The following is a 257,276-nucleotide window of genomic DNA, read 5'->3' on the forward strand; positions in this document are numbered from 1 at the left end:
CTATGTAGATTTCGAAGTCTAAAGGAACAAGCTCAATAATCTAAGTACTGCTCTGGAAATGTTATTATTATTTTTTTTAATATTATAATGAAACCTCTTATTGGAAAACCCCTTCTAGATCTTGGCCTTGGCTTGAACGTTTGCAACGTTCTTTCACACGCTTCAACCTTTCTACATAGGGATTCACGGCTTGGCAAGTAGTATTTTTTCAATGTTAAGTCGATTATATATTTATTAATTATTTGACTTAACATTGAAAAACTACTACTTGACTTGAACTTGATATAATTTCGAGTCAAACTCAAGCTACTTGAGCTTGAGCCAAGTAGCTTCAATATCAAGCCAAGCCGCGAATCCCTCTTTCTACACCACCCTCCTGATATTCACCCAGCGATTGCCCAACCAAAATACACAATATTAAAAACTTTTTTTTCCATGATATCCACACTCACCTACATCGCGCTAATCGCCATTTAATAACAACTTGGACATAACCAACAACCCATACTTACAGCACCTCTGGTGTCACCTTATCAACGATCATCAATCAAGAATTTGTCACGTTACATTCGTGAGATCGGCCGATCAGATTAGTTTCTTTTGTCAACTTGATAATAGTTCAGTATCATCGTTATTGTCTGTTCCAGCCATTTCTTTGCTTTCATTACAACAGATGAGAATTAAGGTGGAGAACGGTTGGCTTTACAATGGTCTGTTGAGGAACGGGACAGCCTTTTAAGCTTCTGTTGATTGTCACGTTTGGAGGCACGCCAGTCTTTTGTTGGTAATGTTGATGACAGCGATCGTTTTGTTGATAAACCTTGTTAGGGAGTTGCTTGAGAATGGACGCTTCGCTTAAGAATAGAGGGAATGTTATTGTCTAACTTTTCAACTAATGAGAATGTGATGATTGCGGTAGAGAGAATTTTTTTTTTGGGGAAATTAAGAAGCATGAGGCAATGGTGAATGGAAAGCTTGGAAAGATCGACTTATTTCTTTTAGATTACCAGTATACAGGATGTCCCAAATTAGCTGTAACAAACTCAAAGCGTGGATAGCACTAACGAATATAAGTAGGTAGGTATGAAAAATTTTACGAAAATTTTGAGTCCTTGTCACAACAATTTTTTTCATAAGAATCCCATTAACTCATGAACCGTTGAGTTTTTACCCAAGAAATGGTATAATGCTGAAATTGTCATCAAAAAAGCTATCTTATGATGTAATGATATACTGGGTGTGCAATTTGAAATAAGGAAGTAATATAGTCTGTTTCCGGTATAACCGGAAATTGTAGAGATCTGAAAATATTTCAAGGAGAAAGGTCATTGTCTTGAACCCCAGTATGCAAATTTTCAGCACAGAATCAGTTTTCCAAAAACGTCTAATAGGCTATCGCGGTGAATCACTCTGTATAATTGTTTGTATAAAATAATACAGTGAACGGAAAGAGTACGTAAATACAACGAAAAAGTACGTTAGGCCTATAAATTTATTCATCAGAATAAAGCCAGTGGACGCGATTTTTGGGCCAACCAATTTCCAATCGAACCCCCAAACATTTCCAATTCGGATCGGTTATTCTTTCATTTATGTGAGTCACGTGATCTGTCAGGCGATCGGTTATGTTGAAAAAATTCATTGGGCCAACGTATCAAGTTCATTGGGGGGATGAATATCTTTCATTGAATTGATGTACTGTGTACATTCCTATGATGAACTGTTTATCCAAAAGCCGAGTTAGTCAACGAACGCCTGTTTATTGGGACAACGAAACTGTACTTAACATGAATTTCAACTTAAACGAATTTGTTCGTTGGCATAATGAAAAGTACATTGTATCAACGTACGTAAGGTCGATGAACGGCATTCATTGATATTACGAACAATATTTCTTTCAGTGATAAAGCAAATTCCCGATCGATTAAACAGGTACATCACCTAAAACAATAAACCAAAACGATCAAGCATCCCCATCTCACTCCCATCACGTGGTAACTCCCAAATCGTCGGGCCTTTTCAGAGGGTTTCAATAGTCAAACATTACTCCCTTAACCCTATTACGAAGACACAAGAAAGGAAAATTGGGTCTAATAGAGTTCACTTGCTGGCAAATGCTGATTTCATTACGTCGATGATACTTGTGAACAAGTCATGTACCCATTGACAGAAGCTGGGGTGCCTCTCACAAGGCATAATTTTCTAGTCGAATGGACCCCCTAGATTTGGGGGTGGTGCAATATTTACGATGTCATTTTCGAGTGTAAGATGAGCGGGGAGAGATACGAAATTGGATCATTGAAAAGGTTGACAAACTTGGAAATTTTATTTTTCGTGAAAGAAAGAAATGTCCAAAATATACGCCAAATCTGTTAGCTCGACGGAGAGGTGTATTCATTTTGCAAATAACTCTGATTAGCCGAATTTCAATCTCACCTGAAAAATTTTTTGTCGAGAAATTTTCGTGAAATTTTCCGTACCTAACCCTTAGAAAATTATAAAAAAATAAAAGTTCCTTCATGGAAATATTTTATCATTTTATTGATTGATTCGACTATGTAGATAACGAAAATGCTTTCAGTTGGGCGATCAAAACATAATTTCAGAAATTATAGGTAAAAATCTGAAATTTTCGAGAAAAAAATTGATGGTATTCCCGAGGCTGCAACTTCTCCTGGGCGTGAGCTACGCCTTTGAAACCTCACTATGTTTTAGATCAGAATTTGATGTTTGAAAATGTTTTTATTTGAGGGGTCTGTGATGAATAATTCAGGAGATGTAACGATTTTTATAGGGAAATTCAATTTTTTTCCAAATTTCGAGTTCAAATTCCCTCAATACCGGGAGCTCTACAGAGAATCGGTGAGCGGTGCCAAAATTGACGATCTGTGATTAGCCGAATTTCCATGTCACCTGAAAAATTGGACAACTCAAATTCATCAAAACTCAAGTTTCCAAATTATAATTTATATTTTTTTTTTTCTCTCACCTCATTTTTCGTAAATTTTTTCTACTTTTACCAGTAAGTTCATCAGAAAAGGATATGATATGCATGAAAAAAGTAAAACTATGCTGTATTAGATGTTGAATAAGAATAAGTAGGATCAGCAAGTTGGTATATGAAGAAAAAAAAAGTGAATTTCTAATAAATCTCACGAATCTCTTCCAGGTTGGAACACTCGATCAACACAGAGATATCATCAGCATACGAGGTGATACCATAACATTCCATACTATGTCATATATACATATGTCATGGATGAAAATGAGGAATAGTATCGGACCCAGGACAGAACCCTGCGGCACTCCCTTCCCAATGTCTGCGACAGACGACTTTCTATCCCTACACGCAACCTTTCTGTCAGCCAAATACGATGATATCAGATCGAGTGATATCCCTCTAACATCATAGTATTCCAGCTTCTCGAATAAAATGTCATGATCGAGATGAAAGCTATAACAGAACCATAAAAAAATTATTGAATAACGGGAGTTTTTTTTCGAGGTATATAACTTTAAGTTGGCATTACTGTTCAAGATGGCGACCGATTTAACAGCTGTCAAGTGATTTAATCTCAGTTTGGTTTGGCAATTCATCATGAATAGTGCAATTTTATTTCGAAAATAATGGTTCTGTGCGGAATACGTATCGCGCACTACGTCCATTTTATTTTGTTTAGCAATGAAGCGCACTACTGGTTGAATGGCTACGTCAACAAACAAAACTGCCGCATTCAGAGTGAAGCTAATCCTATGTATATGTCGAAACACCGTTACATCCAGAAAAACTGACTGTTTGGTGCGCTTTATGGGCTGGTGAAATCATTGGTCCGTACTTCTTCAAAAACGATGATGGTCAGAACGTTACAGTCAATGGTGATCGGTATAGAGCCATGATTACTAACTTTTTCATTCCTGAATTGAACAACCATGATGTCCAGGAGCTGTGGTTCCAACAAGACGGCGCAACATGTCACACAGCTTGTGCCACAATCGATTTATTGAAAGACACGTTTGGTGACCGCCTAATTCCTCGTTTTGGATCTGTGAATTGGCCTCCAAGAGATTGTGATTTAACACCGCTAGACTACTTTCTGTGGGGCTATGTAAAGTCATTGGTCTATGCGAATAAGCCACAAAGTCATCGAAAATTGGACGTCCAGATTGGACTACATCCGAGCCAGCCGTGGCGGTCATATGCCAGAAATCATATTTAAAATGTAATGCCACAAGATTATCTTGCGGATAAATAAAATTCATGTCAATCGAATAATCCATCGTTGTTTTATTGCAATTTAAAGTTCTATAGCTCTAAAAAAAACACCCTTTATCAACAAAAAAATTTCTTCTCATCGCGAGCAAGACGTGTACCACCTTCAATCAAACCCCTCTCATCAGTCCGGCCCTGTCCTTCGGCAGACCGAGAAAATCGAATTCGGGAATAAATTTCCCCTTTCAATTTTCATCCTGCAACAAACTGCCACGATGTCCTTCTACCTATTTTCCTCGCCGGCACAGATTTGATTTCATTTCGTCCTGTGTTGCGCGACTTTCTTCTTATTGTTTTCGCAAATGAACCTGGGGAATATCATGAGGACCGGCTATTCTTCCCCGGGGATCCCTGGGGACATAAACTGGCCCGTATATACGATATTGCAATAACGGAGACGCTCAATCTCTTTATCTCGGTGGGGTGGTTCGGGCATAGCAGGATTCAGATGGAATATCCTGTGATGTTATTACAAGGAATGGGAGTTTGTTTCTGATATTTTAAAATTCGTTGTTAAAACTATAGAAATCAATGTTGTTCCTGTCCGGTTGGGAGTTGAAGTACACATTGAAGCTGCAAGACTACTAGAGATTCATGGCTTGACGTGATTCTTGATATTCAAGCTAGTTCAGTGACGTATCCAGACATAAGCCTTGGGGGGGATAAAGAAAAAAATATTCGATTATTCGTTTCCGATGTACAGTGCATCCCATTTTGGGTGAGACAGCCAGGTTTCTCGCTTGTTATTTAAGATAGAGCCTTGCGGTTTTCACGTTCCTGTCCTACTTTTTCGTGAAACTCAAGTTGGTCTAATCAGATTTTCCATAACTGTTTCCGTTCAAAAGATACAGGGTGATTTTGGAAATTGATACTTTTCGGACCCCTCCTTTATCTCCGAAGTTATTAGAAATAATGCTGAGGTAAAAACTACGTCTGAATCAGAATTCTGCGTAGAATCCAGTGGCGTACTCAATATTTTTTTCCGGGGTATGGTTTTGAAGATTCAACACAAACTTATGTTTTTTTTAATGGAACACCGTGTGTATCATTACTTCGTTGAATTCGTTATTTTTTTCCCTTCAAAATGATGTATGACACTATGTAGGTAGGATGTTCAGAAATGTTAAAAAAACACTAAAACATCAAATAATGATGATTTTTTGTTAATGGGCAATGGATTTCCCATAGAAAAGAAGAATCAATAATGATAACAATAATTTATAGCGATGACAGCTAGGTCAGATTGGTTTTTTCCCTCCAATGCCTACTTGATAAAACAATGCTCCCAAATGCATATAGCCATAATAACAACAAGGATGTTTGTGTCATCAATGACCTACTACTTTTAAAAATCGAAAGTAATAATCCTCTTATTGAAACATAAAAAATTCATGGCCCATTTACAAAAAATCATCATTATTTGACGTTTTAGTGTTTTTTTTAACATTTCTGAACATCCTACCTACATAGTATCATATATCATTTTGAAGGGAAAAAAATAACGAATTCAACGAAGTTATGATATATAGGGTGTTCCATTAAAAAAAATATAGGTTTGTGTTGAATCTTCAAAACCATACCCCGAAAAAAAATATTGAGTACGCCACTGGATTCTACGCAGAATTCTGATTCAGACGTAGTTTTTACCTCAGCATTATTTCTAATAACTTCGGAGATAAAGAAGGGGTCCGAAAAGTATCAATTTCCAAAATCACCCTGTATCTTTTGAACGGAAACAGTTATGCAAAATCTGATTAGACCAACTTGAGTTTCACGAAAAAGTAGGAAAGGAACGTGAAAACCGCAAGGCTCTATCTTAAATAACAAGCGAGAAACCTGGCTGTCTCACCCAAAATGGGATGCACTGTACTTTGAATTTACAGACACTTCTTGAAATTGATTTTCAATTCGAGTAGTTCGGAGCTATTACTTCAGAATCTTACGAATTTTTACCCGATTGTTTATTTTTATCATCAATTTGGCATTCATAGCTAAATAGTGTATAGTAAATAATGACTTTTATGCCTAACGACAGTCAGATCAGATCAAGCCCTTTGATATAACCGCTGGTTGATGAATTCGTTGATTAAATTTTTACACATTTGATTTATTGAGCGTTGTGACATATAATGGATATTTTTCCTGGGGGGGATATATTCTCCTTTTCCGCCCTTGGGTACGCCACTGAGCTAGTTGACTCGAAATCAAGTCAAGTTCAAGTCGAGTATACATATAGGCGTACAATTCTGCTTACGCCGTTTTTTCTGAAATTCGAGGCTTTATTCTAAAAAACTTATGATTCAAAGTGTTGTTCATCGCTAGCCACTACTTTCTCCCATCTTTCGAACAGCATACGATTCCCACGAAAAAACTGGTCGTCTTTTAAAGCGATCCAAGAATCGATCCAATTTTTTACCGGAGGTGCTGGTCCGCCAGGCCGTGTGACATTGATCGAAACAAGTGATAGTCCGAGGGAGCAACGTCTAGAGAATACGGGGATGGGGTAGGACTTCCCACTTCAACGTTTCCTAGTATGTCTTGACTGCTTTCGCAACATGTGGTCGAGCATTGTCATCTTGTAACCTCACTTTATCATGTCTGTCTTTGTATTGCGTGAGTTTGTCTTTCAATGCTCTGCTCAAACGCATTAATTGCATTCGATAACGATCGTCTGTGATTGTTTCAGACTGTTTGAACAACTAATATTACTCTACGCCGAGCCGGTCCCATCAAATACTGAGCTTGACCTTGGAACCGTGAATATTCGGTTTGGCGATCGAAATGGAAGCATGGCCGGCATATCCTCATGATTTTCTGCGCTTGGTTTTATCGTAATTAACCCATTTTTCGTCTCCAGTCACAATGACATGCAAAAAATCCCTTCCGTCTTTGCGTTGTAAGCAGCTGTTCACAAGCAAACAAACGCCGTTCAACATCTATCGGCTTTAACTCGCACAGCACCCAATTCTCTTTTTGTTTCAGAATCATTCTCATGACTTTGGGCATTTTGAATTGGCTTGTTGAGTCACTCCCGATGATCCAGCCAATTCTTGTTGCGTTTGACACGAGTCTTGATTAAGTAATGCCTCCAATTCAGCATCTTCGAAAACTTTATCTCTTCCACCACTATGTTGGTCAAAATCACCGTTTTTGTAGCGTTGAAACTACTCTCAGCACGTTCTTTCACTAATTACGGCCTCACCATAGGTATTTGAGAGCATTCAAAGAGCCTCAGCCTCAGCCTTCATTTAAAATTCTTGAAGCGTTAAACCGCTCTCGGCACGTTCTTTAACTAATAGCGGCTGCACTATAGGTATTTGAGCGCATTCGATGAGCTCAGCCCCAGATTACTTCATATTAAAACAAAAAATTAAAACCTCCCACAAATGACGAGAATTTGGCTTGTAAGGTGACATCCTTAATCGAGAATAACTTTATGTATAAGTTTCGATAAATAGCAAAAGCTTTTAAGATGCAAATATTCGCGAAGCAACAAATTTTTTTACAATATCTAGAAAACCGATCAAATTGTAGAACAAGTGGTTACCTATATGCAGTTCGATGGTCTTCAAGAGCGGAATTGTGGCATGAAGGAATAAACGTTGAAAACTCCTTGGCAAAAGTCAGTGTCTTCCTTATTTTTGAGCACACTTTCCCTGAACAGATTACTCTAAGATTTGGTCACAATATTTGTATTTTTTTCAGTTTTGAGGAAAAATGGTCTGAAACGATGAGGCCCGATTCACTGATGACGATTTCGTAGTCAAATTAAAGTTGTATGTTCATCTGTTCAGCTGTCCGTAAACACGATAACTCCCGAAAAAAAGGACCCATGAATGTTGTCACTGAAATATTTAGTTTTTTCCGGTATTCTACTTGAATTTTCTCTTATTCTAGAGTCGCGATCTTCGATAAGTCTGAAATTGATAATCTACACCTAAATACTGAAATTAATCCCGATTCAATCCGTATTTGTGAAATTATCAGGAAAACAAAATATCCAACTCCAATATTTACGGAACCCCTAGTCGGCATTCTCAATCCTAACCTACACCAAAAAAAATTTAGATTCCTTCATCCGATGATATTTACGATCGGCCGAGCCTGAGGGAAGAACAAAATACATCATCAGTAAGTCGAACCTTATCATTCGAGACCATTCTTGGTCAAAATTCGAAAATCATAATAAAAGTAGCGCTCTAATAGAGCTCAGAAAGTTAAAACATAACTTTGGAACAAATTCCTACTGGTTCCCATTATCCTCACAAACTTTTATCAACATCAGTCTTTGGTTTTCAATATCTGCAAAAGCTTAATTTTGTATGGTACAACCTATAGCTCAAAATTCATCCTCATACCAAATTTCAATGAAATCGGAAAAGAATTGTAGAAGTTTATGGTGCTGTAAGAATTTGCCGACACACATACCGACATACAGACGCAAATCCAGGATTTTCAAACAACAAAAAAGCAAAAATTATATTTATCGATTGTCGGCCAAATGAAATCATTTCTATATCTTTTGTGTAGATAAAAATGTTCCATCGAAATTACCTACACGCATTTGATTTCATCTACAAGAAAAAATTTGCTTTTAAAATTGTTCAAAATCTTTCTAATTCCTAAAAAAAATCGGTCTGTGAGAATACCGCACTGATAAGTTTGTATTTTCTGATCATCTGTTGACAATTTACGAACGATGAATCATCCAAAATGAGATAAACGTTGAAAAAAATCAGGTTTGAATATTTCATTATGTTCATCTTTATCAGAATGCAGTTGTAAGTATTTTTTATACCGTGTCGCGCAGTCGTCCCTCAGGTGTTTGTTTACGAGAATTGGTAAAAATTTTGTGATCGAGAAACCTGTGCTTTTGTTTTTAGTAGATTTCGCGGACATTTTGTCACGACTGGTGAATTCGATCGTGCTAAATTGAAGAGGATTTTCGAACAAGATGTAGGTAACTATTGTTGATTTTTTTCTTACCTACCACTCGTGAAATAATTTGTCCTCATTATATTTTTCGGGTACTTTTCCCACTTATTCTTCACTTCTCGAAGTTAATTGGAAACTGCTTGGATGTGTATGAAAAACGATTGGGAATTTTGGTGATTTATATTTTCTCCTATTTTGATAATCATTGAATTGTATTTATAAGTTCTGAGATTTGAAAATTTTTCATCATTCAGATTACGTCAACATAAAAATTAAACTAGAATTGAACGAAATCTTCGAAGGTTGGTAAATTTCATATCAGTGCTCATCCTAAAAGCACAGAATTCTCTTTGACTTACTTCTTGACAAATATTGAAGATTTTCTTTCGTTTTCGCCGAAAAAGCTAGTTCTTCTTCATAAATAGGTATACCGTATGCTGAATGATGAGTATCGAAAAGATTTTCATAATTATTTATTATTTTCAGACTTCATATCTGATGTATTGTTTTACCTATATTGGAGCAGAAGTCTGGAATTCTCACTGATCATTTGCTATTGGAATTATCTTTAAGAGAGTATGGGAAGATTTAAAAGACTTCTCTGATTTGAATAGGAACTCAACGTGAACCCAAATTTAAAAAAAAAGTGTGTTAGGGAAAGAACTGACAAGGTAAGAAAATTTTAACATGTTATTTCTTGATGAAGAGCCGTAAACACAATAACTCTTTGGAGGGAAGAGCTAAACATTTTTTTATTTGGAATGACTTGGACTATAACATCAAAAATTCAGCCAATTTTACAGGGGGCCACGTTTTCCAATAAAGTGTGTGGTATCTTCTGCAAAATTTTCGTATTTACATCGTTGAATGAATAATTCAGAAATGAGCTGAATACTCACCTTGAACCATTCATACAGAAGCTAACATACACCCACATAAAGCTCGCCATATAACTCTAATCTCCGTTGATGCTCTACAAAGGGCCTGTCAACCCATATTTCATAACCGGCATAACCACTATAGGGTGGATCCGAAAAACCGCATTCCCAACAGGGCAAAAAGCGAAACATGATACCAAACCTTCGCATATTATCATCCGCAATCTGTTTTGGCCCAATGTACCGTCAAATATTGGTACATTAGCTCCATTGGCGGGTACCAAATGTGAAAGAGACCAAAGACGTAGTTAATTTTTTCATTCTGTTTGAAAAAACAATTTTTTTTTATGACTGTAGATGAGATTTCAGTGAATTAGCACTTGAAAAGGTGTTTTTGAAGATTCCTGGATAGGTATATTAGTTTCTCTATTTCAGTATCGTAATGAGTTCATTACAGTTCTAAGAACAGTGCTGTAATGAACTCATTACAGCATTGTTTTCAGTTATATTTTTCGTTTTGTGGTTGTCTACACTGACTTCCGATCCTATCAAATTTCAATAGACGTCAAATTGTCAATATAATATAATTTGGATATAGTGAAATGATTTACAACTTCATTCAAAATTTATCTTGATTCTGGTGGTGTTAAATCGATTTCGTAACATATAATTCACGAATTTTATGCGTAATTATAAATTATTTCAAAATTCGGAACGTACGATTCAAATTGAAATTCCGTAATCTGTCAATTTTCGTAACAGTCACGCCAACTGCCAAGATACAATACAAATGTCACTAGGATGTATAATCTGAATTTTTCATAGAATTTCGACAATATTTCACAAAACTTGACTGAAATAGAGAAAATATCGTCTAATACTCGTTGCAGAAGGCAATTCCAACACTCATGCGTGTTGGAATAGGAGCCTATTCTGCAACTTGTTTTAGAATATACTAATATTAAGGTTAGTTTGACAGATATTATGTTAAGCCCGTATCTCACTAGACCTTTTTGTGTCTATTTTGATAAGGGATACACGGCTTAGCTCATTCTTCAAGCTACTTTGCTTGAGCTTGACTTGATTTCAAGTCAAGCTCAAGTCAAGTGGTAGTTTTTCAATCTCAAGTCAAGTATTTATTTATCAAGTACTTGAATCATATCGAGCTACTTGATTTTTAGCCATTTTATTGAGTAGTGTCATAAAAAAATAATGAAATGAGAAGGAACCTTGAAAAAAACAATTTTATTTTTTAAACTTATTGTATAAAAGAACCGAAAATATCAACTTTTTTGAAATAAAAACATAAATTAAATCACTATAAATCATAACAAAATAAAAAACAATGAAACGATAAAGTTTCTTGATATTGAGAAACCACCAGGCTTTATTTGATTTCTTAGTTTCCAGGATCTAAGACACATGAGGCATCTTATAGATTTGTCACCTAACCTTTTAAGGGTATTTGTAACTGTAACAGCAGCTCTGGACCAACGTTTTTCAACAGGAGTTGAAGATGCTGGCGTTGATGAATAATCCTTGGCCATTTTGGCCAAGTTTGGAAAGATATTTTTGAAAATACCAAAATCTACCAATAGATTTCATAGAAATGAGAGAAAACTACTAAAAAAGTCGCACTGGCTAATGCTTCAGTCTCTCGGCGCTCGAGGAATGCCCTCATTTATTCTAATCTCGCACGAGATATCAAGCTCAAGTAATATCAGTTAGCTTGATATCAAGCCAAACAATAAATATCTGAAATCAAGTCAAGCCAAGCTCAAGTATGTAATTTTTCACGAGCTTGATTTTCAAGTCAAGTAGTTGGTTCTTTGTGGAGATAGTCGTGAATTGAGTGAAATATCGTATCACTGATATGTTTTCTGTTCCGCGCGCTTCATGTCAAATTTGATAGTTTATGTTGGGGACAAAGTTTGCTTACTGAAAATGACATATGCTCCCTCAAGTCAAATAGTTGGTTAAAATGTCGAGCTACTTGGCTTGATGAATCCCTATCTGTTATACACTAATAATTTTTATCTTTTTCCTTTCGACCCACATCTTGCCCGCCACTGGGAAATATGAAATAATAATCCAGAAGTAATATAGGACCCACCATAGTAATGGAGGATTTATACAATAATGGCGATCTCTTTGTGTTGCCATCACTGAACATCTGTGATGAATAATCATCAACCGTGCTGGAAAAGAGAAGATTATGAAAGGATGGGTTCGAACGTTCGAAGAGATTGAAAGCTAATAATTTTCCACCTGATTATTTTATTCTAACATCACTCCATTCCTTTCTTCTTTATTTCGAAATAAATTCCTCTAAAAACTGTAATGATTTCTTCACTTAACTTCGTAAATCGAAGTGTCAATTACGAAAAAACAATCTACCTACTTTTCATTCATTCAACAGCTTTTCTATTTTCCATTGGATAGTTCTATTCGCGTTCAACATTATTCATATAAAGATGTCGTTATTTTCACGAAATGATTCATTCAGAGTACAGAACAAAATCATGCGGTTACTTTTCATCAGTAAGTATGATGCAAATATCTGCAGGTTGAGTCTTTGACGTCAAAGACCAGCATGTAAGACAGAAGGTTTTCGAAGATGCAAAATTGGAGGCACTATTTGATCAAGACTCGTGTCAAACGCAACAAAAATTGACAGGATCATTGGGAGTGACCCAACAAGCTATTTCAAAAAGCCTAAAAGTCATGGGAATGATTCAGAAACAAGGAAATTAGGTGATGTACGAGTCGGAGCCGAGAGATGTTGAACGGCGTTTGTTTGCTTGTGAACACCTGCTTGCAAGGGATTCCTGCATCGCATTGTGTCTGGAGCGAAAAATTTATTATGTTTATTACGATAATCCCATGCGTCGAAAATCATGGGGATATCCCGGTCATGCTTCAACATCGACGGCCAAACCGAATATTCACGGTTCCAAGTTATTGTTTAGTATTTGGTGGAACCAGCTCGGTGTAGTGTATTATGAGTTGTTGAAACCGGCCGAAACAATCACAGGCGATCGTTATCGAAAGCAATTAATGTGTTTGAACCGAGCATTGAAAGACAAAAGGAAGTAATACAACGAGAGACATAATGAAATGATTTTACAGCATGACAATGCTCGACCCCATGTTGCGAAAGTGATCAAGACATTCTTGGGAACTTTGAAATGGGTCCTACCCTGCACGCCGTATTATACGGACGTTGCTCTCTCGGACTATTACTTGTTTTGATCAATCGCACACGGCCTGACTGACCAGCACTTCCAGTCTTATGAAGAAGTAAAAATTTGATCGATTCATGGATTGCTTCAGAAGATGCCAGTTTATTCAACGCAGGATTCGAACGCTGTCCGAAAGATGGGAGAAAATACTGGCCTGCGATGGACAATACTTTGAATCGTAAATGTTTAATCAGTTTTTTACAACAAAGCCTCGAATTTCGGAAAAACAACGTGAAAGCAAAGTTGTACACTTATGTATATTTTGATAGAGGACAACACTTGGTCACTTGGTCAAAACCAAGGTATTCCATATCACGAGCATATTCCATATTTTCACCTTCTCCTCTACTATTTTCATCTCTTTGTTTCCCATTCGGTATCCTTTTCCAGCTTGCTTCGCTTGGTCCTACCCATAGAGTAATAAACATAGATAGAGGGAGTATACGCAATTTTTACATGTCCCCAACATGGTTAGATTGCATTGTCGGATTGTGATATATTTTCAAATCCACAATTTTACTATAACATTATGAATGTATATTATATTGAATGAAATTTATATTTGAGTGATTCCTGATTAAATATTGCAAATTTGAATATTTGGAATCCGATATTTTCCCTAATTGTCGAATTTATAATCAGCATATTATTTATTATTTTCTGTATACACCTGCTCAAATTCAAGGTTTGGCAACTTTTGCTCTCCTAGTGTCATCGGTTGTTTCACGTCGTTTGGCGCGCTTGAAGTTTGTTTTCTGAATTTCTGATATATTTAGGTATTTATTTCGATATATTTCGAGTTAATATGAAACGTTGATTCGCTATGGAACATAAGAAGTGCGTTCTTTGCGGAGAAACTCGCGAATTGAGTGAAATCTCGTATCACTGATATGTTTTAAGTTCCGCGCGCTTCATGCCAAATTTGATAGTTCATGTTGGGGACCAAAATTGCTTACTGAAAATGACATATGCTCGCTCTATCTATGTTTATTACTCTGAGTTCCTTCTCATTTCACATTATTCCGAAGCACTGACAACAGTCAACGAATAATACTAATACCCTGACATTGTGTGAATCCGAAAAAGGATCACTGGGGGCCATGAAGGGGATGCGGTGTCAATCATCCGACCAAATCGGCTTTCGTTTCAACGCTTCCAGCTCTGCAAGCCATTAGATTACAAGGAGTCCAAACAGCTTTCATTGAAACGATTCTGCTGGCCATGCCAGTGTCGTATTTAGGGCGATTGACGCTCGCGATAACGCGGGCGAAGATCCAGGGGACGATAGGGTTGATATACGTATCGTTTTGTGAAGATTTCGAATGTTTTGTGCGAATTTGGGAATTCCGGAAATTTCGGAATTTTTCGTACACTTGGCAACGTGCTCGTTGAACTTAATAAAGCATTCCTGAATTGAACAACCATGATGTCCAGGAGCTGTGGTCCCAACAAGACGGCGCAACATGTCACACAGCTCGAGCCACAATCGATTTATTGAAAGACACGTTTAGTGACCGCCTAATTCCACGTTTTGACCTGTGAATTGGCCTCCAAGATCTTGTGATTTAACACCGCTAGACTACTTTCTGTGGGGCAATGTGAAGTCATTGGTCTATGCGGATAAGACACAAACCCTTGACCATTTGGAAGACAACATTCGCCGTGTTATTGCCGATATACGGCCACAAATGTTGGAAAAAGTCATCGAAAATTGGACGTCCAGATTGGACTACATCCGAGCCAACCGTGGCGGTCATATGCCAGAAATCATATTTAAAATGTAATGCCACAAGATTATCTTGCGGATAAATAAAATTCATGTCAATCGAATAATCCATCGTTGTTTTATCGCAATTTAAAGTTCTATAGCCCTAAAAAAACACCCTTTAGATAGAGGGAGCATTATGTCATTTTCAGTAAGCAAATTTTGTCCCAAACATGAACAATCAAATTTGACATGAAGCGCGCGGAAATGAAAACGTATCAGAGATACGATATTTCACTCAATTCACGAGTATCTCCACAAAGAACCAACTACTTGATTTGAAAAATCAAGCTCGTGAAAAATTACATACTTGAGCTTGGATTGACTTGATTTTAGATATTTATTGTTTGACTTGATATCAAGCGAATTGATATTACTTGAGCTTGATATGCACGCGTCGCACGGCATATATTTCTGCAATCTCGTGCGCGCTTAGAAGCATTCGCCAGTGTGACTTTATTAGTTTTCTCTCATTTCTATGAAATCTATTGGTAGATTTTGGTAGTTTCAGAAATATCCTTCCAAACTTTGCTAAAATGGCTAAGGATTTTTCATCAACCAGCATCTTCAGCTCCTGTTGAAAGACAATTTTCCAGAGCTGCTCTTACAGTAACAAAAACACGCAACAGGTTAGGCGACAAATCTATAGAATGCCTCATGTGTCTTAGTTACTGGATGGAAAATTATGAAATCAAACAAAGCCTGAAGGCACAAAGGCCATTGTGAAGAAACTTTTTCGGATATTAAAACCAAATCGACTATGCATCGATTTTTCATAGAGCTGATAAAAGTCCACTATAGAAAAAAATTATTCTTGCACAAGATATCAAGTTCTTCAGAGATTTTCAGAAAATTGAGCGGTGGAATTTCATTTATTTTCTGATATTTTGTGGGATATGAATATCAATTGATGATGTTTACATCTCATGAATAAAACTTAAATATCTATTATGTATGTATTTCTCATAGAAATATGAGGTTTGACAAGAAATACTTACATACATAATAGATGTGTTTTCAGGAGAGCATTTGATGAGCATCAAAAAATTGAAAAGAATCGAGCAAATTCAGCAGAAGCCAATTTCCCTTTGATGTTGTGCGTCGTTCTTTCGGAATTTTTCGTACACTTAGAAACCTTTGGAAATAATGTTCCTGCTCTAGATGGTCTTGTTTTTGAAGCCAGTGTGTCTAAAAAAGATAATGCATTTATCTCTTTAACTCATCTTTTTTTTTAAGGTGACATCTTTTGCGTTTCATTTTGTGATTTTATTTCTGTTTGTTGAGACTTCATTCTCATGAGGTTTTCAAAAAGACACAAGAAATATCGAAAAATATCATGAAGAGTGCCATTATAACAATTTTAAATTTTATCATTTCTATTCAAGAACAGTTTTTTATAATATTCTATCTACTCTGAGCTCTCAAGTTATCTAATTAATAAAAAAAATGAGGAAAACACTGACGTGAAGTTTGGTGTTTTGGAGTGCTCGTTCGTTTTTGAGTCTATCAGTGTATTCCTCTCTCTTTTCGATATTCTTCTTGATCTTTCCATGAATATCTTATGAATGGCGGCGCCTTTCATTCACTTTGTCGAATTTATCTCGTCTAAGATCAATTTGGGTTGTAAATCAGTCTGTGTAACTTGCGGTTTGTCAACAATATTCTTTTAATGGGACTAAACTATCTACCTACCTCAAAGTCGGTATAAGGAGCTTTCACACAATTGATGCCATTTTGAATAATTGAACGTAATGTCAACTTTTCTGTGGAAAACTACAATAAATGAATGAAGACAGTGAGTAGGTAGGTATAACAATTGAAACCCATTCCAAAAAAAAAATTGAATCATGAGCCTTAACTGCCATTACTTCTTTGTTCATCTACAAAGTTGAAGCTTTTAGGGCCCAATTCCTCAACAGAGTTAGGAAATTTTATGCTTGAATAGTTGTATGACTAGACCACACTAATGTCACTAATGCTAGAAGGCCAAAGTCTACAGTTGTGGTAGTTGGCATCTTTAGAGGTTTCTAGGTCTCAGATTGAGAAAAGAAGTCGTAGATACCGAAGATTATTTGATGAATAAGTGTTTTCTTTAGCATGCACGCTCTTTAAATTTCGAAAAATTATGAAAAACGCTACAAATAGAATCTTTCCTGATTATAAACTAAGAGGATGTTAAACTTTCGAGAAAACTACTGACTTTCTGAGCGCTAGTGCGCACAGAACTGTTGTGATCTATTATACAGGGTGATTCACCGTGATAGCCTATTAGATGTTTATGAGGAACTAATCATAATTTTGTGCTCAAAATTTGCATATTGATTTTACTCCCTGAAATATTTTCATACCTCTACAACTTCCTGTTATACCGGAAACAGACTACAACTTTCTCATTTCAAATGGCGCACCCAGTATATTATTGCATCATTGGATAGCTTATTCAATGATAATTTGAGCAATATGCCATAGCTTGGGTATAAACTCAACGGTTCAGAGTTAATGGGATTCTTATGAAAAAAATTGTTGCGACGAGGATAAACATTTTTTTTAATATTATGGCATTTTTAAAAAACACCTTTTTATTTTCGATTCTGCCAATATGTAGTTTTATGAGACTGTTTGCGGTTCGCATAAAAAATGTAGAGAGTGTTCATGAGAAGATGATGAACTTGGACAACTCAAATTAATCAAAACTCAATATTTTTAAATTAGAACCTTTATTTTTTTTTATTTCAGTCAATTCTACGTATAAGCAGAGGGGGGTCACTTGAGCAAACTCCATACCTTAAATAAATACTTGAAGAGTTATCGAGGAATAACTTTAAATTAGGAAAAACCGCAAATTCTGACTGTGTGGAGTAGAAACAAAAAAAAATTTTAAATTGCGATTTTTCCTCGTTTAAATTTCTTCCTTGATTCAACTTTCAAAGTATTCTAGCTATAGAACTTTAAATTGCAATAAAACAACGATGGATTATTAGATTGACATGAATTTTATTTATCCCCAAGATAATCTTGTGGCGTTACATTTTAAATATGATTTCTGGCATATGACCGCCACGACTGGCTCGGATGTAGTACAATCTGGACATCCAATTTTCTATGACTTTTTCCAATATTTGTGGCAGTATATCGTCAATAACACGGCGAATGTTGTCTTCCAAATGGTCAAGGGTTTGTGGCTTATCCACATAGACCAATGACTTTACATAACCCCACAGAAAGTAGTCTAGCGGTGTTAAATCACAAGATCTTGGAGGCCAATTCACAGGTCCAAAACGTAAAATTAGGCGGTCACCAAACGTGTCTTTCAATAAATCAATTGTGGCACGAGCTGTGTGACATGTTGCGCCGTCTTGTTGGAACCACAGCTCCTGGACATCATGGTTGTTCAATTCAGGAATGAAAAAGTTAGTAATCATGGCTCTATACCGATCACCATTGACTGTAACGTTCTGGCCATCATCGTTTTTGAAGAAGTACGGACCAATGATTCCACCAGCCCATAAAGCGCAACGAACAGTCAGTTTTTCTGGATGTAACGGTGTTTCGACATACACTTGAGGATTAGCTTCAATCCAAATGCGGCAGTTTTGTTTGTTGACCTAGCCATTCAACTAGAAGTGCGCTTCATCGCTAATGGACGTAGTGCGCGATACGTATTCCGCACAGAACCATTATTTTCGAAATGAAATTGCACTATTTGCAAGCGTTGTTCAGGCGTGAGTCTATTCATGATGAATTTCCAAACCAAACTGAGAATAAATCACTTGACAGCTGTTAAATCGGTCGCCATCTTGAACAGTAATGCCAACTTAAAGTTATATACCTCGGAAAAAAACACCCTATATAATACTCTATCAATTTTATTGTTACGATGCACCCACAGAACTCTTTGAACAGAAAAAAGAATCGAATCCGCTCCTGTCCTCTTCCCCATAATATACAGGCTGCATTCGATACTTCCATTCATTTCCTCACATCACCATCTCTCTACATTAAGGGATCATAATCTACTAATAACACGTCGGATTATTCCGGCATTCTCGTCAGTTTATAAAAATTTCTACCTCGACGAGATAGTATTACATTTGGTGAATAATTGAACAAGAAAAAGTGATACTTTGGGTGGGCCTGAGCCTGAGTCAACGAATTATTAATTAGGCGGTCGAGAGGGGTTTTGTTAGATGTTGCCTGATGATTGATAACAGGGGCGAAACTATTATTTTTTTTGTTGAAGTCGTTCGGGTTATATTTCTATTTTTTTTTTCGGTGAATGTGGTAGACACCTTTTGTTCAGTAGTTTATCTCATTCTTTGACCATTTCAATAATTTTTCAGCACTCATCGTTTTTGTGAATTGATAATATAATTAAGCTTACGTTGAAGCATTCATGAAACACAATTAAGTAGTTTTAGCTTGACTTTATATTCAAGCTACTTGACTTTACTTGAATTCAGGTCAAGTAGTAATTTTTCAATATCAATTCAAGTATTTATTTATAAAGTACTTAAAAAATCTAGTATGTACATTCTACCAAGCTACTTGATTTTTAGCAGTTTTATAAGCACATCAAAAAAATGATGAAATGAGAAAAACAAATTAATTTATGAATCTTTTCGTACACAATAAACAAAAATACCAACTATTTCAAAATAGAAACACAAATAAAATCACTATAAAACATAACAAAACAGTCAGAGCAGCTCTGGAAAATTGTCTTTCAACAGGTGCTAAAAATGTTGGCGTTGATAAAAAATCTTTGGCCATCTTAGCCGACCATTCTGAAATATATTCAGAATTGTCAGCACTTGATTCAGTCAGGAATTTCTTTATTTCATAATGCCAAACCATTTCATTTGCTCAATTTTCAGAAGATCATTTTGTCTAAGTGCGCACGAGTACATTGAAGTTTAGGCAATGGCTATAAACTCACAGAAAAATATTATTTTTTTTAAAGAAGAGAACAAAGTAAAAGTGCTTGAAGAGCGAAATATGATACGGACGATCTGGAGAGAAAAAAAAATTACACAAAATGGTTCCTTTCACTTGAATGTCAACTGTCATAATTGTTTTTGAACGAGTTCACCGACACTGACTCCACCATATGACGTGCGTATCGTGTATATCAAGCTCAAGTAATATCAAGTAGCGTGATATCAAGTCAAGCAATAAATATCTCAAATCAAGTCAAGTCAAGTTAAAGTATGTAATTTATTACGAGCTTTATTTTCTAGTCATGAAGTTGGTTAAACTATCAAGCTATTTGACTTGATGAATCCCTAAGTATTATATGTATTTGAATTTATGTATAAAATTGACTGATCCAACAGACCTTCTATTACAAATAATAGTTTGCGATAATTTTTGCGAAAGCAGATCAATTTTATGGGTCCATTTGTCAGTCTTACTTCATTCTATGAACTGAAGCCTAGATAATGTCTTATGTCTGTCAAACTGACGTCAACCTTTTATCTGCAACTTGAAATCAATTGTAACAGTTCTGTAACCTTTGAAAAGTTGTTTACTGTCAGATTATGATGTAGCTTGCCTTGGGCATATATCAAAAAATTAGATCTACAGGGTGGCCTACATAAAAAGAGTCGAGTTCGAGTTTTTCTAGAAAACCATCTAAAAATATTTAGTGGCAATAGTCCTACTTTTTGTGGTGAATAAAAACGTTTATCCAATCCCTATCAATATTCGCTATAGTTTGGTAGAGAATTGTCTGAAATTATTTTCTCGAAATCGGTAGCACATACGACATAACTACACGAAAGCAAAAAGTGTGGTATGGATCAAAGTGTTTTTTAAATTTCTCTAAACTGCCAGTGGTCCATCAAAAAGAAGTTCTCAAGTTCCAAAAAAAAATATCATCCTGTAGATTTGCATTCAAAATTAGCATACCTATCACATGATTAGGGATTCATCAAGCAAAGTAGCTTCACATTGTAACCATCTTGACTTGAGATTGAAAAACTAATACTTGACTTGAGCTTGACTTGAAATCAAGTCAAGTTCAAGCCAAGTAGGTTGAAAATCAAACAAGCCGTGAATCCCTATTCAAAACGAAAACTCGTATTGGAAAACCATTATTTTAAGGTGTTCACAATCATTTTTCAAATCTCATAAATCGCCAAATCCTCCCATTGTGACATTCCTGTCAGCACCAACCAACAACCAAAGACGTCATCAACATCCGGGTTTCATCTGGTGTCATTACAGGCCGATAGGTTGGCCAACCTGGGCGCGAAAACACGACAAAGCGAGCGAGCGTTGTAATTATCGAACGAACACGCGATTCGATAAGATCTAATTATACGAACGTAGAAATCATCATATCTGATGGTAATTGCTTCCTCTTTTACTTAAACTTTTTTCTTTTTCGGCTCGAAAGGGATTAATGCGATGCGGCGTCACGTGACGTGTAAAACATTTCGAGGCGGTTGCGGGTAGATGCAATCGGCGATTAATTTGGTTTCGTTTTAATTTGTCGATGTGATATCAAGGAGACCCTTGGAATTGAAGAAATTTATGGATTGGGGTGCGAATGAAACTGGGAATTTTCTAATTTGTTGGCTTGACTCGCATTTTAACTTCACGGTTGACAGTTAGGTTAGATAAGGTTAGGTTGAAATTTATCCTCTCCCGAGGTCAGCAACTTACCCTGGTGGGAGCGCTTGTAGTTACAGCCTACTGTAAAGTAGACAGTGAAAATGAGATTGACTAGAAAATGTGAGGTGGCTTATCCCAGCCTTAGGGAATCATGGCTTGGCTGAATTTTCAAGCTACTTGGTTTGAGGTTGTCTTGATTTCAAGTCAAGTCGAGTATTTATTTATCAAGTACTTGATTCATATCAAGCTACTTGATTTGTAGCAGTTTTATTGTGTAGTGTCACATCAATGAAAAAATGATGAAATGAGGAAGAACCTTGCAAAAAACAATTTAATTTATAAAACATTTTGCATGAAAGAACCTTAAATATCAACTTTGTTGAAATAGAAACATAAATTAAATCACTAATCATAACTAAATAAAAAATAATAAAAAAATTAATATAATGTTGAGAAACCTCCAGGCTTTGTTTGATTTCATAATTTTCCATCCATTATAGATTTGTCTTTCAACAGGAGCTGAAGATGGTGGCGTTGATAATATGATAAGTCCTTGGCCATTTTGGCCAAGTTTGGAAAGATATTTCTCTAATTCTGTGGTTATTCCGTTCATTCTTCCACATCTTGTAGAACAAAATCGTGCGAGAATATATCAGAAACGCACAGTTTTCATGGTTATATTTTATTATTCTATGTTGGCACTCCGAACTTTCCGCTACGGCTTTATCTGTCAATTCATCAAATTACCTTAAAGAAATCAGTTCTGCCAACCAACATTTTTCTATGCAAAAATCACTAAAATATATTTATGGAAATATTTCATTAATTTCAATGAAAATGCAATGAATTAGAGAAAATAATGTATAATACTCGTACAGAAGGCTCATTCTACCAATATACCCAGAATATCAATGCCTTCTGCACTTGTATTATAAATAACTATTCTTAAACTACCAAAATCTACCAATAGATTTCATAGATATGTGAGAAAACTACTAATAAAGTCATATTGGCGAATGCTACAGTCTTTCGGCGCTCGAAGAATCCCCTTATTTAGTCTAAGTGCGCATGATATTGCAGAAATATATGCCGTGCGACGTCTGCATATCAAAATCTTATTTTTAACTTAAAATTAACCTTGTCAAGTTTATCAAAGGATGTTTTGTCGATTTCATGAAAAATCGTCCTGCATTATTTGAAAGTACGATGCTAGTAAAAATTCGACGTAGTTCTTGAAGAAGCCTTATAGTACCAATTTTGTCTTCATAACTAAAGTTGAGAGCACCTATTCGATTTCAATAAATCTGACTCTTTGCAATTCTATAATTTTACTACAAAGAGTGGTATTTTCACTAAGTTAGTAATCCTTATGGGATTACTGACTGAAAATTTCGGTGTCTCGTCAGTTTCTAACATCAACAGCCTGGTATAGCATCAATCCGATCCTTCCGGAATGTTATCCCTCACACGTTATGGCAACATTCAAAAACGACATGTCAAAACATCGAGGCCCTGTATATTAACTCCGTAATTGCTTCAGACTCTTCTGACGGATCTCCGACCCGTCAAAAAAGTAGTAGTAGGCGACGTTTACCGTCTTTGACAAGGGACACCGGTCGCTGGCGCCATCCCAGATCTTGAGTAAACAACCGTGTATCGGAAACCGTGACTTGCACACCCCGTATTCCTTGCTGCAATGCACATGTTGGATCCTAAAATTCATAAATATAGGCATGTGGCGCCTTTGTGTTGCTTGCTCGGGGACAATGGTCTTATCAAATATCGTTTTATTTGTTTTACTCGGTCGAAATTCATTTGATTGATATTAAATACAAGTTATTCTTATTTTCACTTATTTATTACGTAAATTACAATTGTTTTTCTCCGATTGACAGCAAATATTAATTTTGCAGACAAATATCAACCAGAAAAGTATTACTTTTTCTGCCTAGGCAGCAAAATGATTATAATCAATTCGACATCCGACATTTTCTGACAATCAACATTTTTGCCACCTCTCCTATTTCTGGAGGAGTAAGTACTTCTAAGTCGCTATCACTGTCCATAATATAAATATATCCGATATTTTTCCAAAAAAGTGTCAGATATTTCATAAGTCATCAAACTGTAATTATTATGGACATAAAGGGTGTTTTTTTAGAGCTATAGAACTTTAAACTGCAATAAAACAACGATGGATTATTCGATTGACATGAATTTTATTTATTCGCAAGATAATCTTGTGGCATTACATTTTAAATATGATTTCTGGCATATGACCGCCACAGCTGGCTCGGATGTAGTCTAATCTGGACGTCCAATTTTCGATTACTTTTTCCAACATTTGTGACCGTATATCGGCAATAACACGGCGAATGTTGTCTTCCAAATGGTCAAGGGTTTGTGGCTTATCCGCATAGACCAATGACTTTACATAGCCCCACAGAAAATAGTGTAGCGGTGTTAAATCACAAGATCTTGGAGGCCAATTCACAACTGTGTGACATGTTGCGCCGTCTTGTTGGAACCACAGCTCCTGGACATCATGGTTGTTCAATTCAGGAATGAAAAAGTTAGTAATCATGGCTCTATACCGATCACCATTGACTGTAACGTTCTGGCCATCATCGTTTTTGAAGAAGTACGGACCAATGATTCCACCAGTACATAAAGCGCACCAAACAGTCAGTTTATCTGGATGTAACGGTCTTTCAACATACACTTGAGGATTAGCTTCACTCCAAATGCGGCAATTTTGTTTGTTGACGTAGCCATTCAATCAGAAGTGCGCTTCATCGCTAAACAAAATAAAATGGACGTAGTGCGCGATACGTATTCTGCACAGAACCATTATTTTCGAAATGAAATTGCACTATTTGCAAGCGTTGTTCAGACTTGAGTCTATTCATGATAAATTGCCAAACCAAACTGAGAATAAATCACTTGACAGCTGTTAAATTGGTCGCCATCTTGAACAGTAATGCCAACTCAAAGTTATATACCTCGAAAAACACCCGTTACATTTCCATAGCAACCAACCATTCCAAGCCTCGCTATGCTTGGCTATGAACCATCAGCCGCGGCAATCAATCTACTACTTTGCTGCTTAGTAAAACAAATAACTATTTTCTAACAGTAGCTTCTTTCGATTTTACATTTTTGATAAATAAAACCATCACAAGAATTTTCCAATAAGAAGTTTCTTTTTGATATAATAAATAAACGAGTAGAGTTTCAGAGAAATCAGTGGATGTTTATTTCATAATAATGTGCAAGGTATGCCAATAACGATGGAAAACGATATCAGCCAACTGCTTATTGGCTAGGATTTACACCACCATATCCTTTTCAATAAATTTTCTATGACCAATTCGAATATTTGCGGCTGTCTTTGATAACTTCACGAATTCTATATTTTAGCTATTGAATAGATTGTGGAGCATTGGCATAGATGTCAGGCAGGGTCATCATATTTTGAGAACCTACAATTTAGAGATCAGACTTTCTGGATGAATCACCCTGTATATACCTTATATGAGAGAGCGATTTCCCATCCTGATATGAATCTCCAGCTCCACCAACGATGTTTCCAGAAAAATTGATTTATTTTCACGTGAAATAGCAGTATGACTCTAGATTGTGAGAATCAGACTTTAACACTATCAACCAACCTATTGCAGAGAGAATTAAAGAAGGGTAAACATTATAAGGCATACAAGAATTGGATAGGATTTCATCTTCATACTAAAATTAATATAATGCACTTGCTACTCGTCGATTATTGCGTAAAAGAGGATCAGTTGAATGCATGAACATCAAATATACCTAATTGAATGAATGGAAAGAAACTCCTACACCATATCCTTATGGGATTGAGCAATGAGACTGTCATTAACATTCGAAAATTAAACAACATCCTACATCCTAATTCACATCAATTAATCAATTGGACAAGCAATACAACTAATGAAAATCATGATCTCATTACTCTACTATTAAAGAGTTATATCTAAAGGTTTTCCAATAAGAGGTTTCACTTTGATATTAAAAAAACGAGTGCATTTTAAGAAAAATCAATGGATGCATATTTCTTTGTATACAGGGTGTTTCCTAAACATGCGGCAAAAATTCAGGGGGGTTGTTCCTTGGACTATTTTAAGCATGTTTAGTCCTTGGATGATTTTTGAAAAACCTCTTTGTTTCGAAGATACAGGGCGAACAACATTTTTCATATTTTTAAAATTAATAATAGTTTAAATAAAAATGCGTACCGCACTGTGTTTACTAAGTAGGTACAATTTATTTTTAAATTTGTTTAACAACATTCCAAAAACTAAAAACGGCCAGTTTTTTGACTAAAAATTGATAAGTGCAGATGGTAAAGGAATACAGATTAAACACGGTTTTCATTTGAATTCGTTTTGTGATGTATTAGCAATTAACATTTTATCTTTGACTATTATGAATCGCTATGCAGTCAATGAGGAGAAGATTGGATGCTTGTATGCTGGCTAGAGGTGGCCATTTTCAACAGTTTTTGTAGGTTGAGTTGAATTTTCATGTAATTTTTCATAATAAAATGTTATTATCTGAAATTTTGTTTCCCCTATATCTTCGAAACAAATAGGTTTTTCAAAAATCATCAAAGGATAAAATATTCTTAGAATAGTCCAAGGAACAACCCCCTGAATTTTTGCCGCATGTTTAGGAAACACCCTGTATAGAGGAAGGTTCGCCTGACGGAAAACGATATACCTGAGCCAAAGGGTCGCCAAGGCTACCCCAGCAGCACAATATCCTTTTTATAAAATTAACTCCTCGATTGTGGATCATTGGCATAGACCTCATCTTTCACGTGCCCCCCAAAAAATTCTAAAGGTGTTAAATCACAAGATCCCTGTTGCCAATTGTGATTAGCTCTAACACGGCCAGAAATATACTAACTGAAAAAGAAACAGCAACACCCAGAAGGAGCTTTTTAAATTTTCTTTTTTTTTTTGTAGATAAAACATAGGTAGTATAGCAAGGAGTAAATGATTGAAATTTAGAGAAAAAAATTGTGAAGGTTATTTTTGTTATTTGTTGTTGTTGATAGTATATATTCTCGTAAAAATCCAATCTTTTCGTTGCTACATCAGTAATATTCTCAGTTGTTCTTGAACGTACATGGTTTCTATTGTTCACATCACTATACCTTGTCCAAACATCTAAAATTTTTTCATCAGCTTTACTAAGGCGAGAAGATGCTTCATGACGACCCAAAAGTGTTTTAGTTTTGGGAACTGTGACTTCACAATTTACCATTTTTGTAGTGAATTTTAAGAATTTCATGAAGTGTGTATCGTTCCATTTTTAGTAATTGGGTAGATTTTACTTTTGTCAAATGTCAAAAGATGATAGCTGTCCAAATAGTGGGCCTATTCAAAATAAAACCTTCTAGTGAAAAACCTTGTATTAATTCTGTCATTCTTTTATTTTTGGGATTTTTGCAAGAAATTGAAATATACATTCACTGAACTGAAAGTGTATATAGAATCAATGAAAAAGTTCATTGTATTGATGAATTAATTCATCATTTTGCAACCGATGAACAGAAACATCAATATTAAGAACAGTCGTTCGTCATATGGATGAATTTTGGTCATTGTATCAAGGAACAACTTCTATTGAATCAATGAACTGTTCATTATTACAATGTTCGGTTTATTCTTCGATCGGTTGTACTTTGTACCAATAATTTATAAACTTTCATTGAAATTGTACGGAGCAGTTGATGCATCATTTTACATCTAATGGAAAAAGTGTTTCTATACAATTAATATTTCAACGAAACATCAATTTCAGAATTCATAGAATTAATGAATATGGGTATACGTTAAGGAATGAAATTGTATTACCTACATTAATGAAAAAGTACAATGAAATCAACTTTATGCTTGCTTTGTTCTTTAATAAAAGGAACACCCTTTTTTTTCAGAGTAGGTTAGTTCTTCAGATTGGAATTTCTCAACGTGTGGTTATTTTGTATTTCATTTCCTATATTTTTACTATTTCTTCATGCGTTCAGAGAATGTTTACAAAATTGAAAAATTGTTTTTCGGCAACCGTCCGGGAAATGCTCACTTCCCGGACGCTTTTTCTTTGAGAAAGTAGCATTTCCCGGCCTAGTCCGGAAAGTACGTACTTCCCGGACTAGGCCGGAAAAGAATCATAGAATCCATAGAAACTGAGATAACGGCTGACAGTTCATATGAAATTAGTTGTCAAAAATTTGCGTGTTTTTTGATCGCACTCGCAATAAAATATTGAAAGCAGCAGCGATAGTGTTATTTTACATGGTTGCCGAAAAAATATTGTACGCAACACGCCCGAAAATGGTTTTTTTGGACTCACAGACTTCCAGGACTCGCTTACGCTCGTCCTGGAATTTTGTCTATTCGTCCAAAAAAACCCTATTTTCCGGACTTGTTACGTAAATTACTATTTTTTAACAGCTCGTTAAAAATCACATTATGTTGATGAGAGACATCTACCCGTAGTGAATTATCTTTGATTTGCGGTTTTGCCGGCAATATTCTTTTAATGATTCTCAAATATCTCACAGTATTTAGAGATCTTTTCATTTGGAAAATATTTAACGTGATGAAGAAATGTCTACCGCATTAGAACTAATTAAAGAAACCACAAGAAACAAAGGGAGTATTATATTAACCGTCACAAATCTGGTAATTGAATTAACAGTATGAGTCTCTTTCTCATTACTTCTTATCTTTGTTTTGAATGATACCAGTCGTATTGGTTCCACAATAATGACAGTTTCGTCGTGAATTATTGAAAGAAGATATCATTAACCATCTTTTTCTAGGCTTAATTTACCAACTATTAGGATGTGTTATAGATATAGTCAGAAATTTTTGATGAATCATGATATCATCATGCTCAAAATTTTTATGAAAAATGCTACAAATTCTGTGGAGATCAAAATATTACACGATGTACTTTTTTTTCAATTTGACTGAAAAAATTAGGGATATTGGTTTCCTCAATGGATATGCTCGAAATTATTGTAGAAAATATTTCATTGTCTCAAAATTGAGAAACCAAATAGAAAATATCATTCTTCGAAGGAAGAGATATGAAAAATATAATTAAATCATGGTATAGAAACATAAAATAATGGTGCAATGATCAGGGCTGCCTTCAGACAAGAGCACCTTGCCAAAATAAAATTTCGCCGTCCTTGAAATTTCCCTGTCCCTAAAAATTTCGCCGTCTTTAAAAATTTCGCTGTCTCTAAAAATTTCGCCGTTCCAATTGTACTTCATTGACTGCTATTAAATTGATCTAATATTTTTGGCAGCTGAGGGCTCTTTAAAATTCATTTATTACTATGTAAATATTTCTCCAAGATTTTGGATTTAATAAGTTATATATTCATTTGAGAGCCATCATTTGGTTTTTTTTTTGGGAACTGTAGGGTTTTGAATTTTTTTGAAGGAGCATCTGTTACTCCTCACAGGCATCTTTCCAGTTTCATATGAAATCGAATTTTTGAATTCCAAATAACCTTCTCGAATTCACCAAAGGTTTTTGTTGATTTCATAAAAAAATCGCCTTGAATTGTTTAAAATACGGCGCTCTACTCTATACCTATATGGTAAAAACGACGCAGCATTTAAAGGTGTATTTTAGTAATTATTTATATTTTCATAACTACTTGAAAGCGCCCATTCGATTTTGATCAAATTAGCTCTTGGCAATTTTTTATTTTATTAAAATCCTTCAGGGATCTAGACTCTAGACACATGAGGCATCTTATGGATTTTTCCCTATATTTCAGCTTTTTGTCTTTCAACAGGAACTGAAGATACTTTGCGTTGATAAATTTAGCCAAGTTCGGAAAAAGTTTTCGTACCTATTCCTCCATTCTAGAAAAATCTACGCAAAAATAATAAAATCATAAAATTTCTTTGGTGGCTGTAGGTTGAGAACAACTACAAAGGCTGACTCAATGAAGGGTGATTCATTAAAAACAGTTGTAAATTTGAATAAAAAAAATTAATTAAAATTTCATTGATGAATTAAAGTGGCAGAATATTTCAGATTTATTGATATTCATTTCACATAACAGAATCATTTTTTTTTTTGATGCCCTCTATTTTACAGTGAATTTTCACGTAGGTATCTTTGCAGTAACAATCAACTCGATCATTATTATTTAGATTCATATAAAATATTGTAATATTATTGTATCTATTACCCTTCTTGTGAATCTTTCCCAGCGATATCTCGCTTTTGGAAATATTCAAGGATATTAGGGGAGTATTAGGAAGCTAGCAGAACCACTTTGGAACTTTAGATTTACTCTTGGCCAAAATTTTATGCTAATTTATGTATTTATAATATATAAATATTGGAACATTTTTTCCTCTCAAATTGTCAGAGAAATCGCGGCTTCTGCTAGCTCAAAATTAAGCTAGCAAAAACTAAAAGTCTAATCATGCATGTCATCAAACAGTGTTCTCAATATTAAGAAACTGTATTTTTTTCATATTTTTTACTTCATTAATATTCATAGTGATTTATTTTCGGTTCCCATTTCAAAATAGTTGATATTTTTGGTTCTTTAATACAGTAGGTATAGTTTAATAAATAATAGTGCTTTTTTCATTATTTTATTGATGTGATACTACACAATGCTAACAATAAGTAGCTTGATAGAATTCAAGTATAAATAATTACTTGACTTGATTTGACATTGAAAAACTACTACTTGACTTGAGCTTGACCTGATTTCAAGTCAAGTCAATTAAGTAGCTTGTAAATAAGGTCAAGCGGTGAATACCTATTCATAAGCGTAGGCTAAAATGTAATAAGGATGAAACAAATCCCCAGATCTGAACCTTCTGAAAAGACTGTATAGATTGAAAGAACTTGTATAGTATCGAATTGACCTCCCTGTAAATCACTTCTCAGTTCTTGGACATAACAACCACAAATAATTAGGTAAATATAGTATTTATGGGTGTCGTAAACATAGAATCAATGGTTTCCACGAATTCATTCATGAAAATTCCATACTATATCTTCATTGATCGAGATGATCATCAATAACAGCCGGCATTCTTTGAAATCATTTCCTTAATTGTTTCTCTGTGACTTCTTCATTCATAAATTAGAAAACGATAGTTTCAGAACTTTCATCAATGGGCCTACGTTACGATGATGTAAACGGAATCTACTATCAGTACCTATACCTGCTTCCGCTATCAATTTGAAACTATGAATGAGAAATATCGTTTAATTACATTTGTATCTCTTCAATGAACTTATCCGTTTTCGAGAAGGAAGTGATTGAAAGTTTATGTAAATGAGCTGTTATCATTAAGTGAATCAGTGGTATCATCGAATGTTGGAATGTTTTAACCTTTCGTAAATCAGGAATGTTCTCGGCTTTAATTTCCTGTGATATACCTACCATTGGATAGCTAGAATCTTTTGATGGAACCAAAATGTTATCTACTGCAGAAATTTGAATGTACCTACAGTTATCGTTTTAGCTTGTATAACATCTGAAAACACGAAAGTTTATGTAATTTTTTCATGAAATTTCTCATGACCTGTCGAACTGTTGCAATATACGCTGTGTCCGTAAAGTATGGAACATTTTTAGCTAAATAGACCATTTTAAGAAATAATCCTGAAACACGTCGATTTTTATTTTAATTTACCGTATTTTGAAATAATAATCTAATATACAGGGTGAATTACTTTCGAGTAATGACGTCATCGTCAATTTTTTTAAATGGAACACCCCCATTTTGTCTCAATTTTCCGATTGCTCTAGCTGAGCTGATTCCAAAAATGTATCACATGTTGATTCCAATTGGTACAGGCTGGACAAAAATAGGTACAATAGTTTTGTGTGTGCTCATAAAGTAACACGTAACATTCTTTATTAGATAAATTAACAATATTATCAAAAATACTCATTATCTAGCGGCAAATGGTTTGAATGTAACACCCTGTAGTTTGTTACATTTTTAGATTAATAAAATGTATAAAAATAAGAGATAATTTCTTTCATATTCTGTCTGCTAGACCACAAGTACCGAACATGTTTGGAAACAGCTCATTTTTATTAATCTAAAAATGTAACAAACTACAGGGTGTTACATTCAAACCATTTGCCGCTAGACAATAAGTATTTTTGATAATATTGTTAATTTAACTGATAAAGAATGTTACGCGTTACTTTATGAGCACACACAAAACTATTGTATTTTTGTCCACCCTGTACCAATTGGAATCAACATGTGATACATTTTTGGAATCAGCTCAGCTAGAGTAATCCGAAAATTGGGACAAAATGGGGGTGTTCCATTAAAAAGAAAGACGGTGACGTCATTACTCGAAAGTAATTTACCCTTATATTATATTATTTTAAAATGGGGTAAATTAAAATAAAAAATCGACGTGTTTCAGAATCATTTCTTAAAATGGTCTGTTTAGCTAAAAATCAATTTGTTCCATACTTTACGGACACAGTTTATACCTATCTATCGTTTTGTATTTTCAGCTGACCTGATGATGGAATAATAATCCAAAATCCATCGCCTAAGAATAATAAATTAAATAATATTAAATAATACAGTGTGTTTCTTTTTAATTTCTGCTTGACCGATCATTACTCTCTTGGAATGATTTTATTCATTAAAAGATAAAGCATACTGTGGCAACGAAAATTTTAGAAAAAACAGCTCAACTTTTGTTTTGAGGGGGACAAATTTGTATGATGAGGTTGTCCCGAGAAAAACATTTTTTGAATAGGTAAGAGAAAACGATTGTTGGTTAGTTTGAAAGTTAATCATGTTCTGTACACAACCCAGTCAACAACAATTTTCAAAATAGGTTCATTATTCACGAAATAATGTAATATTGAACTTACCGTCTTCAAAAGGTGATCTTGAATAGACAGTTGAAACGCCCAAACCCAATAATCTGAAAAAAATTTTCTTTCTTCTTTCTAAGGCTTTAAGTAATGCGAAAAGTATAAGAGCTTCATCATTATATTAGGTAACTACCTAATTATTTTTATTTTTATATTGCACTTGTGAGGTTTCTTATAAATTGATAAGGTAAATATGGCTTTTCAATGTTTGCCAAAATTTAAAAAAAATCGTTCTTTTATGAATATAACTATTGTCACCTCGAAGAATTCAAAGGACTTTGAGAATATCAACCCTTGGAATAATCCTTTGTGTAAAAGTGTTGTATTGTCCTGAAAAGGTGTGAAAAATAAATTATCACTTAAATGGTATAATCCTCAGTATCCATTACACCGAAGGATATCCAAGGAAGTTCGAAAATATTAACCCCTTAAATAATTACAATTACTAATTAATTAATAATTAATACATATTGAGTATATTTTATAGGATTATAAAGGTAAATTAATTAATAATTAATACATATTGAGTATATTTTCTAGGATTATAAAGGTATTCAAAAATAACTTGGCGATGGATACTCATTCTATTCCAGTGACCGAAAAAGTCATAAATTACCCAAAAGCTAAGTAAATCGACCGTAAAAGAAAGGATACCAAAATAGGTTGTAGAAACAGCACCATTGCAGGTAAGTTTCAGATAATAACTTGGTAAAAGTATTTTAAGACTATTATTGTAGTTGGGAATATTATGGCAACAAATTGTCCTAAGTCTAAATGGATATGCCGCATGAGTAACAAATTGACCATTGCTAAATTTGTTTATGACCTTCAGTCACAAGATATTTATTTCAGGTTGTATATTTTTGGCAGTTGTGGTTTCTATATAACAATCATCATTTTCGCATCATTAGTTTGAATAGGATAAATATTGGAAGCTGACAACTTTTGTCTACTCTATCAGAAGCAGAATCATTCTGAATGAAATTTAATTCAAGAAATTTAAGAGAAATTTATGAAATTTATGAAATGAAGTGGTACAATAAAATGTTTATTCTCACGATATCTGATGAAAATTTTGAATCAACCACCACTTTTCAAATTTTTCTTTGATATACCGGATGATTTTTCAAGTTGAATCAGTAAAAATTCCCGAAAAAGGGAAAAATGCTTCGAATAAAAGTTTTCAAGGGGGAAGTTCCCTTAAGCTAGAGCTTCTTCTATTTCCTCCACCCTTGTTGGGGGAAGGGGGTCAACTTTGGAATTTCAAATGGAAACCTCTGTTTTTCATAGCAGAGATGTATTTTACGGTAAAAAATTTAAAATTCTGTACGAACGGTTCGTCTCGGATGACTTTATAATCGAATTTGAATTTTTCGTCTGATGTTTTTTTTCGAGGTACCTGATGAACAGATATTTTCTCATCTGTTATAGGTATTCACAGTTATTCCGAAAAATAAAAATTCAACTTGTTCGGTGAATATTTCAAATCAATTATGGGAATATTTTGTTGAAAATTTGATTTTTCTGTTGTAAAGTTGCATTAGGTACTGATAAATTTCAAAAAGATTTTAAAAATCAAGAGATCAGAGTTGAAAATTAATATTAGGTAGGTATATTTCAATATAAATTTGAAACATTTTGGTACACCAAATATCTAAACGAAATTTTTCAAAATGTCTCAAAAGTAAATCTCGTAAAAAAGATCTCATTATAAGTATTAGAGATGTAATTATGTATATATGATTTTTTATTATGAATACAATAAATTACTATTAGGTATATTTCATTATCAATTTGAAACTATTTGGTACACCAAATATATACGCGAAATTTTTCAAAGTGCTAGAAGTGAATCTCGTAAAAATGATGCCATTATAAGTATTAAAAATGTAGCTATAACTATATGATTTTTTATTATGAATACTATAAATTAATATTACCTTTTATTATCAATTCGAAACAATTTGGTACACTTATAAAATAAACGCTAAATGCTAGAAGCGAATCTCTTAAAAAAGGTGGCATTATAAGTATTAGAGGTGTAGCTAGGTATATCTATGATTTTTCAATATGAATACTATAAATAAATCTTATTATACTTATTTTATTATCTAGTGATATCAAGGAGAGTAGAAATATCAAGCCGAGAATAATTGAATAAATGAAATAATATAATATAAATATATTTGAGGAAATTAATTTGAGAATCCCACATTTTTATTACTCACTCTTTTAATTATACTTTGTACTTGTAGGTACAAAGTCATTTTTTGTGATATAGCCCATATTTGAAAAATTATATTTGATAGTTTATGTTGATGATCCACTTTAAATTTTCCTTTTTTTTATGAATCCTTGTAACTGGGTCATTCCTGTTATGATTCTAGTTTATATTAAATGAATAAATATTTACAATTTTACCCCGATCAGTCGAATATATATTATGTATTTTAAATGTTTGGCAGATACATTACGTTCAGCGTAAAGAAATACCTGTTGTCCTACTATTCGCATTTGTCAAAATAAAGCATTTTAACATTTCATATGTTTCGCAATTTTCGTCAATGATTACATAGAATTAACAGTTGATGACCGATACAAGGATCAAATCGTGAAGAGTTTTATAAAATATTCAGTTGCAAAATTATAATTACAATGGGTAGAATAGATATATATTATTTAAATTTCACAAACTATATTTTTCAATGTATTTGAATGAATCTGAAGCCGATATAGAATAAATATATTATATAATTACTTTCAAAACGGGAAAAATATGAAGATTATTTTTAAGATATCGAATTTTTTCCTTGAAAAAAAAAAGTTCTGTTGTGGCTTAACGTAGAAACCTCTTGAAAAAATACAGGGCACAATGGTAACTGGATTGCTACAAAAAGTGTTTTAAAGACAACTCCAAGCACCTGGGCCGCCGCTAGGAGCGGCATATCGGACATTTTTCCTGGGCGCCAAATTGTAGGGGAGTAGTTAATAAAAAAAGAATACTTTTTGACAGAAAAATGTTTTTTTAGTGAAAGAGAAAAATTGCCAAAAGACAATTTTATTTGAATTTAATAGGTGCTCTCAGCAATTTATGAAAATACGAATATATACTAGAATCCACCTACGTCGAACTTTTACTTTAAACTTATAGCGTCGTACTTTTAAACAATGCATCAGGATGGGTTTGTTGAAATTGACAAAATCCTTTGATAAAAAGCAGTTGAAAAATACGATTTCTTATGGAATTGAAAACCTGAGAGGAATAAGAAAGGATTATTCAAAAAAAAATTAGGTAAACTAGACAAAGTAATGCGGCAAAATTTATTTTGCCGGAGCGCCAAAATATCTGGCGGCGGCCAATTTTTATAGTCTCAAATTTTAAATATGCATTCAAAGGCATTCTAAGTTTCACAAAAAAAAGGGAAACGCAATAAGTCATTTATTTTCCCTTGAGGTAAAAATCGGTTGATCAGGTATCACCATTTACACCCGTCCTGTACATACATATCTGTCATTTTTGATCGACTCGAATCGAAGTAATCCGAACCATCGAAAACACACACCGACGTCCCATCCCAACTTTCAATTTCGACACGTCAAGTAAAACGCGACGCGAAATTGACAAGTGCCGTGCGATCGAACCTCAACGAAATTTCATCATCGATCCGTCTTCGTTCAACCCGCCACTCAAACTCCTCTTTTGCCGTCTCAGGGGCAAGGGGGGAAGGTTTACCGTCTTCTATAATACCGTGTCGTTGACATCCGCAAGTTTAAACAAACATAAAAAGGCGTATCTTGGAAGTAATCTGGGTGGCGACTATAACAAAAGCCCACGCGAGGAGAGAACCACTTTATCCATCATCTCTAGGCAAGATACACGGTTACAAAAGCTTAACTTCAAACGCTACACATCAAACTGATAGCCGGGAACGCCCTCCGTGTCGTATATCCCCCACCAGTGTGGCTTGCGATTGGTGGGAGTGTAGGACTTGCCCGCCAATGCGTAGAGACGATAGCGCCCCTCCACGCTGGGTGTGTATACGTCGTAGACTGATACTGACACAGTCGGAACGTTAGTATTAAACTGTGTGTGCGGGTGATACCTTGCAATTGTAAAGGTATGTTGCAAGCGGTTCGGTGGTGCTTCATCTATATCTATATTGTTAGTGGTAACTGCAATACGTTCCGCGTTTAGAATTTCTCTTAGTTTAACAACCCTGGCTACCCACATGGCTTTAGGACTGAGCTCCGGCAGTACCGGAGCCCATTCTGACACTTCTTCGTCTCCTGGCATATCCGTGCCGATACCAGTGGTGCCAACGGCGGCTGTGTTACCAAACCCTTTGTTCGCTTTGCCCACACTTAACTTTACAGTGCACCAAGTGGCGGCCGTTTGTGAAACTCTGGAGGAAAGCGGTGATATAGAACGTTTGGCTAGGTTCTTGTGGTCTTTGCCGGTGGCGCATCCCAACATAAGCGAGCTGAACAAGAACGAGGCCGTGCTTAGGGCCAAGGCCATAGTGTCCTACCACAGCGGAAACTTCCGCGAGCTCTACAACATCCTGGAGAGTCACAAGTTTACCAAGAGCTCGCACGGGAAGCTGCAGGCGATGTGGTTGGAGGCGCACTATCAGGAGGCGGAAAAACTCCGAGGACGGTCTTTGGGCCCAGTGGACAAATATAGGGTGAGGAAAAAGTTCCCGTTGCCCAGGACCATATGGGACGGTGAGCAGAAGACGCACTGCTTTAAGGAGAGGACGAGGAGTTTGTTGAGGGAGTGGTACTTGCAGGATCCATATCCGAACCCTACGAAGAAGAGAGAGCTTGCTCAGGCCACTGGTTTGACGCCTACACAGGTGGGAAATTGGTTCAAAAACAGGAGGCAGAGGGATAGAGCAGCCGCCGCTAAGAACAGGTAGGTGCCATGTTTTGGTTCCGTCGGAATTTAGTAGAATGTAGAGTGAAATCGGTCTTCCTTCGGGTGTATTTTGACGTAGGAACGTCATATATTACATGTAATATATAGCGGAACGGTTGTTCTTGAAACTGTTTGTATATACCGCGATATTCAACCTCTGCATTTGTGTCCTATGGGACTATGTGATACATCTTTGCTGTCAACAATATCAAATCGTTCCAAAGCTCTTGAATTCGCCTCATACTCGGTTGTGTGAGTTTTTTCTGATTCCGTGATGAGTACGATGAGATAAATTTCTAAACAAACACATGATCGTCAATAATAAAATTAAGGAGTGGAGAAAAATAAATATAATATATAAGATGATTAATTAATAATAATGAGATTCTAGTCCTCAAAATATGATGATTTTGCCCAATTATTATACGGATTTTGCTAGTTTCCGAAATACCAGATGTTTGAAGTTTAAATATGGAATTTGGATTTGAGAAATAATTGTTTATGTTTTCATTATATTTCTAGATGAAATTTGTCAATTTTAATTTTTTTTATTAGAATTTACAATTTGAACTCTAATGTAGCATTTCTAATGAAAGCTGCAATTTAAACTTTTTTGTGTTTAGTAAATCAAAATAAATTATTTTTTGGCTGAACTATGAGTAGGTGAAATATTAGAAAGCCTATCATCCTACAAATTGTCTCTTGTTATTTTCATATAATTCAAGTGGTTATCTGCTTCTAAAAGCAAAATTCTATAAATTCAGTAACAATTTCATTCTCTGATGAGAAACAATAACAAATTAAAAATAAAAAACCTCAAAGTGAATGTTCAATCGTTCATCACATTTGCGGCTTCTTCTGTTTTCTGTCGTAATTCCAGTAGATACTATATTTTTTCTTTGTACCTACTCATGCCTCCATTCGCAACCAAATTGAAAAATCCAAAGGTTTGAAATCAGTACCTCTCGGTGGCTATGCAAACCCAGTTCCAAGTCTAATCTATGAATGAATGAAATTAATTAAACCTTCTAGAAGACACTAAATCTATAATCGCTCGAGTTACATTAATCCAACTAGAGTTACTTTTTTTCTAGTAGGTACTTTACGCATTTCAATATATATTTTTATGACAAAATATTTTATTATTACAATATTTTTTTATTAGAATATACTTCAGCCGAAACAAATATTTGTTTTGATTTAATTAACACAACAAATTGTAGTTAGCATTCTACATTAGCAAGGAAAACGAAAATTGCCTACTTTCAAAAAGAAATTGTAAAATTTCGAAAATCAAAAACCTTGAAACACCCGATATCTCAGAAATTAGTATTATTTGTAACATAAATTATACAGATTTTATCTACAATTGATGACTTCACATTGTTAGACCTAATAAATGTTCAGTTACTTTCTTGTCACACATTTTAATCTTTTTTCTGAATGAAACGAATATTACTGACTACACTAAATGAAATTGGGTGTACTAGATAAGCATTTGTTACGAATATTTCACTCTGTATGTTGTCATCACTGAACAAAATAAGAAGAATAAACCTTTGTTTCATTCAGAAAATAAAATTGAGCCTGAAATAAAAGTGTAGAATATTAATATTTCCCTAGAAAATTTAATTTAATAGTAATAATAAATTAATTATTTTACGGAATTTCTAATGACTAAATATTTCTTAAATTCGCATTATTATTTACGAGTATATCAATAAATATCGCAATCTGGGAGATATCATTTCGAGTTTATTAATATTAAAAAGAAGTGTTTCCAATATTTTGGAATGTTTTTCTGCGTAGTTAAGATACAAACACATGGAATGAAGATGTTGAAAATATAAACATGAACGGTTATTGTGTATATATGCCAATTATTATTAATGCGAGGTTGTTTTGTTGATTGGTTTCTATTTTGATTCGATTATTTTTGAATTAACTTTTAGTTTTCTTGTGTATGAAAAAGTGAAACAAAAAATCTTTTTTAATAGGAGAAAATATTGCTATTGTCATTTTTTTACGTAGTACCTAGATATATAAACTGAAAGCGGTTGTCTCGAAGTGGCGAGTAATTTGAATACTGGAGAGAATAAGAAAAAGGGTCAGAATTATAAAAGGGATGTTCAGTGGTAAATCGATAAGATTCAATTTTGAACCAATTATTTGTAATGTAATTTAAAAATATGGTCATAATAATTTAACATTTTCATCGCTTCAGCACACATTATTTCAACTCCAAAAGGAATAGAAGATATATTTTTTTATTCGATATCGTTAAACACATTTACGTTTTACGTAAAAAAATTGAGCCTTGTGAAGAAACCTAATCACAGATGACGTTCAAAATGCTTATGAGTTGTGGAACGGCCAGAAGGGGGGTTTGGGGTTGTAGCCCCCCATATAGAGATACAATAATTCCGAATTTTTTCAATGTTGATTTTCTGACATTGCAAATAGAATTCAATCTATGTTTTATTATGAATTATTATGAGTTGTCTAGTTCAGCCCCTCCAACCAAATAAGTCTAAGCCACTGCTCATGAGTACTGAAACCAGTTGTATATGTTAATGTAGCTCGAAAAAAAAAATCGATAACCTTTTATATGTATAGAATTTATAGACTAATATGCTGAACAAAAAATTCACTTTGTCGTAGTTTTATCTATTTTATTAATATTTCTTTGTTATTTCAATATAAGCTTGATATTATTAGTGAAGGAAATGATTTATCTTATGTGAAATCTATAGCGCCTATCAATTGATTTCTTGTTTCACAGTGTTCTTGAACACAAACTAGTCTCTATGAAAAAAAATCGACTATAATTCATAATTTTTTTTCTATTATCGATATCTACGAATATCCGACCTGTAGTTATTCAGATCGCGAGATATGGCAGATGTATCTCACTTCTCGATATGCTTCAGCTTCACTTTCAGAGATATATTGCCTTTGTTATGATTAATGTTATAATTAGAGCTACCGTACCTGTTAAAGCGGCGCGGATGCTGTATCATTAAATCCCAACCCATGATCTTTATTGATGTTCCTTTGGTCAGTTATTCTCGCTGCTGATGTTTGGGGAATGTTGTCTTTTGAGTCTGATTCGCCTGGGGCAAATTTAAAATATAATTGAGGTGATTCGTTGAGAATTTCCGATTGGTGAATTGTATATTCTAGATTTATAAATATCTTGATTTTGCCCAATATTCCTTATCGCTGGTTGTAGAGGTACCGCCGGATGTTTAATGTTTATATACGGATTTAGTTTTTATTTGTTTGTATAATTTTATTTATTTCAACCTTCAATTCATACCTTCTTTACATAATCAATTATGGTCATGATAGTTGAAATAAATAAAATAATACAAAAAAAATAAAAATTAAATCCGTATATAAACTTTAAAAATCCGTATAGTCTTACCTATATATAGGTAAGACTTTCACTACAAGAATTTATATACGAGACTTTCAAAACTCCTCTAGATAATGTACCGAAATTATCTAAAATTACAAAGATTTATGCAAAATCAACAAAAAATATAAAGAGCAAGTTTGCTAAATAAATATTATTATAAAAAAACTGATATCGACAGAAAAAATCACAAAACTTAACTGAACCCACTTAATTTAACCAAAGTAATATCTACTAATACAAAAGTAATAATGATTATAATTTCCGAAATCATTTTATTAAGTTTTTACAATTTTTTTTGTACAATTTGTAATTTTACGTATTTTGATGACGGCATGAGGATTGCCGATTCCAATTTAGTAATTTACAATAAAATAATATCAAAAAGCGTTGTTCTACAAAAAAGTTACACTTATTTGATTCAAGTAACTTTAGTAGTGATTGAGTTATTATTTGCTTCTAAAAAGTTCAATGAATTTTAATTTTATGAAAAATTTTAAAATGCTCACGATTTAATTCGATATATTCAATAATACCTATTGATATCAAACAATTTTTGTCTTCCACAAAGAATTTTTTTTGGTCTAAATTAGCTGTTTTTTAAAATTTTTCCTCTCGTAATCTCATAACACTTTATTCACCCGATACAATCTTAAGGGTCGTTTTCTTGAATATTAAAAACAGAGGGTAATTGATCAGGATAACGAAAAATATATAGCTCAACCATTTTGCCGAGCTGTCAGTTTTCAAAAACCATGAAATAATATTAATTTTGTATTTAAAAATTCAAAACACAAGCTTTAATTGCAACTTGGTCGATATTCTTATGTAGCTCTCCTTTAGTTCAATATTAAAAATTTCCTTTAGATTATTTTTTATAGGCTTCTAATTATTGCTGTCAAAAATTTGAAAGAAATTTATCTTTTTAAGATAAGACTAATTGTAGATAGCTAATAATAATACAATTATAGTGGATGATACACTAAAAAAAATACTTTCAAATTTGATGTACTTATGTAAGAATTGCAATCAATATAAAAATATCTCCTTCAACCAAATAAAAAGAAATGTAATTCATTTTTATAAACGGATTATTATTTATAAAAAAAATAAAACGAAGTAATTTCCACTATGTTAACATAGTGGAAATTACTTCGTTTTATTTTATTTATAATGAATTTCCGCCAAGTAAGGACCGAATCCATTAAATATGGATTATTATTTGTTATAATTATTCCTAAATAATTTCGAGAGAATTAATTTAATATAACTTAAATAGGGAAAATAAATAGAAATGGATATGGAAGACATTTATTGATCGAGATATACATTATTACTGTCAATAGCATCAAAATAAATATTTGAAATTTTGGTTTTATAGAACTCGAAAAATTCAGATAAGATCGAATTGAAACTTAGATAGTAGTAAAATAATGACTTCATAGCTTATACGGAATTTGGTGGAGATCTTTTCACTATGAGATAACCAAATTTTGTTTTGGAAGTTGGTTTGCGATATCAATATTTTTCTCCACATTGTAAAACTGATTGATAAAAATAGCTTCATAGCTACATCATCATGAATAATCTGGAGAAAATTACGTAGAATATAACTTTTTTCCCCAATCAGATTATTAACGTTATTAACGAAATTTGTCATTTTAATCACATAAAGCTGATAAATCTAATGGAAGTACTTACGATCATAACAATTAGTAGCCTCTACAATCGGAAACTGCAACAAGCCATCAGACAAAGTGAGCGGACCTAGGTATCGTTAAATTTGCGAAATGTCCTAGTGATTACCAGACCGCAAATGCAAATAAACACAGTGTGAAGTCAATTGCTCTGCCAAAATCCTCCATTGTCGGTTTTGAGTTTGGTACAATGCAAGGCAAAGACCGCTATGGTGTTAATTTCAGTAAATGTTTCCGGTTGACGTGATTATAGGTATTTTTGAGGTGATTATTTCGTTATGAAGGTCTCAGTTTGGATTTATCGATTTATTTTCGAATAATATTCTCTAATTTTTAAGAGGGGTTCCTATATAGGAGGTACAAATGAAAATGACAGATGACAGTCCTATAAATATGGGTCCGCAAACTTTTGTTTCCGAGAAGTTTGTTTTTTTTTCTAATTTATTTATCATAGTATCTTCCTTTCACAAGATATTCAACTTAAATTTGGCATAAATATTCCAATTTAAATTTTTCATCATGTGATAGGTACGCTAATTTTGAATGTAAATCTACAGGGTGACCGCTTCTTTCCTTCAGAATTTTTTTTGGTGCACCACTGACAGTTTAGAGAAGGTTGAAAAAAAGTTTTGGTTCAGTACCACACTTTTTGGTTTCGTGTAGTTTTGTCGATTTCGAGAAAATATTTCAAACGGTTCTCTGCCTCTCGTAATCCTCAGGAAAATCGAAATTATTATACACTGTGTCCGTAAAGTATGGAACAAATTCATTTTTAGCTAAACCGACCATTTCAAGAAATCATCGCTTGGAGTTTGTTTTCTTAATTCCTGATTTATTTAGGTATTCATCTCAATATATTTCGAGTTAATATGAAACGTTGATTCACTATGGGACATAAGAAATGCGTTCTTTGTGGAGAATCTCGCGAATTGAGTAAAATATCGTATCACTGATATGTTTCAATTTTCGAGCACCTTATGTCAAATTTGATAGTTCATTTGCTTACCGAAAATGACATATGCTCCCTCTATCTATGTTTATTACTCTGAGGAATTTAGTCTATAAATGTCAGTATATACATATTATAGAGTTTGAATATTATCCACCTATCTATTCCTTCACATCCTGTACACTTCTAATTTCCACCAAAAACAAATATTTACGTATCCTACGGCCAGAATGGAGGATTTAACACCGGCAATCCCTAAATACCCTTTCGCGTGTTGAAAACGTGCAAGTTGAACAACTCATTAACACAAAGAGGGAATATTTCATGAAGTAAATGAACCGAATGACTTTAAATGACATAATTTCAGTATTGATAAAGATCCCCTTCGAAGGGAATTGGATTCCTGCTACTAAATTAATGAGGTTAGATCCAGATCGGCACACACAATCTAATTTACGGAGTTCTAACGCCTTTTGTTTCAACTCCAGTTGATGGGGAGTTGAAAAAAAAATTGATTTCTTGAACGAGGAAGTTCATTTTTGTAGATCTAATTGATGATAATACTCGTAGGTAGATTGTTTTGTAGGTATATGATTTCAAAGTGACTTCGTTTTCCTTTTAACGTTCACAGCCTCATATATAAGAAGATTATATCTACAGGGTGGCCTATATAAAAGAGTCGAGTTTTTCTAGAAAACCATCTGAAACTCTTGAGTGGCAATAGTACTACTTTTTGTGATGAATAAAAAAGTACATATATGCAATCCTTATCAATTTTCGCTATGAATTGGTATAATAGTATCTACCTAAACTGAGCTTACTAACTGGATCTATACACTGTGTCCGTAAAGTATGGAACAAATTTACTTTTAGCTAAACAGGCCATTTTGAGAAATAATCCTGAAGCACGTCGATTTTTTATTTTAATTTGCCGTATTTTAAAATGATAATCTAATATACAGGGTGAATTACTTTCGAGCAATGACGTCACCGTCATTTTTTTCAAATAGAACACCCCCATTTTGTCCCAATTTTTCTATTACTCTAGTTGACCTGATCCCAAAAATGTATCACATGTTGATTTCAATTGGTACAGGATGGGCAAAATACAATAGTTTTGTATTTGCTCATAAAGTAACGCGTAACATTCTTTATTAGTTAAGTTAACAATATTATTAAAAATACTATCTAAAAATGTAACAAACTACAGGGTGTTACATTCAAACCAATTGCCGCTAGACAATAAGTATTTTTGATAATATTGTTAATTTAACTGATAAAAAATGGTAAGCGTAACTTTATGAGCACACACAAAACTATTGTATTTTGTCCACCCTGTACCAATTGGAATCAACATTTGATATATTTTTGGAATCAGCTCAGCTAGAGTAATCCGAAAATTGAGACGAAATGGGGGTGTTCCATCTAAAAAAAAATTACGGTGACGTCATTACTCGAAAGTCATTCACCCTGTTTATTAGATTATTATTTCAAAATACGGTAAATTAAAATGAACAATCGACGTGTTTCAGGATTATTTCTTGAAATGGCCTGTTTAGCTAAAAATTAATTTGTTCCATGCTTCACGGACACAGTGTATAAATTCACCAGATCTTAGTAGGGTCTCTAGAAAGTATTTATCAATACCAACATAATAAAGTTTCGAACGATAAAAGCTGCTTTCGCCCCGTTGTGCCCGAAGTATACCCCACGGCCTAACACAAGTGTCAGTTGTCATTGTTTAGTCGGGTTGAACTACTCGATGACTAGGCACTTCTGCCATCACTGGGGTGGAATACACCTCTTCAAAGCTATAACCGTCTTTCCTCCATTATTGAATGTGTTGTTATGATAACACTTATTAGATGGATCCGCGCTGTTCTCAAATATTTTCGATAAACAGTCAGCTGCCCCCGTTGTGCCTATTAGGTTAATATACCAATATTATTCCATTTGGCACTTTGGGTCGCAGAAGGCAATTCACAGGTCGTCGATCTTCCGTGTTTTTCACTTTGTGTTGTTTCTTAGGAAATGCCATACTGACTTGAACCTCAGAGCAATAAACATAGATGGAGGAAGCATTTTGGCCATTTTCAGTAAGCAAATTTTGTCCCCAACATGAACTATCAAATTTGACATAAAGCGCGCGGAAATGAAAAGTATTAGGGATACGATATTTCACTCAATTCGCGAGTTTCTCCAAAAAGAACGCACTTCTTATGTCCTATAGTGAATCAACGTTTTATATCAACTCAAAATATATTGAGATGAATACTAAAATATATCAGAAATTCAAAAAAACTTCAAGCCTCCTAAACGACTCGAAACAACTGGAGGGTGTTTTTTTAGAGCTATAGAACTTTAAATTGCAATAAAACAACGACGGATTATGCGATTGACATGAATTTTATTTATCCGCAAGATAATCTTGTGGCATTACATTTTAAATATGATTTCTGGCATATGACCGCCACGGCTGGCTCGGATGTAATCCAATCTGGACGTCCAATTTTCGATGACTTTTTCCAACATTTGTGGCCGTATATCGGCAATAACACGGCGAATGTTGTCTTCCAAATGGTCAAGGGTTTGTGGCTTATCCGCATAGACCAATGACTTTACATAGCCCCACAGAAAGTAGTCTAGCGGTGTTAAATCACAAGATATTGGAGTCTAATTCACAGGTCCAAAACGTGAAATTAGGCAGTCACCAAACGTGTCTTGCAATAAATCGATTGTGGCACGAGCTGTGTGACATGTTGCGCCGTCTTGTTGGAACCACAGCTCCTGGACATCATGGTTGTTCAATTCAGGAATGAAAAAGTTAGTAATCATGGCTCTATACCGATCACCATTGACTGTAACGTTCTGGCCATCATCGGTTTTGAAGAAGTACGGACCAATGATTCCACCAGCCCATAAAGCGCACCAAACAGTCAGTTTTTCTGGATGTAACGGTTTTTTCGACATACACTTGAGGATTAGCTTCACTCCAATTGCTGCAGTTTTGTTTGTTGACGTATCCATTCAACCAGATTTTGTCGACGATAAAATGGACGTAGTGCGCGATACGTATTCCGCACAGAACCATTATTTTTGAAATAAAATTGCACTATTTGCAACCGTTGTTCAGGCGTGAATCTATTCATTTATTTATTTATTTATTTAAGACAAATAGGAATACAAACAGGTAAACCCCAATACAACATTCACAGTTTGACAATTAATATATCATACAAGATATTGAAATAATGAAAACAAAATTCAAGCTATGCTATGAACTATAAACTAAAATTTAAACATAAAATTATCTGAAAATCATCAGCATACTGAAAAAACAAAGGGCAACTTTAATTTTGAAATTAATCATATATCATTTATTATTAATCATGTATCATTTATTATTAATCAATAAATCATGATGAATTGCCAAACCAAACTGAGAATGAATCACTTGACAGCTGTTAAATCGGTCGCCATCTTGAACAGTAATGCCAACTTAAAGTTATATACCTCGAAAAAAAACACCCGTTATATCACAATCCGACAACTTAATTTAACCATGTTGGGGACATGTAAAAATTGCGTATACTCACTCTATCTATGTTTATTACTCTATGTATGAAACTATACCCAACTCAAAAAAAGTTGCAAACGTCACTTAACAAGATTTAGCGCTCAAAAAACAAAAATCAAAAATTATCATTCTCCCGACTTAAAAAAGAAAAATAATAACTCTATCGCACAATTCGTTCATTATCCGAGGAAAGTTATTCAGATCGCAGTCCCGTCCTCAATTTCGACGTCAGACGTCGGGACGGTGACTGGAATAAGTTTCAGGTCGCTGGAACGGAATACATTCCGTGTAACCGAATCAGAAATAATCGCATATCATATAATTCCGAATGGGGTTGCTGAGACGACAATAGAGGGATGAAATGCGCCCCAGGGGGAGCCACAATCGCTGGCGGTCCAGATTACACGACTCTGGGCGTATGATATTATGTTAGCGATTCACTACTACGAAATAACTCGATTTGAATATGGAGGAGAAGATTCGAATCGACTTCTATTACCGGATATGAAGTGGATTCTTCTTGCTGTAGCGAATCGTACGGGCGAAATTTCAGTTATTGTTTGGTTTGGTGCTATTCTTGAAAATCATATGCAAGAGAATAACAGGCCAATTGAAAAGTCCCCGGTCTATCATGAACGAAACTGAACTTTCACATTTTTCTCAAATGAATTTCTCAAATATGCAGAGAGAGTCTTGAAATTGTACAATAAATAACAAGCCAATTGAAAAGTACCCGGTCTATCATAGTAAAACACATTTTTTTTTGGCAAAATTCGATTTTATTATTCAACATAGTTGTCTTCGAGGGCGATACAGCGATTATAGCGATCTTTCAACATTTCGATACCATTTTTGCAGTACGATTTGTCTTTCGCTTCAAAATAGGCCTCACTTTCGGCGATTACTTCTTCATTGGCGCTCAATTTCTTTCCAAGCATTCTTTTGAGGTTTCAGAACAGGAAAAAGTGGCTGGGGGCCAGATCTGGCGAATACGGTGGATTCAGAAGCAATTCAAAGCCCAATTCATGAAATTTTGCCATTGTTTTCATTTATTTGTGACAGCGCATTATCTTGATGAAACAGAACCTTTTTTTTTTCAAATGGGGCCGTTTTTAACAATTTCATCCTTTAAACGATCCAATAGCGCTATATAATAATAGCTATTGATTTTCTGGCCCCTTTTGGAGGTAATCAATGAATATTATACCTTGCGCATCCCAGAATAATGATGGCATAACCTTGCCAGCTGACTGTTGTGTTTTTCCTCGCTTTGGATTCGGTTCATCGTGTGCAGTCCACTCAGCTGACTGTCGATTGTCCGGAGTGAACTGACGGAGCCATGTTTCATCCATTGTCACATATCGACGCAGAAATTCAGGTTTATTGCACTTAAACAGCTCAGAATCATTAACACGTTGTTGCTTTTGATCAGTTGTGAGCTCGCACGGCACCCATTTTGCACACAGCTTTGTCATGTACAAATATTCGTGAAAGATATGATGTACACGTTCAAATGATATCTTCACAATGTCTGCTATCTGGATCAACTTCGCTTTACGTTCATTCAAAATTATTTTGTGAACTTTTTTGATTTTTTCGTCGGCGACAACATCTTTTGGGCGTTCGCCGTTTTCGGTGCTCATTTCACCACGTTTAAATTTAGCATACCAATCAATGATGGTTGATTTTGCGTCAACTGTATTTCTTCCCTTCAAAGCAATTTTCAATCAGCATAAGAAATTCTTTTTTTCCATCTTTTTTCAAATAAAAAAAGTTTGCTACACTAACAACGCAATATCTCACAAACTAATTGTCGGACTGCTGTCAAATTTTTACACGTATCATTTTAAGGTTGGTATCAACTGAAAATCATATGGATTCAATTCTAGCACCGCCATCTGTGCATCAGACCGGGGACTTTTCAATTGGCCTAATACATGAAAAATGGTTCGTTATCGAAAATAATAAGTCAAACACAAAATTAACAAGACGATAAAACTTCGACTACGATCTTCATGTTTAAACCATGAATCAAGCGCATGATATCGGGTAAATTTATTCGGTTTCCGGTTCATTATTTCTCTCTAACACCCCCCATAAGCTCCCAAGAATAACACGGGGACTAAGTCCGTCGGTTTTAGACGCACAAGAGCTGCAAATCCTTGACCGACCCCTTGTTATTTTTACCCTGCTTTGGACTCGGCAGTCTAGGAACGGCCGAGATCAAGTCTGACGTTAAATTTGTCCGGTCCGCAATAATCGGATCAGTAGAGTATCGCTGGAAGTTCCAGAGATGACCAGCTCGGCCTAGAAGATCAGAAAAGCAGAGTGGGGATCAGAAGGGAAGTTTGTACAGTGCATCCCATTTTGGGTGAGACAGCCAGGTTTCTCGCTTGTTATTTAAGATAAAGCCTTGCGGTTTTCACGTTCCTGTCCTACTTTTTCGTGAAACTCAAGATGGCCTAATCAGATTTTGCATAACTGTTTCCGTTCAAGAGATACAGGGCGATTTTGGAAATTGATACTTTTCGGACATCTCCTTCATCTCCGAAGTTATTACAAATAATGCTTAGGTAAAAACTACGTCTGAATCAGAATTCTGCGTAGAAGCCAGTGGCGTACTCAATATTTTTTTCGGGGTATGGTTTTGAAGATTCAACACAAACCTATATTTATTTTAATGGAACACCATGTATATCATTACTTCGTTGAATTCGTTATTTTTTTCCCTTCAAAATGATGTATGATACTATGTGGGTAGGATGTTCGAAAAAGTTAAAAAAAACACTAAAACATCAAATAAAGATGATTTTTTGTTAATGGGCAATGGATTTCCCATATAAAAGAAGAATCAATAATAATAACAATAATTCATAGCGATGACAGCTAGATCAGATTGGTTTTTTTCCCTCCAATGCCTACTTGATAAAACAATGCTCCCAAATGCATAGTAGCCATAATAACAACAAGGATGTTTGTATCATCAATGACCTACTACTTTTAAAAATCAAAAGTAATAATCCTCTTATTGAAACATAGGAAATTCATGGCCCATTTACAAAAAATCATCATTATTTGATGTTTTAGTGTTTTTTTACATTTCTGAACATCCTACCTAGATAGTATCATACATCATTTTGAAGGGAAAAAAATAACGAATTCAACGAAGTCGTGAAATTAGGTGGTCACCAAACGTGTCTTTCAATAAATCGAATGTGGCACGAGCTGTGTGACATGTTGCGCCGTCTCGTTGGAACCACAGCTCCTGGACATCATGGTTGTTCAATTCAGGGATGAAAAAGTTAGTAATCATGGCTCTATACCGATCACCATTGACTGTAACGTTCTGGCCATCATCGTTTTTGAAGAAGTACGGACCAATGATTCCACCAGCCCATAAAGCGCACCAAACAGTCAGTTTTTCTGGATGTAACGGTGTTTCGACATACACTTGAGGATTAGCTTCAGTCCAAATGCGGCAGTTTTGTTTGTTGACGTAGCCATTCAACCAGAAGTGCGCTTCATCGCTAAAAAAATAAAATGGACGTAGTGCGCGATACGTATTCCGTACAGAAGCATTATTTTCGAAATAAAATTGCACTTTTTGCAAGCGTTGTACAGGCGTGAGTGTATTCATGATGAATTGCCAAACCAAACTGAGAATAAATCACTTGACAGCTGTTGAATCAGTCGCCATCTCGAACAGTAATGCCAACTTAAAGTTATATACCTCGAAAAAAAAAACACCCACTAGAAATTTTTTCATGAAAATAGTTGTTTTATCCGATGCCAAAGTTATTGCACTAAAATCTGGAACACCTTGTGTTTGCAAGTATACACATAGGTATATTTTTTTTATATATTCTTCTCGGTTTTTTAATGATTTTGGTCGAGTGATCAACATGGAATTGAACACGATTTTGCAAATATCATTCTACATCCAAATGCAAATTTACACCCCGATCGAATATGCAGTTTTGAAAGTAAAATGAAAAAAAATTCCCGCACCAAAATTCTAAAATAACAGACATTGTGACGAAATGATAGTGCGATATGTTCGGGGAACTGCCGCTCAAATACCACGATTTAGACATTCTGAACATGTGTTAAGGTATTATTAATTAGTCGTATCAAATATGGAAAGTTTTTTTAGAATTAACATACCTATACGGTATAACCATATTTGTCACAATAATAAACCAGTATAACCACTGTTAATGAAAATTCAATTTGCACAATATGCTGAGTTGTAAATATCTTCATACCGATATAACTATTTGTTATGCTGAATTTTAGTTTATTATGTCCAATAATTAGTGCTAATTTTGGTACCGAGTGTTATGCAAATAGTTCTTACAGTTTTTGAGAAGAGTTTTGTTTCGTTTTCATCAACATATTCTTTCATTATTTCTAAGACCTGTAAATATCTCACTGAGAAAAGAACTTTTTATTAAGATCTCTCAAATTTTCGCATTTTATGCTTTCCAACTTCCAGAATCCGAAAAAGCATTCAGTATTTTGAACGAATACTATAAATATGAAATGAAAATGAAGTAAAGAGAACAAATAATAAAATATAAAAATGAAATACCAACTCAAAGAAAAACGACAAAAAAAGATACAATCTTTTCACACTTCCTTTAAAAAAGTATTTTTATTCTTTTCTACAACGTTGGCTGCACAAATGAACTGCAGAAACGAATCCCATTTCGTCGTTTAGGACGTAGTCTCTTCAAAGAAAAACAAAATAGAGTATAGGACTTGAGAGAGAGTAGATATTTACCCTAGCAATCATCCGGCATATGCAAACACAAAGGATTTTCGAGTATCAAACAGCGAACTCCTAGTATATAAATTTTAAATTCGATTTGGTGCTCATGGCTCGTGAAAGCAAACGGACGAATTGGGACAGTGCCGGACTCGACCAAAAGCAGCATCCGAAAAAAACCTGTAAAGATTTCTTATTTCTATTCCTAATCAGTGAGTTATTCAAAAGAGACCTTCTCAAATTTTTTGTCGCAATGGACATTGTCATTATATTGAAAATATAACAATAACACTCACATTTGATGAATACATTTATTTGACTAGAAATTTATGTTCTCCAATTACAAAAATTAACAGGCCAATTGAAAAGTCCCCGGTCTATCATACTAAAACACATTTTTTTGGCAAAATTCGATTTTATTATTCAACATAGTTGCCTTCGAGGGCGATACAGCGATTATGGCGATCTTCCAACTTTGCGATACCATTTTTGTAGTACGATTTGTCTTTCGGTTCAAAATAGGCCTCACATTCGGTGATTACTTCTTCATTGGCACTAAATTTCTTTTCAGCGAGCATTCTTCGAGGTCTGAGAACAGGAAAAAGTCGCTGGGGGCCAGATCTGTCGAATACGGTGGATGCTGAAGCAATTCGAAGCTCAATTCATGCAATTTGCCATTGTTTTCATTGATTTGTAACACGGCGTTTTGTCTTGATGAAACAGCAACTTTTTATCTTCGAATTAGGCCGTTTTTTGAAGATTTCATCCTTTAATCTATTCAATAACGCTATATAATACTCGCTGTTGATATTCTGGCCTTTTTGGAGGTAATCAATGAATATTATACCTTGCGCATCCCAGAATATTGATGCCATAACCTTACCAGCTGACTGTTATGTTTTTCCTCTCTTTCGATTCGGTTCATCGTGTGCAGTTCACTCAGCTGACTGTCGATTGGACTTCGGAGTGAAATTATGGAGCTATGTTTCATTCATTGTCACATATCGACGCAAAAATTCAGGTTTATTGCCCTTAAACAGCTTCAAACACTGCTCATAATCATTAACACGTTGTTGCTTTTGATCGATTGTGAGCTAGCGCGGCACCCATTTGCACACAGCTTTCTCATGTACAAATTCGTGAAGGATGTACACGTTCAGATAATATCTTTACAATGTCGGCTATCTCGATCAACTTCGCTTTACGTTCATTCAACATTATTTTGTGAACTTTTTTGATTTTTTCTTCGGTGACAGCCTCTTTTGGGCGTCGAATGCGTTCGCCGTCTTCGGTGCTCATTTCACTACGTTTAAACTTAGCATACCGATCAATGATGGTTGATTTTCCTTGTGCAGACCCCGGAAACTCTTCATCAAGCCAAGATTTTGCATCAACTGTATTTTTTCCCTTGAAAAAGCGATATTTTATCAGCACACGAAATTCATTTTTCAAATCTTTTTTCAAATAACAAAAGTAGCTACGCTCATAACGCAATATCTCAAAAACTAATAGTCGAACTGCTGTCAAATTTTGACACGCATCGTTTGAAGGTTGGTACTAACTAAAAATCATATAGATTTAATACTAGCACCGGGAACTTTTCAATTGACCTAATAGGTCTCACATCTGGGTTGAAATTTGGTGTAATCTAGATTTTATTTATTTATGTGTAGTACAAATATGATACAATAAATAGAAAAAATAAGATAGATAAAATGGAAGTTGTTTTAATTCAATTATAGTTGACCTGCGTTCTTGTTTCAAAATGTTGGAATACCTCGATTTCTGCATCTGAACCTGATCCAGATGCCGAAATGGAAACTATATAGGAATATTTTGAGTATGAATTCACTCGGAATAGTTATTTTTAATACAAGTGCAGAAGGTATTGATATTCTTCCACGAGTTCAAAATTCAAAAACGAATGGAATGGACGAGTGGTAGAATGAGCCTTCTGTACGAGTATTATACATTATTTTCTCTAATTCATTGCATTTTCATTGAAATTAATGAAATATTTCCATAAATATATTTTAGTGATTTTTGCATTGAAAAATGTTGGTTGGCAGAACTGATTTCTTTAAGGCAAATTGATGAATTGACAGATAAAGCCGTGGCGGAAAGTTCGGAGTACCAACATAGAATAATAAAATATAACCATGAAAACTGTGCGTTTCTGATATATTCTCGCACGATTTTGTTCTACAAGATGTGGAAGAATGAACGGAATAACCACAGAATTACAGAAAATAATAACAATAATTGTCTTGGATGCCCGTTTGTAGGGCGCTAGTCCGGCCCTGCACCACCGATCATCCCCTAGCCTACGTGCGTTGTGTATCGTTTTGCAATTGGCTTAAGTTGTCACATCGCGTTTATTGTTATTCCTTTTTTAATGAGCCCCGTTTTAGATCGGTATTAAATTTTCGTTTGCGTTCTCTATTTACCAGCGCTCTTGATAATTGTGCTTTGTTCCCCTGGGCCAGGCGTAGATCTGTTTAATGGAATTTTATATTATTTGTACTCGCTTTTGTGTTTATGTCCCGTTTGTTCGTGTAAACTGTCGATAAGTAATTTATTAGGGGAATTGAGATGTTTCGCGCAGGAGATTATTGTTATTCGATATTGCAATTTGACGAGAGTGGTAAGCTACGAATTTTACACTGTACTCTGTCATTTCAAAAAAGTACCGACGTTCGAAGCTTTTGCCCTCTCATTCAGCAATAAAATAATGTTTGATAAATTAAGTTCAAAAATTGCGTGATTACTCTGATGTTTTCCATGTGTATACAGCAATAATAAAGAGTGTTTTTTAGAGCTATAGAACTTTAAATAGCAATAAAACAACGATGAATTATTTGATTGACATGAATTTCATTTATCCGCAAGCTAATCTTGTGGCATTACATTTTAAATATGATTTCTGGCATATGACCGCCACGGCTGGCTCGGATGTAGTCCAATCTGGACGTCCAATTTTCGATGACTTTTTCCAACATTTGTGGCCGTATATCGGCAATAACACGGCGAATGTTGTCTTCCAAATGGTCAAGGGTTTGTGGCTTATCCGCATAGACCAATGACTTTACATAGCCCCACAGTATATAGTCTAGCGGTGTTAAATCACAAGATCTTGGAGGCCAAATCACAGGTCCAAAACGTGAAATTAGGCGGTCACCAAACGTATCTTTCAATAAATCGATTGTGGCACGAGCTGTGTGACATGTTGCGCCGTCTTGTTGGAACCACAGCTCCTGGACATCATGGTTGTTCAATTCAGGAATGAAAAAGTTAGTAATCATGGCTCTATACCGATCACCATCGACTGTAACGTACTGGCCATCATCGTTTTTGAAGAAGTTCGGACCAATGATTCCACCAGCCCATAAAGCGCACCAAACAGTCAGTTTTTCTGGATGTAACGGTGTTTCGACATACACTTGAGGATTAGCTTCACTCCAAATGCGGCAGTTTTGTTTGTTGACGTAGCCATTCAACCAAAAGTGCGCTTCATCGCTAAACAAAATTCGCTTATGAAAATCGGGAACAACGGCACATTATTTTCGAAATGAAATTGCACCCTTTGCAAGCGTTGTTCAGGCGTGAGTCTATTCATGATGAATTGCCAAACCAAACTGAGAATAAATCACTTGACAGCTAATAAATCGGTCGCCATCTTGAATAGTAATCCCAACTTAAAGTTATTTACCTCGAAAAAAACACCCTATATAACGACCTTTCTCACAAGCCTACAAGTTATGACACTTCACAAATACATGCTTTATATTTGTAAAATAAAAATTATAGAAAATCGAATTTCTTATTATAGAGAAACCTCCAGGCTTTGTTTAGTATCATAATTTTCCATCCAGGACCTAAGATCTAAGACAAATGAGGCATCTTATAGATTTGTCGCCTAATCTATTGTGGGTTTCTGTAACTGTAACAGCCGCTCTGGAAAATTGTCTTTCCACAGGAGGTGAAGATGCTGGCGATGATAAAAAATCCTTGACCATTTTGGCCAAGTTTTAAAAGATATTTCTGAAACTACCAAAACCTACCAATAGATTCCATAGAAATGTGAGAAAACTACTAATAAAGTCACACTGGCGAATGCTTCAGTCTCTCGGCGCTCGAGGAATCCCCTCATTTAGTCTAAGCGCGCACAAGATTGCAGAAATATATGCCGTGCGAAGCGTGCATATCAAGCTCAAGTAATAGCTTGATATCAAATCAAGCAATAAATATTTAAATTCAGTCAAGTCAAGCGCAAGTATGTAATTTTTCACGAGCTTAATTTTCAAGTCAAGTAGTTGGTTAAAATGTCAAGCTACTTGGCTTGATGAATCCCTAGTGTCAACTCGCTACCACATTCCGTTCGAAAGTTATCGCGATCGGTTATCAACCTAACCTAACATAACCTAAACTTCAAATAGGCAATTATGTCGGCTAAATGTCGAATTTTCTCTTTCGTATCTTTGAGTAAAGGCACCACACTGTCTTCGGCCAAAATTCACCTTGATTTTGGCTAAAATAGCGTGTAATTGGAAGGGAGCGTGTCGTGTAACACGAGGTGGAGGGGATATCAGATTACAGAAACGATAGCTAATTAACACACTTCGTTAACCTCAATCTTTTTGCGCACAGACGATTTTGGGATATTCTGCTCGAATTTCACCGGCGATTTGATTTTCAGAGTATCGGTTTTCTATACTTGCATAAGGTATCGACTTTATCTTCTTCGTTTTTGTTTTGTTTTCAATCTGCCCGAACAGAAGTTTGGGTATATTTTCTGTTCGTTTTTGTCCCTTTTTGAAATCGTCTCGTTTTTCCGCTCTTTCGTTATAAATGGTGTTTTTTTAGAGCTATAGAACTTCAAATTGCAATAAAACAACGATGGATTATTCGATTGACATGAATTTTGTTTATCCGCAAGATAATCATGTGGCATTACATTTTAAATATGATTTCTGGCATATGACCGCCACAGCTGGCTCGGATTTAGTCCAATCTGGACGTCCAATTTTCTTTTTCCAACATTTGTGGCCGTATATCGGCAATAACACGGCGAATGTTGTCTTCCAAATGGTCAAGGGTTTGTGGCTTATCCGCATAGACCAAAGACTTTACATAGCCCCACAGAAAGTAGTCTAGCGGTGTTAAATCATAAAATCTTGGAGGCCAATTCACAGGTCCAAAACGTGAAATTAGGCGGCCACCAAACGTGTCTTTCAATAAATCGATTGTGGCACTAGCTGTGTGACATGTTGCGCCGTCTTGTTGGAACCACAGCTCCTGGACATCATGGTTATTCAATTCCGGAATGAAAAAGTTAGAAATCATGGCTCTATACCGATTTCCATTGACTGTAACGCTCTGGACATCATCGTTTTTGAAGAAGTACGGACCAATGATTCCACCAGCCCATAAAGCGCACCAAGTAGTCAGTTTTTCTGGATGTAACGCTGTTTCGACGTACACTTGAGGATTAGCTTCACTCCAAATGCGGCAGTTTTGTTTGTTGACGTAGCCATTCAACCACAAGTGCGCTTCATCGCTAAACAGAATAAAATGGACGTAGTGCGCGATACATATTCCGCACAGAACCATTATATTCGAAATAAAATTGCACTATTTGCAAGCGTTGTTCAGGCGTGAGTTCATTCATGATGAATTGCCAAACCAAACTGAGAATAAATCACTTGACAGCTGTGAAATCGGTCGCCATCTTGAACAGTAATTCCAACTTAAAGTTATATACCTCAAAAAAAACACCCGTTATTTGGTAAAATCATTTTCAATTCAATGCAGTGATGATAGCCATCGACATGAAAAAAGCTCTCTCTTGTTTTAAGGGTAATTTTGTTTTCTTCATCTTTTCGACCCTAGTTGTTGAACATAATAATAATAAAAATTATAACTCAAACTTGAAAAGATGACTAGGAAGGATGTTCCAAAATTTTGACACACTGCAAGAATGACGTGATATTTCATTTTGAACTTTGTAAATTTGCTTTTATTTTGGCTGTGCTCAATAGATAAATATAGCAATTGAACTTAATTTTCCGGAGCTGATCCAATATAAGTCCTCAATTTAGTTATAGTCGCTAAAGTGATCAGTTGTTCATCTTGTAATCTTCCTCATCACATGTGTACCATGTAAGAATCCTTTAGCTTCTTTTATTCGAGTTAAAAATCTTTATTTTGCAGTGGTACCAATCATCGATTAACACCGGACGGCTCGGATGAATATGATGATTCTTTGTTTGAAGATTCGTCTACTTCAAGTCCAGGTTCTTCAAAACAACAACAATCATCCTCTGAGGAAAACAAATCGAACGATGATGACGACGACTCCGAGATCGAGATATGCTGAATGATAATTCGAATTAGTGATAACTCTATGTTCCCGAAGGTGAACTGTCGGGCTAACCTAACCTAATATAACCAAAACAGTGTCATCAAGATCATCGCTGGTTGAACATGACGCTCAAAGTGCAATTTTAGACAGGTTTTCGAAATTTCTAGTCCTACTATATTCACCTTTATATAATTGTGATGGTATTTCTCAATTCAATTCTCCTGTTGACCAACTCTTGAGATGAAACATCAACGCTGCTCGTGTTATGTGATCATAGACATTGATTATTCTTTTTTTATATTTATTGTTTCGTCGTAGATATCGATAGGATGATTATATTGAGTTATACGTGTATATTGAATATTTATTGTAAATACTAAATATTTTTAAGGATTCTTATTTTATAGTTGGGAATAATTAAATAAATATTTTATATTTTTGGGGAGTAAAATCTTCATAGAAATTTATGTAAATTGAAATAAACTGATTGATTCAAAATATGCGTTCTTTTTAGGAATATATCTACCCTTCCTTGTAATTTATTATGGAGCAAAAGAGCCAATATAGAGAAAAAGTAAAATGTAGATACAATTTTATCATTATCACCAGATCAGATTATTGAATATTCCATTTCTAAAGACACATTGAAAACAAGATTCTGTGTGATGAATAGTTGGCATTACTTTTACACAGATCAAAAAAAAGAGTGCTGAGGTCAATGAATATGAGCTTTTTGTGTAAATCAGTCTAAATTTGAGGGCCTCTGCCTTGAGCAGCCCAAGGGCTAAGCATTGTGGTCATATCGCCTTTCTTGAACGTTTTAAGTCACCCTCAACAAGTAGCGAAAAGATAATATTTTTGACTTTTTCACAGCTTATATTGCATGAAGTGAGAAAAACTAAACTCGATGACAATAGTGAATGAAGCAAGGTGATGCCAATCAGATGAACTGAACGTTTTCATATGTAAAAAAATTGTTTCTTATAATGAACTCGATATGCGTGCTGCCATTAAAATTCAGCCAAACCTTGTAGAAAAAATCGTTGAATATCTAAGTTTCGCACAGATTTCATGATTTTATTTCATCATTTTATGTTGGTACTCGGGAATCATGGTTGCACAATCTCAGGAAGTGGTTTGGCCAATCCTCAAGTGTATGTCAAAACACCGTTACATCCAAAAAACTGACTGTTTGGTGCGCTTTATGGGCTGGTGGAATCATTGGTCCGTACTTCTTCAAAAACGATGATGGCCAGAACGTTACAGTCAATGGTGATCGGTATAGAGCCATGATTACTAACTTTTTCATCCCTGAATTGAACAACCATGATGTCCAGGAGCTGTGATTCCAACAAGACGGCGCAACATGTCACACAGCTCGTGCCACAATCGATTTATTGAAAGACACGTTTGGTGACCGCCTAATTTCACGTTTGGGACCTGTGAATTGGCCTCCAAGATCTTGTGATTTAACACCGCTAGACTACTTTCTGTGGGGATATGTAAAGTCATTGGTCTATACGGATAAGCCACAAACCCTTGACCATTTGGAAGACAACATTCGCCGTGTTATTGCCGATATACGGCCACAAATGTTGGAAAAAGTCATCGAAAATTGGACGTCCAGATTGGACTACATCCGAGCCAGCCGTGGCGGTCATATGCCAGAAATAATATTTAAAATGTAATGCCACAAGATTATCTTGCGGATAAATAAAATTCATGTCAATCGAATAATCCATCGTTGTTTTATTGCAATTTGAAGTTCTTTAGCTCTAAAAAAACACCCTTCACTAGTGGATCTGGCGAATACGGTCGATGCAGAAGCAATTCGAAGCCCACCAAACCCCATTAAGTGTTTTTATCAATTTTTTTCGCAATCACCAACTTCACATTATGAAAACTTCTCGCACGTACAAAACACTAATCGTTCTACAATCTTGTTGTATAATTCTCAACAAAATATGAATGGTAAGCTTCTTCATTTTCTTCAAACAAGAATAACGTGATACCCATCTCAATGAAATTTTTTCGAAATACATGAATGAATTATGAACTAGAAAGTCGTTATTACACCTACGATCGATTATTTATTCGATAATTATGCAAATTAAAGTTACTTTCGATCGCGTTCATTCATCGGAGTCAATAATATTTGCTTATTTAAAGGTTATTTCAGATGTGCCGATGATCGCATTGAAATGGACAGTCATGATTGGAAATAAATGGACGAATTAACGCTGTACATGTTTGAAATTAATTAACGGAAGTAACGAACGTTTGTGTGATGATTCCGACTAATTAAGTCAGAGATAGAACAGAAACTGGTTGTTTGGTTGGCGAATGCGGAAAGTAACACTTTTCGCACTGTGTTATGAAGTGGAATTGCGGCATTAATGCATCTGGCGAAGAACGGTTCATTATGGAGCGATCGCAATGTTGCCAGATTTTCTATACACTCGGGTGCAAAAAAAAAACGCAACAAGTTGATGATAGGGTGAATGCACTGGTTCTCGACCAGTTAACAGAAACATCGATTTCGAGCATGATTTTTTCACACATGAACTCATCAAATTTTAATGGTGTTGGTGTTCATCGATTCTTTGGCGAGTTTTAAATGATTTGTCATACAATTTTAAGTGTTCTTTCCGCATTTAACCTTTGAAATGTGAAAACATATAGAAAATCTCAATAACCTTCGGTTCTCGACCACGCCGCAGAGTTCTCGACCATTTTTGTGTTAGTTTTCGACCACTAATAATAGTGGCCGCTCCACTTAAAAATTTTATAAAAAACTTTAGATCGAGATGAGTGATTAGTACTTACTTTCGTACCATACCATCGACATCACTACCTATCACTCAGATGGGTTTTAGAGGAGCTAATCAAGTAAGAAACACTCGAAACGTAAAAAAAAATTATTTTGCAAAAGTTTCCACTTTCTATAAATATTTCAAAATAGCAACTCATAAATCATTCGTTGGTTATTTTGCTCTTAATATCTATTTAGAAACTAATGAGTAAATAAAATATAAAACACCGACCACCAGTGGTCGAGAATTAAGTACAATCAAATTGGTTCTCGACCGCGAATAAATAAAGGGTAAAAATAAGTGTTTCTACGTTAATTCGGTGGTCACAAACTAATATTCAGACAGTAGATATATAAATGAATCAGGGTATCGAAAAAAAACGAAAATGATCCAACAGAAATATATCGGTTGAAATAAACAATTATTGAAGTAACTTATTGGTTCTCGACCACTTTGGTCAGGAAATAAAAGATACAAATTTTCCAATACCAGTTCGCGACCGCCGAATATTGAACAAAAAAATATACATTTATTCGCTTCTTGATTGAAATACACTCAAAAATATATCTTATAGATGATATGGAACAAAAGATACACACATAATTCATTTAAAATAAGAAATAATTACTATTTTCTGGTCATATATCACAAAGCACTTTTCTAAGAGAGGACGAGAAAGAACTTTTTTCTATGATAGACGATTATAAACTAATTTTTAGCTCGAAAACTTTGACCTATACCGCTACTATGCAAACTATCTTGGAAGGGTAAAATCCACGTAATCGAATCAATCGATGAAAGAGTACAAAATTCCAATGGAGTGACTTTTAATTTTTTCGAATTTTCTAAGGGTAAGGTATGGAAAATAATTATCAAAAATTTTCCGATATGAAAATTTTTGGTTGAGTTCCAATTTCGAGAATTAGGCATAGTCAATGCTAACACCGCTAACCGATTTTTCGTAGAACTCACAGTTCCAGAAATATTCAACTTTGAAATTTTGGAAAAAATCGGTAAAAATTGAATCTCTATACAAAAATCGTTATATCTCCTGAAATATTCGTCACAGACCCGTCGAATGAATACGATTTTTTAAGATCGAGCTCTGATCTACAACATAATGAGTATTCAAGTCCGTATCTTGCGTCCAGCAGAAATGGCAGCGTCGTGAAAATTATCGAATATTTTTTTGAAAATTTCAGTTTATAACCTATAATTTCTGAAATAATGGACTAATTTCCAGACTGCAAGCATTTTTGAAATCCACGTAATCGAATCAAACGATGAAAGGGTACAAAATTCCCAAGGAATGACTTTTAATTTTTTCATAACTTATAAAGTAATCATTTATCGACAAACATTTATTGACACATTCCAAAATATTTTTTCAATATTGACCAAAAATCCAATGTCCACATGTTCAACTTCAACATCTAAGTACATACAATTCAATAATTATAATTCAAGCATATGTTTTTGTGATCGCAGATTAATTGAAATTGATATAATTCATGACTTTGTGCAGTCAACTGAAACTTGTATCAGATTCGTTTAATTTTTTATTCCATTTGTCGGTCGTTAAATCATTTATTTCAAATGATCAATTCAGATTGTTCACTCATTCCACCATCGTAACAAGTAACAGTTTCACGAACGGCTTCTAGACCTATAATAATTCATCCATTATTTCTTTATTGCTCTTCACTATAACAATTAAGGAATCATTTCACGACTTAATATATATTTTAGTACCTATCTACTTGCTCTTTTTGGAATGTTTCGAAGCAATGTCTGAATGTATTTGGAAATATTTGTGATATTCAGAGAAAAGCATATCTCAAATAATTTACTCTTTTAACTCATACACCTGAATTTTAACTACCGGGTGATTTTTTGAGTTTGATCAGGCAAAAATCTCGCAAAGGAAGCATTTTACGAAAAAATGTTTCAAATAAAAGATTGATGGTTTTAAGGAGGAAGTGCACTTCTGCTGGAATCTGTTCCATTTAATTCTTTCTTATGGTGGGTACCGGGATCAACTTTGGAATTTCTAATGGGGACCCCTGTTTTTTATTGCAAATTCTTATTACACGAAAAAAAAAGTTTTGTTTGTTAGATGTTTCCATAGAGTAATAAACATAGATAAAGGGAGTATACACAATTTTTACATGTTTCCAAGATGGTTATATTACGTTGTCGGATTGTGATATATTTTTAAATCCACAATTTTACTATATCCATAATGAATGTATATTATATTGAGTGACCTATATTTATTTGAGTGATTTCCTATTAAATATGCAAATTTGAATATTTGGAATTATATATTTTTCCTAATGGTCGAATTTATAATAAGCAGAATATTTATTATTTTCTGTATCTACCTGCTGAAATTCAAGGTTTGGCAACTTTTGCTCTCCTAGTGTCATCGGTTGTTTCACGTCGTTTGGCACGCTTGTTTGGTTTCTGAATTTCTGATATATTTAGGTATTTATTTCAATATATTTTGAATTAATATGAATATAATTCATAAGAAATGCGTTCTTTGTGGAAAAACTAGCGAATTGAGTAAAATATCGTCACATTTCCGCGCGCTTCATCTCAAATTTGATAGTTCATGTTGGGGACAAAATTTGCTTACTAAAAATGACATATGCTCCCTCTATCTACGTTTATTACTCTGTTACTGAGGATGTTTCCTTTTCGAGATTTTAAAAATGTATACTTTTTTGGTTTTTCTCTTATGAGAAAATTCAAGGTGAGTTGAAATATCTTTCCATGAACTACTTGTTAATCTCGACTAACAATTTATAATTTGAAACAGAAAGGATATCGGGTGTGTAGTCAAACTTGAACAATTTTATCTCTTTATTGCTTCAGCCAAGCTTTCGGACAATAACTTGTCCTTCTTCAGGGCTACTGAAAATTACATAAAAAAATATCTTTCCATGATTTGAAACGTTATTTATCGGAAATAATGGAACCAAAATCGGCAAAAGAAATCCCACCCAGCTGAAACTGATTGCATCGCGATAAAATCACGTAACACAAAGGGCCACAACAAGGTGCAATAACAGTAAAACAACAATAGTCTTTTCACGTTATTATTTCGCGTAAAAACCAAATTATAGATTCAAATGTATGCAGACTGACCCCGCGTCACGATGGATTTGATTAATGACCCCTATTAAGAATAATACCGTGTTGGTACACAAAAAAAATGGTTCCGTGACCCGCATGTCCATTACTTAACATTAATGTTGGTAATAGAAAATAATATTACAAACGATTTTCTTATGCGTTCCAATTTAGCGAAGGAGCGATTGGATTACTGTAGGGGGAATTCTGATTTGGCCCCTTTTTGTGTAGTTCCGCGACGATGTACAGAGGGCGTAAATGGCGCGTTAGGGGAAATCACAGGCCAATTGAAAAGTCCCCGGTCTACCATAGAAAAACACATTTTTTTTTGCAAAATTCGATTTTATAAGGTGTGTGAATAAGTCTGTCCCGTTTTTTTTCAAATTTTGAGCCTTTATTGTGAAAAAATGGTTACAAATGAATTATTGAAAGTATTGGCCATCGCTAGCTACAACTTTTCCCCATCTTTCTGGCAACATACGAATCCCGTTGCGAAAAAATTCGACCGGTTTGGCCTCTATCCAGTCATCCACCCATTTTTTGGCTTCCTCGTAGGAATGGAAGTGCTGGTCAGCCAGGCCATGCGTCATCGATCTGAAGAGATGGTAATCAGACGGAGCAATGTCTGGACTATACGGCGGGTGGGGTAGGACTTCCCATTTGAGCGTTTCTAAGTATGTTTTCACCGGCTGTGCAACATGTAGGCGAGCATTGTCATGTTGCAAAATAACTTTGTCGTGCCTGTCGGAGTATTGTGGCCGTTTTTCCCGCAGTGCGCGGCTCAAACGCATCAATTGTCGTCGATAGACCTCGCCTGTGATCCTTTCATTCGGTTTCAGAAGCTCATAGTAAACCACACCTAGCTGGTCCCACCATATACAGAGCATGAGCTTGGCGCCATGAATATTTGGCTTGCCGTCGATGATGATGCATGGCCGGGTAGTCCCCATGATTTTCTTCGCTTCTAATTATCGTAACGGATCCACTTTTCATCGCCAGTCACGATACGATGCAGAAAACCCTTTCTTTTATGTCGCTGAAGCAGCTGTTCGCAAGTGAAAAAACGCCGTTCGACGTCTCCCAGCTTCAGTTCGTACGGCACCCAATTTCCTTGCTTTTGGATCATTCCCATGGCTTTCAAACGCTTGGAAATGGTTGTTCGGTCAACTCCCAATGCTTCAGCAAGTTCTTCTTGCGTTTGACACGAATCTTCATCAAGCAAAGTCGCCAATTCTTGATCTTCAAAGATTTGCGGCCGCCTGGAACGCTCCTTGTCTTCCACGTCGAAATCGCCACTTTTGAAGCGTCGAAACCATCCGCGAACACTTGAATCATCGACACAACCTTCTCCATAAGCTTCCTGAAGCAACCGATGCGCCTCGGCAGCAGATTTCTTCAAATTGAACCAATAAAGTGAAACTTCCCGCAAATGACGTCGACTCGGCTCAAATTTCGACATTTTCACGATTTCAAAAATTTATGATGCGAAAAAATTTCAACAAATGTGTTAGTGTGGAATTGTTGACAGATGAATAAGCTTTGATTATGACATATGTAACCATTAAATACTCGCACAGTATTGGTGGCGCCATCTCTTACAAAAAACGGGAAAGACTTATTCACACACCTGATATTATTCAACATAGTTGCCTTCGAGGGCGATACAGCGTTTATAGCGATCTTCCAACTTTTCGATACCATTTTTGTAGTACGATTTGTCTTTCGCTTCAAAATAGGCCTCAGTTTCGGCGATTACTTTTTTATTGGCGCTAAATTTCTTTCCAGCGAGCATTCTTTTGAGGTCTGAGAACAGGAAAAAGTCGCTGGGGGTCAGATCTGGCGAATACGGTGGATGCAGAAGCAATTCGAAGCCCAATTCATGCTAGTTTGCCATTGTTTTCATTGATTTGATGAAACAGCACCTTTTTTTCTTCAAATGGGGTCGTTTTTCAGCTATTTCATTCTTTAAACGATCCAATAACACTATATAGGTAATAATCGCTGTTGATAGTCTCGCCCTTTTGGAGGTCACTGAATATTATACCTTGCGCATTTCAGAATACCAGAAATTATAGCTTATAAACTAAAATCTTCAGAAAATATTTTATATTTTTCTTCTGGGCGCAGGATACGCACTTGAATATTCATTATGTTGTAGATCAGAGCTCGATCTTCAGAATTCGAGGGGTCCCTAACGAATATTTCAGGAGATATAACGATTTTTGTAGAGGGATTCAATTTTTACTGTTTTTTCCAAAATTTCAAAGTCGAATATTTCAGAAACTGTGGGTTTTACGAAGAATCGGTTGGTGGTGTTAGCATTGACTATGCCTAATTACCCGAAATTGGAACTCACCCGAAAAATTTTATATCGAAAAATTTTTGATAATTTTCATCAAGTAGATTCATTTTTGCCTTTATTATTTCTATGTCATTCAGATTGAGAGAAGATGAAACATTTCTGGGTAAACCGAAGCCGCTTGTTGTAAATGTTTTGAAAAAAACCTGAATTATTTAAAATACAATCCGATACAGGGTGATTTCCGGGATGGCCTATTAGTAGTAAATGGAAAACTAATCATAATTTTTTGCTGAAAATGTGGATGTTTGAGTTTGAGCCATCGATTTTTCTCCCTAAAATATTTTTAGATATCTATAACTTCCGGTTATACCGGAAACAAACTACTACTTCCTTATTTCAAATGGCATGCGTAGTATATTATTGCCTCATTAGATAGCTTCATTTATGACAATTTCACCAATATGCCATACCTTGTGTGAAAACTCACCGGTTCATGAGATAATGGGATTCTTATAAAAAAAATGGTGTCAACGAGGACTCACACTTTTCCGAACATTTCTGCAGAAAATGTTTTTTTTTAAACATTTCTAATTTTGGATTCTGCAAATACGTGGTATTATAAAACTGTTTGTGGTTTGGACCAAGAATATACAGGGTGTTTATCACAAGATCATGAAGTTGGACAACTCAAATTCTTCAAAACTCAAGATTTTCGAATTAGAACCCATATTTTTTATTATTTCAGTCCATTCTAATTATAAAAAGAGGGGGCTTACTTAAACATATCCTAACCTAAAATGAATACTTCGAAGTATCGAGGAAAAACTTTAAATGAGGAAAAACCGCTATTTCTAACTGTGTGGAGTCGTCTGTGACATCGATGTTTCGATAACTGAATTGGATATTTCATGAATTGTAATCAATTATTCGTGATTGAAAATTTTATTGGTTTATGGATTTTTCAACAATCCCAACGAAAAAATAATTATAATTCATGAAATGTGAAATTTAGTTATCCAAACATCGAATTTTAGTTTCTTTCTGTTTTTTCCGGAAGTCACAGACTACTCCACACAGTGAGAAATTGCAATTTTTCGTTTTTTAAGGTTCTTCCTCGATAACTCTTTAAGTATTCATTTTAGGTAAAAGGGTTTGCTTGAGTAACCCCCACAATTTTTGTACGTAGAATTGACTGAAATAATAAAAAAGATAGGTTCTAAATTGAAAATCTGGAGTTTTGATGAATTTGAGTTGTCCAAGTTCATGATCTTTTTATGAACACTCTGTACATATTTTGGTCCAAACCACAAACAGTCTTATAATACTACGAATTTGCAGAATCGAAAGAGAAAAAAAATCGATAAAACTTTTTCTGCAGAAATATTAAAAAAAATGGGAGTCCTCATCGCCACCCTCGTCGCCACCATTTTTTTTATAAGAATCCTATTAACTCATGAATCGTTGAGTTTTTACCCAAGGTATGACATATTGCCGAAATTGACATCAAGAAAGCTATCTAATGATTCAATAATATACTGGGTCAGACTTTTGAAATAACGAAGTAGTAGATGGTTTCCGGTATAACCGGAAGTTGTAGAGATCTGAAAATATTTTAGGGAGAAAGATCATTGTCTCAAACCCCAACATGCACATTTTCAGCACAAAATTATGATTAGTTTTCCATAAATGTCTAGCAGGCCATTCTGGTGAATCACCCTCTATATACACACACAATATATTTGTTGAACGACTCCAACATTTGCACAGTTATTACAAATTTTCAAAAACGTAATATTGCATTAAACACCGAAAGGAGAGTCATATGCGTGATATTTGGGATTGTATTCGAAAAAAGTCATGCTTTTTTCTAAATTATTTTCCATAAACGTTCAATAGGCCATCCCGCTGAATCACCCTGTATACTATATTCACTTCGATTATAAGGAAGCTCTTTCTTTCGTTCATATTGCAGCTCGATTATGTTTGAAATCTACTATCATCTACTCTATCGCCTACACGATAGCAATCGTCAATCAACAACATTAACACCAATTTTTTTTTTGTTTCAGGTAAGAAAACACTTCACTCCCCACAATAAACACATACAGGGACAAAACACACAACCCCCTCCCCTTGTCTCCCCAAAATCCGGTAAGTACAGGCTGCCAGAGTCTATAGCCTCCAAACAACCGATTTTCCGCATTACGGAACCTCCTTATTTGCGCAGGTACTCACGGAGGTCGTTAAGTGGTTGACAGCGGGCCTCGAACCGTGACAAATAACCCATTGTTCTTCACCGGAAAGTCCGGAAGTTTCAGAAGTAATTTTCCGTAGCGCATAGTGGCAGAACAAACATCGTTTTGGAGTGAAGCGCCACGTCTCGATGATGTGTGTTTAGACAATACAAGTCTACGGCCGCTTTTCCTGGGGAAACACATCGTTAGGAGATTGATTTTCGTGTAGGAATTGACGGGAGAGAAGTCGCAGGTGATGCTTCTGGTGACCTACTTTTATGTAGCTCACCTCAAAAAGATCAAGTGATATACATCGTTAGTAAATTATGCTAGGTGTAAATGAATACGACATACAAAACTTAATTCACAGCTGATATTAAATATAAAGTACCTGAAGAAAGTTAGTTCCATGTTGCGTCGCTTGAGTTCAGGCGGAGGGACGATATTAATGTTCAGGAGGCACGATATCATAATACCGCCAATCTCAACTTCAAAAGATGATTACAGGGGAACAGCTCGAGATTTTTGAGCTGATTCGATATCAATTTGATGTCCTGAATTCAAGTAACCTATTCATTTTTACCTTGGAGCTTAAATTTGTATGATATTTTAGAGAAATCTAAGTTACATTATTTTAACTCCAATCCGTAACTGTAGTAAACAAAAGTAGATACGGAATTTATTTTAGGTATACAAAATACAATAATATGTCATTCTTACAAACAAAACAAAAACAATGAAGGAATCAAATAGTCACTCAACACTTCGAAAGCTTCTTTTCAGCGACATTCTTGAATGTTTTTTTAAACAGTCCCTTTTTAAACTCCAGCAGTAATCTGCCATCATGTGCATGTCCAATCTTCCTTGGAAGCAGTCCTCCATAACTTTAATATCTTGGTGAAATCTTTCATCTTGTTCCTCACTCATGTCTCCTAAATTTTCTGGAAAACGGTCTAAGTGGCCGTGTAAATAGTGTATTTTAATACTCATATTGCACCCTAAGGATTTGAAACTATTAATCATCTTGTTTACCATTTCAACATAGTTTTGAGCTTCATGTTTACCTAGAAAATTTTCTACAACTTCAACAAATGATGTCCAAACTTCTCGTTCAACTTGATTCATTTAATTTATGATGGTAGGATCCTTAATTGATTGTCTTATTTGTGGGCCGTCAAATATCCCTGCTTAGAATTTTTCTGTGCTCAAATGATGCATTTTTACCCTTATATATGCAAAACATGACCCATTCTCATCAAGAGCCTTTACAATTTGCTTTTATGAAACCCAACTTTGTATGTAACGGAGGAAGTATGATTTTTTCTCTTACTTACCTGACTTAGGGGATCAGGTACCTGATTGGCAATGGTTCCACTATTTATAGAGTTACCTAGAATTTACTAAACACTATTTTTATTATTTTTTATTTTGTTATGATTTATAGGGATTCAATTTATGTTTCGATTAAAAAAGTTGATATTTTCGGTTCTTTTATACAATAAGTTTAATAAATAAAAGTGGTTTTCGCAAAGTTCCTTCTACTTTTGTCATTTTCGTATTGATGTGACAATACACAATAAACCTGCTAAAATCAAGTAGTTTGATATGATTCAAGTACTTGATCAATAAATACTTGACTTGAAATTGAAAAAATTACTACTTTACTTGAATTCAAGTCAAGCTCAAGCCAAGTAGCTTGAAAATGATGCCAAGCCGTGAATCCCTTACTTCAACGAGCGGCTCGTCGCTTGAGCTCAGTTGATGGCAAGATACAATTCCACCAAATTTCTTCCTTGTAGGTTCCTCCATCTTAGTGAGCTTTCAAACGAAAAATAACAACAAAGTTAATGCTTATTGTAACAAATTTTTTACTCTCTCTATAATAATAGTTGCCCAATAGGCGATGACTCGACATAAAGGTGGCCACACAAGTCAAAATATAAAAACCTCGAAATCTCCGAATTATTCGAATGACTCCATTCAATCCGCGCTGCTCTGAATAGAGGCACTGCAAAGGGAGAGGAAAAAGAACCTTCCATCAGGGGATTTAATAAAGCCGGAGTGGTGTTAAAGGAGAGAAGGTCCGTGGAAAGGACGGGGAAATGGTGGAAGCGCGCCGACACCTATCCCGAATTTTCCGGCAATCATTTCCCGAAAGATTCACGCCACCCTGATTTCTGCGAGAAGCTTCCGATTTGGGTTCATTGATCTTCGGTTGTATCGAAAAAGGAGAGTTTGTCCATTTGTCTTTCTCGCTCTCAATACCGATATTTTGATAGGGGTGACAACACATTGCCATTTATTGACGTATTTCATTTCTTTTCATAATGAAAATAACCTTTATTGGTACCATAACACATACAAATTTGTATGAGACAAGTCGAACAGAACAATAAAGAAAGAAAAAAATCACCTCGAATACTGTTACGTCTGTTACAAATGAGTTAGCTAGATATTCACTAAGGAAATATTAGCTTTCTTTGGGGCCACGTGAAAGATTAGGTCGATGGCAATGCTGCACAATCGATTCAAGGCCTTAAAGATGGATTTCTTGATGTTATCCAGAATTTACAGCCGCTAAAATACGAATTGGTCATGGAAAATCATATGAAAAGGACATGGTGTTAAAACGGCTGATATCGTTTTCTATTTTTAATGGCATACCCTCCTTTTTACAATAAAATAAACATCCATTGATTTATCTTGAAATATACTCGTTTTTTAACATGGAGTGAACACGTGCGTTCATCAACAATCAAAACAAATGGTTTCGTATTTGATTACATTGTATTCATATATGTCATATTCACAGACAGTCAGGAATCCTTACAAAAGATGTGGTCTGAGAAGGAGGATAAAAATAGGGCATATTAATCAATCTAAGTAAGACAAAGGTCATGGTAATCTCGAAGACCAATAATAAAACAGCCAACATGGTTCTAGAATGACGGGGTATAAAACAAGTGAACAGAATCAAATACTTGGGATTCTGAATAAATTATAGTCTAGACCCAGACATGGAAATAAGATCAATAATAGAGTATTCTAGATCAGCACTTGAGCGGATATAGGGACATCTTGGTAATGCATGCTTGAAGACGAAAATACGTCATCGGGTGGTTACCCATATGCTTTCCCTGTCCTGGCTTCCATCCCATATTTTTATATGAGATGGAAGCCTGGACACCCAAGTCTCAAGTTGGCAGCTCTGAAGCGAATCGAAGCATTTGAAATGTGTATTAACATCTACTAAAAGGCGAAAGACGGCCTACTTTGAACACAATTTGAGGAGTGATTAATATTATTTGATCCAGTTGACCATAAAGGGCGAAATAGAGGAAAAACAAAGATCAGTAAAGAGGCAACACTCCTGGATAAAGAATATAAGAGACTAGCCAGAGATGAATGTCCAAAGGTTAGTTCTCACTCTCCGAAAGAAAGTTGGATTAGCCATGGTTGTCACAAATCTTCACTAGAGGAGGGACCAAATAATTGAGAAAAATTTGATTATTTATACTTCCATGTTACGTCATTGTTATATCGCGTAAAATTGCAGCTGGCATTTGTAAAATTGATCCACAACATTGTGAATTGACGTTACTGAAGTAACAATGTTTATTAAAAAACAAAACGTCGATTTTTATAAGATCATCTCGTCACACGGCTACAGAAAAAGGTCTCAGAATCCCCATCTTCCCAACCGGATCGATCTAAAATATTCCCACAGGAACCCAATAACACTCTCGAACACTCGACATCCAAAACCCATTCTCAGAAATCACTAATTACTTAAGTATCCAGCTCCGAATATCTTCACAATACTCGACTCCTTCCACTCGGCAATTCTACACTGTATTAAGTATGTAATTTTTAAATATACAGGGGGGACTCGCTACCCTCACTCCGTTAAGTCAATATCGAAACAAGATTAGCGTCGATGTTCCCCGTTAAGAAAAACAATGAACTGTAAAAGAATAACTGTTCAGGCGTAAAGAGTACAAATGCTAATAATGGATAGGGAAATCGAGAAGGGAAGGTTTCAGCCCTTTGGTACTCACGTCGTCACTGTTTTAAGGACCCCCCTCCTCATTATTTTATGTGTATTGACGAGTTGGGAGAGAAATTGAGAGGGTCTGTAAACAGTCGGGACAATCGAACAGTATAGGAATTATTTAATTGAATTATATAGTGTGTGCTCGATTTGTCGTGAGTGTACAGGCTGTTTCTAATGGAGTTGTAACACGTAACTCAATGAATGCCAATAAAAATAAATAACTATTTTTCTCGAGAAATTCGACATTCTTCGTCACCATATTCATCTTCAGGAGTGGTACATGTACTCCAACACTCCTCTAACTTTTCAATATTTTTTTCATTGAAATATTCGTCTTCAAAATAGCCTTCAACCCCGACAATCACTTCATTATTGGGGCCAAATTTCTTTTCCTGGAACATCTTTTGAGTTCTCTATTCACCATAACCGATGCGTGTAAACTGCTCCAAACAGTCATTTTAATAGATGTTATGGTGATTTGTTATCAGTAGGGATTCATCAAGCCAAGTAGCTCGGCATTTTGACCAACTAATTGACTTGAAAATCAAGCTCGTGAAAAATTGCATACTTGAGCTTGACTTGACTTGGTTTTAGATATGTATTGCTTGACTTGATATCAAGCTACTTGAGCTTGATACGCACGCGCGCACGGCAAATATTTATGCAATCTCGTGCGCGCTTAGACTGAATAAGGGGATTCCTCGAGCGCCGAGAGACTGAAGCATTCGCCAGTGTGACTATATTAGTAGTTTTCTCACATTTCTATGAAATCTATTGGTAGATTTTGGTAGTTTCAGAAATATCTTTCCAAACTTTGCCTAAATAGCCAAGGATTTTTTCATCATCGCCAGCATCTTCAGCTCCTGTTGAAAGAAAATTTTCCAGAGCTGATCTTACAGTTACAAAAACCCTCAATAGGTTAGGCGACAAATCAATAAGATGCCTCATGTATATTAGATCCTGGATGGAAAATTTTAAAATCAAACAAAGCCTGGAAGTATCAAAATATTAAGAAACTTCAATTTTTTTTATTTTTCATTTCTATGATTTATAGTGATTTAATTTGTGTTTCTATTCAAAAAATATTGATATTTTCGGTTCTTTAATACAATAAGTTCAATAAATTAATTTTTGCAAGGTTCCTCCTCATTTCATCATTTTTTCATTGATGTGACAGTACACAATACAACTGCTAAAAATCAAGTAGCTTTATATGATTCAAGTATTTGATAAATAAATACTTGACTTGACTTGAGATTGAAAAACTACTACTTGACTTGAGATTGAAAAACTACTACTTGACTTGAGATTGAAAAACTACTACTTGACATACGCTTGACTTGAAATCAAATCGAGCTCAAGCCAAGTAGCTTGAAAATCAAGCTAAGCCGTGAATCCCTATAGTTACCATCTTCGACCAGTTTCGAATTAGCTCAATTAGAAAAAAAAGCGACGTGAAAGATGAGCATTTGGCTTCAATTCTAGCACGAGTTGCCTTACGTAAAATTTTCCACGTAGTCGAATGATAAAGGCCAACAAGTTGAGAACGTTGACTTGATTTTCGAAACGTTTCCTATGGTGGCGCTGACGTAGTCTTTCTGTCAATGTTGTTTCGAGGTTAAATCAACAGTGAACTACTTTTGACAGAACAAATGACAATTTTCAAATGATTGGTTGATTCTTTTTATAGCGCCACTTTAAGGATGAAAAGATAAAAGGGACTCATGTCGAGCCGAGTCGCCAGAATTATATTATGCTCACCAATCAGTGAACACACCAATATTTCAGACATCTAAACAAAAACCATCAAACTTGTCATGCAACTGGAAAACATGCATTAGATAAATTGTTAGTTTCAAAAAACTTTCATTATTGTAAACCACACCATCAAAAACCATTATAGGTCCCATTGATGGTCCTGTTGACCTGCAGATTCTGCTGTATGTTTAAATCCTTTGCTTCCATCTTCTTTTCTCAATAAAGATCGACAATTTACACATTCCCTTTTTTCATCAACGATCTATCCTCTCGAAATCTGTTCCCATCCACTACTTCCCCCACCACCACTTATAGGTGACAGGTCTCCCGCTTTATGTTGGCAGCAGTGAGACGACTCCTTTGGAGCAAATTGTCCGGCAGGTCTCTCTCTCTATAGATCGACTCTGAAAACTCCGGCTGGTCACATTCGATTTGGGATCGGGGGTTTTGACGGTGAAATTGAATTATTATAAACGTCAGTAGTATTAACAATATAGATGACGGACGTGAGTTTACCCCTCGTGTCCCGTCACATAACGGACACGTCAAAACCACATAAGGTCCGCTGTGTGGATGGTAATTGGAACAGAATCGGACCACTCTCCTACGGTGGTGGCTTCTTGATGGAGGGATGAATTTTTTGGAGGCTTATCGTGGTGTGCGTCGATTAGCAAATAGAATGTAACCATAGAGTAATAAACATAGATAGAGGGAGTATACGCCATTTTTACATGTCTCCAACATGGTTAGATTACGTTGTCGGTTTGTGATATATTTTCAAATCCACAATTTTACTATATCCATAATGAATGTATATTATATTGAATGACTTATATTTATTTGAGTGATTTCCTATTAAATATGCAAATTTGAATATTTGGAATCCGATATTTTTCCTAATTGTCGAATTTATAATGAGCAGAATATAAATATACAGGGTGGCCATTTGAAAACGAAACAGACGAGATTACAGACGAAATAAAGTTTTTCGATAGAAATGCTCGGACAGGTCGATTTCTGTTTCGAGGGGGACAACTTAAGATGTAGGTTACGGACGCATAGCGCTTCAACCCTTGCTGCTACAACCCCCACCCCCAATTTTTGAATAGGGAAGATGGGGTGAGTGATACCTCAATTTAAAGGTATTTTTATACTGATTTCAGCACAGTAATTGTTTTTTCATTTTATGCATTAGTTCTCGAAATATTCATGCGTTAGTTAGTTAGGAAGGAAGCCACAGTCATGGTTGTTTTGAAGCTCAAAATGTCGATTTTTCACAAAACACTACAAGTGCCATGAAAACACTACTTCATTTTCAAATACTTAGTTAAGAATATTTCGAGAACTAATGCATAAAATGAAAAAACAATTACTGTGCTGAAATCAGTATAAAAATACCTTTCAAATGAGGTATCACTCACCCCATCTTCCCTATTCAAAATTTGGGGGTGAGGGTTGTAGTAGCAAGGGTCGAAACAGAAATCGACCTGTCCCAGCATTTCTATCGAAAAACTTTATTTCGTCTGTAATCTCGTCTGTTTCGTTTTCAAATGGCCACCCTGTATATTGAGTTAATATGGAACGAAGAAGTGCGTTTTTTGTGTAGAAATTCGCGAATTGAGTGAAATATCGTATCACTGACATGTTTTCATTTCCGCGCGCTTCATGCTAAATTTGATATTTCATGTTGGAGACAAAATTTGCTTACTCAAAATTACTGCTTTATGCTTCCTCTATCTATGTATATTACTCTGAGCATGTAAGAATTAACTTGTAACGGGTGTTTTTCCAGCTTCGATGGTTGTTGTTAAGATGTCTTAAACACTGGTGTGCTGACTTAATCTCGAAAAACCTTAATATTAAAGTGTTCACTTCTGAAAAGACCAGCCTTCTTGTATTTTGATGGTATTGATACCTTTTATCAAATGAATAATGTATTGGGTATAAAGTCACTTAAGGATCTTATTAGCTTTCGGTCATTTATATGGCCATCTTCAGAGCAAATTAATCTGAACCTAACAATGACAAATTATGCAGAACCATAACAATGAGAGTCACCTTTAAATAAAACTTCCTAGTCATACAATTAAAATCTCAAAAATGTCAAAAATGGTAAAATTCACAATTCAGTTATGTTTCTTAATTGAATTGTGAATTTTACCATTTTTGACATTTTTGAGATTTTAATTGTATGACTAGGAAGTTTTATCAAAAGGTGACTCTCATTGTTATGGTTCTGCATAATTTGTCATTGTTAGGTTCAGATTAATTTGCCCTGAAGATGGCCATGTAAATGACCGAAAGCTAGGCCAAATTTAATAAAGAACTTAATATGATCCTTAAGTGAGTTTATACCCAATACATTATTCATTTGATCTTGTTACAAAGTCGATAATTCTTTTCTTGCAATTGATACCTTTTAGCTTGATTCCGCATTATTTCTTATGGCGGCGTTCACGTCGTCTTTCTGTCAATGTCGTGTTTGAGGTTAAATCAACAATTATCAACGACTTTTGACAGAACGAATGATAATTTTGAAATGATGCTGTTGATTGGTCAGTTCTTTGTATAGCGCCACCCTAAGCAAGAAGAGGAAAAAGGGGCTCATGTCATCTAAGATGTCTAAAATACTGGTGCGTTCACTGATTAGTTTTTGATCAAGATAATTCTGGCGACTCAGCTCGGTATGGGTCCCTTTTCTCTTTTCCTCCTCGAGGTGGCTCTATACAAAGAATTAACCAATCAACGGCATCAATTCAAAATTTTCTTTCGTTCTGTCAAAAGTATAGTTTATTGTTGATTTAACCTCAATATGACATTGACAGGAACACGATGTGAGCGCCACTTTATCATGCATTTAGATAAAATGAAAATTAGAAATTATAGAACGATCAATTCAGGGAATGAGCGCTCAAAAATTTCAGATATTTGTGCGAGTAAATATGAAGTAATTTCAGTATCCATAGCTTGTTTTGGGAAAAAAAAAGTTATATTGCCGCACTCTGTACTATCAAGACCTCCGGGAACCATCTCAGAGGACATGAAATACCCATAATCAAACTCCAAACCACTCATCTTAGCAAGATAATAAAAGTTACAAACTTCCTGACTCCGTCGAACAATTATTGAAAGATCTAGAGCAGAAAGATCACGAAGACATCCTGAAACAAAACCCCAGGAATTTTCGAACAAAAACCCGAGTGTCGAATAGCCCAATCGCCAATAAGAACAAAGGAGCACAGACCAGAGATATTTAGATTGAGTAATTAGAAGCCAGAGGTTAAAAAGTATTATTAGGAGTAATGAAATCCAAAATTGCGGTATTGGACCCTCATTGATGGCGAGTTTAAACTTTTTTCCGCCATTGTCGAACACTCGTTGTGCTAAATTAGGAGATTTACGATCTGCGATTATCTACACACACTTGTTTGATGGCAGTCAGGATGTTTCGCCTCGTGCACAGAACTGTACTCAAGGAAATTTTTTTTCGAGGTTATTGTGGTTGTGATTTTCGTGTTTGAGGCTTACTTCATACTCAACCTCTATAACTACATTCTTGACTGTTGAAGGCTAGGCATACAGAATATGACTATTATCTTTCACTCTTCTAATAAAATGTGGTTTCCTTAACGAAATTGACGACAATAAATATTTTCTTCTATTGGTGCCTCTTCTATTAAAAATGCTTAGTCTCTAGTCTCTTATATTCTTCATACAGAAGTGTTCTCTCTTTCCTGGTCTTCGTTTTCCTTCTATTTATTTTCCCTTATGGTCAAATGGAGCCTTTGATACTGTTTGTGTACTTTTAATGATGTTGAATATCTATCTAGCATTTCCTCATTCAATACTTTATATGTCCAAGAACTTTTGATCATTATGTAAAAGACCAACATTTCAAATTCTTCGATTCTCCTCAGAGTTTCCAACTTGAGTGTCCAGGCTTTAATCTCATATTGAATAACGGAGTACATATAGCATATAACCATTCAATAAGGTAGTATCGTGTACAAGGATGCGTTACTTAAAAGTTCTTCATTAGCTCAAATGCTATTCTAGCATACTTTATTCTTGATTTTATTTCGATGTCTGAGTTTAGACTGTCCGTTATCTAGCATCTAGAATAACAATAAAATGTGCTAGAGTTACTAGGAGAGTAGCATATTCTTACCGATATCCAAATACTCTTTGGATCTTGCAGTAAATTTATTGTAGTGATCTCTTCCTAGAAGATTTCGCTAAGGCATTTTCTCTTCTGGTTTTCCCCTTCTCTTGAAACTGTTTCTCATACGAAGATTCGTCACAGTCGTCGCATGTGCAGAAAAATTTCAAAGAGGAATGTGAACGGGGCATCATACATTTCAACGTAAGATACAAAAACAAATATAAAACCTTAATAAGAAATCTGTTTCCCCGTATAGGTCTAGTTATTGATGCATAAGATGACATATTTAACTTCAAGGGCTTTTTCCTCATCCAAACTAAATCTTATCGATCTTTCGTTTTCATCAAAAGTGGACGAGCATATATTTTAATTAAATTTGAAAATAAACAAGAAGAGAACCAGCAAATAGTAATAAATATTATAGTTTCCATTATATTGATTTGCAGTTAGCGACCCATTCTAAAAAAAATCTGAAACTGAATGGATAGCTTGGAAACCGCCATGAAATTTATAAATTGGACAAGTATTCACCAAGTGGTCAATGGTTTCTTCTACTCCACACTCACATAGTGGGCTATCAATAGAATGCTATTTGAAGAGCATACTATTACAACGACCATAACCAGTCCTAAGTTGATTCAAAATACACCAAAGGACCAACGATAAGATATAAGATTGTTGAAGACATTATACAAGAACTCCATTCCGAACGTCAAATTTCCTTGTCGCTTTCTTAGGTTGAAGGAAGGTATTAATCCATAAAGGTTTACGTGACTTTAATCTAGCAGTTCTAGATTCTGGGAGGTAAGAAACAATTGGAAATAAGTTCGGGTAGAAATGAAATTTATCCCAAGATTTCTTGACTGCAACCTGTCTACGAATATAAGGCGGAACTATATGTAATAGCACCGGTAACCAAGGTATAAGTGTAGATCTCATAGTTCCACTAATAATTCTCATAGAAAAATTAAGCTGGGCATCAATTTTATGAACATGAGCACTATTGAACTAAACAGAACAACAGTATTCAGCAGCAGAAAAAACCAAGGACAAGGCTGCCGTACGAAGAGTGCTGGCATCAGCACCCGATGAATATCCTGCTAATTTTTGAAGGATATATTCCTCGATCTTAGTGCTGTGATTCATCCCCACAACACCTCCCACTCTCTCTGGTCTCGACTACCAAAAAATCCCTTCAAATCTTCCTCCCCCCTCCTAGGACGTCCCTGGCCGGCATAACGGACACCGGCAAACAGTAGCCAACCTGGTTATTTCCACGATATATGGTAGCACATTTAACGACGGCGCGTTATTTGCAAATTACCCTAATAAAACGTCGGTGTAATTGTTGCACCGGTGCCCAAATGATGCCCTCTTTACCTTGCGCGGCCGGTAGTAAAATTTCGCTCCCATTCATGGCTCTTCTGAACGAGGCTGAAGGTGTCGTAACCACCGGTTTTACATGGACGGACGCGCATATCGGGCCACGGTAATGAATAGGAAATATCCACGATGCAGTTGGAGGCCTTGCCGCCGAGCGGATTTATCTGCGGGCGTTATGGGGCAGTATAAGTAGGTTTTACGGGGTTTTAAGTTGATAAGTTCATTTTGTTATAGAGGAGCTAACAGTGGCGGTCGTCGATGAGAGACGCGCAATGAGTTTGGTAAATTACATGTTGGTTTATATATGTTAGACACGATTCGCTCACTAAGTTACGGGCCCAGCCGTTGAAACATTTATTTCTTGAAAATTCGATTTTATTCTTCAATATGGTTACCGTCAAGTTTGGCGTATGTACTCCAACGCTTCTCTAACTTTTCTATACCTTTTTTGTCGAAATATTCGACTTTGCTTTCGACATAGACTTCAACCTCGGCAATCAAGAGTGCCGCCAGGATGTTTTGGGGGTGAGGGGCTGAACATCGAACTATTGATTTGATTAGATGACGGCTGGATGTCGTTGTATAAAAAAGTTCTAGCCATTTTTGGGTCAATTATAATTTATACTAACTGACAAAGAAACTGGAAGGAGCTGAAAGAAACATAGAAGGAGCTGTTTAAATTCAAATTTTTTTCGGTAAAACATAGATAGTATAGCCAGGAGTAAATGATTGAATTTGGAGAAAAAAAATCATGAAGGTTTTTTCATGTAAACAATTTTCGTAACTTAAATATTGTAGTCGTTTCTTGCAGCTGTTCGAGGCAATCCAAAGTCGATGTAAAGTTGTTTTTAAAATGTGAATTTATCGCAAGCTGAGTGAATTTGAAAGAGGTCGAATTATTGGTCCACGAAAGGCGGGGTTGTCATTTTGATAAATCGCTGACCGTACCAACAGAAATCCAACTACTGTTATGACATATTGTCAAGCGTGGTTTGATAATGCCCAAAATCGAAGAAGAGCAGGCTCTGGACGTCGAAGGGGCACAAATTAAAATCAAGAACGACGTCTAAGACTTATGGCCATTAGCGACCGATTTGCGACAAATCGATCTTTGGCTGATGAGTGGTTAGGTGAACAAGGCCATCCTGTAACTGTCCGAGCGGTTTACCGCCGGATGAGGTCTTTTGGACTGCAGCATTATCAACCCCATCTTCTGTTACTTCTGATAGTTGAGCATCGCCGGCAACGATTACAGTGGTGCTGAAAACGTCAACATTGGAATGTGGAATGGCATCACGTCATCTTTTCTGATGAATCTCAATTCTCCTTGGGTGCACATGATGACCGAAGACGGGTAAGATGACGTCGGGGAGAAAGACGTGAACCTCAGTTTAATGTTGAGCGTCATGTAAACCGGACAGTGGGCGTTATATAATGAGGTGCTATTGCACATGCAAGTATGTCACCTTTAGTCTTTATTCGAGGTAACATGATAGCGCTGCGTTACCTTTAAGAAATAGTGGAGTCATATGTTCTCCCTTACCTTAACCGGCTCGAGAATCCAATATTTCAGCAAGATAATGCCCGACCTCATGTTGCCAGAGTTAGCTTAAACTTTTTCGAAGCGACTCATGTGAATCTTTTGCCATGGCCGCCCAGATCCCCCGATCTTTCCCATGGAGCATATTTGGGACATCATGGGTAGAAGGCTTAGAAATTTACGCCAGCCCCCACGGACTTTGGCGCTCTGAAAAATGAAGTACAGGTAGCTTGGGATAGTATCCCTCAAGAAGAAATAGACCATCTTATTGCATCAATGCCGAGACGTGTTGGGGAGTGTATAAGTAATCGCGGTAGACAAACACAGTATTAACAAATTTATTAAAAAAAATTGTAAACCCTTCTTTTTTCTCCAAATTCAATAATTTACTCCTTTCTATACTATCTATGTTTCACCGAAAAAAATTTAAAATTTAACAGCTCCTTCTGGATGTTTCTTTTTCAGTTGGTATATTTTTATTACGTTGAATAGAAATCCAGGAGAGAGTAGTGACCAACCTGGGTGGTTAAAAGAATTATGAGAATACATCATTCTCGTTTCATACAAAATACTAATCCGAAATTCAGATGATCTAGAACGAAAACACCTACGTGTACCTCCCTTTCCTCAAATCGATGTTGGAAGGAAAATTGAATTTGAAAATGACCTATCTTTTGATGATTAGATATCTACAATATTGAAACTATCGTTGCTAATAATGTTTGTAAATTACACATTCATTTCAAACGGTAATTCAACATTATTCTCAAGTTTACAAATGTTTCAACAATTTTTCCTGCCTTCCTTTAGTCTAATTCTAAATTAATCCAACCTTTTCTGTTCCTACACATGTAAGAAAGCGATACCGCTCCCTCTGAACAATACCGATAGTCATAATGAACCTCATGACATAATTGATAGCCAGAAATTATCCATTTTTGATTGACACAAAGGTTCTCAATCACCCCGTGGCGGGCCCTACACCTTATTTATCACAGAACACAATGCGAACTCGTATTACAGGTATAGATATCCATCTTTCTCTGGCCGGTCACTACATAAGACTCAGCCACCTGTTCAATTAAAGTGATTGATATTGAAGGTGCCACGAGCAATAAGGGTCATCGTGAGGAACTGTACCTCATTACGGCCTCTTTTTCTTCTGCTCCCCAGAAAATCCACTGCTAAATGACCCTTATAAATCAGGAGGTTTTCTTTTGTTCTATATACGGACGTCGAATGGTGGTAGAACAACGATTGTTTCTCTTATATATCGATGTTATTGTTTTGGCGTGACGTTCTTTGTGTTTTGACCGATAAAGCTATCAACTGCTGGTGATGGCATGGTGGAAGAAGGATGTCTGGAGGTGAGGGATGCTGTGTATGTGTGGCTATTGAAGCAGGGTCGTATCAGAGAATTCTGTTGGTGGTATTCGAAAGGTTCGTTTGGGATTTACCGGTGTATATTCGAATATTAGTGGGTGATACCTATGATTAATAACACAGGGGAATAGCTGTTTTGGTGTCGAGGTTTTTGAGCTGATTCTGTATCAATTTGATATCCTGAATCCAAATAACGTATTCATTTTTACCTAGGAAGTCAAATTTTCCAGATATACAATTCCAGAGAAATATAAGTTAACATTATTTTAACTCAAATCTGAAATGTAGTAGACAAAAGTAAAGGGTGTTTTTTTTAGAGCTATAGAACTTTAAATTGCAATAAAACAACGATGGAATATTCGATTGACATGAATTTCATTTATCCGCAAGATAATTTTGTGGCATTACATTTTAAATATAATTTCTGGCATATGACCACCACGGCTGGCTCGGATGTAGTCCAATCTGGACGTCCAATTTTCGATGACTTTTTCCAACATTTGAGGCCGTATATCGGCAATTACACGGCGAATGTTGTCTTCCAAATGGTCAAGAGTTTGTGGCTCATCCGCATTGACCAATGACTTTACATAGCCCCACAGAAAGTAGTCTAGCGGTGTTAAATCACAAGATCTTGGAGGCCAATTCACAGGTCCAAAACGTGAAATTAGGCGGTCACCAAACGTGTCTTTCAATAAATCGATTGTGGCACGAGCTGTGTGACATGTTGCGCCGTCTTGTTGGAACCACAGCTCGTGGACATCATGGTTGTTCAATTCAGGAATGAAAAAGTTAGTAATCATGGCTCTATACCTATCACCATTGACTGTAACGTTCTGGCCATCATCATTTTTGAAGAAGTACGGACCAATGATTCCGCCAGCCCATAAAGTGCACCAAACACTCAGTTTTTCTGGATGTAACGGTGTTTCGACATACACTTGAGGATTAGCTTCATTCCAAATGCGGCAGTTTTGTTTGTTGACGTAGCCATTCAACCAGAAGTGCGCTTCATCGCTAAACAAAATAAAATGGACGTAATGCGCGATACGTTTTCCGCACAGAACCTTTATTTTCGAAATAAAATTGCACTATTTGCAAGCGTTGTTCAGGCGTGAGTCTATTCATGATGAACTGCCAAACCAAACTGAGAATAAATCACTTGACAGCTGTTAAATCGGTCGTCATCTTGAACAGTAATGCCAACTTAAAGTTATATACCTCGAAAAAAAACACCGGTTATAACCAGTTTTTCACAATTAAGCCTCGAATTTCGGAAAAAAAAACGGCGCAAGCAAAATTGTACGCCTATGTATAATTATCGATAATCTCTTACCCGAGTTAGGAGATTAAAAGGGTCAAAACTCTTAAATGAATATACTGAATGAAACCTACATTGGCAGATAAGTACATTACTGCATAATTTTCTTCGCAGAATGCAAAACTTTCAAATTATATTTATTTTTTCGAATAATAATAACGTTTGAAACGTTAAACGTTAAAATGTCCTCTGGCAAGAAAATGACTTCCCTGTTATTCTGTCAATCGAAATATGATATTGTACTCCAGTAAAAAAGTTAGACGATCACAATTCCGATTTTTCAATTTTCGAACAAAAATTTAGGTGAAGCAGAGCACCAAATTTTTAGTTTATCCAAATTGACCTTCACAATTGGACATGTGGCCCACCCCTTTCGTAGCATTCTCAGCTAAGCAACGCATAAAATTCGATTCCAAACTCCATTATCAAGCCTTTAAAGCAGGTGCTTTCGTAACATCCGGCCAAGTTCCACAAATGGATCTTCGAAATGTGTATATAAACATAATTGGCGTCTATATTGAGGAAACGCTACTAGAATCGAACATTTCGTAATATTCCTAATGGGTATTTTGCAAACGCCGCGATCTTTCCTACGTTTCATAATGAATTATTGCAATATACAGGTATAATTTCAACTACCAGCGTAAGATAAAGGTAGTTGTACTAACGAGAATACGTTTAACATTTACTGCTGAACTTTTGAAGGAACAATGGTCATGAAAGTAGCGTCAATTTGAACTGCAATTAGGGCTGGTTTGGATTCTGAAGAAACTACGCTTTTATCACTTTTGTAGGTATGTTTTGATTGAAGTTCGTTCTTTATTGTGTAATGAGTTTCTTGTTCATTTTCTATGACTCTTGTAGATTTATATTCTCGTCTATTTGATATACTATGAAGTTTGGCATGAAAATTGTATTCAACTCTAAAAACGAATCTGAAGTAAACTTTCAGCTTCAACTTCAATCTACCTACCATGAAAACATAGAATTAAGTGATTCTTCACATTGTCATTTTCAACATATCAATTTAACATGATGAGTAACAAGTGAGGACTGGGTGCGCCAATTCAAAGAACTTCTGAATGAAACATATCAGTGCGTATCACTGGTATGTTTTCATTTCAGAAATTCAGAAAACAAACTTCAAGCGCGCCAAACGACGTGATACAACCGATGACGCTTGGAGAGCAAAAGTTGTCAAATCTTGGATTTCAGCTTGTAGATACAGAAAATAATAGATATTCTGCTTGTTATAAATTCGACAATTAGGAAAAATATCGGATTCCAAATATTCAAATTTGCATATTTAATCGGGATTCACTCAAATAAATATATTTCATTCAATATAATATACACTGTGCAAAAAAATTAAAGCACATTATGGAAATCTCAAATTTATTCTACAACTGAAAGTGTACTCAATGATAATTATTTTTATCAGAATTATGCATGCATCTGTTATCCACTTTCAACGTTTTTCTTCAATACAGATGTTTTATCCCAGCAGGAATGAAAAAAGATGAGATTATCAGATTTTGAATGTATTGGCTCCATTCTGAAATCAGTTGTTCTCGATCAATTCTAGTGATCAATAGTTTATCTTTCGTTTGGTTTTCCTCACTCGATCGCTATGCAACGCGAAACACGCAATTTGACCCACGAGGAATGTGCCCAAGAGGTAGTTTTCCTAGAAGAAGGGTGGACATATACAAGAATTGCAGAAAGGTTTGGAGTTTCCCATACAAGTTTGTCCAGAATGTTGCAGCGATCCAGGGAGACAGGTATGAATGTCCGAAGACCAGGACAGGGTAGACCACGGGTAAAAACTGCCATTCAAGAACGTTACTTAAGAGTTTCTTCGTTGAGACAATGTTTTGCAACCGCTCGCCTCCTTCAAAATCAGCTTGAGCAAACTCATGGGTTGCAAATTAGCACCCAAATTGATTTAAGGCCTCGTGTCGCGGCAAGAGGCCCAGCTCTTACCCCAGCCCATCGAAGGGCGCGTTTGGATTTTGCGAGAGAGCATATCCATTGGGAAGATGCTGATTGGAAAAGACTTCTCTTCACAGATGAGTCTAGATTCTGCCTCTACCATTGTGATCGACGTTCCCTTGTATACAGACGTCCACACGAAAGATATGCTCAGTACAATTTCCTGAATACTACTGGTTTCGGGGGAGGATCGATTATGGTGTGGGGTGGAATATCTTTGACTGCTCGCACAGACCTAGTGGTCGTTGATAATGGAGCTATAAATGCTGATAGGTATATAAGGAACATTCTTGAAGAGCATGTAGTGACATTTGCCCCATACATTGGAGAAAATTTCATTTTTATGGACGAAAATGCCAGACTCCTTCGTGCACGCATCGTTCAGGAGTACCTTGATGAGGTTGAAGTCTCTCGAATGGAATGGCCAGCAAGAAGTCCAGATCTCAATCCGATTGAGCAGGTTTGGGACAACCTCAATAGAAGGCTGAGAAGTTCAGAAAATCATCCAGCTACTCTTAATGACTTAGGAATCCAACTCAGAGAAATCTGGGAAGGATTAGATCAGAACATTTTAAGATCACTTCATTTTGAGTATGAACCGTCGTTGCCTAGCTGTAATTAACGCAAGGGGTGGAAATACTAAGTATTAAATCACTTATCAGCATTCCAGTATTTTAAAAATTGTTTATTTCTCTTCTTTCACATAAGATTCGGTGAAATCCTGAATTTTTCTTCCATTTAATGTGTCTTGTTTCGTTCAAAACCTTTCCGAGAGAACATAAAAAATAAGTTATAAGTTATAAAGTCAATGTAGAGTTAACTTTCATTAAAATTGAGATTTTCAGAATGTGCGTTAATTTTTTTGCGCAGTGTACGTTCATAATGATATAGTAAAATTGTGGATTTGACAATATTTCACAATCCGACAACGTAATCTAACCATGTTGGGTACATGTAAAAATTGCGTATACTCCCTCTACCTATGTTTATGACTTTATGGTCTCAACTTCAAAGTATACTACCCGAGTTGCCCTTGACATTGCACGCAGCACACATCCATAAAATCCAACCCTGAACGTCTCCCCGTTGGCAAGTGCCAACTCTTAATTTCCCCAAGCACAAAATCAAACATTATCGCTATTAATTACCTCTGAGAACGCCACAGGTAAAAGATACCTCGCAAAAACCAGTCTGTCACACGTCCTTCCTTCATCTCTTCAACGGTAACGTCAGGTCGTTACTAGGTCCCTGCTACTTCTTCAATTCCCGATAGGAAATTGCGAAAAACAGATCTTGGCCTAATTAACGAGATCAATTAGTCGACCAGTCTTACAAATCAACGAATCACTCCGAGATTCTGCACTTCGTGCAGTGCCCGCTTCCACGCATTTCCTATCAGGCCTTCCTGAGGAGGTTTTTTGCGAGAGGAAACGTCGGCGTTACAGAGTTCGATGAGATTGTGATGTGTGCTTACGGTTTTATTTTTATTGATTAATTAAGTCGAGAGCGACGGTGTGTGGAATCATAACGCTCTTGTTTTCCTTGTTCTTCATTACAGATAATGATCTGAACAGAATTAGTTGCCTGTCGGATGTATATCGGGAGTTAGATTGTTGGATGATGCGAAGTTTGATGAGAAATAGTTTTTTTTTTCTATTTTACTTCCTTGGGTCATGATTATAAAGGGTGATTCAAGCAAAACCATTGGATTCTTACTGATTACTGATTTGCCATATCGCACCCTGTATATATCCACTAGAGATTCAGGGCTTGGCTTGATATTCAAGCTACTTGGCTCAAGCCCAAGCAAAGTAGCTTGAGCTTGACTTGAAATAAACTCAAGTTCAAGTCAAGTAGTAGTTTTTCAATGTCGAGTCAAGTTCTTAGGTAATAAATAAATAATTGACTTGTCATTGAAAAACTACTACTTGACTTGAACTTGGGTTGATTTCAAGTCAAGCTCAAGCCGATTAGCTTGAATATCAAGCCAAGCCGTGAATTTCTAATATTCACCTTAAAATATGCTCTAATATTTTATAACAATTGAGTTCAATGGACCTCGAAAATCTTAATTATTATGAGGATGTTTTGGCTTTTTATTAAAGAAAAGTTTTTACGCTTTTTATCGTATCATCATTTATTTAACTTATTCATTCAAGTGAAGTAGCTTGATACTTTTTAACCAATCAGTTTACTTGAAGATCAAGCTCGTCACAAATCACATACTTAACTTGACTCGATTTGATATATTCATTGCTTGACTTGATTTCAAGCTATTTGATATTACTTGTGCACGAGTTACACGTTATATATTTCTGTAAATGCATACGCACTTAGACAGAATATCATTTTCAAAGGATGGATACTGAGAATTTGACAACGATCGCCTAAATTTATTTAAGAAATCTTCTGTAAATCGAGCAAATGAATTGACTTGGCGTTATGGAATAGACAAATTCTTACTGAACCACGTGCTGAGAGTTCTGAAGATATTTTAGAAAGATTCTGAGGCACGAAAACGTGTTTCTAAATTTGGTTAATATGGCCAAATATTTTTTTACAACGCCAGCATCTTCAGGTCCTATTGAAAAACAATTTTTCAGAGCTGCTCTGTTACGAAAACCTGCAATAGATTCGGCGAAAAATCCATAAGATCCTTCATGTGCCTAGATCCTGAATGGATAATGATATAATCAAACAGTTCTTCGAGGTTTCTCAATCTTAAGAAACAATATTTTGTTATGTTTTATAGTGATTTTATTTGTGTTTTCATTTTGTTAGTTAGTTTCTCAATATTGTGAAACTATATTTGATTTATGTTTTATAATTTGTTATGCTTTTTAGTGTTTTCATTTGTGTTGATGTTTTAGTTTTTTCTTTACAATGAGTTTCATGAATAAAATGTGTTCTGCAAGGATCCTTCTCATTTCATCATTTTTCTTATTGATGTGCACAGTATACAATAAAACTGCTGAAACTCAAGTAGCTTGATAGAATGTACTCGATTCCTCAAGTACTCTATAATTAAATACTTGATTTAACTTGACATTGGAAAACCAATTAGTGACTTGATCTTGACTTGATTTCAAGCCAAGTCTAGTAGCTTGAATATCATACTATAACAAGCCGTGGATCTTCAATTCCATCGCCAGAACAAAACGTTTAACAACTCAGCCCGGCCAACTACGTCGAAAAAACGAAAATTAATATTCATCACCTACCGAATTAACAGCAACGTCTTCTACAAGGCCGCAGTGCCTTTCAATCTACCGTACAAAGCTTTAATGAAGCAATTACACGAAATGGAGTGGTGTAGTACATGGGGTGGATTTCCATTGAAATTTCTACTCATGCAAATTGCTACAGGGCCACCCACATCGCGTGTTGCCCAGAAAAAAATGTCACTTTCAGCGCTTTATCATGGGATCTGATAAGAAAGGATGGTACGCCCACTACTTCCTTTCCATTTCTGAAATGGGCGGTCGGGAAATTTGATGGAAATGGTGCTGTTTCACCGGGTTTTTCACCCTGGAAAGGCGAACATTTTCGGTCCTTTTAGTGATTCATCAGGGTTTAGCGGAGGTGAAAGAAACACTTTTGGGATAAAAAAAGTGTGAGGTCAGTGAACCTCAGTTCATTCTCCAAACATGAATTGAAATGTAGATTTTTTTGATTACATACATAGTTGTTCAATTTGTTTTACGATTCGATAAGAAAAACACAATTTTATGGTTTGAAAGACACATTATTATTCAGTATAGTCTCCTCGGATATCAATACACTTGTTCCATAACGAGATTCCAATCTTGGTGCGCTTTATGGGCTGGTGGAATCATTGGTCCGTACTTCTTCAAAAACGATGATGGTCAGAACGTTACATTCAATGGTGATCGGTATAGAGCCATGATTACTAACTTTTTCATTCCTGAATTGAACAACCATGATGTCCAGGAGTTGTGGTTCCAACAAGACGGCCCAACATGTCACACAGCTCGTGCCACAATCGATTTATTGAAAGACACGTTTGGTGACCGCCTAATTTCACGTTTTGGACCAGTGAATTGGCCTCCAAGATCTTGTGATTTAACATCGCTAGACTACTTTCTGTAGGGCTATGTAAAGTCATTGGTCTATGCGGATAAGCCACAAACCCTTGACCATTTGGAAGACAACATTCGCCGTGTTATTGCCGATATACGGCCACAAATGTTGGAAAAAGTCACCGAAAATTGGACGTCCAGATTGGACTACATCCGAGCCAGCCGTGGCGGTCATATGCCAGAAATCATATTTAAAATGTAATACCACAAGATTATCTTGCGGATAAATAAAATTCATGTCAATCGAATAATCCATCGTTGTTTAATTGCAATTTAAAGTTCTATAGCTCTAAAAAAACACCCTTTAGATCACACACAAGTCAAGTCCACGTATTGAACGTCATAAAGGTGTGCGAACGCCATTGGCGTCCCAAGTCTGCTCGAAGTTCATAGGCGTTGCAAAATCTAGATCTACTTTACATCTGAAAAATGAGAATAAAGTTATGAAGAATCATTCCCATTGTTGCCAAATAGATAGAATATCAGAAAAAACTCAGGTCATTGAATTAATGCTCTATAATCCTCGTCTATTCATAACACGATAGTTGAATCCGAATCAAGATTTCTATATTAGAAAATATATCATTATAATTATCAATAATGCCATGGAAGACACGATATAATCTTCTTATGCTTGTTTGTTCATATAAGACGTGAAATTAAACCCAGGAACATATATAGGCATGCCACAATTTCCACTAATGTAACACAGGTATAATCACTTCTACTTTCAGAGAGAGCGTCAATTGGTCATGGTATTATCTTTTTCGAATCCCCCCTCCTTCCTAATGAAGTAAATGACGTTCTGTAATATTCCTTTCACAAAATTGATTCTATTTTCTTTAGTCGTCATGCCTAAATATAAGGTTGTAGGATGAGACGTAGTGATGTAATTGATTTTTTATCTGGAATCTTGTTTTGAGCGGTTGGATTCTCAATTAAATTACTACCTGCCACATCATGGCTATGGGATTAATCAATCATTCTGCATTCTGCCCTAGAATGAATTTGTTTCGGCGTGAAAAAAATTCGGATAGATAGGGATTTGTAGAAACACCTTTCCCCTACGTTAATCGGAAGGTTAGATAAACATTGATATGCATTGTGCTTATTCCGAAAGAATACTGCTATCTTTCATCGAACTTCATTAAAAGAAATGATAAAATCCGAAGAATATTCAAAAGAAAAATTGTGGTGTAGCTGAATAAATTCGAAAATGGGTCGGATTCGTCATCAGTGAGTCAAACTAATCATAATTTTGAGCTGAAAATTTGCCTATTAGGGTTTGAGACAATGATCTTTCTCCCTAAAATATTTTCAGATCTCTACAACTTCCGGTTATACCGGAAACAGACTACTACTTCCTTATTTCAAATGGCACACCCAGTATATTATTGCATCATTAGATAGCTTTTTTGATGAAAATTTCGGCAATATGCCATACATTGGGTAAAAATTCAATGGTTCATGAGTTATTGGGATTCTCATGAGAAAAAAGGTGGCGATGAGGACTCACAGTTTTTTGAATATTTCAACAGAAAAACCTTTTTTCAGAAATCTTTTTTACTTGTTCGATGCCGCAAATACGTAGTATTATAAGACAGTTTGCGATTTGGGCCAAAAACGTACAGGGTGTTTATAAGAGGATCATGAACTTGGACAAGTCAAATTCATCAAAACTCAAGATTTTCGAATTAGAACCTATATTTTTTATTATTTCAGTCGAACCTACGTCCAAAAATAGTGAGGGTTACTTAAAAAAGATTGAAAAATAGTCACACATTCAGATTCCTGATTAAAAGAATATTATCTTGTGACTATTCAGTCGAAGGATGATATCGGCTATGTTGATTTGTCGAGAAAATATAGATCTGCAAGCTGATGCCGTAGTTCGAATCTCCATTTGTTATTGTATATTTCATTTTAGAAAAATTATCAGCGAATCATTTTTACGCACGACAAAAAGTGGGTGGAATTGACCCCAAGTATAATCACAAAACGTTATTTCAATCCTTTGTTTAGCTACATTGTATTTTCGCTATATGAGCTAGTTGCAGGTGTTGCCCATAACACACCACATTTTCTATTTGATATAAGACAATATTATGAATACTTGTATTGTATTGTTTTCGAGTTAGTTCGATTAGATATTCAGATTTAATTGGATTGCAAGCTTTTGTCATTCCTTGTAAATCAAGGTTTCGTTTTGAAAACGAGGCTTCTATCTTAAAAAAAAAATAATGTACATCTACTGATGGGAGAAATTGCTTCAGTAGAAAGTTTGTGGTTTATAAATATATGTAGGATTTTTGATTTTTGAAGCCCCGTCGACTGAAGTCTCACCCACATTCTCTAACAAAAAAAAAATCGTGTTACATTCTTACTGAGGCGTATCCCAATCACTTAATCTTGAAATTACTGGTTAATTATCAAGTGGCGTCGAACAATGGTCCCAATAATCGACGTCCCCCGTCGATCTTAAACGGCGTGATTAACAAGCCACGTCCCCGACCGAAACAAAAGACGCAAGCGGCGTTCGACGCCCGTAGAGTCCGAGGTGGCGTGGAAATGACAAATGAACGCGTGACCTCCGCCGCGGGGCGCCAAACCCTGGGCTAATGAAGAGACCTGCCAGCTGTCCGGACAGATATTTCTAGTTTGACGTTCCTTCCTTTGCCATCCCGATGGACGGAATGAATCTTGGGTGATTCTTCAACGCTATAATGTTACAAATTTTGTTGAAATAGCAGTTAGGTTAGGTCCAGCATCTATATGAGTTGTACCTACATTCACTTCTGCAAATTTACGGATAACTTTACAAGAGGTCCGAAAGACAATTTTAAAAATATCAAAAAGTTCATCTATTGATGCTAATAATATAATAATAATACCTAGGAATGAAACAAAAGCGACGAATCAACCATCAAAGAATGAAAGAAGACTTAACAACATAAGGAGAACCAACAGAATATTAAAAACAAGCCTCATCAGCAAGAACATTTTGAGAGCCATCAATACATATGCATGTTCAATCCTCACATACTCTTTCGGTATAATTCCATGGAGTAAAACAGATATAGAAAACCTGCAACGCAAAATGAGAACCCTGATGACAAAAGCACACAAGCACCACCTAAAAAGTAGCATTGAGAGGACGATACTGCCAAGAAAAAAAGGAGGCAGAGGTCTGCTAGCCATCATGGAACTTGCCAATGGGCAAATAGAATGCCACGAACATACTTCAAAGACAAAGCAAGCACGTCAGAGGTTTACCAAACATTGTGTGAAGCAGACGAATCAACACCTTTACAAGTGCACAAGGAGAAATTTTCATACAACCACCAGACAATCCAAGAAAAACTGCAAAGATGTAGAGAGAAGCCTACATAGAAGACATTTCAACGATGTGAACCAAGAACATGTCTACATTGAATTGTCGAACTATTGGCTTTAATCTGGTGCGATGTACCCAGCATCGGAGGGTTTTCTTCTAGCCATCCAAGATCAAGTGATTTCAACGAGAAATTACTGCAAGCATATCACAAAGGATCGAACTATTACTGACGATCGATGCCGATATGGGTGTCCAACGAATGAGACAATCCAACATATCACGGGAGGATGTCAAATTTTTGGTAATGAATATAAAGAGAGACACGATGCAGTAGGAGAGATACTCCACCAAAAATTGGTAACCAAATTCAAACTAATTCATTCTAAAAAAGTGCCATATTACAAGTACCAACCGGAGACCATCCTGGAAAACGAATACTGCAAACTGTACTGGGATCGTACAGTTTTGACTGTTTAAACTGTCCCCCATAACAGACCAGATATATTTCTAGTCGATAAACATCAGAAGACAGCAATACTCATCGACGTAGCAATACCAAATAACAACATGCGTCAAAAAGAGGTCGAAAAAATTTGAAAATATAGGGACCTCGAGTTCCAGATAAAGCGCCAGTGTGAATAGTATCTACCTTGATTGTTGAACTATAATTCTTCTTAGATTTCTCTCAGTTTGAACCAATGGGCACTGGTTTTGACAAAATACATAATTTTATTTCTATAAAAGTACTTTCAGCGTGTATATGTCCATGATTGGTTGGCATAACCTAATGAACACAAATGACGTATGTCAAAGAACAATACACAGTATTACCATAATAACCACCTCAAATTTTATCATTCCTATTGGAAAAAATGTTCATAATTTTTTTATTCAACAAATATTTTTCAGCGATCAGTGTATATCGATAAAATCAACTTTGTATATGTCTTAATCGAATTCCAACTAATTATCCGGAAGTTTCAAAGTCTGCAGGACAAAGAGGAAGAAATGTATCTCGATTGACTGGACATCCTAATTGAATGAATCGCTCTCATCGACTATCCACACTACTCTTTGAAGTCTTTGTGCGGTGAAGCGTAAAATCGTGATCAATTAAGCGTGTGGTGTCAACATTGACGGCGTGCCTAATCAGGCCTATAATTCCTGATATTATTAAGAACACATGCCTAATCGGTGTCTGTTTGGATCTATTGATTGAATGAAAAAGTTGAATGATTCGATATATTTTTCGGGAAAGGGGATACAAGAGCTACTATTTATGTATCGAGAATTGGCATCACTGATATTGCCAGGTAAAATCTGATATTGACATTGGAAAATTTGACATTTTTTGTGTTATAAGTACTCATAACGTTTTGACCTATGAGCTCAATTTTTGTTGTTTACAGTTAATTGAAAATTTCATCTGTGTCAAAATATGGATTTAACTCGAGAAAATTTTCAAGCTGTGAAAATTATGACTTTCGACGTGATCTAACTCAGGAAAAATGCATCTATCAACTAAAATCAACTTAAGGCGATGAAGCTTCATTTAAAGCCACTATATATAGCTGGTACACTGAATTCAAACATGGAAGTAATGGGTGTTTTTTTTCGAGGTATATAACTTTAAGTTGGCATTACTGTTCAAGATGGTGACCGATTTAACAGCTGTCAAGTGATTTATTCTCAGTTTGGTTTGGCAATTCATCATGAATAGACTCACGCCTGACCAACGCTTGCAAATAGTGCAATTTTATTTCGAAAATAATGGTTCTGTGCGGAATACGTATCGCGCACTACGTCCATTTTATCGTGGACAAAATCGCCCATCAGAGCAGTTAATTCGATTAACCATGGAACGTTTTCGCACCACGTTTACTCTTATTGATAACTCGCATCCCCAGAGACCTACAGAAGAAGTTATTGCTGCTGTAGAGCGTAGCATTGAAGAAGACCCGAATGAGTCTATCCGCCATCGAGCACAGGAATTGGATCTATGTCCATCCACTTTATGGAAGATTTTGCGGAAGGATCTTGGTTTGCGTGCTAACAAAATCCAACTCGTGCAAGAATTGAAGCCAAACGATCATCAAGTAAAATGAGATTGCCGTAGTTCCACATTTTCATAAGCGAATTTTGTTTAACGATGAAGCGCACTTCTGGTTGAATGGCTACGTCAACTCACAAAACTGCATTTGGAGTGAAGCTAATCCTCAAGTGTATGTCGAAACACCGTCACATCCAGAAAAACTGACTGTTTATGACGCTTTATGGGCTGGCGGAATCATTGTTCCGTATTTCTTCAAAAACGATGATGGCCAGAACGTTACAGTCAATGGTGATCGATAAAGAGCCATGATTACTAACTTTTTCATTCCTGATTTGAACAACCATGATGTCCAGGAGCTGTGGTTCCAAAAAAAACTGTGGTTGGAAAAAGTCATCGAAAATTGGACGTCCAGGTTGGACTACATCCGAGCCAGCCGTGGCGGTCATATGCCAGAAATCATATATAAAATGTAATCCCACAAGATTATCTTGCGGATTAATGAAATTCATGTCAATCGAATAATCCATCGTTGTTTTATTGCAATTTAAAGTTCTATAGCTCTAAAAAAAACACCCTTCAGTTCGCTCATGGACGAATTTAAAGAAGGTTGTCTGAGATCAGTCGTAGTGCTGGAAAATATTAAAGATATGCGAAAACTAATTGGAGAAGATCGTCATGTGACATATCAGGAAATCGGTATACAACATTGTCACAGATGAAGAGTCGTGATTTTATGTAAACGAGCCAGAAAAAAAAGGCCCTTGGGCAGTTTGCGTTTAACAATGTGAAGCAAGGCTAACAAAAGTGGTTCGTTCTCGAAGCGTTAAGAAGCAAATGATGCCATCTTTCTTAACTAAAACTGGTCCTGTGGCAATTCTGGCTTTTGAAAATCATAAGACCGTTAATTCAGAGTGGTATGAAACCATTTGTTTGCCTGCAATTTTCGTTAAATTGAGAGAAAAAACCCAAAACGACGAATCATTTTGCATCATGACAATACGAGCTCACACACATCAAATGCAACGAATGAGTATTTGTTTCATTTAGGTTAACTTTCGGAACTAGAAAATAAATAACCCTTTTGAAGATACAAAGTAAAACCAATGACTACCAAAACGGTAGTTTGTGTGATGAATGAAAAATAATCTGCAAGAGAAATCGATTGTTTCAAAGAAATAAAACAAAATGAAAAAAAGAAGTGATAAAACAATTACCTCACCATTATTTATTTCTATATTTGTTTTACACTACAAATTCCAAGAGAAATGGTTACAATTCCATTTCGGATTCATAATTAAAAATAAAGAACCCAAAAGCCAGGTGAACTTCCAACGAAGACACTTCGGTGCGATCAATCTCCAATTTAAATTCTTCCACCGCCATATCATCAGAGAGATCTATTTAAAAGTCAGAAACGTATAAAACAATCACAACCCATCGGTAGAAATATCAATCACGACGTGCTACAAAAAGATTCCCAATGAATACCGAACTGTCAAATTCACAGATTGAAATGCAAATAAACTCGAGAGATATTTTCCAACCGGATTAAAATAAAAGATGTTATCCCCCTTTTGACAAGATGACAAAGCAAGAACGAGCACCTTACTTCGATCAAGTCGGTCTTGGAAAACAAGACAGTCAGGCAGTGGCGCCACACTTCCGGCCCCATTGACAGTCGGTGATGCCAACATATGGAAAATATCGGGCCTACCAACCGTTTAAAGGTGGAATAGGAACTTTAGAAGATGTACAAACCCTGATTGAGTTACTAAATATACTGAACTGTGTGTACTTGACTATTATTTAAATAAACAAACTGTTTGAGTGTTTTCAAATACGGTTTGAGAAATAGGGGAACATTTTAGACGATCGCTGGGTTAGTTGTTGTGCAAACAGTGTCGGACAAGAAGCTCTCAAAATGTCTGAAGTTTTAGATTCATACAAAAGAGTGTATACCGAGTAAATAAATTTGAACTCCCCCAATTTCAACGTAAAATGGACCGGAGAGGCTGTATCTTTGTATCTAGGAATATTTAGGATGGGAAGGGAAAACATGAGATGGTTTTGGTTTCGATCGATTTGATCTGTTTTGGGTTTGTTTGGGCATTGAGTGTATTGGTCCTTTGTGAACTCAAGGCTTTGTTATTCACATGGTAAAATTTCAGTATTGTGGGATGACTAGTTCTAACGGGTGTTTTTTTTTAGAGGTATATAACTTTAAGTTGGCATTACTGTTCAAGATGGCGACCGATTTAACAGATGATTTATTCTCAGTTTGGTTTGGCAATTCATCATGAATAGACTCACGGCTGAACAAGGCTCGCAAATAGTGCAATTTTTTTTCGAAAATAATGGTTTTGTGCGGAATACGTATCGCGCACTACGTCCATTTTATTTTGTTCAGCGATGAAGCGCACTTCTGGAATGGCTACGTCAACAAAAAAAACTGCCGCATTTGGAGTGAAGCTAATCCTCAAGTGTATGTCGAAACACCGTTACATCCAGAAAAACTGACTGTTTGGTGCGCTTTATGGGCTGGTGGAATCATTGGTCCGTACTTCTTCGAAAACGATGATGGCCAGAACGTTACAGTCAATGGTGATCGGTATAGAGCCATGATTACTAATTTTTTCATTCCTGAATTGAACAACCATGATGTCCAGGAGCTGTGGTTCCAACAAGACGGCGCAACATTTCACACAGCTCGTGCCAAAATCGATTTATTGAAAGACACGTTTGGTGACCGCCTAATTTCAGGTTTTGGACCTCTGAATTGGCCTCCAAGATCTTGTGATTTAACACCGCTAGACTACTTTCTGTGGGGCTATGTAAAGTCATTGGTCTATGCGGATAAGCCACAAACCCTTGACCATTTGGAAGACAACATTCGCCGTGTTATTGCCGATATACGGCCACAAATGTTGGAAAAAGTCATCGAGAATTGGACGTCCCGATTGAGCTACATCTAAGCCAGCCGTGGCGATCATATGCCAGAAATCATATTTGAAATGTAATGCCACAAGGTTATCTTGCGGATAAATAAAATTCATGTCAATCGAATAATCCATCGTTGTTTTATTGCAATTCAAAGTTCTATAGCGCTAAAAAAACACCCTTTATGATCATTGATCTACCTATATGTTATTATGAGTATCATATAACCAATTTAAATCACTGAAAAAAACGTTTTAGAATTGTTCGAATATCTCAAACAGTAGCCAAGATATAGCGGAATATTTGAAAAGGTAATTTTTCAGTAACGCTCTTTAACTTGAGAACGAATCAAGTAATCTATTATCTGATTTTTGTTTTCTTATTATTTCGAAAAAATATATGGAAGTCCTTTGAAGATTTTTTCTCCAAGTTTTATAATATTCTCGAGATGCTTTCAGCGAGCATTGAATTTGGGACACCCTGTACATAGTTTTCATTAGGTCCTTTTTCTGAAGTTTCGAAACGTTATCTACTTATAATGATATGTATTATTTATATCATTACAGTAATTTTCATTTTGAACATTTTCATTTCTAGTCTCATTGAATTAAAAAAAAATGAGGAAACTTGCCAACTTTGCTCATTATCAAGACTCCATTTGAATGTCGACCAAACCAACGCGTATATTCACACACTTCTCATACATATATCGATATTTTTAATCGCAGAGTTCTACAATCTAATGACTTTAAAAAAAACCTCATAAGCGGTAATTGATTAGAGAAGTAGAAATTTAATGAAATTTATATGCCGTGGGAATCGTATATACGAGTGACATAAACGAGATTACTTTCAGAATTCGCGTAAATATTCATGACAACTTGTATACGTGCTACTTTGAGATTCCCATCGATTTGATATGTATGTCATTTCCTTGCAAGAAAACGGCAACAAATACGGGTTATCTGTTGATTTCATTTCTTCTATTGGCTTTGATTATTCTTTGATTCATTCAATTAATTTGATTCGCGGTTGATATGATATACAGGATCTTCCAGAATTAGTGAACAATAATTCACCATCGTTTTCTACAATAAAAAATAGGGAGGGGAGATAAATTTTATCGAGAAATGTAACAGCCCTTTGAAGGTCCGAACCTATAGAGGTATTTATACATCGTGGCATCCTCGTGATCTGCCAAAGTTAATAAGTCCTCTTACCTCAGCGTTTTTGAAATCCCACTCCTTTTCAGGATGAGTGAGGCAATCTCGAACGATGCTTTCACTTACCGTCCTTTTCTACCACATGCAAGAATTCAAAATACGTCTTTATTTTCAATTTATAAAAACCGCATTTTCAGTTTTTGACAAGACTTTTTGTATAATATTTTTATGTAAAAATTCATTAAAAAAATAATGTTTGTTCGGTAAGTTATATAATGCATATATTTATTCTTCAATAAAAAATTCGTCTTATTTTTTCTTTACATTCCAAAAAAATGGATAATAAGGACTTTCCGTAATGACGAACTCTTTAAAATGAATACCACATATGGATCGATGGTCTCCAGCGTAAAATATAAAAATAAAACAAAAAATAAAAATAAAATATGTTTACATTTGAACTGACCGCTCAAACCGTATATACCTCTCTTAAGATTAATTTTCTCCGTAACCAAAACGGAAAAAATTATGAAATTATGGTATGATTCTAGTTACTTAAGAGTTGGGTACTTCAATAACTTTCATTAGATAGAAGGAAAGTATTTATCCATAAAGGTTTATCTGACTTTGATCTTGTAGTTCTAGTATCTGGGTGGTAAGATACAATTGCAAATAAGTTCGGGAAGAAATTGAATTTATCCCAAGATTTCTTGATGGCAACCTGTCTATGAAAATAAGGCGTATACTTATGTGATAGCACCGGTAACCAATGTTAAGGTGTGAATCTAATGGTTCCACTGATAATTATCATAGAAGCGTTAAGCTGTGCATCAATTTTTAACATGAGTACTATCAAATCGAACAGAACAACAGTATTTAGTAGCAGAAAAAACAATTCTGATGGTATCCAGCACCTAGGGATTCACGGCTTGGGGGTTGTCCATTAATCACGTGATCTTTTTTTTTAGCATTTTTTAACCCCCCCTTCCCCATTGGTGATACGTAGTGAGGTTTAAGACCACCCCCCCTCCCCCTTCTCAACATCACGTGTATTTTTAGTACCTACAACGAATCTTAAAATTTTCTGAATATTATCTTAATTTAAATACAGGTATAAACTATAATCTTATTTTATTCTGAAATTAAGGACCATAATAAAAATGTCTACACCAGGTTGCAAGTTTTTTTTGATTGCCATAACAATAATAATAAACGAAGAGTGTAATCATAGGAAAAACATGTATTGTACTAGTACATGAATATATTTAATGTAGTCAAGGTCACTACACGCCGCGCCGTGCCGCTTAATATTTGTTTAAAAATCGCGCGTTTGGCGAAAAAATAAATACACGTGATATCTTATATTACCACACCCCCCCTCCCCCTTGTGATATTTTCGTGATTTTTATCGAACCCCTCCCCCCCTTTCATTAATGGACAACCCCTTGCCTTGATATTCAAGATACTTGGCTTGACTTGAAATCAACTCAAGTTCAAGTCAAGTGGTAGTTTTTCAATGTCAAGTTAAGTATTTATTTATTAAGTACTTGACTTAACGTTGAAAAAGTATTACTTGACTTCATCTCGAGTTGATTTCAAGTCAAGCTCAAGCTACTTAGCTGGAGCTTGAGCCAAGTAGGTTGAATATCAAGCCAAGCCGTGAATCTTTACAAAATCTAGAATCTTTACAAGCACCCCCATAAAGAACCAGTTTATGTTTGAACAATATTATACCTGGACTTCAATTTCATACGCAAATTTTCTTATTGTAACTTGAAATTCGAAGAAGAATCAAGTTTAACTCTTGGGACTATGATCATGCTTCAAGACGGAAAGTTACTTTCAATTTTTTATAGTTCTCTTGATTATTTGGGAGAACAGAATATGTACTTCTGTTTTGTTTGGATTAGTAAATGTCACTCAAGAAAATAGTTTTCGATAATTATTAAATCTTCATTTGAACATTTTGGCTAGTTGCATGAAGATAGTAGATTCGTTTCCAACAACGCTTAGAGCAAAGGAGGGTTCAAGTAGACGTTTTAGAAATGATTCTGTCTAAATTATCATAATTCTGATGTGACTTGAGGTAAATTACATTCATAAAACCTTTATTTTCTTGTCACTTTCATTAGATTGAAGGAAAGTATTGATACATGAAGGTTTACGTGATTTCAATCTGGCTTCTTCTTTATATGTAATATGAATTAAAAAAAAGAAAAAATCCTCCGAAATACAATATTCAACAAAAATCTTCGTGTAAATTCCTCATGTTTGCATCCAATCAACCCAATCCAAGACCTATCAGCACACCCAATCACCATCAGCACCAACAACCTTTCTCTACGAACACACAGACAGACAGACAGAGAGAGAGAGGCAGCGTCGGAGTCCTGTTCGTAATCAGTTCTCACACAGCGAGGAACGTATCGTATGGCAGGCTAAATAAAGAGATCAGAGGTAACACTAAACCCACCCCGAACGTTCTCGGGCCGTATGCGCCCGTCGCAAAATTAAAGATGAGGACTTGATCAATCCACCGGCTAAATGAGCCCCCTCTGCAACGAGCAGGTTCAAATTACAGGCTCGAAACGAATACGGAGCACTCTCTAATTATTGCTGACCTGATGGAGTTCGACGGTAGTCTCTCCTCTTATCGCTTTTTACGATTTTGGGTATTTGATGTGAGCGTCGAACGGTTCTGGTTGTCCTGGTGGCAGTGGCGGTTCGTCAGGGTTAGGTTGAATATAGTCGATTCGCTATAAATCAGAAGAACTGTGATCAGTTCGATCTGTTGTTTTCCATCTATTCATATAGGCAGCGGTTATCGAACTTTTGCACTTCGCGCCCCCTTGTTGTAATTCTATAAAATTTGTTCCTCTTTTCCGTAGACGCAGGACTTCAAATTACACAATGGACTAGTTTTCATTTTTTTGTTAAGGATTAATTCTAAAAATTTAAGTAAAATGAAACAAAAATGTGGAAGAATCATTGAAATATCTGTAGAAATGAAAAAGTTATGGGACTTTGAAGTTGCGCTAGGAAGAATAATTTCATAGTAAGTGTAAGTGGCGTGACGTCACACAATAGACGACTGGTATTCGCAGAGTGCTTACGAATTCATTGGTGTACAATCACTTGTGCCGTTCGTGTCGTGTCTTGTTCGTTACACGACGGCTGAAATAATTTACTATATACATACATATAAATTACTTTTTTCTCTTTTTACTTTTTACTCCTCACATAAATATGTTTTGCCATTGATAGACTTCAACAACCAGTACTCAACTACAAACTGTTTATGAAACGTTTTTTAAATAAATCATCGTTATAAGTTGAACCATGATGAAGCGAACTCAAAAGTAGATACTTACTTGAAAAGTTTAACTCCTTTTATTTCAGCACTGACATAAGATGGATTCGAAGAAAAAAACTCCATCACTGCGAATATATCTATTTTAGGCAAATTGTCACTTTGTCCTTCTTCCATTATGGTGACATAAAAACAAAACTCGAGTTAAAACTTCACTGTACAACTACAAACGGCGCGAGAGCCTTGGCGCGGCTAAGTATTTAAACGTAATTTATGGTGTAGCGATCACAGGCAAGTGCCGTGACGTCACAGACCAAAGACGTTCCGCGAAAATACGTAAATTTAAATAATCTATTTCTCAGTCATTTATTGATGGATTTTCAAAATTTTTTCACTGATTTATCAGTTTTGCTCTATATTTTAATTCTATCGTGTCAAATATAGTATTATCAACATAACTAAACTAGTCCATTAGGGATTCACGGCTTAGCTACTTGACTTGATATTCAAGGTACTTGACTTGAAATCAACTCAAGTTCAAGTCAACATGACACTCAACATGGAAAAACCACTTAAGTTTAGTACTTAAGTACTATATTGACTCAACATTGAAAAACTACTACTTGACTTGAACTTGAATTCATTTTAAGTCAAGCTTAAACCAAGTAGCTTAATGTATATCAAGTCAAGTAGCTTGAATATCAAACCAAGCCGTGAATCCCTATACACAGTTACCCTCCATTTGAGAATAGACCTGTTGGACTATCACTACGAGAAGGAGAACAACTGATGGATGTTTCATCAAGTACCTTACAAAAGCCAAACTTTGTTAATAAATCTTCAATACACTTCTGGACTGAGCTTCCAAACGACTACTCTCTAAGCCAAGGCGCTTAGGATTATCTTGCCTTCTCCAACGTCTTGCAAACTCCCGTCTTTTCGACGTCCTCTTAGCATCGAAAGCACGACGCCAAAGAAAATTCATTGTTTTAAACCCAAAAGCATCCAAGATTCAACCCAAAAACGAAAAAATTCGATCATATACACTTATACATTTATCCAAAATTCTCCCTTCATTTTGCAAACTGCCGTCTTTTTGACGTAATCTTAGCATCGAAAGCACGACGCCAAAGAAAATTCATTGTTCCAGACTCAAAAGCATCCAAGATTCAACATGAAAAAGGAAAATTCGATCATATATACCTCATTTATCAAAAATTCTCCCTTCAACTTGCAAATTGCTGTCTTTTTGACGTCCTCTTAGCATCGAAAGCACGACGCCAAAATGAATTTATTGTTTTAGACCCAAAGGCATCCAAGATTCAACCTGAAAACGAGAAAATTCGATCATATACACCTCATTTATTCAAAATTCTTCCTTCAACTTGCCAAATATCGTTCTTTTGACGTCCCCTCAGCTCCAAAAGTACGACGCCAACAATATTCATCATCTCAGATCTAAAAGCATCCAAAATCCAACCTAAAAACGAAAAAATTCGATCGTATACACCTCATTCATACTAAATTCTTCCTTCAACTTATAAACTCTCGTCTTTTTGACGTCCCCTTTACATCGAAAGCACTATGCCAACAATATTCATCGTCTTCGATCCAAAATACAACTTAAAAACGAAAAAATTGATCATATACACCTCATTCATCCAAAATTCTTCTTTCAACTTATATACTCCTGTCTTTTTGACGTCCCCTTAGCATCTAAAGCACGACGTCAAAGGAATTTCATTGTTTTCGATCCGGAAGCATCCAAGATTCAACATAAAAACGAGAAAATTCGATCATATACACCTCATTCATCCAAAATTCTTCCTCCAACTTGAAACTCCTGTCTTTTTGACGTCCCCTTAGCATTGAAAACAGAAGGCCAACAATATTTATCGTCTTCGATCCGAAAACATCCAAGATTCAACTTCAAAATGAAAAAATCAGATCGTATACACCTCATTCATCCGAAATTCTTCCTCCAACTTGCAAACTTCCTTTTTTTTGACACTCCTATTGCATAGAAAACACGACGCCAAAGATAATTCATTGTTTTCGATCCAAAAGCATCCAAGATTCAACCTAAAAACGAAAAAATTAGATCGTATACAGCTCATTCATTCAAACTTTTTCCTTCAACTTGCAAACTCCCTACCTTTTGACATCCTTTCAGTAACGAAAGCACGACGCAAACAAAATTAATTGTTTTCGATCCAAAAGCATCCAAGAATCAACCTAAAAACGAAAAAATTAGATCGTATACACCTCATTCATCCGAAATTCTCCCTCCAACTTGCAAACTCTCATACTTTTGACGTCCCCCTAGCATCGAAAGCACTACGCCAACAAAGTCATTTTTATCGATCCAAAAGCATCCAAGATTCAACCTTAAAACGAAAAAATTCGATCGTATACACCTCATACATCCAATATATTTCCTTCAACGTGCAAACTCTTGTCTTTTTGACGTCCCCTTAGCTGCCTTAGCATCGAAAGCACCACGTCAACAATATTCATCGTCTTCGATGCAAAAGCATCCAAAATCCAACCTAAAAACGAAAAAATTCGATCATATACACCTCATTCATCCAAAATTTTTCCTTCAACTTGCAGACTCCCGTCTTTTTGACGTCCCCTTAGCATCAAAAGCACATCACTAACAAAATTCATTGTTTTCGATCCAAAAGCAACCAAGATTCAACCTAAAAACGAAAAAATTAGATCGTATACACCTCATTCATCCAAAATTCTTCCTCCAACTTGCAAACTCCCGTACTTTTGACGTCCCCTCAGCTCCGAAAGCATGACGCCAACAATATTCATCGTCTTCGATCCAACTTTTCATCGCGCTTATCGAAGTTACCGTAGCGAGAGGCATCAATTTCCATAACAAATTATCACCTAGAGTTTCATCCCCTTCAGATCTGAGACCGGTTCATTACAATCAACTACGATTCAGCGATCGCAACCCCTAATCAATTTACATCTAAATATTCCCCGTCGAATGTGAGACACAGACGTCTTGACAATCGTCATTTGCATGCCATTTGAATGACGATGCTCGTCGTCCGCCTGGTTTCGTTACATGGTGGTGTATCACGTGGGGGGAGGGGGTTATCAATAACGATCAATTTGATCCGGATATTGAGATAGGGTAACGACTGCGATTATTGTAATTCTTTTTCTACCAGAAGGTCCGATTGGAAACGTTCCCCTTTTTTGTCATTTTCTGCACCATTGGTGTGATGTAGAGGAAATATTTCTTTAGACGAAAATGACATAGTATTTTTTTCAATTAATTGAATTGCATTTTAATTGTTACTGCAAAAATCTTGGTATAAATTTAATTTCTACCCGAACTTATTTCCAATTGTATCCTATCTCATAGATACTTGAACTGCTAGATTGGAGTCACCTAAAACCTTTATGAATTAATACTTTCCTTCAATCTGATGGAAATGATAAGAAAATTTGGCTTTCGGAATGGAGTTCTTGTAATGTCTTCAACAAAAGTCTAATCGTTGATCTTTCAGAGAAAGTTCTAGGTTTCAATCGTCCTACGAATATTTGGTGTTCTTCAAATCGACTTAAGTCTAGACATGGTCGATAAGTCTGGTGTTATTATTTTTGATAGTCAACATCAGATTACCCATTTGTATTCCAGTTTGCCTATAAAATTCGAGAATAGTACTCTGCCATGACAGAGCAAATTTTCCTAGAGGTCTAGCTTAACGTTTCTATGGGAATTATCAGTGAAACCATTAGATATACACCTTAACATTGGTTACCACTGCTATCACATATACTTCCGCCTCATATTCGTTGACAGGTTCCAATCAAGAAATCTTGGAATAAATTTCATTTTTTCCCGAACTTATTTCCTATTGTATTTTACCTCCCAGATACTAGAACTGCCAGATTAAAGTCACGCAAAGCTTATGGGTTAATACTTTCCTTCAATTTGATGAAAGTGACAAGGAAATTTGGCTTTCGGAATGAAGTTCTTGTAATGTCTTCAACAAAAGTCTTATCGTTGATCCTTCAGAGAAAGTTCTAGGTTTCAATCGTCTTAGGGAAATTTGGCATGCTTCGAATCAACTTAGGACTGTATATGGTCGTTGCAATAGTATACTCTTCAAATAACATTCTATTGAAAGCTCACTATCTGAGTGTGATGTAGAAGAAACCATTGACCACTTGGTGAATAGTTGTTCAGTATATAAATTTCATGTTGGTTTCCAAGCTACCCATTCAGTTTCAGATTCTGCCTTGGAATGGGATGCTAACTTTAAATCAATATGATGAGAATAATAACATTTATTACTCCTTTCTGAGTCTTTTCCTCTTTGTTTTCAGATTTAATTTTAATAATAGATGCATCATCAACTTTTGGTGAAAAGGAAGTATGAAAATATTTTGTTTGCATGAAGAATCTCTCCAATATAAATATATTATCTTATTCCGTAAACAAATACCTACACAAGCCTATCACGGGGAGACGGAGTTTTTGCTGAGGTTTTTTTATGTGCTCTTGTATCATACGTTGGAATTTATGATGTCCCGTTCACATTTCCTCTACTATAATACTAGTTCACTATTTTTTTTTGGCTCTTTCTCAAAGGAATATATGTACCAATGTACCTGTGGTCTAAGTAGTAGTTTCTATTCCATCTTCACAACTGTCACCATGTTGTTCAGTCAGGAATTTGTCTATTTCATAACGCCAAATTTCTTGAATAAACTCGATGATCGATGTCAAACTCACTGTACTTATCCTTTGAAGATGATTATTATTATTATTGTCTTGCAGAAATATATGTTGTGCGAATCATATCAAGCTGAAATACTATCAGGTAGCTTGATATCTAGTCAAGCAATAAATATCTCAAATCAAGTCAAGTATGTAATTTGTCACGAGATAGAGATGGAGGGAGCATATGTCATTTTCAGTAAGCAAATTTTGTCCCCGAAATGAACTATCAAATTTGACATGAAGCGCGGAAATGAAAACATATCAGCGATACGATATTTCAATCAATTCGCCAGTTTATCTACAAAGAACGCACTTCTTATGTTCTATAGTGTATCAACGTTTCATGATAACTCAAAATATATTGAAATAAATGCCTAAATATGTCAGAAATTCAGAAAAAAAACTTCAAGCGCGCCAAACGACGTTAAACAACCGATGACAATAGGAGAGCAAAAGTTGCCAAACCTTGGATTTCAGCAGGTAGATACGGAAAATGATAAAGATTCTGCTCATTATAAATTCTACAATTAGGAAAAATATCAGATTCCAAATATTCAAATTTGCATATGTAATTGGGAATCACTCAAATAAATATATTTCATTCAATATACATTCATAAGGATATAGTAAAATTGTGGATTTGAAAATATATCACAATCCGACAACGTTATCTAACCATGTTGGGGACATGTAAAAATTACGTATGCTCCCTCTATCTATGTTTATTACTCTATGACTACAACAAAACTCCTTCCTGATTGAACGTCAATGGTTTTCCCATTTTTCAATCCGTTCATATGCAAGCTGTCAAACAGACATCTGATTCAAATATACACCTATATATCCTCCTTTCTAAATTACTTTCAACACCAATCCATCAAGTGGCAACAGCCCGCTCGAATATTGATTGCTGAAGATCAAGATGTTTGCCCAGAGGGGCACAAAGGAGCAGGACCTATAAGAATAACGCATTTAGTGCTACCAGCACGGGGAATTAAATTTGCGAATGGAAGAGCATAGAGCATGAATAAATAAAGCCGAGTCAGTCGGCGCTGAGGATAATGGAAGCTAAATCCTGACAGCAACTTTTCAGCCTTAGGGCTACTGCCTGCCCCCCCAAATTACAACTCTATTAAGGGAGGGAAGTAACGCTTTAAGCTCGATGTTTGTGTTTGTTACGATTTCGGGTGTAACGACGTAATTGTGATGGAGAAAGTGACGGCGTTTTCTTTGTTTTGGATGCTGAGATTTCGAGTTGCTTACCGACGGGCGACTGTCGCTGGAGTATGCATTTATGTAGCAGCAAATAACGAATAACAGATAGCAAATAACGGGTATTTTTTTAATAACTTGAGAACTTTAAAAGTTATTTCTCTATTCAGTATAGTAATGAGTCCATTACAGTTCTAAAAACAGTGCTGTAATGAACTCATTACACCATCGTTTTAAGTTTATGTATTTTTCGTTTTGTGATTGTCTATACTGTCTTCCAACGCTAGCAAATTTCAACAAACGTCAATAATTATTGTCAAAATAATATAATTTGGATATAGTGTAAGGAATTGCAACATTATTCGCAATTCCTCTTAATTCTGGTACTGTTAAATCGATTTCGTCAGACACAATTCACGAATTCAATGCGTAATTGTAAATTATTTCAAAAATCAAAACGTACGATTCATATTCAAATTCCGTAAGCTGTCAATTTTCGTAACAGTCACACCAACTGCCAAGATACAATACAAAATTCACTAGGATATATAATCTAAATTTTTCATTGAATTTCGATAATATTTCACAAAACTTGACTGAAATAGAGAAAATATCGTCTAATACTCGTTGCAGAAGGCAATTCCAACACTCATGCGTTCGAAAACTCGCTCCTTCATCGCTCGTTTTCGAATTTCGCATTCGTGTTGGAATAATAGCCCATTATGCAACTTGTTTTAGAATATACTAGAATATACAAGTGCAGCAAGTATTGATATTTCTCCACGAGTTCAATACATTTAGAATTCTGATATTAATTTATTTTTTTGACTAGTTTCGATGAATATTCCTCTAAAACAGTATTTCGTTCAATTGTAATGCAGTCAAATTTGCTACATCAATCGATGTCATTTTCTTTACAATTATAACAAAAATATCATTTAGGAGTATTGTCAATAGTATTTTATTCACCGTTTAATTTTTATTCTTTTAATTCAATTTTTTTAAATTTTTATTCTCAATTATTGTTCCAGGTCTGTACTCAGGGTAAAAAACATAGATAGAGGAAGCATATGTCATTTTCAGTAAACAAATTTTGTCCTCAACATCAACTATCAAATTTGACATGAAACGCGCGGAAATGAAAACATATCAGTGAGACGATATTTCGCGAGTTTCTCCACAAAGAACGCACTTCTTATGTCCCATAGTGAATCAACGTTTCATATTAACCCAAAATATATTGATATAAATACCTAAGGATACCACAAATTCAGAAAACAAACTTCAAGCGCGCCAAACGACGTGTAACAACCGATGACACTAGGAGAGCAAAACTTGCCAAACCTTATATTTCAGCAGGTAGATTTAGAAATTGATAAATATTCTGCTTATTATAAATTCGACAATTAGGAAAAATATCGGATTCTAAATATTCAAATTTGAGTATTCAATCGGCAATCACTTAAAATAAATATATTTCATTCAATGTAATATAGGTACATTCATAATGATATAATAAAATTGTGAATTTGAAAATATATCACAATCACAATATAATTATAATTATAGTTAACTAAGTCAATAGCTTATCAACAAATACAGAAAAATGGTTTTGGTTACCAAAGGCCCGAACGAAGCGTACAAAGAAGAAATCATCTACAGGGAAATAGGATTTTACAGACCTTCGAAGAAAATAAAAAACTCAGTGTTCGTAAATCATCCCAACAACTCAATATTTCAAGAAACAGAATATTCAGAACACTTAAAAACAACAATTACATAGCATATCACATCTACTTATTAGTGGGCAATAGAAAATCCGCATGCATATCGCCTTAGAAATTTTCAAAATAAATTCAAATTAAATATTTGAATAGAAATAATTTCATGAAAAGATTTCGAAGCAGTCAAAACATATTAAAGAAAACGCGAATTAGTTTTTCAACTTCAACACCCTGTATCTCGGAAACGAAGCATTTCCGGACCCATGTTCATAGGAACTTTTTTGCTTAAAATGATGTGATCTATCACCCATTTCAGTTTGTCGGAAACAAATCAGAACACCCTGTATGTAGATTTAATTCACTCAAGTAGATGATTTTCCCAAAAACCCTTCCGGGACGCCGGTGTAGACTTTCCCGCAGCACATTTTCCACAGATACAAATTCGTTAATGGTTACACAGTTATCCGTTCTCCCGGAGCGCTTTCCATTCAACTCCTTAATCAGTTCAAACTCCGCCAAGAAGGCGAGGAGTTCGAATCTGCCCTAGTCGACTTACAGCCCTTATGAAACGAAATGGCGCCTGAGGGTTGTAACATCGCTGACACCGTTTTGGGGGTAATCGATGAAAACCGTTGGTGGGGTTGCCAGATCTTCGAGAAGGGAGAAGGAGCTGAAAGTAATAAAATATGTTTTTTTACAGCTATAGAACTTTAAATTGCAATAAAACAACGATGGATTATTCGATTGACATGAATTTTATTTATCCGCAAGATAATCTTGTGGCATTACATTTTAAATATGATTTCTGGCATATGACCGCCACGGCTGGCTCGGATGTAGTCCAATCTGGACGTCCAATTTTCGATGACTTTTTCCAACATTTGTGGCCGTATATCGGCAATAACACGGCGAATGTTGTCTTCCAAATGGTCAAGGGTTTGTGGCGTATCCGCATAGACCAGGAAGTAGTAGAACCAGGAAGTAGTCTAGCGATGTTAGATCACAAGATCTTGGGGGCCAATTCACAGGTCCAAAACGTGAAATTAGGCGGTCACCAAACGTGTCTTTCAATAAATCTATTGTGGCACGAGCTGTGTGACATGTTGCGCTGTCTTTTTGGAATGACAGCTCCTGGACATCATGGTTGTTCAATTCAGGAATGAAAAAGTTAGTAATCATGGCTCTATACCGATCACCATTGACTGTAACGTTCTGGCCATCATCGTTTTTGAAGAAGTACGGACCAATGATTCCACCAGCCCATAAAGCGCACCAAACAGTCAGTTTTTCTGGATGTAACGGTGTTTCGACTTACACTTGAGGATTAGCTCCACTCCAAATGCGGCAGTTTTGTTTGTTGACGTAGCCATTCAACCAGAAGTGCGCTTCATCGCTAATACACGTAGAGCGCGATACGTATTCCTTACAGAACCATTATTTTCGAAATGAAATTGCACTATTTGCAAGCGTTGTTCAAGCGTGAGTCTATTCATGATGAATTGCCAAACCAAACTGAGAATAAATCACTTGACGGCTGTTAAATCGGTCGCCATCTTGAACAGTAATGCCAGTAAAGTTATATACCTCGAAAAAAACACCCGTTATAAGCACTTGTAAGCTATTATCGATTAGCGAAAAAAAATAAGTACTTAAATTCCTTGAATATTTTTTTCAGTTTTTCTTATAATGAATCGATACGCTTATAATTCAGAACTACCTTCTGTTTCTTACGCGACCCTCCGTATACGTTTCAGTCCAGAAGCATCTAATGACGGCGCCATCAGGCCTACCATCTACAGTAGCACAATCTGGTCATTATCCACCGCCAGCCTTCTGCAAGGTACTCTAAAAACGCAATTCCGAATATTAAAAAACATGACTTGGTCGTTCTAACCCACCTAGGCCGTAACGTATAGTAAAATTCGATCTAATCTCTCATCTACACGTCTCCCTATCTACGCCAACGATCTGAATTCGCGTTCGACAAACCAGAAACCAGTTCCTTGGGATTATTTAGCCAAAGTCTGAAAAGCCAACGTCTAATAACAACCCAGTTGACAGGCCGATGAAAGATATCGCTTCTAAACACGGCATTACTAGTCGTGTTCTGAAACTTATACTGATCTAGTGTGTATAACTACCTACTGAGTAATGAGATGGTAGTTTTTTGTTGATATCCTGGCTTTGAATATCAATAGTTGTTCAATAAGTTTTGCGGTTCGATAAGATAGGATTTTTTTGTTTTGTTGGTACTAAGGATTCACGGCTTGGCTTAATTTTCAAGATACTTGGATTGACTTGATTTCAAGTCAAGCTCAAGTCAAGTAGTTTTTCAATCTCAAGTCAACCTCTTCAATGTTGTAAAACACCTCCCACAGCTCGCCACACTTACAAGCATTATACATAAATCAAATAAAGTGAACATTCGGATATATTGACTTATCGCAAAATATAAGTGCAGTCAATGCAGTCTGGCAGATTTTCAGTCTCACTTCAGTGCATTTTTTTACCGCACCTCTAATTATGTTTCTATTTAACTAGAAACAATACTATTTTTTTGGATTTTCAATAAGAATTCCATTACATTCTACTAGAATCATATTTCCCTTCCCTATTCAGAAAACTCTAAAACTTTTTTTTTGTATTTTTTTTGCTTTATAGGAATTAATTACCCTTTCAGAGATATAGAGGAGAATTGGTTATATTTCAAATGGGACACTCTTAATTTTTCAACGCAGTTTTTTAGCCGCAGATTTGTTGGAAAGTATCGTTTCAAAGATATTGATTTTTTTTTGACTTTACTCTCTCTATGGGATACCTTATACATATTTTTTTTTTTCATTTATTCCTAGATTCAGTTCTATTGTATAATTGTGATCCAGTCATATTTATGGTGTCTCATTTAAACAACACCACCTCCCTCTGCATCTCGAAAACGGTAATTAATTTAAATAATTAGTTATGATTATCATAGAAACCATAAAAATTACTAAAAAAACTTTATAGAATTTTTCGAATATCTCGAACAGAAACCAAGACATAGCGAAATATTTGAAACAGCCATTTTTCAAAAACTCCATGTAACTCGACAGAGAATCAAGTGTGAGTCTTTGACCTTTTTTTAAATTTTTTATAGATTTTCAACAGTCTGTACCTTTTCAACCGAGCCGAATCGGACAAAATGGTAAAAGAAAAAAGTGTTTCCTTTGACCTCAGAAATCTTCTATTGAAATTTACGTACAAGTCAAAGACTCAACCTGTATAATATTATCTGATTTCTTATTATCTCAAAAAGAGATCGGAGGTCTTGAAGATTTTCTCTCTAAATCTTATAGTTCTCGAGATACTTTCAGTGAGCATTGAATTAAGTACACCCTGTGCCTTCAGGGCAAACGTCAAGAAATCTATGTCAGCTGGTGTAGTACAATCCTACCAACCTACTACAGCAGATATTCACATCTCGCGTATTTTCTCCTCTCCTAACATTGTGCAACTAAACAAGTTCCTCAAATAACGTCTAATAACAGCCCATTTGACAGCCCGATGAAAGATACAGCTCCTAAACACCGCATTACAGGCTTAGCAGCGATTTGAAACGTATACCGATCGAATTGCATCTAAATACTGCGCCCGTATACTCTCTGTCTGAGGAACCTTCGCACGATGTGAAGTAAGCGCATACCGCACCGCATGGTACCGCATCAAACCGCATCAACGCTGATAACTCAAGATGCGATGGGGCTTGTAATCGATCGTCGTCATCCTACCAAGGTCTTTGTCTGCCGCATCACAAAGACGAGGGTATCGATTACGCTGGTACCATTTATTCGCATTTTGCAGTGGCGTGTCTGTACCTTCAGTACAGGGTGGGCAAATAAGCGAGGTAAGCGGCTATATCTCAGGATCCACTCATCGTAGAGACTTGCGGTAAAAAATGTTACCACTAAAGTGTACAAGAGAACACACTGGAAATTGTTTTGAAGTTCATACCTCTACCGCTAGGGGGCGTAATAGCTATCGTCGAGTAGAAAAATGAATTTTACTCGAAAATGTTTCATATGAAGTTGAAGGAAAAATATCATCACTGCAATCCGTGGAAAATTCTCTATCTTTTTGAATTGTCACTTTCGATTTTACGATATCAATTAAGGGTAGGTGAAAAGGAGAAATCTGACTGATTGAAATACCTGTAACTTCAGTTTGGCTCAACATTTTTGAGCAAATTAGATCTCGTCTGAGAGATAATATCTTGTTTATTGAGAACAAAATATATTCATGATCAATTCGTTTTTGCTGCTTTCTATAGGGGGCGCTAAGTCAGAAGTTCATTGTTTTGTTCATATATCTCCGAAATTTCAATTGTAATGTTAGGATTTTCTAACAGAAACAGAAATTCCATCAAATTTGCATGAAAAAACCTGCAGGTCGCAAAGCGATAGTTTCAGGCGTTCTGAAGTTATGGCCGAAAGAAGATATTCTTCAACTGATGCACTGCGAAACACCAAATTGTGTCTTTAAGTTCTGACAGAAACAGAAATCCCATCAAATTTGCATGAAAAAACCAAAAGGTCGCAAAGCGATAGCTTCAGGCGTTCTGGAGTTATGGCCGAAAGAAGACACAATTTAGTTTTTCAGTGCATCAGTTAAAGAATATCTTTTTTCGGCCATAACTCCAGAACGCCTGAAGCTATCGCTTTGCGACCTTTTGGTTTTTTCACACAGATAGGAAGAAGAAACTCATAGTTGAAGAACTTGAGAGAATGGTAAAATTGCAACAACTTCCAATTGTTTAGATCTGCAGTATCGAAAATAGGTATAGCTGTGATGATAGCCCAACTTCGGAACGAAGACGGCACTTGAAGAAAAAGAATGCCATGACAGTTAGGTCATTTTGAAAACGACATATACCAAAAATAGAGCTAATCACACTAAAAGCCACTCGAAAAACTGGATGAAAAATGCCTAAATAGAGTCAAAATAAACTGGATAGATGTGAAAGTAGCCTCTATTCTGACTGAGTCTGGCGGTTGATGGTTTTAAATTGTAACATGACTGATGTGTGTATATTGACCTTAATTTTACTCTCATTGCGAACGCATATCTTTTTTCCGAGTTTGTTAAGTAACCTAACCTAACCCACGCATCCCCAGCTTCTACCTCAAACACGCCACTGCGCCTCACAAAGACGGGGGTATCTGTTACCCCGGTACCATACATTGGCATAGACTGGTAGCCCGATTGAAATGTTGGGTCGCGTATGCCAGTTTTGGCGAAAACAATGCGCTCCACCAGGTGGAAAAACCGCACTTGGGTATCGGTTTCGTAGTGCGCGGTCCGGTATGTAACCGGATACTTGATGGGCCTCTTAAACGTCCGGACGTATCGTTTGAGGGTTCGTTAAATAGTGGAATTAAGTCATTAATGTGATTGAAGGGAGGGGGGATGATTGGTTTGGGAAGAATTAAGGAGCCGGAGGATTTTTTGGTTTTGTTGTCTTGTTTTGTGGTACTTGAGACGGTTGTTTACGAAATTGTCGATTGAATCAGGTTTGAGGGAAATAATGGTTTGGTTCTTCACTTTTGGATCGGTTTGGAGCTTGAAAACCAAACAATGGAAAACACATTCACCTGGTGGCCCAAGTTATCGTATACAGGCAATATCTAGCTCATTTGAAAAGATAATAAAAAAATAAAAAATTCCTTTGAATAACATCAAAGTACCTTCCCAATAATGTATAAAAAAGGTTCTTACATTTGACAGCCCTGTGGTAGCTACCCCTAACTTTTTATTCTCAAATGGCACCCCCTATATATTGTTAGTGGAAATTGCGTGTCATTCTATTTGAAATACAACGATAGCACATCCTTTTTATTTTTCCATTAATAACAACAAAAACATTAACATTTTGTGAAGTATGAATTGCAACCAAAAAGCCTACTATGCAATTCAAAAAACGAAGAAACATTTGAAACAAGTGTTCAAAATTATTTATTATCTTATTATTTATCGGTTTTTTCAAATAAAAAATTCATCTACTTCTCATATGTGAAGTTTGTACAAACAAACAAAAAGCTCCAGATAAAAGAGTCATCTGTCAATGTTTGTATCAGTCACACCAACTGCCAAGATGCAATACAACAATACAAAAGTCACAAAATTATTATCTGAATCTTTTCGTTGAATTTCGACAATATTTCACAAAACTAGACTGAAGAAATAGAGAAAATATCGTCTAATACTCGTCGCAGAAGACAATTCCAACACTTATGCTTTCTAAACATTCATGTTAGATTAGGAGCCCATTCTGCAACTTGTTTCAGAATATACTATTTCAGCGTGGCCGTCGATACTGATAAAGTCCAATATATTTTAAGTAATATAAATGTGTTAGGAAGTAACTGCACATCATTATAGAAAATACAAAGTAACGATATTGCATTGAGTTTTGAATCGGGAATTCTAGATAATTCCTTCTTCAACAGCTTGAATTACCATTCAATGTATATTTCGTTGGCTATTTCTGAATCCATTTCATATAGTTTTGTAATTCTATTCAAATCAATCGAATAGACTTTTTTAGTACACCAAATGAGAGCGAACAGTTCAGGGAACGAGCGCTTAAGAATCCTCATATCTGCTGTTCTCAAAATGTATTAATTGGTAAATCTTTTTTTGTGATAGTTGTACATCACTTTCTCTGAGGACATCTGGCAATCTCCCCAACAAAAAAAACTGAAAAGATTAGTAGGTTCGTCCTCACTTCATTGTAACATAGGAACTAGGAACGCCCTTTGCAATGATACCCTATTACGATAAAGGCTTATATAAAAACATGTATGCAATACCCTGTAATCATGCAGTTAACAAAAGAACGACCAACAATATGACGAGGATATTGCATATGAATGACAATTTAAAATCTCTAGATAACGATAACGAAATCACTGATAGCAGAATGATATATAATTTCATATTCTGTTCTTGAAATTCCATATATTATTCGGGGATCACATATGCTTCAAGGTATTCAAACGGATTTTCACCACTCAATTAAAATTAGAATGGTAATTGAAATATGAAGCTTCTAGTAACCGTAAAATCATTTCAAAGCTCACTGAGAGCCGGCCTGAGAGCATCTCGAGAGCTATAAGACTTAGAGAAAAATTTTCAAGAAGCCCCGATCTCTTTTTTCAAATAATAAGATATCAGAAATCATATCGTGAATATATTGCTTCGTCCTCGAGTTCCCGATTAAATATGCGAATTTGTATATTTGGAATCCAATATTTTTTCTAATTGTCGAATTCATAATTAGCAGAATATTTATTATTTTATGTATCTACCTACTGACATCCAAGGTTTGGCAACTTTTGCTCTCCTAGTGTCATCGGTTGCTTCACGTCGTTTGGTGCGCTTGAAGTTTGTTTTCTGAATTTCTGATATATTTAGGTAGATATTTATTTCAATATATTTTGAGTTAATATGAAACGTTGATTCACCAGGGGACATAAGAAGTGCGTTCTTTGTGGAAAATCTCGCGAATTGAGTGATATTCGTATCACTGATATGTTTCCATTTTCGCGCGCTTTATGTCAAATATGATAGTTCATGTTGGGGACAAAATTTGCGTACTGAAAATGACATATGCTCCCTCTTTCTATGTTTTTCACTCTGAGGATCTATACAATTGAATTATCAATCATCGAGTGTCATAACTAAGTTTCAGTTTAAGTTTAATGATCTATCTAGTGATGTGATAATGACCCCCCGAAAAGTATGAATGATCTGTTGATCAGTTACAGTGTTCCCAAATCCTGTATTCATTTCAACTCTTTATCCGTTCAAAATGCAAATAATAGCCAGTCGAAGCGACAACCTATAATCCTACCGTAGATTGTTAACAACCAGACATTCAAGTGATCTTGAGCGTAAAGCATTCTCTAGTCAACATCCACACACAATGCCTAATTATCCACCCCATTATACTTGAGACCACAAATGCCGTCAATGTCATAAATCTATCCCCATACAACCCCACAAGGCACGTACACTTCCTTTTCAACCTGTTGAGAGCAAATTCTGCCGCTTCTGCTGAAGAAGTTTTGGGAGATATCCGAGAAGTTACTCGACCATTCGAACAGGTGAATGAAAACATTACAAATTTAGCAATAAGGTTTGAAATTTTCTTTTTCAATTCATAATATATCCACTCAGGAAGAAAAAATAGGAAAATATCGATGAAAAGTAATTTTTGAAAAATTTGCAACTCCGAAATTATAAAAGCTGCTACGACTTTCATATTTGGACTCATCCTAGAGATACATGTGTTGTGTAGTATTAGAGAAGTTTGAGACATCAAAATTTACGCAATGTTAATCCATATCCAGATGATTACAAATTGAATGATAAAAAACAGCATATTGTTAATAAATTCTATTCAGTAATCTACAGAAATTGATTAGTCCATAATTCAGTGAAAACTAAAGCATATATAACGAAAAACATTTCGATCCAAATGTGTATACAAATTAAAACTTAATCAATTCATAGATAATAAGAATTTGAGTCGGAGGTGAATGACATTTGATTTAACGAAATTAAGTTGAATTAATTCAATATGTTTTCATGATACAAAAGTTAGAACGAAATATATAATGAAATATTGACTTCATGACTCATTTAATTGATGAATAATTTTCCAATGAGAGAGGTTCATTTTGAATAGCCCGCCTTCTAGACAGCTGTATCTTTTGAAGCTTCAGATTTTTTTTTTGGGAGACACGTGAAAGATAAGATCTATGTATGCCAATGCTCCACAATCGATTCAAAACCTCAAAGATAGTATTCGTGAAGTTATCGAAGACATACAACCTCAAATGTGCAAATTGGTCATGAAAAATTTCATGAAAAGGATATGGTGCTGCAACCGTAGCCTTGGCGATCATTTTTCTGATCGTTTTCTTTCGTTAATGACTTACCTTCCTTTTCACAATGAAATAAACTGCAGTGATTTTTCGTAGAATATACTCGTTTGTATTTCATATCAAAATGAAACATCTCCTTAAAAAACACTTAATCTACTCCTATTGAATAATATATTCATTATTCACATGCTTTTGAGCAATTAATACCTAGTATCTATCAACAAACAACGTGATTTATAATAACTCGCTGCTATAACTCACTATAATAAATCGGAAAAAATGGGTCTGTGCCCCTATTCTGTTGCACAAAAGGGAACATTCCATTATTGTTATTGAGGGGAGAAAGAACTTTGATGATTTTGACGTTTATAGGTAACTTTTGGTATTTATCAATAGAGTTCTTCCTCTATTATTGTTTTTTAGTATTGATTGTTATAGTCATAGTATAGTATTCAACTTGCAGTAATGGTCATAACTCACTTGATGAATTACAGTACTCGCCTGCGGCTCGTGCTGCAAACTTCATCTGCGTGAGTTATGACCTACATTACCGCTCGTTGAGTAATATACCATTATTTAATTAGAAATATACTTTGACTCATTTCTTACCTGCTTTATCAATCCGTTCAGTATTGCCTCAAGTTTTCAATGACTAAACCTAAAATGCAGATGACATAGATGTCGTAAGTTAGCCATATCCAGTTCATTTCTCTTTACGTGAGAAAAATGATTTTTTCAAAATTTCAGAATTTTTTCGCAGATTTAATAGTATATAATATCTAATCTATGAATATATAAATGAATAGCACATTATTTTTCATACTGTCAAAGCATATTCACGGTAGTTACACCTGATGCAATCTAACATATCGACAGAATCCGGAGTACTTCAGGGGACTAACAATGGGCCACTTCAATTCAGTATTAGCCTCGAATTCATTAGTTATTAGTCAACAAAATTATTTTTCTCCTGTTGAAATCGACCTATATCATTTTTATAAGTGTTTTCTATGAGGATGTCGATAAATAGCCAGTACAATACATTTGAATAGCCTTTCAAATAGCCTAATCCATTAACATGACGTTACAATCCTCAACTTCAAAACCGCCGTACGGAGCTAACCAATCCACTAATCGTCCCAAAAGGCATCCAAACCAAGGGTAATTTGCCTACAGCCCCATAACACACGCAAACAGACCACCCCTCTCAGCGGGGTGGCCGGTAAACGCACCCAAACGCTAATGATGATCTCACTAGGGAATTTTAGGGCTTTTGGCATCTTAGTAGCCGCTGAACGTGGGGTACTTGTGCCCTTCTTCTGTCTTCCGTTTCAACAGGTCGAAGACGTGATGTACTGGGCTGTCTGAGGGATAGATTTGTTACGTTGATGGCGTTTGCGGTTTTCAGAACAATGGGGTTTATGATGAGAGGTATTGTGCCTAGCTACGGGGGTGATTCATAATATGGCTTGCGAAGAAGGGGGTTTTGGCATTTTTGTCGGTATTAACGACTTTTGAATTGGGTGTTTTTGTTCGAGGAGATTCGAGGACTTGGTATCTTTATCGTATTACGATTTTTTGTGATTTGAAAAGATACGGCTGATTTCTTTCGAAGCATCATTAGATTTAGAACTCCACGCCAATAAACAGGCCAATTGAAAAGTCCCCAGTCTGCCATAGTAAAACACATTTTTTTTGCAGAATTCGATTTTATTATTCAACATAGTTGCCTTCGTGGGCGATACATCGATTATAGCGATCTTCCAACTTTTCGATACCATTTTTGTAGTACGATTTGTCTTTCGTTTCAAAATAGGGCTCAGTTTCGGCGATTACTTCTTCATTGGCGTTGAATTTCTTTCCAGCGAGCATTCTTTTGAGGTCTGAGAGCAGGAAAAAGTCGCTGGGGGCCAGATCTGGCGAATACAATGGATGCAGAAGCAATTCGAAGCCCAATTTATGCATTCTTGCCATTGTTTTCATTGATTTGGGAAACGGTGTATCGTCTTGATGAAACAGCACCTTTTTTTTTCTTCAAATGAGACCGTTTTCTAACGATTTCATCCTTTATACGATCCAATAACGCTAAATTATAATCACTGTTGATAGTCTGGCCCTTTTGGAGATAATCAATGAATATTATACCTAGCTCATCCCAGAATACTGATGCCTTAACCTTGCCAGCTGACTGTTGTGTTTTACCTCGCTTTGGATTCGGTTCATCATGTGCAGTCCACTCAGCTGACTGTCGATTGGACTCCGGAGTGAAATGATGGAGCCATGTTTCATCCATTGTCACATATCGACGCAAAAATTCAGGTTTATTGCAGTTGAACAGCTTCAAACACTGCCCAGAATCATTAACACGTTGTTGCTTTTGATCGATTGTGAACCCGCGCTTTACCCATTCAGATGATATCTTCACAAATTCTGCTATCTCGAACAACTTTACTTTACGGTTATTCAAAATTATTTTGTGAACTTTTTTTATTTTTTCGTCGGTGACAGTCTCTTTTGGGCGTTCGCCGTGCTTCTTTCCCCTTTCCAGTCAAAATCTGCTGAAACAAAACTAAAGACAGTATGCAAACGAAAACTTTTTTAGATAATAATGGAGGAATTTGTCAAGTTTTCAAAATAACATAAAAACACCCTGTATTAGAGATATATCTATTTATTGCTTTATTCTTGACTGGTATCAGAACTATCATCTGTAGCTCAATGACTAGAACTGATAGAAAAATCAAGTGTTAAAAAACGGTAATATCAAGTCATTATATTTTGCACTAATTTTTTATGTAAATAGCAATTGTTTCGCTATTGATTAGTCGGCTACTTCAAAGGAAACCACTGTAGGCCATAATATTATAGTCTACATGACCTTGAATATCGTCTCGATCAACAAATAAATAAATAAAACCGTAACTCAGGATTGAAATCAATCTCTGTACAACTTTTGTAACACTTCGATTCAATCGCCAAATTGAGTACAGCAAAATCTCTTGTCCATCAGAGTTGACGGTATAATAACTCCTCGATCCAACGACTAAACTTCACCGATAAAAATAATTCAATTGTACCGTGATTCACGTACACCAGTCGGTTCCCTTTGAAGTGCAGAGATTGGATGTCATATGTGCGTAGCAAGTATCTGTATTATGGGAGCAAATTAAATAGAGGGAAATTAACCTTTGCGAAGTTATCAGAGAGAGATGAGTCGCTTGGAGGGAATAATGCCAGTTTCTCCTGGTATACACGGTGTCACAGCAAGCGGAATAATTTGCAATATATCTTCATAATGCAATCACTACGGCAGTCTTTATGAAAGTCTGTCGAAGAGATTACGTTTAATAGGCAATTTTCCAGGAGGATTCCTATGGCCAGGTTCGGGGACTGTTTGATATTGTTCGACGTGCCTTGAGGATGTTTTTTGAAAGATGAATATATGAGATACTTTTTAAATTTAGTTGTATAGCAAGACAACACACTTTGCAATATGTAAAAAATAATTTTCAGAAAATTACATCGTTTCTGGAGCTTTTGAACTCCCTGAAGTCATTGTTGTCAGTTAGGTTATCTAGATGAGATGTACAGGGTCACCCAAACTTGATGCTCTCTGGAAGCATCTCGAGAATTATAAGATAATAAACGAAAAAATCTTCAAGGATACTAATAACAGATCATAGGAATTGATTTCTATTCCATGAAGATAATAAAATAATAATAATATTTTATTCTTTCTTTGAGAAAGAATATACTGTACAGAAGACGTCAAAAAATATATACAGAAAGAAAATTTGAGTAACAAATGTTCTAATTCTGCAAACAAAGAAGTAATTCAAGTATTCGCTGGCACTATAAAAACAATTTATTGACAACAATTCCTTAACCTCCTTCTTTTTTTCAATTTTTACCAATTCGGTTGTTCCTACGGTATACTGGGTGTTCCTAAATTAGAGTTACGGAGGAAAATAAGAGATTCCTTGGATAATTTTAAGAATGAAAAGTCCCATGAATATTTATTTATTTTCGAGATACAGGGTGTTTCTAGTGTGTCGTACTTTTCAGTAATGCTTGTATCACTTCATCAAATCTTTATTAATCTTCGCTACAGAGTGGGTGAATAAGTATCAAAACTTATAATCGATTCATACATTACAGCTTACTAGCTGGATTTTTATAATAATTTGGATTTTCCTGAGGATTACTTGTGAGCTGTTTGAATTTTTTTTCTCGAAATCGATAACAGATACGACAAAACTATAAATAAATCAAAAAGTGTAGTACTGGACCAGAGATTCTTTCACATTTTTCTGAACCACCAGCGGCTTACCAAAAAACAGTTCTGGAGGAAAGAAGCAGGCACCCTTCCAGAAAAAATATCACTGTAGTTTTGCATTGAAAATTAGCATATCACATGATGAAAACTTCAAATTCGAATATCTAAGGCCAATTCAAATTGAATATCTTGTGAAGGGAAGGTTCTATGAGAAAAAACTTGAACTTTAACACCAGTATCTCAAACTCATGTTATAGGACTTTTTTCTTAAAATGATCCAAGAAATTTATAATTTTCATTTGTACCTACAATTTAGGAACACCGTGCAGATATAGTCAATTCAAAACTGATGTCTTCACAAATAAATTGCAATTTGAATGAAACAATATGAATCATACAACACATCCCAGACCATTTTTCTTTGCGAATAACAGTATTGAAATTTTGTGACGAAAATGATACAAAAAACAACGGTTAAGTATACACCGATGACGAATGCAAAAATCACAGATGGCAAATAAGGGGCCGACAAAGCGGATAGATAATGGAAAATAATAAACCTCGGACATAGACGTGCTCGTATTGCAATAAAAGTACTCATATTGAAAGCGAAAATAATCCTATAAACCGTAAAAGCGTTCGAGTTTTTACTGCCGGGTGGATTTCAAAAGAAAGTAAAATGATTATTGGTTCATTTTATGTGGAAATTTTCGTTCTTCATCTTTGCGAGAATTCTGCAATTTTATATCTTGAAAATCTTGGGAGGGGTGTAATTACCCCCAGTACCCCTCATTTCTACGCCCTTGGTTTTTTATTTGTCTCATTGTAAGACACGTTAGGTTTATTTGATTTTTCGAATTAATTTCAATACTGTCAGCTATCTCTCTTCGGTCCATTGTCTACATAAACTTTTTCTATATGACCCTCTGCAAAAAAAGTTGCCCATATGGCTGCCCCAAACACACGAATACGTCAATCATCGCCATAGCCCTCTAACTCCATTTTTCTTCCACAGGATGCAACAACAACAACTAGCTTCCCAACTGGCTCACCACGGAGGCTCTGCACGACCACCACCGTTAAGCCCTACACCCTCAGACAGCGACTCCGACATCTCACTAGGCTCACATACGCCGCCAAGTACATCCCCAGGTCCCCTCCTCTTCGGTAGAACTTCTCCCAACCCCATAACCAGCTTCCGGTTCGGTCCACACTCCCCCGGACCTATGCCCTCCCAATTCCACTTCGGCAACCACAACCCCAACTTCAGAATGGACAGGCAGTCACCCCCTCAACCTAACTTCAGGGTGGACAGGAAGATGATGAGCAGCCCAGACTCAGAACCCTCCGGCACCTACCACCACTCCAGTTTACGGCTGGAACACAACGAATCGCCGATAGATGTCGACTCGAACAAGACCTCGAGTCCTGTCAGAGTTGACAGCCCTCCTCCACGCCATGGCTTGCGTCAATCGCCTCCACCTATGAACCTGATAATGCCAGACAGTCTGAGGATGAACCAAGAGCTTGGGAGTGTCAAGATCGAGACGCCTATGGCTTTGAGGTTAGGTAACCCTCAACAATTACCGTCAGACCACCAGTTAAGGATCCAAGTGAGCTCTCCGAGCAAAGTGTTGAATCATCCCTCATCTCTTCTTGGTCTCTCCCACATCAATGGGGGTATTATGAGAATAGCGGGACCTCAAGCTGGTAGCAACCCCCAAAATTTGCATAGACCGTTTTCTCCCGCGAGGTTAACGTGATACACGCCACTGGAGTGGGACGAACTGTAAATTACGACTCGATGCAATATTGTACATTTTAGGTTATGTATCTATAGATATATATATAAAAGCTTGTGTAAAGTTTCTTTGTAAATATTGTGATTTTAATCTTAAGCGAATTGTGAAATTTGGATTAGGTGATCTCCGTTGTTATAACGCTCTATCTCTAGTCAATTTTTTATCTTGAAAGAAAATAATGTGTGATCTAGGTTTTGAGAAAATTCAGGTTTTCATTTTTAGTATCCCTAAAAAGTATCTTTTCTTCTCTTGATTTTATTGGAAATTGAACATTTCTGAATGAGTTACAAACTTTCTGATTGAATCCTCATAATTTACTCTTACATATAAAAAAAAACATTAAAAATAAAAATTAAAAAAAAAAAACAAATCCATTGAAATTAATTTACAGAATTCTTCAGGGGTTACTTGTACATAAATTTTAATTGATGTTGTTTAAATATACCGGATGATTTTTTTTTTAAGTTGTACAAGTCAAGAATCTCGAAAAGGAAAATCACCCGGTATGTTTTATAGGTATTTCACTCAATCAGAAAAAAAGATTATTGAAGAGAAGAAATTTGAGAAAATAAAAGAAAAAATATTAACTGCCGTCTATAATTTTTATAGATCATCATGAAAACTTTTTGTTGTATTCTTCAGTGTTTTGTTGGTTCATATTCTTTCCACTCTCCTTATGGAATATTTCCGTTAACATCTTTTCGATGATTAATTTAAAAATTTCCATTAGTTTGTGTTTTTCATAACTTGTTTTCAACTGCTGAAATGTTAAGTGGAATTTTTACGAATAATATAACCTTTATCGATTCACTCCTCTGTTTGTACATGTTTGAATGACCCAGAATATTTATTTGGACGGAAATCATCTAAATGCCTCTACGTGTATGACTTCAATATATAGTAGACACACAATATATTATTATAAAATATAAAATATTTATAATTAAATTGATATTGTAGATATGGGAACTCTTGGGAATATAAATAGATTGTTTTCATCGTAGAAGAGTTATGTAATATAAATGCGATATTTCGAAATATTCAATATATATATGAATTATTTAATTTCATTGTGAATTGTATATATTGACTTCCTATGACTTCGAAATATACACATTATATATAAAAGTCTTTTTGATATTCTCCCCTTCCGTTTCCTACATCATTAGTCAACATACTCATTCTTTACAGCATACAAGCAAGTAGATTATGTAGGTATCTAATTCAACGAAACACTTTACCAGTGTCACAAAAAAAAATCCATATTATTTTCACCATTCAATGATGCAGATGATTTTCAGAATAATATAGCCGAAAAATAAGCATTCAACTGACTAAAGACAGAAATTCAAAATTATTAGAAATTTCAAGTGACAATATGTTGATATGCTATAGCATCATGTTCATTAACAGATAAGAGTGAAAACAGGAAAATATACACTCATTTGATCCTTTTTTTATTGCTTAATATCCCTTCCTGAAACGCTCCAATTAAAATTATTCTCACAGTAAGGGAAGTGAAAAACATAGAAAATAGCAGGTAAGCAAAAGTTCATATTGCAATAATTGATTCCAATATTAAACATTTAATTTAAATCAATTCGTGTTTTGAGTTGGTAAGGGGTATTTACTATTTAGTATGAAACAGGTTTGATTTTCAAATCCTACACCGAAAAATCTATAGAAATCTGAAAGGAGTTATAATTTCGTCTTATGTTTATATTGTGTTCAGATAGCTCGATATTATTCATTGTCAGCATGGCAAAACAGCCGAGGAATTGGATAAATATAAAAAAAATAGATAAATGAATTCTGGGTATAAGAGAAGTTTTGCCAACATAGCTATTCACAATCGAACTTTTTGAACTAATCGCCAGCAAAGACCAATACAAAAAAAAATTGTCTTCTCAAGGAGATGTGCTTTTGTTTTTTTATGAATTTCAAGTATTTTATACAACTACTTTGTTTCAATGCATTATTTTTGTTTCAATGAAATGCACAATTGTTTAAAACAGGTTTTATACGTAGGTAGGTATTATCTTCTTCTTCTTGGCGTGCCCTATCCGTTCCGGACGTTGGCAATCAACATGGCAAGTTTTATCTTGTTCGCTGCGTTTCTAAAAAGTTGTATGGATGTCTGGCCAAACCACTTCCTGAGATTGTGCAACCATGAATGTCTTCTTCTACCCGGTCCCCTTCTGCCTTCCACTTTTCCCTGTATTATCAACTGCAGTACTTGGTATTTGCTGTTCCTCATGACGTGTCCGAAGTATTGAAGCTTTCGTTGTTTGATGGTGAACACAACTTCCTTGTTCTTTTTCATTCTTCTCAATACTTCTTCATTTAGGTATTATACACATTTTTTTTCTTTCTATTTCTGCCCAATTGAAGGCTTGCCGAAAACTCATTCCTTTGTTTGGTACGTAATTGTTTGTTCAGTTGAAAGTGACTCTTTGGGATAATGATCTTATCCCAGTAGAACAAAATAGTTAAAATATCTTAGATTTTTGTCTTGACTTCAGTCACAAAAACTAATGATTTATATAAACATTCTTGTATGTACCTTTGTTGAATAAATTCGATTTATTATTATTATTATTATATTCCGATATATCACATCATCAAAATGATTTCGATTGAAATACCAACCATTAACTCAAATAAATAAACACATATTTCTAAAACTATTAATCACATTCTGGGAAGTTTCGAATTAACATAAAAAATATGACCTTCGTATATTCTTCGTCAGAATGAGAAACTAGCGAAAATAACCCAAGAAAAATATGCTCAAACCTATACATAGATAGGTAACGGGTGTTTTTTTTTTCGAGGTATATAACTTTAAGTTGGCATTACTTTTCAAGATGGCGACCGATTTAACAACTGTCAAATGATTTATTCTCAGTTTGGTTTGGCAATTCATCATGAATAGATTCACGCCTGAACAAGGCTTGCAAATAGTGCAATTTTATTTCGAAAATAATGGTTCTGTGCGGAATACGTATCGCGCACTACGTCCATTAGCGATGAAGCGCACTTCTGGTTGAATAGCTACGTCAAAAAACAAAACTGCCGCATTTTGAGTGAAGCTTATCCTCAAGTGTATGTCGAAACACCGGTACATCCAGAAAAACTGACTGTTTGGTGCGCTTTATGGGCTGGTGGAATCATTGGTCTGTACTTCTTCAAAAACGATGATGGCCAGAACGTTACAGTTAATGGTGATCGGTATAGAGCCATGATTACTAATTTTTTCATTCCTGAATTGAACAACCATGATGTCCAGGAGCTGTGGTTCCAACAAGACGGCGCAACATGTCACACAGCTCGTGTCACAATCGATTTATTGAAAGACACGTTTGGTGACCGCCTAATTTCACGTTTTGGACCTGTGAATTGGCCTCCAAGATCTTGTGATTTAACACCTCTAGACTACTTTATGTGGGGCTATGTAAATTCATTGGTCTATGCGGATAAGCCACGAACCCTTGACCATTTGGAAGACAACATTCGCCGAGTTATTGCCGATATACGGCCACAAATGTTGGAAAAAGTCGTCGAACATTGGACGTCCAGATTGGACTACATCCGAGCCAGCCGTGGCGGTCATATGCCAGAAATCATATTTAAAATGTAATGCCACAAGATTATCTTGCGGATAAATAAAATTCATGTCAATCGAATAATCCATCATTGTTTTATTGCAATTTAAAGTTCTATAACTCTAAAAAAAACACCCTTTAGTATCCCTTCAGGCGCAGTGCAGTTATTTGTAGCCGTATCTTTTTCAAACAGTCAACAATTATTGTTAAATTCGCCGATCTTCTAGCAAGCTACGTTTCCAGCGTCGCGGCCAGTGTCGTTGCAGCGGCACCACATACGCGATCCGGCTCGAAGGACCATGGGAAAAATCGCTTATCGCGCCGGTGTCGATTTCAAAGCGTTCCGCCGCGGTTGTGACGTCAGAGTATCTATTGCGCCTGCTGTGAAGGAACTTTAACCAACCGAGAGGTATCAGTTTCATTGGGCGCCGTAGAGATATACTGATTGGCCCTTGTGTGTTATTGGTACGATACGCCCTGTTTGTCTCAACGCTCTGTCTGTTGTCCTGTGGCGGAGAGCAGATAAAAATAAGTGAGCATTTAGGCAGCACATAGTAACAAACTTATCTAAACACAAAATTTCAGTGATGTCTATAAGGGATATATTCTAAAACAAAGGAAAACCTCAAAATTATTAATCCGTCATGAAATTTTGCATGAACATTGGGTTTCCTCTCTTGTAACAGATTTCAAAACAATTGCATACGCATGGGCGCCCGCAGGGGGGGCCAGGGCCCCCTCTGAGATTTTGATTGCCTCATTTTTCAGCACGACAACCCTCAATATTACTTTCTCAATCCAGAGGGCATGGAAAAAAAGGAAGTAATGGATTCTCAACAATTTTCTGGTTTTCGATTACAATCATGGACGCCTTATCGTTTTTCAATAATTTTCATTTTTTCCCCCCTGAGAAAAATTTCTGCGGGCGCCCATGTGCATACGTATACCTAAATACCTAATTTCGGTACCATATTACGTATTTAAAAGATGAACGAACTCAGCCGAGATATTAAGAGCACTGATAAATAATTATTATTTGGTCTTTAGCATACTCCGTTCAATAGTTAACGTGAACGGAATCGATTTTGAACTAAAAAACTTCATCAGTTAGTAAAACCTCATAAATAAATTCATTCGATTTTTTAGCTATTTTTTCGAACTTTTAGTTTTCTATAACTTTATCTATTCTTCAGGTTGATAAAATGATTTTCTTGTCGTTGTTATCATCATATTTTTGGAGCAACGTAGGTATTCATAGAATGATTTAACAAATCCACAATTTTACTATATCGTTATGAATGGATATTATATTGAATGAAATATATTTATTTGAGTGATTCCCGATTAAATATGCAAATTTGAATATTTGGAATCCCATACTTTTCCTATTTGTCGAATTCATAATAAACTGAATATTTATTATTTTCTGTATCTACCTGCTGAAATCCAAGATTTGGAAATGTTTGCTCTCCTAGTGTCATCGGTTGTTTCACGTCGTTTGGCGCGTATGTTTTCTGGATTTCTGATATATTTAGGTATTTATTTTAATATATTTTGAGTTAACATGAAACGTTGATTCACTATGGGACATAAGTGCGTTCTTTGTGGAGAAATCCGCGAATTGAGTGAAATATCGTATCACTGATATGTTTTTATTAACGCGCGTTTCATGTCAAATTTGATAGTTCATGTTGGGGACAAAATTTGCTCACTGAAAATGACATATGCTCCCTGTACCTATGTTTATTTCTCTGAGGTACCTACATATTCTGATAAATATGTAGGGCCGAAGTTAACCTTCATATGAGATTGAAATTCAGTTATGAATTGATAATATCAAAAAAATTGCGGGATTTCACATTGAAATTCAGACCGAAAGATTAAAATTACCACCTGGTATACCTATAGGTTCCAGGTGCTGCTGAGAATATTGGGTATTTATACCTACATAATCCTCTTGTGAAATGAATGAACTGTATAGGTAATACTGTAATACGTTCTTGGAATTGCAAAAGTTAGGTGACAATTTTTTGGATCATTGTTGCCGTATCTTTGAAGACGGCTTTTGAGATGATTTTTTGCCTCGTATTGTACACATCAGATGCAGAATTCCACATAGATATCCTAACACTTTTGGAATTATCGATAATATAATAACTTTCACAAGTTGCTTGAGGAAAAAGAATTAAAACATGAAAATAAGAAATGTATGATTGCAAGGTCTGATTTTTCCTTTACTATAATCCTAGTTATTATAATATATCATCATCAAATTAAAACATCGAGTATTTCTGATCTGATAACGCTCTGAACCACAGAATATTCTACAGAAAACAGAGTTTCTGTTTCGGAATATGTTTCGTGTACATCATATCATTCACGAATATTTTTACATGAGAAAGCTGTGTGCAAAATGGGCGCCGCGCGAGCTCATAATCGATCAAAATCAACAACGTGTAAATGATTCTGAGCAGTTTTTGAAGCTGTTTAAGTGCAATAAACCCGAATTTTTGCATCTATATGTGACAATGGATGAAACATGGCTCCATCATTTGACTCCGGAGTCCAATCGGCAGTCAGCTGAGTGGAATGCACACGATGAACCGAATCCAAAGCGAGTAAAAACACAACAGTCAGCTGGCAAGGTTCTGACATCAGTATTCTGGGATGCGCAAGGTATAATATTCATAGATTTCCTCCAAAAGGGCCAGACCATCAACAGCGATTATTATATAGCGTTATTGGATCGTTTAAAGGCTTAAATCGTTAAAAAACAGAACCAATTGAAGAAAAAAAGGTGCTGTTTCATCAAGACAATGCACCGTGTCACAAAACCAATGAAAACAATGGAAAAATTGCATGAATTGAGCTTCGACTTGCTACTGCATCCACCGTAATCGCCAGATCTGGCCCCCAACTACTTTTTCCTGTTCTCAGACCTTAAAAGAATGCTCACTGGAAAGAAATTTAGCGCCTACGAAGAAGTAATCGCCGAAACTGAGGCCTATTTTGAAGTGAAAGACAAATCGTACTACAAAAATGGTATCGAAAAGTTGGAAGATCGCTATAATCGCTGTATCGCCCTCGAAGGCAGCTACCTATGTTGAATAATAAAATCGAATTTTGTCAAAAAAATGTGTTTTACTAGGTATGGTAGACCGGGGACTTTTCACTTGGCCTGTTATGTTAGACTTTAATCAAATTTTTCATTCTCGAAACCACCTAAAGGAATCACACCCTACAGGATCAGCATCATATAACGTAGGTATATTCCTGGTTACACCTAATGAAACTTAGAGGGCAAAAGGGCAACTGGAAGCGCCCCAAACCGCTACAAGCTACAACATTAAACCCTCCCGCCATCCATTCAATCCGAAATGCAATTTCTGCCGCCGCTTGGAGCTCATTGATTTGAATACAGTCTCACCCGGAACGGCACTTATTTCAACATAGTGACAGACATCCGGGAAAGCGTTGATATTGATCCGGAGGATCCGGTCCACTTCGGCTTCAACCAATCCCGAAAAGGCACGCCCCGAATTTATTCCTAGCACACAGGCGGCTCTGGAATCGGGAACGGTCGTAAACATCAGACGAAAAAAAAATTGAGAGGTGAATTGACGTGAAGAATTGAGCTTTTGGATGCTTGTTCATTTGTCAATCTACATCTTCACTATCTGAATTATTCGTTTTCAGCAAAACATTCACAATAATTAGATATCAACTTAATTTGAAAACGTCAAAATTATTAAAGTGACATTCCCTCGGACATTCCTCCCCTCAATAACAATAATGGAATGTTCCCTTTCGGCCAATCGAATAGAAGCAGAGAAGTATAGAAGCACAGATCCATATTTTCGATTTATTATAGTGAGTTATTATAACTCACGATGTTTGTTAATAGATACTATTAATTGCTCAAAAACAGTTGAATAATGAATATATAATTCAATAGGAGTAGATAAAGATATTTTATCCTTTGATTATTTCTGAATAAGCGCTTTGTTGCAAAGATATAGGACAAACAAAATTTCAACATATCCAATTTTGCTATTTTCAATTCACCACTCCCATAACTAAATTTCAATAAAGCCACTATTTTACCACTTAGTATATTATATCCAAAGTCACTTGGAGGAAGCAAGAATATTTCGATTGTACAAGGGTTGTCCAAGTGTACAGTAATTCATTTGTGGCCAGGGCAATTATAGCCTAAAATTACTTTAAAATGAGAATGATTTGTTGGTTTTTATTGGCTAAAATAGTCTACTTTCCACCAGATGCTGCCGATTTGGTTACTTTCATTGACTGCAGCTACACACATCTATAATTTCTTAATTACTTTTCTTATGATTTGCATAAACCGTAGGGGATCAATGAAATGAGCATTTTTACTCAGTTTTAGTCCATTGTGTTTTGGATTGGAAGTATATTCAGTATATTTTTAGAATATTTACAAGGCTTTTCCAAGTTTCTTGAAATGTGTTAAAGAACAGGGAATTTATTGTCTTTTCCAATAAATTCCAGTTTGTGTCGATTTGGTAACTTTCATTGCTCGAAATAGTGCTGCAGTCTGACAATTTGGTCGCCCTTATCAGTGGCAGTCCACATCTCATTAACTCATTAATGCCCAGAGTTATAAACTCGTTTTGAAATAATGGAGGTTACTGTGTTCTGTCAGAAAATGATTGAATATATGACCTAGAAAAATGTAAAAGAAGTCTTTAACTTGTCATTTGTAACTTTGAGCATGGGTCGTTAACGACCTCTTATAGGACAAAAAAAGTATAAAATATATTTTTTATTCATATGATTTGAAGTGAAAACAATAAGGAAAAATTATTTAAATTCATGAAAAACAATTATCATCATGTAGTGAAATTTCACAACTTCAACATGCCGTAGTTGTTTTATTTTTACAGAACGAGCATCTTGCATTGTGACAGATTATCAAAGGAGGTCCCTCCAAAGTAGTATAAAACGTAGAAGCCCTCCTAGGTTCCATTTTAAGCCTATGATAAAATTTTTCCTCTACAAATCATGAGTTCTACTTCTGCTCTGAGCTGTCAGCTGCTCAATCTAGCTGAATTTGTTTCCTCCTCGTCTCCTGAATCTCATCAGATTATAGTTTTGCCATTATTTGCAGGATTATATGTACAAATTCCATCAGGAAGAATTGGTGTATCATTGATATCCAAATTCGCAACTTCCTCTAAAAGTTCAGTCACTGGAAGAGGTTTCTTCCTGAAGACAATTCAGAAATATGAATAGTTCGACAGATACCCAGAGGATCGTTAACGGACCCATTAGATCAAAATGGCTTGTCATCCACGTAGGTACATCGAACTCGAATTAAATCGAGGAAATGTATCAGAGAGTATCAATAAATTCCAGTATGTGTCGATTTGGTCACTTTCATTGCTCGAAATAGTACCCGTGGGAGTTCTGCTCATCTTCCACATCTCGTTAATGAAAAGTTATTTGAAGAGTTTTTAAGAGCCGTAAAGAAAACTGGGGTCTATAATAACAGACCAGCTGGATCCGGATATGGAGATTAAACGTAGAATAGCAATGGCCAAACCACTTTTGCAAAAATGAAGACCTTTTTATGTAATGACCACCTTAACCTAGACTTGAGGCAGAGAATGGTCAAGTGTTATGTTTGGCCGGTGCTTTTGTATGGTGTCGAAACATGGACCTTCAAGTTGTCACCATTGAACCGCATTGAAGCATTCGAAATGTGGATAAACAGACGTATGCTCAAAATTCCCTGAACAGCACACAAAACAAATGAAGGAAGTGTTAAGAAGAGCCAACAAGAATAGAGAATTGCTTAATGTCATCAAGCGTAGGAAGATATCCTATCTGGGCCATGTGATGAGGGGAAGTCGCTATCGAATTCTGCAATTGATAATCAGCGGCAAAATAGAAGGAAAGAGGGGTGTAGGAAGAAGGCAAGCCTCTTCGCTCGGAAATATTCAAGAATGGACCGGAATTAGAAATGCAGGTCAATATTTGCATATGGCACAGGGTCGAGAAGCATTCTCAATGGTGATCGCCAACGTCGGACAAAACTGACAGGGCACATGAAGAAGAATAAGAAAGAAAACTCAATCAAACACCGAAGAAGGATTCTACATAACGGTCTTCGGGAAATTGAGAGAGGTTGTTAATGATTACAATGATAACGTTTGGCAAAATTCTGTGGCACATGTTAAAAATACTGAAGATGAATATTTTGCCTTCAAGTATTTTTTGGGACAACGTGGTAATCCCCACATATTTGACAAGTAAAATAAAATGAAGTAATTTCCAATAAATAATTGATTTAAGGGCTTAATATGTGTGATATCATTATTAAAATTGTTTCCTCTTCTCCTCCCCCATTACATCAGCATCAGACACCGATGTCAACAGCATGATTGCGCACCATTGTCTTCAGACGTCCCGCCGTAGCTATTTCATTACCTTACAGTATTCCTCCTCGGTATCGGGACGAACTCGATTATGATCTTGATGTCTTCATCCACCGCCAATCACGAAGATTTCATTATTCACCCACGGCGTGACGTGATGAAGATGGATCGTCCATCACGGGAAACCATGATACATAAACGTTGCGTTGTGGTGCTCTGCGGGAAGCCAGCGTTTCGATTGAAACATCCAGCGAATTTGCCGGTCACGGCGATCGAGATCGCAAAACATGGCATGGATAGAGAAAGACTGTTTACTTCCTGAAATAGCTCGGGATTTGTTTGATTGGGATGAGAATTGGTGGGGAGGATTGGAGCAGAGCAGAGGTAGTAGCTTTCGAGATGTTTATTATGAAGTTAATATTAATATACACATCAGAATGATAAACATAGATAGAGGGAGCATATGTCATTTTCAGTAAGCCAATTTTGTCCCCAACATGAACTATCAAGTTTGACATGAAGCGCGAGGAAATGAAAATATATCAGTGGTACTATATTTCACTCAATTCGCGAGTTTCTCCACGAAGAATGCACTTCTTATGTTCCATAGTGAATCAACGTTTCATATTAACTCAAAATATATTGAAATATATCAGAAATTCAGAAAACAAACATCAAGCGTGACAAACGACGTGAAACAACGGATGACACTAGTAGAGCAAAAGTTGCCGAACCTTGGATTTCAGCAGGTAGATACAGAAAATAATAAATATTCTGCTTATAAATTCGACAATTAGGAAAAATATCGGATTCCAAATATTCAAATTTGCATATTTAATCGAGAATCACTCAAATAAATATATTTCGTTTAGTATAATATACACACAGTGGGGATAGCAGGTGGGTCATCCTTCGATCTACATTCTCCCTCGGTTTGACGTGGTCTTTACGGGACACCCTGTATATAAGAAGTACGTTCTCTTCAGAGAAACTCGCGAATTGAATGAAATATCGTATCGCTGATATGTTTTCATTTCCGCGAGCTTCATGTCAAATTTGATAGTTCATTTCGGGGACAAAATTTGCTTACTGAAAATGACACATACCCCCTCTATCTATGTTTATTACTCTCAGAGTACGTTCAACTAGAGATGAGCGATATTTCACGAACCGTGATTTAATCACTGATATCAGAATGTCACAGGTAGTCACGGTTCCGAAAAACGAATACAGAGCGTGACGGGATCACAGTTTGAACATTTCACAGATCTTTTCAGGGCATATCATCGTCCGTTGCAATCGTTAATTATGAAGGCAGCCTGATGTTTTAATTGCTTTGAAACCTTTTTTGACTAACATAATTGCATATTTTTATGACAATCCCAGCATCGTAGGCAACTTCGACTGCTCTACGAAGTATTTTTGTAGGACTAGTTAAAAAATAAATACTTGCTACAAACAAATAATAACTACTGAATTACTGCATAATTGGTGGTGGCAATGAAATTCTAATTTTATGCATATCTTTGATAAACTCCCCAGAATTTCTTTCTATATTGAAGTTGCCGACCGAAGCAATAAATGGTACTGTATTATAAAAAATAAACGAAAACACGTCAGAGATAATAATAATAGGCGAAAGACCAGCAATCTTTGGGCTTTCTTCACAGAAGTTGATGTTCATTATGCTACTTGTAATTTATGCAAGTTGAAATTATCTTTCAAAATCGATATCCTTCTGTTACGTTCCTAACTAAAGCTGAAACAAGGAAAACAGTTGAAAATGTAAAAAAAAAATGGATGTTCTCATAACAATTTTTCATAAATTGTGCTTTGCTCTGAATGATAATAGTGACCAATTTGAGTTGCAAAGATAAACGAACTAAGGTTTGGGAGATTCATACAAATATTAATAACAAGCAACCTCAACAGTGATCACGTCACGCTTTAATGTCACTGATATCATAAAGTAACGTTCACGTTTCACAACGTGATCTAGAAATCACGGTATCGCTCATCTCTACATTCAACCTAACCTCACACTTCGCTTTCCGTGTACACTCCCCACCAAGACCAAATGACCCCACAAATGCTACGTGTACACCGCAATTCCTTTTTTCGGCCATTTCCACCGACGACCGAATCCATCACTAAATGGCCTAGGACCTTTATGAGATCCTGATGGCGATCATTACGTCTATGAAATCCGATGATTGATAGACTATGAAATTATGGACACCTGGGTGATTTGTGCTACGGCCGCTACTGGTCGTTTTCTACGTCAATAGTGGGACCTAATTTAGTTGTTTGCACGCACGTAGTCCACCATGATTACATGTGTTAAGTCTCAAAGACTGTGAGTAATGGCCGAAATGACAAAGAAGGAGTAGCCTGCTCGATTGTATTGTGGGTGAGTGTTCTGAATTAAGTACCCTACGGTTCTATGGTTGGCGTAATATCTGGACGTGTGTGGGAATCTATGGTCGGTACGGTATGGTGAATGCTGATGGGAGAGATTACCGTTGGAATGATGATGAGAAATTGGACGACTTGATTATATTTTGATACGATTGTGTGCGTTAATCTACGCTTGAGCTCAGGGGCATGAGCAGAGCTTTGAAGGTACTTTACTGTGATTCTTACCCTATTTTTGTTATATTTTCATCACAACTTTTATATTTTCATGGCAAATTTTGTCCCCAACATGAACTATCAAATTTGAAATGAAGCGCGCGGAAATGAAAACATATCAGTGATAAGATATTTCACTCAATTCGCGAGTTTCTCCACAAAGAACGCACTTCTTATGTCCCATAGTGAATCAACGTTTCTTATTAACTCAAAATATATTAAAATGAATACCTACATATATCAGAAATTTAGAAAACAAACTTCAAGCGCGCCAAACGACGTGAAACAACCGATGACACTAGGAGAGCAAAAGCTGCCAAACTTTGGATTTCAGCAGGTAGATACAGAAAATAATAAATATTCTGCTTATTATAAATTCGACAATCAGGAAAAATGTCGGTTCTCAAATATTCAAATTTTCATATTCAATCGGGAATCACCCAAATAAATGTATTTCATTCAATATAATAGATATACATTCATAACGATATAGTAAAATTGTGGTTTTGAAAATATATCACAATCCGACAACGTAATCTAACCATGCTGGGGACATGTAAAAATAGCGAATACTGCCTCTATCTATGGTTATTACTCTTTGGTTCCTAACAATCCTAATGATTGATAATTCCAAATTGGTACTTATTAAGGAGAAATGTCATTCGCTGGCAAGGATACTGAATCGAATATTGATACTAGCAAAATTCAGAAATTGTTCTTAAAACGAAAACTTTATTTACAAGGAATGGTAGCAACTCACTATCTAATTGAGGCTGAATATCTCAAATAGAAAATATGGTGTGATTGTAGCCATCACCTGCAAAAGAGCTGATAAAGTAAAAATACAATGTATATCTACAAAGCATTGAAATTGCGTTTTGTTATTATAATGGGCATGAATTTCTTTCACACTGCCCTTAGAGAGTCATCGAGTCAAGTAGCTTGATATTTGAACCAACTTCTTGACTTGAAAATCAAGCTTGTGACAAATAACATCTTGAACTTGCTTAGCTTGATATGCACGAGTCGCTTGGCATATATTTTTGAAAGCTTGTGCGCGTTTAGACAAAATAATCATCTTCGAAGAATAAATAGGTGAATTTGAGATTGATCTCCTAAGTTTATTCAAGAAATCTTCTGTAAATCAAGCAAATGAAATGGCTTGGCGTTATGAAATAGACAAATTCCTGACTGGACCACGTGCTGACAGTTTTGAAAATATTTAAGAATGGTAGAAGAGGCACGAAAACGTTTTTCCAAATGGCCAAAGTTTTTTTTATCAACGCCAGCATCTTCAGCTACTGTTGAAAGACAATTTTCCAGAGCTGATCTGACTCTCACGAGAACCCTCAATAGAGGTCTAAGACATGTGTCTTAGATCTTGGTTGCAAAATGATGTTAAATAGTGCTTGGAGGTGTCTCAATATTAAGAAACCATATTTTTCTATATTTTATACTTTGTTATGTTTTAGAGTGATCAATTTGTGTTTCAATTTTGGAATAATTGATATTTTCAGTTTTTGTATACAATAAGTTCCATAAATAAAAGTTTTTTGCTAGGTTCCTTCTCATTTCATCATTTTCTATTGATTTGCAAACTAGGTACACAATAAAATTGCTGAAAATCAAGTAGCTTGAAGTAGTATTGAAAAGTACTATACTTGATTTGAATTTGACTTGATTTCAAGTCAAGCCAACTCAAGTGGATTGAAAACCAAGTCAAGCCGTGAATCTCTAATAGAGAAGAGTATAGGTACTACGAATGAAAAGTTGCAGGTTCTATGTTTACTCAATTGAAGAGAAACAACTATAGCCGTTCATCATCTTACCCTATATAACCCAAATGTACAGCAGAGAACAACAATTCTCCATATACCTAAGATTTCGTTAATTTTCAGGCAGATGCGAAGGTCCTGATAAATCATATTGGCCACCCTCTATTTTATACAATTTTTTTATGTCATTGTTTACATTCTGCTCCCTTCAGTTCAAGTTTTTATTACAAACAGCATCTGCAAAATATTGGAGTACGAAAAAGATCAATATAAGGAACGATTCTCTTAGATCATTTGCCATTCTACCAAAAAAGGAGTTAATGAATAAGATTTTCTACAACTAAGGCTCAACATCATTTGAACCTTGTTCAAAATCTCTTATTTGATACTTATCAAATTTTCCAGAAAATGGAAACCGGATCAAATAATTCATCAGATCGGATTGCATATAATGTTGTAATCGAAAAGAATAATCTCCAAATAGTTTACAACAACAATTTCAATTTAATCTACAGATTAATCAAAAGATTCCATTTAATACTTCAAAACTTTGTTTTCCCCAGAACTGTTGGTTTTCCTGGATTCATCTTGATTTTCTTGTGAAATAGTCCTCTCGAACACCTCTATTTTAACTGAAGACTCCAAATGATGCAAACTATGTTCGAATCGGAAAAAACTTCACAACCAGTTCCGTGTACTTCCGATCCAACAAACATTCACGTGCCAAAAAAAAATCATGTGAATAATTCGTCCAACTACTCGATACTCCTAATAACCCACAATCTCCATTGTGTCGCCTCCTAACCTCACATAACCTCCGATATCATGCAGTATCGCTCATAAAGACATCCTTTGGTCCCCAACGAACAGTTTATGTATACAGAGTGTAAGGGACGTTAGTTTTAGGTAAACATCGATTGTTCGCCAGCGTTGTACCGTACATAATCCCAGTCTAATGCCATTTTGTCCCAGATCTCAGAGGGGATTAGCAGGAACTAGAACTGCCAGTTCGCACTTGTGAATGACGTCCCAATCCGTCACAATGGTCACAGGCCCGGGCCGGAAGAGATTAAGGTCAGGCCATGCTAATTTTCTTTCTTCCTAATGGCTGGTTTTTCCTGTATTGAAGAGACTAAACGTTCACAATACCCACCTTTGCTCTGTGTTATTGTTGACGTTTCTATTGTTGTGGCTGGGATCATTAACTGGAGGCATGGCCTGGCTCTCTTCGGGTAGAGGAATTTCGGTGTTGAGAGTTTTTTGAAAACGTTTGACGTAATTTGATTGGGGCATGGTTTTTGAGAAAGGGATGAAGGTGAAGGTTTAGCTATACTTAGCAGCGGTAATCGGCTTTGCTGACCGCAAGAATGGTGATGATCTGGTTATAATTTCTGGGAAGTTGGTGTGGAATCTAGAGCGTTTAGAGATGCTTGAGATTCCAAGAATTTAATTACAGAGCTCTGTGCTTAGTTGGTCAAGGGATTTTGATTGAAATACCTTGTTATTTTTTCCTGGTTGCTGGTTTTATCGTTGTGAAATGAGCTTTGCTTGAGAACTCTCCCACCAAAGATGGAAGGAGTGAAATACTTGATCTGAAAATAAAAAAAGTGCAGAAGAGTGAATAAAGATAGCTAATTGCCAGTAATATACTCTATTTTTTCTACGATTAATGTGTTGATTTGAGATTCTTAAGGATCAACGTCATACTGAAGTTGTAGTATAACCACCCTCTAATCTACAGAATCTTTTTAAGAGTTTTAGGAACGTTGTGAGTTGTGAGGATGAAGTGCAAACAATTTAAAGTTACACCAGTAACTTTGACTAACGAAAAGTACTTCAGTAACCGCCAGGAAAAACTAATAATTCCAATAGTCAATCGTAAAAAAACTTATCATCGAAATATTCTTTCACACTTTAATATACTACCTTCAACATATTTTGCGTCACAACAATTTTTGAATCGATTCCTGTTCAATAATTTTAATCCATTAGGAAGTGAATTCCAATATGGCTTGATATATAGGGCTCGACTTAAACTTGGTTGTTGAATGATAGGGTACAAGTATTCCGAGTGGAATAATGATGAAAGCTAGCTATACTATCGCTATAACTGTTTATTTTCTTTAATATAAATTAAGCACCTACAAATGTTCAAACAGGGAAGTGTTAATCTTTCTTCCATCCTAAATACCTACAGGTCTACATGAAACACGAGATTTTAAATTAAGTATCATTCATATTATTCTCTTTTGAATTATAAAAACCCTTTGAGCAGAATTGGAATTTCCCCACAATAAAACTTTATAATTTAAAAAACTGTGAACTAAACTATAATAAAGATTCAGAACAGATTCAATTGGTACTAATGCCTTAATTCTATTGATTGCATGAAAGGACCTATTCAACCTCATTCTGACTGATTCAACATGATAATCCCATTTCAATGAATGATCCTAATGAATACCCAGAAATTTTATAGAATCCTTCGAAGTAATTTGTCTACTGAACAACTGATAATTAATGGTTTTCTATATATACCTAGGGATTCACGGCTTGGCTCATTTTCAAGCAACTTGGATAGAGCTTGACTTGAAATCAAGTCAAGTATTTATTTATCAAGTACTCGAATCGTATCAAACTACTTGATTTTAGCAGTTTTAGCAGTTTATCATTCTGTGGTGTCACATAAAAAAAAATGATGAAATGAGAAGAAACCTTGCGAACAACATTTTCATTCATTGAAGTTATTTTATAAAAGAACCGAAAATATCAACTTTTCTGAAATAGAAACATTGATTAAATCACTATAAATCATAACAAAATGAAAAATAATAAAAAAATAAAGTTTTTTAATATTGACAAACCTCCAGCCTTTGTTCAATTTCATAATTTTCCAACCAGGATCTAAGACACATGAGGCATCTTATAGATTTGTCGCCTAACCTATTGCGAGTTTTTGTAACAGTAAGAGCATTTTTGGAAAATTGTCTTTCAACAGGAGCTGAAGATGCTGGCGTTGATAAAAAACCCTTGGCCGTTTTGGCCAAGTTTGGAAAGATATTTCTGAAACTACCAAAATCTAGCAATAGATTTCATATAAATGTGAGAAAACTACTAATAAAGTCACACTGGCGAATGCTTCAGTCTCTCGGCGCTCGAGGAATCCTCTCATTTAGTCAAATCGCGCACGAGATTGCAGAAATATATGCCGTGTGACGCATGCATATCAAGCTCAAGTAATATCAAATAGGTTGATATCAAGTTAAGCAATAAATAACTAAAATCAAGTCAAGTCAAGCTCAAGTAATAATTTGTCACGAGCTTGATTTTCAAGTGAAGAAGTTGGTTAAAATGTCAAGCTACTTGGCTTGATGAATCCCCATTTATACATTCCTATTAGAATAATATAAATATTCAGTTGTCTCAATATTTAAAAGTAGCGCATTTGATTTGCACCAACTGAAAATCAATGTCTCACATATTGCAGTGAGTACCAAAAAGCTCCCCGCAGAGATCGCCATTGATGTATCATCAGCGATCATAATAAGAGAATAGCAAATAATTGATGAAGACGAAGAACAGAAGCGGTCCCAGCACGGAGCCCTGCGGAACCGCATAATGAATCCCACATTTTTTAAACCAACAGTTTTCAAGCTTCACAGAAATATTCAAAATGCCATAAGAGCGATACCTTACCTTTACACACCACACCATATAGGTGTATTTAATAGCTTGCTGCTCTAATCTTTCAGAACCCGACAAACACAATGGTATAGTCCACTTCTGTCCCATGGATCCGTCAGATTGCATCATCATCCTTCGTTTGGTCTGCGAACATCGGTGTCAATGTAACAATAACCGTGGTGTCGGTGGTAAGCCTTAGATAAGGATAATAAAGTGGGTACCACAATGTGGTGGTATACTTTTAGAGGTATAAGGGCGGAATTAAGTGTCATTGAAAACACACTATCTGCCCCTGTGGACTGGTAAAACATCAACACCGGATAAAGGAGCTTTTGTGTTAGAGGATGGATGATGCTGTGTCTGCTCAGATCGATGCTTTATGGGTATTTTTAGGGGTGGGGTAATCGGAGGATCGGATTAACCGTTTGATAGAAAACAATATTGTTCAAGGCTTTTGTGTAGAGTTTTTATTATACGTATAATCATAATATTCATTTTATATCAAGGCTTTGTAGCGTCTCCAAGTACATACAGCGTGCCAAAAAAGTAACGTAACTCATGTATATACAAAGAATTATTGAGGAAAATCCTCGCACCCGTCGATTTTTAATTTCAAAAGCAAATTATCGTATGCTTTTTTGAATTTGATTTTTATCCCTCCTACGACGCACACCTCTACTTAATGTTTCTTAATATTGAGAAACCTCCAGGCTTTGTTTGATTTCATTATTTTCCATGCAGGATTTGAGACACATGAGGCATCTTATAGATTTGTCGCCTAACCTATTGCGGGTTTTTGTAACTGTAAGAGCAGCTCTGGAAAATCGTCTTTTAACAGGACCTGAAGATGCTGGCGTTGATAAAGAATCCTTGGCCTAGTTTGGAAAGATATTTCTGAAACTACCAAAATCTACCAATAGATTTCATATAAATGTGAGAAAACTACTAATAAAGTCACACTGGCGAAAGCTTCAGTCTTTCGGAGCTCGAGGAATCCCCTTATTTAGTCTAAGCGCGCACGAGATTGCAGAAATATATGCCGTGCGACGCGTGCATATCAAGCTCAAGTTATATCAAGTAGCTTGATATCAAGTCGAGCAAAACATATCTAAAATCAAGTCGTAAAGCTCAATTATGTAATTTTTCACGAACTTGATTTTCAAGTCAAGTAGTTGGTTAAAATGTCAAGCTATACTTGGTCTAATGAATCCCCATACATTGTGTCCGTAAAGTATGGAAAAAATTCATTTTTAGCTAAACAGACCATTTTAAGAAATAATCCTGAAACACGTCGATTTTTTATTTCAATTTACCGTATTTTAAAATAATAATCTAATATACAGGGTGAATTACTTTCGAGTAATGACGTCACCGTCATTTTTTAAATGGAACACCCCATTGTGTCTCAATTTTCCGATTATTCTAGCTGAGCTGATTCCAAAATTGTATCACATGTTGATTCCAATTGGTACAGGGTGGAGAAAAATACAATAGTTTTGTGTGTGCTCATAAAGTAACGCGTAATTAATTAATACGTAATTAAGTAACGCGTAATAAATAATACGGCGATTTGATCAAAATTATACACGTTATTTTACTGAAGAGGTATGCAAAAAAAACCCAATTTTCAAATATTTTTTTCCAGGTTGACAAATTAGTGACCAGGTGACCAGTTGAAATTCATCTGTCTTTCGAAAAAACCTAAAGTTTTTTTCCCCTGAAAGTATGGAAATACGTTGATTAGTACAAGAGAAAACTCCACCACAACTAATTATCCACTCCATAATGAAGAAAAATACACAAAGAAATGACTCCCTTGATGACGGAGGCAGTGACTAACCCACAAATTGCTCCAATTGAATTCTGAAAACAATTTAAATACTAATTGGGAATATTAAAAGAGACGAGACATCAAATTAGAGATGATAAGAAATACTTTCTGGTCGGACTGTTGTGCTTAATCCTCCTGTCTGTTTGCTGTTATGGGGGATTATTGTTTGATCCTTTGACCGCGTTTCATGTTATCATTGAATTACTCTTTTAATTTCTTAATTACCTATCATTACGGTGTATTGTTCTGTTGTCGTTGTGAGAACGAAGATGTCCCCTATTTTTGAGGTAATTCGATAAGACCTACATTTTTAGGATGTTCATTTGATTCGGTGTTTCTCGTAATGATCACATGGTAACCGCTGTTTTGGTGTCGATGTTTTTTAGTCTGATTCTGTATCAATTTGATGTCCTGAATTCGAATAACGTTTCTTTTTTACCTAGGAGCTCAAATTTTTAAGATATACAATTTTAGAGAAATAATTAGATTATCTCAATTCTAATCCGTGAGTGTAGTAAACAAAAGTAGATACGAAATTTTTATTTTAGTTATACAAAATACAATATTACGTGTTGTACTTGCAAACAAAAAAAAAGCATTGAAGAAATCCAATAGCTATTCAACAATTCGAAAGCATCTTTTCCGCGACATTCTTGAATGTTTTTTTAAACAGTCATTTTTTAAACTCCAGCAGTAATCTGCCATCATGTGCATTTCTCATCTTCCTTGGTAGCGGTCCTTCATAACTTCAACATCTTTGTGAAATCTTTCACCTTGTTCCTCACTCATGTCTCCTAAATTTTCGGAGAAACTGTCTAAGTGGTTTCACATAGCCTCTTGATTATTTATATAGGAATTCATCAAGCCAAGTAGCTTGACATTTTAACCAACCACTTGACGACTTGAAAATCAAGTTCGTGAAACATTACATACTTGAGCTTGACTTGACTTGATTTTACATATTTATTTCTTAACATGATATCAAGCTACTTGATATTACTTGAGCTTGATATGCACGCGTCGCACGGCATATATTTCTGCAATCTTGTGCGTGCTGAGAAACTGAAGCATTCGTCCGTGTGACTTTATTAGTAGTTTTCTCACATTAATTTGAAATATATTGGTATATTTTGGTATTTTCAGAAATATCTTCTCAAACTTGGCAGAAATGTCCAAGGGTTTTTTATTAACGCCAGCATCTTCAGCTCCTGTTGAAAGACAATTTTCCAGAGCTGCTCTCACAGGTACAAAAACCCGCAATAGGTTAGGCGACAAATCTATAGGATGCCTCATGTGTCTTAGATCCTGGATGGAAAATTATGAAATCAAACAAAGCCTGGAGGTTTCTCAATATCAAGAAATTTTATTTCTTCTTCATTATTTTTCATTTTTTTATGATTTATGGTAGTTTAATTTATATTTCTATTTCAAAAAAGTTGATATTCTCGGTTCATTTATACTATAAGTTTAATAAATAAAAGTGTCTTTTGCAAGGTTCCTTCTCATTTCATCATATTTTTTATTGATGTGTCACTACACAATAAAACAGCTAAAATCAACTAGCTTGATAAATAAATACTTGAGTTGAGTTGAGATTGAAAACTACTACTTGACTTGAGCTTGACTTGAAATCAAGTCAAGCTCAAGCCAAGTAGCTTAAAAATCAAGCCAAACCTTGAATCCCTAGCTCCTACAAACCCCAGAACACACTACCTTTAATTTAACACAAGTAGCAAACCAATTAAACCTCCAACTGACAAAATCCCCCAAAAGAATAAAAAAAAATTACGCGAAATTCCCCCAGCAACCTACCAAAATTAAAAACCCCATAATCGCAACTAATCCACACGTCCGCTCGGCAAACCGACAACACTCCAGGGCCGTGGAACAACTGGTCCCATCAAAAAGGTTATTAATCACAGGGCAGACAGGACGCTTCTTCATAATATGAAGCAGCGGCTTTGTTTCCGTCAAACGCGGCTTTTTTTTTCACCGACAAATCGACTAATTAATAAAGAAAAAACGACAACCCATATAGGGTATCTGATACGGCAAAAAAATGGCATTTCTGTAATGACCCCCGGCCGGTAAAAGAGAGACAAGGGGGTGAGGGGTGAAGGGGAAAGATCGCGTGCCGCTCACTCCGAATAACTTAATACGAAATGTGACAACCATGATTGATTAGGAGCGGCCTGGTCCTTAATGGATTTCTGTGCCAGAGAATTGTTTTCGCAAGACCCCGAGAATGTTCTCAGGTGTTGACGGTGCTAAAAAAAGCTATCGCGGTTGTATCTGAAGGCTGGATCCGGGAAATTTGAGGTGTTTCCCTTTTGTTGAGATTTCACGAAACATGTCGTATATATAGAGCAAGATTTCAAGAGGGGTTTATACCACGTGACTTTCTCGTGATCTGCCAAAGTTCAACTATTGCTGTCTCCTAAGCGGTTTTGAGATCTCACCATTTTTCAGGTTGAGTAAAGCTCATGTTCCTCTGATTTACGCTCTTTTCTACCACATTCAAGAATTCAAATTACGTTTTTAGGTATTTATTTTGATTTTAGAAAAAAAGTATTTTCAGCCTTCGACAAGACATTTTATTATATTTATATTTTATGTGGAAATTCATGAAACAATAAATGTTTGTTGGGAAAGTTATATCATGCATATATTCATATTGCAAAAAAAAATTGTCTAATTCTTTTTTTCATACCGAAAAAATTTATAAAAAAAGACTTTCCGCAACTACGAACTTTTTAAAATGAAAAATAGTGAAAACCTCAAATAAATGGATGGTCTTTAGCGACAAAATGAAGCGTACTAATTTTTAAACTGATCGCTGAAACGTTATAGACCCCTCTTGGCTACCAAAAGTTCTTTATATTTTATAGTACACAGGCGTTCTACTTTGCTTCCAATGATTTTTTTCCGAAATTCGAGGCTTTATTGTAAATAAGTGGTTATACATTTATGATTCAAAGTATTGTCCATCGCTGACCACTACTTTTTCCCATCTTTCGGGCAGCGTACGAATTCCGCGTTGGAAAAACTGATCTTCTTTTGAAGCTATCCACGAATCGTGCCAATTCTTTACTTCTTCATAAGATCGGAAGTGCTGGTCAGCCAGGCTGTGTGCCATTAATCGAAACAAGTGATAGTCCAAGGGATCAACGTCTGGAGAATACGGCGAGTGGTGAAGGACTTCCCAATTCAGCGTTTCTTGTCTTGACCACTTCGCAACATTTTACAATATTTTCATACTGTAAAATCACTTTATTATGTCTCTTGTTATATTGCGGCCGTTTGTCTATCAATGCTCGACTCAAACACGTTGATTGTGTTCGATAACGATCGCCTGTGATTGTTTCAGTTGGTTTAAACCACCCCTAATATACTACGCCGAGCTGGTCCCACCAAATACTTTTCATGACCTTGGAACCGTAAATATTCGGTTTGGGCGTCAACGTGGAACATGGCCGGGAAATTCCCATGATTTTCTTCGCTTAGGATTATCGTAATGAACCCATTTTTCGTCTTCAGTCACAATGCAATGCAGAAATCCTTTCCGTCTTTGCCCTGAAAGCAGCTTACACAAGGAAATAAACGCCGTTCAACACCTCTGAGCTTGAACTCGTACAGCATCCAATTTCCTTGTTTCTGAATCATTCCCATGACTTTCAGGTGTTTTGAAATGGCTTGTTGCATCACTCCCAATAATCCTGCCAATTCTTGTTGCGTTTGACAGTAGTCTTGATCAAGTAATGCCTCCAATTCTGCATCTCCGAAAACCTTCTTTCTTCCTCCGCCATGCTGGTCTTTGACGTCAAAATCACCGTTCTTGGAGCGTTGAATCCACTTTCGGCACGTTCTTTCACTAATAGCGGCCTCACTGAAGGTATTTGAGAGCATTCGATTAGCCTCAGTCGCAGATTTCCTCATATTAAAGCAGAACATCGAAATCTCCCTCAAATGACCAGAATTTGGCTCGTTTAATCGGGAAAAACTTTATGAACCACCCATAAATGGACTAATATTTCGTTGGCGTTATGTTTACAAACACCTAAACTCACTGTATGACATTTATGATCTATTTATCTCGACTACCACTTACCGCTTCAGCCATCTATAGCAAAACGGCGGAAGCAAAGTATCGACTTGACTCGGTCTTTACTTGATGGAAATACATTTAACTGAAAATTCTATCACAATGATATTTTTTCTACTTTTTTTATTTAAATAACAATTGGATGGTTACACAATAGCTTTGATATGGTGCTGCAATTGTAGCCGTGGCCATTCGGCTGCTTCTGTTTTTTACAATTAAATAAACATCCATTGATTTCTCTTTTTTTCCTAATATCAAGATAAAACCTTATTGGGAAACCCTTCAAAATGCCACCCTAATACCTGAGCTCCGCATTCCAACTCCATAACTCACAAACTAACAAGAATGCAACCTTTCCTTCAAAAATATTATAATTTCCCAGTTAAGCTCACTCGAGATGAAGTCATCATCCCACATAATATGGCATCGTTATCGATGTTTATCAATTTAAACTACGGACAGATAAGCTTGCTTCACCGCTCTTCGAGCTAGTCTTCTAATAGGTGGAAGATGACCGAAAAACGCCATGTCATCCACTTGAGATGCCTTGGCGCCAAGCGAGAGTCGCGAGGAGCAAAAAGGCCTAAAAACAATGGTTAGATGTTGGTCTAAACAAGCTCGCTCTCACACAGGTATTGTCGAGAAGTTGGTATAATGGCGATGAGAGAAGTTTCGTTTACATTTCATCGAGTAGTTTGCGGCATTAACATGAGGTGGATGTTTTTATAAGGTGAGAACTTTAGATTTGTAACCATCTCACATTCTATAGGGCGTTTGGTTGGTGTTGATATAGCCTTGAATCAGATGGTACCTCAGAGTAATAAACATAGATAGAGGGGGCATATGTCATTTTCAGTAAGCAAATTGTGTTCTCAACATGAACTATCAAATTTGACATGAAGCGCGCGGAAATGAAAACATATCAGTGATGCGATATTTGACTCAATTCGCGAGTTTCTAAGAAAAGAACGCAGTTTTTATGTCCCATAGTAAATCAACGCTTCATATTAATTCAAAATATATTGAAATAAATACCAAAATATATCAGAAATTCAGAAAACAAACTTCAAGGGCGCCAAATGACGTGTGATAACTGATGACACTAGGAGAGCAAAAGTTGCCAAACCTTGGATTTCAGCAAGTAGATACAGAAAATAATAAATATTCTGCTTATTACAAATTCGACAATTAGGAAAAATATCGGATTCCAAATATTCAAATCTGCATATTTATCATTCGAAGAAATATATTTCATTCAATATAATATGCATTCATAACGATATAGTAAAATTGTGGATTTGAAAATAAATCACAATCAGACAACGTAATCTAACCATGTTAGGGACATAATGTATAAATTGCATTTGCATATACTACCTCTATCTTTATTTATTACTCTTTGGTGGGTACCAAATAGACTGCGTCGATATTCTTTGATAGTTTGTGGTGATTGACTCATTTGTGTACATATTACAGCATATATTTCTAGTCAGAGATGTCGCTTGCCAAACTGCCGATCTGAACATAGAACCAATTTGCTACCGAACATAAGTCAAATCAGGAGAATGCCAAAAATTAATATTAAGCAATCAGGGTCTTCTATCGAGATATGAAAAAATTGAAGTCATCCCTGAAAAATTTCCATAACAACATAGATGAAATATCCATTAACAAAAAACCAACAATTTCAAACATTCACAAAAAATTAAATTCATTTCAGGAGTGGTAAGTAAAAATAAAACTTTGTTCTTTCCCTTCATATTTCTAGGATATTCTACTATTTTTGAGAGATAGAAAAATGTCTACTAGTTCCCTAATAAACAATTACATCCACCTCCAGCTGTTTTTCCTACAGGAAAAAATCCTACAAAAATAAACCATGATTCTCTTAATTCCTTTTTCGCCATTATGCACAAAATGAATTATGCACCATTTTGATAAATCTACAATTCTGTTTATAAATATCATCTATCATTGGTCATTAGTAACTGTGACTTTTTGTGGCGAAACTGATCTTTTTTTACATCATTTACACTCCATAAACCATAATTTACAGGCGTTCAAATATAATTAGATATACATATAAGCTTCGTTATGAAAAAATATGATTTCAATGTTATAATCTCAGCAAAATTTATGCACCGATCATAAAAAAAAGAATCGAGGCGAACAATGTTGGAACAAATTATATTCGCTTCATTTCTTCAACCCTTCCATACGATTGAATGAGGTTGAGGTCAACCACTTCACAGAAAATAACCCTTCTATTTCTTATTAGGGTAGTTACAAACCAGTTCCAATTATATTGAATATGTATTTCACATCTGTCATGTATTTTCCATTCATTCGGTTTTCACATATTTTTTCTACCATTGATAATAATTGCTAGCTTGTTAAAAAAAAATAGTAAGTGAAGTTGAAAACTCATATTTATATAAAAGTGATATATCTGCAGCATCAGTTTCAGTGAATACCTATTCCACTAACACTCGCGTCATTACAATAAACAATTGTACTAACTATACGATTATAATTAATGTCTTTAAGTTATTTTTCTTTATAAATATATCGGCTTACAGAAATAGTTGGAATTGTCCCTAAAATTCCAACTTTTGTCATATTTTGAGGTGAGTTCAGCTAATGATCTGTCTTCTGACATAGATTACGAAGAGTTCAACTCAGAAGCTCACATCTCATCAAAGAGTTTAATTCATTTATAATGCACTCATGACCTAATGCAAGAACGCAAAAATACGAGAAACTGAAGAGAAATCTGTGCAATATTGATACCACTCCATATGTAGAAAAATTTAATTTCCCTCCACATGAATAGATACCTATCCAAAATTTGGCGAATGGTGATTCGAACTGAATTATTTAAGAACATTTTTGGTTAAAAATCAGTTAGTTATACCTATTATAAGGCATTTTAGCGAAATGCCTGCTCTCAGAAACTAATACAGTTCAATTGATGTCAAGCGTAACATACACTGCGCAAAAAAATTAACGCACATTATGGAAATCTAAAATTTATTCTACAACTGAAGGTGTTCTCAATGATAATTATTTTTATCAGAATTATGCATGCATATGTTATCCACTTTCAACGTTTTTTTTCAATACATATGTTTTTTTCCCAGCAGGAATAAAAAAAGATGAGATTATCAGATTTTGAATGTATTGGCTCCATTCTGAAATCAGTTGTTCTCGATCAATTCTAGTGATCAATAGTTTTTCTTTCGTTTGATTTTCTACACTCGATCGCTATGCAACGCGAAACACGCAATTTGACCCAAGAGGAATGTGCCCAAGCGGTAGTTTTGCGAGAAGAAGGGTGGACATACACAAGATAGCAGAAAGGTTTGGAGTTTCCCATACAAGTGTCCAGAATGTTGCAGCGATTCAAGGAGACAGGTATGAATGTCCGAAGACCAGGACAGGGTAGACCACGGGTAACAACTGCCATTCAAGAACGTTACTTGAGAGTTTCTTCGTTGAGACAACGGTTTGCAACCGCTCGCCTCCTTCAAAATCAACTTGAGCAAACTCATGGGGTGCAAATTAGCACTCAGACAATAAGAAATCGCCTCAGAGAATATGATTTAAGGCCTCGTGTCGCGGCAAGAGGCCCAGCTCTTACCCCAGCCCATCAAAGGGCGCGTTTGGATTTTGCGAGAGAGCATATCCATTGGGAAGAGGCTGATTGGGAAAGGGTTCTCTTCACAGATGAGTCTAGATTCTGCCTCTACCATTGGGATCGACGTTCCCTTGTAGACAGACGTCCACATGAAAGATATGCTCAGTGCAATTTCCTGAATGCTACTGGTTTCGTTGCCGAGCTGTAATTAACGCAAGGGGTGGAAATACCAAGTATTAAATCACTTATCAGCATTCCAGTATTTTGAAAATTGTTTATTTCTCTTCTCTCACATAAGATTCGGTGAAATCCTGAATTTTTCTTCCATTTAATGTGTCTTGTTTCGTTCAACACCTTCCCGAGAGAACATAAAAAATAAGTTATAAAGTCAATGTAGAGTCAACTTTCTTTAAAATTGAGATTTTCAGAATGTGCGTTAATTTTTTTGCGCAGTGTATATCTAGGTACTATCAAATCTTAATGATTTCCCAAGAATCCTATGCCTATTCTCCAAATAAGATATTCACAAAGTTTGGTCACTAATCCACACATTATAAGCAGCTTGTATACTTTGCTGCTTCATGAGACTTCAAACTTTGTGAATATCTCATTCGGAAAATTTACTGTTCGCCACATGCCAATGAAGATGAGAAATAAAAAGATCCACACACACATCCACAACACTTTATTGAGACACAACACTACAAAACGCTACACCTTATGACCATCTCCAAGAAGTCTTCATACTTAACATTGATATGACCCGTGAACTCAGTATCCCTTTGCTTGAATTCATCCGTATATCTCTGTATTTGTATACACGTCACAATATACTTATCCAACGGCATCTTGGTAGCTTTCGGGTTATACCTCTGGATCAAATACCTGATAAAATCACGAGAGAAATGTATATCCATATGTTTAAGAGCAAAATCCAGTTGACTTTCATCTAACAACCCCGTACGTTCTTTATCATAAGCGTTGAAAGCTGTGACCCACTGTTTGACATAATAGTACAGCATCTCGAACTCCCTAATGTCCAAACCACCGTTCTGGTCCAGATCGAAGAGTCTGACAACGAATTTGCAGGCGCTGTCCGAGAAATACCTCCCTTGGAAGATCTCGAAAGCTTGTTGCAGCTCCTGTGCGGTGATTCTACCATCTTGTCTCTGCTCCATGTCACCAAACCACTTCTGCATCTCTTGAGGAGATACGAAGGTGCGGCATGGTAGGACTTGGTTGGATAGTAAGTCTGGTTCTTTGATTTTACCGTAGCATCTCTTTTCTGGAAAGAAAGAGCTGGCTTAGATTCAGTAGAACAATCTCGTTTATTTTCTTGTTAACTGAATTTTAAATCAACAGTTACCAAGTCACTATAGGTTTTGGGTCTGACGTACAATTTGATAACACATTGTTTTTTATGGGAAAAATTAACCTAGCAAGGAACTAACAGAAATATAGCGATACATTCTGGTAGTCAGGCTACAATCAAAGCACTAAGCTCACATATCATCTATTCTAAAATGGTATTGGAGCTGTTATATGGAAATCAATGAAATAGGCAAAACTAACAAGGTCTTTTAAATCTTGGTTCCCGATCACTCGGGAATTAACGGGAATGAAGAGGCCAACATACTTGCCAGAAAAGGAGCATAAACTCCTTCCATTGGCCCAGAACCTTTCTGTGGTATACAGGGTAGTCACTTTTTTGAATGGGATTGTATTGGTAACTTTTAAACTATAAGAGTTAGAAGGTCGGTCGGTAGAAAAAGTTGCATTCATAGAAGCATTGTCAAGCAGTTTAAACAAATCGAAAATATCAGGGCCGGTTATTGAGATATCATAAGAAAAGTAAATTCTGTCATTATGATTTTTCTTTTTTTCCCACTTTATTTCAAATATTATCAAAAAATATTACAGGAATTTTTTATTCGACAGTAAATTGTTCTCAATTTGAAGTAATCAGATTTCGTATACAACGTTTCGTGCTCTCTAGGCCACCCTCACCCTCGTTTTTTTTCAATACGAACCTGTATATTTTATGACACTTTTCGAAATAACTTTTAACGCTGAATTCAACGATATATCATACAATGTCATTCAAAGTTGATTTTCAGGTGATTTTGACCCTTATACAAATTTCTTTGGGTCACTCTGGCGGAATCTTCTTGGTTTGGAACATTCCAAAAATTTTTTTTGAAACTTTGACACAGTGAGATCCAAGAAGTATCTGGATCTTAGCAAGAATATACAACACCTCCTCACTGGATTCCTCACAGGGCATTGTCGCCTTAGGAAACATCTCATGAGAATGAGTCTAGCAGAAACAAGTGCAGATTCTGTGGGGAGGAAGAAGAAACTCCAGCTTCACCATAACTAGCCAACGCAAAATTTGTTTTGGACAAGAAACTTGTAGAAGTGAGGCATTAGCTTCCTTAGAGCTATACCAGATACTGGATTTCATTAGAACTTTGGAACTGGAAGGCGAGCTGTAGATCACGTTATGGAGAGAACAGCTCTGGTGGGGGCACAATAGTCTATTAGGTCACAGTGAAACATAACCTCCTTAACTGAATCTTAATGAGAAAAAATACTGTGGGCCCAAAGCAATAGCTTGATATGCTAACCAGACTCTGCTCCATCGACAACAACGGTCAAAAGATGGTATGCTGACTTCAAAAGTGATCAAAAACGTGCCGAAGATGCTACAAAAATAATAATAAATAATAATAAAATTTGAATATAAAATTTTTTGTACTCCATTGAATTAATTTCATTCTTATCCTCTTATGGAATTTCTCACCAACTATAGAAGTGTTCTCATCCCCAGATGAAGCTCCATCCATTCCCATCACATCATCTTGGGTTGTCGATAATGTCTTTTGGGACAGTAAATCTGGTTCGGACATTTTATTCCTTGAGAAGAATTACAACACAAAATTTAGAACAAAAATTACACAACAAATCAAAACATGACAGCACTCAGTGATGTGCCAACTTTGAATCGGTTCATGGCAGATTTTCCTTAAAATTTCGATGAATAAAGAACATAGAGTAATAAACATAGAGTACCCCAACATGATGAGATTACCTTGTCGGATTGTGATATATTTTCAAATCCACAATACTACTACACTGCGCAAAAAAATTAACGCACATTCTGAAAATCTCAATTTTAATGAAAGTTAACTCTACATTGACTTTATAACTTATTTTTTATGTTCTCTCGGGAAGGTTTTGAACGAAACAAGACACATTAAATGGAAGAAAAATTCAGGATCTCACCGAATCTTATGTGAAAGAAGAGAAATAAACAATTTTCAAAATACTGGAAGGCTGATAAGTGATTGAATAATTGGTATTTCCACCCCTTGCGTTAATTACAGCTCGGCAACGACGGTTCATACTCAAAATGAGTGATCTCAAAATTTTCTGATCTAATCCTTCCCAGATTTCTCTGAGTTGGATTCCTAAGTCATTAAGAGTAGCTGGATGAATTTCTGAACCTCTCAGCCTTCTATTGAGGTTGTCGCAAACCTGCTCAATCGGCTTGAGATCTGGACTTCTTGCTGGCCATTCCATTCGAGAGACTTCAACCTCTTCAAGGTACTCCTGAACGATGCGCGCACGATGGGGTCTGGCATTATCATCCATAAATATGAAATTTTCACCAATGTATGGGGCAAATGGCACTACATGCTCTTCAAGAATATTCCTTATATACCTATCAGCATTCATAGCTCCATTATCAACGACCACTAGGTCTGTGCGAGCAGTCAAAGATATTCCACCCCATACCATAATCGATCCTCCCCCGAAATCAGTAGTATTCAGGAAATTGCACTGAGCATATCTTTCATGTGGACGTCTGTATACAAGGGAACGCCGATCATAATGATAGAGACAGAATCTAGACTCATCTGTGAAGAGAACTATTTCCCAATCAGCCTCTTCCCAATGGATATGCTCTCTCGCAAAATCCAAACGCGCCCTTCGATGGGCTGGGGTAAGAGCTGGGCCTCTTGCCGCGACACGAGGCCTTAAATCATATTCTCTGAGGACATTTCTTATTGTCTGAGTGCTAATTTGCACCTCATGAGTTTGCTCAAGCTGATTTTGAAGGAGGCGAGCGGTTGCAAACCGTTGTCTCAACGAAGAAACTCTCAAGTAACGTTCTTGAATGGCAGTTGTTACCCGTGGTCTACCCTGTCCTGGTCTTCGGACATTCATACCTGTCTCCTTGAATCGCTGCAACATTCTGGACACACTTGTATGGGAAACTCCAAATCTTTCTGCAATTCTTGTGTATGTCCACCCTTCTTCTCGCAAAACTACCGCTTGGGCACATTCCTCTTGGGTCAAATTGCGTGTTTCGCGTTGCATAGCGATCGAGTGTAGAAAATCAAACGAAAGAAAAACTATTGATCACTAGATTTGATCGAGAACAACTGATTTCAGAATGGAGCCAATACATTCAAAATCTGATAATCTCACCTCTTTTTATTCCTGCTGGGAAAAAACATCTGAGTTGAAGAAAAACGTTGAGAGTGGATAACATATGCATGCATAATTCTGATAAAAATAATTATCATTGAGAACACCTTCAGTTGTAGAATAAATTTGAGATTTCCATTATGTGCGTTAATTTTTTTGCGCAGTGTATATCGTTATGAATGGATATTATATTTATTTGTGTGATTCCCGATTGAATGAGCAAATTTGAATATTTGGAATCCGATATTTTTCCTAATTGTCGAATTTGTAATGAGCAGAATATTTATTATTTTCTGTATCTACCTGCTGAAATCCAAGGTTTGGCAACTTTTGCTCTCCTAGTGTCACCGGTTGTTTCACGTCATTTGGCGCGCTTGAAGATTGTTTTCTGACTTCCTGATATATTGAGGTATTTATTCCAATATATTTTGAGTTAATATGAAACGTTGATTCAGTATGGGATATAAAAAGTGCGTTCTTTGTAGAGACACTCGCGAATTGAGTGAAATATCGTATCACTGATATATTTTCATTTCCACGCTCTTCATGTCAAATTGAAAGTTCATGTTGGGGACAAAATTTGCTTACTGAAAATGACATATGCTCCTTCTATCTATGTTTATAACTCTGAGGTCAAAATAGATTTTCGATGCACTGTATCAAAATTTGTAATCTGTAGTTTTCACGCAATTTAGTAGTAAATTGTTGAGTGATAGTGTAGTCACTGACGTGAAGTCACAAACTGGATCAAATTCACGACATATGAATATAAAGCTAATCACCCACCCTCAAACTTACACGATCCTTCAACTCGGAACGATACGAAAAAAATAGTCAGAACCAACTACACATCCAAATCCTCGCAACCCAGTACCTGTGATCTTATTTCCAGGCCGTCCACGTCTAGGAAAAAGATGATTTATGGACCAGCGCAGCATAATTCGACAAGTCATGGATCCCATAATGAAAACATCTCTGCAGACAGATCGCTAGTCATTTCACCGCCTCCTTCGTGACTTTTGACGCTGCTTCTCCGCAAGATGATGGATTGAACGTGAATTCGAGATCTTGCATATTGGTTCTCATAATCATCATCTTTTCCGACCTCAGATTGCTTTTAATTAGCATTTTGTATCATCATTCTTGAGCTTCGATAGCAGCATTAGATTCTCTACGGGAGTGGCTGTTATCGGATTGAATCTTGAGAACGTCCCCGTTGGAATTTATGAGGTTGGAGTTTGAGAGAGTTGGTTGGAACGTTCTAGATGTTTTGCCTTCACTGGGGTCAAATCATGTAGTTGCTTTATTGGCAGGCATTGCTATGATGATAAAAATAAATTTTATTTCAATAGTCTTCATTTTTAAACTTATGCTTGACACTCAACATAAGTTACAATTTTGGATATAATAACGGGTTTTTTTTGAGGTATATAACTTTAAGTTGGCATTACTGTTCAAGATGGCGACCGATTTGACAGCTGTCAAGTGATTTATTCTCAGTTTGGTTTGGCAATTCATCATGAATAGACTCACGCCTGAACAACGCTTGCAAATAGTGCAACTTTATTTCGAAAATAATGGTTCTGTGCGGAATACGTATCGCGCACTACGTCCATTTTATTGTCGACAAAATCGTCCATCAGAGCAGTTAATTCGATTAACCATGGAAAGTTTTCGCACCACGTTTACTCTTATTGATAACTCGCATCCCCAGAGACGCCGTACGGTGCGTACAAAAGAAGCTATTGCTGCTGTTGAGCATAGCATTGAGGAAGACCCGAATGAGTCTATCCGCCATCGAGCACAGGAATTGGTACTGTGTCCATCCACTTCATGGAAGATTTTGTGGAAGGATCTTGGTTTGCGTGCTTACAAAATCCAACTCGTGCAAGAATTGAAGCCAAACGATCATAAAGTAAGGCGTAGATTCGTCGAATGGGCCCAAAATGAGATTGCTGTTGTTAACGATTTTCATAAGCGAATTTTGTTTAGCGATGAAGCGCACTTCTGGTTGAATGGCTACATCAACAAACAAAACTGCCGCATTTGGAGTGAAGCTAATCCTCAAGTTATGTCGAAACCTCGTTACATCCAGAAAAACTGACTGTTTGGTGCGCTTTATGGGCTGGTGGAATCATTGGTTTAGTATTACCCTTTGATTTCTTATAGTTTTGTCGCATCTGCTAGGTATTGCGAGAAAAAATCTTTGAAAACATTATCTGGTTATCCTCAGAAAAATCCAAATTACTACAAAGATTCAGTAAGTAAGCTGTGATTAAACTCAGAAAAATAAACTGTGAGTTATCTCTAAGAATAACTGTTTACAGCTAGAAAATATGTGATGAATAAATAACTCATAAGTTTTGGTACTACGTAAAGAAATTCGCGACATGACTTGACATTCAAGCTACTTGACCACATATTTAAGCTATTTGACTTGAGCTTGACTTGAAATCAAATCAAGTTTAAGTTAGTAGTTGTTAATCTTCGCTACAGATTTTGGATTAAATACGTAGTAAGGTGTCACGGCTTGATTTGATATTTAAGCTATTTGACTTGAGTTTCACTTGAAATCAAGTCACTTTCTGATAGAAAGCATAAGCTGTGCATCAATATTATGAACATGAGCACATCAGGGATTCACGGCTTGGCTTCATTTTGACTTGATTTCAAGTCAAGCTCAAGTCACGTAGTAGTTTTTCAATCTGAAGTCAAATATTTATTTATCAAGTACTTGAATCATATCAAGCTACTTGATTTTTAGTAGTTTTATTGTGTACTGTCACATCAATGAAAAAATTATGAAATGAGAAGGAACCTTGCAAAACACACTTTCATTTATTAAACTTAGAGTATAAGAGAACCGAAAATAGCAACTTTTTTAAATAGAAAAATGAATTAAATCACTAAAAATCATAACAAAATAAAAATTTAAATTTCTTAATATTGAGAAACCTCCAGGCTTCGTTTGATTTCATAATTTTCCATCCAGGATCTAAGACACATAAGGCATCTTATAGATTTGACGCCTAACCTATCGCGGGTTTTTGTAACTGTAAGAGCAGCTCTGGAAAATTGTCTTTCAACAGGAACTGAAGATACTGGCGTTGATAAAAAATCCTTGGCCATTTTGGCCAAGTTTGTGAAGATATTTCTGAAACTACCAAAATCTAGCAATAGAATTCATAGAAATGTGAGAAAACTACTAATATAGTCACACTGGCGAATGCTTCAGTCTCTCGGCGCTCGAGGAATCCCCTTATATAGTCTAAGATCGCAGGAGATTAATAATAATAATAATAATGATTGCAGAAATATATGTCGTGCGACGCGTGCATATCAAACTCAAATAATATCAAGTAGCTTGATATCAAGTCAAGCAATAAATATCTAAAATCAAGTTAAGTCAAGCTCAAGTATTTAATTTTTCGCGAGCTTGATTTTCAAGTCAAATAGTTAGTTAAAATGTCAAGCCTTGGCTTGATGGAGTATGAAGTATTCAGCAGCAGAAAAAACCAAAGCCAAAGCTGCCGTACGAAGAAAGCTGGCATCAGCACCCCATGAAGAACCAATAATAAAAACAAGTAATCGATTTACAAGATAGAGCATGATCTTGTACCACGATATCTGAAAGATTTCTTAGAAAGAAGAGGAAATTTTTATGACTTCAATATTAGGTCAACAAAAAACTTCAATATCTGCACAGTGAGAACAACTCCTTTACAGAAGTCCTTGTTCTATGAGGGTGTTCGTTTGTATGATGGTCTCCCAGAGGAAATTAAGACGGCACCATCTTTGGGTGCATTTTGTGGAAGATTGAATGGCCACTCAAAGAAATGTGAATGATTATATTTTTGTTGTGTTGATTTTCTATTTTTGGTACTAGCCGGGTGCTAAATAAATTTTATTATATTATATAATTTATATTTCGAACAGAATAACTAAAATACGCTCCACGTAAACACCAACAGCTCCCATCCTCACAACATCCGAGAAAAATACTAATTGCAAACCAAAACTACGCCAAAAAAACCCAAAATCCAACATCCGAACATGTAACTTCCACCTCGCCAAACCTGCAGATAGCTCCGAAAAGACCGGTCAGCTGGAAAAACACCAGCTGAGTTGGACGAACGGGTCCTGGCGATATAATTTCGTTGCAGCATCCCATTGTGCGTCGCACAATGGACCTGGGCCGGAATCTCGACTCGAGAGCTGTCGATAATGCGGTCAGTTTAACCCTTTATGGCCGATTACGGGTTGTAAGTTGTTATTTTATGGAAACCTCCGACCTCGGCCGTTACCGTGATGAATTCCTGATGAGGAAGGGGTTATGTAATGCGTGACTGACAATGGGAATGTAGCTTGTTATTTTTGGTGGAAAAATGGAAGAGTTGTTGGAAGAGATGCAGTTTGGTGCAGGTTTGGGAGGTTTTGGGGAGACAATGGGACAGATGCTAGGTATAGAGAGTTGATTTGCTGAGATTTCCTTCGTTTAAATGATGGAAGTTATTGAATTTTAAAGAAGTTATTTGTCTGCAAACGAATTTTGTTATTATTCACAATGAAACTGAAGAAAATTTATGCAGAGTTTTTATAAATGATTATAACATCGTAATGGCTTTGGATTGTCCTTAATCCTTTTTTTACTAATACTACAGGGCAGTGGAGGCTAGTATAAGATAATGGGGCACCTTAGAAAAAAATTATGAGATATTATCGATACGATACATACACTGTGTCCGTAAAGTATGGAACAAATTCATTTTTAGCTAAACAGACCATTTCAAGAAATAATCCTGAAACACGTCGATTCTTTATTTCAATTTACCGTATTTTAAAATAATAATCTAATATACAGGGTGAATTACTTTCGAGTAATGACGTCAACGTCATTTTTTTTAAATGGAACACCCCCATTTTGTCTCAATTTTCCGATTACTCTAGCTGAGCAAAAATGTATCACTTGTTGATTCCAATTAGTAGAGGGTGGACAAAAATACAATAGTTTTGTGTGTGCTCGCATAAAGTAACGCGTAACATTCTTTATTATTCAAATTAACAATATTATCAATAATACTTATTGTCTAGAGGCGATTGGTTTGAATGTAACACCTTGTAGTTTGTTACATTTTTAGATTAATAAAAATGAACTGTTTCCAAACATGTTTGGTACTTGTGGTCTAGCAGACAGAATATGAAAGAAATTATTACTTATTTTTATACATTTTTATTGATCTAAAAATGTAACATACTACAAGGTGTTACATTCAAACCAATTGCCGCTAGACAATAAGTATTATTGATAATATTGTTAATTTAACAAATAAAGAATGTTAAGCGTTACTTTATGAGCACACACAAAGCTATTGTATTTTTGTCCACCCTACCAATTGGAATCAACATGTGATACATATTTGGAATTAGCCTCATCTAAGTCAGATTTGGCAGATAAAAATTGAAATAAATCTTCAGCAGAACGCCCAGAACTTACAAAATAAAATCACATGAATCGCTCAACAAGTTAGTCATTTATTACATAACGGTAAATTGTGAATGGCAGCTCATGTCACTTGTTTCATCAACTTTTCAATAATAAAAGATTTTGAGATTTCTTCAATTTTTTTATTCATAACAAATGCAACCGAATCGATTAATTAATTTCGTTTGCTTTTAGATCTACTGTTAATATCATTGCAAATGCACGGCCAAGCAGAATAATCCATTCAAAGTTATATTACCAGTAAGCCAGTCATACTTTTCATACCATTTTGAAACCTCCAATTTGATTTTTTGACCCCACCCATAGTCACAAGACCTTTACGTTTTCCTGGGGCTATAGCTAATGATTCCTCGAGTTCTTCGATCACTTACTAATTTAATTATCTTCTTCGACACAGCATTATGAATTCCGGCCAATTTAATTTCCTGTGTGACAGAATGCAACATCGGATCATTAAATGGCGAAGCATCATTTTTCATGTTTTTTTTTTAACGATAGCATGTGCGAAAAAAAGGAATAACGGCATCAAGTTTGATCAGTTGTGTGTCCAGTCTACCTGTCCTACCTGAAAATTGTGATACATAGAATATAGTCAGTTGTTCACTTAAATTTGGAAACACTTTTTTTTTGGCATCCTTCAAAAATTACTAATTAGGTACAAGAAGGCAGAAATCATGGAATGTTGAAAGCACAGATGATAAGTTAGGAACTATTGAGCCCTCGTCATTCAATTACACCCTTGGAGACTACACCCTGTATCTAGAAAACAAAGTTTGCGAAACCATCTTTATAGGTCCTTTTTTCATTGTTTCGGTCTCTACTTAACGGAAATTCATCTTAATACGAATATATTTATTGATTTCACAACAGTTGTTTCGTCAAATTTCATTTTGATTTCTCCAGTTGAGTACTACTAACTGCTATTACAATATCGATCATCCCTGTATACAAATTGAGCAACAATAAGAAAAAAGGAACGTGACCAAAAGAAAGTATATTTTGAAAATTCCCTAAATTTACTGAAAAAGTTTAAGTAAAGGTGTTCTGTTTAAGTCTGTCTGGTCTTTAAGCAAAATGTGTTTTTTATGATTCCGGTTTATTTCTAGCACTTCTAGAAGGAATCAGTCTATTGCCTCCATTTTCTATATGGAGCACAAAATTATTATCGAAGTCATTTTTTTTTCTTAAAATGATCCGAAGAATCTGTCATTTTCTTTTGTACCCCCACTTTAAGAACACCCTGTATACTGGGAACTTTCGACTCAATATTATAACAGCATACAGGATGCAACAAAATCCGTAAAGTCTATCACGAACAACTCCGGTAGATACCTATAGAGTCCAATCCGGTAAAAATCAATACCTCAATCATCTCTAACCTCGTCCCAAACAATCTCTTCACTCTCATCGGCAATATATACTTTTCATGTCTCTCCTCCACACAATATCACGGCTGTCATCCACGTCAATCCGCCAGAACCTACTTAGTCATCTTTCGGAGTAACAGATGAAGTGATTCCATCCATTGAATCCAAGACCATAGGACCTTTACCGACTAATAACGTTGTGAATACAGTTCCTAATCAGCTCTGATCTTATGCTACCGGATATTTTTGAAATTCTTTAGATTACGCGACACTGAATAAGAAGAAAATGAGTTTGAATTTCTTGGGAAATCCTTGACGTTGATATCGACGAAAAGTTTTTTTCAGTTGGTGTGGTTGGTATGACTGCAATGGCAGCTAGTCGAAAAATGAAACTGAATCGATCGTTCATCATTATTTTCGCTCAGGCAAGTTATTTTGAGCACTTGTTCATTCTTGCCCCAATTGAGACTCCAGAACTTCATCTAGGTATACTCGTTTCTGATGGCAACAAACACCTAATGGACTGAATTTCCATGTACGAATCTTTGCTGAATCGCAAAAGTATCGACCGATTTCTGAAGCGGATGGAAAACTTATCACAATGTCAAGCGATAGAGATTGTGGTCGAAGGACAAAGAATTCTGTAATTTTTTCGAACTATAAGGCGCTGATGAGTGATAAAGAAAAATTGCATTTATGAATACTGTCGAGGAGATCCAAAGTCGATGTTTAGTTGTTGTTTAAATGGCTAGAGAACCTGTACGTGGAATTTATCGACAGCTAAATGAATTTGAAAGAGGTCGAATTATTGGTCTACGGTAGGCGGGGTTGTCATTTCGAGAAATCACTAACCGTACAAACATAAATATAACTACTGTTATGAGATGTTGTCAAGCGTGGTTTTATAATGCCCAAAATCGAAGAAGAGTAGGCACCAGATGTAGAAGGGGCACAAATGAAGTTCAAGATCGAAATCTAAGACTTATGGCCATTAGAGACCGATTTGCGACAACTCGATCTTTGGCTGATGAGTGGTTAGAAAATCAAGGCCATTCTGTAACTGTCCGAACGGTTTACCGCCGGATAAGGTCTTTTGGACTACAGCATTATCAACCCCATCTTGTGTTACCTCTGACGGTTGAGCATCGCCGGCAACGATTACAGTGGTGCAGAGAACGTCAACATTGGAATGTGGATTGGCATCAGGTAGTCTTTTCTGTTGAATCTCTATTCTTCATGAGTGCACATGATGGCCGAAGAAGGGTTAGACGACGTCGGCGAGAAAGACGTGAACCTCAGTTTTGATATTGAGCGTCATGTACAACGGACACTAGGCGTTATGGTATGGGGTGCATTGCACATGCAAGCAGGTCACATTTAGTCTTTATTCGAGGTAACATGAAAGCGCTGCGTTACCTTCAAGAAATAGTGCAGCCAAATGTTCCCCCTTACCTTAACCGGCTAGAGAATCCAATATTTCAGCAAGATAATGCCCGACCTCATGTTGCCATTAGTTCAAACTTTTTCGAAGCGACCCATGTGAATCTTTTGTCATGGCCGCCCAGATCCCCCGATCTTTCGCCCAAAGAGCATGTTTGTGACATCATGGGCAGAAGGCTTGGAAATTTACCCCAGCCCCCACGGACTTTGGCGACTCTGAGACATGAAATACAGGTAGCTTGGGTAAGTATCCCTCAAGAAGAAATAGACCATCAAATTGCATCAATGCCGAGACATGTTGGGGAGTGTACAGATAATCGTGGTGGACAAACACATTATTGACAAATTTATTAAAAAAAAAGTGTGAACCCTTCGTTTTTTCTCCAAATTCTATCATTTACTCTTTGCTATAATATCCGTGTTTTACAAAAAGAAAATTAAAATTTAAACAGCTCCTTTTGGGTGTTGCAGTTTCTTTGTCAGTTAGTATATATCGTAAATATATATTATTGTAAAGGGAATGGACAAAATGTTGACAATTTTTGATATTTAAATAGTAATACATCAATATTATATAAGGACACTAAACTGTTTGACATTCATAACCTAAAGAAATTGGAACAAGTTAAACTGATTCATGGCGTGACGAACAATTATATAAAGTCAAATTATAGATTTACACTAGTACAGGATGTGCATAGTCATAACACCCGAGATAGACGTACCATCAGAAGTGAACTCAGGTTTAAAAGGAAAACCCAGGACTCCCCAATTTACCGAGCAATAGAAGCATTCAACCAAATACCACCAGAAATAAAGTATATAAGAACTAAAAAAAGAATTTAATATTAAGCTCAAGTTGTACCTGAAAGATTTATTTTGTTTAGTTTAACTTTGTTGTTGTTTTGAATATTATATAGTATTATTTTTTTGTATATTGTTAAATAGGCCTTGTCACCAGTACTTGTACTGTATTAGAGGTCAAGAATAAAGAAGTAAATAAATACCACATGCAATACCTTTTCGACCACCCAGTCCACGCGACAGGCAAATTCGAACGGTGAAAATCGCCCCAAGTGGAAAAATCGATACGGCCTTCCCGTTTTGACATCGTGTGTCGCCCTCAAGAGCAAATAAAATGATCTGGTCCCCCCTCAACCCTCTCGTTATTATGATGGCTGTTTTCGGGCGGTGTTCAACGAGTGCGTGCGACTTCATTAGATTATATTACTTCCTGCAGCAGTACGTTTTGTGTACATTTTGTTAAACGGTAACGTAATAATGAGAAAGCGCAGTCACTGTGGCTTGTATAAATAAACAAAACAATGAAATGATTTCAATTTGTGCGACGGCGGGTATCGCATGTTTTGTCAGTCTGTTTGCGTCCGGCTGAGGTTATAATTTGAGTAGTATATACGCTTCCGAGCGTTGCCGGTGTTGCTCTTGTATTGGGTATGGTTGGGATTTGGCTATTTGTGGTGGGAGAGTTGGCGAAATTGTTGGATGCCTTTACGGTGGAAGGTAAATTATAGTAATGATGATAATGATTTTTCCAATTTGAATCGAAAAAAAAAGAAAGTATATGTTAAGTAAGTTGAATCCAAGTTGACCATACACTGTGTCCGTAAAGTATTGAACAAATTCATTTTTAGCTGAACAGACCATTTTGAGGAATAATCCTGAAACACGTCGATTTTGATTTTAATTTAACGTATTTTAAAATAATAATCTAATATACAGGGTGAATTACTTTCGAGTCATGAAGTTGCCGTCTTTTTTTTTATTGGAACACCCCATTTTTTCTCAATTTTCCGATTACTCTAGCTGAGCTGATTCCAAAAATGTATCTCATGTTGATTCTAATTGGTACAGGGTGGACAAAAATACAATAGTTTTGTGTCTGCCCATAAAGTAACGTGTAACATTCTTCATCAGTTAAATTAACAATATTATCAAAAATGCTTATTCTCTAGATCAACAAGGGAAAAAACTTTCAGCGTTCCGTTCAAACCTACAAACGTCACCCAAAGATTCATATCATATTATGGTCCAATTCTCTTCAATAGGCTGCCTACAGAGCTTAAAAACAGTTATCAAAATCCTAGAAGTTTTAAGATCAAAGTGAAACAATTTTTATTAGCGCACCAGAGCATTTTTAATGGACTTTTCTAGAAAAAAAAAATCATTTTATATGGTTTCATTCTGGACTTTTCCTCCGGTCCGTTCCTGCTGCCGGGCTGTTGCCTTCATCTCAAAGCCTATGAAATCAAAGGTAAATTTTTTGGGAAGAAAAAATTGGCACACAAGATACATTTCATTATGTAGCTTAGGTCGATTTTTCTCCCTCAATATATGCTCATAAAATTTTGTTTTATTTTAAAATTTATAAGAGTTTGTAATAATTTCTGAATAAACTTTCTTCTTCTTTCTAGCGGCAATTGGTTCGAATGTAACATGCTGTAGTTTGTTACATTTTTAGATTAATAAAAATGAGCTGTTTCCAAACTTTTTTTGTACTTGTGGTCTAGCAGACAGAATTTGAAAGAAATTATTTCTTATTTTTATACATTTTTATTGATCTATAAATGTAACAAACTACAAGGTGTTACATTCAAACCAATTACCGCTAGACAATATTTTTGATAATATTGTTAATTTAACTAATAAAGAATGTTACGCGTTACTTTATGAGTACACACAAAACTATTGTATTTTTGTCCACCCTGTACCAATTGGAATCAACATGTGATACATTTTTGGAATCAGCTCAGCTAGAGTAATCGGAAAATTGAGACAAAATGGGGGTGTTCCATCAAAAAAAAAAAAAAAAAATGACGGTGACGTTATTACTCGTATTTCACCCTGTATATTAGAATATTATTTCAAAATACGGTAAATTGAAATCAAAAATCGACGTGTATTTCTTAAAATGGTCTGTTTAGCTAAAAATGAATTCGTTCCATACTTCACGGACACAGTGTATATACTTACTGACAAAGAAACTGCAACACACAGAAGGAGCTGTTAGAATTTAATTTTTTTTTTGGTGAAACAGATAATATAACAAGGAGTAAATCATTGAAATTTGAGGAAAAAAACGAAGGGTTCACATTTTTTTAATGAATTTGTTAATAATGTTTTTGTCCACCGATTATCTGTACACTCTCCAACACAATTGTCATTGATGCAATAAGATGGTCTGACAACCTGCTGCCATTCCACATTCCATTGTTTACGTCCTTTGCACCACTGTTATCGTTGCCGGCGATGCTCAACCGTCTGTATAACACGATAATGCTGCAGTCCAAAATACCTTATCCGGCGATAAACCTTTCGGACAGTCACAGGATGGCCTTGTTCTCCTAACATCTCATCAGCCAAAGATAGAGTTGTCGCAATTCGGTCTCTAATGACCATAAGTGTTAGACGTCGAACTTGAACTTCATTTGTGTCCCTTCGACGTCCGGTGCCTACTCTCCTTCGATTTTGGGCATTATGAAACCACGCATTATAACATATGAGATGTTATAATATAGTTGGATTTCTGTTCGTACGGTTAGCGATTTCTCGAAATGACAACCCCGCCTTTCGTAGACCAATAATTCGACCTCTTTCAAATTAAATCAACTGGCGATAAATTCCGCTTACAAGTGCTCTAGGCATTTTAACAACAACTAAACATCGAGTTTGGATCTCCTCGAACAGCTTGTTTGTTGTAAAATTAAAAAAACCTGCAAAAACGACTACAATATTTGAGTAACAAAAATTGTTTACATGACAAAACATTCACGATTTTTTTCTTCAAATTCCATCACTTACTTCTTGCTATACTATCTATGTTTTACTGGATGTTGCAGTTTCTTTGTCAGTTAGTATATTAGGTATACATTCTAATAAAAACACATTTCCAAACTTCAACATTTCTCACATTGTCGACCGAGAAAGTATCGCTTTTACTACTAAGATATACTCAACGTACTTTTGCAATGGAACAAGCGCGTGAAAATGCACAGAATATCCATCTGCACCTTCCATGGCCATCTACACACAAAACGCCAGTTAGCACACCACTTTTCTAAGCTAGAAGATGCGCAATCGATCATTTCACCGCTCGACATTCTTCCTTGATTACCTCCAATTGTGGTGGCTTCTCATCAACCTAATGATTGTCTCTTATTACCACTAATAAATTCAGAATTATACAAAGAGCCAGAATCGAGACGGACGACGATTCACCAACCTTTTGTGTACGAATTGTCATTAAGACGAATAACGTTCGTAGAGTTGAAAAATGAGCTCTGATAGAAGGCTCCTGGAGGTTTAGTAAGCATTCAGGTAATTACCTACTTATTATGTCATTATGGGAGGCGAGTAAGCCGTGGATAATCATGCTTCATTTACCCATGCCGTAGGAGGTTTTAGAATTGTTGGAGGAACTGTTTTGGTGTTGTGTATATGGGAAATGTTGGAAGGAATGGTCTTATTTGTGGCTTTGAATCGAGGATAAAGGCTTCAAGCTCTGATTGATGAAACATTTCGGGCAATTTAAGGTTTTGTACTTGAAGAAAATATAGAATTGGCCCTAGAACTGAGCCTTGAGCCTATCTCAATCTAATATACTGAATGCTTAAAAAGGGTGTTTTTTTAAAGCTATAGAACTTTAAATTGCAATATAACAACGATGGATTATTCGATTGACATGAATTTCATTTATTCGTAAGATAATCTAGTGGCATTACATTTTAAATATGATTTCTGGCATATGATCGTCATGGCTGGCTCGGATGTAGTCCAATCTGGAAGTCCAATTTTCGAAGACTTTGTGGCCGTATATCGGCAATAACACGGCGAATGTTGTCTTCCAAATGGTCAAGGGTTTGTGGCTTATCCGCATAGACCAATGACTTTACATAGCCCCACAGAAAGTAGTCTAGCAGTGTTAAATCACAAGATCTTGGAGGCCCATTCACAGGTCCAAAACTTGAAATTAGGCGGTCACCAAACGTGTCTTTCAATAAATCGATTGTGGCACGACCTGTGTGACGTGTTGCGCCATCTTGTTGGAACTACAGCTCCTGGACATCATGGTTGTTCAATTCAGGAATGAAAAAGTTAGTAATCATGGCGCTATACCGATCACCGTTGACTGTAACGTTCTGGCCATCATCATTTTTGAAGAAGTACGGATCAATGATTCCACCAGCCCATAAAGCGCACCAAACAGTCAGTTTTTCTGGATGTAACGGTGTTTCGACATACACTTGAGGATTAACTTCATTCCAAATGCGGCAGTTTTGTTTGTTGACGTCGCCATTCAACCAGAAGTGCGCTGCATCGCTAGAATGGACGTAGTGCGCGATACGTATTCCGCACAGAACCATTATTTTCGAAATAAAATTGCACTATTTGCAAGCGTGGTTCAGGTGTGAGTCTATTCACGATGAATTGCCAAACCAAACTGAGAATAAATCACTTGACAGCTGTTAAATCGGTCGCCATCTTGAACAGTAGTGCCAACTTAAAGTTATATACCTCGAAAAAAAAACACCCATTATAACAAAAAAGACAAAGAATATCCAGAAGAGCTCAAGGGATAATTTTGACATGTTAATTATCAATTTGGGAGACTTGATACGTCGCAGAATGAAGAAGAAATTGAAGAAATTTCTATCGATGCTGATCTTACAAAAATAACGGATGTTAAGGTCAAATGTCGATATTTTGACATCAAGGAAATCGATATTTTTTGTAAATTGCTGAAAAATTTATTTCGTTGGTCTACTCCACCGTTCTTCACGACCATAATTCAACAACGAATCACCCTGCACAGCCTGTCCTCCATAAATTGAATACCGAAGTCATCCACCGGTACCACAACATCCCAGTTGTTATGGGCCCCCCCTAGAAAAAGCAACCTGTATAATAGCCGTGTGATTGTGGAGGTGTAGCGCTCGTTAATAGAAGAACAATGCCACCATCCCAAGTCAGTCAGTCGAGTCAGCCCGACAGGCTGGCTACTGTCTAAGTAGCAGGCTGAGGCCATTTGCCAACGTGACCAGCGCTTTTCGATAATGACACCCCTGGCCCCGAGGTATCATGCACCTTCCGTCCCTCCCCTCCCATACAGACGTCACTGGAATTAATTTGATATATTCAACATTGATCCCTTTCAACGACTTGGTTCCTATTGATTTTTTAATGGATTTTTCGATATGCGTCTCGTCCGGATTGTGTATCAGCGTTTCTATTCAACGGTTTGGTTCCTTTCAATGTCATTCTTGACGGGCCTGTGCCAGGTTGAGAGCCTTTGGTTAGGAGGAGATGGCAGCGCCACCTTGAGGTAGAGAGAATGAGTTTTGGTTGTCGTTTTTTATAGAAGTTAGTTTTGTCCAGGGTATTTTTGCCAGCGTTTCTCAGGAGGACTGGAATCTCTTCAAAGTTATGTTTCTACTTATTTTGTCTTGCATAGAGGTGCCTTTTTGGCAGTATATCTGAATGAAACTTTCCACATTCTGCCTATGGGCTTTCTCGTCCTCAAGAGTATATATTGAAGTTCAAATTACAGAAAATTCATACGAAAAATCCTTTATGGAATCTTGTGATTGGTGTCTGATAAGCCAAATAAATTAAATCCATAGTGAAAGTATATTACTAGTATATTTTACAGAGGAGCCAAACCATGTCAAAGCTACCACATTATTCAATGATAGAAGACAGGACAATCAAAAATAATGTTCACATCAGTAGATATTCAAAATTATTAGCATTTTTGAAGAGGTATAATGTTGAAGACCATCGATAAATTCTGAAATTCTTAATGAACAAGAAATTCCATTTCTTATCGAGAGTTTAGATGGCTAAGGTAATTTTAAAAAATGAGTCTGGATTTGAATGATAAATTTATACTAATAACAGGAAGCTGTTATTATTCAATTCAATTCAATTCATTTATTTCCAAAGACAATTTTACAATTGTATAGGAATAGTCAAATCCAAACTTATATCATCAATACTAAATTATACAAAATAAATAAAAACAAGATAACATATCATATTAAAATTTTTAAATATTCGTCCACACGATAAAAACAATTCTCAATAAAAAAAGATTTTAACTTGATTTTGAACTCATTTAGTGATTGACAAGTTTTAATATTATCTGGCAAATTATTAAATATTAGAGGGCCTAAATTATGGGGAGATCGAAATGCAACTTTAGACATACAAACGTTGGTTCTCAAGTTCGAGCTATATCTGGTATTGAAATTGTGAACATCACAGTTCCTCCTAAATTTATCGGGATTTGTAAAAACATACAAACACATTTCATACAAAAACAACGACGGAACAGTCAAAATTTTAAACTTTCTAAAATAGTCTTTGCAACTAGTAGTTTTCGGTGTACCTGCAATAGAACGTATACACCTCTTCTGGGCCACAAATACGTCCTCACACAGTGTCGACCAACCCCAGAAACAGACACCATATCTCAGTCTTGAATCAACATTAGCATGATATACCTGAATCAGTTGTTTCTCCGTTAGAACAGTTTTCAGCTGTCTCAGAACATAGCTTTGAGAGTTAACTTTTTGGTACCAAATATTCACAGTGTGACTTCCAGTTAAGGTTAGCATCAACATATAGGCCTAAAAACTTTGTGCTGTCACTAAAAGATAATGACTGGTCACATAATCTGGAAATTGCTGGAAATTGCTGGAGCAAATGATGGAGAAATGATGTCCAAAAATTGACCATTTTGGTATTTGTAAATAACTCCAGAATTTTTTTGAATAGTCATTTACGATAGTCTCCAAAGAAAACTGTTTCATTGGTTTTGTTGCTAATTTTAAAAATAGATACATGGTTCTATGAAAACAGAACATAGAAAGCATTTTATTCGAGTATAGAAATAACAAACGCGGCCAGTTGGTAAGAACACTGTTGAAGAATTCATCTTCCTACACGAGTCACTACTTTTGTCTCCCATCAACATATTTGGTGGCCAATACAGGTGCTCATAATAGCATTATGAAACCACCATGGTGACTGGAAATTTACCAGCAGAGGTTTATGTTGAAGAATTCATTGGCATATGAGAAAATGATTGCTGAGAAGATTTTTCAGGAAGAACATTCGGAAAAGAAGAACCATTCTTCAATCAGAACTGTTCTCGCCATAAGTCTCCGTAGCTCGCCTTAGTGTTCCAGTATCTGAGATGACTTCAAGGAAGCTATTTACTAACTTCTACAGGTCCAAAGCATTTTTTGCGTTGGCTAGCGATGGCGAGGCATTTCATCACTTGATGATCCAGAGTTTCTTCCTCTTCCCCACAGAATCTGCACTCGACGTTCTCGGCTAGACGCATTTTCATGATGTGCTTCCAAAGGTGGCAATGCTCTGTAAGGAATCTAGGGAGGAGATGATCTACACATACGCTTTCCAGTTCCAGACATTTAATGAACTTCAATATCTGGGATGGCTTCAAGGAAATTAATTCCTCTTGTTTATTATCCAAAGCAGATCTTGCGTTGGCTAGTGATGGCAGGCATTCCGTCACCAGGTGATCCAAAGTTTCTTTCTCCTTGCCACAGAATCTGCACTCGTCATTTTCTGCTAGACTCATTCTTATGTGGTGTTTTCTAAGGCGACAATGCCCTGTGAGGAATATAGTGAGGAGGTCTAGTATATTCTTGATAAGATCCAGATACTTCATAGATCTCGCTGTATCAAAGTTTCAAAGAAACTTTTTGGAATGATCCAAACCAGGATGATTCCGCCAGAGTGTTTCTATTTTTCTTTCATGTCATTTTCATTTCGATTTCATTTCCAATGAATCAAATGATGCAATCAATCCACCAACATCTTCGTTTAGTTTTAGAGGTGGCTATAATTATAATGGAAATATTAAGATTGAATAAATATAATAGAAGGATCTTATTGAGTTGGTTATGCTTTTTTAAGAGAGTGAAAGGTCATATCTCTCGCACTTATGAGGGAGTTAATGAGCACATTATATATGAATCTTTCAAAGAAATCGTTAATACTGTGGCGACCAAAAGCAATTAAATATAATGTGTTTCTCTTGCCAAAATTGTCGTCATAATACTCAATATAAATGCATTGGTGTACCAATCGTCTTATATCATTGCGCAAGAATACTACTTAGAGAATAAGAAAAGGAAGAAGAAATTCACGGTGTACAATATGATTTTGTGTTTGCAACCCAGGTATAAAACTAGGAAAAGGAGAGTTCAGTAGAGTAGGTTACGAGGTGATGACCAGTCGAGTTAATAGAATGTTGAAGGATGTTTGTGCAATTGCTGTACCACAATGAAGTTCTCGTTTGTCGTCCATCAGGGTTTCAATAATCTCCACGAAAACGCGATACCCCAAAATACATTTGGGAAAACAAGTACATATTCATTTTTGTGAATCCAATTAAATATTAAGTATTTTTTCACAGATCCCTTTTTTACCGATTGCTTTCACCAAACGCCTCAAAACCAACCAAACCCCTACCCTGTACCCAAAGACTCCATACCACTGTTTGTGTCAGTCTCCTCGCAAAGTTTTAACACCACAGACGACGCAACTTCGGCACTTTGTCAGCAGCACCATTACACATTTTATGCATATAAATATTCAAATAATCCGCCCAAATCTGATTATGAGAGTGGCGGATAGAGGGAGCGGGCTACGCTCCCGCCACGTACGGTGTTATGGTTTTGAATTAACTCAACGCGCCGCCACCTGGCCCTCTCCCAGCGCTCTAGGCTTGTTGGGAGGGGGGGAGGTCGACTTACGCTCCTTGTTTTCGATACTGCCCCCGCTAATTCCGGGAACGGGGGAATGGTGCGATGTTTGTGATGTAATAGATTTGTCGAAGAAGGCTGCGCTGTAATAACACCGTCGCGGCGCGTCGAAATCGGGTGCTTTGGAGGGGGTGCGGTGCAGCGCATTGATCTCTTCGAGGTGGGTTTCGAACTTCTTGGGCATGGTGACGAAGTGGCCGATAGGTTTGTTGGGGTATCGCGTTTTCGTGGGGATTATTAAAACACTGGTGGAAGACAGACGAGAACTTTATTGTGGTACAGCACTTGGAAACATTCTTGAACACTCCTCTAACTCAACTGGTCATCACCTCGTAACATACTCCATTGAACTCTACTTTTCCCAGTTTTATACCTGGGTTACAAACATAAAATCATATTGTACACCGTGAATTTCTTCTTCCTTTTCTTATTCTCTAAGTTGTATGCCTCCGCAATGGTATCATGGTTCCTGTACAGTGCATCCCATTTTGGGTGAGACAGCCAGGTTTCTCGCTTGTTATTTAAGATAGAGCCTTGCGATTTTCACGTTCCTGTCCTACTTTTTCGTGAAACTCAAGTTGGTCTAATCAGATTCTGTATAACTGTTTCCGTTCAAAAGATACAGGGTGATTTTGGAAATTGATACTTTTCGGACCCCTTCTTTATCTCCGAAATTATTAGAAATAATGCTGAGCTGAAAACTACGTCTGAATCAGAATTCTGCGTAGAATCCAGTGGCGTACTCAATTTTTTTTTTCGGGGTATGGTTTTGAAGATTCAACACAAACCTATATTTTTTTTAATGGAACACCCTATATATCATTACTTCGTTGAATTCGTATTTTTTTTCACTTCAAAATGATATATGACACTATGTAGGTAGGATGTTCAGAAATGTTGAAAAAACACTAAAACGTCAAATAATGATTATTTTTTTGTAAATGGGCCATGAATTTTCTATGTTTCAATAAGAGGATTATTACTTTCGATTTTTAAAAGTAGTAGGTCATTGATAACACAAACATCCTTGTTGTTATTATGGCTACTATGCATTTGGGAGCATTGTTTTATCAAGTAGGCATTGGAGGGAAAAAACCAATCTGATCTAGCTGTCATCGCTATAAATTATTGTTATCATTATTGATTCTTCTTTTCTATGGGAAATCCATTGCCCATTAACAAAAAATCATCATTATTTGATGTTTTAGTGTTTTTTTAACATTTCTGAACATCCTACCTACATAGTGTCATATATCATTTTGAAGAGAAAATAATAACGAATTCAACGAAGTAATGATACACATAGTGTTCCATTTAAAAAAACATAAGTTTGTGTTGAATCTTCTAAACCATACCCCGAAAAAAAATAATGAGTACGCCACTGGATTCTACGCAGAATTCTGATTCAGAAGTAGTTTTTACCTCAGCATTATTTCTAATAACTTCGGAGATAAAGAAGGGGTCCGAAAAGTATCAATTTCCAAAATCACCCTGTATCTTTTGAACGGAAACAGTTATGCACAATCTGATTAGACCAACTTGAGTTTCACGAAAAAGTAGGACAGGAACGTGAAAACCGCAAGGCTCTATCTTAAATAACAAGCGAGAAACCTGGCTGTCTCACCCAAAATGGGATGCACTGTACACTGATAAGGGTAGGAGAAAGATATTCTCTATTGTATCTTTCTGACAACTCTATCAATGAGAAAGTTGTATGCACAAGTACCACGAAAGAACATTGTTACACTAATGCAGGTACATTTATATTAAGTATTTTGACGACAAATTCAGCTAGACACAGACATGTCTAATTGCTTTTTGTCACCATAGGTCGTTTTTTCTTCGACATGCAGCAAGTTTGATATCCGACAAGTTAAAAAATCTGGTATAGCTTCGTTGACCATTTTTTTGGTGCTGGTAATAAAGGTAAACTACAAATAAACAGAGGGTTTTCCCAACTCAGGATTACCTGCGAAATCCAGATAATTCTATTGGTCATATTTTCTACAGACTTCTATTGATTAATGGAATCAACAAATGTCGCTTCGTATCGTTTTAGATATGCTTAAGATTGTCCCTTGAACTTTTGGTATTATAAATCTGTGTGTAGCATGATTTGTAGAGGGTTTCCCAATGAGAGGTTTCAATTTGAAATAAAAAAAGAGTATATTTCAAGAGAAATCAATGGATGATAATGTCCTTGTTAAGGGGACATATGTTATTACTTAATGGTGAAAAACAATCAGGTAAATGACCAGCACCATATCCTTTTCATGAACTTTTCCTTGACCAATTCACACATTTACGGTTATATGTCCTCGATAACTTCAAGAATTCCATCTTCAAGGTCTTAAATTGATTGTGGAGCATTGGCATACTACTTATCTTCGACTCACCAATTGTTTTCACCTCTTCGAGAAATAACACAACCTAAAAAGGTGTTTACTATCATCTTTTCGAAACTTAACGTCGTTTACATCAATATCTTAGTTTCCGGACAAAAATAGTTGCACCAACATCACTTTCGAATGAGTGAGGTCCAGTCACACCACCAGCCCAAAGACCTCACCAAATAATGGCACGTTGATGATGGATAGGGTTTTCAACAATAATTCTTTTTTTCCTAGCCCTAATGCGACAATTCTGTTTATTAGCGTATAGCCTCCTATGTGGAAATGGGTCTCATCTCTGAAGATTATTTTTCGATGAAAATCCAGATCATTTTGATACATTTCAATGAACCATTCTGCGAAGTTACGACGTTGCTGTCGATCGACCATCTTGTGTTCTTGTGCTAACTGAACTTTAGAAGCATTTTAAGTAATGAGGTAGTTTTTTATTTGTCAAAGCTCAACGAATGATAGCGTCAGAGGCGACAGCTGCCTAGATAACTATTCCAAATGAAAACTCTTCGGCCCAAGAGCACGACCTTTCGGAACACCTGCGTTCATATGAAATTAACTCGATGTTTCACTGCTTCAAATTTGTTAAATATGAGAATTCTAAAAATGACCACTCATTAGATTGCGATGAATCTAAAATATTCAATATTCATTTCAGAATTCAAACTAATCTCATTTGGAATACCGCAAGGGTCAGTAATTGAATTAGTGTCAGCAGTCGGTTATTAATTTCTTCGTTCAACTGATGGCCTCGAGAGAGGCCTTGAAAACCTCGCAACTGGTAGCTGGATGGTACTTTCGAACGTCGAATGAAATAACGATACCATTCTTATTAAATCAGCCGTTATTATTTCCAATGTGGATCTCCTTTTTGATCAATCATCTCATGACACAGCTCGGATGTTAATTGTGTATTAGACGGGTCAGAATATCTGTTTGTTATTCCTTAATGAGAACGGCAACCGATGCCAGACAGGGTTATTGTTGAAAAAATAACGATGACTCAATCGATTGAATTGATCACAATATTAATTTTTTTTTTATGATATAGAGTAGGTACTGGTTTTGAAATTCTAGCTAGTTAGTCAACATAAGCTGGAGATTTCAGATAGAGATTCTCAATCTCAGGGAATATCTAGACTCAAGACTCAATACATTTCTCAATTTGTAGATTCTTCCAAATTCACATTTTTGGGAAACTGTAAGTGGAAAAGAGCAAAATATACTACCGTTGGTAACAGACTGTACTACAAAAAAAGGTAGAACAAAGATTGACAGTTGAGAAATGAAAAGGCTGAAAAAAGATTGAGATGCGATCCAAGGAAAAATTCTCAACTACTATAAATAAATGTTTTCCCCGCTATGAATAGATCTCTTCTTTTTTAGCAATTTGAAACGATGATCCCAGCGTGTTTAAAATCCTATACTTTCACTTCCAGTTAGCTTATTCAATCGGACGGCGTGAATTTAGCTAGCAACTGCCACGATAACCTAAGATACACGATTGCTTGGATTGAGTGGCATCATGTTTTGTGTTGGGTCAAATATATTTTCAATCTCAATTATAATATGTTGTTTAAGGTTTTTCTATTTGTTTCCATGAGTTTCTGCTTGTGTTTTTCTCTAGCTAGGAGAATTAGTGCGAAATGGCAACCAATTTTTGTACAAAATTTCTCTCAATAGCTATACTAATTTCCAATATTCCAAAGCATTAACTTTCAGGAGGGTAGGTCAAATTTCATTCCTTGGATGATTTCAAACATTCTTCAAAATGTTTTGAAAAGAGATGATTATATTCTTTCACCCTGTAGAATCAGAGAGAATATGAAAGAACTCGAAGAAAAAAAAGGATGCCAATTCTCATTTTGCTTTTAAGATAATATATGAAAGAATGGGGACAAAAGCAAAAAATGGTTAAAAATATTAATGCTTATTATAATAATGCAAAAAAACCATTGTAGTTAGTATATTTCGAACATTTTTCCTCGCATTGTAGATTATTCCAAATCCAAATTTTTAGAAAACAGTAAATGGAAAAGACCAAAATATCCTTCTATTATGTAGCAGTAGTACTATTAGTATTAGTAGTACTATTTTGTAGCAGGCTGTTCTAATAAAAGGTAGGACAAGGATTGACAGTTGAGAAATGAAAACGCTGGAAAAAACGTGAGATGTAATCCAAAGAAAAATGTTCAATTAGTAAATAAATGTTTCTCCCGCTATGAATAGACTCATCTTCCTCGGCAATTGGAAACAATGATTCCAGCGTTTTTAAACCCCGATACTATCACCTCCAGTTATCGGATTCAATCTGACAGCGTGAATTTAGCAAGCAACTGCCGCGATAACCAAAGATATACGACTGCTTGGATTGAGTGGCAGGTTTTGTTTTGGTGCAAATATATTTTCAATCTCTTTATTATATGTTGTTTATGATTTTTTTCATTTGTTTCCATGTGTTTTTGCTTGTGTGTTTCTCTAGCTAGGAGAAGCAGTATGGAATAGCAACCAATTTTTGTACGAAATTTCGGTCAATAGCTGAAATAATTTCCGAGAAAAGCTTCAATACATTCCAAAACGTAAACTGAGAAAATTCCAGGAGGGAAGGTCAATTTTTTTTATTGGATGATTCAGACAACTTCTGGCATTCAGACGTTAACCAATTTTTCTAAATTTCCAAAACGTTTTGAAGAGAGAAGATCATATTCTTCCACCCTGTAGAATCAGAGAAAATATGAAAGAACTCAGAGAAAAGCAAACATAAAAATGTTTTTTCCGTCCTAGCGCACAGAAAAGCCTGGTAACTTGGCTGTCATCTAATCAAAATAAAAGAAAACCTCCACGTAACAAGGGGAAGAGATTAAAACGAATTTATAATCAGGAAGCGAGTTAACTGGCGAGCAAACAGAGGGATGAAGGCTGGAATATATGGAAATTGTGGGCGAAAAAAGGGGATAAAGAGAAAGCGGGAGCGGCTGCGGCGACATCGTGGATCTGAGCAACTGTTTTCGTTTAAAATTCATCGGTTGGTTCTGCAGAACGTCTGCTGATTTGTTTCCACTCGAAGAGCAGTGGCGTAGCGGCTATGAAGGGGGATATCCAATAGAATTATACAATTTAATGAAATGGTTTTAAATGGCAACACTGTACAATAGGTTTTGACATTTCTTATGTTGTTTTTGTTTAGTAAGTTATGATATTTGATAGTGGAAATATACACACTTCAGCAAAGTTTAGAATTTGTTGAATTTTTTTATCACATTCAGAGCTGATTTGTGAATACTGAGAGAAATTCAAGAAGAATTCACTTGAATCACCTGTAGGAACAATCAATGCAACTCGATTTGATGTATTTTTTGTGAATTTGATTAAAAGGTTAGCAACTAACCATTGGATAAAAACACTAGAATTTTGTCGATTTGAGCAATTGATTGTAGACTCACGCCTGAACAACGCTTGCAAATAGTGCAATTTTATTTCGGAAATAATTGTTCTGTGCGGATACGTATCGCGCACTACGTCCATTTTATTTTGTTTAGCAATGATGCGCACTTCTGGTTGAATGGCTACGTCAACAAACAAAACTGCCCCATTTGGAGTGAAGCTAATCCTCAAGTGTATGTCGAAACACCGTTACATCCAGAAAAACTGACTGTTTGGTGCGCTTTATGGGCTGGTGGAATCATTGGTCCGTACTCCTTCAAAAACGATAATGGCCAGAACGTTACAGTCAATGGTGATCGGTATAGAGCCATGATTACTAACTTTTTCATTCCTAAATTGAACAACTATGATGTCCAGGAGCTGTGGTTCCAACAAGACGGCGCAACATGTCACACAGCTCGTGCCACAATCGTTTTTTTGAAAGACACGTTTGGTGACCGCCTAATTTTACGTTTTGGACCCGTGAATTGGCCTCCAAGATCTTGTGATTTAACACCGCTAGACTACTTTCTGTGGGGCTATGTGAAGTCATTGGTTTATGCGGATAAGCCACAAACCCTTGACCAGTTGGATGACAACATTCGCCGTGTTATTGCCGATATACGGCCACAAATGTTAGAAAAAGTCATCGAAAATTGGACGTCCAGATTGGACTACATCGAGCCAGCCGTGGCGGTCATATTAAAAATGTAATGCCAGAAGATTATCTTGCTGATAAATAAAATTCATGTCAATCGAATAACCCATCGTTGTTTTATTGCAATTTAAAGTTGTATAGCTCTAAAAAAATACCCTTCATATATGTATTAAGCAAAAACATATTCTCAGCTTTCTTCAGCCAGAAGACGAAACAAAACGTCTTGAAACCAACCAAGACCCAGGCCCTACTTTGGAAGATCCTGGTCCGGCAGCCACAAACGGAATACGAGACGACTGCGTCTTATCCCCGCATCCATTGATTAAAGCATGCCCAATTACCCCTGGCCACCCCTTCAGCAGCCCAGCATTGACGAGATCCCGTGTTTACGGAAATAATAAACCTGCCCCAGAGGGCGCTCAGCCACCGACATGCTTCTTCAACCGACTCCGGTGGTGTTGACTGCCGGAATTAAGCGGTTATGGACCCCCGGACCGCGATTCCAAACCCTTGTGTCGGTCCGGACCTGAATTATTCATCAGGCCAGATGGAATTTCAAGTAATTCCGGGTGTTTGATCACTCCTGCTAGATTGGGTGGAAGTAAAAGGGATTTGAGGGAGGGAGATAGGATGGGATGGTGAGGTTCTTACGTCAAAGGACGTCTTGACGATGACCACAACTTGGTTTGACATGATGCCAATAAGTGAAAAATTTTAATAAGTAAAGGGTGTTTTTTTAGAGCTATAGAACTTTAAATTGCAATAAAACAACGATGGACTATTCGATTGACATGAATTTTATTTATCCGCAAGATAATCTTGTGGCATTACATTTTAAATATGATTTCTGGCATATGACCGCCACGGCTGGCTCGGATGTAGTTCAATATGGACGTCCAATTTTCGAAGACTTTTTCCAACATTTGTGGCCGTATATCGGCAATAACACGGCGAATGTTGTCTTCCAAATGGTCAAGGGATTGTGGCTTATCCGCATAGACCAATGACTTTACATAGCCCCACAGGAAGTAGTCTAGCGGTGTTAAATCACAAGATCTTGGAGGCCAATTCACAGGTCCAAAACGTGAAATTAGGCGGTCACCAAACGTGTCTTTCAATAAATCGATTGTGGCACGAGCAGTGTGACATGTTGCGCCGTCTTGTTGGAACCACAGCTCCTGGACATCATGGTTGTTCAATTCAGGAATGAAAAAGTTAGTAATCATGGCTCTATACCGATCACCATTGACTCTGACGTTCTGGCCATCATCGTTTTTGAAGAAGTACGGACCAATGATTCCACCAGCCCATAAAGCGCACCAAACAGTCAGTTTCTCTGGATGTAACGGTGTTTAGACATACACTTGAGGATTAGCTTCACTCCAAATGTGGCAGTTTTGTTTGGTGGCGGAGCCATTCAACCAGAAGTGCGCTTCATCGCTAAACAAAATTCGCTCATGAAAATCGGGAACAACGGCAATCTCATTTTGGGCCCATTCGACGAATCTACGCCTTACTTGATGATCGTTTGGCTTCAATTCTTGCACGAGTTGGATTTTGTAAGCACGCAAACCAAGATCCTTCCGCAAAATCTTCCATAAAGTGGATGGACACAGATCCAATTCCTGTGCTCGATGGCGGATAGACTCATTCGGGTCTTCCTCAATGCTACGCTCTACAGCAGCAATAGCTTCTTCTGTACGGCGTCTCTGGGGATGCGAGTTATCAATAAGAGTAAACCAGTAAACGTGGTGTGAAAACGTTCCATGGTTAATCGAATTACATTGTTAACTAAGCAATAAAATCAAATTAACAAATTGTTATAAGTATTTTTTTAATCTTAGCATTTCAAGCTTCAGCCTCCAGACTAAAATCACTTCAACCGATGAACTCAAGAAATAACTCTTCAGGATGCCATTCCATTTCAAGAATCTGTATCAAATTTGAATAAAACATGAAACCGAAACTTCAATATTCATTATGATGTCTTCATCATTACCGTGTGTTCTACACCACTGCTTTTACCCTTCACGGCCTATCGACAACATTAATTCAGCGTAACTACCGTGTAATTTGGGTATGGTACACTATAATATGTGATCAGATTATCCCGTTACAGAAACAAGAGAACAGTCTCACGTGACAACTATCGGCAGAACTCTCTAACTAACCGTTTAGGTCTAAAATTTCACCTGATCAGGTTGATATTTCACACTCTGTCGATTTTGCCGATGTGTCGTCAATTTTCGGGTATACTGAATTCATGCACGACATAAAAAAAAGTTCGTATCGATTACTACTGCTGAAGTCTGTTCACGAATTATTTTTTTCATATAAAAAGGTACATCGAAAATATCTCGATTTTGCGTATTTATCATTTGTCCATTATTTTCGAATTTTATGTTGAGAAACTGAGCTCAAAATGAGTTATATACGTGGAGCGACTGTTTCAAGCGCCTATATATTTGAAGGACAGCAATTCGGCTCAGTTTGCTGGCCGCCTTTTTATATTTCCTTGATTCTTAAGAACAACATGTAGTTGTTCCGGTCCACTACGTTTATAATTATTTCCTGCAATGAAAATCACGGAAGTGCTGGTCAGCCAAGTCGTGTGCCATTGAAACAAGTGATAGTCCGAGGAAGCAACGTCTGGAGAATACGGCGGTTGCGGTAGGACTTCCCATTTTGACGTTTATGTCTTGACCACTTTTGCAACATGGGGTCGAGCATTGTCATGCTGTAAAATTACTTTATCATTTCTTTCGTTGTATTGAGGCTGTTTGTCTTTCAATGCTTGGCTCAAACGCATCATCTGTGACTGTTTCAGTTGGTTTTAACAACTCATAATACACTACGCCAAACTGGCACCACCAAATACTGAGCATGACCTTGGAACCGTGAATATTCGGTTTGGACGTCGACGTGGAAGCATGGTCGGGATATCCCCATGATTTTCTGTGCTTAAGATTATTGTAATGTACCCATTTTTTGTCTCCAGTCACAATGCGATGCGGAAATCCCTTCCGTCTATGCCTTGCAAGCAGCTGTTTACGAGCAAACAAACGCCGTTCAACATCTCTCGGCTTCAACTCATACGGCACCCAATTTCCTTGTTTCTGAACCATTTCCATGACTTTCAGACGTTCTGAAATGGCTTGCGTTACTCCCAATGATCCTGGCAATTCTTGTTGCCTTTGACACGAGTCTTGATCAAGTAATGCCTCCAATTCTGCATATTCGAAAGCCTTTTCTCTACCACCGCCATGCTGGTCTTCGACGTCAAAATCACCGTTCTTGAAACGGTGAAACCACTCTCGTCATGTTCTTTAACGGATAGTGGCCTCGCCATGGCTATTTGAGAGCATTCGAAGAGCCTTAGCCGCAGATTTATTCATATTAAAGCAGAAAATTCAAACCTCCCTCGAATTACGAGAATTTGGCTTTTAAGCTGACATGTTTAATCGAGAATAACTTTATGACGCAGACACAAATCGAATAATATTTCGATGGCGTTTTGTTGACAAATACCTAAGAGGATTGTATGAAATCAACGATCTTTTTATTTCGACTACTACTACAGCTACAGTCTTTTATTGCAAGACGGCGGAAGCAAAGTTGTACACCTAATACTATGATACCTAAGATAACCTAATATATGCACTGTCTTTTTTTGAGTTGATTGGATTTTGCCCTTACTCTATAATTACTTTTCATAATAATAATAATTTGAGATTTTTTTAGCTTTTATCGCTATGTCTACTTTGAACACCCTATAACTTGGGAACCAGTTTTGACCAGATTATTCTAATCTAGGGATTCACGGCTTGGCTTGATATTCAAGTTACTTGACTCAAGCTCAAGCCAAGTAGCTTGAACTTGACTTGAACTCAAGTTCAAGTAATGTAGTAGTTTTCCAATGTTAAGTCAAGTACTGAATAAATAAATACTTGACTTGAGATTGAGAAACTATTACTTTACTTATACTTGAGTTGATTTCAAGTAAAGCTCAAACTATCAGCCTCTTCCCAATGGATATGCTCTCTCGCAAAATCCAAACGCCCCCTCGGTTGGGCTAGGGTAAGAGCTGGGCCTCTTGCCGCGACACGAGGCCTTAAAAGCATATTCTCTACGGCGATTTCTTATTGTCTGAGTGCTAATTTGCAACCCATGAGTTTGCTCAAGCTGATTTTGAAGGAGGCGAGCGGTTGCAAACCGTTGTCTCAACGAAGAAACTCTCAAGTAACGTTCTTGAATGGCAGTTGTTACCCGTGGTCTACCCTGTCCTGGTCTTCGGACATTCATACCTGTCTCCCTGAATCGCTGCAACATTCTGGACACACTTGTATGGGAAACTCCAAACCTTTCTGCAATTCTTGTGTATGTCCACCCTTCTTTTCGCAAAACTACCGCTTGGGCACATTCCTCTTGGGTCAAATTGCGTGTTTCGCGTTGCATAGCGATCGAGTGTAGAAAATCAAACGAAAGAAAAGCTATTGATCACTAGAATTGATCGAGAACAACTGATTTCAGAATGGAGCCAATACATTCAAAATCTGATAATCTCATCTTTTTTTATTCCTGCTGGGAAAAAACATCTGTATTGAAGAAAAACGTTGAAAGTGGATAACATATGCATGCATAATTTTGATAAAAATAATTATCATTGAGAACACCTTCAGTTGTAGAATAAATTTGAGATTTCCATAATGTGCGTTAATTCTTTTGCGCAGTGTATTTGGCTTGAGCTTGAGCCAAGTAACTTGAATCCCTATTCTAATCAGTTTATCAGTCTGAAACAAAATTTGATATTAACCGTAAACCATTTTTTATACATTCTGATGCTCGGTTCTTTATGCCAAAACTTTAGATACATACATTCCCTTCTGTACACACCCAGAATGCCACATAAGCGATCACACGGCACTGAAAAACCTCACCGCTATCATCATCATTCACGTCAAGCCTTCCAAATCGTCTACATTCGCCTCTGGCCGGATACACACAGAGATCCTTTATCTCCGATTTTTTCCACGAGGAATTAAATTCACGTAGATATTTCACAGAACATGGGATATGTTTTGAAAGCGTATTATATACCGGGACGATAATTATTATTGAAGAAAACATAAATCGTGATAAATCACCGTCTTGGCAATCTCTCTTTCTCTGGCGCGGTCAACAGAAGCCGGCTACCATAATAGATGCAATTAGGATGAGAATGAAATGGTTGAATGTGTGGACGATCCGGTAGAGTCATTAGGACAGACCGGATTCACTGAGGTGGCTGTGGGTATGTCAAGACGGTTTAGTGATTGATGCCAAGTTGGCATCGTCCGAAAATATGTATTTTTTTATTTGTGTTGTTTTTGGTCAGTTTTTCTTTTTGTGGTTTCTACTGATGTTGAATTTGAAAATGAAGATGGACAATACCCAACCAATTGGTTTTAGCTTAGAGAAATCCCGATGTATAAAATCTCAGTTCTTTGTGTGATGAAATTAAGTTTTATAAAGGTACAGGATGTCACAAATTTGATGCTCACTGCAATCATCTTGAGAACTACAATACGACTTCGCGAAAAATTCTTCAAGGACCCTCATTTCGTTCTTCGAAATAATAAGATATCAAAAAGTAGCTCATAGATATCTTGAATCGTTTTTGGATTGTTTGAAATTCTTCGCTATATTTTGGTTTCTGTCCGATATTCGAAATATTCTGAAATGTTTTTCCTTCAGTAGTTTCATGGTTTACATGATACTAATAACAGATCATAGAAATCAATTAGCGTTTCAGAGATATAAAATAGGTATATACAATGTGTCCGTAAAGTATGGAACAAATTCATTTTTAGCTAAACAGACCATTTTAAGAAATAATCCTGAAAGACTGCGATTTTTTATTTCAATTTACCGTATTTCAAAATAATAATCTAATATATCTACAGGGTGAATTACTTTCGAGTTATAACGTCAACGTCATTTTTTTTTAAATGGAATACCCCCATTTTGTCTCATTTTCGGATTACTCTAGCTGAGCTGATTCCAAAAATGTATCACATGTTGATTCCAATTGGTACAGGGACAAAAATGCAACAGTTTTGTGTGTGCTCATAAAGTAACGCGTAACATTCTTTATTAGTTAAATTAACAATATTATCAAAAATACTTATTGTCTAGCGGCAATTGGTTTGAATGTAACACCCTGTAGTTTGTTACATTTTTAGATTAATAAAAATGAGCTGTTTATAAACATGTTTGATACTTGTGGTCTAGCAGACTGAATATGAAAGAAATGATATCTTATTTTTATACATTTTTATTAATCTAAAAATGTACCAAACTACAGGGTGTTGCATTCAAACCAATTGCCGCTAGGCAATAAGTATTTTTGATAATATTGTTAATTTAACCAATAAAGAATGTTACGCGTTAGTTTATGAGCACACACAAAACTATTGTATTTTTGTCCACCCTGTACCAATTGGTATCAACATGTGATACATTTTTGGAATCAGCTCAGCTAGAGTAATCGGAAAATTGAGACAAAATAGAGGTGTTCCATTTAAAAAAATGACGTTGACGTAATTACTCGAAAGTAATTCACCCTGTATATTAGATTATTATTTTAAAATACGGTAAATTAAAATAAAAAATCGACGTGTTTCAGGATTATTTCTTAAAATGGTATGTTAAGCTAAAAATGAATTTGTTCCATACTTAACGGACACAGTGTAGAAGGTATTTTAGTTTCTGCTCATACTTCACAAAATGTTAATATTTTTGTTGTTATTACTGAAAAAAAGTATGTATATGCTATAGTTGTATTCCAAATAGAATGACACGCAATTTTCACTGACAATATACAGGGCTGCCATTCGAAATTGAAAAGTTAGGGGTTGCTACCACAGGGCTGTTTTTTATACATCTTTGGGAATGTACTTTGATGTTATTCAAGGCAATTTTGTAATTTTTTTATTATCTTGTCAAATATGCAAGATATTGCCTGTATACGATAACTTGGGACTCCTGATATAACATTTCAGCAAGATCAGAAGGAATCGTCGAATCATTTTTCTCCAGACTTTAAAAAAAGCCTGGGTACCTTGTTGCCGTGTTCCACCAGCAGTGTCCACTTCATCGTCCTTCCTAAGAAGGTGAGGTGCCCATCAGGGTAGTCGTGTTGTTTATTCAGGGTTAACTGCCAGTCATCGGTAAGTGAGAGCTTAATTGTACCTCTTCATTTCAACGTTATAATAATGACCAAGCATATTAGCGAATAATCGATGGGAACAAAATATTAAGCCTAATGACCTGTAGGGCTTCTCAACTTCACTTTCTAGGATTTTTTTATGAATGTAACAAAATAGTATTGATTGGGGTCAGTATCTGGATTGGTGATCCCACAGTAATATGTATATGTGTATAAGTTTCTCAAAAAATAATTCATTGTTCACAGATGCTACTGGGTTAATACAAATTTTCTTCTCGATAGACTAACAAATTTTTCAAATCTACAAAAACTTTTCTGACAGTTTTGTGATTAGTTGACTGAGTTAAATTGGAACGCGCGTCAATGATGGACCCTAGCGAAGAGAAACACGCTATATTTTACAGTTTTCCTTCGAAAAAGTCGAAAATGCAAGCCATGTGGCTGAAAAAGTAAATACCGTTTATGGTTCTGATACTCTGACAGCCAATCATGTTGGTTTCGTTCCGGTAATTTCGATGTCAAAGATACACCACGCACTGAAAGGCTAATTATCGATAATATCATGGGCATTGTCAATTCCGACCGTAATGTAAACAATGTTTTGATAGCCCAAGATCTAAAGAATGCACAAAAACCGTTTGGAACCATTTGCATAAGACTGGTCTCAAGAGCAAGCTCGATGTATGGGTACCACACGAGTTAACGCAAAAACCTCTTGGACCGAATTTCCTTCTGGTAATCGGCTGCTGAATCGCAACCAAATCGACCCATTTTTGAAGCGTTTGGAGGCTGTTGATGAAAAGTGGATCACTTACGACAACGTCAAGCGAAAACGGTCGTGGTGAGCCGGCGGAAACAGTGGCCAATGCTTTTCTGTATGTTTTGTGGGATTCGCAGGGAATTATCTACTATGAGCTGCTCCCCTATGGCACAACTGCACAACTGTTAACTTGGAACTGTACTGTCAATAAGTGGACCGTCTGAAGGAAGCAATCGCCCATAAACGGTCAGCTTTCGCTAATAGGAGAAGAATTGTGTTCCATCAGGACAACGCCAGGCCTCACACATTTATAGTTACTAGCCAGAAGCTCCGAGAGCTTGGTTGGGAGGTTTTTATGCATCCATCTTATAGTCAGGACCTGGTACCAAGTGATTACCTACCATCTGTTCCACTCCATGGCGGACAATTTTCCTTTTGAAAAATTCGCTTCAACAGGGGCTCGTGAAAATCAGCCGTCTTAATTTTTAGCCAATAGGAACGAGGGTTTGTATAAGAGAGACATGATGATATTACCTTCAAAATGGCAACAAGTTATTGAACAAAACGGTGCATTTTTAACCTAAATCGGATCATTCTAACTATGACAATTAAAGCCTTCTTTCATGCAAAAATGATGGATTTCTTCTTACTACACCGAATATATTCTGGAGGTTAACATCGTTTATTATATTCACTAGTTCCTGGAAAAATCAGAATTTTCGGAAAAGGTTGTTCTTTTATAAACGGTGTTTTTTTTAGAGCTATAGAACTTTAAATTGCAATAAAACAACGATGGATTATTCGATTGACATGAATTTTATTTATCCGCAAGATAATATTGTGGCATTACATTTTAAATATGATTTCTGGTATATGACTGCCACGGCTGGCTCGGATGTGGTCCAATCTGAACGTCCAATTTTCGATTACTTTTTCCAATATTTGTGGCCGTATATCAGCAATAACACGGCGAATGTTGTCTTCCAAATGGTCAAGGGTTTGTGGCTTATCCGCATAGACCAATGACTTTTCAAAGACCCACAGAAAGTAGTCTAGCGATGTTAAATCACAAGATATTGAAGGCCAATTCACAGGTCCAAAACGTGAAATTAGGCGGTCACCAAACGTGTCTTTCTATAAATCGATTGTGGCACGAGCTGTGTGACATGTTGCGCCGTCTTGTTGGAATCACAGCTCCTAGACATCATGGTTGTTCAATTCAGGAATGAAAAAGTTAGTAATCATGGCTCTATACCGATCACCATTGACTGTAACGTTCTGGCCATCATCGTTTTTGAAGAAGTACGGACCAATGATTCCACCAGCCCTTAAAGCGCATCAAACAGTCAGTTTTTCTGGATGTAACGGTGTTTCGACATACACTTGAGGATTTGCTTCACTCCAAATGCGGCAGTTTTGTTTGTTGACGTAGCCATTCAACCAGAAGTGCGCTTCATCGCTAAACAAAATAAAATAGACGTAGTGCGCGATACGTATTCCGCACAGAACCATTATTTTCGAAATAAAATTGCACTATTCGTAAGCGTTGTTCAGGCGTGAGTCTATTCATGATGAATTGCCAAGCCAAACTGAGAATAAATCACTTGATAGCTGTTGAATCGGTAGCCATCTGGAACAGTAATGCCAACTTAAAGTTATATACCTCGAAAAAAAACAGCCGTTACATATTACGCACGTGTTTACTTCAAACGTAACCAACCTGAGTACACTCCGATACCCATCACGTGATAATGACTTATTCGAGATTTAAAAACGTATCTTTCTAGGAGGTCTCATCTATATAGAAACGTCAATAAACAGGACAGTATTTTTTATACCATCCTATAGCCCATTCTTCGGCAATTTCCTGCAGAGCAACATAAATCATTTTCCAATGATTGTACAAGTGTAACTTTCCAAGGAATAACCGACTTATCGTTAATGAATTGGCCGCCATTAACTGAAGCAGTTGGCCAACGCCAACGGAATGTGAAAATGACGGGGCAGCCGCGAACTTCTGAAAGTCATTTCCTTCTGTCCGAGGAATTGAATGGTTCGTTAGATATTTTCGACTTCCTTAACTACAACCGTGTTTCGACAGAATATCAACATTATAGGAATTCGATTATTATATGATACACTGATGGTGTGAATGTTCGTGGGTTAAATAGGGTAGGGTGCGTTTGAATAGTTGAGTTACAAGCAGAGCTACCACGAAATATGGTTGTTTCTTAAAGAGCTACAGAACTACAGAGTAATAATACAAGACAAAAATATTGTTGGAATGAATTTTTCCTACTAGCGTTTCGAAAGTATTACTTTCCACACGCATTGAAGTTTGGAAAAGAGTTCTTTTCCAATTTCAGGCGGAAAAAAGCCCTGATATTTACTTTCCGCACTCATATATATGCGGAAAGTAAATAGCAAGGGTTTTTTCCGTAGGTAAATATTGAAGAGTCGCATCAATCATAAAATTTCGGCATGTCTCTATGTCCAATCATAAAATTCAAACGTTTCTCTATGCTTGTGGAAATTAGCAGTTTATTATTATTTATTTAAAATGAATTTCGATCAAGTGAAGACCGAATCAATCAAATATATGTTTCTCTATGCGGCTGAGCGCACAAAAATATAATTTCTAATAACGTCAGTCGGTATCAAGACGAAAACACTCCCTGAAAGTGTTTCATTTACGCCAGTTGAAAAATATTGTTCCTAACTCATGTGGAAAGTGCCTTTTCTGCACTCGACAGCTCACTCAACTGTCTTGCGGAGAAGTATCGCTTTCCACACTTGTTAGGAAAATAACTATTTCCTACAACTGCTATGGAAAGTAGCGTATTTTTCGATTTGTCTAGAGAGCATTTGATAGTAGGGATCCATCAAGCCAAGTAGTTTGGCATTTTAACCAACTAATTGACTTGAAAATCAAGCTCGTGAATAAATACATACTCGAACTTGACTTGACTTGATTTTAGATATTTATTTCTTGAATTGATTTCAAGCTATTGATATTACTTGAGCTTGATATGCATGCGTCGCACAGCATATATTTCTATAAGTAGTTTTCTCACATTTCTATGAAATCTATTGGTAGATTTTGGTAGTTCCACAAATATCTTTCCAAACTTGGCCAAAATGTTCAAGGATTTTTTATCAACGCCAGCATCTTCAGTTCCTGTTGAAAGACAATTTTCCATAGCTGCTCTTACAATTACAGAACCCCTTAAAGGTTAGGCGATAAATCTATAAGATGCCTCATGTGTTTTAGATCCTGGGTGGAAAATTATGAAATCAATTAAAGGCCTGGAGGTTTCTCAATATTGAGAAACTTATTTTTTATTTTTTTATGATTTATAGTTATTTAATTTATGTTTGTATTTCAAAAAAAGGTGATATTTTCTGTTCTTTCATACAATAAATTTAATAAATAGAAGTGTTTTTTGCAAGGTTCCTTCTCATTTCATCATTTTTTTTTATTGATGTGACATATGATATGCCAATTCGAAATTGGCATATCATATGATGAAAATGCATTCGCAAATCTACAGGTTGATATATTTTCTCTAGTAATTTCAAATTATGATGAAGATTCAGTTAGTAAGCTGCGATGAATAACTTCTACTTGTAGCCCCTTCTCTCAAAGCGATACTGAAAATGGAATTGTTCGAATGACCACTTTATATCATCTTCACTGAACTAATGAGATTTTATCTCTTATCTGTGTAGCGAAACAATTGTTATTTATATAATCAAAAATTAGAAATAAAATAACTGTCATTTGATTCTAATTCAAATGAATCCCCCCCATCTATCAGGTAAAGTCCGACTCAATCCGATATTTGAAACATCAGTATCGATCCTCACATTCACAATTCCCAATCTGATAAATCCGATATCATCCTTCCAGAAATATAACGGACACCATCCTCGAGGCTGCAATAATCATATATCATTCCGGTCTCTTCTAACACCGGTCTCAAGGTTTAATTACCCTCCACTTGTGAAGAAACTGTTGAGTTCGCCCTTGCGTTGTTTGCCCTCGTGTCAAGCCTTATGAAAGGGTTGCTCGAATTTTGCTTCGGGATTTATTTGCTCGGGCTGTCCACTTCTGCGAAGGCTGGATCTAATTTTGGGGCCTGGATCTGTCTGGAACGCCAGGGCAAATATGGGGATTGTGATAAATAGGGAAACGGAGAAAATGCCCTTGTGATGCGATCAAGGTTGATAGATTGGGTGGCTATAGTCGGTTTTACTTTGACAGTTTGCGTTTGATTTGATTCGAATAGAGTAATAAACATAAATAGAGGAAGTATACGCAGTTTTTACATATTCCCAACATGGTTAGATTACGTTGTCGGATTGTGATATAAAGGGTGTTTTTTTTAGTGCTATAGAACTTTGAATTGCAATAAAACAACGATGGATTATTCCGTTGAAATGAATTTTATTTATCCGCAAGATAATCTTGTGGCATTACATTTTAAATATGATTTCTGGCATATGACCACCACGGCTGGCTCGGATGTAGTTCAAATCTGGACGTCCAATTTTCGATGACTTTTTCCAACATTTGTGACCGTATATCGGCAATAACACGGCAAATGTTGTCTTCCAAATGGTCAAGGGTTTGTGGCTTTTCCGCATAGACCAATGACTTTACATAGCCCCACAGAAAGTAGTCTAGCGGTGTTAAATCACAAGATCTTGGAGGCCAATTCACAGGTCCAAAACGTGAAATTAGGCGGTCACCAAACGTGTCTTTCAATAAATCGATTGTGGCACGAGCTGTGTGACATGTTGCGCGGTGTTTCGACATCCACTTGACGTAACCATTCAACCAGAAGTGCGGTTCATCGTTATACAAAATTCGCTTATGAAAATCGCGATACGTATTCCGCACAGAACCATTATTTTCTAAATGAAATTGCACTATTTCCAAGCGTTGGTCAGGCGTGAGTCTATTCATGATGAATTGCCAAACTAAACTGAGAATAAATCACTTGACAGCTGTTGAATCGATCGCCATCTTGAACAGTAATGCCAATTTAAAGTTATATACCTCGAAAAAAAACACCCGTTATTTTCAAATCCACAATTTTACTATATCGTCATGAAATGAAATTTTCCTATAACTGCTATGAAAAGTAGCGTTTTCTGCATAGTTTACTCAATTGCAAAACTATGTATTGCGCATACTGTGGGAAATATTATTCCCCACGGCACTTTGCCCACACCTCCCTTGGTAGACCAATGAAATTGGGCTTTTGAGTCGTTTCTATGGAAACGCAATAAATTAGCACATACTGTCAACGAAGGTCATTTTGATTTGAATCAAGTCCATTACTTGAATTATTGAAATTTGTGCAGTTGTAGGAAAAGTATAGTGTGCAACATGTGGAGAAAGTCCTTTTCTCGCTCGTGTGTTTGCGGCACTCGCCTTTTAGGCTCGTGCCACAAACTTCCACACTCGCGAGAAAAGTTGGACTTTCCCCACTTGTTGCACAATATACTATATTATATTGAATGAAATATATTTATTGGAGTGATTCTCGATTGAATATGCTCATTTGAAAATTTGGAATCCGATATTTTTCTCAATTGTCTTATTTATAATGAGCAGAATATTTATTATTTTCTGTATGTACCTGCTGAAATCCAAGGTTTGGCAACTTCTGCTCTCCTAGTATCATGGGTTATTTCACGTCGTTTGGTGCGCTTGAAGTTTGTTTTCTGAATTTCTGATATAATTAGGTATTCATTTCAATGTTTTTCGAGTTCATATAAAACATTGATTCACTATGGGTCATAACAAGTGCGTTTTTTGTGAAGAAACTCGCGAATTGAGTGAAATATCGTATCACTGATAAGTTTTCATTTCCGCGCGCTTCATGTCAAATATGATATATGATAGTTCTTGTTGGAGATAAAATTTGCTTACTGAAAATTATGCATGCCTCTATCTATATTTATTACTCTGAGATTTCGAATCTATGGCAAGTCATAGAATACCAATGTTCCCAAATGTTGGAGACAAAATTTGCCTACTGAAAATGATGCTTGCTTCCTCTATCTAATCTATGTTTATTACTCTGAAATTTTTGATTCAAATAGAGTTTCGGTAACTGCCAAGTCATAGTCATATCGATGTCCTAAATTGGTGGTAAAATGAGAGATTCCCTGGGTTTAAAGAAAAAAATTCTTATAAACATGAGTTCGCAAACGCTGTGTTTTCGAGATACAGGATGTTTCTTGTGGTCCTTCTCTCGAGTACACCCAGATCAAGAAAGCGACAAATACGAAATCCAGGATCTACCACCAATTTTCCACATATGACAGGTAGTTAAAATAAGAAACCCATTATAGGCATCATATATGAAATTAAAACTTGTATAGATACATACTTCCTTAGTGGCCTACATTTTCATCCTTCTGATCTTCAACATCAACGTTTCAAATTCCAAACACAATAAATATCAATTTTGTTGCCATAAGTGTCGGATACGACGCTTCAAAGGCGTGTAGGATATTACAAAAGTGGCAATAAAATTGATTCACTGCCACAGGTAGACGACATCTGTTCTGCGTTGTCCACAAGTGTGTTTGCGACAGAAGGAGTATTTCTTGACATCTCAATTCGACGAGAAAAGTTTATTGTATACTTTTCACATTGATCAAAATATTATTTTTTTACCATCTGTTAATATAAATTAAATAAACGTTTTATGAGATTGTAACCAGACTATTTGAGGGTGATAAAACACCTGTTATCACAATTTGATTCATTAATTTCATACCGTATATGAGCTGACAAAAAACCAAGTCCACTGTCAATGGATTCATTATCCTACCTACTACTATACTACTAACTATATTGAATTAAACCATAGCACAGAGAATATAAATTATAGAGAAAATCTGTTTGTGGAATCTGAACTTGAATTATATCATTTGTAATCACTGATGGCCCAACCTAAATATCCTTGCCAAATTTTTTCACCATCGTAGTCTTCGAACAAGAAATATTGAGGCTTGAATTGTCACCTTCGCGCACCGTATATCAGAAAAGCTAATAGAAATGTTGAAATCTGCAACCAAAAAATTTTTCAATTCTAAAAGTTACCACAAAGCTCTTTTTACCTTCAATATAAACTCGGAAACAAAATTTGCTCTTGATCAATTTAAAATAGATAATTCTAAAATAGTCCAGTATGACGTTGAAAATCTAGCCTGAGAGTTTTAAAGTTCTGAATTATTATACAAGACTGGCCATCCATCCTGTAACTTACAAAACTGACTATTGATATAGGTCTTCTCATGTTTATTGGAATATTATTGAACCATTGAATTCCAATTGGATATACATGCCAACATCTGTCTATCAAAAACCATCTCAGTTTCATCAAATATTTTCCGTATCTACATAAGAAGGATAGGAAATTGAACGAGCGCCATCCAAATGAGAGAAAGACATCAATCCTTCATCTACAAAAGGACGGAGAGAATTGCAATTAAGACAAACCCGTGCTTGGCTGGTGTGAGGTGATCCATTATCTGGACAAGACCGTATCTGTCTGTCCAACTGTCACATTCTTGTCTCACCTGGGGCGACTAAGACTGATAGGTGGTGAACTCCACAATAGGTCCCTCAAGAGATGAATCGTTCTCGAGTATACACTCAATTCATGAGAATTCAGTAGTGTTTGAGCGAAAAGAAAAAGAATATTGTCGTTGTTGAGTTGTTTTATAATTGGTTTTGTGTGTTTCTCTTTTCATTCTCATTTCATAAATTTATTTTATTTTTGATTCACTGATTTCAAGATCAAATATTTTCAAATTATTTGCTGTTTTTGTTCTATTCTTTATCCAGTGTGTTGATTAAGAGTTTTCTCAAATAATTTGAGGAAAATTCAGGTGAAGCATTCGTGAAGAATGAAAAAACTGCAATTTTCAAAAAAAAATTCATCGAAAAATTCATGATTTATCGAACTATGAAATTTCTTTCATAAGGGAATGTTTATTGGTCACCATGTATGACGGTGGCAAGCAGAGTTTTAGAAATTTGATTATGAATCAATTCTTTTTGGTTACGAACACGAAAAAAACTACGATATTGACTTACAGGGTGATCCAATATTCACGAAAATAGAAAGTCTAAAATTTTCCTAGTCCGGACCTGATTTTTTCGATTCAAATTATTGAAGGAAGCCGATAGTAAAATATGACAAAACATCAAGACTTGAAATTATTCTGTGGATTTATTGGAGAGTTATTGAACTAAAAAAATTTCACTCATAAGGGAATGTTTATTGATCACCCTGTATGACCGTGCCAATTAGAGATTTAGAATTTACATAATGAATTAATTCTTTGTGATTACGAAAACGATAAAAAATCATAATGTTCACGTACAGGGTGATCCAATACACAAGAAAATAGGAAAAGTCTGAAATTTTCCTAGTCCGGATCTGATTTACTCGAATTCAGAAATATTGCAGAAAGGCGATAGTAAAGGGTGACAAAACTTCAAAATTTGAAATTATTTGGTCCATTAGTTAAAGAGATATTCAACAGTGAAATTTCATTCGTAAGATGAATATCACCCTGTATATCCCAAACGAAGGCACTCAGGCGATTGAAACCTCTTGATACAGGTCCTCCATGATGACCTTAATTCATGGTATTCGTTTGTCGCATTCTTCCCAGGACACCCTGTATAAATTTCGATGCGATAATTATCGATATTCATTCAAAGAAACCAGTAAAAGAAATGATTTCACAGTTTCCCTGTATCGGGTAGATATGCACGAATATACGCATTGGCGTACGCCCAGATTTTCATCAACTTTCTTGTTTCGTTGAATAAATTTGCAATGTAGCATGCTACACCATCTACGGAGAAAACCAAACCCAACACCAAACCATAATCAACATACCAGTGAATCTCATTAACTCAACGACAGTATTTCTAAGCTATCCCAGCCAATACACCGCAAAAGACAGTGACATGAGCTCATTGACACACTCTCTCGCAGGGACAACAGACCGCAAAGAGCCGTAAAGAAAAATCGGCAATAAGTTATGTGACAATTTAATGAAAATCGACATCGTCGCAATAGACTGGCTCACCGCACAACGTCAATTGTCAGACTCAAACTGTACCGTTTTCTTGAATTATGAATTTCCGTACCGACCACTTACAATGTTCCATTTTGTATCACAATTGCTACGAGGACGTGTTGATTGTGAACGGCTGATTTGTTGTCAACCAAATGGGTTTACGTCGGTTTTATTGCGTTCTGTGAAAAAAATACGCCGTTCACTTGCCGTTATGGACAGCAGAGGGTCGAGGTTATGTAAGGAAAAGAAGATTAATTGACAAAGAGACAGGTTGCAATTTTGAGATCATTAGAATTTTGCATATAAGATTAGATTAAATGTTGATAAGCATGAAGCAGGCCACTAGTATGATATTTTGATAATATATCTAGTATACTCTGTTCAAAATTTCCTAAAGATATCGTCAGTTATATTGGCGAATCTCTCAATAGGCTACCACATCGTGAGAATGTAGAACTGGCTTGCCCAGAAGTGTATCTCTAAGGCTGAGTGGATCAACAATGTCTGAAGAGTATCAAAAAACCATCTCTACAATACCTACTAAAGAAGATTGGGAAAGGCAGTCCACAATACCAGTCCTCGAAAAGAATACCATTGAATGGTGAACAGATAGGTCTAAAACCACACTGCACTAGAGTGGCACTGAAGTTAGGGATTCACTGCTTGGCTTGATTTTCAAGCAACTCGGCTTGAGCTTGACTTGATTTTAAGTCAAGCTCAAATAAAATAGTACCTAGTTTTTCCATATCAAGTGTAGTCAAGTATTCATTCATCAAGCACTTGAATCATATCAAGCTCTTTCATTTTTATGAGTTTTATGTATAGTGCCACATTGATGAAAAATGATGAGATGAGAAGAAACCTTGCAAATAACACTTTCATTTATTAAACTTATTGCATAGATAAACCGAAAATATCAAGAGAAACATGAAGTGAATCAGTATAAATCATAACAAAATACGAAATAATTGAAAAGTTTCTTAATATTGAGAAACCTCCAGGCTTTATTTGATTTCATAATTTTCCATCCAGGATCTAAGACACATAAGGCATCTTATAGATTTGTCGTTTATTGCGCGTTTTGTAACTGTAAGAGCAGCCCTGGAAAATTGTCTTTCAACAGGATCTGAGGATGCTGTAGTTGATAAAAAATCATTGGCCATTTGGGCCAAGTTTGAAAAGATATTTCTGGAACTACCAAAATCTACCAATAAATGTCATGGACATGTGAGAAAACTACTAATGAAGTCCCACTGGCGAATGCTTCGGAGTCTCGGCGCTCGAGGAATCCCCTCACTTAGTCTAAGCGCGCACGAGATTGCAGACATATATGCCATGCGATGCGTGCATATCAAGCTCAAGTAATATCAAGTAGCTTGATATCAAGTCAAGCAATACCTAAATATCTAAAATCAAGTCAAGCTCAAGTATGTAATTTTTCACGAGCTTGATTTTCAAGTCAAGTAGTTAGTTAAAATGTCATGCTTCTTGTCTTGATGAATCCCTATTCATGTTCCTAGACTCGGGTTTGAAAGCTTCTTTTTGTAGACCCAATGTGAACTTTCCTCAATCACAAGATATCCTGTATTCCTCAGCTCCAAAAGAGGATTAATTATATATTGTAAGACTTGCCCCAGTTTTTGTATTGGTTTGTAATTTGGTTCTATGGTATGTATTTCAAGAAGTTTTCCTATTTTGTCGGTCACTGCTGGTATGAATGGCAAGTATGTTTTCCCATTAGAAATTAATTCTGGAGCCCTGTTCTCGTGTGATTCACGTCATGGGCTTATTGCTTGTTTGAATTTTTTCGAACTATAACCATCGGCTGAGAAAGTGATTCAATTGTTTCTGGATGTATTATGGCTCTCATATAAAAAGAAGTGATCAAGAAAGTGATAGAATGAGCCCGACGAACATGTGAACCAAAATATGTCCAGAAGGAATTGAATTACTTGAGAATGAACTTTTATCCAATGGTTATAATGAAAGAAGATGCTTACCGCAGTAATGAGTGGAATATCAGGTGAAAAACCGAGTAGGCTACAACTAGAAAGTCTGGAATTTTCCAGTTTTGCTGAACAATCCAGCCATGAAAGCTTTCAGCATTATAATAAGAGAAAATTCTCTCAAAAATTGTTTTGACAATTACAGATTTTCTTCGTAAAATCATAGGTATTATTCCGAAGATTGCCTATTTTAACAGAAAAACTATAAATTTTAAAGAACTATACATATCCTGTAATTCATTTAACCAATTCTTGGTAAACTAAGGTGAAACTCCAAAAGTGTTCAGAATTGTTTCCGCTGCTGTATCTATTAATGAACATAATCAAGATGCGAGACTTAAACCCAGTAGTTCTATTGAAGTAAACATAATAAACCTTTATGTAAAATTTCCGGCCCTTTTTTCGATGAATAAGTAGGCGCAACCATCATTCATTTCACGTTTTAATTGAGAAGTTGACGCGGAAAAAGTAAACCAACTCAGTGAAGCTGATTCCATTCAATTTGAATGGAAATGCGCCGTCTGAAGAGACAAAACATCACACTTTACGATTATTTACTAATTGCCTACCGAAGTAAGTTAATTGAGACTCATTTCTGGACTTTTTATTCGCCACATCCCAAACTAGGTATCGCGAGCGACGTTGCCATATCTTACCTCGAAGTCGTAAACTTCCAAGGTAAAACACTGACAATGGGCGTGGCTCTTTGATTGCTCGTTAACCCATCACAGTAAGTTACTTTCGTTTTTTTAATACTATTATATTCAAAAAAGTTCTAATATCCTAAGGTTATTTCATTTTTATCAATGCAAGGATAATTTCCGTCAAGAGATAAAAATAAATCAAATAGTTATAGAGTCTTTTATTGCAATTATAGGAGCGAAGTTTAGCCAAGACTACTACTACACTCAACCCTCGACAAAATACAAATACAAGTAAATTAATAAGAGAAAAAAACATAAATGAACCCGATCAATATAGAACTGAAATGTTTCAAAAAATGAATATCATTTACAAAATCTATAACTGGCTCAAAAACAGTCTAATCTTCAATTCTCTTCTGAACGAGTTCAAAGAAAAACCCCAACATACTTTTCATTATGCAATTTCACCGCATAAATAGAATAGAATAGAAGAAAGAGCGCAGCAGCATGGCTAAACCAAATCGAGGCAGCATGATACTTTGTTCATGCCTTGGCTTTCAAAAGAGGAATACCCATAGGTCCTCAAAATTCAATGTACCTACTACAATACCCAATTATATGATGCCGAAAAATATTTTGGACCTTGAGCCTAACCCACTTATTTCATCACTTATCCCCCTATCGCATTTTCTCAAACCTGAATGGTAGCAGCAGCACGAACTCTACAATTTTTGCAACCTTTATCTCTCAAAAAGGATAAAAAACTGTCCATCCATAACTCAGCTTAGATACCACAAACCAACTGTTTCGCAGAGATACTTACGTGAATGAAAGTCTAAAAACTGTCTCTGGAGATAAAAATAACGTAGTGCCAAAAAGAATTTCTCAACAGAATCGAGACATGCTCACCAAATCTCATTCGACAATCGAAGAAGGAACCTTGGAAAGGTTCCTGCAGCAGGAAAAGGATGGAATTTTCTCAACGCCTATCCTTACCTCAACCTTAGTAAGCGTTCTCGGTAAGATAACCTTTATAAAAACATTTTGCACATTATTTTCAGATTATTCATCCTGCATCTCACTCAATTAGAGTTAGGCCACACCAGTAAAAGCACTTTCAAGAATGATTTATGTACTCCGACGGTTCTCTAACTTTTCAATAGCTCTGTAGAAAGATTCGTCTTTACTTTCAGAATAGGCATCAACTTTAACAGGTACTTCTTCATTAGAGCCAAATTAAAATCGAGCATTCCACTTTAGATTCGTTGTTGTCGATAGAGCGGAGCCTGAATACGAGAAAGAGGGCAGAAAACCTTCGAAGACTCTGGATTGGAGATATTGCTCGATGAAGATCCATGCCAAACGCAAGAAAAGCAGCTATCTTCAGCATTCGAAGCTACCCCTCAAGTCATTTTCAAACTTCTCCAAGAGTCGGATATGTTTCAAAAACAGAGAACTTGGGTTCCTTCTGCATTGAGCCAAGGGACCTTCGTTTTTAACTTGTGAACAACTGATGAACAGCAAAATTAGGGATTCACAGCTTGGCTTGATATTCAGGCTACTTGAGCTTGAGCTTGAGTCAAGTAGCTTGAATATCAAGCCGAGCCGTGCATTCCTAAGCAAAATAGGAATGGTAGTCATCATTGTATCTTGACAGGTGATGGAAAATGGATCTATTATAGCTTGCTAAAAAAAATAGGGCTTCTACGTCGTCGCCTCGACCAGGTCGGTGTTCTTCATTTGGAACCGAAAAAAACCATTTATAGGAAACGGTATCAACTTCAATTGATGCCATAATACGAGCAGAGGTATAGTATATCCAAAGCCACTTGAAGGAAGCCAGAATATTTGGATTATACAAGGGTTGTCCAAGTTTCCAGAAATTCCTTTGGGACCCAGATCACGGTATCCACTTCAAAGGGAAATCTGTCCAATCGTTTTTATGGACTAGTTCAAATGACTTTGGATATACTATACGATAGAGTGATTCCATAGCATGACAACTCCTGGCCTCACGTTTCTAAACCCGTTAAGACCAAAAGTTACCAAATGGTAACACTCAAACCCGCCGTATTCCCCAGATATTGCGCCGTCAGATCATTACTTGTTCCGGTCGATGGCACATGGTCTGGTTCATCAGCAGTTTCACTTATATGAAGACATCAAAAAATGGCTTGATTCGTGGTAAGCCCCAGAAGAAGAACACTTTACCTGTTACGGTATTCGAGCTCTGCCGGAAAGATGGAAAAAAGTCCTAGCTCACAATGGGCAACACCTTGAATGTTTCATTTGAAACCATTTTTCCATAATCAAGTTGCATTTTCATTAAAAAAAAACAGCGAGGTTAGTTGCGCATCTTATACAGGTTGATTCACCGCGATGGCCTTTTTGGAGTTCATGGAAAATTGATCACACTTTTACCGTAACGGTATTCAAAATCTACCAGAAAGATGGGAAAAAGTTGTAGGTCACTATGGGGAATGCTTTGAATGGTTCATTTGTGATCATTTCTTCTGAATAAAGTTGCATTTTGATCAAAAAAACAGCGGGAACTTACTTGCGCATCTTTTACAAGAAATTATGAAAAAACTTATTATTAAATATGAGTAAGGTTCGTGTTTTATAATTTTTCTTCTCTTAAAGAGAAATCCTCCTTCCATTCTTCTAACTAAAACCATAGTTCGAAAGAAATTGATGTCTTGCGTCCACAAGACACCAACCGGTTTTTTTGTCGTCCAGTGGCGGCGTTCCCACTTGAAGAAACCGTCTGAGGTATAATGGCAACGTCGTAAAGTCGGACGCGGCACCCTCAAAAGCGAGAAATGACAGAATGATCCATAGCAATCCCTAAATCATTACATTTGGCACAAGACGGTAGCGCATCCGCTCCAAACTAATTATCCACCGTAACATCGGCAAATTGATTTCTTCAGTAGCCAGGGCCTGCTACGCGAACCGATCATTATCTCTGTTCAACTGGAGGACAGAGGTGAAAAACTGACGTGATTGGTCGCGGCCAGTTCTTGGCCAAATTCGCATTCGCGCGAATTTGCATAAACGATTTGATTTAAAATTATATTTGGTGCTGGCCGTGAAATTGTACGTATGTGAATTGGGTTCAGCGGTGTTACGCAGGGAGAGGTCATTGGGCCGGTTGGATTGTTTGTTATTGTCGACGATTGAATCGTTGGAGAGAATTCTTTCCTTTCTTCGTGGAATTTGGATTTCTTGTGATGACCTGAAAATTACTGATTTACCTGTATTGAAACTTGGAAGTTCGATATATGTATATGACTATCTTTTTTAAGATGGAAAGCGCGTTTTTGAAACAAAGCTTTATTTACAAAGAATACAAAAGCGAGCTATCTAATTGAGACTTACTATAAAAACAACGCATTGGAGAATTTATAATATTATCTTATCTGTGATAAATATGGTGTGATTCTAGACATCTGCAAAATAGCTGCAATTTTAAGCGGAAATGAAGTGTTTTACTTTTTAGTTATGGAAAGGATCGAAAATACGACCTATAATTGAAAAAGGCGATTGATTCGCTCACGCATTTCCTTAATACCAGATGGGACTTGAAAATATGTTGTATGGTGAGAGCCATATTACGTTATTATATATTATTTTAAGAAAGACCATTAGGTCCAAAAAATTGTTAACTTCAAACAATAAAGCATGTGTAGATAAATCTCAGTATTAGCAAAGGAAATATACTGAATGACAAAGAAACTGCACCACCCAAAAAGCAGCTGTTTGAATTTTATTTTTTTTTTCGGTAAAATATAGATGGTATAGCAAAGGGTGAATGATTGAATTTGGAGAAAAAAATCGTGAATATTTTTCATGTAAACAATTTTTTGTTACTTATATAGTGTAGTCGTTTTATGCAAGTTTTTCAAATGTTATAACAAACCAGCTGTTCGAGGAGATCCAAAGTGGATGTTTAGTTGTTTTTAAAATGCCTAGAGAACGTGAACGCGGAACTTATGGCCAGCTAAGTGAAATTGAAAGAGGTCCAACAAATCCAACTGCTGTTATGAGATGTTATCAAGGTGGTTTGATAATGCCCAAATTCGAAGAAGAGTAGGCACCGAACGTCGAAGGGGCACAAATGAAGTTCAAGATCGACGTCTACGATTTGTGGCCATTAAAGACCGATTTGCGACAACTCGAACTTTGGCTGATGAGTTGTTCGAAGAACAAGGCCATTCTTTAACTGTCCGAACGGTTTACCGCCGGATAAAGTCTTTTGAACTGCAGCATTATTGGCCCCATTTTCTGTTACCTCTGACGGTTGAGCATGGCCGGCAATGAGTACAGTGGTGCAGAGAACGTCAACATTGGAATGTGGAATGGTATCAGGTCGTCTCTTCTGATAAATCTTGATTCTCCTTGGGTAAACATAATGGCCGAAGAAGGCTTAGACGACGTTAGGGAGAAAGACGTGAACCTCAGTTTCATTTTGAGCGTCATGTACACCGGACAGAAGGCGTTATGGTATGGGGTGCTATAGCACATGCAAGTAGGTCACATTTAGGGTTTATTCGAGGCAACATGACAACGCTGTGTTACCTTCAAGAAATAGTGGTGCCATATGATCTCCCTTACCTTAACCGGCTCGAGAATCCAATATTTCAGCAAAATAATGCCCGACCTCATGTTGCCAGAGTTAGTTTAAACTTTTTCGAAGCGACTCATGTGAATCTTCTGCGATGGCCGCCCAGATCCCACGATCTCTCGCTCATAGGGCATGTTTGGGACATCATGGTTTGAAAGTTTGGAAATTTACTCCAGCCCTCACAGACTTTGGCGGCTCTGAGACATGAAGTACAGGTAGCTTGGGAATCTTGGGATAGTATCCTTCAAGAAGAAATAGACCATCTTATTGTATCAATGCCGAAACATGTTGGGGAGTGTATAGATAATCGCGGTTGACTAATACATAATTAACAAATTTATTGAAAAATATTGTAAACCCCTCGTTTTTTTTCTCCAAATTTCAATCATGTACTCCTTGCTATACTATCTATGTTTTACCAAAAAAAAATTAGAATTTAAACAGCTCCTTCTGGGAGGTGCAGTTAGTAGGGTAAATGTACTGGTTCTCGACCAGTTAACAGAAACATCGATTTCGAGCACGATTTTTTCACACATAAACTTATCAAATTCTAATGGTGTTGGTGTTCATCGATTCTTTGGCGAGTTTTAAATGATTTGTCATATAATTTTAAGCGTTCTTTTCGCATTTAACCTTTGAAATGTGAAAACTTATAGAAAATCTCAATAACCTTCGGTTCACGACCACGCCGCAGAGTTCTCGATCATTTTTGTGTTAAAAATTTTATAAAAAACTTTAGAGCGAGCTGAGTGATTAGTTCTTACTTTCGTACCGTACCATCGACATCACTACCTATCACTCAGATGGGTTTCAGATGAGGTAATCAAGTAAGAAACACTCGGAACGTAAAAAAAAATTATTTTGCAAAAGTTTCCACTTTCTATAAATATTTCAAAATAGCAACTCATACAACATTATTTGGTTATTTTGCTCTTAATATCTATTTAGAAACTAATGAGTAAATAAAATATAAAACACCGACCACCAGTGGTCGAGAATTAAGTACAATCAAATTGGTTCTCGACCGCGAATAAATAAAGGCGAAAAATAAGTGTTTCAATGTTGATTCGGTGGTAGCAAACTAATATTCAGAAAGTAGATATATAAATGGATCAAGGTATCGAAAAAAAACGAAAATGATCCAACAGAAATATATCAGTTGAAATAAACAATTATTGAAGTAACATATTGGTTCTCGACCACTTTGGTCGAGAAATAAAAGATACAAATTTTTCTAATACCAGTTCGCGACCGCCGAATATTGAACAAAAAAATATACATTTATTTGCTTTTTGATTGAAATACACTCCAAAATATATCTTATAGTTGATATGGAACAAAATATACACACATAATTCATTTAAAATAAGAAATAATTACTATTTTCTGGTCACATATCACAAAGCACTTTGCTAAGAGAGAAAGAACCCTTTTCTATGATAGACGATTATAAACTAATTTTTAGCGCGAAAACTTTGTCCTATACCACTAGTATGCAAACTATCTTGGAAGGGTAGAATGGTCTAGAACACGTACCGCGAAAATATTTTGCACTACATGCTATTTTTTTATTATTATTTTATCTCAAATCACGGAATGGTCAAGAACCAGTGCCGGTCGGCTAACCAGTGCATTTACCCTATAATAACCCAGCTGAAAATGTTTCTTCTTTCCTTTTTCAACCAAACGACTATCGTATAGGCGCAGAATGGCAAGTGGCAACTGCCAAGAAATTTCGGATCCACTTGGGGGAGGCTGAAAATCAACCGGTGATTTGATTACGTTCAATGCCGACAGCGGCGTCAAGAGAAGACCGTTTTTCTTAGCAAAGCGGCTTTCGCCGCAGTTCATATTCTCGACACTCCTGGAAGCTTACTAGGTTAGCGATAATACGCCCACCCACCAACTTATCAACTTTTCGGAGGACGTATTGAGGGATAACGACCGAGGGAACGTAATGGAATTCAACGTTTCCCCTCTCGTGATTTTGTAACCTTTTGGCGGGTTTCGAGAAATTTTGATCTGAGCATCAAGTCGTTGATTTCAGTTGGAATTTTTTATGGTGAATCACTCAGAGTGATAAATATAGATAGAGGGAGCATATGTCATTTTTAGTAAGCAAATTCTGTCCCCAACATGAACTACCAAATTTGACATGAAGCACGTGGAAATGAAAACATATCAGTGAGACGATATTTCACTCAATTCGCGAGTTCCTTTACAAAGAACGCTCTTCTTAGGTCCCATAGTGAATCAACGCTTCATATTAACCCAAAATATATTGAAATAAATACCTAAATATATCAGAAATTCAGAAAACAAACCCCAAACGATGTAAAACAACCGTTGCATTAGGAGAGCAAAAGTTGCCAAACCTTGGATTTCAGCAGGTAGATAAAGAAAATAATAAATATTATAACTTCGACAATTAGGAAAAATATCGGATTCCAAATATTGAAATTTGCATATTCAATCGGGAATCACTGAAATAAATATATTTCATTCAATATAATATACATTCATAATGATATAGTGAAATTGTGGATTTGGAAATATATCACAATCCGACAACGTAATCTAACCAATTTGGGGATATGGAAAAATTGCGTATACTCCCTCTATCTATGTTTAGGCCGAGCGTTGTCATGCTGTAGAATGTCTTTCAAGTCGATATCTTGCGTCCTGGAGCGATGGCAGCTCAGAGAAAATTTACTAATTTTTTTTCGAAAATGTCAGTTTATAACCTTCAATTTCTGAAATAATGGACCAAACCCCCAAATACAAGCACTTTCGTGATCTATGTGAACGGGTTAATCGATGAAGAGGTATATTATTACCAAGCTTCTTCTTCTTGATAGTACCCATCCGTTATCGGATATTGGAGACCATTCTGGCTATTGTGACCTTATTCACTGCTGCACGAAACAGTCCAATTGTTGTTTCCGAGAACCAGACTCTCAAATTTCTGAGCCACAAAATTCTCATCCTGTTGGGATCTCTCCTTCCCTCAACCTTGCCCTGCAGTATTAGCTGGAGAAGGCCGTATCGTTGTTCATTCCGCATGATGTGGCCCAAGTACTCCAGTTTCCTCCTCTTCACGGTGTCAACAATTTCAGTTTTCTTGTTGACTAATATTAGCACCCTCTCATTGGTCATGTGCTCTGTTCAACTGATTCGGAGTATTCTTCTGTAGAGCCACATCTCGAATGCTTCAAGCCTCTTACACGAAGCTTCAGTAAGCGTCCATGACTCCACCCCATACAGAAGCACAGGAAAGATATAGCACTTCAGAAGTCGTATTTTGGTCTTCTTGTTCAGGTCGTGATTCCTGAAAAGTTTTTTCATTTTAATGAAAGCTGCTCTTGCCTTTTCAATTCTACAGCGGATTTCCCTCGAATGATCCCATTCATTATTCAGTGCAGTGCCGAGGTACGAAATTGTTTCGACTCTCTCTACCATTCTGTTGTCGATGTAAAGTTGTCCTTGTAATGTGGAATTTTTGCTGACTATCATGAACTTCGTCTTTTTGATGTTGATGGATATACCAAACTCCTGACTTATCCGGACCAATCTGTTCACAAGCCCTTGCAGATCCGAGAGATTATCGCAAAATAATACGGTGTCATCTGCGTATCTTATATTATTCAGTTTTCTTCCGTTCACACTGATACCACTCGAAACGTCACGAAGCGCAGTACTGAGAATCTCTTCATACATTAAAAAGCAATGGGAATAGAATGCAGCCCTGTCTTACGCCACGTTTTATGCGGATATTGTCAGACATTTCACCTTTAAAGGTGATCTTTGCTATCTACCCCCAATATAGATTCTTAATGATGCGTAGATCTTTATCATCTATTCTTATCTTCTTCAATATCTCAACTAGCATTTGATGTTTCACTCTATCAAACGCCTTTTGGTAATCTATGAAACAGGCATCTCTACATCTCTGAAACAGCACCTGGGAACAAAAAAGAGCCTCCTGAGTACCTGTAGCACGTCGGAACCCGAACTGTGTATCGCCCATGTTTTCCTCACATAACACGTATATCCTCTGGTGAATAATTTTCAAAAAAGACTTCAGCAAATGGCCCATGAGGCTAACTGTTCGGTAGTCGCCGTATGTTCTGGGTGATGTCTTCTTAGGAATGCCGATGAATGTGGATTTGAGCCACTCAGTTGGAATGACGCCAGTATCATATTACCATTATCATTATCATCATATTACCAAGCAGGAACTTTTAATTTTTTCAAATTTTTTAAGGAGAATTCGAGAAAATGTCGACTCGAAAATTTTCGAGCAAGATCGAAATTCGAATAATCATGAACCGCCAATATAAAATCTGCTTACCGATTTTCATAGGCATCACCTCTTTTTTTATTTAAGAATCTCAATATTACTATTGCTTCAACTGTCGATGAGCACAGAAAAATAAAGTTTTATTTCAGAATGGATTATTTTTATTTCAAAATGGATTATTATTATTCATCATTATTATAAGTGCCTGTATAATGTATAATATTAGCGGAGATATCAATTTTTTTCGATATCGCCATTCTTCCAGAATGAATGAAGGTGGACAAAAATTAATACTACTCTTGTTGGTTTCTCAGAAAGAGAGAACGAGAATGGGGTATCAGATTTTATCTATATCTTCTGGTTTAAAAATTGTAATGCTAAAACGTCGAAATTTGCCCACCATGTACTATTTTTACATCGAAACGATTCTGCGAAGGTGAAACATTCAAAATTCCTTAAAGTTATCACCTCACACCTTTCACAGCCCCAACAGTGCCGCCCTCTACTCTACCACGATCTCCAACGTCCTGATCTCTTTCGGAAACGTTCTAATAACACAACTACTCCTCTATCTCCACGATCTATACGGCAAAATTAGCATAATATATGTTACGGGCAATATCTGAACTCCTGTAATTAAATCCGGCATAAATAAGGGCCACGCCGCGCGAATGGTAGCGGCAGCAATACCGCGCGACACCCCTCAATTACAGTGAGGCTATCGCGCGGCATCGGGTGTTAAATGGGCGGGGTCCGAAATCATTATACTAAAATATCGATGTATCACTATACCCGGTCAGATTTACACCTCGACATACGCGATCCCCCCAATTAGGAGCTGTAAATTAAAGATGTACTACAAACTGTGTTGTGTTGGATACTACTGGGAGCGACAACCGCTGAGGATGAGATGCTGGTGGTGATAAGGTGCGTGCGGGTTGCAACAGAGTTTCTGGAATTGAATGCGTTTGTTTCGCTTTTCCAACTTGATCGTTGGTCTAGATTTTCAGTCAGAATTAAATCAGACCACCTTTGTTGGCAAAATGTCAACATAATCGGTGACAATAGGTGTGTCACAAGGAACACGTCTTAGACCCCTTTTCTTCTTGAGGAATTGAGGAATTACTCAGCAATTTAATTTTCTGTTTTACAGGGTGTTCCTAAATTGGAGGTACGAACGAAAATGACAGATTCATTGGATCATTATGAGAAAAAACAGTTCTATAAACATAGGCCAGCAAACGCTTTGTATTCGAGATACAGGGTAGTCCCATTTTTATGTGGTGATTATACCAGATTATCGAATCTTAAATTATTTTCGCAGCAGATTGGGTAAAAAAGTACTAAAATTTATAATTAATTGATACTAACGGATCTTTTTCGTCGGGGTATATAACTTTAAGTTGGCATTACTGTTCAAGATGGCGACCGATTTAACAGCTGTCAAGTGATTTATTCTCAGTTTGGTTTGGCAATTCATAATGAATAGACTCACGCCTGAACAACGCTTGCAAATAATGCAATTTTATTTCAAAAATAATGGTTCTGTGCAGAATACGTATCGCGCACTACGTCCATTTTATTTTGTTTCACGATGAAGCGCACTTCTGGTTGAATGGCTACGTCAACAAACAAAACTGCCGCATTTGGAGTGAAGCTAATCCTCAAGTGTATGTCGAAACACCGTTACATCCAGAAAAACTGGCTGTTTGGTGCGCTTTATGGGCTGGTGGAATCATTGGTCCGTACTTCTTCGAAAGCGATGTTGGCCAGAACGTTACAGTCAATGGTGATCGGTATAGAGCCATGATTACTAACTTTTTCATTCCTGAATTGAACAACCATGATGTCCAGGAGCTGTGGGTCCAACAAGACGGCGCAATATGTCACACAGCTCGTGCCACAATCGATTTATTGAAAGACACGTTTTGGACCTGTGAATTGGCCTCCTAGATCTTTTGAGTCAAAACCGCTAAACTACTTTCTGTGAGGCTATGTAAAGTCATTGGTCTATGCGGATAAGCCACAAACCCTTGACCATTTGGAAGACAACATTCGCCGTGTTATTGCCGATATACCGATATACGGCCACAAATGTTGGAAAAAGTCATCGAAAATTGGACATCCAGAATGGACTACATCCGAGCCAACCGTGGCCGTCATATGGCAGAAATCATATTTAAAATGTAATGCCACAAGATTATCTTGCGGATGAATAAAATTCATGTCAACCGAATAATCCATCGTTGTTGTATTGCAATTTAAATTTCTATAGCTCTGAAAAAACACCCTTTACTTACTCATCGGATCTTTGTAATAATTTGGATTTTCCTAAGGATTACTAGAGAATTAATTGTTTTTTCAAAATCGACAACCTACGACAAAACTTCAAAAAACCAGAAAGTGTAGTACTGGTCCAAAGTTTCTCTTCACATTTTTTAAACTACCCCCAAAAAAAAAGGAGGAAAGAAGGGTGTACTAGGGGAATAGTGAAGTAGTACAGATTTGCATTTAAAATTAGCATATCATATGATGCAAACTTCTAATGGAGATATCTATGCTAAATTTAAGTTGAGAAGGTGCTATGAGAAAACACTCTGTATGATAATAGCTATTATTGCCAGTAAAATACTCTACCTCATTTAAGTCTTATTTATAATTTGAGGTATTCAGCCCTCTTCTTTACCTCAAGAAGAAATAATATGGATATCAATTACGTATTATAAAAGAAAAATTGAATACAGAGTACCAAATTTGGGCGCGATAGAAGTGAAACATTTCAATTTCTTATATTACGATCCAATTCATTTATTTCAATTCGAATTACAAAATAGAATATTGAAAACTTTTACACAAAAAGTTCCGAGCCTAATCATTGAAAACACTTTTTTCTTAAAATCCAACTTAATTCCTAAACATAGTCATACAGGTTGATACATGCCAAATTTCTTGGAAAAGGCCAATAATCTGGAGAAATAGATTGGTATTCAAGCACTTGGAAGAGCAATTCGTTGAATTTGACCAATAAGGTTTCCATCGATTTGTGATGAGGAGCATTGTCTTAATGATGAAAAAAATATTCCATGAACGAATTCCTAGTGGAAAGAAGTGGGTGAAAGCCACCCAAAGCGACAAAAATATCAAACATCAGCTAGCAGGGTTATTGCATCAGTATTTTTGGACGTATAGTATTCATTTATTATCTTGACAAATGTGAGACCCTCAGCAGAAATTAAGAAAAAATGTCCTCAAATGCAAAAGAACAAGTTCTATTTAATGCAAAGGAACAAGTTCTTTTTCATCCAGACAATACTCCTTGTCACAAATCGATGATAATCATCAGCCTATTCTATTGATCTGATTCCCAATGATTACTGTTTGTTGTGTTCACTCTTGAAGGTGACTATTTTGACGAATAAATTCGAATTTAAAAAAAATGTGTTTCATTGGTTAGGTTAAAGTTATTTAGACTAAAGATTTGATCAAAAGTAAGAATTATCATAAAGTTATCGAAGAGAAACCTTAAACTCATAATCATACCAACACTCCACTAAAATCATCATGAGAAAATACCACTGGAGATGAACCCAATAATATCTTGCTCAATGCCTTCTGTTCCATTTCTCGGGCAGCACAAAAATATCTGTATTCGCCTGTAGGCGATCTAACTGGCTCTGGTTCACCTAACCCTCATTTCCTATCTGGTATCTCTCTATCGAACAGCTAAATACTACCGTGAGGACCATTACCTGTCATTGCTTTGCATGGACTGTTGAATTACTTATATTTTATGCCGGGATGGAAGATCTGATAGCTAGCGTTTAAAAATGACTCATTTATATTCGATACTATATCGTGATAAAAATATTCTTTGAGTCTTCACACTTTATAATGAATCTGGAACTTTTTCATCATGTTTTTTCTTGATATTTTTTGAAGTGATGAGTTTGAATTTGAAATGATGAAGTCTAGCATAAATTGCAGTTTTGTACGAAACTGAACTTTCACATTTTTCTCAAATGAATTTCTCAAATATGCAGAGAGAGTCTTGAAATTGTACATTAAATAACAAGCCTATTGAAAAGTACCCGGTCTACCATAGTAAAACAAATTTTTTTGGCAGAATTCGATTTTATTATTCAACATAGTTGCCTTCGAGGGCGATACAGCGATTATAGCGATATTCCAACTTTTCGATACCATTTTTGAGGTACGAATTGTTTTTTGCTTCAAAATAGGCCTCAGTTTCAGCGATTATTTCTTCATTGGCGCTAAATTTCTTTTCAGCGAACAATCTTTTGAGGTCTGAGAACAGGAAAAAGTCGCTGGGGGCCAGATCTGGTGAATATGGTGAATGAAGAAACAATTCGAAGCCTAATTCATGCAATTTTGCCATTGTTTTCATTGATTTGTGGCACAGCGCATTGTTTCGATGAAACAGCATCTTCTTTTCTTCAAATGGGGCCATTTTTAAACGATTGCATACATTAACGATCCAATAACGCTATATAATAGTCACTGTTAATGGTCTGGCAAGGGCGCATCCCAGAATACTGATGCTATAACCTTGCCAACTGACTGCTGTGTTTTTCCTCGTGTGCATCGTGTCAGTCCTCTCAGCTGACTGTCGATTGGACTCCGGAGTGAAATGATGGAGCCATGATTCATCTATTGTCACATATCGAAGCAAAAATTCAGGTTTATTGCACTTAAACAGCTTCAAAGACTGCTCATAACCATTAACACGTTGTTGCTTTTGATCGATTGTGCGGCACTCATTTTGCACACAGCTTTCTCATGTACAAATATTCATGAATTATATGATGTACACGTTCAGATTATGTCTTCACAATGTCTTCACTTTACGGTCATTTCAAAATTATTTTGTAAACTTTTTTGATTTTTTCGTCGGTGACAGCCTCTTTTGGGCGTCCACTGCGTTTGCCGTCTTCGGTGTTCATTTCACCACGTTTAAACTTAGCATTCCAATCAATAATGGTTGATTTTCCTGGTTCAGACCCCGGAAACTCTTCATCAAGCCAAGATTTTGCTTCAACTGTATTTTTTCCCTTCAAAAAGCAATATTTTATCAGCACACGAAATTCTTTTTTTTTCATCTTTTTTCAAATAACAAAAGTAGCTACACTTACAACGCAATATCTCACAAACTAATGGTCGGACTGCTGTCAAATTTTGACACGTATCGTTTGAAGGTTGGTACTAACTAAAAATCATATGGATTTAATACTAGCATCGCCATCTGTGAATCAAATCGGGGACTTTTCAATTGGCCTAATATCTCTCTACTCAACCTTCCTTCGCTTCCTATTTAAAAATCCACCTTCCTGAACACAATCCCGAATAAGGCAAAGCAAGGAAATCCAGCTGGCGGCATGATTAGGCCTGCTCCAATCTTCGCGGCTGAAGCGACGAAAAGACTCGTCTGGGGAATACCCGAATCTCTGCTTTACCCCCACCCCTCTGCCGTAAAACACGCGCTGGCAGGCCAGGAAACCGGATTGCGCTTGGCCGGCTCATCCTCCTCTGAACAAAAGCCGGCTGTCAGCTGTCAGATCGAGTTGACGGAGTGATCTGTCTTGGCAACGCGGCGCGAAGGGCGGCAACGAGGCAAATCCGAACCGCAAGTCGCTCCGTTTCAAGGGCGTAGATCGTTTTCTTTTTCTTGGAGAGTATAAAAAAAAAAAAATTTGCCTGCAAATTTCGAATTCCACAATTTAAGAAAAAATTATTTTAAAAACTTGCCATATTCCTTCTTTATTTCCTAAAAGAGATTTTCGTTAGAATGATGTACTAGTTTTGTTTCAGAAGCTTTCGATTTGAAAGAAGAAAGAGCAAAGAAAGGAAAGTAACGAATTGAATACTTTTTATTACTATTAAACTCAAAATTTCTGTAGAAATTGTATTCATAAATTATGTTTGAAATGACCTCCAACATTTCCTATTCAAGCACGTGCCCTCTTTCTTATTCCTTCAGATGTTACTTTCCACCTGAAATTTGCTCTCAATCTAATCGCTGTTTCGACTTTTCTAACGGTGTTAGATACGGACTTCCCTCTGGCCATGAAAATAATCCAAAATTATAATCAAATTTGGTCAATGTAAAAAAAAATTACGAAAAATGTAGTAAAGTGAGAAATCTTTTAAATCTCTATCAACAAGGATATTTGATCAAACATTACTCTTCTATTTTCCAGGCTTATCATTTTATAACGGGTATTTTTTTTCGAGGTTTAAGTTGGCATTAGTGTTCAAGATGGCGACCGATTTAACAGCTGTCAAATGATTTATTTTCAGTTTGGTTTGGCAATTCATCATGAATAGACTCACGCCTGAACAACGCTTACAAATAGTGCAATTTTATTTCGAAAATAATGGTTCTGTGCGGAATACGTATCGCGCACTATGTCCATTTTATCGTCGACAAAATGAAGCGGACTTCTGGTTGAATGGCTAAGTCAACAAACAGAACTGCCGCATTTGGAGTGAAGCTGATCCTCAAGTGTATGTCGAAACACCGTTACATCCAGAAAAACTGACTGTTTGGTGTGCGCTTTATGGACTGGTGGAATCATTGGTCCGTACTTCTTCAAAAACGATGATGGCCAGAACGTTACAGTCAATGGTGATCGGTATAGAGCCATGATTACTAACTTTTTCATTCCTGAATTGAACAACCATGATGTCCAGGAGCTGTGGTTCCAACAAGACGGCGCAACATGTCACACAGCTGGTGCCACAATCGATGTATTGAAAGACACGTATGGTGACAGCCTAATTTCACGTTTTGGACCTGTGAATTGGCCTCCAAGATCTTGTGATTTAACACCGCTAGACTACTTTCTGTGGGGCTATGTAAAGTCATTGGTCTATGCGGATAAGCCACAAACCCTTGACCATTTGGAAGACAACATTCGCCGTGTTATTGCCGATATACGGCCACAAATGTTGGAAAAAGTAATCGAAAATTGGACTGCCAAATTGGACTACATCCGAGCCAGCCGTGGCGGTCATATGCCAGAAAACATATTTAAAATGTAATGCCACAAGATTATCTTACGGATAAATAAAATTCATGTCAATCGAATAATCCATCGTTGTTTCATTGCAATTTAAAGTTCTATAGCTCTAAAAAAACACCCTTTACAATTGAAGTATATATTCACAAACGCAGACACGTCTACTACTATAACGGTAAAGCAAACTTTTGGTGAATTTTCGTTGCACTTTTTCCAATTTATCGATATATTTATGATAAAAGTGACTCCAAATCGGTGTAACATACTCCAAATTGCTACGTACGTAGCTGAAATTTAGAGTCTTGACAGTTTGCACATTTTTGAATGCCTTAGAAATCAATTTTTCGATGTTCGGTTTTTGACAATTGCAGTATATACAAAATACCGAAAACATGGGGTTAATAGCAGCCAAAAACACAAATGGAAAAACAGGGGGCGAGGGCGACAAAGCGGATCGGTGAAGGAAAATAATAAACCTCGGACATAAACATCCTCGCAGTGGAATAAGATTAATCATTTTGAAAGGGATAATAAACTCATAAACCGTTAAAGGGTTGTTGGTTTTACTGACGTACCAATTTTAAAAAAAAAGTGAAATGATTATTGGTCCATTGTTATGGGAGAATTTTCGTTCTTCGTCTTGGAGAGAATACTGAAATTTTATATTTTGGAATTCTTGGGGGGTAACCCCCTTCATTTCTACGCCCTTGCTCCGTTTTTGCGGATTAATTTGTCTCGCTGCAGGGACAGTTGTTACGGGAGGATTCTGCGATGAAATCTGTTATTTTCAGGTGGGTGTTCGCAGGCTGCTTGGTGATCGTTTATCCACCCCCCCCCCCACCGCTTGATTTGTTGGGATAACGTAGTGGGTGAGGATGGATCTTCGTGGAGATTTCTTCAATGTTTTCAATTTACACGGAGGGATTTGAATTGCCAGGGTTTCTGACAGATATATCGGAATTTGTTGCCGTCAATTTCGTTAGAAGGAATCTTTTTTTTTTTACTTGATTTTTCGAAGGAATCAAGATGTGAGTAACAACACTTTATTTAATAAGTCTTTGAAATGACCAGAATAGTTATTTATAATACAAGTGCAGAAGGCATTGATATTCTTCCACGAGTTCAAAATTCAAAAACGAGCCACGAAGTGGCTAGTTTTGGAATGAACGAGTGGTAGAATGAGCCTTCTGTACGAGTATTATACATTATTTTCTCTAATTCATTGCATTTTCATTGAAATTAATGAAATATTTTCATAAATATCATATAGTGATTTTTGCATTGAAAACTGTTGGTTGGCAGAACTGATTTCTTTAAGGCAAATTGATGAATTGACAGATAAAGCCGTGGCGGAAAGTTCGGAGTACCAACATAGAATAATAAAATATAACCATGAAAACTGAGCGTTTCTGATATATTCTCGCTCGATTTTGTTCTACAAGATGTGGAAGAATGAACGGAATAACCCCACAATTAGAGAAAAACTTAACTTTTTTTAATTCGACTTTATTAGGTTACAAAGTCACTTTCAAGTGTGGCACATGCCACATGTACTCCAACGCTACTCTAACTTTTCAATACCTTGTTTCCACATAGCTGCTGCCAGGACCGGCATACCGGACATTTTGCCGCGGCGCCAAATTGTAGGGGCGCAAAGTCAGTTAGTAAAACAAGACATATGTTTTGACACAACAATATTTTCTTAGTGAAAATACCACTCTTTGTAGTAAAATTAAAAATTGTCAAGCGCCAATTTCATTGGAATCGAATTGGGGCTCTCAACTATTAGGTGTAAAACTAAGCTTCCGCCGTTTTGTAATAAATGGCTGTAGCGGTAAGCGGTAGTAAAAGGTGTTTTTTAGAGCTCTACAACTTTAAATCTTGTGGCATTACATTTTAAATATGATTTCTGGCATTTGATCGCCACGGCTAGCTCGGATGTTGTCCAATCTGGACGTCCAATTTTCGATGACTTTTTCCAATATTTGTGGCCGTATATCGGCAATAACACGGCGAATGTTGTCTTCCAAATGATCAAGGGTTTGTGGCTTATCCGCATAGACCGATGACTTTACATAGCCCCACAGAAAGTAGTCAGGCGATGTTAAATCACAAGATCTTGGAGGCCAATTCACAGGTCCAAAACGTGAAATTAGGCGGTCACCAAACGTGTCTTTCAATAAATCGATTGTGGCACGAGCTGTGTGACATGTTGCGCCGTCTTGTTGGAACCACAGCTCCTGGACATCATGGTTGTTCAATTCAGGAATGAAAAAGTTAGTAATCATCGTTCTATACCGATCACCATTGACTGTAACGTTCTGGCCATCATCGTTTTTGTACGGACCAATGATTCCACCAGCCCATAAAGCGCACCAAACAGTCAGTTTTTCTGGATGTATACCTCGAAAAAAAACACCCTTTACAAACAAATAGATCGCAGATGTCATACAATAAGCTTAGGTATTCGTAAACATAACGCCATCGAAATATTAGTCGATTTGTGTCTGCATCATAAAGTTATTCTCGATTAAACATGTCAGCTTACGAGACAAATTCTCGTCATTTGCGGGAGGTTTTAATTTTCTGCTTTAATATTATAAAGAAATTCGCTGCTGAGGCTCATCGAATGCTCTCTAATACCTATGGTGAGGCCTCTATCAGTGAAAGAACGTGCCGTGAGTGGTTTCAACGCTTCAAGAACGGTGATTTTGAGGTCGAACACCAGCATGGCAGTGAAAAAAAGGTTTTCGAAGATGCAGAATTGGAGGCATTACTTGATCAAGACTCTTGTCAAACGCAACAAGAATTGGCAGGATCATTGGGAGTTACACAACAAGCTATTTCAAAATACCTGAAAATTATGGCAATGATTCAGAAATAAGGAAATTGGTTGCCGTACGAGTTAAAGCCGAGATATGTTGAACGGCGTTTGTTCTCTTGTTGTTTTCTTTCCTAAAATTTGACTTACTAAGGCTGAAATAATTACAAGATCAGCAGACCTATAATTTTCGTGTACCTATTATTTCGATTTACTTCAGCCCCCCTAAAATAATTCCTGCTTTCCTTTGCCCCCTGATGTTTTTGAAAGCTGGCGTCGCCACTGTATTAGACAGCGCCTTCAATTTTCGAAGATTTTTTTTTCATCTATTATATTTTCTTATAGTATTTTTTTTGTTCACAATTCAAGTCATATATTTTCGTTTTGCTGATCTCGTGATTATTGTAGGCTTGTTACGAAAATTCTATAGGGGAGGTTAGCATATTTTAAATTCCTCGGCGTTACTCGTTGCGTGGCATATACATGAAAACCAAGTTGTGATCTTTCAAATTTTTTCGCCTGGTGCTCCAATATTTTTTCTTTCGATATTTTCGGGCGTCCCTGCGGACCTTGCGCCCGTGGCAAGTGCCACCTTTGCCACGCCATAGATACGGCCCTGTAAAATGCCATTCCTTCAATTATGCGGTAATTTCAAGAAAAAAGTTTGAAATAAAAAGAAAATGATAAATTATTGTTTTTTTTTTCTAATTTTTTTTGATTTTCGATGAAGATTGTATAAGGTTTTTTGTGAATAAAAGAATTCAAATACTGCAACGAGCATTGTCCCCAAAAACGCCCCCCTATACGTCCACTAATTTTTCCCATCCTCATCAAGGTAAATTTACAATTCACAAACCAGGTCAACAAATGCCTGTCGACCGGCAAACTCTGATCCCTCCGACTAGGATAGAACCGACCGGCCTCGGGTTTAAAGGAAATCCGACAGGAGCGGATTAGATAGAAACAATTAGTTAAATCAGGTTTAATCTAGCGTGCCATGTCGTTACGTATGGACATTGGACGATGCGTTTGTTTGTTTTACGCTTGTTTTACTTCTGACCAAATGAACGGTGGGGGTGTGGGACAGTTTGACAATTAACATAATTGGAGTGAAAGCCACCTTGCGGGGTCGTTTTGTAACCAGAATGGCGATCATGAATTAATCAATTGTTATTGAATCATTCCAAGTGGGCACTCGTACTGATTGGAATAGCGTTGTTTGAATGGAAAGTAGGGGATTCTATTTGAAATTTCTGATTTTCTAAGCTAATTGCAACAAATATATATATTGTGCAATGTTTATGAATTTTTGTATTATTTATTTGTTGGAGTTAGGTAGGTACCTACGTTTTGTTTGAGTGTATTATCTTTGTTTGCTTACTCTACTATAAATAAAAATCACAAATGAAAATTATCCAATTGATTTTTTCTATATGGGAAAAACATTGCCCATTAAGAAAAAAATCATCATTATTTGATGTTTTACTGTTTTTTTAACATTTCGGACCATCCTACCTACATAGTATCATACATCATTTTGAAGGGAAAAAAATAACGAATTCAACGAAGTATTGATATATAGGGTGTTCCATTAAAAAAAATATAGGTTTTTGTTGAATCTTCAAAACCATACCCCGAAAAAAAAACGTACGCCACTGGATTCTACGCAGAATTCTGATTCAGACGTAGTTTTTATCTCAGCATTATTTCTAATAACTTCGGAGATAAAGGAGGGGTCCGAAAAGTATCAATTTCCAAAATCGCCCTGTATCTCTTGAACGGAAACAGTTATGCAAAACCTGATTAGACCAACTTGAGTTTCACGAAAAAGTAGGACAGGATCGTGAAAACCGCAAGACTCTGTCTTAAATAACAAGCGAGAAACCTGGCTGTCTCACCCAAAATGGGATGCACTGTACACTTGGACTCTTCACGTAATTTTTCATACAGGGTCTCCCAAGGAAAATTTGTCCCCTCCAGAACTCAGAAAAGAAGAATTTTCGAAGATTCTAAAATTACAGGTCAACTTCTGTTTTGAGAGGAACAAATACCCATCCCCAACCCCCAACTTTTTTCAAATAGAGAAGAGATGTCGAGTGTTTGTTATTTTTCAAGTAATAAGGCTCGGTAATAGGTAGGTACAATTCACAATGAACAAGACTTCAAGACATCCTACCTCATAGATTATAAGAAAATCAGTATTGATAACTTATTCAGTCTTTGTAGAGATACCTCGAAATGATACTAGTGGGATTCTCTATGCATTTTTCCAAATGAGTCTTTTTTCAATAGTTTTCAACAGTTTGTACCCTTACAAGACGGTGGAAATGAAAAATACATCATCTTTTATTACATTAGAATTATCTTTTTCCATGATTATAATTAAACCTTTTTCTAAGTGCGAAAAACCAGTGACGACGCCAGCTTTCGAAAATAGGGGTGACCATGAGGGTGCCGGATTTTTTTTTGGGGGCCAAAGCAAAGCAAAATTATAGTTCTGATAATCTTTTAGTCTTAGTATGTCAAATTTTAGGGAGGCCAGCAGAATTTTAGGAGGGGGGTGGCCCCCCTTGGCCTTCCTAGCGTCGCCACTGCGAAAAACTGTCTTTAGAAAGTAACCATCTGAGAAAAAAAAAATTAAAAATAAAAAAAAAAAATTTTTAAATGTTATGTTAATTTCAAAATGGGTCTCTATTCTATATAAGATATCGTAAGGAATCAAATGCAGGTTGGGTCTATGCAAATAATGGGTACGCCAATTTGAATTTATGATATTTTTTTCTCCCATACACCGAAAGGTATCAAATGGGATACAGATTATATATATATATATATTTTTTTCTGGTCTAAGATGAGAATCTGATGATGATTTCTTTATGTTGATTTAGTTATTGGATTTAATAGCTATCTTCTTGAATTCTTATTCATCGTTATAAAAGAGTCTATAGGTACATAAGTATTTCAAATAATACAGACTTCAAGGTTATCTGAAATATATGAGTTCAACACCCACCGAAATGTTTGATGTGAAATCGATAAAATTAGGGTAGGTTGAAAGATGTTCAGACTACAGAGCAGAACACATAGATTATAGGGTGGTCACGTGTCGTAAGCTTCGAACTTTCATCTTGAGCTACACTAGCGATTGATGGGATGAATACTGGGTTGTATTAGAAAATATTCCTTTACGTCGACTCAGGTTTCCAAGATTCAATTTTCGGATAATCGGATTATATGATGAAATGTAAAATTTAGAAACTTAGATGGTGAATATCAGATTTCATTATCAATATTTGAAGAACAAACATTTTGTAGATTCGAATTTTATTTAATTGAAAAAATGTTTAAGAAAATCACTGATATTGAGTTACAAAGTTTTGTTTTTCTTTGGGTGATAATAAAAATGTTTAATTACAGAAAGTAAAAGTTACATTAATGTAACCTAAAGACCAAAGACTGTTGTTTTGTCTCAGCTATCGGAGTGTAACTAATTCAACAGAAAAAATAGACGACTTCATATAAACTAAACAAGTTCTGGTTACTCTACCAACAGGAAACTCTGTAATAAGCTTGAAATGGTTATTATTTTGGATATTTTGTTTCCAATATTCCTAATGAATTTTCAATAATATAATATAATGTGATCAAATTGAAATTTCATACGGACCTTAATTTTGGTATTTGATATCGAAACCCAAAATGTCAAAACTATCGGTTTGGTTCGTTGGCCACGAAAATTATTTTCGATTTTTCTTTAATTCTGAATACACAATAACATGAAATTTCGCACGGAATTTTCATTCTACATCCAAACACAGATTTCTATCTCTGTAAAACCTGTCGTATCGAAATTTATTGGAACACCAAATTTCGAACGGAAATATTCACGGAACCCCTAGTCGCATTTTGACCATTTACAAATTTAACCGCTGCATTCGGTACCCAAACCTTCCTCAAAAATTCCATAGGTTTTTCGTTTGATAGTTATCGTGTTTACGGACTGTCGGACTAACAGAATTGAATTAGATGCTCAGATTTCCGGCTCAGAATTTGATAATTACAGACATTCTGATAGAGCGATCAGTTCAAAATTATTGTTATGGATTTTTTTTAATCGAAAATTTATAGTCAGTGATAAAACATAGTATAGATAACATAACTTGAATAAAGTTATCAAAGATTGAATCAGAAAATATAGAAATAGTAAACATCTTATAGGAAAACGTTAGAAGTCATCATTCATAAGGTTCAAGAATAATCATAATCAGATTGAATTAAGCATAACTCCAGAAACATAGGGTAATATATATCACAGAAGAGGATTGGCTGGATAAAAATTTGAAGTTTGTTTGAAGATTGAAAATTTTTAAATAAGTTATTTCAGATTTAATTAGTTATTAGAGTTATTAGTTTCATTTACAATTTTTCATTTTTAATTATATTTTTCTAATTTCTTAAATTGAGTTTTTTGGACCCTGAGCCTGAGAAACCCCTGAGAAAAGTCATTAGAATATTGAAAAGTCAAAATTATTATATTTGATATTGAATCAAATTATCAAAATTTAAATGAAATATCTCATTCAAAAATAAAAAAATTATATTGACGATCCATAACATTATCCAATTACCGCCCCAAAGATCTTATAGTGCGGCCCTGTACCAAGGACCGTTTAGTACGGTGTCACAAGGCAGCTCTCGAATTAGTCCCCATTACAACCCCCTAAAGGGTTGATAATTGTCCCCTACTCCGGTGCGCTAATGAGATTTTCTTTATATTTGTTCATTACTTCTTGCCCGATTTTCTGTTATACGCCCCCGGTGTTCTACTCAGTTACATAATATCGTGTTACTGGATTGAGCCTTTCAACTTCCAGTTTAACGGAGAGATCTCATCAAATTATGAGAACTATAAATAGATTTTTTCTTCAGTTAAAGTTTCAGTATTATCAGTATACAATATTTTTCAAGAATTATGGGGTCTAACAAAAAACCTTCCACATTCTCTTCCTTTAGGGAATGGGTAATTTCCTTGGGTAGGATAACATATCTGTAACAGAATCATTCAATGCAGCGACCTCAGCGGCCAACGATGTCTGAATAGACATGAGGATCACATTTGGAACAGATATTCAGTTGAAGAAATAGACATCATAAAATTTAGCCACCTACAGGTTAGGTGAATCGACACTAATGGCAATGGGTAATGACCAAGTCTTCAAGACAAAAACTATCAATATTTTGAAGAAGATAAGGATGATCGAATCAAAATCCTCAACCTAACCCTATGTGCAAATCAGAAGAAACCTTATCTTCCCCAATTCCAAAAAACACCCAGAAGGAACAGTTTAAATTTTTTTCGGTGAAACAATAATAGTATGGCAAGGAGTAAATGATTGAAACAATGGAGAAAAAAATGAAGTGTTTACAATTTTTTTCAATAAATTTGTTAATACTGTGTTTGTCCACCGCGATTATCTATACACTCCCCAACATGTCTCGGCCTTGATGCAATAAGATGGTCTATTTCTTCTTGAGGGATACCACCCCAAGCTACCTGTACTTCCTGTCTCAGAGCTGCCAAAGACGGTGGGAAGCCTTCTACCCATGATGTCCCAAACAAGATCTATGGGCGAAAGATCGAGGGATCTGGGCGGTCATGGCAAAATATTCACATTCACATTTCGCTTCGAAAGAGTTTAAACTAACTCTGGCAACATGAGGTCTCGACCTCATTATCTTGCTGAAATATTGGATTCTCGACCCGGTGAAGCTAAGGGAGAACATATGGCTCCACTTTTTCTTGAAGGTTACGCAGCGCTGTCATGTTACCTCGAATAAAGACTAAAGGTGACCTACTTGCATGTGCTATAGCACTCCAAACCACAACGCCTACTGTCCGATACTCAACCGTCAGAGGTAACATAAGATGGGGTCGATAATGCTGGTCCAAAAGACCATATCTGGCGGTTACAGGGTGGCCTTGTTCTCCTTACATCTCATCAGCCAAAAATCCAGTTGTCGCAATCGGTCTCTAATGACCTTAAGTCTTAGACGACAATCTTGAACTTCACTTGTGCCCCTTCGACGTCCGGATGCCTACTCTCCTTCGATTTTGGGCATTATCAAACCACGCTTGACAACATCTCATAACAGTAGTTGGATTTCTGTTCGTACTGTTAGCGATTTCTTGAAATGACAATCCCATAATTTGACCTTTTAAAATTCACTTAGCTGGCGATAAATTCCACGTACACGTGCTCTAGGCATTTTATCAACAACTAAACATCAACTTTGGATCTCCTCGAACAGCTGGTTAATTGTAAAATTTAAAAAACTTGCAAAAACGATTACAATATTTGAGTACCAAAAATCGTTTACATGAAAACGTATACGTTCTCTAGGCATTTTAACAACAATATAACATCGACTTTGGATATCCTCGAACAGCTGGTTCGTGTAAAATTTAAAAAACTTGCAGAAAACGACTACAATAACAAAAATTGTTCACATGGAAACACCCTCATGATTTTTTTCTCCAAATTCCATCTATACACCTTGCTATACTACCTATATTTTACCAAAAAACAATTGAAATTTGAACAGCTCCTTCTGGATGTTGCAGTTTCTTTGTCAGTTATTATATAACAATGCAAAAATTATGGTCAGAGATTACTTTTTGGAATTTTTATTTTTATAAAAATATGGCTGAAAGTGATTTTGAAAAAAGTCAGTCATATAGTCGAATTTTTAAGAAGAAAATGTGTTTCAACTAGTAACGCAGGGACTAATCAAGTGAAGTGTTATCATCGATAAAAATTCCTCGATTTTCCTCCCACACATCTCACCACCTGCTCCCTTCAGCTTCCCCCCTGTAGACGCCGCACTTTTATCAATATTCCCCCAACACAGGAGGCGCGAGACAGAAATATTTCTAAGGCCCTAACCGCCTCCACAGCCCGGCCAGATTTGTTTGCACTTGCAACTGATTTTCCGTTGATTTCGCCGCCCTGGATGCCAGCTCCGGCAGAAGGCTGAATATTCATGCTGCATATCAAAGCCAAATTAGATCAAAGAGCGGCGGCTGACAAAACGAACGACGCAGGACGTCGGTTGGATTGACTTCTTACCTATACCGTGCGGGGCGGCAAAGCCGTCTTTGATGTTGGGGGAAAACCCGAGCGAGAAAATAGCGAAAATATGTAATAGAATCTGCCATCAACGCGTCGAGGTTATTGGGATGGTGATGATTTGTGTTTGAGTGTTAATTGTCGTTCAAGTCTTTGGGTCGTTGTTTTTTGGAATTTTTGGGGTTTGGAATTGATTCGGTTTTAGTGAACTTAGTGGCAACAACGCCTAGTAGGGTAGAAGTGTTTATCAAACGTGCTTATTATTACATCGTAGGATTCAATGACTCGCTGCAACATTTCAGAATATATCTCACCAAAAACTTGAAGGATGTTGGTTTTGAGATCTTCAATAGTCTTATAGTTCTTAATCTATACAGATTTCTCACGCGCCTTTGACACCGTTGACCATAATTTGCTTTTGAACAAGCTAGCATCACTTGGTTTTGCGCCTGACTTTGTGAGGTTGCTTCGTTCCTATTTGAAGGGGAGAACTAATTATGTTTTCTACAATGGATTCAGATCTTTCGAGTATGAGCTCAAGTTTGGCGTTCCTCGGGGATCTAACCTCGGACCATTGCTGTTTATAATATTCATTGATGATCTTTTATGCTCTCTCACTTGTGAGGCTCTAGCCTATGCTGATGATCTGAAGCTGTTCATGAGAATACATGGAATTAATGACCAATTACTTCTTCAGTCGAGTTTGGAGTTGGTTCAAAGTTGGTGCCTGCGGAATGGACTTATTTTAAATTTGAAGAAGTGTTTTAAGGTTATTTTCACCAGGAAGACGCAGCCACTAGCTTTCGATTATCACATTGGTGGTGATTTTATTGCGGCTGGAGATCACTTTCGTGACCTGGGAGTTTGGTTTGACAGTGAGCTGAGTTTTGTTCCACATGTTGAGGATCTGTGTTCATCTGCCTGTAGATCTTTGGGTTTTCTGTACAGGAGCTTCCGTGAGCTAGACGATCTATCTGCTCTCAGAAATGTCTACTTTTCCCTTGTTCTCAGTAGGTTGGAGTAAGCTAACATGATTTGGTTCCCAATTTATGCAACGCATCTTACTCCCATTGAGCGAGTTCAGAGGAAGTTCCTGAAATACGTCGTTTATAGGAGGACAGGCATATATCCGGAGCGTGGTGTTGATCTTTCCGGCATAATGGAAGAGCTGAGGCTTTCAAGCTTATTTGAGCGGCAGGTTCAACAGTGCGCGAGATTCGCCCAAAAACTCTTAGGTGGAAGGATTGACTGCCCATTTCTGCTCTCTCGGGTGAACATTCACGTCCCGAGTATGGCAGCCAGAAGTTCTCCAACATTTAGTCTACCCACGCCTCGGACCAACATACTCCAGCGGACACCAGTGTATAGGCTTTGTGATTGTGCTAACAAAGTCAATATAAGTCTATTGTAGTTGTTTATTTTAAGTTTTTTTTTTTACTTCTTTATATCATTTTTTGGAGTACTTGCCATTTCGTTTAGTTTTTAGGGAATTCACATGTATTTTCTTTAAGTTGATGTAATTTGTTACCCTGTTACTGGGAAATTTCCTGTTGGGTAAATAAAGTTATTATTTATTTATTTATTCATTAATCAAAAACAAAATTCAATGGTGATAAATCACAAGATCTTGGTGGCCAAATCACATCGCCGAAACGAGGAGTTGCTAATCCTGTGAACCTTCCTTGCAAAAATGCCAAAACTTGACGTGTTGTGTAACTTGTAGCACCATCTTGTTGGAATCATCTCCTCCAATTCCATATCATTCATTCCAGACCAAAAAAAATCGGTCAAATTTTGGCTAAAACTGATGTAATTGGCTCTTCGCTATTACAAGAGGATTTTCACTGTCCTTCCCTTCACTTACTTGTTCACAGAACAACCAAGAGAAAAACATGCTTCGTCGCCGAAGAAAATTCGATGCGAAAAATCATCATCCGAACGAAGTTGTTCAAACTCCCAATCGGCATATGTTCTATGCATTCCATGTTCGACTGGATTTGAATCAACTTCAAGAATAAAGATGCAAATCCAGATGCAAAATACGCATTAGTATGCCGTAAGAGAGGCCCAAATGTTGTGCGAGCCAAGGAATAGATAAATTTGGATCTTCTTCAACACATCATTTTTCAGTAGTAATATTTTTGGTCGATCGTGCATCAGTAACAGAGCCACTATCTTCGAATTTTTTCATTGTCTTTCCAATTCAACTAAAAATATGATTCTTCGGGTGACAGTTCTATTTGGCCTATTCAATTGAAACAAATGTGAAATCCGGACTGCGACAGTCGACCGAATAGTAGTAGAGGTTTGTAGACATCCTATTTATATTATGGTAATTTTTATAGGTCTTTTCACAGCCTAGAGTCTAATCGTGTAAAATAGAATTAAAAAAATGAACACCTACAATAAACTTTCTCGATTCCGATTTTCAATCGAACAAAAAATGAACCTACATGCTATACCTACCTTATGTGAGCTTTTTCGTCGTAGCATTTAGCATTGACTATATAGTTTCAATACCAAAATTCCTTCTGGAACATTTTCTACGCTCAAAACTTGTTCAATTGTTATTCAAGCACAACCAGCCTCGGTCATATTCATACTTACTGCTTATCTAAATATTAAATGTGAGCATCTCTCCTTCCAAGAAATAATTGAAGAAGTGTCAGCCATATTCCATATGAATATTAAACTTTTTTTACTCAGCATCTGAAGAATATAAACACCAAGTTAGGAATCTTCATTTCCTGAAGTTCTGCATGAAGCTTGGAATTATGATTCTATGTGAAGGTACACGCAAAATATCAAACAAATTGTTTACAATTGATAATTAAAATCAAGAGAAACACAAAATATTCAAAAATAATTTCATGAAATTCAGATATTTTTCAGATAGATATTGAAAAGAAATACTTCATTGAACTTATTGAACCTAACTCAAAAATCCGATCAATTTATTTTATAAGCTGAGAATCGAGGAATTAAATTCTATCTCTATGAAAGAAAAAATTTTTTATAATGTTAAAAAAAAGTGAATATATTTAAGGATAAACTCACTCACTATTTGTTCTCAATAGACATAATGGTAGGTATCTATAGTTCAAAAATTGATGTATTGCACCTTCTAAAACACGTATTTCCCATTTCCGTGTTTTTGTTGTATCTTCAGACAAATTGTTGGAAAATTATGATATTCAATCATAATATCGAACAATAGTTTCCGCTTCAACATGGCCAACGTTGAACGAGGTCAGTATCTAGATGAACAAACTCAATTGACTTCATGTCAATTATTTCTCAATTACCTTGGTGTCATACTAATAATTATCATCTATCTATAAACTCAATGAATTCAATAGCCAACTTAATACTATAATCAAAAAAATTGAATCAAATTAATTAGAACTCGTTCGTATTAATTCTAATTTTCAATACCTCAATTATTAGTTAATAGTTAATGAAATAAGAGTGAATGTGAATATTTTCGATCATTATTCATTTTCAATTGAAGAAATCCATAATCTTCCATAGGTATAAACCAATTGATGATCTAGGCAATAAATACCAGTCTCCACATAGCAATAAACTCCACCCTCAGAAAAACTCATCTTCACCTGTCCACCACTTCATCTCACCAACCTCCTGGTGACCCTCAGCGACGCATTCATGAACCACTAATGTTCCAAACTGCATCGCCGCGCCATCTACACACCCACCCCAACAACCAAAGTAGGCGCGGTTACCACAAACCCCGCCCAACATTCCCCTTATTTCGCGATTCGTTCAGACTTGGGCGTGTCTTTCGGGGTGAAAGCGGTGGAGGGGATGGCGTAATGGCCGCCGCTTTTATGTCATATATACAGACAGATAATAAGAGGTATCTTATTATAGGCGAGAGCTACACTGAATGCGGTAATGCTCCTAATTTGGTCCCTTGGGATGCTGGGGAAACATTCCCACGAGACGGGGGGGGACCAATCAATCTGTCTCTCGGTGGAGCAATATGTGCCTTACCTGGTGATTTATATCAATATCCCTTCTGCTGCGTACCCACCATTCGCCGGCTGAAGATGTGAAAGAGGCTTAATGCGGTGGCGGATTTGAGCTGCTGTCAAGATTTTCTGGGGGAGAGATGTTGTGTTTCAATTAGTTCAATGTGGGTGATCTTGGTGTTCCTCAGATCTGCATGATGATGGGTGTGATGGGATCGATACTGAGTGGAAATTCAACTATAGCTACACAATTCAATATGAAAAGAATATGAGCTTATTAGATCGAAATTTATATAGGAGTTTTATTCAAATAGTACAATTTGTTTCTACTTTAGAAAGATATGCAAGCATATGAAGGAATCAAGTCTTATCATGCTTTTTGTATAACTTAGATATCGTTTTCTGGGATATAGTATATAACATTACTAGCAAGGTAAGAGGGTTTTTACTGGCGAATGGAGGATATAATTGACGAGCCGCAGGCGAGTCAGTTACCTCCTTGAGCCAGTAAAACCCGTTACCTTGCGTGTATTGTTTTATATTTTATTTGTTCCTCATTTGTAAAAAGGTTAGATAAATTCTAAAAAAATCTCAATAATCTGTCTCAAATGTCGTAAGCTATCATAGACATATATACATATAAGTCTATGTAAGCTATGGAAGCGTTGCCATGAACATGTCTGTTTATTTTTCTTTACATTTGTTTTGGCGAAAGCGAGAATGAATATACCATAAGAAATTATTGAAGCAGCCAGTAGTGTAGCTTCAAGTTTATTACCTGCAAAATCAGCTTCAAGGTACGAGCGAGAATACGACGACTTCAAAAAGTGGCAAAACAAAAATAGTGTGATTGGGGTAACTGAAGATGTTCTGTTGGTCTACTTGAATCAACTATCAGCTAGATTCAGCCCTAATACTTTATGGGCAAAATTGGCTATGCTGAAAAGCTGCTTGGAAATGAAAGAAAAAGCCCCTGTTCGCAGGTTTGTTTTCCTTAAAAAAATTATTGAAAAATATGACGTTTAGTTGTCATTTGCAGATTTCAAAAGGTAATAGCGTTTCTGAAACGAAAAAATGAGCGTTATACGCCAAAAAAGGCCAAGGTATTAAGTAAAGAAGAGGCTGAACAATTTCTTTTACATGCTCCTGATGACCAGTGGTTGCTGGCGAAAATTGTAACAATATTTGGGATTTTTGGATGTTGTCGATGTGACGAAATTCTCTCCTTAAACATGAATGATGTAGAAGATATGAGAAAATACGTTATTGTGACATTGCGGCAAACAAAAAATTTAACCACAAGAATATTCACCATAACCGATGATGGCTGCAGCTTCAAGCCTTGCATGTTATACAGAAAATATGAAATCTCCGGCCTCCTGGAACAGAAAGCCTAAGATTTTTTTTGACATACCGACATGGAAAGTGCATTTCCCTTAATGCTGGCCAGCACACTATTGGTGGTATCCCAAAGCAAATAGCAAAACAACAAAAAAATCGAAATGTCTAGCAAATTATTTGGTAGTAAGGAGAGTACAAATGTTCTGCAGTCCTCGAGTTCAGCAGTTTCTGAGTCAACATATGGTTCATCATCATCAGTATCAACTCTTTCATCATCAAAAATCTGTGTTACTGAAAATAACAATTGTACCATGATTGTCAACATATATGACGATAAAACAAAATTTTCTAATGTAAATAATACTACTAACTTGTGAAAATTTTGCAAGTTCACTGTCAGTTTTACAAGTTAGTGACTTGATAAAATAAACTTTCTTGATTAATATTGTGTTTTTGGAAACTGTCGTTTACAAATGAGAAACAAATAAATAATTTAAATATAAAAGCTGTTCCTTCTACTAGCATACAACTTCATTTATTTGATTATTTATAGAAAAAGCGGAAATCTTCAAAATTTCTCCAGACGGCATGCAACATATTTTCTATAAAGTGGCTAGGAGAAGGGCAGGGTAGGCGGTTGTCTAGGGCGCCAAAATTCAAGGTCGGTCTATCAAGCTTGATCAACAAAAATCACATGTGTAGAAATTCAAAGTACAAAATAAGATTCAATTTGGTCAGAAGCAACAGGAAGGAATACCGGCAAATTTAATCAACATCAAAAACCATCAATGATGGCGTAGATATTATGCATTATACTCATAAATATCCAGATGTCGCATAATCGCCTCAAAGTGCTATTTACGAGTTATTGATGATACTTAAAAAAATACACATGCACTCATCAGACTTGTAGACGTTCGCTTTACTAAACGTTGCCGAATAATATTGCCTCTTTGGGGCGGCTGGATAATTTTTCTTTTCAATTCTCCAATCAGTTTGTTGACTCCTCAGAATAAGATGCGAAATGAACGAGAAACGATTCCATTCCACCATTTCCAAGTTATCTTTTTAGAGAGAGCATAGTTTTCATAAACTAAACTTAATTAAATTATATCTTAGAGATAGTATACCACAAGATCGGCTTAGCCGGTTGGCTTATTCATCCTCCATTGAATCTGAACCGGCAGAATCATTGGACTTTGATATTGAAGACATTATCAGCAGATTTACCAAAATGAAAATTACCCACCTCATGCATATTATTTTTTCTTACCATTCCTAAAAGAAGAGACTCCTGGTTGAAGAATTTTGGAGCATGGTATGGCAAAACATCTGTTGAACTTAAGATTGCCCTACTAGTCGCCAACCTTCGATCAGGAGACGGCACATGAAGAAGAAGAATCCTAAAGTAAATTTAATTTTTTGTACAGGTTTGAAATTGTTGGTATCTTGTTGTTGATGATTGTTTCTTCTATGTTATCAAAATTTTTCAAAGATATGCCTTCAATTCTTTCATCGCTCGGTACAAGACCCCGATCTCGATTACCTACTCAATATTATTTTTTTGCATTCTGCAGAGTTAGCTTCTGTTAGGGCGGCAATTTGGGTCTCTGTCTAGGGCGTCAGTTTGGCTAGCGACGGCCCTGACTAATGTGAGACTCTATACTTCTAATGAAAAAGTTTTCCAATCCAATGAATATTTCATCGAAGCACCGAACTTAATATCAATTATATCAATATTGATGAACAGGGATTCATAATATCAAAGAATTCAATATTTCATTATATTGATGGAAAAGTACATTGTATCAATGAAACCAAGTTGATGATTCACATTCTTCAATACAATGAACCGAATTTTTTATGTAAAGTCAGTTAGAAAACTATACTTAAAAACCCAACAAATGGAAAAGGGAATGTTTTGAGCCGCAATCTATCAACGCTCCCTCCCAAAGGATACATATATTAACCATTAAAATGTTTTCAATGTTCATTTCTAAACCTTGGAGATACATATGAATATTAGGCCAATTGAAAAGTCTCTGGCCTGATGCACAGATAGCGGTGCTAGTATTAAATCCATATGATTCTTATTTAGTACAAATCTTCAAACGATGTATCAATTTGACAGCAGTCCGACCATTAGTTTGTTAGATATGGCGTTGTGAATGTAGCTACTTTTGTTATTTGAAAGAGATGGAAAACAAACAATTTCGAGTGCTCTTAAAATATTGCTTTTTGAAGGGAAAAAATACAGTTGAAGCAAAATCTTGACTTGATGAAGAGTTTCCAGGGTCTGCACCGAGAAAATCAACCATCATTGATTGGTATGTAAGTATAAACGTGGTGAAATGAGCACCGAAGACGGCGAACGCAGTGGACGCCTAAAAGAGGCTGTCACGGACGAAAAAATCAAAAAAGTTCACAATCAATTTTGAATGACCGTAAAGTGAAGTTGATCGAGATAGCAGACATTGTGAAGATATCATCTGAACGTGTACATCTTATCATTCACAAATATTTGTACATGAGAACCTTGTGTGCAAGATGGGTGCCGCGGGAGATCACAATCGATCAAGAGCAACAAAGTGTTAATTATTCTGAGCAGTGTTTGAAGCTGTTAAGGTACAATAAACCTTTTGCGTCGATATGTGACAATGGATGAAACATGGCTCCATAATTTCATTTCGGAGTCCAATCGACAGTCAGCTAAGTGGACTGCACACGATGAACCGAATCCAAACCGAGGAAAAACACAACAGTCAGCTGGCAAAGTTATGACATCAGTATTCTGGGATGCGCAACCTATAAAATTCATTGGCTATCTCCAAAAGGACCAGACCATCAACAGCGATTATTATATAGCGTTATTGGATCGTTTAAAGAATGAAATCGTTAAAAAAGGCCCCATTTGAAGAAAAAAAGGTGCTGTTTCATCAAGGTAATGCATAATGATACAAATCAATGAAGACAATGGCAAAATTGCATGAATTGGGCTTCGAATTGCTTCTGCATCCACCGTATTCGCTAGATCTAGCCCCCAGTGACTATTTTCTGTCTCAAACCTCAAAAGAATGCTCGCTGGAAAGAAATTGAGCGCCAATGAAGAAGTAATCGTCGAAACTGAGGCCTATTTTGAAGTGAAAGACAAATCGTACTAGAAAAATGGTATCGAAAAGTTGGAAGATCGCTATAATCGCTGTATTGCCCTCGAAGGCAACTATGTTGAATAATAAGATCGAATTTTGCCAACAAATTCTGTTTTTCTATGGTAGACCGGGGACTTTTCAATTGGCTTGTTATTTGTTAGAGTTGAATTTTTCCTTTATTCATTTTTCTTCTAAATTTTTTCTATTTCTTCATCAATTTGGGAATCTTTTTTTTTATATTTTTATAAATCGTTTAATTCTGCTCCCACAAACCACAAATCCTAGCAGCATCACTATGACCAAAATCAAAACAACCTGTATCACAACCAGTTGAATATTCAACAAAAGTGAGAAGATCCCAAAATCCACTTCCACCACGATTATTATGAAGACCCCCTGTCAGATAAAGACGATAATAGATAATACCATGTAAAGCCAGCACTAACAACCTGTGCTGGTATTAAATTTTTCCGCGTTATCATCGATCAAGCTGTCTATTAGTGTCTACGGACAACATCTTGTATATAATATTTCCACAGTAGCCTGCCACCCTTCAAACAACAATGAGGCACCAAAAAGGATCAGACAAATATCGTGTTTCTCAAGAAATGAATTCATCCGGAGGTCTGAACCCATGTTTGCTGCTTTGTCCGGACATAACAATATAATGATACGTCGTTCTGGGTTTGAAGTGGATGACCATAATGGACGACTTGTCATTTTGGTGGATGGATCTTCGTTTGTATCAATTAGGCTGGGTTTCTTCGAAATGGGCTTTATTTGGGAATCCGGGATTTCTAGAGATTGAATGTAACACTTCACTCAATAAGTTCCGGGCCTAAACATTGAAATAGTTATTTATTATACAGGACAGTTCATGATACTACGTTCACCCATTATTTTCAATGTTTTTATAAAGATGTCGTCTGATCCTGCCGAATTTCTGTTTTTCGCTAAGGATATAGGTTTTTCCACTTCTTCGTATGTTATAAAGGGTGTTTTTTTAGAGCTATAGAACTTTAAATTGCAATAAAACAACGATGGATTATTCGATTGACATGAATTTTATTTATCCGCAAGATAATCTTGTGGCATTACCTTTTAAATATGATTTCTGGCATATGACCGCCACGGCTAGCTCGGATGTAGTCCAATCTGGACGTCCAATTTTCGATGACTTTTTCCAACATTTGTGGGCGTATATCGGCAATAACAATCTAACAATAATGTTGTCTTCCAAATGGTCAAGGGTTTGTGGCTTATCCGCATAGACCAATGACTTAACATAGCCCCACAGAAAGTAGTCTAGCGGTGTTAAATCACAAGATCTTGGAGGCCAATTCAGAGGTCCAAAACGTGGAATTAGGCGGTCACCAAACGTGTCTTTCAATAAATCGATTGTGGCACGAGCTGTGTGACATGTTGCGCCGTCTTGTTGGAACCACAGCTCCTGAACATCATGGTTGTTCAATTCAGGAATGAAAAAGTTAGTAATCATGGCTCTATACCGATCAACATTGACTGTAACGTTCTGGACATCATCGTTTTTGAAGAAGTACGGAACAATGATTCCACCAGCCCATAAAGCGCACCAAACAGTCAGTTTTTCTGGATGTAACGGTGTTTCGACATACACTTGAGGATTAGCTTCACTCCAAATGCGGCAGTTTTGTTTGTTGACGTAACCATTCAACCAGAAGTGCGCTTCATCGCTTAACAAAATAAAATGGACGTAGTGCGCAATACGTATTCCACACAGAACCATTATTTTCGAAATAAAATTGCAATATTTGCTACCGTTGTTCAGGCGTGAGTCTATTCATGATGAATTGCCAAACCAAACTGAGAATAAATCACTTGACAGCTGTTGAATCGGTCGCCATCTTGAACAGTAATGCCAACTTAAAGTTATATACCTCGAAAAAAAAACACCCGTTATAACGTCCACTTCTCTCGTTCATTACTTGTAGCTGGTTACTGTCATTCTTATACAGTTCGGACACATCTGCTATCTCTCATCAAAAGTATGCTCCAGGAAAAAAAAAGATCTAATTAAGGAGTGATTATAGAGATTGAAACTTTTTCTGAAGCAAAGACGAATTCTTTTACAGAGATGAGGAGTACTGGGGGTAATTACCCCCCAAGATTTTCAAAATATAAAACTGCAGAATTCTCACAAAGACGAAGAACGAAAGTGTTTACATAAAATGAACCAATAATAATTTTACTTTCCTTTGAAATCCACACTGGAGTAAAAATTCGAACCATTTTACGGTTTATGAGTTCATTATGGCTCTCACAATGAGTACTTTTATTGCAAATATATTGCATGCTTCAATTCACGTTACGCTACTCGAATTTTCAAAGACGCGGTAATTTGCCAATTCATCGTATGCCATTGGTCGGGATGCGGATGCGCGTATCTAGAGAAGGAAACAGAGAGAATTTTCTGAAAGATTTTCAATTATTATCGAGACTTCATAAAAGATACGTAACTTGTTTAAGAGTTCAGCCATCAATAGTTTAATTGGAGATTTAGAATTTAATTTATCGGCGAGAATTGTGTCGGAAGTAAAGGTTAAAGGCAATTCATCATTGTCATCAGTTTTGTCTGAGTCGGTAATGACATCATCATGGGTCAGATCTAGTTTTATGTGTTTGACATGGAAATTGCCAAGGTCAGTACCGTTCAAGTCTCTCAAATTATAAACCAACGGTGAAATAACTTTGTCCATTATACAGGGGATGTATTTCGGTGCTAACTTGGCCGAAAATTTATTTGAAGCGTCTGACAGAACGAAGTTCTTTCTCCAAACTCTATCTCCTACCTTCAAACGAAGATCGCGCTTCCTCAAGTTATAAAGATGGGCATTTTTCTGATACCTATATACTTTAAAGAGCTTATATTTTGTACTGTTTTACAAAGCTCTGGGAGATTGTCAGCTTGGAAGGAAGAATCTATAACTTTATTTCCTATTTCTATATTAGTTGCATTCGATAGGTTTTGGTTAAGACATTGTACGTTTGCGGAATTTTTCCTTGTAATAAACCACACTAATTATTACTATTATCATTCGCTCCAATTGACAAGTCGGAGTATGTTTTTTTTCGACGTGCTGTGCTTGATCTGATGCCATCGAGTTTTTTGTTTTTGGCCAGAGATATTCATAAATAAAGAAAAAAAATCTTTTTTTTTTCTTTTTCCTGGTGAGAGGTGTGTGCTACGATTTTGCACGCTTCAATTCATGAATTCATGACGCGGTAATTTGTCCATTCAACATATGCCATTGGTCGGGATGCGGATGCGCATATCTAGAGAAAGAGAGAGAGAGAATTATCTGAAAGATTTTTAATAATTATCGAGACTTCAGGAAAGATACGTAACTTGTTTTAGATTCCAGCCATTACTAGTTATATTTGATATTTAGAATTTAATTCATCGGCGAGAATTGTGTCGGGATTCTCATGTGTTTACATGAATATTTGAATTCAACAAGTTATAATCTCACAGGACGAATTGATTAATTTTTGAAACATTAGTTTTTTTTTGAGTCATTCATCTTGTAGAAACGTATTTCAGGTTTGGTAGAATTCTTTTTGTGGCCAAACCATCCCTAGAAATCAGTCTTAAAGTTTCATGGGCAATTGTAACGTTACAATGTAGGTATGCCAATAAATCCCATATAGGCACAAACTAATATCAGGTTCCAATGGTATCCAAGTTTTACGAAATTTTAAATAACAATTGGAATGGAAATAGAATCTCCGAAAAAACCTTTTCATAAAATCTGGCTTTGTTTTTTAACAAGTAACTATAGCAACATTCTATTCGAGAATTCACACCGCCATTTCCCATTATCCACGCCATTGATTCAAAAACAACATTATACATTTAGTTTTCACCCTTTTGAAAAGCGTAATACATATTATTTATTTGACAGGGAAGGGATCAATGCGCCCTTGGCTACATGCCCTTCAACGTACTGTCGTTACAGAACAGCTTAGAGGTTCCATGCAGCTCCAATTTCGTAATAATTAAAGTATAAATTGTGAGTGTAACACAGGCAGGGGAATAAAAGTTGTATCGAATTCCGAATAAGAAATGAGGGACAATAGTTGCTACGTTCAGAATCAAGCTAGTGAGATTGAAGTGTGGATATCGTTAAAAATGGATTTTATATAGCATGTAGACATATATATTTTTTTTCGTAAAACATAGATAGTAGAGCAAGAAGTAAAGGATTTGAATTTGGAGAAAAAAACGAAGGGTTTACAATTTTTATTAGTAAATTTGTTAATAATGTGTTTGTCAACCGCGATTATCTTTACACTCCCCAACACGTCTCGGCATTGATGCAATGAGATGGTCTATTTCTTCTTCAGTGATACTATCCCAAGCTTCATGTCTCAGAGCCGCCAAAGTCCGTGTGGGCTAGAGTAAATTTTCAAGCCTTTTACCCATGATGACCCAAACATGCTCTATGGTCGAAAGATCGAGGGATCTGGGCAGCCATGGCAAAAGATTCACATTCACGTGTTTAAACTCCAAAAGCGAGCTGTACGCATAATAGCAGGTGTTCAAAGATATACTCCATGTAGGAACATATTTATTGAGTATAGATTGCTTACAGTACCCTGTATTTATATTTTGGAAACTCTTGTATTTGTTAAATCTAATTTGGATAAATTTCAGAGGAATAGCGATTATCATAAGTATTACACACGGCATTGTGAGAAATTTTGTATACCTAGGCATAGTCTCAGTATTTGTGAACAGAATCCAGCTTACTTCGGTATATTACTATACAATAAGCTACCAAACTCCATTGGAGAACTGAAAAATATTTCTGCATTCAAAAAAAGCGTGAGAAATATGTTACTCGATAAATGTTATTATCATGTTAATGACTTCTTAAATGATAGTGAATTTAATTAATTGTGTACCACCTATGATATAATTGTTCAATGACTTGTCCTATATTGAATGTTCTCAATCTAAAGGATTAATAAAGATTACTTACTTACTTACTTACTTACTATGGGTCGCTTCGAAAAAGTTTAAACTAACTCTGGCAACATGAGGTAGGGCATTATCTTGCTGAAATATTGGATTCTCGAACCGGTTAAGGTATGGAAGAACATATGGTTCCATTATTTCTTGAAGGTAACGCAGTGCTGTCATGTTATCTCCAATTAAGACTAAAGGTGACCTACTTGCATGTGTAATAGCACCCCATACCAAAAACGCCTACTGTCCGGTGTACATGACTCTCAACATCAAACTGAGTTTCACGTCTTTCTCCCCGACGTCGTCTAACCCTTCTTTGGCCATCATGTGCGCCCAAGGAGAATCGAGATTCATCAGATAAGACGACCTGATACCATTCCACATTCCAATGTTGACGTTGTCTGTACCACTGTAATCGTTGCCGACGATGCTCAACCGTCAGAGGTAACACAAGATGGGGTCTATAATGCTGCAGTCCAAAAGACCTTATCCGGAGGTAAACCTTTCGGACAGTTACAGAATGGCCTTGTTCTCCTAACCGCTCATCAGCCAAAGATCGAGTTGTCGCAAATTGGTCTCTGATGGCCATGATTCTTAGATGTAGATCTTGAACTTCATTTGTGTCCCTTCGACGTCCGGTGCCTATACTCTTCTTCGATTTTAGGTATTATCAAACCACACTTGACAACATCTCATAACAGTAGTTGGATTTCTGTTCGTACGATAAGCGATTTCTCGAAATGACAACCTCACCTCCCGTAGACCAATAATTAGACCTCTATCAAATTCATTTAGCTGGTGATAAATTCCGCATTTTAACAACAACTAAACATCGACTTTGGATCTCCTCGAACAGCTGGTTTGTTGTAAAATTTGAAAACCTTGCAAAAAAGGACTACAATATTTAAGTAACAAAAATTGTTTACATGAAAAAATCTTCACGATTTTTTTCTCCAAATTTATTCATTTACTCCTTGCTATACTATCTATGTTTCACCGAAAAAAATTTAAAATTCAAAATAGCTCCTTCTGTGTGTTGCAGTTTCTTTGTCAGTTAGTATATATATCCATCCCAGGAAATTTACTTGTCAAGTATTCAAATTGCTTCATAAGCCCCAACTTGATATGCAAAGCCGTATAAATAATTTTTTTCTCGTGAACAATGGTAGATTACCGATTACGTTTTGTTTTCCTTGAATCATGCCAATTTCTGTTAGAGAGTTAATATTCAGTGAGTCCCCGATTGTGGCACGAGCTGTGTGACATGTTGCGCCGTCTTGTTGTAACCACAGCTCCTGGACATCATGGTTGTTCAATTCAGGAATGAAAAATTTAGTAATCATGGCTCTATACCGATCACTATTGACCGTAACGTTCTGGCCATCATCGTTTTTGAAGAAGTACGGACCAATGATTCCACCAGCCCATAAAGCGCACCAAACAGTCAGTTTTTCTGGATGTAACGGTGTTACATCCATACATTTCGACACATATCGACATACACTTGAGGATTAGCTTCACTCCAAATGCGGCAGTTTTGTTTGTTGACGTAGCCATTCAACCAGAAGTGCGCTTCATCGCTAAACAAAATAAAATGGACGTAGTGCGCGATACGTTTTCCGCACAGAATCATTATTTTCGAAATAAAATTGCACTATTTGCAAGCGTTGTTTAGGCGTGAGTTTATTCATGATGAATTGCCAAACCAAACTGAGAATAAATCACTTGACAGCTGTTAAATCTATTGCCATCTTGAACAGTAATGCCAACTTAAAGTTATATACCTCGAAAAAAAAACACCCGTTATATACAAAGGTGCAATAGGAGCATGAATGAAAAAGCGTCCAGAAAGCTCCTGACTTCCCGACAGTTTTTATATTGATATTACATATATGTATATGATTTTTTCCTAAGTGTAGAAATATTGAAATATTTCGCTATAAAAGAGGATATAATATAGCATTGTGTCAAATCTTTCGTCCTCTTTAATTTTTGCCAACGTCCATCAAAATCTCTAAAAGTGCCCGGAAACTGAGTCAACGCAAAGATGAATAGAAAGTGTAACATATGCGAAAGGCGGGTATATAACAGCTTCAGCTTCAAGTCAACGAGAAACGGGGGTCGTTAGAGAAATGATTATGTCAGTGACACCCTTCTCCATGCTCCCTTCTTCGTATATACCCTCGGCCAATCGTCCCACAGGGTGGTTCTATTGACTTCGCAACTGGGGCGCCCCAGGGTGCATTCTTTGTGCCGTCGCATGCTGATATCTCGATATTCCATTTAGTGTGTAATCACAACCCCTAGTGTGGGGTGGAGGGTTGCGCGTCAACGATGGCGTGAATAGGAAATAGGGGTATGTTTCCTTATGTTCTGAATGCGGGGTTGAAAAGATGGCCATGGTTGGAAATCAATAGACGCCTCGTTAAAATACGACGCCCGTCCGTTCTGCCGCCATTCTGGGCGAACCGGCTTGTTGGGGATGACGTAACGGTAACATAATGAGTTTTACAGGGTGTCCCATGTTCAGATGTTAGAATAATTCGTATTTATTGAGAGAGATTGAAATGAATATTATTTTTTCACTGAAAACAAGTTTGTTCATGGTAGTAAAGAATGACAATTATTGACTTAAGAAATTGATACAATGTACCTACCTACTTTTTCATTTCATTCATTAACATAGGTATACCCGTATTCAGAATTCATTGATATTATGAATCAATATCACGATTCTAAAATTGATGTTGATTCTTTCTATAGAATAGTAGTCGAAATAAATAGATCGAAGATGTCATACAATAAGTTAGGTATTTGTAAACATAACGCCATCGGATTATTAGTTAATTTGTGTCTGCATCATAAAGTTATTCTCGATTAAACACATCAGCTTACGAGACAAATTCTAGTCATTTGCGGGAGGTTTTAATTTTCTGTTTTGATATGACGAAAACGGCAGAGGCTCATCGAATGCTCTCAAATACCTATAATGAGGCCGCTAGTAGTGGAACAACTTGCCGAGAGTGGTTTCAACGCGGTTTCAAGACCAGCATCGCGGAAGCAGAGATAGGTTTCCGGATATGCAAAATTGGAGGCATTACTTGATCAAGACTCGTGTCAAACGCAACAAGAATTGGCAGGATCATTGGGAGTTTCACAAAAAAACCATTTCAAATCGCCCGAAAGTAATGAGAATGATTCAGAAACAAGGAAATTGGGTGCCGTACGAGTTGAAACCGAGAGATGTTGAACGGCGTTTGTTAGCTTGTGAACAGCTTGCTTGCATGGCAAAGACGGCCGTGATTTCTGCATCGCATTGTAACTGAAAACAAAAATGGGTTCATTACGATAATCCCAAGCGCAGAAAATTATGGGGATATCCCGAGTATATGCTTCCACGTCAACAACCAAACCGAATATTACCGATTCCAAGGTTATGCTCAGTATTTAGTGGAACCAGCTCGGCGTAGAGTATAATGAGTTTTTAAAACCGACAGAAACGATCACAGGGGATCGTTATAGAACGCAATTAATATGTTTGAGCCGAGCATTGAAAGACAAACGGCCGAAATACAACGAGAGGCATGATAAAGTGATTTTGCAGAATGACAATGCTCGACCCCATATTGAGAAAGAGGTCAATACATATTTGGAAACCTTGAAATGGGAAATCCTACCCCACCTGCCGTATTCTCTAGACGTTGCTTCCTCGGACTATCACCTGTTTCGATCAATGGAACACTCTTCCGGTCTTATAAAGATGTAAAAAATTGGATCGATTCGTGGATCGCTTCAAAAGATGTCCAGTTTTTTCAACGCAGGTTTCGTACGCTGCCCGAAAGATGGGAGAAAGTAGTGGTTCTCGATGGACAATACTTTGAATAATAAATAAGTAACTAAAGGTTGTTTTTTTTCGAGGTATATAACTTTAAGTTGGCATTACTGTTCAAGATGACAACCGATTTAACAGCTGTCAGTTTGGTTTGGCAATTCATCATGAATAGACTCACGCCTGAACAACGCTTACAAATAGTGCAATTTTATTTCGAAAATAATGGTTCTGTGCGGAATACGTATCGCGCACTACGTCCATTTTAATTTTTTTAGCAATGAAGCGCACTTCTGGTTGAATGGCTACGTCAACAAACAAAACTGCTGCATTTGGAGTGAAGCTAATCCTCAAGTGTATGTCGAAACACCGTTACATCCAGAAAAACTGACTGTTTGGTGCGCTTTATGGGCTGGTGGAATCATTGGTCCGTACTTCTTCAAAAACGATGATGGCCAGAACGTTACAGTCAATGGTGACCGCCTAATTTCACGTTTTGGACCTGTGAATTGGCCTCCAAGATCTTGTGATTTAACACCGTTAGACTACTTTCTGTGGGGCTATGTAAAGTCATTGGTCTATGCGGATAAGCCACAAACCCTTGACCTTTTGGAAGACAACATTCGCCGTGTTATTGCCGATATACGGCCACAAATATTGGAAAAAGTCATCGAAAATTGGACGTCCAGATTGGACTACATCCGAGCCAGCCGTGGCGGTCATATGTCAGAAATCATATTTTAAATGTAATGCCACAAGATTATCTTACGGATAAATAAAATTTATGTCAATCGATTAATCCATCGTTGTTTTATTGCAATTTAAAGTTCTATAGCTCTAAAAAAACACCCTTTAGTAACGGCGGAAGCAAAGTTGTTCGACTATGTGAAAAAAAACGCTCTATATTATTGTTGAAAAATTCTCGAGTACACATATCGAAATAGTAAAAAAAATGCTTTCATCTATCAAATTAGAAGGTGCAATTTTCCATTTGTACCTTTTGTACAGTGGTCATTTTCTGACCACATGTCAAAAGTAAGTCAAATTTCGCACATCTTTTGAAGAACAGCTTACTCTAATTTAGTCTCATTACTCGAAATTTTCAATAGTTTGAAAGCAGTTCCACATTCTCGGAACACCCAAGTCCTGAAGTGACTTTTGATATGACTTATTCCCGACTCAGATGTCATTTATCTTCACCAGAGCTGGTCACCAGACCATTATTCAATAAATTGACGTAAGAAACTTCCCTGACCGGAAGGCATCGACCAATTTTTTCTTATTTTTTCATTTTTTAAGGCTTTTTTACAATAAATTTTTCATGAGATAAAAGAAAGTAATAAACCATAGTCTAGCCTAGTTTCGCATCTTCCCTCACAGCAATTATCTCGATGCTGAAGCTGTTATGTGTTATATGACTAAATAAACCAATCGATCGATTAAATCTCAGACGGGATACTAATGAGTTATCATCTCGACCAAAACCAGTTCCGCAATCTGACACAACTCAACACTTGACAACGTGGCCATCGTCTGAACGACCCCTTACTAAGATCCTCGTCCCAGATACCAGAACAGAATCAATCGACGCCTATGACGCTGACACCACCGAACCTCCTGAAAATCCCCCCTGAATCAGTGACGGCTCGTCAATAGTCATTACAAATGTGGGGGAGCAATTCCATCCATCAACTTAAGGAAAAGTATATTTTACAAATTATTTGAATTTAACCGGTGAAACCGACGTATTCTTCAATCTAGAACAAAATCATGAATGATTAATTATTCACAAATTAATTTTATACCAGAAATGAATGTGTCAGTGGCCGAGTCAGCTAGAAGTCCCGAATTGATTCGATGTCTATTTATGATTTCCTTTTCAGAAACCGTTTATTCTGAAAGAAATCACATTTGGGTGTTGTGGAAGTGTTCAAAAGCAACTCAGAAGGAAAATGAATGCAGTGTGGACGAACTTGGAATCGTATAACCAAAGCTTTTTGTTGACCTTGGAATACCGTAATATGTACCATAAAACATCTAGCTAGAAACAACAAAGACACTCTACTTTAAGTGGCAGCGCACAATAGTAGACAAGGCAATGAAGCAAATGATGAACTTGCAAAAAATACTCCACCTTGGATCTAGAGCCTTATGTTGACTTGAAAAAAACAGCAGTACAGCGAAGAAGTTCAGTAATAAGAGCACAACAATAAAATATCTGTCTTGAGGAATTCATCGTCTTGCATAAAAAATCACTTGCTTCATGTTGTTGTATGACTATTTACAGAACACTCGTTATGAGAATATTCTGTCCTCATGATCCTGACCGTAAAGTGAGCAAACTGCAAATTGGACATGGAAACAGCTAATCACTTGCTATGTATATGTCTAGAATGGACTATTCTTAAAAACACACTACTGAGCAAGCCATTTGTAAATCCATTGTCAGATTTCCCAATAAGGTAGAGGATTTTCTTGGAAATTGTTGAGCTGCGTCCCAGATCTGGAGAATAAGTTGGATGGCCAAGCATTGAGAAGAGCAATTCGTTCAAATCGACCATAGTTTTCAACTGTTCGTTACCAGGAGCATTACCTTGGGGAAAAAGAATTTTTTTCTTTTGGATTTGAGGACTTTTCAATTTCGATCTGATAAATCGAATGTTCAATTGTAAAAATACTTCGGAGGACATCTCTGATTTCTTTTGAAGGAACCTAACATTCGCATAATAATGATCAAACTGATAGCAAAAACAAGACGTTCAAACAAGACGATAGTTACAAGATAAGGCAACATACAAATGATGATTAACTGATCTAGCTCGATACACACAAAAAAAACACAAGTTCAACACAAATGAATAAGGAACATAATTACAAGTAAGAAGAAAGAATAGAATAGAGTTTACGCAAACAATAGAGAATAACTTTTCCCTACCCTATATAGTGTGCAGCCACCATAATAACATTGCGCAGGCATACAACTCAGAGAATAAGAAAAGGAAGAAGAAATTCACGGTGTACAATATGATTTCATGTTTGAAATCCAGGTATAAAACTGGGAAAAGGAGAGTTCAGTAGAGTAAGTTACTAGGTGATGACCAGTTGAGTTAGTAGAGTGTTAAAGGATGTTTCCAAGTGCTGTACCACAAAAAAGTTCTCGTCTGTCGTCCATCAGTGTTTAAAAAATCCCCACGAAAACAAAAGCCCCCAAAAGAACAATACCTACAAAATCTAAATCTAAAATATAATTTCTTTCTGCTTCCACTTTTTCTTTTTGAGGTTGGCATTTCTGACTACCCACCCCTAGCACTACCCGCCACTGTCCCCTTACTACTCGACACCCCCCTGGAAACCCCCGTATAACGAACCGACAGCGGCGGGCAATTGATCGCAAAACAAACGATCGTCACGTCTCAAGTGGAGGCTGCCTCCCGGTGTTGCAAGATATGGGGATTTTTCCCCGCAACTGGGAAATTCAATAAAGTTTGCAAAAATTCTCAGATTATTTCAGACAAAAAAACTATGTTATTCAATTATAGGAATCGATATTTTATATACCTCAAATTGATTGTTTAATATGTAAACGTAATATAGGGTTGTTATGAATTAGAGGAGTGGGTGATGAAATATTTTGAATGTTCTTATCACAAGTTTAGAAATAGGGGTTCAGAAGTTTTTAATGAGAATTGACAACACACTGTCATGAATATCAATTTCAAAATGATATGTATGATATAGAATAATTAGTAACCCGTATTAGTGAATTGCATAGAGTAATAAACATAGATAGAGGGAGTATTCGCAATTTTTACATGTCCCAAATTTGAAAATTTGGAATCCGATATTTTTCCTAATTGTCGAATTCATAAATAAGCAGAATATTTATCATTTTCTTTATCTACCTGCTGAAATCGAAGGTTTGGCAACTTTTGCTCTCCTAGTGTCATCGGTTGTTCAACGTCATTTGGCGCGGTTGAAGTATGTTTTCTGAATTTCTGATATATTTAGGTATTTATTTCAATATATTTTGAGTTAATATGAAATGTTGGTTCACTATGGGACATAAGAAGTGCGTTCTTTGTGAAGAAATTGAGTGAAATATCGTATCACTGATAGGGTGTTTTTTAGAGCTATAGAACTTTAAATTGCAATAAAACAACGATGGATTATACGATTGACATGAATTTTATTTATCCGCAAGATAATCTTGTCGAATTACATTTTAAATATGATTTCTGGCATATGACCGCCACAGCTGGCTCGAATGTAGTCCAATCTGGACGTCCAATTTTCGATGACTTTTTGCAACATTTGTGGCCGTATATCGGCAATAACAAGGCGAATGTTGTCTTCCAAATGGTCAAGGGTTTGTGGCTTATCTGCATAAACCAATGACTTTACATAACCCCACAGAAAGTAGTCTAGCGATGTTAAATCACAAGATCTTGGAGGCCAATTCACAGGTCCAAAACGTGAAATTAGGCGGTCACCAAACGTGTCTTTCAATAAATCGATTGTGGCACGAGCTGTGTGACATGTTGCGCCGTCTTGTTGGAACCACAGCTCCTGGACATCATGGTTGTTCAATTCAGGAATGAAAAATTAGTAATCATGGCTCTATACCGATCACCATTAACTGTAACGTTCTGGCCATCATCGTTTTTGAAAAAGTACGGACCAATGATTCCACCAGCCCATAAAGCGCACCAAACAGTTTTTCTGGATGTTACGGTGTTTCGACATACACTTGAGGATTAGCTTAACTACAAATGCGGCAGTTTTGTTTGTTGACGTAGCCATTCAACCAGAAGTGCGCTTCATCGCTAAACAAAATAAAATGAGCATAGTGCGCGATACGTATTCCGTACAAACCATTATTTTCGAAATAAAATTGCACTATTTGCAAGCGTTGTTCAGGCGTAAGTCTATTTATGATAAATTGCCAAATCAAAATGAGAATAAATCATTTGACAGCTGTTAAATCGGTCGCCATCTTGAACAGTAATGCCACTTTAAAGTTATATACCTCGAAAAAAACACCCGTTATTTTCATTTAAGCGCGCTTCATGTCAAATTTGATAATTCATGTTGGTGCAAAATTTGCTTACTGAAAATGACATATGCTCCCTCTATCTATGTTTATCACTCTGAGAACGAAACCATTAAACAAAAATCTGAAAATTTCTATCAAAAACCTGGAAACTTACGATACAAGTCCTAGGGAAAATAATTTTTCCGACTTGGCAACACTGCCACCTCTCCACATTATGCAGTGGAGACGGCCGCTGTCATCATCGAGGGCCCCTCGTCTCTGCCCCCCCAACGTACGTGACTGCTAGGAGTCGATTATGCCCGGGCACTTGGAGAACGTCAAGTTGATCTCGAGGGGATGAAGTTAAGGGGGATGATAGTTTCGTGGTTTTGTATGTGCTGCTGTTTTACGGCAGGAGACGTGTGTTTTAGAGAGATATGAGAGGTTGGTTGGGGGTGGTTTTGGAGATGAGAGCGCCATCTTTTTTTGGATGGGGGGTTGACTTTAGGGAGTTTGTTCGTTTGGTGGTTTTTGGGAGGAAAAATGGATGGGGTTGCTAAAGAGTTGTTTTATAAGTGATAATTTCGAAACGTTGAATAATGGAATTCCGTAGGGATCGGTTTTGAGTCCCATACTTTTCAATTTTTACTTGTGTTACATCATCTGAGAAATATAATGATATTTCTCATGTCATTCTTCTTGTCTTCATTCTGATTTCGGAGTTATTGAAAATACTTCGAATGAAAACTTAACAATTATGGAAAATTACTTTCTTGAATGGAGTTAAGGTCATAATACAAACAAAACTGAAGTTTCCTGTCTTCATTTAAATAACAAAATACGAAACGAGTGCATCAGACAACGCACCAAAATCAGAGACTTTCTTCAAGAGGTGGCAGAGATGAAATGGAGTTGGGCTGGTCATGTGGCAAGAATGTCCGAGATCAGATGGGCTCATAGAATAACGGTGTGGAGACCTAGAGAAACCAAAAGAAGTGTTGGTCGCCCCCAAAAACGGTGGGTGGATGATATTAGGAGGATTGCTGGTAAGAGGTGGATAAACGTAGCACAGGATAGGGAGACATGGAAGCGGTTGAAAGAGACCTATGTCCAGGAGTGGACGAATACAGGTTGGAAAAGAGAGAGAGAGAGATTTAAATAACCAAGAGATAGGTATATAACGGGTGTTTTTTTTCGAGGTATATAACTTTAAGTTGGCATTACTGTTCAAGATGGCGACCGATTTAACAGCTGTCAAATGATTTATTCTAAGTTTGGTTTGGCAATTTATCACAAATATACTCACGCCTGAACAACGCTTGCAAATAGTGCAATTTCATTTCGAAAATAATGGTTCTGTGCGGAATACGTATCGCGCACTACGTCCATTTTATTTTGTTTAGCGATGAAGCACATTTCTGGTTGAATGGCTACGTCAACAAACAAAACTGCCGCATTTGGAGTGAAGCTAATCCTCAAGTGTATGTCGAAACACCGTTACATCGTTACATACGTTAGGCTGGTGGAATCATTGGTCCGTACTTCTTCAAAAACAATGATGACCAGAACGTTACAGTTAATGGTAATCGGTATAGAGCCATGATTATTAACCTTTTTATTCCTGAATTGAACAACCATGATGTCCAGGAGCTGTGGTTCCAACAAGACGGCGCAACATGTCACACAGCTCGTGCCACAATCGATTTATTGAAAGACATGTTTGGTGACCGCCTAATTTCACGTTTTGGACCTGTGAATTGGCCTCCAAGATCTTGTGATTTAACACCGCTAGACTACTTTCTGTGGGGCTATGTAAAGTCATTGGTCTATGCGGATAATCCACAAACCCTTGACCATTTGGAAGACAACATTCGCCGTGTTATTGCCGATATACGGCCACAAATGTTGGAAAAAGTCATCGAAAATTGGACGTCCAGATTAGACTACATCCAAGCCAGCCGTGGCGGTCATATGCCAGAAATCATATTTGAAATGTAATGCCACAAGATTATCTTGCGGATAAATAAAATTCATGTCAATCGAATGATCCATCGTTGTTTTATTGCAATTTAAAGTTCTATAGCTCTAAAAAAATCACCCTTTACTTTGTGATTGATAAAAATGAAACGAATCAAACTTCGAAAGCTCTCATATCACGAAAATGTATACACCCCTAGAATTTCTACAGTATATAACGTGTCTTTCACATTTTTCAGATCGACGTTGTACAATGTGGCAATCAGCATGATGTGTCCGAATCGTGACAGGCGTTAATAACAGTCAAATGCAAACAAATTCGCGATAAGAGCAAAGCGTATTATTTAAAACCCCCTAAATGGGCGGAATGGAAATCAGAGCTGTACTTGGATTTGTTTCGATTATTCGGTTTCCAGAAAATTTTCAACTTGGCAGAGAAAAAATTTTGAAAATGTGCAAGAATAAGGCATTCATTCAGAACATGAGTCTTTTTATATCATTTTGTAGAACAAATATGTATAAATATAATATGACTATTTCAATTGTCCGTGATTTTTGCATTTCAATGTATTATATAACATTTTCTTAGGGATTTTGTTGGTTAGACCAATATACAGGGTGATTCCCCGGGATGGCCTATTATACGTTAATGGAAAACTAATCATAATTTTGAGCTGAAAATTTGCATATTGGGGTTTAAGACTATGAATTTTCTCCCTCGAATATTTTCAGATCTCTACACCTTCCGGTTATACCGAAAACAGTTATACGGAAACACTACTTCCTAATTTCAAATGGCACACCCAGTATATTATTGCATCATTAGATAGCTTTTTTTGACGGCAATTTCAGCAATATGCCATATATTGGGTAAAACTCAACTGTTCATGAGTTAATGGCATTCTTATGAAAGGAATGGTGGCGACGGGGACTCTCATTTTTGTTGATATTTTTGCAGAAATTTTTTTTTTCGAAAAAACCTTTTTCATTTTCAATTCTCTAATTACGTAGTATTATAAGACTTTTTGCAGGTTGGATCAAAAATGTACAGGGTGTTTATAAGAAGATCATGAACTTGGACAACTCAAATTTACAAAACTCCAGATTTTCAAATTAGAACCTATATTTTTTATTATTTCATTCGATTTTAAGTACAGAAATAGTAGGGGTTACTTAAGCAAAACCTATACCTAAAATGATCACTTCGAAAGTTATCGACGAAGAACTTTAAATGAGGAAAAACTGCAATTCCTAACGGTGTGGAGTAGTCTGTGACTTCCAGAAAACACTGAGAAAAACTAAAATTCCATGTTTGGATAAATAAATTTTATATTTCATGAATTATTAGATACTAATTTTTCCTTGGGATTGTTAAGAAGATCATAAACCAATGAATTCAATTTCGAATAATTCATTACAATTCTTGAAATGTCAAATGTAGTTATTGAAACATCGAATTTTAGTTTCTGTGTTTTCCGGAAGTCACAGACTACTCCACACAGGTAAAATTGAGGTTTTTCCTCATTTAAAGTTATTCCTCGATAACTCTTAAAATATTCATTTTAGGCATAGGGTTTGCTTAAGTAACCTCCACTATTTTTGTACGTAGAATCGATTGAAATAATAAAAAATGTAGGTTCTAATTCGAACATCTTACGTTTTGATAAATTTGAGCTCTCCAAGTTCATGATCTTATTATAAACACCCTGTACATTTTTGATCCAAACTGAAAACAGTCTTATAATACTACTTATTTGCAGAATTACAAATGATAAAGGTTTTTTCGGAAAAAACTTATTCTGCACAAATATTTACAAAAATCGGAGTCCTCGTCGTCACCATTTTTTTTATAAGAATCCCATTAACTCATGAACCGTTGAGTTTTTACGCAAGGTATGGCATATAGCTGAAATTGTCATCAAAAAAGCTATCTAATGATTCAATAATATACTGAGTGTATCATTCGAAATAAGAAAGAAGTAGTATGTTTCCGATATAACCGAAAATTGTAAAGTTCTGAAAATATTTTTGGGAGAAAGATCATTGTCTCGAACCCCAACATGCAAATTTTCAGAACAAAATTGTGATCGGTTTTTCGTGAACTCCTAATAGGCCATCACGGTGAATCACCCTGTATAAAGGACGGTTACAAATATAAACAGGGTATTGGACAAAGTTTTGACGATTGTAAATAACAACAACTTAGTATTAACAATTCATAATTGCACTGAATTAAATTTTCAACTAAAATAGCTTATTCTAAAACAAGTTGCAAAATGGGCTCTTATTCCAACACGAAATGAGCAAGTGAGTGTTGGAATTGCCTTCTGCAACGAGAATTAGACCATAGTTTCTCTATTTCAGTCAAGTTCTGTGAAATATTGTCGAAATTCAATGAAAAATTCAGATTATACATCCTAGTGACTTTTGTATTGTCTAGGCAGTTGGTGTGACTGTTCTGAAAATTGACAGATCACGGAATTTGAATTTGAATCGTACGTTTCAAATTTTGAAATAAGTTATAATCACGCATTAAATTCGTGAATTATGTCTGACGAAATCGATTTAACACCACCAGAATTGAGAGAAATTGGGAATAATGTTGCAAATCATTTCACTTTATCCAAATTATATTATGTTGACAATTGAAGTGTGTTGAAATTTGATAGGATCGGAAGTCAGTGTAGACAACCACAAAACGAAAAATATAACTGAAAACGATGCTGTAATGAGTTCATTACAGCACTGTTTTCACTACTGTAATGAACTCATTACGATACTGAAATAGAGAATAGTTATTTATAATACAAGTGCAGAAGGCATTGATATTCTTCCACGAGTTCAAAATTCAAAAACGAGCCACGAAGTGGCGAGTTTTGGAATGAACGAGTGGTAGAATGAGCCTTCTGTACGAGTATTATACATTATTTTCTCTAATTCATTGCATTTTCATTGAAATTAATGAAATATCTCCATAAATATAATTTAGTGATTTTTGCATTGAAAAATGTTGGTTGGCAGAACTGATTTCTTTAAGGCAAATTGATGAATTGACAGATAAAGCCGTGGCGGAAAGTTCGGAGTGCCAACATAGAATAATAAAATATAACTATGAAAACTGTGCGTTTCTGATATATTCTCGCACGATTTTGTTCTACAAGATGTGGAAGAATGAACGGAATAACCACAGAATTAGAGAAAAGCATTTTTTCATACTGTGAAAACGCCGATTGTCCGTTTTTAGGAGTTCTACACCGCTCCTGTGCACATCGTCGATTGAATACGTTGCGAGGGTGGCAGAGTCCGGTATTGCATGCATATTCGAGTAATCAAATCTGGGATTAACGAGTTTACTCTTGTATTGTCGCTATAAAACGAATAAAATCATCGATGGTCCGGATAATTCGATGGAAATGAACATTGATAGAATCGTCGCTACAAAAACGAGTCGATGCGACAGGTTTTACCCGATTAAAATCGTTATACACTGTTCTGTCTACGCCATCTACGGATGCAGAAGCTGTGCTCGACGGCAGACGAGTTGAAATGGTTTCTAAAGGGTGTGTTTTTTAGAGCTATGGAACTCTAGAAATTGCAATAAAACAACGATGGATTATTCGATTGACATGAATTTTATTTATCTGCAAGATAATCTTTTGGCATTACATTTTGAATATGATTTCTGGCATATGACCGCCACAGCTGGCTCGGATGTAGTCCAATCTGGACGTCCAATTTTCGATCACTTTTTCCAACATTCGTGGCCGTATATCGACAATAACACGGCGAATGTTGTCTTCCAAATGGTCAAGGGTTTGTGGCTTATCCGCATAGACCAATGACTCTACATAGCCCAACAGAAAGTAGTCTAGCGGTATTGAATCACAAGATCTTGGAGGCCAATTCACAGGTCCAAAACGGGAAATTAGGCGGTCACCAAACGTGTCTTTCTATAAATCGATTGTGGCACGAGCTGTGTGACATGTTGCGCCGTCTTGTTGGAACCACAGCTCCTGGACATCATGGTTGTTCAATTCAGGAATGAAAAAGTTAGTAATCATGGCTCTATACCGATCACCATTGACTGTAACGTTCTGGCCATCATCGTTTCTGAAGAAGTACGGACCAGTGATTCCACCAGCCCATAAAACGCACCAAACAGTCAGTTTTTCTGGATGTAACGGTGTTTCGACATACACTTGGGGATTAGTTTCACTCCAAATGCGGCAGTTTTGTTTATTGACATAGCCATTCAACCAGAAGTGCGTTTCATCGCTAAACAAAATAAAATGAACGTTGTGCGCGATACGTATTCCGCACAGAATCATTATTTTCGAAATAAATTGCACTATTTGCAAGCGTTGTTCAGGCGTGAGTCTATTCATGATGAATTGCCAAATCAAACTGAGAATAAATCACTTGACAGCTGTTAAATCGGTCGCCATCTTGAACAGTAATGCCAACTTGAAGTTATATACCTCGAAAAAAAAACACCCGTTATGTCGCC

The 257,276-nt window shown here is 36.2% G+C and overlaps 2 protein-coding genes and 1 long non-coding RNA gene across 4 annotated transcripts; 2 read left to right on the forward strand and 1 right to left on the reverse strand.

Moving 5' to 3' along the window:
* The first annotated feature begins 9,551 nt into the window (after nt 1-9,551).
* Nucleotides 9,552-33,677, forward strand: LOC123687260. Of its 2 annotated transcripts, none has more exons than XR_006749000.1 (4): nt 9,552-9,630; nt 9,692-9,876; nt 33,197-33,342; nt 33,394-33,677. It is a non-coding gene; the product is annotated as an uncharacterized LOC123687260 (long non-coding RNA). The 2 variants fall into 2 exon arrangements; XR_006749006.1 differs by having other exon boundaries at nt 33,509-33,676.
* A 3,034-nt stretch (nt 33,678-36,711) lies between these two features.
* LOC123687244 (homeobox protein SIX3-like) lies at nt 36,712-126,567 on the forward strand. Its single transcript, XM_045627026.1, has 2 exons — nt 36,712-37,571; nt 125,226-126,567. Exons 1-2 carry the CDS (start codon nt 36,886-36,888, stop codon nt 125,971-125,973), a joined length of 1,434 nt encoding a protein of 477 aa, XP_045482982.1. The 5' UTR covers nt 36,712-36,885; the 3' UTR covers nt 125,974-126,567.
* A 27,794-nt stretch (nt 126,568-154,361) lies between these two features.
* Nucleotides 154,362-156,695, reverse strand: LOC123687277 (peflin-like). The gene is made up of 2 exons (XM_045627027.1): nt 156,497-156,695; nt 154,362-154,978 (listed from the first exon to the last, which is right to left on the reverse strand). The coding sequence occupies exons 1-2, from the start codon at nt 156,600-156,602 to the stop codon at nt 154,395-154,397; spliced, it is 690 nt and encodes a 229-aa protein (XP_045482983.1). The 5' UTR covers nt 156,603-156,695; the 3' UTR covers nt 154,362-154,394.
* Between the last annotated feature and the right edge of the window lie 100,581 nt (nt 156,696-257,276).

This window comes from Harmonia axyridis, chromosome 1 (genome assembly GCF_914767665.1).
Source record: "Harmonia axyridis chromosome 1, icHarAxyr1.1, whole genome shotgun sequence".
In the NCBI taxonomy this organism is placed as follows: domain Eukaryota; kingdom Metazoa; phylum Arthropoda; class Insecta; order Coleoptera; family Coccinellidae; genus Harmonia; species Harmonia axyridis.

Bases quoted from the DNA above. Each gene is read 5' to 3' on its own strand.
- LOC123687244 (XM_045627026.1), top strand. From the start codon at position 36,886: ATGGCTTTAGGACTGAGCTCCGGCAGTACCGGAGCCCATTCTGACACT. The intron at 37,572-125,225 runs GTAGGTGCCATG...TTTCTTCCACAG, and splicing joins GCAGCCGCCGCTAAGAACAG to GATGCAACAACAACAACTAG.
- LOC123687277 (XM_045627027.1), bottom strand. From the start codon at position 156,602: ATGTCCGAACCAGATTTACTGTCCCAAAAGACATTATCGACAACCCAA. The intron at 154,979-156,496 runs GTGAGAAATTCC...CTTTCTTTCCAG, and splicing joins TGAGAACACTTCTATAGTTG to AAAAGAGATGCTACGGTAAA.